This window comes from Carassius carassius, chromosome 13 (genome assembly GCF_963082965.1).
Source record: "Carassius carassius chromosome 13, fCarCar2.1, whole genome shotgun sequence".
Classification (NCBI taxonomy): domain Eukaryota; kingdom Metazoa; phylum Chordata; class Actinopteri; order Cypriniformes; family Cyprinidae; genus Carassius; species Carassius carassius.
The window spans coordinates 2,727,260-3,015,617 of NC_081767.1; the positions used below are offsets into that span (position 1 = coordinate 2,727,260).

At 39.1% G+C, this 288,358-nt stretch overlaps 1 protein-coding gene and 1 long non-coding RNA gene across 7 annotated transcripts; one reads left to right on the plus strand and one right to left on the minus strand.

The window, feature by feature from the left end:
- The first annotated feature begins 4,086 nt into the window (after nt 1-4,086).
- On the plus strand, nt 4,087-242,283 carry LOC132155835 (kin of IRRE-like protein 3). 6 transcript variants are annotated; one of them, XM_059564555.1, is made up of 16 exons: nt 4,087-4,431; nt 152,388-152,537; nt 160,764-160,913; nt 179,564-179,721; nt 190,345-190,495; nt 214,679-214,784; nt 225,341-225,489; nt 225,895-226,022; nt 226,717-226,843; nt 230,901-231,001; nt 231,841-232,051; nt 233,535-233,642; nt 234,180-234,263; nt 235,251-235,360; nt 236,026-236,112; nt 238,480-242,283. In XM_059564555.1, the coding sequence occupies exons 1-16, from the start codon at nt 4,389-4,391 to the stop codon at nt 238,945-238,947; spliced, it is 2,331 nt and encodes a 776-aa protein (XP_059420538.1). In that variant the 5' UTR covers nt 4,087-4,388; the 3' UTR covers nt 238,948-242,283. The 6 variants fall into 6 exon arrangements, with proteins under 6 accessions (XP_059420538.1, XP_059420539.1, XP_059420540.1 ...); XM_059564556.1 differs by having other exon boundaries at nt 234,183-234,263; XM_059564557.1 differs by having other exon boundaries at nt 231,841-232,039.
- On the minus strand, nt 143,414-145,298 carry LOC132155536 (uncharacterized). Its single transcript, XR_009437262.1, has 3 exons — nt 144,728-145,298; nt 144,028-144,139; nt 143,414-143,584 (listed from the first exon to the last, which is right to left on the minus strand). It is a non-coding gene; the product is annotated as an uncharacterized LOC132155536 (long non-coding RNA).
- Nucleotides 242,284-288,358: the final 46,075 nt, after the last annotated feature.

The following is a 288,358-nucleotide window of genomic DNA, read 5'->3' on the forward strand; positions in this document are numbered from 1 at the left end:
ATTTGCTTCAGTGTGTGACTGGCCTGTCAGTCATATTAAAAAAAAAATTCCTTCTGCTGTGGAAGATTCCACAACAGGCTTCACTTCATTTGATGGCTAATAGAAAAACAGCATTACCATTTGGAATGTCAGGTACGAGAGCCACAAGCAAAGGCTCAGATGATGCTTCCCAATCTCTTCATTCAATCTATGTCATGTATTCTTCATGGATTTAATGCTCTGTAGTAGACCTGGAATCCATATTTATCAGTTTGCATAGCTTGGATGCTTGTTTATCTGCAATAAGCAAGTTCAACATTTATATTAGTTCTTTGAGACCATCTGATTGATACCTCTGGGTAGTCCATCTCATCTGCTCAAAATTACAGTTCTGACTCTCAGTTTCTTTTCCCTGCTCTCTCATTTCTTCCTCATAGTCTGATGCTTACTTTGTTCCACGTCATTTTTAAGAGTGTAGGTTTCAAAAGGTCACTTTACAGCTTTCAGTCATTTAGTCAGTGAGTGTAGAGAGGGAACAATGTTAGTGTTGAGATGAAAGCGTGAGAAAGTTCAGCATAAATTAGATTGATTGCCTTTCGTTCCCGTTGTGAAAACACTTCAGCTAAAGTTGAGAAGAATCTCCTGCGGCTGTGCGCAGGGTTATGGGTTAAGAAACTCCCTGTTTAGAGCTTCCTTTTGGCACATTTATGTGGCTGTTGGAATTTGAATTTGAAAAGATACTAAAAAAGCACTTTCAGTGTTCTTTGCAAAACCATATGCTTAAACATATTCAGATTTGATTGCTCTGTATCACAAATGTGGTAACAACTAGGCCACGGATGTAAGGCTCAGTTATTTCAATTAAAATAAATCAATCAATCAATAAATAAATAAACAATGATTCAAATAGCAGTTCACACCTCTAAATAAACTTAATATGACCAAAAACATGATGTTTTCAACAGCATTCTTAGCTGTTTTACACAAGTTATATTATTAAAGGAATAGTTCACCCAAAATTTACATTTAATGAACGCATCAGCATCGACCTTCAGCCCACAATGTTTTTATATAGCATGTAAAGCATGCAGTTATATGTGAATGACAATATGTGCATATCCAAGCTTAAGCCTTTATCTAAACAAGTTAGACACAGGGGTCCACTCTAATCGTTTTAGTTTAGTTTAATTTAAATACCACTGAAAGACATCAAAAGAGAGGATTTATCAATGGGAAATCAGGTGATTAAAAGTATTCTCATGAATATTGATCCTTGGCTTTGTTCTTCAGTCAGATGGAACAATCCATCTGCATTTTCTTGTTTAAAACCTGCTCAAATAAAAGCATTGATTGCTGAAGCTAACAAGATCAAGGCTTCAAATTTGAGGTAAACCTTACAAGTATACTTTCAATTTGACTCAAAGAGCACATCTTTTTCATTCCTTTATTATTATTATTATTATTTTATTTTGTATTTATATTTTTGTATCTGCCAGGTTGTCCATGATTTTTTTTTTAATGAGCAAAACAAAAACATATTGCATTTTGTTGTAAAACAAGTTTGTTTAAAAGCTAAGAGCATAAAACTACTTTTATAATTGGCTAACACACACACATACACACACACACACACACACACTTATTTTTCTTAGTGTGGCAACCACAAACTAAGTTTATTACCTCTAAATAAATTACACAAACTATATAGGCAATTCTCTGACCATATTGTTATTTACCTGTGTTGTGTTACTGAATACATGTATCAGGCCTCATTTTCTAAGGAAGAGAAGAGAGGAATAAAAGGGAAATGCATAATGCAATATTTAGTGTGTGCCACAGTGTTGTTAGCAAGCCATGCATTAGTGAAATTAACAACTTCTACATTAGGGGGCAATAAATGATGAGTCTAAACTCTATTTTACTCATTAAAAAAAAAAGGAGCTAATGAGATTCCAGCACTGGGTTCTTTTAGTCTAACGCAGGCAGACTGTTGACTTTGCAAGTCTGGATCCTCCTTGCATCTGAGTCTGGCCAAGAACCGCCCACTTAGAGAGGAAGAGATTCATCCTGAGATGCAAAGCAACCGATCACAGCTCATTTTATTATTAGACATGTGCATAGGCTCTTTTCACTTAGGCTGTTGGCAGGTCTTACCGTGGCAACTACCTAGGTACACCCTAGCAACCATTAAGAGGACCATAACAAGCTAGAGCAACATGAATAAGCCATATTTTGCCACAAAAACATCATTGATGTTTACAGGTGCTGTTATTTTTTTTCAAGCAGACAACCAGTCTGTAAGTATTAGCCTTCACTGTCTAGTGACACCCTAGCAAACACTTAAATAAACACATTATCAACCATATAGCAACATGTGCAAGCTATATGTCAGTACCAGAACGTAGATGTAGGGTTAGATATGTTATGGAGACAACCAATCAGTTAGTTTCACCCTGATAACTGCTACACCTACTCTAACAATCATCCAGAGTAATCTAGCAACCATTTGGCAACATTAATAAAACGTACCTCAGCACCAGAACATTGTAGTAGCATGGTGTTCGCCTTTAATGACTTGTGACAGTGAAATATTATCATACCAACTATCTAGCAATACCCAACGATCTATGATTCCTAGCAACCATTAAAATCAATCTAGCAACTGCCCAGTAATTCCTTAGCAACCACCAAGCACACCCTTTTAACCACATATAAACTACTTAAGTCTGTAAGACTTCATAGACTTGAAATCTTCAAACTTTAAGTCTTTAAACTACATTACTTCAAACTTTTGGACATGTCTTTTCCATGTGTCCAATAAATCCATTTTGATACATTTGAGTAAAAATGTGTTTTCTTTACCAAGAAAGTGGATTGATGAAAAACACTATTTTCTGTTTCAAACTTCAACATAGCATCTTTAGGTTATAATAACAACAACAACAAAAAAATCAAATCCAGATTTAGATTTTCAAAGATTTATTATAAAATTGTATTATTATTATTTATTTATTTATTTATTCCGAATGTGATTCATATAATGAACCCATTAGCATAGCTTGTCAGTGAACTATGGCTCTTTGTATTAAATGCATCTGAATAATTTCCACCTGACAGCACATGGAGATTTATCAGCACTATTAGTCACAGAGCTGGCTTTACTGATGGGATGTGCATGGACATTACATGCAATTTATCGTGCAGCAATTGTTTGTTGATCACAAAGCACAAAGTAGATGAGGAAAACTAGGATGCCAGGTATATTAAAAGCGCAACCGCTACTGTCTAGATTATGTGGAATGGTGCGTTGTGATTGGTTGAGCGCATATATCGCATTCTGCCAAAAAAGGAAGAGTGACGTTTGTCGCGGTTTAGAAAAAAAGGGAGAAAACATGACCTAATAACTCTGTGAATATCACATATTGCATAAAATTAAAAATATACTTTTCAATACTGGCCAGATACAATACTGATTTTGCCAGAAAGCTTTTTTTTTTTTTTTTTTTTTTTTTTTTTTTAATGACGTTAATCACGTTTTGAAACCAAACTCTTCATATTTAAATGAAAAACTCTTAAAACAGTGAGATTTCACTCATGTTAGGATAACTTCAAACAGGACTAGGCAGTGACCTCGAAATTTAGGAAATTGTGGGTTGTTCTCTAATTTTGATCATCGCTAAAATAATGTATGTGTCTGTGTGTGTGTGTGTGTGTATTGGATAATGTAGAGAAAAGACATACGCATTATTATGTGAAGACACTGTAATCAAAGTTTCCATCTATACAGAAAAAAATTATAATAATTACAAATAAATTAATAAAAAATATTAGTTTTTTTTCACAGAAAGACAGCTTTCCAGATTCTTTCTTTCTTTCTTTCTTTCTTTCTTTCTCAGATCTCAAAGATTAGGTCTAATTCCCAGTCTCTTGTTACATCAGAGCTGCTACGCTTGATCGGGTGGGCAGACCTTGTGAGCAGCCAACCCCTGCCTCCCCCTGCTCCTCCACGAGAGAAAGAGCGAGAGAAGTGGAGGGAGGTGTGGGGAGGAATGAGAAAGAGAGAGAGGCAGACTGACTCTGTCAGGCAGAGAATGGAAGATCAGTGTGTGAGAGCAAGAGTGAGAGAGAGAGCACGCGTATTTTGAGTTTATGAGAGCGCCTGTACATGCACCATCAGAGCAGTCACTTCAGTTACCATAGGACAACACAGCAAGTTGTTATCACAGCACATTGAGAGAGACTGGACAAGGAGACACTAAAAGAAAGAGATTGATTAGGAGCCTCTCTTTATTAAGAGGGCACATCGGGGGACTGACAATAGCAGCCAACCAGAAGATTCATTTGTCTGCGTGTGCGTGAACTTCTTCTCCTTGGCACCCAAGAGATCACCACCCCTGCAAAGTACCAAAATGATCCCGGAGGTTTTTCTTATCTTGTGGCTGACAGCTCACGGTAAGCTGCCTGGTCTCCTTGTCTCCACTGTGTTGTGTCCTGTGTCAGTGCAAGCGAGTAGTGCATCTCCGGGAGTTGCGAAGGAGTCTCTGAGGTTCGGGCTGTGAAACCTTGAGTTTGTGTCAAACAGTTTGAAGTAGTTGCATGACATCTTGTTTTTCTGTCATATGAGTTTCACTGGACCCAGGATCTTGAACTTGTAAAGGAAGCTTGACGAGGTCAAGCTCTTTACCGTAGCATGTAAATGGATGTTCGACTCATGCACCGGCGAGCAAACACAACATGCTCATCACTTGTGTGGTTAGTCTTACACAGCCTCTAAACAGTCAGGCTTAGTATCGGCTGACGAATGTTTCCGCTGCTTGCCACCAGGTGGTTGTCTTTGAAAAACAATTGGATTGAATCGGAGGCTGCCGTGGAGACCCTCAGATTTTATCCGGCTCACTCATATACTCCCTCCGCGAGCAGCTGAAAGGGGAGGCAGTGACTCAACAGTGCTAAATAGATTGAGTTGATTGTCCTCCTCTGCACCAACCGGTGACCCAGAAAGGGAACTTCAAATAAATCCAAAAGCCTCTGGACTTCATTTGAAGCTCCCTGTGCTGGAAACCAGCTGCTTTGTTTGGGTTTATCAAACACAAAGTCCACAGACTTTCATTGAATCATCTTGCCCTACAGAGTTTCAGCTCATGAAGTACAGCTCAATTCTGCACTTCCTAAGCTGTTTTTCCTCCCTCAAAGTCTCTTTTTCATTCTTCACATGTATCACACAGCGTACACAAATCAAAGCCGAGCAGAGTTGGCAGAGCAAACTTAATGACCTGCTTATCACTCAACTTGTTTCCTCACCCCGACTCTCATTAAATTGTTGCAAATACTATACCCTTCGCTCACGATCTGATGGCAAAAGCAGCATGTTCACGTAACCCACAGCGCTAATATAGGCTATAACTTCACACACATAAACCCAGACGAAACTCTCGGGGAGAGAGTGTGAAACTACTTTGACGGTGACAGTGGGAGTAAAGACTGGGGTGCTCTGTTTCTTGTTTAGTAGATCATGCCTCAGGAGGCTGTCAGCATTATGATCTAGTTTTACAGCAGTATTAGACATGTGTCCAGCAAATAGGCTTTTTATTTATTTATTTTTATTATCTTTATTTATTAACTGATTATTATTTATTTTTTTTCAAGATGGAGAAATGCTAGCGCTTATCATTTGATGAAATCTCTCATGAAAAAACTGAAGATATTAATATATGCTATTATACCAAAGTTAGCGTAACAAACTGTCCATGCATCAAATTGATTTATGGATCAATTATGGACATGTTCATAAAACACGCTAACAATACACAAGTGTCACCAATAGAAATGCAGTCAGACAGTGTGTCTGATCTCCTTCCTTTAAAGCGCTCAGCGCACAGAAAGCATCATGCACCAAGTGAAGTCTCCTTGTTTTGCTTTGCTGTGCTGTTGAGCTGAGCTAGGTAATGTGGTACTAAAAAATAAAAGAAGTACAGGCAGGTAAACACGAGATAACAGCAAGCGTTCATGTCACCCTGCTCTGCCCCTGGGGATGGCAGGTTCCCCAAAGCTAAATTGTGTTTTACACATTATTGCTGTGTATGGTGCAACCAGTGTCAATTGAAATAAATATATAAGAAAGACTCCTGGAGAAAAACAAGTCTTTTATTTAAGGGGGAAAAAATGAAGGATGAGGAGAGGCTTGTGTGTGTGAGAGAGTATGACAAAAAGTCCAATAGCTGCGCTGGGAGCTAAGAAAGACTGTATTGAGTTTTTGTCAAGAGTTGAGGGTATATGTAGGGCACACTCACTCACATTCTTACACACACACAAACACACACACCTGGTGACAAGCTCTAACTGATGGCACAGTTGAACAGAAGCTCACCCTTGTGCGTCACAGAAAGCTGTCGCACCACAGGCAAACCTTCTGTCCAAGAGCTTGTCTCTCCCTCTCCTTCTCTTTTTGTCTTTTTTGGACATTTTCTCCCCCTTTCACACGCTTTCATTCAAAGTTTGTTTGTTTTTCTGAAGGACAGCACTTTCTCTACCCTTTTATTGTATTTCTCATTAAAAATATGCAACAAAATCCTTAGAACAACATTAAATTACTTTAAAATCAAAACTGCTTGGGAGGATATGACTTGTTTTGGAAGAATTAAGTTTATTTATCTCAACAGACTTTTTTTCTTTCTTTTTTTTTTTCTTGTTTTAATCATTAACCTCATTAAACATTTTTACATTATTGCTTAAAACAAGAAAGAAGAAGAAAAAAACTATTTGCCAGTGGGTTAAGAAAAGTAACTAGACTTAACTCTAGACATATTTTCTGAAAACGTTTTGTTATCTTAAGAAATTAAGTTTATCTGTATATTTTAATTGTTTGAAGCATGTTTGGGTATTTTAATTGAAAAATACAGATTTTCTTCATCTTCATTTTTCTTCAATTTAGTTTCATCCATTGTTGGATTACATTAATGCTTAAAACGGGAAAGAACATATAGGTTTTAATATTATCAGTTTTATGAAATTTGGCTTTCCATCCATTTAAATAGTTTGAAGGGTGTCTGTATATATGCAAACACTGAAAAACAAGACAAAGCATACTGATTTTTCTTGAATTTGTCCACTTTTGTTCCGTCCGTCCCTTGGATGAGGGAGATTGGATTTGTTTCCTGTCACTGCCCTTGTCAAAAGGGAAATCAGTGTTTTTCATGGCATTTTGGCAAAACATCACAAAAAGCTCTTTTAATATAAACTTCCAATTGTAGGATTCAACATTACAGAGTGTCTCAGCTTTCCTCTTTTGTGCTAAAGTCCACTGGGGGCAGTGTAACATAGACCTGAGGACTCATTCTGGATCTGTATTCGTTCATCCATATTCCTCTTGTCCTCCATCACTCTCCCTCCCCCCGTCATCCTCTCCTAACCGCTGCCGTCTTGTTCTGATAGATGAGGCAAATGCTCTCCAGGAGTGTCTGGTATTAAGTCCCCTCGCAGCCAAGGACATAAGCTGTGTCTTAACCCTCGAAAGCAGGTCTTAGTATGTCCTCTGTCTGTCTCTCTCTCTCTTTTTCCCTCTCTCTCTCTTTCTCTCTAAGCTGCACCTCAGCAGGCTGATAATTAAAATGTCACTTTTGGCTGTTTTCAGGCCAAGTCTCGGCCGCCTTACACAAGTATAAAATAAATCAAACATCTCAGTTTCTTTCATTGTAGAATTTGGAACAATATTTCCCTGATCAGACTTAGCAAATCATTCTTTGTAACATTGCAAATCCTCTTTCAGCATGGACATGGACCAAAGCCGATCAAATGTAATGGAGTTTTACATCTCAGTCTTATTTTAGGGTTAATTAATTTCATCTTTCTGCATGACATTCCGACTTCTTAGGCTGGGCCATTTTTTATCTTTGGATTAAGCCGTTTTGTATGCCAGTGATGCTTTCTCATTTCTAAACATCATCATGGACAGTAAACATCAGTATTCCTCGGTCCTGCTTGCTGTTATTCTTTATCGAGAACCAGAGCAAAACAGCTGACAGTGGCTCTATGTACAGATACAAATGTGAGTCATTGAGCTGTGACCACCTGTTTATTTATTTTTTTTATTTTTTTGTGCCTGGTGTGAAGACCCCCTTAATGTGGACCATATCTGAACCTGGACCACAAAGCCAGTCTTAAGTCGCTGGGGTATATTTGTAGCAATAACCATAATAATAATAATAATAATAATAATAATAATAATAATAATAATAATTGATTGGTCAAAATTATTGACTTGTCTTTTATGCCAAAAATCATGAGGATATTAAGTAAAGATCATGTTCCATAAAGATATTTTGTAAATTTTCAACCGTAAATAATGTATATCAAAACAATGTTAAGAACTTCATTTGGACAACTTTAAAGGTGATTTTCTCTCTCTCTCTTACTCTCTCTCTCTATTTCTCTCTGTATATATATATATATATATATATATATATATATATATATATATATATATAATTTTCATGAAAAACAGAGATGAATTAATATTTGTATATTTCATATATTAGCCCTATTTGGATGTTTTTTATTATTATTATTATTATTATTATTTATTTTTATTTTTTTTACGTGGACTGTTAAAAATTGTTATAAAAAATAAAATACATGGCACCTCAGTGATAAAACTCATGCATTTGGATATCAATTTATTCACAATGGAGAAGCCAGTTCTGTGATCTTACACATCCTGGAATGTGCTGCTCACGTGGTCAGTCGCATGATTGTCTGCCTTAAATAAAATGTCATATGCTTGGAAAAAATAGGAATTCATTAATATTTAATTGAATAATTAGAAAAGCAAAGCTCAGAAGCTACCATATGGTGTTTGGCAGTGGTCAAAAATAATTTAAAATCTGAATTTATCGATTTCTTCATGTAAACTCAGAAATGTGGATTCAGACGGCAGTGTTTGGTGTTTGTCAAAAAAAAAATATATAAATAAAACCTGTAGGTAATTTAAAATAAATTAATTAAAAAAAAATAAAGTTTAAAATAAATGTATTAATTGAATTAATAATTATATGTATAATATTGCTGCAACAAATCATAGAAATATGAATATATGTAAACATTACAATAAAGTGAAACCACTCGAAAGTCACAAACAAATAACACCTATAAAAACAAATAAATAAATAAATTGTATCAAATAAAATAAATTAAAACATTTTAAAAAATGTAAATATTAAATCGAATATATTAATAAACAATTAACAAAATCTATTAAAGCCACACAAAATCAATACAATATGTCTTGTGTGTTTCCATATTTTTTTTTGCCTCTTCATAACCCAAATTTGTTAAGATATCAAGAGGGATTTTCCTCTCTTCGATTGAGTTTTTTGTACCTCTTTAATTTCTCTATTAATTTGGCCTTGATTCCTGAAATCCAGTGAGAGCAGCTTTGCTGAAAATCTCTGTGCATAAACAAAATGTGTTTACTGGACTTTATTAAGCTGTAATAAATGAAATCAGTGCCAATGAAATCAGTGCTCTAAACCACAGTACCAGAAACCAATCCTCCGCCCTTCATTGCTCTCATCCTCTCCCACTCCCCTGACCTGTGCCCACCCTCTGCCCTCCACGCTTATGAAGCTGTCCCTGCTGGAATCTCACGGCCATGGAGCTAAATTGCTGCATTTATCCAAACTGGTGCACTTTTTGAGAAATGGGCATTATGTGGGATTACATATCTGCTGAGCGTGATGTTAAGTAATTCAACCAGATGCTCAGATGCTCGGAGATCATGAGGTCACCTGCGGAGCTTCCACTCAGCGTTCTGTTTCTTCCTTAAGGAAGCCAGAGGGGGCCAAGAGGGAGGAAAACGTCTCTCTCGATGAACCTGTCTGGAAGAGAGAGTTTCAGAAGGGAACGAGGGGCCAGCCTCCCAGGAACACAGATTATGGCAGAGATTAATGCCATCTAAACTGTGACCTAATACATGGAATCAAAAGCAGGAGAGACATTGTTCCTGTTTTATCTGGATATATTCTGCACTGAACTTATATAAATAAATAATAAAATAAAATAAAATAAAATAAAATGTTGCATTTCATATTTTAAAAGGTAAACAAAAAAGGAAGTATATAGAAATAATGTATTTTAAAATACCGTATTTTTCGGACTATAAGTCGAACCTGAGTATAAGTCGCATCAGTCCAAAAATACGTCATGATGAGGAAAAAAACATATATGAGTCGCACTGGACTATAAGTCGCATTCATTTAGAACCAAGAATCAAGAGAAAACATTACCATCTACAGCCGCCAGAGGGCGCTCTATGCTGCTTAGTGTAGAGTACAGGAGCAATGAGCAGCATAGAGCGCCCTCTCGCGGCTGTAGATGGTAATGTTTTCTCTTGGTTCATTTCTCTCGGTTCATGTCAAATTAATTTTGATAAATAAGTCGCATCTGACTATAAGTCGCAGGACCAGCCAAACTATGACAAAAAGTGCGACTTATAGTCCGGAAAATACGGTAATAATACTTAAGTGTGATTTGAATAGTTTTGGACATTTTAATGTTATTTGATCTGCTACGTTCTTTGCAATTAAATGAAAATTATTGTTTGTGTTTCTATTGAATGCAGTTGTGCTTATTTGACCCACTAATAAGCACTCGTTTTGAAACAAGATCAAAGTGTGTACTTGGGGAATCAAATAAAGATAAGGCGTATACCAAACATAACTATCATACAGGTAAAAAAAAAAAAATACTTCTGTACCTGGGAGATGCTACAGATAGTCATAAACTGCTTGCATGCAAGTGACCGACCTATGTGGCATGGTACCGGTGTAGTTTATTGATGGCCGACGTTCTGTGGTTCAAGTCACTCAAAATCTTCCTTGATCTGTTCCAGACAAATTTTCTATTCACAAAACAACATTAAAGGTGGAAATCGTGCAGACACCAGTGCAAACATTAAAAGTTAAAGAACTTGTCTTAAAGCTTTCAACACTTTTTGGGTCTGTTTGCTAGAATACTAATAGCTTCTATCTCACATCTAGTTCCTCCAAGCAGAACTCAAACAAGTTTTTAGCTCTCAGCCATGCTAATGCTCCTAATTAGCGTGCTAAAGGAGGGATTACAACACTGACAGCAGCAGAGACAGCGACTGTGCCTCTTTTTCTTGTTCTTTCGTTGCTCCTTTATGACTACTTCCTCACTTTGTGTCTGTCTATACGGGTGATATTTCATATTTCTGGCAGGCTAATTTGAATGTTGCTCAGTGGAATGGAGGAATGTTTGATGCTCGTATCAGATGAATCCTTCTGTTTGGAGCATGATATGAATACCCAATAAACGTTCTCTGATGTTTCTGGTGGCTCTGCTGCAATATGGTTACAACCTACAGGAGGAGCTGTGGAGCGAATCCAGTTAGCAAAAACACCTCAGCTCAGCATCAAATGATTGATTATTAGTTATCTCCGTCCATATTAAAGTCTACCCAATTAGTTACAAAATGAACTTACTCATCTTAGGTGGTTAGCTGATTTCCAAGCTAAACTTAGCTTAGCTTGTATGTTTTCCTGCTTTCAAGCAATTGTCAGTAGGAGTTTAAGTAGACCAGCTTAAATCAGTTAAGAATATTTTTTTTTTTTTTTTTTTTTTTCTTTTAGCAAAGAAATGTTTAATAGACTTTAACACATGTTTGGGGTTAAACAAAGCAGAAGTGATCATAATTGGTTAAATGGAAACTAATGTACAATATAATATAATGGTTGCATTCCCATTTCCCCCAATAGCAAACATAAAATAAATAAAGAAAAACAAATAAAGAAAAAAAATCTATGATACCATTTACGTAACTTTACAAAAGAGACAAAAAAAAAACAGAGACTGATTATGTCAGATTATGCCAAAAATGAAAATATAAAAAGCTCTGCTAGATTTACAATTAACAACTGTGGAAAAGTGTTAGACAATTTACAGACTGACACTTAGACCTGGGCTTCTAAATCGGAGACCATGAAATGTATTTATCTTAATCGCAGACATATACTCTGTAAATTAACCTAACATATACTTCTTATGTCTATCGCACCAAAGCCAATCAGCCAGGATTTAGGTTAAAAACGTGTTCATCTCAAACACCTTTGAGTGAATGAATGATCTATTGAACTATCTGGAGCCATTGATTGCACCCATAGAGCAAAAGAAGTTTTTCCTGCATTGCATTTGGCTCTCCAAACACCTACATGTCCTTCATTCTTTTATTTTCCAGTTTCCAGCCTCTGTGTTCTAAGCATTGTTGTGCTGAAAAATGTTCACCTCAGATTCGGCGTTGTGCTTTGAGAGTCAGAATGCTTCTCTGTGAAAGAGGGCAAACAATGTTAGGCACACTGTAATTAGCCAACGCTTTTTTGTGCTTTATGATCTGGTTCTTGTTGAGCTCCTTTCAAATGTCTTTCCTATTTATGTATACGTATTTTACAGTGCTATCCTGCGAGCTTCGACTTCAAAGGCAGTTTAATAGTGTAGAGTTATTCCATGCCAGTACATCGCCTGAAAAAAATGCTAATGTGCCATCAGGGTGGCTAAATGATTTGCTATCCTTTCAAACGTGCTGGCAGGGGTTTCAATCTGGCCAGCCTCCCAGGCCAGTTGACAGAGGTCTCTGCTTGGTCTCCTGAGGACATTAGTGCAAATCAGAGAGTCGGCCAGGAGGTGCTGGGGTGCTGTGCCACCGCTTGGCCACGACCCAGCTCTCCATGGCCCTGCCCTTGCTTGCCAGTGAAAGCAGCCACCTCTCCATATATATGAAGCAGCACTTAGAACAGATTTAATCAACTCCTCAATGGCTCTTTTGAGTTTGGCTGAACATAAAGGGGTTAACATTGGGGCATAGAATGGTCTAGCTCTCATTGGAAATGGGGCGAGGCGAGGGTCTCCAGGAAGGCCAGTGATAAAGATGGTAATGTTCAAAAATTGGATTAAGAGCAGAGTGCCCCCTAAAAGAGAGTGCAGTTTATTGAAGCCTTATCTTAAGTGATAATGTTACATCGAAGAGCAGTATAATAGCAGCAAAGTGGACTGCAGCCATATAAAAGATATGGGGCTGAGGCAGAGAGCGAGATGATAGCCTGTGTAAGTGTGTGTGGTCCACACATTACGCACCCAAGCCCGGCAGACTCCTGGGTTAGGGTGTTTTTATTAGGATGTTGAGAGAGAAAGGATGTAAGGTCAAAGGAAGCTACCCATCAATGATCAAGCCATCAGTTTAAATCACATTTTCTCGAACAAGAGTGAAAGAGGAACCACGTCACACTGCCAGCATTAAATTTAAGGCACTACTGCTACCATAGAGCAGCATTCTATCTAGACCCTTCTCGTCAGATTTACGTTGTCTTCTATTTCCTGTCCAGTGTGTTTACAAGGACATTGTTTGTTCTTTGGTGATAAAATAAAGTCCCAACCTTTACCTGAACCCTGGGGCCTATTGCAGTACTCAAAAGAGCATCTGAAGACACCTGTACTGGAAACACCCAGCATACCAACTCCATCTTCTTCTTCTTCTTCTTCTTCTTCTTCTTCTTCTTTTGTTTGCTCTTATTTTGTGCTTCTCTGGTATTTTTAGAAACTTGGTATGAAAGTGCTACTGTTACAATAGTATTGGAATTATCCATTGGATTAAATGTTTCTACTTGTTTTATTCACACTTATAAGACTATGGAAAAAGTGTCTCTGCTAAATGAATTGGGTTTTTTTTTTTTTTTTTTTTTTTTTTTGAAATTTTAGAAATTTTAACCAGCAATTGACCATTTTATCTTGCCATTTTTGGATGAGTATGAATACTGTGGATAATGTCAAAGTAAATGGATTTGGCTGACAACACTGCGTCTCTAAGCCCTCATCAAAGGCGAAAACTGAGAGGGAATGAGATGGAGGTAAACACAGAAAACGAAATTGCAGTAAAAAGCTAGCATTTGGATTAAAAAGAACAGGGAAAGCAATGTTTTGAGATTTTTAGGAAAGTCAAGCATTTCTGTTTTCTAGGGGGATTTATTCCCGCTCACGGGCTGCGTTATTTAATAGTTGTCTGCTTAGGGACATCAACACACAATACCTCCAAAGGTAAACAAAGTTATCCCCACAGATAGCTGGAAATGCTCAAATGGAATTTGATTGTAGTCACAAATGAAAGGTGTATATATATATATATATATATATATATATATATGGCGGCAGCGGCTCAGTGGTTCATGTAGGTTGTCTACAAACTGGAAGGTTGGTGGTTTAATCCCCGGCTCCACCTGACCAAGTATCGAGGTGTCCTTGAGCAAGACACCTAACCCCAGCTGCTCCCGACGAGCTGGATGGCGCCTTTTTTTTTTTTTTTTTCACCCATATACAGTACAATCTTAATATAACAAAAGCCTGAGATATAAACATACTTTACTTTTAATCTCACAAAGTAATGTCTTTATGATTAACTTGATTATGTTGCAGATTATTTTCTTTACCAGTGTCTCAATAAAATGTGATGAACATTGTTACACAAAATACATGTACTTTGTCTATCTTAGAAGCAGAGATGTGACTTGTTTTAAGCACATTTACTTATGTAGTTTGATATGTCTGATGATATTAACAGACATTACGTGTCACTGAGGCTTTTTGACTTGAATATGGAAGCAATTTTTAAATTGTACCTGTTGATTTACCTAAATCACAGTGTTAAAGGAAGTTTTCTGGTGTCAGCAACTGACAATCGCAAGCTCTACAGGTGACATTTCTGGTTCTCTTATTATCTACATTTTTAAAACCTTTATATCAGCAAAAAAAACTTTCACAAAACAAAGCTCGTCTAGCTCTAGTGTTTTGATGGACTGTCTGGCTGGAGAATATATCATGTTCTGGACTGGCTCAATAACGTCTCAAGTTCCATCAATGGAGGAAACAAATGTTTATGGTTTGTCATGCAGCATCTATTTCCACTGTCTATTTTAAATGCTACCTGAATCTACTGAAAAAGAATTATAATCATAGAAAACAGTTTACTTTATTCCATAATGTAACTTCAATACCAGTTACAACCACATAAAATAGTCTAAGACGCATTAAAAAAACACAACTGCATGCTTCTCCATTATGTTAAGCAAATCAGACCTTTCTCCCTCTCAGGCATGAGTATACTATAAATACACAGATAAAGACACACACTCTCCAAGTGCTAGAGAGCGACTTTCAGTCCTTCTGCCTCCTGCGTTTGAAGGTTGCCAAACAAGTGACTTTAATCTTGTAAACCAGCAGAGAAGGCCAACAAAGGCTGAGAACACTTCTAGAGTCATGGGAGTGCGATGAGAGGGGAAAATGAAAGGGACAGACAGAAAGAATTATGGGGTCTTTTCATGCCCGAGCGCTTTATGTTGTCCTCGGTGAAAATGGCATCTACTCCATAGTCTTTTCCATCACCTCTGTCGCGCTCATCATTCTGGCTCCACTGAGGTGAAAATGGAAAAATTTACTCTTTCAAAGGACTTGGGAGCAATTGAGAGGGCAAGCGCTATTGCCAAGTGCAGGACTTGGATGGCACCCTGATGTTCCTCGGCTCTAATGAGAGAGGATGATGAATAGGAAATATGAGCAACCCGAGCCCCAATCATCTCCATGAGAAAGCAAAGCGCTAAAAGTTTGCAGGATGTAAAGGCATCATCTTTCTTGTAATTTGATGTCTGGCTGATGGAGTCATGCTCTAGCAGTTATTGCTGTGCGGGTGGCATTGGTTTGAATCCAGCTTGCATCATTTCCTTTCCTCCCTCTGCTGTACAAGTCAATAAAAAGTTAGAAAATATGTGTTTTATCTGCCTTTTTGTGACATGCAACAAATTATTTTGTTTATTCTGAAACATCACCAGGTTAGGACACTTAGTCAGAGTATGAACTACCTTTAACGTCACAGACGAAAGCATCATGTATGTGTTATACTCATGACGCAGATTGTAATCCCTTGACTCAAATGCATAAACCGGAGTGTGAAGAGATCAAAATAAACAAGGGAGAACAAGAGGTTTAGATTTAGCTATTGAAAGACTGAGCTTTTTTATAGAGGGATGAGGCAACAAAGAGACAGAAATAGGCAAGAGAAAAACAAGTGAAGTACAGAGGGGGAACAGGGAGAAAGATGGACCGGTATCCATGACTGGTGGAATTCTCTGAGCTGAATTAATGATGCCGGAACAGAAGAGCCAGGCCCAGTGGAGACCTGAACCAGATTTCAACCTGTGGTCCCTGGAGAAGGGAGCCACTCAGCACGACAGATGAATGGGCCACAGAATCATAAACTAGCCCTTGAGCAGGACTGCCGGGACGCTTTTCATCACCACGCTGGCTCTAGTGCTCCCATGTTCCAAAATAATGTAGGACATGGGTGGGGACAGAATAGAGTGTGTGTGTTTGGGCTGCTGGCATTTATCTTTGCTAGAGGAGGCACTATTCTGTAGTCTAGTGCAGTGCTCTTTTGTCTGCTGTGTTTATAGGCATGTGGCATTAATAGCAATTTGCACATGATATTCGACTTACTTAATTGACAGTTTTTTTTAGCAAGCTTAAGCTAATGTCATTATACTTTATTATGCATAATACACACACACACATAATTATTGGCTGAATAATGCCAACTAGAGACAGCTTTGTTCCAAAACCTAATGAGCTGCCTTCTGATACATCCTAAGAGAACCTAGAACAGAACTTAAGACATAAATGTTGAGACAAATTGTTCTTAAAATAATGATTATGAAATGGCCTTATAACATCATAAAGACATTTATTTAGATCAACATTCTTAGAATGTCCTCATGATGTTATTACTTGATGAACATTCTGAGAAATGTCCTTAGAATATTAACATTAAACGTTTAAATAACATTATATTCTGGATGAAAATAATGTTAGTAAAATATTGTAAGAAGCGGTTTTGTAACCAAAAGAAAAAAGAAACAATTCTAATCACAATAAGTAAACTGGACATTTCAACATTTTAAATACATTTCAAAATAATAATAACATTTTATAGTATAAATTTCTTACCAGGTTGATGGAGTTTTGCATTACCATGCTAATAATAATATTAGCATACTAATAACTTCCAATGCAATTATAGGAAAGTGTAACTGTTTTAAGATATGGCAATTTTGTATGATGTGATTTATACGGAAAATCACGATTAATAGGGTCTTACAAATCACTTTTGAATTCATATGCATTTGCCAGCAAAACATAAAAAAAAATTAAATAATAATAATAACAAAAATAATTTTTACTATTTTCTGTCAAAACAATATTGAATGAAGCACATGTTAAAAGTTGTTCTAATCAGAGTCCCTCTGAAGAAACTTAGTGGCTGTGTCAGCCATGCAAGAACTCCAATCTACTTGAACAGGAAAATACTTAAAAGGTGCATATCAAAATTAGCTGCTGATTGGAAATGCATGTCTCACAAATGCTGTTTCTTATGCTCAAACAGCTTTAAAACTGCATATATTTCAAGTTGGTCCAGCCAATGCATATATGCAGTCTATATAAAGGAGTTTCTGCTTTCTATCTAACAGTAGTGGTAATGCAATGACTTTACCGACTGACCATTGGCTCTTTTATTAAGAAGATGGGACTTCCTTTACTGGAGCCACCATATTACGCATTGCAGTTTCTCCCATTCACAGCAACACAAGTGAGCTGTCTTTCATCTCCATATTTTTATTATTAATATAACTAATATTTACTGAAAACATTGCATTCTGGGATTCATTTGATGCAGTCTTGGAATTGGGCTGAAAGAAGGAAGAATATTACACACCTGATACACACCTATGGAATCTTAAAATACAGTCTAGGTAGGCAGCATGCTAGATTTTGCAACAGAAGCAGAGAGAAAAAGCTCCTCATAAATTAGTACAACAGACCACAGTGAGACAGACTAGACATATTTTGGGAAGATAAAGCTGAAATGATCAGGCGGAAAAGGAATGAACATGATGAAAAAGACAAAGGAGTGGAAAAGAAAGAGAAATATAACACGAGGAACAGAATAACCGGGAGTGAACAGGGAAGCGAGGGATGAAAAGAGCCGGTGTTAGCGACTCGACTATCACCAAGGCAAATTACCCACTTTGTGCAAGGAAAATGCATTTGAGTTCCCGACATCACTTTTAATGAAAACAGAACAAAAATCAGTCCATATAATTCATTCTCTCCTTTCCTCTGCAAACATCCCTCACTCAGTGGAAGGCGCGCTTCACTAGTATGACTGCAGCTGGGGAAAGCCTGCGAGCATATGTCATTAAAATGCTTAGACGAGTGGAAGAGAGCATGGGAGATGGCAGTGAAAGGGAGGGCAGAAGACATTATGTTGCAGAGGGGCTGTCAGACAGAATCAGTCCCCAGACCTCCTGCAGTGTTTACAGGTCAGAAGAGGAGAGGGACCCCCAATGTGCAACCCATGCTTCTCCCGAGATGCAAAAGAAAGACAGATAGAATGGGAGAGAACAGGAAGAGAAGTGGCCAATGTGCTGTCTAGCTGACAGGTGTGAGTATTGTTTTCTCTAATTGAATGAGAGAGGGGCTGTGGGCGAAATGGGTCAGAGATACGGCTGCCAGACCTGTCGCTCGCTGCCAGAGTGATGAAGGGTCAAGCGGTTTAGCTGTGAACGTCAGACGATCAGTTGCAAATAATTGTCCACCTTAAAGGGTTAGTTCACCCAGATAGCAAAATTATGTAATTAATAACTTATCCTCATGTTGTTCCAAACCCATAAGACCTCCGTTTATCTTTGGAACACAGTTTAAGATATTTTAGATTTAGTCCGAGAGCTCTCAGTCCCTCCATTGAAGCTGTGTGTATTGTAAAGTGTCCATGTCCAGAAAGGTAAGGAAAACATCATCAAAGTAGTCCATGTGACATCAGATGGTCAGTTAGAATTTTTTGAAGCATCGAAAATACATTTTGGTCCAAAAATAGCAAAAACAATGACTTTATTCAGCATTGTATTCTCTTCCGTGTCTGTTGTGTGAGAGAGTTCAAAACAAAGCAGTCTGGATATCCGGTTCACGAACGAATCATTCAGTTCACCAAATCGAACCAAACGGTTCGCATCTCTAATACGCATTAATCCACAAATGACTTAAGATGTTAACTTTTTAATGTGGCTGGCACTCCCTCTGAGTTCAAACAAACCAATATCCCGGAGTAATTCATGTCCTCAAACAGTACACTGATTGAACTGCTGTGAAGAGAGAACTGAAGATGAACACCGAGCCGAGCCAGATAACGAACAATAGACTGACTCGTTCACGAGTCAAGAACCGGTTGCATCGGTTTTCGGATCACCAGTAGTTCTTTCGGACAGTTCGATTCAATAAACCGGTTGAAGAAAACGGTTCACCGGTTCTTTTGCGCTCGACGTAATGGCGTCATTTGCGATGATTGCCCTTGATTCAAGCCTTCGGTTTAACCGCGCTCATAAAATTAGCACAGAATCAGTTCAGAATCAATCATCAAAAGAATCAGTTCGGTTCATGCGCTCTGTGTGTCAGTCTGCTTCACGCTGAATCACACATGCGCAGTATCATCAGCTCCTCGATTCTTCTTATCTGGCTCGGCTCGGTGTTCATCTTCAGTTCTCTCTTCACAGCAGTTCAGTCAGTGTACTATTTGAGTGCATGCATTACTCCGGGATATTGGTTTGTTTGAACTCAGAGGGAGTGTCAGCCACATTAAAAAGTTAACAATCTTAAGTCATTTGTGGATTAATGCGTATTAGAGATGCGAACCGTTTAAATCGATTCAGTTCGATTTGGTGAACTGAATGATTTGTTCGCGAACCGGATATCCAGACTGCATTGTTTTGAACTCTCTCACACAACAGACACGGAAGAGAAGACAATGCTGAATAAAGTCATCGTTTTTGCTATTTTTGGACCAAAATGTATTTTCGATGCTTCAAAAAATTCTAACTGACCCTCTGATGTCACATGGACTACTTTGATGATGTTTTTCTTACCATTCTGTACATGAATAGTATACCGTACACACAGATTCAATGGAGGGACTGAGAGCTCCCGGACTAAATCTAAAATATCTTAAACTGTGCTCCAAAGATAAACAGAGGTCTTACGGGTTTGAAACAACATGAGGGTAAGTTATTAATTACATAATTTTGCTATCTGGGTGAACTAACCCTTTAATGGAATGACTGAAGGGTCTCCAGGGTTCTGATTTAATATTTAATGACCTTACATTTACTTCAGCGCAGCTGTGTGTAATTGAACACAAACTGTTTGCGCAAAACAGATCATAGATCCAAAGGGATGAGATGTACAAGAAGTACAAAAGTACTTTTTAATGTTTTTTATTTAAAGATTAGCTCACCAGGTGGAATTTTTTTTTATTGTTTGTAGTTATTCTCAGATGCTTGACTGTGAATTCCTTAGGAATTATAAAAATAGACATTGATGAGATGAAAATATGAAAAATATGGATATATGGATAGCAAATGAGCAATATAACAGAAAATAAGTATGCCTGGCTCTTAATGCATATTTTTTTTCATTCTGGAGCATCAGTGAGAGTTTGAACCAACTATTATTTTGTCTCGTGGACTATATGTTTGTTATAAATAGTTTATTCAGGTCAGTATGAAAGAAAAAAAAAATAAAATACACGCATTTTGCATCCATCTTATTTTGGTGAAATAATTAACATTTTGCAGATACTGTGAAGTGTATGTACAGCTGTACATGATTACTGAGTCATGGCAACTCTGCAAAATAATTTTACGAGTTTCAACTTAAAGTCATAGAGATGTACCTTGAGTTTTACAGTCAGTTTAATATAATTCAAGTTACCATGACTTTTAAGGCACTTTAATAAATTTTAAGTTCAAATTGTCAGGGATCTGGGAAGAAGCCATTTGCAGTGTGAGATAAGGGTTTATTGACAGACTGATACAAGAGGGTAGTGAAGTGCACAAAAGATACCACAACAGGAACATAGTTAACAGAAACAGCTAGGGAAGGCCACTGGGACAGCTTCAGACATCAACTGGCAGAATACAATGGCAACAGAGGGGGCAGCAAGACCAGGATGGAGAAGACCACACAAGGCACCATAGAGCAGAGCTCAGATACTTGATGACCGCAGACTCTGAAGCTGACCAAGAGATAGGCAGGTAGAACCAGAGGCAAGACACACGAACTCTAAACACATGACTAGACAGGACAAAGTGCCACAGAAACACAAGACCCAAGACAAGGGGAAAAATAAAACAAACTGATAACAAGTAAAGTAAAAAACTAATTAATCCAATACTAAAAGAATATCAAACAAAATGCAAGACCAAAAATCAGGATAAGGACTAAAAGTAAAATCAAGAAAAAAAAAAAACAGATTACTAAAACAAGGAGCAAGACAAGAACAGGGAACTACACAGGACAAGACAAAACAATGGCACAAGACCAAGCAGGTAGGCATGCAGGCAGGGAGGCAGGGGGGCAGGGAGGCAAAGACACAAACCATATCCACAGACAGGGACAAGGAGGGTAACAGAAAGGGTGAGGATGACCACAAACCAGCAAACACAAAAGGGTAAGGGGCACTATAAATAGGGAGCTAAACATATGAGGAACAGGTGAGCACAATTAGACCAACAAGGCTAACTAGAGGGTGTGGTAGAAAGGAAACAAGGAGGATGGGCTAAAGGAGCACATGGCCAAGAAAATAATTAACAAGGCCATGTGCTGACACTAGACATAGACACAAGAAACAAAAACACAAACAAACAGAGTGACAGTGCAAAACCCTGACACAAATGACATGCACAGCCAATTTGATTTTATTTACAAATTTAAGGCATCACCCTTTAAAGTTAATGTAAATAAGGTTGACATTTTTATTTGTATTATTATTATTTTATTTATTATTATTATTATATATTTTTTTACAGTATAGACCGATATTTTTACCTAGAATTTGATGAAAAGTATTTTAGTTTATATTAAAACAAACTTACTTTTGATTACAGACTGTGCCATGGCAAATCTGAGTACAGTTTGAGATGTAGACTTCTGAAACAGAGTGATTCATGTAAGATTAATGGGTAGATTTTGTCCTCAGGAGAAACATCTACAAATCCAAAAGACTTTAGCAAGTCTCAGGACATTGTGTTTTTGTTTGGGACAAACAAGTGAGATCTTATTTGTGATTTAACCAGGGTTATATACAGACAAGAAAAGCCAAAAAAATAAAAATAAAAAAATGTGTCATGTGAGCTTAAATGTAGACTGCTGTGTTAAACCTTTCACATGACTTGCGTCAGGGTTGTGCGCTTGACATGAGTGCCACGAGTGCTTTGACCTGGACATGAAAAGTGCAGAAAGTGTTACTTGGTAGAAAGAAAGCAAGAAGTGTACACAGTAAACAGCAAAAACACACATTTGAGTTTTGGGCGAGTGCTTTGATACAGAAGGAAAAGGAGGATTCGCTGAATGTGGATTTACATAAGTTTTCTGTCTCACAACGCTCTTTTTGAATTGAAATTACACGAAGAACTGAGGAAGCATAACAGCAGGTTCCAGACTGAAAAACAACCTGTTTGCCCTTCTCCAGAGATACAAGCCTTTTCAGTCTCAAAAGAACCCCAAGATCTTTATGTTAGTATTTATGGTGGAAGATATTCCCAGTGAATCGCCTCTGAACTAAAATACTTTTTATATTTGCATAAATACTAAGTTAAATTGAGAGGTGTGTGAGAGTGCAGGAACTAATGGGAATGAGCAGGAACAGGGTTTGTGAGCGTATGTGTACATTTTGAAGGCTCTCTGCGGAAACACAACATGAGGAAAGGTGCCACTGCGAGTTTGTAATGGACATCATAAACTTGTGGAGTGAGGAAGAGAAGAAAAGAGAGGGAGAGATTTTCCCGGGGCTCTGAGACACTGTCATTTTGATTAAGTCATGCAAAGCAGAAAAGGAGAGCTGGGAAATCAAATCAGTGCAACACCACAGAACGCATGTGGCGAAACACAGATAAAACAACCACGGAAAGGGAGATAAAAGGTTGAAACCAACACCACAGAGTCAGTATGGACTTCTTTCTGTCCTAGGGCGTCTTGCTGGGGCCTCTGCGATCTGTTGATGTCAGGTCTGTCTTGCCCAACCTAGAGTATCACCTTCAGCTGTCAGGTGGCCGCACGACACTTTTAAAATTTCCAAAAATTTTACAAGACTGAACAAATTGTCTGTATGCCTCTTCCCAGAAATGGAAGGATGGGTAATGCTCAATCATTCCTGGCACAGGAACTGTTAAAATAAATAAATAAGCAAGAAAGTAAGTAAAATAAAACAAAAAAAAAATACATGCATACACACACACATAGATAAAAGGGAAGCAGAGCAAATTAAGTACAATTACGATTTCTGTAAATCTGAAATTAACATTTGATAGATTTTACATTTTCACGCTTTGATCAATTGATGCTGTGTGAAAAAAAATAAAAAATAAACAAATAAACAAAGTCAGAATTAAGTGAGTATTTCCTTTAAGTAAGCAAAATAATCTTATTTCAAACCAAAAACAGAATAATTTTGCTTACTCTATTGGCAGATTTGACTTTTTTTCTGAGTGTACACGTTTTTTTTTAAATAATAATGATAATAAAAAATAAAATAAATAAAAATAAACAAATAATAAAATACATGATTAAAACTTTATTGGAGTATGTCTTACACAAAAATTATATTTTATTCTAGGTTTTCCATATTTTCTTCTTTCTTGTGTGTGAAACTTTTTAATTGAATTAAGTGTATGAAAATTATTCATATACCTTTTTTAGTGGACCCTATATGAAAATCCCAGCTCTAGTCAACTAGTCTGGAGTGTGAGAGTCATGCTATTAAGCTGGAAACGAGACTTGTGATGGTAATAATGGCCTCAAGCATAGATCAAAATGCTTCTCTTACAAATCTTGAACTCATGAAGCTGAGAAGCAATGCTTTGTGATCGCTTCAGGTAATGTCACTGATTACATAGGGGCTGTTGTTGTAAAACATTGAGCCTTTCTGAAGAACAGTAGCACTTTGATAGATTCTTTGAGGCAGACACACACAGCAAGCATTCAAATTGGACTGTTTTAAGTTGAACTCGTGCAACTTTGATAGTGAATATTTCCTCCAGCTTCTGACGCTACCACAATACATTTAGATCAGAACAGACATGTCTTTTGTCTTTATACAGGATTCTTTGTGTGAGACAAAAGGGACAGTAATGGATGAATATTTAATATATTTAATAAAAAAGATGCACACACACACACACACACAAACAATAATAAAAAAATATATGTAACTGATTCATCAGTTGTTCTCCTCTGTAGAGACACATTCTTCTCTCTTTATTGAATCAAATATATAGAATGACAAAGCTTCCCACAACAGAGAAACATCTCAGATCAGATCTATTTAATGTCTTAATTTAACTTAAGTTTCTCCCAAACAGCAGTGAGATTACATGAGAGTAAACAGACTTTACTGCTTTTCAGATTTCTCTCATGGGATACAAGATCTCGTGTTTGTCTCCTAAAATGTTTTTCAGAGAAAGTGTTGTCTGTGTCGGAGAGAGATTCGGATTTATTTATTTATATTTTTATTTGTTATATATTATATAATAAAATAAATATTTAAAATTAGATTTTATTTTTATTTTTTTTTTCTCATAATCTGCAAAGAGATTCATTGAAGACCAAAGTGAGATGTTTTCTGCTTCTCAGATTTTTAACCGGGGAAAAACATTAATTTGAGAAATAAAAGTTACCTTTGGATTGCTATGAAAATAATGCTATTTGTAATTCTAATTGTTCAGCATCCTGGTGTACTTGACATGATAGGTAATCACGTATAAGACAATTCTGCTGGCAGAGAGAATGAGTGGGAGCTCAAAAATCAATATGGAATTGGTGTTTTATATCTGATCTGGCATGCATACATACTCAGCCGACGCACCTACAAACCCAAGAGATGAATGGTAAACTCCATTCGGAGCAGGTGGAGTCTTCTGGGGGACATAAGCCACCACTTATTGTCTTATTCCTTCTAATGGCCTACTGTGACAACTTCCTAGTAACCCTTGAACAAAATGCTTCCTATGGCTTGTAACTAGCAGCAAGCATCAAGCCCAATGCCATAACCAGAGTCAGGGAAAATACCTTGAGGCTGGATATTTGTATCACAGTGACCAGAAATGATACTGGGAAGTTGAATCAAAGTCAGTGACCATCTAAATGTGTTTGTTTGTGTTGTTGGTATTAAAGAGGGAGCCAGCAGTCAACAGAAGGGTCACCAGAGGAAGAGAGATGCAGAGGAAACTCCACTTTTAAAAACATGCACAACAACGAAGCAATGTAATGAGTCTGAAATTTGTGTCATCATCTTTATATTACCATACAGCAAGATATATATAACATTATTGTTACTTTATATACTTATAAATATATATATATATATATATACTTATAAATATATATATATATATATATATATATATATATATATATATATATATATATATATATATATATATATATATATATATATATGCTAAATATACCTGTTGCAAATGTGAAGTCAACAATATTGTAAAAAAAAAAAAAAAAACATCATACGTTTGATGACTAACACCCATCTTTGCCTGACAATTAGCGCAGGCCAGTATTAAGCAGTTTACTCAGATGCCTGACTGGAAACATCAGCTTTTGTTTAAATAGATAAAAGCACATCTTTCTCAAGAAAAATTCTGAGTATTTTAAATGCATTCACTAAACAAACAAGTGCTGATTTGTCTACTTTGGTATGAGGTGTAAGAAGTGAAAACAACAACAACAACAACATAGCAGCCTTCATAAAGGAACAGTAAAATGATGTTGCACTCTAAATGGTAGGTAGCCTTGAAACACAATGGCAAAGACAGTCAGAGAGTTTGTAGCAAAAAGGCATTAACAATCAAATTAATCAAGCATAGCCCTTGAGAAAAAAGAGAATATACTTTGAAAAGGAGAACTTATTACATAAATAACATATCTGAAAAAAAAGTAATAACTGTGAATTGAATGTGTTATCAAAAGCTTAATTAACCCTTCGAAAAGACCTGTCCCCTTAGTAAGATGGGTAAAACAAGGAAACACAAGTCCACAATACTGACACCGAGCAGGTTACTGCTGGTATGAAAAATGCATCAGCTTTCAAATATTGTCATTTTTTAAAAGAAATTCAAATTCTTTAGCATGTTAGTCAACAAATCAAAATAAGTGTACTTTTCAAATCCCCAAAAAAGATGATGAAAGTTATATAAAATGCACTTTATAGTAAAAAACAAACAAACATAAAAATTATATTACAAAATACTTATAATTTAAATAATTATTACAAAAAGTCATCAGATGTTAGATTTTTTTTTTTATTATTATTATTACATTTGAAATCTGGATATTTATCTTCCAAAAATCCATGGATTCACTATAAGGGGCCTTTATTCACCCCCCAGAACCGTGTGAGGGACATTTTTTTACAGATGCGCACACTTTATTTCACGTCTTCTGAACTATGGACAACAAACAACTGCTTACCCCATTGAAAGGCTTGGAAGAGCAAGGACAATTTTTTATATAACTTCGATTTGATTATTCTGATAGAAGAAGGTCACATACACCTAGGATGCTATATATATATATATATATATATATATATATATATAAATATATATATATATATATATATATAAATATATATATATATATATATATATATATATATATATGAGCAATATCACTTGAATACGAGAGTGATACCGGCTCTGGTCTAATCACAGCCGCAGATATAAAGCCAGTATTGCTTAAGTACAAGAGTGATATTGCATTTATACAACAGTTCATCATTAAGAGTGTGTACATATAAGAAAAAACAACAACAACGGGGTGACTTTAAAAACCCTTTTGGGCAAAACTACTTCCTTCCGCCACAGATACAAATCTCAGTTTGACAGTTTAACAGCTGAGCTCAAGCCTTCATTACTAATTCGAAAATGTCACTTTAGAACTATTAAGGAAGGAACTTAGAGTTGCTTCATTGAAAGCTGATTATATAACTATTTTAAAAGCTCACTGTATGTAAAATAGAGTATTGTGAGAGAGAGATGGACAGCGAGTGTGATAACTTGCATCTGATACAGCATTGATTCTTCAGCTCAATCTCATATTCACAATAAAACATTAGTCTGAATTAGCTGTGCACGATATATATATATCGGCCGATGATTGTATTTACCACTAATTAGATAACCGGCTTTACTGAATAGATGCGCATTAATCATCGGCCGATATATATCGTGCACCCCTAGTCTGAATGTCCGCTGAGGAAAGCCATATCTTTGTCATACTGTTCTTTCTTCTGTTAAGGATTATTTCAGCTGCTCAGTGAATTTGTTAAATGCGTCTTACAAGCTGTTATTAAAAGTAAAACTAACTTCAGTTTCGGTCTCTTTTAATATAAAAGTCTTAAACACTGACTCGTAAATGTGTCACTTGTCGCCATCTATTGGCGGAACAATGTCACAAAAATCACCATCACGAACACACACACTGTTTCTCCAATACTAAATACTACTATGTATTGAAAATATTATTTATTGAATAATAAACTACAACAACCGCCGTCATAAAAGCCACGCTCTAATATACAGCATTAAAGTTAAATTAAATACAACGTGATGAGATGATGCCTTCAGTTGAAACTATTTGATCTGGAACAAATATTATATTAATGAGACGTGACACAAAACAGTATTATTAAAACATTTAGTGGATTTGGGTGTCCGCTATGATACTCACTCTGAGAAATACAGGAAGTGGAGTTATACAAATGGTGAAAGGGCGTTCCTGTAGCGATACCAGTACAATATCTCACTGTTCTCAAACAATCAGATTTGAGAACCAGAACAAACTGTACTGTATATATATATATATATATATATATATATATATATATATATATATATATATATATATATATATAGTATTTTTAAGATGTGAAGTACACTACAGGTGCACATTCAGTGCAATTACAATTTTGTAAGATAAAAACAATAGACAATACAGAACAAATTTCTACACACTGTTACTTTATCCTCCAATCACAATGCAACATCCTCTTTCTGACCTGTTATTGCTGATATGTTGAATCATTTAGCTCCATAGATTTATCACAAGAGCCCAGAATCCCTCCAGCCTGTCAGAGACAGGTTATAATCCCATTTTATCACAAGCACACAGACAAACTCATACAAGCACAGCCTACAGTGAACACTGGCCTGTACAGAGCTGCCTGTAAAGGCGATGGTCCACGCATCAATCACACAAGTGTCACTGCAACTCTGTCCTGCGCTTGAATCTCTAGATCAGAAAAGCGAAGCCTAGCCGGGGCTGAGTATGGAGCAACATTAGAGCTTGTTTGTGGTCTGTCATTCTGTGTCAGACACTGGAAAAATCTATTTACTTTCCACCTGTCATGGTTTTCAGACTGACGGACTGTATATAGCATGTCGGTAAACAATGTGTCCAATATGTCAGCATGAGTCTATGTGGTATTCGTCACACACTATACAAATCAATGTTTCCTGTCAGTAGGAATAAAATATCAGCTCCCTCATTTTGTCTGTTAATTACCAGTTTAAATAAAATGTTTAAATAAGCATGGTTTCATCGATCGTCAGCTCATAAGATGTGTTTATAAGATGCGATTAACATTTCCAGTCACATTTGGTGTTAATATTCAAACGCAGCCTCTGACACTGCTTTCTAGTGATCATCAGAGATCATTTCTGATGATCATTAAGTAAACAGCATTCACTGATGAGTTTCAAGATGCTGTTGATGGCACCGGCTGACCTATACTTGTCCATTAGCCATCTGCTGTGTGTCGACAAGTTGAAAGAAATGATGTGGATTACTGTCAGTTATAACACTTTATTTTCGAGGTGTTTTCCCCGTAGCTTTCCAGTTAACCTCACAGAGCTTTTAAAAAGAGATTAAAAGAAGCCATATATAGCAAGGACAGGGTGCAGATTAGCCTTGTTTTAACTCTGGGAGTTATGCACACTGTGTACCCTAACATAGCCAGCATTTCAAAATGTAAAGATCACGAGAAAGGTAATTAGCATTTTTTTTTTTTTTTTTTTGTGAATGTTCAAGTACACTATTTGAAATAATTAATATTGTTTAATGTTTTTGAAAGAAGTCTCTTATGCTCACTGGGTCTGCATTTATCTTATCAAAAAATAGTAAAATCTGTTATATTTTAAAATATCAACACAATTTAAAATAACTTTTATATTGGAATATATTTCAAAATGTAAATTATTTCAGTGATGCAAAGCTGAAATTTCAGCATCATTACTCCAGTCTTCAGGGTCACATGATCTTCAGAAATCAATCTAATATGCTGATTTGCTGCTCAAGGAACATTTCTGATTATTATGTTTAAACAGTTGTGCTTCTTTATATTTTCTAGGATTCTCTGATTAATAGAAAGTGCATCTATTTGAAACAGAATTTTTTATGTGACATATATCTTGTTAACGTCACTTTTGGTCAGTTTGATGCATACATGTAAATACAAAAACATTCAAGAAAATGCTATTTCAGTCTTTTTACTTGCTTTTTTAAAACTTTGTACAATTTTATAGCAATTTCTGACTGAAACTGTTTCTAAATAAATCCTTCAATGCATACACTAGAAAATATCCATGCAAAAATAATGGAATTAAACTACAAACTAATATATGTATTGGGTGATTTACAGTGGAAGTAATTCACTCAACCAAGAGACGAAGCAGTCCAATAGCTCCTTGTTTTGGGGTGCAATATTGTGTGTGACAGATCCATCCCTTAACTCTTGAACAGAGCAGAGAAAAAAAAAAAAAAAACATGAAGGGGTCCTGTTTTTCAACAAATTGTTCCCTTTATTTGAGTGAAGTGAGACTGGCGAGTATTAAAGGAAGTGACCTTTGGATAATATGACAAGGACTTAACGTAAGCCTAATGAAGAATAAAATACAGGACATAACTATTACAGGCGAGGAAATTGAAGGTTAGAGAGGGAAGAAAATGTGTGACAGACAAAAAGAGATGGCCAACCGCAATGGTTCCCATTAGCTGGCTGGGTTGCAAGGGGATTGGAGTTTGATTCAGTGTCCGAGATGAACAAGCTATCCTGGGGAAATGAAACGGGATGACGAAGATCAGTGACAATGCAGAGGGATAATCACGCTCAAATCACAGCCATCTGCTCTCAATCTCCCATGCCATCCATGCGCAAGACAATCTTCAATCCCATAATCCTCACAATCTGTGGCAGGCCGTCATAATCCATACACCAACCATTACTGAAGAGTACCCCCACAACACCTCCACCAACTATTTGAGCATTTAACCCAAATCCAACTTATCCAGCCCACCAGAACCTCAAAGACCATTATCCCATTACCTTCGACACCCCTCAATGCAGAGTGAGTCCGAACGCCATCTGACGACATTTAGGTCCTCCCATGTTGATTAGATTGGTTGTGGGATTACAAACCCCATTCAGGCATGTTGTTAGGTGATGATTTGTAATCTATCGTAAAAAGGATATTGAACTAACAACACACGATGAATTACGATAAACATTACCAACAGTTTGTAAACTGAGTGTCACTCTGTACAGTCATAAAAATATACACTCAAAAAAAAAGGATTATAAACAATTTTCACTTTTTATCAATATTTTTTTATTTCTTTATTTTCTTTTTCAGTGCACTTTAATTGGTAAATTACTGGTTAACCTATTGTGTGTTGGTGCTATTTTAGATTTGTTTGTTATGAAGAAAGTTCATTCATTTTACAGGGTTTCAATGAATCCGTTCAAAATGATGAAAACATTCACATTTTATATTTTACAGTTTATGGGTTCAAATGTAACAATAAATTTCCTTTGGTCCTATTGACAGCTGAAAAAAAAATAACCCATTGAAAATAATATAATAAATAATGATTGAAAAATAAAATAAAATAATGAAGTACAATTTATAACTAGTTATAATTTATATTATTATTCACAATATTTGATACATTATAACATTTTATTTTATATTTAGTATAAATAAATAAATAAGTGTACAAACTTAAGCAAGCCCTAAGAAAAGTACAGCTATTTTTAAGAGACCTTCTTTTTGTCTCATTAGTCAACAAATCCTCTGCAAATCCCACCAGTGTCCCAGGGATGGTATAATGCAGGGGTTTTAGTTAAAGTATGACCAAGCATTTGATTTAGTGAGTCACACACTAAGCAATCAATTCATCCCGATCGATTCAACAGATCCATTTCAACTTGAAACTGAGGAGTTCAATTCAGTTCGACTTCAAATGGAACCTAAATAATTCAATTTAGTTTGATTCCCTGTCAGATTCCCTAAATGAATGTGGAAGGCATTCCTTTCAAATGAAACATGTAAGATTTAATTCAGTCACGGAGGGGTTCTCTCAGGGATTCTTTCTGCTGGTGCTGTTGCTTCAGCTTGAATGGGAGATCAGAATAAGAGAAATGCTCCAGGACATCAAGCTGATAAATTCAATCACTGAACAAGACCCACATCTTATTATTAACCAGAGCCTACTGTGGGCTGTTGTGACCGAGTGTAAGGTCAATGACCAACCTTCTCCACTCCACGCAGCTTACAAAATAAACCTCTAAAACCTGAGAAAATGGAAGAAAAAAAAGCAATTTCCTTTGGATCTGCACCAGCAGAGATGTTTGAGGCAGAAGCCTGGAGAATGATTTCAAAGACAAAACAATTTTGCCTTCACCTTTGCCTGGTCCTCTGGTATCTTAGCATCTGAATTCACTGTTGTTTCTTTCTTGCCTGTCTGTCTTTTTGATGTTACAAGACTTTGTTGTGCTCGGCGCCAGCTGAAAAGTGTCAGACCCTCCCCTTCCAAAACGCCATTTTTTTAACTGAGACTTTCTTCTAGCTAAAATCACTCTCAAGCCAAATCTCTTCACAGTTGGATTTCTTTGTTGTTTCTCCAGGGACCAGGAGACAGTTTGATGGCCTGGCGGGCAGCTCCAGGCCAGGACCCTGGAGTTTTGCATGTGTGAGAGGCTCCCAGGCAATGCTTTGTATGACCAGTCCTTCATTTTCTCCAACAGAAGCCCTTTTCATTAAATGCACTTGTTTACATAGATTCATTTGTTCACTGAAGCAGTTGGATACAATTTGAAAGTTTGTTGCAAAATAGAACTATTATTTTTTTCTTCCCTGCAATTCATTAAATCTAGCAAAGAACAGTTCAGTACAATGTGAGCTGTTAGAACCTTATTTATTTAAGTGTGGGACAGAGGGGCACTCGCTGCATCACAACAGAGTATGCTGGCCATATCATAATGTACATCAAAGCAGATGCCACACAGTATTCGGAGGAGAACGCTGGGAAATGTGAAATAATTGACAGTACTCGTCTGTATTTGCAGTACACAAGGCGAAGTTCAGCTGCATGACAACAGCTGCCAGTATGAAAGCAAGTAATGGGTGCAATGCTTACGCATCCAGTGTGAAACAGACGCGTAAAGCCAACGTTACACAAATGTGCTCTGACAGTCAAATTCTCTTGTATGCTGATGATACAGTTATTTACTCTTCAAAGTGTGATATAAATTTGATTCAATCCTCACTGCAACTTGATTTTAATACTATTCAAAAGTGGTTTTTGGATAATGGACTTATACTGAATAAAAGTAAGTCATATAGTATGTTATTTTCCACTAGGTTTGCCCGACATAACCAAGGTAATACTCTAATAATTAAATTCTCAGATGGTACATTTATGGAGAATGTTGAGGAATTTAAATATTTGGGCCTCTGGCTCGACTCCAGCCTCTCCTTCAGGCCTCATATTGACTCTATAGTGAAAAAAGTAAATTATAATTTAAGACTATTATACCGTTCAATTAATTGCTTCACACAATTGATTAGATTAAGAATTGTAACACAGCTTTTATTTCCTATTATTGATTATGCTGACTTTATCTATATGAGTACAACTGAATCACACCTTAAATCCATAAATGTTGTCTATAACAGTCTCTGTAGATTTGTGTTGAGATGTCCGTTTCTAACCCATCACTGTCATTTGTATCAACAATTGAATCTTTTATCACCAAAGGCCAGACGACAGCTACACTGGTTTCAGCTTGTCTATAAATGTATATTTTTTAATTATCCTCTTTATTTGAAGCAACATTTAGTCCTATATAGGTCAACTTATGGCGTGAGACACCCTGATCATCTCTTTTTTTCTGTCCCAAATATATCTAAAGAAATCGGAAGACGTGCTTTTAAATTTAAAGCCCCATCTGATTGGAACAGTTTACCTTGTTCCTTAAGGTCCATCTCTTCCTTTCCACTCTTTAAGTCAGCCCTTTTAACTTGCAATCCTGTGACCAATGTAAATGTTTTCCTGATGTATGACCTGGATGTAAGAGTTATGTTTGCATGTTTGTTTGAGAGCATATGTGGATGTATATGTATGTGTACATGTGTATGCATGTTTGCGTGCATATGTGTATGTATGTGTATGTAGCTATGTATTTTTGTATATGTATGTATAGGTAGGTTATATATACTGTATATTTGTTTGTTTTGGTGGCTTCGTCAAATATGGTTCTTTCCTGTAATATCTTTATATTATACTATAATGTTTATGTGAATACACTTTGGACAGACTTGGGACAGGTTGGGGTGGTTGGTTGTGAGCAAGAGCTTTATGTGCAAGTGTGTAAGTGTTTGGTGCTATCTTGAGGACCCCCTCGAAAAATGAGATGTTTTCATCTCAAGGGGTTATCCTCCAATAAAATGAAATGAAATGAAATTACTATGGTTGACAGCACTGATTTTAGCCAACATCTCCAGGATATTTTCTAATTAATCAAATAGGATCTCAGTGATAACGCTGTGTAAAACTTTTCCTATATATATTTGGGAACTCAGTAAGTCAATTAGTGTAATGCTCACTTCTTTTAACCAGCTGGGTCTAAGGGAACGGACTATTTGTAAGCATTTAAAACCTGACTGATGTAAATGTATTGGTTGTATTTGCCTTTCCTGTACCAAAAAGGCTTGTTTACTTAGAACATGTTTGTTTAATGTCATCTTTGATTTATATGGTTTCTATTATTCATGATGTCGATTTAACAGAAGACACATAACAGTTTAATATATGCCCAGCAGAATGCTCATCAAGAACTCTAATGCTCATTAATTGGTTGAAAGAAGGTTGACTCGGGGACAAATGCAAAAGCTTTTTTTCTGAGCAAAGGATTTTCTCACTAAAGTAATCTTGGTCCTGTCCTTGACTCGTAATATACTAGAGGAATACTGTTCATCATTTCTTCTCATTATGGACTGCTGGGCAGAATAAATCTTTGCATTCTGGGTAATTGTTCTCAGGGGGTTTCAAATTGTATCATCACAATGCCTCCTCCTCATTCGGGTATAACAAATTTGAAAATCATGTCTTATAAAACTCATAAAGAACTCGTCCTTGCCTGACAAAGCAGCGGCGAGCGAAACAATCAAGCCTCCATTTCATGTATGACAGAAAAATAAAAGAAAAAATGGAGGCTATATTTTTAAAAAGGTTTAAAAACCAGAAGTAGCCCAAGAGGTTTGAATTTAAGTGGGATTAAGAGGATGCATGAGAACACAGCCGTATTTGTTTACCGATTTCCTGATTATCCTTAGAGTGTTCATCTTGGAAGTGTTAATGCTCCTAGACGTAGCTTGACAAAGGACATTCATTTATGTGTTGACAGAGCACTTAATTCCTCACTTTGCATACCTTAATGTTGAAGTTTCAAGAGTTGAATATAGATCCACAGCTCCGGGCCATAGGGATCGCTTTGCTTTGCTTTAAAACCCTGTGCATGTTTGGCAGAACATTTAAGGATTGATACACTAACTGGTTTATAATATATATATATATATATATATATATATATATATATATATATATATATATATATATATATATATATATATATATATATATATATGTATATGTATATATATATATATATATATATATATATGTATATGTATATATATATATGTATATGTATATATATATATGTATATGTATATATATATATATATATATATATATATGTATATATATATATATATATATATATATATATATATATATATATATATATATGTATATATATATATATATATATATATATATATATATATATATATATATATATATATGTATATATATATATAAGCAACAATAAATTTATAAACATAGTCTTAATTTAATTTATAACAAAGTTTAATGCAAAGTTTTACACAGTGTTATCACTGAGATCCTATTTGATTAATTAGAAAATATCCTGGAGATGTTGGCCAAAATCAGTGCTGTCAACGATAGTAACGTTGGCTTTACGCGTCTGTTTCACACTGGATGCGTAAGCATTGCACCCATTACTTGCTTTCATACTGGCAGCTTTTGTCATGCAACTGAACTGCGGCTTGTGTACTGCAAATACAGACGAGTACTGTCAATTATTTCACATTTCCCAGCATTCTCCTCCGAACACTGTGTGGCATCTGCTTTGATGTACATTATGATATGGCCAGCATACTCTGTTGTGATGCAGCATGTGCCACTCTGTCCCACACACATATGTACAGTAAAGATGTAGTTTAAATGATAAAAAAAATAATCTTAAAGTTAACAAATGCCTCTAATTTTATTAATTTAAACAGGCCTTTAAAGTTTGGACAAAAACTCGTAGAAGTGTGTTTTCATGCATTTTATTGTTGCATATGGTGATTGTGAAACATGAATGTATTTATTACTCGAAAATGTGTCATTTTTCATATTAATAAGGTCAGTTTTGATCAAGAACAATACTGCTGCGCCGCCTCTGCATGTGGTGTGAATTCTCTGAGAGCACCGAAAAAAACATACGCTGCTTACGCTCTGTTTACTCGTGCAGCCAACATCTCCCGGATATTTTCTACTTCTATTAAAATTATGTCATAGTCAACGTTTTGATTGATAACTTTATCTGCAAGAGTCAACAACAGATCTTTTACTGTACCTTCCTCAGCCATAGCTCAGGATGCGAAAAACAGGAAAAAATTCCCTATATTAGACAGAACAAAGAAACTTTGTTTGAAAGGTGACGTCGCCCACTGAGTGACATACCCACAACCGTAACCCTGAAAACGAAATGTGGAGGGAGGAAATAAATGAATTAATGAATGAATGAACGATTGAATTAATAAATAAATACATAAACAAATGAACGAACGAGCGTATGAATTAATTAATGAATTAATGAATTAATTAATAAAAAATAATTACTATTTATATACATATTTTTGCATTTATTTGTTTAAATATTTCATTATTTATTTAACTATTTAATTATGAAAGAGATAAAAGTTTCCTTGAAAATTAAATAAATTTGTAAGTTTATAATTTAAATTAATGTATTTAGAAATTTAATTATTTTTAATAAATAATGTTATTTCTGTCAATTCTACTTAATACTTTAGTTATTTTAGTTCAAATATTTTTTGTTTAATTAAATAGTTAAATTAATAGTTTTACTTAATAATTATAGCTATCAAAAGTTAAAATAAAACTAATTTTTCAATCACAATAGTTTTGTTAGTTCTCATTTTTATTTCAATTCTGTTCATTTCCATAATTATAAAAAAATTAAAAAATAAATATATTTTTTTTTTTTTTTTTTTTTTTTTACGTTAATGATATTAAAACACCCATTATGTCTTTCCCAGATGGGAGCTGTGAAATTAAACACTAAGGGCTAATAAATATTAAATAAAATGAAAAATACCTTAATATAACAATACAAGATGAAACACTAAACAGACACAGCGATACTCAAATAAAGATCCAAATGACCATAAACAGCGAGACCCTTTGACATCAATCTGAAAAACAGATCAACAAGAGCGAGTAGTTATTTGTCATCTTCCATCCAGGGATTGATGTGACCAGATGCTGCCCCCCCACCCCTCTTAAAACCAATCCACCACTCTGATCTGGATGAAAGGATCAGACCCACTTAACTGCTATATGTAAAAGATGGCACAGCACCAGCCTGCATTTTTGGCCTGGATTTACTGGTGTGGTTATAGCCAGCCGCATGGTTACGTGTGGCTTTTTTTTTTAATGATAAGCAGCTTGGGCTCCACAAATGGGAAGAGATGATGAATGTAAATGCTAACATTCCTCTGATAAATGCATTATTTTATTTTCAACTGCTTCTGGCTAATGCAGAGGCTATAATGCTTTTTAGTAAGCCCTGCTGGAGAAAATGAGAGGCTTTGAGTGTGAATGGAGCGCAGGGCTGGAACCGGTGACTTTCGATGGTTCACTTATCATATAGCAGACATGCATCTTCAGATCAGACAGCATTGCAAGAGAAGAGTCTTGAAGGAAGCGTAAATATGGCTAAATCTGCATGATTCCTTGAGTAGGGAGAATTTCGACCAGATTTATATGGCAGACCTTCCTTCGTATGCGTATAAAAGGAAATATGACTGAAGCAGCACTTTAGAAGCAAGCTGACGGTGGCAAACTCTAATTCTGCCAATAAACATATAAAAGCTAGAGAGGGAGGGTTTATGACTCTTTCTTCGGGTGGCTTAATGGACACTAAAAGTGATGGCTTGCGTCAGTAGGACCCAAAATGCTCTTGTGCAAATCATCTCATATATTGCAATTAGCTAAAACTTGCTTTCCATCTTTAATCCACTTTTGTTGGACAGTTTCCCTACTTTGATCCAAAAATCTTGAAATATTTAATACAGATGCAGATCACAAAGCTTGTTTTGCTTTTTGAAAAAAAAGATGGGATTTCAAACAATCTTGGAAAAATAATCTTCTATCATTTTCTGGGAGCTTGTCTGTAATCGTACATCAGTGGAAATTAATACTCTGATATTGTGCTAGATCTCAGAAAAGACCATCAAAGGAACATAGTGGATGAGATTACGCCACAAATATCCCCCCAGGTATCGTCCTGAGATGACAGGGCAGGCCACATCGCTCAACAGATATGTCTGTGTGATGTAGGAGGGAAGAAGTGGCATCTGTTTAAGTGACTGTCAACGCTGAGTGAGGAGAACGAATGAATCCACTGTAGGAAATGGGGTTGCAGTGATAGTAATAACACTTGACAGATACTGGAGCGAGACAACATACTTATCTGAGTATTATGTGAAAAGGAGTTTCACATAATATTTTCAAAGATTTGAGTGCAGATTTGGTGTGTGTGTGTTGGATTTGTATGACTGAAAGAGCACTGTAGTTTTAGGTAACAGATCATCACCCAACACTACTCTCAGAGAGCTAAGGGCTTACAGCAAACTTTAGTTTCTCAGGGCAACTGATAAACTCTCCAAATTTCCACCACTGATCTATAATTTCCTTTCATCCTATCATCACTAACACACACAGATGTTAAACACCAAGACAGATCCTATCAGTTTTAAAGTGAGGTTTTTCGAGTGGTGTAAAAAAAGAAAAAAATTAATAAAAAAATGACTTCCTCACACAAATTCAATTTTTTATTTCAGATGGTTTTGCAATTCATGGTGGTTAAATAATATCTGTATGCTTTAAAATGGCTATTAACGCCATAGTTGTTGGTTGCCCGCGGCCTAGCAGCTAGCACAAGTGGAAGACACAATTACACAAATCGTTTAATTTCTAGGTCCTTTCTTATTTTTTGGCTACTGGTGTAAAAAATGCCAAGAAGATTTAAAATAACTAACTACCGTATTTTCCGGACTATAAGTCGCACTTTTTTTCATAGTTTGGCTGGTCCTGCGACTTATAGTCAGGTGCTACTTATTTATCAAAATTTATTTGACATGAACCGAGAGAAATGAACCAAGAGAAATGAACCAATAGAAAACATTACCTGTACTCTAGACTAAGCAGCATAGAGCGCCCTCTCGCGGCTGTAGATGGTAAAGTTTTCTCTTGGTTATTGGTTCTAATTGAATGTGACTTATAGTCCAGTGCGACTTATATATGTTTTTTTTCCTCATCATGACGTATTTTTGGACTGATGCGACTTATACTCAGGTGCGACTTATAGTCTGAAAAATACAGTAATAAATAAATAAATAGTCCAAAAATGAAAATGCTATCGTTATATCCTCAACCTTATGTTGTTCTAAACCAGTTTTTTTTCCTCCATGGAACATCGGAGGGGATGTTTTGAAGAATGTTCATGCTGCCTTTTTCCTCACAATAAAGCGTGAATGGTAACCAGTGTCTTTAAAGCTCCAAAACTGACAAAAAAAAGAACAAATGAAATGAAATCCAATTAAAATAAATAAATAAACTAAGATAGATAGGTAGATAGATAGATAGATAGATAGAGCACAAAAGAACCATAAAAAGTAGTCCATGCAACAAAAAAGAAGAGATTTAAAAGTGTTCATTCTTGTCTTTTCCAGACAATTAAAGTGAATGTAACCAAGTAGTTAATGCAACAACTATTTGAAGAATGTGCACACTGCTCTTTGCCATAAAAGTGAATGCCGACCAGTGGCTTTCAAAAAAAAAAAAAAAAAAAAAAAAAGCACAAATGTACTAATGTGTACATTGGTTTTCCAAATCTCATAATCAGTTTGATAGCTTTCTGTAAAGAACAGAATGAAAATTAATTATTCCCTTCTGCTTGACATCTCCTTATGTCGTCTATGGAATTAAGGGTGAATACATGAAACATTTTTTTTTTTTATGAACTATCTGTAAGAAATGCATTGGTGTGTCATTTTCTCTAGACACTTTGTTATTGTTCTGTGGCTTGTCATTTTAGAAATCATTTGCATTAGGCTTTGCTAATTGCTACGCTGCTCTCTGCTTTGTCTATTTCTAGGGGGCTGGGACCACCATTAGAGACAGTGTCAGCCTCATCAGAGAGGTGTGCGTTGGCGAGATGTATAATCTAGCCTCCTTGCACATTGCATGTGACTCATTAGTGAGTGGGGGGACCCTTTGATTACTCATTACAGTTAATTATCATTCAATTAAACAAGGTCAACAGGCTTGATAGCCTGCTCTTCAGCCTCTCAGGGAATTGTGTTTTAAGGTGCTCATCACGACCCAAACAGGACATGTGTTCTGCAGATCTCTGTGATTCAAGCTGTTGTAACCACCACACCACAGGTTCATAGAAAGCCGGTACAGTTGGTAAAGACATCTCATACAGTGCCTGTCCACATCTTTATTGGAGTAGTCGAGTGGTCTGGCAGGAAGTGTACAGGAAGCTACTTTGAAATTGTAGTTTGGCAGGCTACACACAAATACTAAAGGAGTCCAAGAAGAGTCTAGTTAACCATTTACAAATAAATTAAAAATTAAATTAAATTAAATTAGCGACTTACAGTACATTCAGGCTATCAATTTTTACTTATCCTGTGTTCCCAGGGAATCGAACCCCCAACCTTGCGCTTGATAGCACAATGCTCTACCAGTTGAGCTACAGGAAGAAATGAAGCTATACAGATACTTAACCTTTGTGCTGCACTGAAAATCCTTTAATTTTGACCATTTTAGTGAACAAATTTGTGGACATATTAGACAATATTCACTCCAAAAGAGATCAATAAGTTCCAAAAACAAATACACTGTGTAAGGAAAGTCAGTTAGTCAAATGTAATAATATTAGGTATATAAAATAATTAAAATGCTACATGCAATTTGGTTGCAAAATAAATATATATATATATATATATATATATATATATATATATATATATATATATATATATATATATATATATATATATATATATAGTGCTGAAAAAAAGCTACATTATTTTCAAAGGTAGTATTAGTGTTGCTACTTCTAGTTACTTCTTTTAGTATCAATAGATCCAGGTTGTGTGTGCCTTACGAGTCGCTACTACGTTTGCTCATCAGTCAAGATTGAATAGCACTGGAGATTTTATTTGCCTGATATCTGTTTACAAATTCCTAATGATGAGAGAAATTACTTGGTAAATAACAAAGACATTCAGCAGATTGACTTTCAGGGGATACTCTTCCCTGCTCTCAGTTAAGACACCGATTGTTTTCACTGGATTGAGGCGTATGTATATATATATATATATATATATATATAATGTATATATATATATGTATGTATGTGTTTGTGTGTGTTTATGGGGTTGGAAGCTAATTTGAAACAGGAAGTGAATGTAGGTCATGTTAGAGGAGACTCTAATGTGTTTCTTTCTAATCTTATACCTTCAGAAATCATACACACACACTCCGCTTTCACAGAGTATCTTCAAAGCCATTATTTATGTGGGTCAGTGCCTCTGCTCTTACAAGTAGCTTTCAAGTCACCCTAAAATGTGTACTGGTGCAGACAAATCATGACTCAGGTACAAACTAACCCCTTTTCCCACAACAAATTGCAGACTCTGAGAGCTGGAGCCCAATCTGGAAGCATTCATAGCATAGAAAAAACAGTTTTGGTCAGGGATTTCAAATTCAATTCTGGTTTCAAAACTGGTGTTGGTCTTGAACCAGGAAACATTTTGCCAGAAGTAAACCAACAATTGTATGTGTGAATTGATTGCTAGGACTCCTGAATGTCACATAAAAAGTAGCACAATACTGCACAAAGATGCAAATTCAAAGTATTCCTTTTTTTGTAAGGCTAAGAAAGCAGGTCGTGTGTCCTCAAAGTAAATTACTACATCATTGCGTAGCTCTAAAGAAAACTCTGTCCATTTTTCAGAGCACTTGCTGATCCAAGCTCCAGTTGAGTTATGACATGAGAGCAGCACCACTTTTGGTAGAAAAAGGGCAATTGGCAGCTGACTGAATCCCACATATTTAGACACAAACATGAACATGAATTGTTTCATGATGAGTCATGCCATGTTTTTGTCTTTGTACAGGTAATAAAGTCAGTCTGTGGTCCACCATGCTGTGAACTTTTCGATTCCTTCTAACTCACACAACTTCAGAGAGAGAAAGATAATCATTTCCTAAAAAGAAGAGTGTGCATCAAAGATAGTACCAGAGGATGGACAAATTGATTAATTCCCACCTTTTTTCCACATGAGATCTGCTCAGTCTTACCTCTCTCTGTCAAACAGGAAACCTTGTTGAACCTTCAGTCACCAAAATGCATGAACAGCCTCTGAGTTTGGTATTCTGATGGTTTGGCAGGAGAGCAGTAATTGGACTGTAATGAGCAGTCTTGTGCTGCTTAATGGGATATCGTTTTGCTTCACCTGTTAAACATTCAAACAGAATATCATACATTAGCACTTTAGCTATACGTTAAGCGATATTTAAAATTAGGATGTATAGATTCATATTTTTTCTCTGTTCCTTTGATACAGCTCTCTCCACCTTCCCAATCTGCCAGACAGTGATGAAAGAGGTCTCTCGATCCCTCTCCTTCCTGCCTAGATTAAACTGAGGCGCTCAGCATGAAATTAGGAATCGATTATTGCAAGTCCTATGTGCTTGGTTAACCTCCTTTAATATTGTGTGTGTGTAAGTGTTTAAGGACACAAACACAGTGCCCCAGGTAACCCATTAATTCCTTTAAATCTGTGCAGGTGACACCTCTGTTTAAAGATTTACTGTGATCATACAGCAGAACTCAAAGTCGTTGAGAGCTCAAGAACTGACACAGGTGAAATTGCTCTGCTTTTTAAATCAACTTTAAGGATATCTGTTCTCTCTGTGCCCCTAAGTAACTCTGAGCTCAGAAAAAAAGACAATGGATCATCATAGGAAAGAGATAATACATATGAGATCTCTTTAATGTCCCATTCTGCTCCTGGGGGAGCACCATCTTGTAGAGATCAATTTTGATCTGCTCCAAAGAGATATATTTAGGTATGTTTAATTAGAGCTTGAACAAAACTCTGCAGCAAGGTAGTCCTCCAGGAGCAGGATTGGACACCTTTTTGCTCAAAGAAATAATTGGCATTGGCTTGGACACTCTTGTCCTAGAGCAGAGCTGCTCAATTATATCCCTGAAAGGGTCAAAATGCAGTGCATTTAGTTCCAACCCTTATAAAAACACATTGGAAACAGCATGATTTGCAAACATTCAGATACTTCAATCTGAGATGCCACATTAGTTTTATAGCCCATTTGCTACAGAATGTATAAATGCATGGTTTTATTCAATGTAACAAAGCTTTATGTTTTTGACATTAAGTGACATTTTTACCAGAAGCACCTCATTTTCACATGTCAAGCAAAAAAATAGATGAGCAGTATAAGTGTTCAATGGCTAATACATGTGTTATAGTTGTAGTCATCTTAGCAGCATTATTCCATTTATTCTCCTGTTCTATGAAAGAGTAACCTCTTAGCAATATATTTTCTCTCTAGTTAGAGTTCAGACAAATACCAGGACGCACTTCTAGCAGGTTACTTAATCCGGATGCTGTTCCCCTAATCATTGTTAACAAAGTGTGGAAAAGCCGTTGTTAAAAACCCATTTTAGGTGTCGCTATAATCTACTGAAGGCGGTAACAGCATGCAAGCTCTAAGTCTCAGTTTCTCTGTCACAATCAAATAAGTGTTAAAGACGCATCTTGATTCAGGGTGTATGTGGTGTGTGTGATTCCTCAACCTGTATCTGCCGGTTTTCCCATTTCTAATGTAGCAGGGTAACACTCTTAACATGTCAAGCTATTTCCAACTTCAAAGCAATTGCTAGGGCTTCAGACACAACATTGTGTGGCACGAAGCCAATATACTTTGCAATAAGTGGAGTCTTTGAAATGACCCTGAGGGAGGAAGAAAAAAGCTGTAACGAATAAAGAAAGGAGAGAGAATGGAATGGATTTCAGGGAGGTTTGGTGTGGACAAGCCTCTTGAAAAAGAAATTTCATCCCTCTCTGGAATAGAAGTGCTCTATTGTATAGCATGTAAAGAGTGCAGTCTGTGCGTGTGTGTTTCTCAACCACCTTGAACCAGATCCAGTCAGGAATCTTGGGAGATAAAGGGTGAAGGACGGGTCCTGCTCAGCAAAGCAAAGCCAGCATTTGGGGTGATGATAATCAGCTTACTACCTTTATTAAAGAAAAGCAGATAACAACTGAGGGGTTACATCTGATTACAGACAAGAGGTGGCAGACAGTGTGTGGTAAGGGGGGTGTCGCTATAGGGTGTGAGGTTTAGTGAAGAGCACATACTGTGAGATGCTGGCAGGCAGAATTGCACCTTCACACAACTACACAATCAGAACATATTTAAATGTACAGCTGTGAGGTAATTTTAGACAAGGGGTGGCCAATCCTGCTCCTGAAAGGACAATGTTCTGCATAGTTCGAACAAGCTCTAATACACTTGCGAGGAAGTTTCTAGTGAGTCTGTGACCTTAGCTGGTTCCAGTGTATTCATTTTGGGTTTAAGCTAAACTCTGCAGGACAATGACCCTCCAGGAGCAGGTGTCAACACCCCCTTTGTAGACCAATAATTTCACGATGGAATGGCTACAGTGGAAATAGATTCTAAGTTATTTACAAAATGTAATGTTGATCGTCATCGGATTGATTGATAAAATCAAAGGAGGAGAGGCTGTTTAATCTTGTCACATATGGTCAGGATATAATGTTATGCTGTCGAATATGTAGTTAAACTGACAATCTGAAATTTTTCAGCTCAACAGTTGTGCTTGGTGGAGCTGTGGAGTTTGGTTTGTCAACTGGTCAGGTTGTGAGACCAGTTGGGTGACTAGCTTAAACCAGCTACGACAAGCTCACCACTGTAGTCCGGCTTAAGCCCACATTAAGGAAATAATCTCTGTCAATTGCATGCAAAGAAAGCAGGAAACCAGCTCCACATAAATATCACACTCTCTCCCTTCCCACACCATGACTAGAAATCTGTTTGACTGCTCTTCCAACTCCACGCCAACTTCAGTGAGACATTCAGATGAAACACTAGAAACGAAGCGGGCTGTTTCCTCCCAGGCAACTTTCACTTGTTATTTATGGCAAAGGGAAGACCAATCAAAAGTGTGTTATGTAAAACTTCATTGTGAGCTATTTTACAGTCTCACTGTCTTTTTATAACTCTCTTTTCAGTTCTCACTTTCACAGCCTTTCTCCATCGAATCTAACTTGTGAGTTGTATCAGAAGGCCCTGTGGTCTCTCATTCTCTCACTAGGAATGACCACACTCTTTCTGCTTTTCTTTCTTTTTTTTCTTTCCTTGATAGAATAATTCCTCCCGTGCACGGCCCTTATATTTGTCATCTTAAAGGCTGATGCAGATTCTGTCTGTCAGTTGCCGTGACAGCAGCGCATGCTTATTTGCCCTGCTATTTTGAGCAGTGATTGACAGCCGGACAGGCTTGACATTCTCAGCTGTGTGGCGGAGTCTGTTATTATGCGAACATTAACATTCCGATAAACACATGGTCCACCATTGAAAAAATAATTACACACCATCATTCTGCTGTCTCAAAGTGGTAAGAATATGAGCGTGCATCTGTGTTTGGGGTGGATTTCTACGCATGCGTGGACATTTTTTTGTTGCTGTTGCCGTTTTATTGCAGGCCCCGTGTTTCTCATTCTCTTATCATTTGCATTTTCACTTTTGCCTTCCATATGGATTTATCCGATTAAGCATATCTGCCCCCTGCAAGTGTGATGCCGTTTGTACAATAGCAGCTAATTTTGTACATTATTTAAAGGATTGTAATGCTGCCTTGGTTTGACTGATAACTTTAATAAAGTGAGCACCCTTTCTTTGGCTTGCTGAATATAGGTTAGCATGGTTATATTTCAGTTGAGACCATAAACCAAGCCCACTGTTTTGCTTTTCAAAGAGAAAGAGTGGTTTTGAAAGTGCACGGAGCTGGAGATATAAAACGTAGCGATGCGCAGAGGAGAAGAAAATAAAAGCGTATTCAAAACCAGGAAATACCACAGAGATAGTGAGAATGAACCAATGTGCTGGGACCTTGGGTAAATGGATTTTCAGAGGCTTCATAAAGGTAATCTCAATGCGCATAGAACAGAGTTTAAAGGAATCACTGAAGCCCATACAGCTAAAATTCAATTTCTATTCCTGGCACTGATATCATTTACCATTGCTGATAATGGGCTGAATAAGTTAATGAAGTTTGGACACTATGAGAGTCATCTGCGTTGCATCTTTTCAGAGCAGAAGCATTCTTAATGTCAGCTGTTGCACTGAGAAGTATCTTGATGAATGCATTGAATAAACACACACACACACACAAAAAATAAATAAATAATGAAAAATACTAATCACTCGGAAATTGGTGTTTTATAACACACACACACACACACACACAATACCTCTTAAAGAGACTTCAGCTAAGAATGAGTCAATTTTCTCACCCTCATGTTCTTGCAAACCTGCCTGATTTTAAAGCATGTTACAGAAGATATTTCTGAAGAATGTTTGAGTCCATGTTTTTTTTTTTTTTTTTGCACCTCTCCATTCTAAGGCATACAGGTTTGGAAGGACATTGGAAGTGACAATTTTCATTTTCTGGGTGTACTATGCCTCTAACGACTTCAAAAATATGCTCATCCTCAAATGTCTTTTTTACGGGTTTGTACATCCTGACGAGTTTAGTAGAGAACAAGTGACCTAGCAACCATCAAAAAGGTGACAGACTCAAATGGCCATGTAAAAACTCTGCTCAGCATCTTGCTTTAGTGGCTTGTGCATCTGTATGCAAGAGCAGACGTGAGACAACAGCTCCATATTGCTCTCCATTAGCATCAATGATGTGGCAAATATCCTGGCATCAGCAAGACTACCTGTATCTTACAGCCCTGCTGAGAGAATGAAGCTAACAAAGAGAAAGAAGAAAAAGTTGCAAGCAAAGCAGGATAAGTCAGCTTACAGTTAAAAAATAAAATAATAAATAAATAAAAAGGAAAAAAATATGATGCAGTGAAATGAAACAATATTAAACCTCAGAGGAGAGGTGACTGACCGGCACTGTTTGTGTTTCTGTGTGTTTGTCATTTCTGCTGAGAGTCAGCTCTCTTCCTTCTCGCCCGTATCCCCATGGTCCTCCGAAATCTCTTTCTTCATCCATCCACCTTTCTGGGTGTGTTCCATTCTTTACCTCCAGCCTCTTCATCAGCCTGACAAGTGGTACCCTGTCCTGAGGGATCGCTCACGGTGAACTGCTCTCCACAAAGGCAACCGTTCAGTCGTCCAAGCTGTCAGTCGTGTGTACATCAAATGCAGTCAACAATATCTACTCACTGAGTTCGTCTGAATGCAGCCTGTGTTTTCTTGCCACAAAAAAGGTGGCTTCTTACACTTACGGAGGCAGCACTTTTCGAGACCCAGTCACTTTTAGCACCTTTCTTTCAGAGCAAGTGTTCAATTATTTAATCTTCCTGTGGCCTTCAGACACATGTTAGTCTTGTTCTTTTTTTTTTCGGCCTACAGAAATGGCCTAATCTCTTTAAATACTCAAAACACAAGGCCAAACTCTCACCCTGTTTTACTTTTCAGATCCAGCAGGATTCAGAGCATGAGAGCTTGTTGTGTCAGCTAAAAGCAGCCATTTATGTGTCCTGTGTGTGTTGTTTCTTCACAACCTCACTCTTTGGGCAGCAAAAACAGAGGGAGGGAAGAAAAGAGACGGTCCGCTGTTTGTTGATGAGTGCTGTAGGAGATGATGATGGTGTTTGGAGGGATTGGTAATTGACAAAATGAAGCTCAAGCTGATTTAATTAGAGAGAGAGAGAGAGAGAGATGGAAAGAGAACGAGATGGAGCTTAAAAAGAGCGTCAGAGTGAGACAGATAGGATGCAGTACATGCTGGCACAAGCTAAAATCAAACCAGAGGTAATTAATCAGCAGGAACTGTCCCTAAAAGAGGCTGAATCCCCTGGAAATGCATTTTCGGTGTTTAATAGCTAGTAATTGATTCGTAGCCTTTGAATTGCGCAGGTCCCGGGAGTATGAGGACCTCTAGGAGGAGCAGTGGTGTCAAGAGATAATCGTCATGTTGAATCTGATTCAAAGAGTGCGGTGTGCATTTGCGTGTGAAGATAAAGCCCCTGAGGGAAATTAAAAAACTTGGAACACTTATATCTACAATCTTTTATTAGGTTATCATCCACAGAATATTGTTTATAAGAGAATCATTCCTAGTCTAAACACCAAAAGATGCCTGGAAAATAGACTCAGCAACTTTGGCAAGGGGATATGAGGTTTCCCTGAGCCAAACCAGATAGATAGACTTGGCTCCGTCTGCCAATAAGTTGTGCCTGTGTGCTTTTATATAGACCACTCTTTTGTCTGTCTGCCCTAAAATTACCCATGACAGGCCTCCCCTGGGCTTGATCTCTGCCCACTCCTCATCTCTCATTTTCTTTCTGGTAGGCCGGTGACCTTCCTGAGGTGCCGAATTCTGACCTTTTTAGGTCAGAGCCGCAGCTAAAAGGCCTAGAAAAAAATGTTTCATCTTTAATGATTAGCTCACACTTGGGTACTAAGGGAAAGAAGGACGGTTATGATTGTTGAGTCCGTCCTTGAAATGTAAAATATTAATTCAAAAATTTAAATTCTGTCATCATTAGCTTCAAACCCTGTAAGACTTTCTTTATTCTGTGGCGCACAAAATAAAATGTTTAGCAGAATGTCCAAGCTGCTTTTTTACATAAAAAAAGTTAATGCTGTCTTGCCACAAATTACAAAAAAACTAAACAAAACAAAAAACTGTCAATATAACTTATTAAATATTTTGCCAATGGATATTTTTGTGTGTGTGGAAGTGAGTAACAGTTTTTCCTTGTCTGCTGCCTTTGACGTCACAGCCAAAAAAAAAAGGCATATTTCAAGCCAAATTCTTTTCAGGGAGTCTCGTACCAGCTGAGCAAGTGCTTTGAGATGAATGGGAACGCTAACAGACAGCTTTCTCCAGGTATTATAGATTTATTCGGCTTGAATATGTCTGGTAGCGTCTCTGCTGGTGTTTTGTATGGGCTTGAACATTTTATTTTCTTCTCTTCAGTCTGTAAGCTCTCGTCTTGTCATTTCTAGACTGTTAGCAAGCACACAATAAAAGCCTAATTCATTCTGCCAATTTAAGAATATGCTATTTTGGCTTAAATGAAAGGCAGAGGGGGAGAAAGAGAGATTGAGCATCCGAGACTAAATTATTTTTTACTTAATGTCAAGTCCCTCTTGATGAGCTTAAGTAGTAGAAGGCAGCAAGCGAGGGATGAAGAAAAGACATAGCATCCATCTTTTGATGTTGTTGTCCTAAGGATGATGAAAAACTGACCTCAGATGAAAGTGCACTCCTCTCTGTGCCCAAAGCTTTTTAAGCAAGACATTGTCTTTCAACCTAGAGCCATTCTAATGCACCGAGGGACAGATTTCACCCTAATTGCTGCAAATCACTTTCAGGAGGGAGGTCCGTGTGTGTGTGTGTGTTGTCAGAGAGTGACTCATTCAGATGCATATATTGGCAGAGGGCTCTGTAAAAGCCAAGCAATCTTCAGTTTCTATTCTTATTTTTCTGGATCACAAGGCAGGAATCGAAAGAGCAGCCGTCTACATTACGAATCATTACTCGGCTTCACATAGCCAGACAAATCTGAACGCACACACACACACACAGACACACACACACACACACACACACACACACAGTAAAACTAAATGTCTCTCATATATTTTCCATTCGACTACTTTTTCTCTACTGTTGCCACACACTGTAGCCGGGACAGACAATGAATAGAACAAATAGCACTCACATTTATGAGTTTACAAAATTGACACTTCCAGTTTTGCTTGCTGATTCAATGCACAATTTATAAACAGATATGATGTGTAAAAAAAAATAAATAAATAAACCTATCAATTCAAGAAAATGTATGTTATTATTAATAGTTAATATAGTGCTTATCTTAACATAAAGCAGAGGCCTAAATGTCATATTATTGCTTTTATGAAATGGTTACCTCTCTGCCCTCATTTCTTTATTAATACATGCACATATATCAAAGCGTAATAAATGTTTAAGCTTCATTACAATAGTCTCTGAAGGTTGATTACCCAGTTGTTCCTGCATTATTGGTCTCCACATGTCCCTAGTAAGCAGGATTTTCAATAGTTTTGCCAGTTAACTGATGTATACATGATAGAGCATTTGTCCATTATTGATTTTGCTGATGGCACACTCTGCTTATGGGATGATGAAGCCAAAGACCACATCGATACATTGATAACAGCCACACTGAGCAGAGCACAGAGATTCAGTTTTTATCGTCTATGCACACACTTCTTCACCACATTATTGATTGGTCTCTCCTTAAAGACGAGTCTCTGAGAGCGAAGGTTTTGCACAGAAACACTTGCATGTTGTGCAAGTACTGCAGTGTTGGGGAGCAACTACATAAATGTAGCAATGCTAATACCTTAGTTACATTTTTCAAAATTACAACAGCAGCTCAGCTACTTTTATCAAGTTCCAATGTAGCATGTGGATGCAACTTTACAATAAAATTTATCTCACTCTTAATGTCATACACAAATTGTAGTCTCTGTGCAGGATTTTTATTTTTGTGCCTTTTATTATTAGCAAAACATGATGTTCATCCCTATATTGTGTTAAATGAACTACAGCTTGACTGTGTTACAAATAAGGGTGTGTGCTAACGAAAGGAAAAAGTGCTAGAGGAGGATCTGGAACAAATGAGGAGTTTACTGGATGACGAAGGAGATTACAGACAATATACTACATTTACAATACAGTCTTAGGTTAACACTCACAAATATACATATACCAAATATAGCATTAACATAGACAATCATGGACGAGGAAGAACTGAACAGACTGGGTATTTAAACACACAGGAGGTAATGAAGGAACTGGAGACAGGTGGGGAATAATCAATTAACCAAAACAAGAAAAGGAAGGTGACCAAATAAGGGAACAGAAATCCATGAACGTAACAGACTGTAGTTAACCATAAATTATGAGCAGCTTGTAGCTTTACAGTTTCAAAGTAGCTGACGAAAAGTTAGTGGGGCTTGTTTTTCTCCTTGTGTCTATAGTTAGCATCTCTCCCTCTCTTTTTCCTCCATTTTTTAAGTCTGCTCTTTCTCACTCCATCACAGTGATGAATCTGCCTGGATCCTCAAGGAGACCAAGTCCACCTTTCAGATAGTTTACCTGCGGCTGGCTGTTTGGGTTTTTTAGGCTGATGCGGTCTGACAGGTTGATTAAAGCAGGTTAGAGGATCCACTGCTGCTGTCACTTAAAGTCTTGACGTTTCTGTGATGGAGGGGTCAGGAAAGGAGAGTAAAGCATGAGGGTAATTGGGCCAAATAAGTGCATGCATAGTCATGAATGGAAACTATGGTGGAGAAAATAAATAAAACATCTCAGGTTTACAAAATAAAGGCTGTCTTGTATGCTTTAAAAGTGCTCAAGGTTTTCATGCATTGTATTTTCACTTTCTTGAAGATGTTACACCAAAATCTTAACATGGAGTGTTGTTCATTGGCTAACTGTCCTTAAATGATCCAAATGATGCTTACAGTTTGGGCTAGATATCTTTTGTTTTCATGTTTTTACTGAGGTAAATCTCTCAGTGTAATAGGTCAGCACTTATAGCCCACTATTAGGAAGCAAACTGAAAATGTATTTTAAATAACTTTCATAATGCGGAGAGTTAAGCTAAAGGGCAGCTTTGCTCATATATTCAATTAGCGAAAAACCTGAAGTAATCCACTCAGTGAAAACAAGATTTTGGTATTTCTGCTGTTGTTGCATTCAAGCTGAGAAGCAATTTTTTGTCAATTACATAAAGCTGATGCATTGCTCTTGTAGTGGTTGACCTTAGGTGTAATGATCGTCTCTCTTCGACCACTTTCAACCACAATTGCGCTGAACAGTTCCCTACTCGCACCAAGGAGGGTACAAGACTGAGTTTGAGTAAGCAGACAGTCAAAGTCCAAAAGGTGAAATTAAGTGGGTGGTTCTATGGTGAAAGCCCTCTCTCTTGCTTTCTCAATAACCTCCATGTCTTCAGTTTGTGCTATATCTCAAATGCAGCACAGTTTCACTAAATGAATTGTGTTGAATGCAGCTTCATTATTAAGGAAGTAAAGTAGCATCTGCTATGATGATGAAGGTTTATTTCTTTTCACACCCGCAACCCTATCTTCCTGCTTGACCAAATTAATTGTGCTGTTTTGACTGCAGCCAAAGATACAAGCTATGGCTTTAAAATCCTCTATATAACTTTAAAATAATGAGACCAATTAAAAGTGACAAGCCGGCCTACTTTGTAGTCTGCAATGGCCTGTTTATGAGCAAAGTGTAATAAAGCAACAACACAAGAACCATAAAAAAACTTGCAATTGTTCTACATGTGCAAACTACAATGATTTGGAAGTGGTACCTGAATTAATTTGCATAAGCTTAAATTTGTCATAGTGTGTCAGAAATGACTGCTAATCATACAATATTATGTCACCAAAACTTATTGTGGCCATGTCCGTATTTTGTACAATAAGTCAATATAGCAATTGTCATGACAGGCCCAGCATCAATGGCATTTTTTCCCTCTTTTCATTTAACACATGGCATGGCGTGCCAAATTAAAGGACACCACGGGCATCTATGTTCTGAAGACCATGCTTAGCTTAGACAATCAGACCCACACCAAAGCAGCACATACCAGTATCAACCAAATAAACTAGTGTTTTCAGATGGGTTTTAAAGTGTATGGACACATTTCAAGTGTGTGGGCTTTTGTCTGATCCTTCAGGCAAGCTTCAAAGTCTGGTATACATCCTTGCGGGTGCGCTTGAGGTTAATATGAGTGAGACCTCACGTCAGACATCATATGTGTTGTCCCCACAGAGTTTCCCATTAGCATGATGCTAAAGGGCCCATCATTTTACTCTCCTCTTTAATGTCAAGTGATAATAACCCTTACGATGTCCAGACGAGATGAAAATAATCAGCATCTTGTTAACCCTGAGGCTAAAAAGGAGATGGTGCCTCAAAGGAGAGAAAGATGGCAAGAGAGAGGAAAAACAAGACTAAAACTGAAAGAGCTGTATACCTGGATATGAATGTTGAAGATATTAAATGTTCTAATCTCTCAGCTTTACTTGCTTGGATATATTGGCTGTAAGTGAGTGAGTGTGAACGTGTGTGCACTGTAAAAAGATCATAAGTATGTGCACACCCTCCTATCGAAACAACATGTTTGGCTAGTCCAGTAACTGAGCAATGTTAATATTACTCCATGCAATGACATTCTAATGATTTTCTTGATCTGAACAGTTTTGAGGGGGTCTACTAGGGGCTCTGATGTGTTGGTTCTGGCTCACAGGTCTAGGTCAAAACCTAGACCTTTGAGTCAGAACCTACACATCAGCAACTAACAAAACCTTGCATTTAGAGCTTGCACTTTTTTAGAGCTATTTTATTTATTTATTTTTTATCACATTTTTCAATTGTGTGTCTTTATAAAATCAGTTGTTTTTGAACACCAAAAGTTGCTTTGCGATGATGAAAGCCTTTAGAAAATCTTGCCTTAAATGTTCAGCAAGCATATATGTTTATGTTTCCACAAAACACTCATATTTAGAAGTTAGTAATAGATGGGAAGATCGCATAGTCCATACATGCAATACATATCTCCAAAAGGTGTCTTTCTATAGTCATCACATAAATGCACTCCACAAGATACATTTGCATGCATACACATAAACAAAAGCCCACAAGGGGACTGTTAACTGCCCTGAACTCCTGTTGTTGTTGTTTTTTTCATATATATTCATAGATTGAGATATCACAGGAGAGACTTGGTTAAATAAGTCAAAAGGAAAAAGGGGGCCTCTCGAGGTGTATATTGCCCCCTTGCATCAAAGAGATTGGTCCCATGCCTTATCGTCAATCATTTAACATATGGTACACAAAAAAAAACACTAAGACTTCAAAGATTTCTTTGAGATGTAGGCACACAGATCCTACGCCTTGTAACTTGCCTGCTTTGTAAGGGGATTTAAGCTTGTATTCATATCGATTCGTGCTTGCAGATTTTTTATTTTGGTTTTATTTTTTCCCTGATTTCGATTTTCATGGCCTTCATCTGAGCCGGGCCTGAGTATGCAGCTTTCCACACAGAGGAAGGGAATCCCTGAAACTCTTTGAAGAGGAAAGAGGGAGTGGGATTAAAGTGTCTGTACTCATTTCTTTCCCCTCGCCTTAACCAGACTTCTCCTGGTTGGTGCAGTGTGGCTAGGGATTGGGCAGGGTTAGGGCAGAACCACTGCTAGACTTCCATGTATTAGTTCTGGAGAACTTTTTTTTTTTTTCATTCCTCAACGACTCAAAGGGGGAGACTTGTAGATCGAGGGAACGCTAGCCTGAGCCTCGGGTTGGCTTATCAGGGCAAACAGATGCAGAGCACTCTTGGGACCTCATCAAGCCAGTTCTGGAAGAGGCCTACCTGCTGGCACTATGCCATTACCATGCTGCATCCAGCTTCCCATAACCCTCCCCACTCTCAGGCCCTGGGAAACGCAACCCAATTACCTAAAAAAAAAAAAACAACTACTGTGGAAAGGTCAAAATTATGTAAAGCTCCAGAAAGAACAGCAACAGCATGATTATTCATTAATATGTGTTTATATATTTGCTTGTCTTTCAAAAGTTAACATCATGAAATGTGTCAATGGTGTAGTGGGAGGTAATGCACAGCGATATGAGATATGGAGGGAGTAATCTCTGTCACGTACTTCTTGAAATAGCTTTCATGGATGAAATATAAGATGGCTCGGAGCGTGAATGCTGTTGGGGATACATTACGATTAGAGGGAGAAGATCTCATGTGAATTTGCAGCCGTGAGGCTCAAATTTTGTGCATTGTGGCGTGTGTGTGTACGTTTATAATGTACGCATGTTTGTGTGCGTGTGTGTCCTTTAAAAGTCGCCCTATATCATTCTCTAGAAATAAGGTGCACAGGATCGAATCAGTTTCACATGGTCTCCAGGTTGTGAGCTGCTTGTGATGGAAGATGGGAAAAATTGACCGTTCCTCGACCTTTAGAAGTTCAAAGATTCCTCTGCTTATTTTGACTATTGCCTTGATATCCATTTTTAATCAGGACATCAAACGAAGAAACTGATTAGGTTTCTGATCACATTCCAAGGCAGATCTGTTAAGCGTTAAGCTCACAGAATTGTCCCTCACAGACACACACACTCAAACACTGTACAAAAACTAATTACATTTTATCCAGCATACAGGGCCTTTAGAGTAACAGAAGAAATGCAAATTTGTTTGATTCTACATGAAAATGCATTCAACCAACAATAGCCCCAACTAGTAATACAGTATGTGAGTTTTCCGAACAAACAATTTCATAGGCTGACTTGTTGATCTGACATATACTGATCTTCCAGCATGCACTGTTGCATGAATAAAATATGCGGTAGCTTTTATAGACCTATAGCATCACTGCTGAAGAGTAATTAGCCAGTGAAGATTTACTTATTGCAGAAAGTTATCTTGTTCATTGTAAAATTCGAAGCAGATGTCATAAATGTCACTAGACCGGGAATACAAACTGAAGACAGAGGGGCTAAAAGGGTCACACTACATAAGGTCTGTAAGACTTTTGATTTGCAGTTTGCGAAGTTATTTATACTGTTGCTGTTGCTGCCACTGTTTAATTTAGTACTGTTAAGAGCTCAATATATGTTTGTCGGTTGTACGTAGCTGTTAGTTTTTAATTGCTTTGAAGTTTCTGTGCATCTTTACCACTTTTTCACACTATCTCACACATTTATACATACACAGTATATTTCTCATGTTGCTTACACGTAATTTGTTAATCAGTCAGTAAATCAACCAAATTTTAATTGACATTGTTATCAGTTGTGAACAGAAGTGCAAACTTTTAATCTAAGAGTATGCTTTTCATACAGTTAAGCGTATTGTTAGCAATATTAGCAAATTACAGCTCATTTGACCATCAAGTCAAACGAACGCCTATTTCTGGGAACTGTTTGATGTATCTTACTTGTAACCAAACATTGTCTACCTGTGAAAAAAGGGAGGGTGGAAAATAAAAGTAATTGATTAAAGCTGTGAGACACAGTTTTACGGCGTGCTTTATTTATTGTTAAGTGTGTGAAAAAGCACTCTAAATTCTCCACAATTATGTTTATACATTACTTGTGTGTATTTATGCCTCTTCTAATAGGTGCTAATTGTGCACATGATGGATATTTTTTTCTCCTTGTACTTGATAAAAAAATCCTCCGTCATCAGATGTGCAAACCATCTTTTAATTAAAATGGAGGTATGGAGGAAATATTTTCCTATTAAGCTGGAGAATGCAAGTAATTGGACCATAGATTGCAAAATTCTGATTGATGGCATTAGTGCTATTCCTGAACAGCAAAATCCATGAACAACTGCACATCCGCAGGGGACTTTTTGTCACAGAGGGCTTGTTAAAACATTTGTGGTGTGTTTAGAGCGAAGGGTTGAGGTGAGAACGCATCCTAAAGCCTCTTGGTTGGGAGGACGGAGGGATGACATACATGATGAAGAGGAGGAAGTAGAAGAAGCAGGAACAGTATTTGAGAAGGGTGCTCAGGAGGAGGGTTCAGATTTGATATATTAAGTGCAGCTCTTTCTCTGACTGCTGCTAACTTGTCAGTCGACATACAATGAATGGTACTCACACCTCACTGTGCAGTGATTGGCTTTTTTTTTTTTTTCTGGACGAGGAGAGCAAGATGCGCTATTCCTATTCTATCTATTCTCTTTTTTAATTCATTCATTATTCTGTCATGCTGCCCAATTCAGACCTCAGATGAAGTGGTGCTTGATGAAAGATCTTTGACGCTGTGGCCTATTCTTCACTCTCTGTCTACTATGCATCATCCGAATTCTCACAAATATGTTGGTTATGTTGCCTGAGTATGGGACATCAACCCGTCAAGTAGCATCTGTCTCTTGCAAAACCAACCTTGAGACTCAATCACAAGTAGCCCAGCAAATTCCCTGTTCTACTGAAATGCAACTAGTTCAGTTTATTTGCTTTTTAATGCAAAATGCATGCAGGTAGCTAAAAATGTAATAAAATAATTGACCCTCAGAAATAATATCATTATATTGCTAATACTGTGTCTAAATATTTTATCTTATTGAGCAGTATGTACACTGCCGAGGGAGTCAGCCCACAATTATTTGCACTCTAGAAATTCCCAGAATGCAGAGTGAACACTGGCTGCTAAATTGATTCACTTGTGTTTTGCATTGTGTCGTCAGCAATACTAGACTAACATATGCATGCATGTATAAAGTTCTTATTATAAGATAATTACTTTAAAATAATATACTTTTAAATTGTGAAGTGAATGAACATTAAAGAAAAGTCATTAAAGAAAATTATAAATAAATGTATATTTATGAAATGCAATTATTTGAACTTTAGAGCTCTTTATTTAAATTATACTTAAGAAGTAACAGTTTCATAATTACTTCTATTGTCTTTGAAATATGCTAAAAATGTATTGCAGAATATACTGACAAGCAGTTATGCTCAATTAAAATAAATCTGAATATTATTTCTGTTAAAAAAATTTGTATGTCATGTATTCAAATATATTTGTAATGATGAAATTGCTATTTGGTGTAAAAATTGTAAAATTGTACTGACTTTAAATGTAATGTAAAATTTCACACTACAGTTAAATTTATAATCACCTGTGCTGAAATACATTTGAAATGTATATCTGAAGTAAACTTGTAATATAACATTACAAGTCATTAAAATGTGTACTAATGTTGGTTAAGATAAAGGCATGAAAGTGCACTCTCTTGTGACCTTTTTATATATGTAAGTACAGATTAAAAAAATAAATAAAAATAAATAATAAATAAATATATATATGAAGTACACTACAAGTGCACATTAAATACAATTAAGCATCATTCTTTTTCACAAGGATAATGTGATTCACAATGTAGGAAACTAGGGATTAGATTGAGACACAGCCTTAAAAAATGAGATCCACACTGATGGAGATAAAAGTGCAGTGGTTGGAAAAAGACACACACACACAAATACTATTTGAAAAGTGTCCAGGAAAAAATAAAATACACTTCAGACAGAGAGATAACTCTTTTACTCAGCACATCCTACAGGAATGACAGGACCCAACAGATATCCCAAGAGAATTTCCAACATTGCTCATTCAGAATATAGTCTTCAGAAAGTCAGTACAGAAGAACTAGTGTCATATTCATCTGATGCTGAATGTTTCAGCTTATTTAGGGTAACATAATCGAGTTTACAGAATATACAGCTAATAAAAATATGTAAATAAAACTTTACATCGCTTTTTTTTGAACAAGTAGCTCAGTATTCAAAATACTACACTATTGCTGAGCTGTTGTTATGCTGGTTAAAATGTGTAAAGATGGTAGCTATACTTTTAGTGAAAACTTGGGTCATGTGAATTATTGAAGCCCTCACTCTTACGCCGTCGCTCTGCCCAGTCACACGAATAATAGCATGGAGCTAATAACAGTGAGCCTGAGAGAGGAGGATGTTTAACCGGGCGGTTTGAGACGTGTTAGATGATTTTGTGTAGTTGGGGTGGCAGGCGTCGGCGTTATGGATTTGAGGCTGATGACGCTTGACACAGCTGCAGATTTCAGGAAAGGTATGCTCCAGTGAGGCAGTTCGTTGTTGCTCGCCTGAGGGTCAGACCTTCCCTGCTTTACCCCTCGTCTTCCCCTGTCATGCAGAAATAAGACTGCCTTCCTCTGAATGCGAGAGGATGGGATACGGAGATTTTAGCACAGGATACGGACTTATAGTTCAGCTATGACCTGACTCTTGGACAAGAACCTTTCTTCCATGGTGTTCTTTTCTCCAGAAGATGCTGGTGTTTTGTGTAATCAGAAAGCAGTGATAAAGAACTACAGTTTATTTTATCTGATGCAATAGTCATTTGCTTCTCAGCATGAAAAAGCAAATGTGCTATTCATCATCAGTTATTACGCCAAATTTGGAAAACATTTCACAGTCGAGCAAAAGATGTTTTTGCAGTTACAATCACCACTTCAAATATGCGGATGAAAATCATAATTAAATTAGAAATGTAATCATGTATTTATTACAGAAAAATTAAGATCCACAATGCTGCACATTAATTTTAATCAATCCTTTTTTTTAACTAATTAAAATCAGAGAGTTGGTTTTTCAACCAATGCATAAACTGTAATATAAACTAATTTAAAATTACAAATGTTGCCTTGATGGCTAATAAAATAAAGTTTTCCCCATTATAAAACCTCTTCTTTATTATTATTAGTAGTAGTAGTAGTAGTATCAAGAGTACATTACTTTCAATCCGTCAACTATAATAACCCTGGTCCAAGCAAACCAACTGACTAAAATAACACTATATAAAACTCATTTTATTTATTTTATTGTATTTCTTTCCATTATTATTATTATTATTATTATTATTATCATCATCATCATCATCATCATCATTATTATCCAATGACTCTGTTACTTTTGAAACAAACAAACAAACAGATAAATAAATAAATGCATTTTTTTACACTCACATGAACTGTCTGAACAATCCAGCCAGTAGATTAAATGTATGTGCTATAGTGACAAAAAACACTGTGTGTAAAACTAGTGTCTCACAAGTGAGCGAGTCTGCCTGTGATTTATGGGCTCAGTAAATGTCATCACATCCGAGTTGTTTTAGGTGCTTGGGCAGAGCTGAGTGGCATTTGAAAACATCAAACTATAAAAATGTGGCAGGCATTGCTTATGTGCCTGTGTCCGGTCCAAAAATATTGAACAAGAGTTTTAAAAAGACGGAAAGCTGCTAAAAGATGTAGAGAGAAGAGTGTTGTACGAAAGAGAGCCTTATCGATTTGAATAAGCCGACCTGTGAGCTAATGGGGTGCGTCATTTTGTTTTCCCCCGCTGTGCAGACAATCCATCACCTGTTCTACATTTAGGGAGCAGGGCCATTGCCATTGCCATTTATAGAGAGCCTCACAGAGGGAGCAGTTTAGCTAGAAGTAGGATGGTCAGATAAAATGTTGAGCAACAAAAGGAAGTAAAGATAGACATACTGTATTAAAGACAGAAAATAATCATTCATTGGGAGCTAGAGGAGGAGCTCAGGATAAGTCTCTCCCATCATAGGCCAGCCTTCCAAAGGACTTCCTCCATTATAGTTTTGCTTCTTCCAAAATCATCTCACGACAAATCCAGGTAGAAAAGAGTGATCCGGTCAGCTGTCACCTACCATCCATCTACGAGCTTTATGAAGTCAGTGACTTGAGCAGAGCTGGTGCGATTGTCTCTGACTCGACCCTCCCCAGACGTCAACACTCAGCACCAGAACATCTCGTCACAGTGACAGCTCCTTTCCTGAGGCCATCTGCCTTCTCACTGTCAACCATGTTGTGATCAAGTTAAATTAAATGCATTTATACAATCCTATTGTCAATTAAATTATATATATAAGAAAAAAAAATCACTTGATCACAAATTGTAAATTTGTAGTTCTATTTAAATTGTATGTACATTTCAGCATTAACAGTGGGCAACTGTGAGAAAGTTACAATATCAAGTTGAGATGTAGTCAATTACAAGAAATAAAGTCACAATTGTGAGATTTATGATCAAATTACAGAGATATTTGTTCTGCTCATGTGTGATAAACGAGGCCAATAACAATCTATAAATTATATTCCTGTTTCCCCACTTGAATGCATTTAGTGACAATTAACAACTCAAATTAATTTACTTAAATGAGCAAATTAAACAATGCTAATTCTGACCAGATCAACTGGGACAGCAATCCTTTCTATTGTCCTTGTTTCTGTGTGCTGAGGGCTTCAGCAAGTATATTTAAATCTCTGAACTCATATGCAAACTCAATGTGAATGCAAATGTTCTCAGGAAGTGCAGTGAGTGATGCATCCAATTTTTATGCATTTCTCCTCCTGTCAAGCCTCAGGTGAACCACTGCACACACACACTAGCTGGCAGCGCAGAAGGGTGTAAGCGTGGGTGTCTGGAAGAGGTGCCAACAGATGCTACAGCCTTACACATTCAAATCATCCATATTTTTATTTATTTATTTGTTTTTTTTTTATTGCCATCTCTCTCACTTCACCGCGACCCTCCGACACCCTCAGCAGGCTTCCTTCTCTGAGCTGGCAGCCTTTCACATCTGAGTAACACACCTGTTTGCTCTTGGAGCTTTATCCTGTCAGATTGAATGCCGTTTCGGAAAGATCAGGTCCAAGGGAAGTACTGTGTAGCTTCACTGATCAGGGCAGTATTAATGCAGAATGTAATGCTCAGGATCACATGAATGCAATGAACATACACCTCTTTCAGTATGTCTAGCATTTCCAAAACCAGTACAATTAAATATAAAGACAATGTAGATTTATGTTAAGGTCATGAGCAAACAACTGCAGTAACTTTAAGCATCAGCTGTCAGTTCTGTCCTTAACTCTAGTTGATTATTTTCTATGTTCTTTTTCATGGTAAATTTACTTCATTTATTACATGTCAACTTACTCATGTTAGAGTACTCATAGAGTGTTAGGTTAGGTTTAGTAGAATATGTAAATATGTACTTGCAAAGTTACTCAAAGTCAGCAGGTATTACGTAGACGGTCTACTAATGATCTAATGACTACTAGTTGAAATCTAGTTGCAAAGTTACTATAGATAGTGTTACGTTGATTAGGGTTTTGTTTGTGTAGTATTCTACAACCAAAATTCTGTAACCCACTCAAGGAGAGTGTAGTAAACCACATGCAAACGTCATGTAGTATCGGAAAGTTGGAACAGCTGGTTTGAAAAAAAATAATTCAGCGCTTTCGCATGATTGTTTCGCATGATTGACTTTGCATTGACTTGGTTGTGTGTAGACTTACATAAACTGAATGCACGTCACACCTCTATTGCATTTTATCATGACACAAGTTATCAGATCAAAAACCTTTTCAAACCATCCTCTGCTCCTCAGTGTTTTGTTAGACTTGGCGTAGAAACCAAGTCTGACGACAAGATATCGCGAATGCGAACAGTGTTAAAATCTTCAAGTAAAAAAACTTTTTCAGCACAATTTCATGGAAGCCTTGATTTTCACATCACTATCAAATTGGTTTGTTTCTCCTACCTCTAGTTTATTGAACAAAAAATAAGCTTGACTAAATAAGGGTGACCACGAAACCTTGAACTCACAAACAACCGTTATGGGGCAAAATTACAAGACACAATAAAATGGAAACATTAAGGGTTATTTATACACCAAGACTAATGACTTATAATGAACACATTTGCACAATCAAACAATGAACCAATGAGAACACAGGACACATTACTAGAACAACCAATCAGAACATGACACATTACAAGGGGCGCACATGGCAGATTACACAAGAGGCAAAGGAAGTACATGATAAACAGGAAGCAGAACTGGGAGCATGAGTTGAGAAATAAAAGACATGATCTCAAATAAAACCCAAACCAATGTGATAAGTAGCATGTCTAATGTGAATTATCAAAACAAAACATTACTGTGAACGGACCTTCAGTGCAAAACAGTGAACCAGAGTGGATTACGATGCATCTGTTCCATGCATTTCTGTTTGAAATAACACCAATGTCCACTAGGAGGCCAGTTAAGAGTGAGTCAGACTAAACCTACTAAATTGAGTAGTGAGAGAAGGCTGACCACTAAAAGCACTTTTCTTATTTCCTCTGACATCCCTAACTCCCTCAACAGCAAATATGATTTGTGTATGTGAGAATTGTTATGAAACAAACTGGCTGCATGATTCTCAACTAACAGGCATTTTATCTTTTTTCAGAATTAAAAATGCATCTCATGAAACCTGATGTCATTTCATTTGAAAGGTGAATTTGGCTTGATGTGGTTTCCTTTTACCTCTCACTGACTTGGTATTTACTCACAGGCAGTTATTTAATTAACAGGAAGCAGTCGAGTGCTTCCCAGGCAAATGTGGCGTTCCCTTGAGGCTGGGCTCCAAACCTGTCTGGAACCATTTGTCCAGAAACATGTGTTCTGTGTCAGCCCGGTGTGTCCCGTTAAGTCATTCCCCAAGAAGTTTTGCAGACAATGCCAACACCTGACAATAGTGAAAAGCCCCAAAGCCCCCTAATGTTTCATGTTGAAAGTGATGTTAGGTTGATTTGCTCTGGGATAAGAGTGTGTGCAACTGTTGCGGAACAGACTGAGAGATGAAAAGCGGCCGAGACAGGTGAGAATGGCTCTGTGGGTTGGAAGGGTCAGATTGTTTACATGTTCTTCTCGATACTCCCATGAGGCTTTGCAGTGAGACCCAGCTGAGTGTTCCATTAGCACAGGGCCACACTGTGACGCGGGAGCGCTGATACAAATAACACTTATTAATCAGGATAGATCACACACTTTGTCCTTGAAATAGGTCTTGCTCTCTCGTTCTTGGTTCCTCTACCTTTTTTTTATCTTCCCTCACTGTATGTCTATGTAATCTGGTGCAATTTTTCAACCAGGTAATTCACCACCTGTCCTCCCTTCAATACTCCCCGCCACCTCTTCTATAACACACACACACACACTTACTCAGGTACATGTTCCACTTTGCCTATTGCTTTGACCTCTTGCCTTTTACTTCTGTACACCATTAGAGGAACTATAACTTCAATCATTACCAATGTGGGTGAATGGGCTGTCCTGATTTTATACCAAGTTTGCCTCCAGCCAATCAGTGGCAAAAAGCATGTGATGGTACAAAAGAGTGTATCACTGAAATCTAGTTGCTCAAAGTCAACATTAAACAACGGTGGAACCTGTTTATTTTTCAATGTACATCGCTTGTCTTATTGTGTTTGACTGAATGGGTTTCAGTTCCCTGTAATCACCTGTGGCATCCATTTAACAATTAATGTTAAAATGTGATTTAATCACACAATATATTCTATAAACGTATGTTTTTTTTTTAATCTGTGGATTCAAGTTCACTAACTTGCATATTAAGTTAAGTTAAGCTGAGTGCTAGATAGCCTAACTAGTTTGTTTGTTGAGCAATTGAAAACATTATGTACAGTTACTTCTATACACCCAAAAAAAACAAAACTGAACAAAACACTAATCATTCTAATTAAGATCTGAAACATAAAACTGTTTTTAAGGCATAAACATACTTGTCAATGCTTTGATCAAAACCCATCATTTTTCAAGTGCATCATCAGTCTGTTAGTTTAATCCTCACCACAAAACTTGATCTTTCAAGGTATTGCTGTTTAATATTGTATGTTCCTCATGTTAAATGACACGAAAAGTACCATATTCCAATCAAACTTTAAAATGGAAGTTGTTCATTTTACAGTGAACTGACTAAATTATCAATTACGGTATTTCACACTTGTTCTAAAGGCGACAACAAGAAATCTAAATTATGTCTGGTATTGCAACAAACAATTCATAATCCAGTCTAATTCCAGTGTGTAAAATCCCTTCCCCCGTGTTTTTTTTTTTTTTTACTTACTAAATATCATGTTTCATTTAAAAGAAATGAAAAAAAAAATAGTTGCAAGCATTATTTTAAATGGACTCTAGCATTATGTCATCCAACTTTCATCAACTTCCTACCTCTGCACTGTTTCTCAGCAATCTGATGATTTATACTTAGGATCTAGGGGGCCAGAGGGATCAGCAGGGAGTGTGCCAGAAGAGCTAGCGATACTAGCTAATTAGCAGCAGCTGCTGATGGGATCGTGGTGTGGATGCTGCCAGAGGAGGCTTGACAAAATTGTTATCAAACGCAATTAGAGGAAGACAGGCAGGATTTTCTGAGACAAAGAACCCCAGGCTAGCTCTGAAAATAGTGTATGTGTGAATGTGTGCATACACACATATGGAGAGCTTAAAGTGTATGGTGTATGTATATTAACAAGTTTGTATTTTGTACTTTTTCTCTTTTTCAGAATCTGAATTTCTCTCTTAATTTGGGTCTTTTTAGAATATATATAACCAAGGCAAATCAGTTCAAGATCACCTAAATGAGGTGATAACTCTGGGGAGGATCACTTGTGGTAAGAGATCAATCCAGCAAATGAACCCAAGAGGCAAGAAGTATCATGTTTGCCATTGTGAATTATAATATCTAAAAATACATAAAATATTTTATCACAGCATAGATAACACCTCTTCTCATAGTTTTCTTCTTCTTAAACAAAGCAAAAACAAACAAACAAAAACAAAAAAACAGCATTATTGTCACACCCAGGGGCTGGCTATGCTTTAACTAAGCCACACCCCTTCTCAACTTCCACCTCGAGGAGGTCCCCAAACCCGACCCAATGGCCAAACAACACGAGAACAAGTAAGTGATAAAACAATCTTTATTTAAATATTTAAAAATAGCTTGGGGAATAGGGAAAGGGCAATTAAAACTAAACTCTGACTCGGCCCTCCAGATGGGCTATGGCCGGGAAGAGGTCAGGGAGCAAGGGGGCCACGGGGATCCGGGGCGTAGAACTCGGGCCCCGGCCTGAGTCTTAGGTATCCGTAGCGCCCTCCTTCTTCCTCCTCTTCGCTGAATACAGCTCACGGTAAGTACTGGTTCACACAGTTCGTTCTCGAGGTGCTCACTCTCTTTCTCTTCCTCCACAGGCAACGGGCTCTTTCTCTTTCTCCACAGGCAACGGCTGGGACACACAGGCACAGTTAATTCAGCTTGGTTTTGCTCTCACCTCTTCGCTGATTACAGCTCACAGTAAGTACTGGTTCACACAGTTCGTTCCTTGGGTGCTCACTCGCTTTCTCTTTCTCCACAGGCAACGGCTGGGACACACAGGCACAGTTAGTTCAGCTTGGTTCTGCTCTCACCTCTTCGCTGATTACAGCTCACAGTAAGTACTGGTTCACACAGTTCGTTCCTTGGGTGCTCACTCGCTTTCTCTTTCTCCACAGGCAGCGGCGTAAGTACAGGTTTCCTCAGTCTCTCCTCGTGTTACCCACTCTCTCTCCTTTTCTCTCCACAGGTATCAACTTGGGCACAATAGCACAGTTAGTTTGCTTTGAATGGCTCTCACCTCTGGGCTGGACACAGCGTACTGTAAGTACAGGGTTCGCTCTATTCCTCCTCGTGTTATTCACTCTCTCTCTCCTTTTCTCTCCACAGGTATCAACTTGGGCACAATAGCACAGTTAGTTTGCTTTGAATGGCTCTCACCTCTGGGCTGAACACAGCGCACTGTAAGTACAGGGTTCGCTCTATTCCTCCTCGTGTTATTCCCTCTCTCTCTCCTTTTCTCTCCACAGGTATCAACTTGGGCACAATAGCACAGTTAGTTTGCTTTGAATGGCTCTCACCTCTGGGCTGGACACAGCGTACTGTAAGTACAGGGTTCGCTCTATTCCTCCTGGAGAGATCTACACAACGCCAGGTCAATATACAGGGCACTTTCGACTGGCTCTTAGTACTCACATCAATGCCACTTCCAATCCCCTTTTTCACGTCGTCTCAGTTCGCCGTATAATCTGTTCACTTCTCAACCTTTAAGGTTCGCGATGTCTTCACAATCATACAATTCCAGCCTGAGGGAGAGAGAGAGTTAGACAGCTACCAGCAGCGTACCAAGACGGGCACAACCCAGTGCTTCACACACACCAAAAAGAGCTTCCCAGACTGGGAAATAACTTGGCCTTAAGTACTGCCTTGTCCAGCGTATCCTCCAATCACCAACCGCTGTCCCTAACTAGGCACAGGTGCATCGAATTCCCTGATTTTCCTTCTTACGGCGCTACCGGAAGTTCCGGTGTTCTGTTTTTCCGGTCCGGGCGGAAACGCTTCCGGGCGGAACCAAACTTCCCGAATTTTGGTTCCGCCCCTAAAGATCGTCACCTTGTGACATCCTCCCCCGCCAATCCGTTCTAGTCCCTAGAACGTCCTCGGGCTGTCCACTCCCCATAGCGGGCAGGGGGTCGGCCTCGGTTCTCTCGCTGGGATCGTCTCACTGGTGAATCGGGCTCAGCTTGTTCAGGGGCTGCTTCTGGTTCTCTCGGGGCGATCGGGGGTGGTGCCACCACGGGTCTCCCTAGTACCACAGCCCAACCTTCAATCCAGGGGGCCGCTGGTACAGGTTCCGTGGGGACTTCTTCCACGGCTTCAGGGTAGTTAGGGCATGGGCGAATCATGTTCCGGTGCACCACACGGTCGGGGCCTGACTTCCCTTCTGGCCGGATGGTATAGACCGGCTGCCCCGGCCTCTGCTGCCGGCAGACTACATAAGGGGTGGCCTCCCAACGGTCACTCAGTTTCCCCTTCCCCTGCCGCCGATTATCTCTCACCAACACCCTCTCTCCTGGCAGTAGAGGGGCTTCTCTAGCAGTCCGATCATACAACCGCTTACTTTTCTCTCCTGCCGTCTGTATCCTTTTTGACACCTGCTCGTAGGCGAAATGCAAGCGCTGGTGATGGCGCCCCACCCACTCCGTTACACTTGCTTCCTCTTGGTCGGCTATCACTCCTAGGACCAGGTCAGTAGGCATTCGTATGTGTCTGCCAAACATCAGGTAAGTGGGAGCGTAACCCGTAGTACTATGTATACTGTTGTTATAGGCCTGTAGGAGGTTTGGCAAGGCACTCACCCAATCGTCCTGCCGTTGTTGGTCCAAGGTCCCCAGCAGCCCCAATAGGGTCTGATTGAATCTCTCACAGCCGCCGTTCCCCTGAGGATGATACGAAGTGGTGTGAGTTTTCGTGCAACCGTACAACTGGCATAGTTCTCTAATTACCCTGGACTCAAAGTTGGCTCCTTGATCGGAGTGCAGAAACTCCGGGCATCCGAACGTCTGGAAGACGGCCCGCCATAAAACTGTAGCGGTGGTGGTTGCAGTCTGGTCGAGGGTGGGGATAGCCCAAGCGTACTTTGTGAACAAATCCGTTATTACCAAGATGTTCTGGTAGCGATCTCGTGGTCGGCCCAGTGTCAAGAAGTCCATAGCCATGATATGAAGGGGGGCCTTCGCATGGATGGGTACCATTGGCGCTCGGACCTCCCGTCTGGACTTAAACAATATGCATCTCGGGCAAGCTTGAATTAGGGCGTGCACCGATGCCTCTAGCCCGGGCCAAAAGAAGAATCTCCTAAGCAGGGACACGGTCCTCTCCTGTCCCTGATGCCCCAACTGGTTGTGGTACGCCGAAACTAAAGCCGTTACCTCATCTGCGGGTACCACGATCTGGCGTACTTCTTCGCCCAACTTCGGGTCACTGACCCTTCTGCACAAAACGCCATCTCTCAGCTCCAGCCTGTCCCATTGCCCCAGCAGCCTCCTCCCAGTATCCGTCTGGGCTAACCTCTCCGCTGGCGTCAGCCGTCGGCCCTGTTCCAGCCATTCCCTTACCAGCCGCACATCTTGATCCCTGGCCTGTCTCTCCCTCCACCGACGGGGATCCCATCCCCAGTTCTCAGGCACGGCCTCTTGTCTGCTGCCTGGTGCCTCTACTGCTCCTACCATATAGCCCTCCTCCGGGCTGGCCCCTCCGGGGCTTTCCGCTTCGGGCAGCCTTGAGAGGACGTCCGCGTTCGTGTGTTCACGCCCTGGTCGGTACTGTAGTTGATAGTCAAAGTTGGCCAGTTGGGCCACCCACCGCTGCTCCACGGCTCCCAGCTTCGCCGTCTGTAAGTGTACTAATGGGTTATTGTCTGTAATGATCGTCACCTTGGCACCCCAGAGGTAGTCTTTAAATTTCTCACTTAGGGCCCACTTCAACGCCAGCAGCTCCAATTTGAAAGAACTATAGTTCGCATCGTTCCTCTCGGCTGGGTGGAGGCTCCGGCTGGCGTACGCGATGACCCTCTCAACTCCGTCCTGCCGTTGAGCCAACACCGCTCCCAGCCCGAGATTGCTGGCATCTGTATACAAAAGGAATGGTTTTGTGAAATCTGCGTATGCCAAGATAGGGGCCTGTAGCAGCTCCTGCTTCAATGTCTGGAACGCCGACTCACAATTTGCATCCCAGTCTACGTTGGGCGACCCCCGGCCCCGGTTACGACCTGTGCCAACCAGCAACTGATTAAGGGGTTTAGCAATTTTTGAAAAGTCCTTTATGAAACGCCTATAGTATCCCACAAATCCTAAAAAGGATCGCACTTGCCTCACTGTCCTCGGGGCCTTCCAGTCCTTCACGGCCGATACCTTTCCAGGATCTACGGACACTCCAGCCGCACTGACCACGTGGCCCAGAAAGTTGACTTCTCTCCGTAGTAAGTGACACTTATTGGGCTGTAGTTTCAATCCGTACTTCTCCATGGCCCGAAAGACTTCCTCGAGGTGCCTCAGGTGTGAATCAAAATCTGGGGAGTAGACAATCACATCATCCAGGTAAACTAATACTGACTCCATTAACTGACCTCCCAAGCACCGCTGCATCAGCCGCTGGAAGGTGGCCGGAGCGTTACAGAGCCCGAAAGGCATCCGGTCCCATTCAAATAGTCCAAACGGGGTTGTAAAGGCAGTCTTCTCCCGGTCTGCTTCGGCCACCTGCACCTGCCAGTAGCCACTGGCCAAATCTAGGGTAGAGTACCATGCCGACTGCGTGAGGCTGGCAAGCGAATCTTCGACCCGTGGCAAAGGGAAAGCGTCTTTCTTAGTCACGAGGTTCAGCTTACGGTAGTCCACGCAGAATCTCCAAGCCCCCGTCTTCTTTTGCACCAGCACTATGGGGGCCGCCCACGGGCTGCTGCTTTCCCTAACAACTCCTTGCTTCAGCATGCCTTGCAGGAGTGTACGTACCTCGGTATACAAAGTGGGCGGAATTGGGCGATACCTCTCCCGGCTGGGCCCTGCATCCCCGGTAGGTATATGATGTTGTACCACCTGGGTGCATCCGTAGTCTTCGTCGTGGGTGGCGAACACATGCTGCCATCTCCGAAGGAGGGCCTGTAACTTCTGTGTCTGTGCTTGCTCTAAATCCTCCCCTTGTAACGACTCACCCGCCAGGTGGCTCAGCACACTCCTCTCCATACCACCCCATGGGGTGTCTACTTGTGTCAGGGCCACCTCGATGACAGTGGGGCACACCTGACGAAAACTAATATCCCTCTCTTCCCTTACTTGGTGGGATGTAACCGTTGTCAGACGGGCTAATCGTTGGTGCCGATGTAGTTGCACCGCGTATGGATGTACATTCCGTATCCTCACGGGGACTCTCCCCCGCCGGACCGTCGATAATCCTCGTGCCACTTCCACTTGTGGACAATCCACATGGGGCTCCACCAGCACCCACTCTTCTGGGCCCGCTCTTCGGGGCGGTACTCGCGCCCACACAACAGCCTCACTTTTTGCGGGGACAGACAAAGCAAAACGACACATCACTCTTCCTACCTCTTCCTGTTCCCTGCGGACTTGGCTCATTTGCACCCTTCGACAGTCAGCTACCACACACTCCCACTTGGGCCTCTCTGCAGGTGGTATCTTCGATACGGGCCTAGCCCGAAATAGCTCTTCCCAGCAATCAGCGAGGACATTCATGCCCAACAGGGCTCGATGTGCACCCAGACAATGGTCTTGCACGATAATCACACCTTTCTGGGGGACCATCACTCCGTGAACCTCTAGGTCCGTCAATCGGTAGCCAATATATGGGATGTCGAGGCCGTTTGCGCCCTTCAGAGTAAGCCAGGGGGCCTCCGCCCCTGGTGCCCCTTGTTTCCCAAACACTTCTTCGGATAAACTCTCAGCAAACAACGTCACTTGGGAGCCTGTGTCTACCAGGCATTGAATCTCCTTGCCGCACACTCTCACCTTCGCCACGGGGCTACGCCCAATCATCTGGCTCCTAGAGCCATATCCTCTTCCAGGGTCTTCTCGAGGGGTCCCGGCCACACGACCCACAGTGGCCGGCCGACCTAAAAACTCCCTTCTGACGCCCTGCGGGGCCCACACTGACGGCTATAGTGACCTGGTTTGCCACAGCGGTTACAGATGGGTCGCCCTTGCTCGTCCCATTCGAAACGGGGCCGGTTAAAGTGGTTCGGGCGCCTGAACGGCTCTCGGCCTCCCTCTGAGTACACTCGGTCTCGGGGCGCCGGCCGTGGTTCCTCCCGCGCCCGTCCTTGGCGCAATTCTCCTACGAGGGCTTTAGACAGTTCAGACATCTGATCGCGGACATCTTTCAAAAGTTCAGCCTTCAGTGCTTGCTTCCAGTCAGGGCCTCCGGGTTGTGCTGGTGCTACTTCACTGACAACCGCACACACTGGGGACCCACTCACCTCAGTCTCATCACCTTCCAGGGCCAGTGCCTCTTTCTTCAGATCTTCGAACGTAAGACCCGGGTCCCTTCGAAACTGGATACGTAGGCTCTGTCTCACCGGACCCTCCTTCAACCCCAGAAGAAACTGGTCCCGCAATAGAGTCTCTCCATCTCCCAACCCGTGGTCCCGACGGGTCTGTAGTCGGGCGAATTGCTCTCGCAACCTCAGGGCGAAAGCTCTAATCGGTTGGCGGGGGCCCTGCTTACAATTGAAGAACTGGGAGCGAAGGACAGCTACGGGGGTGTGGTCACCATACTGTTCAGTGAGGAACTGGAACACGGTTTGGGCGTTGGCTCTAACGGCTTCGGGGGCGGCATGCACCTCTCGCCGCGCTTCTCCATCCAGGGAGTTTAACACAAATTGAAGCCGCTGGGCTGCACTAAGGCCCTGTAGGTCGGCCAAGTACTCTAGTTGAGCCTTCCATTCAGACAATCGTACCTCGGATTCTGTCCCCCCATATTTTTGAATCCAGGGGCTCCCCATAAAAACGGGCATGGCACGGGGTTGGGCTGAAAGCCCCGCGTTGTCGGTCATTGGACGACCTTGGTTACTCAACTCGAGGTGGAAACCCTGCCGACTACGCCAAATCTGTCACACCCAGGGGCTGGCTATGCTTTAACTAAGCCACACCCCTTCTCAACTTCCACCTCGAGGAGGTCCCCAAACCCGACCCAATGGCCAAACAACACGAGAACAAGTAAGTGATAAAACAATCTTTATTTAAATATTTAAAAATAGCTTGGGGAATAGGGAAAGGGCAATTAAAACTAAACTCTGACTCGGCCCTCCAGATGGGCTATGGCCGGGAAGAGGTCAGGGAGCAAGGGGGCCACGGGGATCCGGGGCGTAGAACTCGGGCCCCGGCCTGAGTCTTAGGTATCCGTAGCGCCCTCCTTCTTCCTCCTCTTCGCTGAATACAGCTCACGGTAAGTACTGGTTCACACAGTTCGTTCTCGAGGTGCTCACTCTCTTTCTCTTCCTCCACAGGCAACGGGCTCTTTCTCTTTCTCCACAGGCAACGGCTGGGACACACAGGCACAGTTAATTCAGCTTGGTTTTGCTCTCACCTCTTCGCTGATTACAGCTCACAGTAAGTACTGGTTCACACAGTTCGTTCCTTGGGTGCTCACTCGCTTTCTCTTTCTCCACAGGCAACGGCTGGGACACACAGGCACAGTTAGTTCAGCTTGGTTCTGCTCTCACCTCTTCGCTGATTACAGCTCACAGTAAGTACTGGTTCACACAGTTCGTTCCTTGGGTGCTCACTCGCTTTCTCTTTCTCCACAGGCAGCGGCGTAAGTACAGGTTTCCTCAGTCTCTCCTCGTGTTACCCACTCTCTCTCCTTTTCTCTCCACAGGTATCAACTTGGGCACAATAGCACAGTTAGTTTGCTTTGAATGGCTCTCACCTCTGGGCTGGACACAGCGTACTGTAAGTACAGGGTTCGCTCTATTCCTCCTCGTGTTATTCACTCTCTCTCTCCTTTTCTCTCCACAGGTATCAACTTGGGCACAATAGCACAGTTAGTTTGCTTTGAATGGCTCTCACCTCTGGGCTGAACACAGCGCACTGTAAGTACAGGGTTCGCTCTATTCCTCCTCGTGTTATTCCCTCTCTCTCTCCTTTTCTCTCCACAGGTATCAACTTGGGCACAATAGCACAGTTAGTTTGCTTTGAATGGCTCTCACCTCTGGGCTGGACACAGCGTACTGTAAGTACAGGGTTCGCTCTATTCCTCCTGGAGAGATCTACACAACGCCAGGTCAATATACAGGGCACTTTCGACTGGCTCTTAGTACTCACATCAATGCCACTTCCAATCCCCTTTTTCACGTCGTCTCAGTTCGCCGTATAATCTGTTCACTTCTCAACCTTTAAGGTTCGCGATGTCTTCACAATCATACAATTCCAGCCTGAGGGAGAGAGAGAGTTAGACAGCTACCAGCAGCGTACCAAGACGGGCACAACCCAGTGCTTCACACACACCAAAAAGAGCTTCCCAGACTGGGAAATAACTTGGCCTTAAGTACTGCCTTGTCCAGCGTATCCTCCAATCACCAACCGCTGTCCCTAACTAGGCACAGGTGCATCGAATTCCCTGATTTTCCTTCTTACGGCGCTACCGGAAGTTCCGGTGTTCTGTTTTTCCGGTCCGGGCGGAAACGCTTCCGGGCGGAACCAAACTTCCCGAATTTTGGTTCCGCCCCTAAAGATCGTCACCTTGTGACATTATAACAATTTAAGTCTCTGATTTGGAACAATGCAAACAATCTGCAATCAAGTCTGTTGATATACGTTGACTTGGCATTAACCTAGTTCTACCGGTGGAAGATGCTTTGAGCTGATAAATAAAATATCAACAGCAGCTTTTTTTTTATGTTAACTGCAATGGGTAAATTGAGAATTATGAAGGAAAAGCCCTATTCGCATGGGATTAGTATTACCTGGTGACCTCCAGTCATTTGTAATAATTGCGAAGGTTGTCTGTGATTTTGATCTTGTGCGACTCAGCCATGTCTGTAATTTGTAAAGTAAAAATTTCCCCCGCAAATGACCTACCATTTTTCACTGAACACCAAGGTCCTGTGATAACATTAGTCCCTTGCGAATCGGCATCTCTGTGATTTGGCCAGTATTTGGCAGGTCGTATATAATTTTTTCGAGGTTTTTGTTTCCTGTATGCCTTTTTATCCATCTTTTGCGAAGAATGGAGCTGCATTGTTGTGTTTGATAGTATTTTGGGTGCTGTCATATCGCTACACCATAGAAATTTCAGAAAGAGAAAGCTGAAAAGGTTGTGAGGTTAATGTATTACAAATAAATCAAGCATAAAGCTTGAGATAATATTTTAACCTGGTGAAATGTAAATGACACAGCGCACAAGGCTATATTAGTTTCTTTTTCAAAATCACTCAAGGTCCCAAGATACAACCCGAATTCCGGAAAAGTTGGGACGTTTTTTAAATTTTAATAAAATGAAAACTAAAAGACTTTTAAATCACATGAGCCAATATTTTATTCACAATAGAACATAGATAACATAGCAAATGTTTAAACTGAGAAAGTTTACAATTTTATGCACAAAATGAGCTCATTTCAATTTTGATTTCTGCTACAGGTCTCAAAATAGTTGGGACTGGGCATGTTTACCATGGTGTAGCATCTCCTTTTCTTTTCAAAACAGTTTGAAGACGTCTGGGCATTGAGGCTATGAGTTGCTGGAGTTTTGCTGTTGGAATTTGGTCCCATTCTTGCCTTATATAGATTTCCAGCTGCTGAAGAGTTTGTGGTCGTCTTTGACGTATTTTTCATTTAATGATGCGCCAAATGTTCTCTATAGGTGAAAGATCTGGACTGCAGGCAGGCCAGGTTAGCACCCGGACTCTTCTACGACGAAGCCATGCTGTTGTTATAGCTGCAGTATGTGGTTTTACATTGTCCTGCTGAAATAAACAAGGCCTTCCCTGAAATAGACGTTGTTTGGAGGGAAGCATGTTGCTCTAAAACCTTTATATACCTTTCAGCATTCACAGAGCCTTCCAAAACATGCAAGCTGCCCATACCGTATGCACTTATGCACCCCCATACCATCAGAGATGCTGGCTTTTGAACTGAACGCTGATAACATGCTGGAAGGTCTCCCTCCTCTTTAGCCCGGAGGACACGGCGTCCGTGATTTCCAACAAGAATGTCAAATTTGGACTCGGCTGACCATAAAACACTATTCCGCTTTGAAATAGTCCATTTTAAATGAGCCTTGGCCCACAGGACACGACGGCACTTCTGGGCCATGTTCACATATGGCTTCCTTTTTGCATGATAGAGCTTTAGTTGGCATCTGATGATGTTACAGCGGATTGTGTTTACCGACAGTGGTTTCTGAAAGTATTCCTGGGCCCATTTAGTAATGTCATTGACACAATCATGCCGATGAGTGATGCAGTGTCGTCTGAGAGCCCGAAGACCACGGACATCCAATAAAGGTCTCCGGCCTTGTCCCTTACGCACAGAGATTTCTCCAGTTTCTCTGAATATTTTGATGATGTTATGCACTGTAGATGATGAGATTTGCAAAGCCTTTGCAATTTGACGTTGAGGAACATTGTTTTTAAAGTTTTCCACAATTTCTTTACGCAGTCTTTCACAGATTGGAGAGCCTCTGCCCATCTTTACTTCTGAGAGACTCTGCTTCTCTAAGACAAAGCTTTTATAGCTAATCATGTTACAGACCTGATATCAATTAACTTAATTAATCACTAGATGTTCTCCCAGCTGAATCTTTTCAAAACTGCTTGCTTTTCTAGCCATTTGTTGCCCCCGTGCCAACTTTTTTGAGACCTGTAGCAGGCATTAAATTTTAAATGAGCTAATTAAGTGGATAAAAGTGTAAAATTTCTCAGTTTAAACATTTGCTACGTTATCTATGTTATATTGTGAATAAAATATTGGCTCATGTGATTTGAAATTCCTTTAGTTTTCATTTTATTAAAATTTAAAAAACGTCCCAACTTTTCCGGAATTCGGGTTGTAATACTAATCCCATGCGAATAGGGCTTTTGACAACAACAAGCTGCACCAGTGGCAATATGCCAGCTTTTGTTTCACACCTGCATAATTTCCACTGTATGGGAACTGGTTGTCAGACCGCTGCTGCTGTACACTATGTGGACAAATATTTACACAGACGAAACATAAACTAGCTACTGTTACAATTTCTAAAAAGTAAAAGTAGTATTCATGCAAGTTCTAGTTTTGTTTGTTTTAAAAGATTTCAGATATGCCCCGCAAAACACACACACTCACGTGGATTAGTAGATGGCTGAATATGAAGGAAGGCCTGGTCATTAGCCAGCCATACGTTTATGACCATCGGTAAAACTCTCTAAAACTTTCTATTCTCTCTTCAACCCTGCTATGCAGTTACAAAGAGTAGTCAGACTTTAATGGTGGAGAAAACGTTAATGGTGATAGGAACATGAAGGCACAGCAAGGAGTTGACCAACTGCTCTGCATGTTTCTCCCTGAAGCCCCTTATAAAAAGCTACTAAAAAAGGTGATATAGCACTGCTATCTTGACAACTCTAAAACGGGGCCAAAAGTTTTCAGAAGGGATGTAAATTATGGTTTCTAGCTGTTACACTGGCTAACTCCACCACTGATAGCCAGGTGTGAGTTTGGTTCCTTTTTCCATGCATGTCTAGCATCTGTGCACGTCATTGGAATAGGCACACATATGTCTGCTTTAGTGTGGCCCACATGAGTGTGACCATGTGTTCACGTCTATGTGAATGTCGGTGTGAGTATTTAAGTGTATACGGGAGCTTGTGCATCCCAGGTGAGATGCTGGCTGCTGTTACCGCCCTGTGAGACTGGGTGGGTGCTGCTGGGTCTGGCAGAGGCAGGAGAGTAGCAGCAGATGTGAATTGTCAAGTCTTGTGTATGCTTCATTAGCTGCTCTTCCATTTGCACCAAACACAGCTGTCACTTGGCCCACAGAGCAGGGGTGTGCAGTTGTGTGTCTGTGTATGCATGCTAAAAAAACACAACAATTAGTTTGCATCATTGGACACACAACCACGCTATTGAATTCTTCTAAACACACATTGCTGGCACTGTTCAATAAACAGTCTTATCGTATCATCATGTGAACTGGTCCATATCTTGAACGACAGATCTCTACAGCACTAGAATTAAACACGGATGAACATTGTGTATATGTTGCAATGAAATATAAACTCTTTGAATGGAGACCTTTGGTTCTCCATTGTCTTTGAGTGATTAAAACTGTTTAAGAGCAGGAGAGAGAAAGAGACAGCAAAAAAAAAAGCCCTTTGGGACGGCGCAAACTCACTGGCATAAGAATGGAAGTCTGCACTCTAGTGTTGTTAATGAAATCCCTCCTGCCTAATTATGTGAAAAAGCACAATATGTTTGGGATGTGCTCAGCGCAGATCCTGACAGGCACTAAAGAGTCATCGACAGCTAAAGAGCGACAGAGTAAGCACACAGAGAGGAAGAAAGCAAAAGTGTAATAGAGAGAAAAAAAGAGTGTGGGAGGGAAAATAAGTTATCAGACCATTAAAAAAAAACATTCTGATACTACACACACGTCTTAATGAGACCGTTGCAGTGGAACATAGCTATCCACTCCAGAAGAGGTAGGTCAGTCAGAGCTATACACTTCACACACACAACTACTTCATCTACCTCTAATTACCTTCTCCTAAATGACTCTTTGAACCTCTTACAAGAGGGTAGGAAAGGTAAGGTTATCCCAGCTCCTCTAAAACCCACAGAACTCATATTATCACTTACTTTATAGTAAGAAAACCAATCCTATTTTACATTCTGAAGAAGTGAATGCATACTGCTTCCTTTAATGGGCTTGTATCTTTGTCGTGCATACACAGGGTGATCTAACCCATGAAAAATACCCAGTCAAAGACAGAGAAAACGAGTACAGTCGATAAGATGAAGAGATAGACTGGAGAATAAAAAAAAACAAACAACAAAAAACATAGATATGAAGTAGAGAGAAAGGTAGATAATAGGGGAACTACTGTACACAGAATAAAGGATCAGGAAGCCTTACTGATGGAGGGCTCTGTAAATGACAATATCTAGCATACACAAAACACTCAACGTTGCTCTTGCACTAATGATTTTCATATTAAGAAGTAATCTGGAATTCATTAAAAAAGTTATTAGCTCTGTGTCTGATAGGGGAACAAGGTCCACGGAATCACGTCGGGGACACCAATACAATAATGTTTACCTGTGATAAGATAGTCCCTGACTTTATGAAGAGAGACAGACAAGCAACGAAATATTATGAGTTGCATGATATAGCAATCCGGAACAGGGTGAAGAAAAAAGGGTACTAGCAGTGCCAATTGTTGGCACTGGGGCTGGTGCCAGTGTCAGCTCCTGCCAATCACTCCTCGTGGCCCTGTGAGGAAAACTCATTGTGCTTCTTTATGGTTACATTTGTTTACCAGCTTTTTTTTTTTTGCCAACGCTGTCATCACCACATAATTGTGTATACAAAAATTGTCATTGACATCATCCCAGGTCAGTGTCATTCTGCAAAGAGAAAGAGTGAGAAATGAGAGGTGCAAGAAGAACGAAAATGGATGAATCAAAAGACACACAGTAGACAGGAGCAGGGAAGAAAAGCAATTGTATTTCACTCTTTTAAATTACACACCTTGCTGAGCTGATGTGGGAGTGTGTCGCGCCGGGGGCAGGTGCTTGGCCACGGACTAAATGAAGGTGCCATGCTTTGCGCTGGCTGCCAGTGAATCTGTTAATTAAGCATACTAATGGATGTAATTGCAGCCATTCGTGAACCCAGAAGCTGAAGTAAATGCTAGGTTCATTGTTGGTGGCAGAGTTCGGGCTGACTCAAATAGGAGATCCCCCGTGTGTATGGTGTGAGAGAGGTGTGATGTGAGTCACAGAGGGAACGACGAGGGAGAGCAGCTAGCAGACTGACTAAAATGCGGCTCCCTTCAGGTGCACAGCAGCTGCTCTCAGGCAGATACCCAGCTGTGTAACAGTATCCCGGCCCTGCCAAATCGGTTAGGACTGAGTACTGTGCTAAATCAAGAGCTTGGTTACAATACAAGTACCCTCAAATGCTAAAAATGTTAACAATAAACAGAGGTGAGTAGAGTACCCAAAAACTGTACTCAAGTAAAAGTAAAAGTACTTCTAGAAATATTTACTCAAGTAAAAGTAAAAGTACTAGTCTTGAATAGTTACTTGAGTAAGAGTTAAAGAGTATCGGATAAAAAAATCTAGTCAAGTAGTTAGTTACTAGTTACTTTGGGTCATATATACTGAACCTATTTTTATTTAGATATATAGATAAAATGTATGTGTGCATGTATAAATGTATATATTTAATCAGCCTTTACTCCAATTTATGTAATTTATTATAAAACCCTGTCTGTTTACTTAAATAACAGATATAGGTGTCATGCCATAACATATTTTTAATACGACTGACTTTATATTAAATGTGAATTTAACATTGAAAGTTAATGTGATATAAATATTGCTACTAATCTTTCATTGTTTAGAAAGAGAGCAAATAACATTTACATTATCAAAGATCATTTTCACTGACAGTCTAGATTTCAATCACTCTCAGAAACTCCCATTAAAATCACTGAACCTGTTAACACTGTCAAATCAATATCTTATTTACAGATTCGTACACAGAATTCGCCAGAAAGAGGTATTCAGTCAGTGAGCGAGTGAAGGAAGCACCGGCATTTCAGCGATGACTCATCTGAACGCCTCTGATTGGCCAATGCTTTAATAAGCTCAAATGAATCATGTGTGATTGGTTATAATGCGCAGTGCTGTAAAAACACATCTATCTCTGGCTCAGCGCAAGCAAGCAATCACAGATCTGAATTTAGCAGCTGATGATATGACTTGCTGAACGTACACGCACCGGTGTTATTGTATTAAAATTAATAAAATCTTAATCGGCTATTTTTTGTCTTTTGGAAGCTGCATTCAACTTGACTCCCTTCTGTTATAAGCCACACACGTACAACAAACTAATGTCAGAGGTATAGTGTACTGTAATCGAATGTAGCCCAAGTTATTACCTGTTAAACAGTAGACAGCACACGCGGTGTTCATCTAGTAAAAAAGTGAAAAAGTGAAAGTGAAGTGAGTGAAAAAGTGAAGTGACATTCAGCCAAGTATGGTGACCCATACTCAGAATTTGTGCTCTGCATTTAACCCATCCGAAATACACACACACAGAGCAGTGAACACACACACACACTGTGAGCACACACCCGGAGCAGTGGGCGGCCATTTATGCTGCGGCGCCCAGGGAGCAGTTGGGGATTCGATGCCTTGCTCAAGGGCACCTAAGTCATGGTATTGAAGGTGGAGAGAGAACTGTACATGCACTCCCCCCACCCACAATTCCTGCCAGCCCGGGACTCGAACTCACAACCTTTCGATTGGGAGTCCGACTCTCTAACCATTAGGCCACGACTTCCCACAGTAAGGATCTAGGATCTAGTAAGGAAATCCATCGCTAGCAAATAATAGCCTTTGCAGATTTGCTTTCAATTCAGTGCAGTTCCAGCCACGTTTTCAACACTGCTGATGTTAAACGTTACAACTCTGAGTGAACTGCTTCAGATGCGTGCGGCAGGGAACTGAACGACTCATTCAAACTGATTCATGAACCAATTCACTCGTTTGCCAATTGGTTTGATCAAGCCTTTGAACAGAATTCACTCAAAAGAATGAATCATTCGCGAATGGGCATCGCTCATTGCCCAGAGAAATGTAGACGGCGCGTTTGGAATAAACTGAAGCATTTATAACATTTATTGCATTAAGATAAAGTAACGAGAGGAGCATCGCCCATAGTAACGAAGTAAAAGTACAGATTTTTCCCCAAAAATTTACTCAAGTAAGAGTATAAATTACCCATCTTTTAATATACTCCGAAAAGTATTAGTTACCCCAAATAATTACTCAAGTAAATGTAACGAAGTAAATGTAACTCGTTACTACCCACCTCTGACAATAAACAAATAATTTTCCACCGCAATACAAAATAGACATCACAATATAGTAATTATTTCTATCATTGTTCTGGTCTCTGTAAGAAGAGGGTACTATTTGTAACAGAAGCCATATCATATATTTTTCAACATTGCTGCCTTAAGACCTGCAGATTAAATTTGAAAAATGTTGAACTCATATCAGACTTCTCAATATTCGCCTAGAACAAAACCAATTAAACTTGATGAAAATGTTATAACTCCACCTTCTATTTAAACATACTGTAATTACATCCAAAATATGTGGCATAAATTATACCTTTGTTAAATATCACTATAGTGCCAAAGCCAAGCACTAAAACCACTCTGAATGTTAAAGTATAAAGGCATTACGGACATACCAGTATGACTATGCAAATACATTTGACTTAAGTATTATTTGCCTAGCTAAGGATTCTGGAGAGTGACAGCCTTGTTGTGGTGAATGATTCCTACCAAGGACCTATTCATGTAAGTACAGTAGCTTATCCATCAAGAGCAGTCCTCCTTTAGTTGATCCTTGTGCTTAAAAACCACTCCATGAGGTGAGACCTGAAACCATTTTTTATTGAATTTTTTCTCTCGATCTACCCAGTGCCAGATAAAATGTTATCTATGGTACAGTACAACCAACCAATTTGATTTATTTCTCCGTAACACTGCTTTGATTTGTACAATGAACCCCTGTAACTGGTCTGGTTATTGACCCTTCCCTTATTTTCCGGCCATCTTCACAATCTAAGCTTACCGTTTTCGGTTCAGATAATTCCACTCGTTTGTCTTGGCTGATTACTTGAGAACTAATCTATAACGGGCTGTACCCTGGATTGAATTAATGAAGTATGCATTATGATAATGTTGCTATGGCAGGTGGAAAGGTGTGCACTCCCACTGAAAATACTGTATATGTCAGACAGTCTTTGTGAAACCCATTGCCACCGGGGCCTGGCATCACTGTTTTCTGTTATTAGCACTTCCATCGGCTAATGCATGGCTGAAGAAGCATTTAACAATTTCAAATAAAAGGCCACATTAAAGAGAAGTGATCATTAGCAGGTCTTGAGGTTCACTGGTATGTTGTTGTTTGCTAATGATAGCTTTCTTGTGTCAATTCTAATATTATGTACATATTTATTAAGGGATCACGGACTCCAAAAATGGTGACTAGTGTGCAGTATGTTGCCCATGACCTTCAAAGATTTCATATTGTTAGAGAATTACTCAGTTAGCTTGTACGGCTAATGATACTTCTTCATTCCATTATAGAAAGCACTCAAGGTTTCCTTTGCATGCTTTCTCTAACAAAAGCACAACCGTAGAGATCAGCAGGATATGTAGCAGGAGCCTGTTGACATATGATGTGTTTTATTGTGTTGTCCCTCCTCCTGCAGTGTATAAACACCTCAGCCCTGTGAAGTAGCCAAGGGGGAATTAGCCATCGACCTCGTAAATAACTTTCTCACCTCTAGTCAATAAGTAATTTCACGTTATTCCACTATCGAACATAGTCATCACTGTGAAAAGTGACTGGAAAGGAGAACGAGTCTCTGGTTTTGTGGTGTGGTATGCTTTCACTGACTACACACATACACACACAAAAATGCAGCGCTGTTGTGTGTTACGTTGTTAAGAAAGGAGACCTTATCTTGTTGATCTGTGCCAATGGCTGAGAATCTGACAGGTGTGTGTGTGTGTGTGTGTGTGTGTGTGTGTGTGTGTGTGTGTGTGTGTGTGTGTGTGTGTGTGTGTGTGCGTGTGTGTTTGTGTATGTGGTGCTTTTGATACAGATGTCAGATGTAGCTGATTAGCTAACCTTTAGTAAGCTCTTCCTTAAACTCGGAGACAGAGCGAGAGAAGAGGAGATAGGTCAAACTGCAGGAGGAAGTCAGTGTCAGTTCCAAGGCAACAAACAGGAAAGGTGGTGCCCCTGTGACCAGCATTCTCCACAGAAGATAAATTCAGATTAATTACTAGTGCATCGTAGCACAGGCAACCCTCGGTGGTCGTACGGCTCATGTGCCAGGTGTAATATATGATTTTCATTTTTCTTCTGTATGAGTTTCATTCATCATGTCCTTACAGATCTGTAATAAACTCTGCATGTGTGTCTTAAATGTGTAGAATGCAGAGCGGGTTTTAAATTACAGGATTTCGGCAGCTTGTCATCTTGTAATGGTGTGCACTTGAACAAGCCATATAAAAGAATCATGACTTTTCTAACAGTTTTCTCTTTAAGATCAGAATCTAATATTGAGCTGGAAATTGCTTTTCTAAAGCCTTTCTGACACTAGAAGAAAAAGAGCAATCAAGAACATATATTTTACAGTAGGTGGACACTGTGGGAATGCAGTGCATTAATCTGATCTGTAGGATGCTGCTTTGCCACAGCTCACTGAGCTTCTGAACTGTACAATAAAAGCAGTTTTGTAGTGTACTTCCTGTAAAGTGGGCATACATGAAATAATGATTCTGAGATGTTCTACACTTCCTCTTAGCGATACAGGTGGCAGCTCTATAATAATTTGTCCATGGTGCATGCCCATAGATCTGTCATTCTCTCCTACAGCACTGATCATACCATATCTTCTTCCTATCTGAGCTTCCAAGGCCCCCTGACAATATCTGAGGCTAAACTAAAAAGAGAGGTGGGATCGAATTTCGCTCTGTCTTCCAATCAGCCTCTTGAGACCTCAGCCGGAATTGATGAGTATTTCACGACTGTCACTAGGCACTAAGCTGCTGTCCAGGGGTCTCAGGAATGAGAGTGAGAAAGTGAAATCACAAAATCTTACTACCTTTTTCACATTTTTACCTTTACAGACAAATTCCCTTGGTCATTTAGTGCAATGAGCAGATGACAAACAGTATAATAATTATTGATTATAGTCACATATTATTTTAAGATCCAATTCTCACTATTAACAAACCATTAACTATGACTTTTGCCTCAATAAACATTTAACATTAATATGATTATTAATTATGAAATATATGAATAGAAATTAGCACTTCAAAAACATGTTAACATATTATTGATTAACTCATAATCACATTCCGTAAAGGTCACATATTTGGTCTTCTCCGGTTATAGATTTCTACTGTTTGCACATCTTAAATAATTTATTAATTATTAATAAATCTAAAGTTTAAACTTATGTTTTCGTAAAAGGTGGCGAGTTAAGTTCAGCTAGGCTTGCTAAATTCATAACCCATTGTAATTTGGGTGCAAAACGTTTTTTCATTGCCTCAACACTTATGTTAGTATGCTACTGTATATCATTAAACAGGATATTGCTTGAATCATACATCGACAGGAGAAATAATTTTTCAAGAAGATACTTATTATTATTATTATTATTTTTTTTTTTATTAAAACAATGTCATATAAACAGATGGAACTGTGTTCCCATATATTAAATAAACTGACCCCTGTACATTTCTGACCCCTCAACCAACCCTTAAACCTACCCAAACCACCAGGTTTCTTCAACAACACAGCGTTCAGTACATCCAATTTGTTAATTTACTGTATTAAAAACACATGTTGCTTTTTTCATAGTACGCTTCATGGAAGTTCCCATATTCAGTTGGAGGGAAGCTCTCCAACTGTCAGGAACAGCAAATCTGTGATAAATGTGAGGCTACGCTATCTTTCCTCCTGCTTGATGTTTCTCTCTCACTCGTTCTTTTGTCTCTCAGTAATGATGGAGAACCAATATTGATGAGAAGCGATAACAATCCACTCTGGGACTGAACTGACATGCCGGCACATCCAATGCCGTCAACAGCTCTCTAACCTGCGTAACTCACCATTAATCCTAACACTCACGCCTACGCATGAACACACTCTCGCACAAACATATGTACAAGAGCACTGTGTCCAGAGACATATTAAAGACGATCCTCCACACTGATCCCTGCTTTCCACAGAATGGTGCTCAGGGGGGAATGTTTTTAAGCAACATGAAATAAGATAGCAATAGCGGAAGTGAAAGAAAGTGTGAGTGAGAAATAGAGAACACACAAAGGGAGACTGCTTGAAAGCCCATTAGAGAAGGAAAAACACAAAAGGCTAGGAATAGCAGATAGGTTCCATTTTAGCCCGCTGCTCCTCGCGGCCTGCTCATTAAGGGCCCTGCGGGCAAAGGGTTTCTCAGACAGGCATCTGACAAGGTGAAAAGAGCCAGGCCTCCGCTACACAGCGGCAGGCCCTTCAAAAGTGAAGGCAGGAGTCATTAGTCTTCCCACAGCCCTGGCTGTGAAGTGAGCCTAACTGAAGCTGAAAGGTCCGTCACACTTTGAAACCTAAGCCACAAGCACAGGTGGTCACAACAAGCCATCTGCTTTTGATAGTTCAGAGACAGAGGCCTATGATAGCGCACGGGTGTTTTGTCCTTAAAACGGGTGACTGTCCAATCTGTTGCTATTTGCCTGCATTCACATTCCTTCCTCCCTCTCTCTCTTAGCCTTGTGGAAGCTCATTTGTCAAGAAAGCCTTGCTTGCAAATGAAACCTGGCAGCCTTTCATTGTGATAGATGTGTGAATGCAGGACAGTTGTGTGTGTGTATGTGTGTCTCTGTGTGTGTGTGTGTGTGTGTGTGTGTGTCGGCAGGCACCCTGCTTTCATAAAGCATGTTACCGTGATGAATACTGTGGTAAAATCATTGACCTCTTGGAGCACTGCATGTATTTTCTATGCAAACAGCACACCTTCACAAAGAGAAAAAGGGAACTTTAAAAGGCAACAGAAATATGATGACACCAATGTTCAGTAAACAATTAGGTGTAGGTTGTTTATGGCTGCCAAGAATGCTTTTATCAGTGTTTACATGTGGCTTACCCAATCAGAATTTAGAGTTGTTTTATGATAAGGGTCATTGTACCCGTGGATGTTGATAGATTTATACTGAGCTGCTGCTGTTAATGTCATTCTGTATTTTTGTTTCATCTGAATTATTGTTCAACTTGCAGAATAGAAATATTTGCTCATGGCCATTGAACGAGCAAAAATAGTTTAATAAAAAACTAGTTTAAATAGAGTTTAATAAAAAAAAAAAAAAAAAGAAAGGTGATGGCATCTGCTTTGAAGCCAACACAAATAGTATATTTTCCCCTGCAGAAACTCAATCAGGCAGTCTGTGTGACAGATGCTGCACTCTCAGAATACCTTTGGCTCATTAGTGCACCACAAACAGAAAACATGAAAGAGATAACCTGCTTCTCATCGCTGCCCACAACACTGACCTGTTCATGGCAAGAGTGTGTGTGCATGTGTGTGGCAAAATAAAATTATTTTTTAATAACAAAAATTAAATACAATGGATGAGAGACATGAAAAACAAAGAGAGAGAGATGTAAAATGTATGTAGCCAATGTGTGCTTACTCATGCAAAGCACACCACTGTGAAAACTAAGGAGCTGTGGGGAGTTAGCTGGGCACTGCAAAGTGGTTTCTAAAATATTTTGACTGCTTTAAGTGCAACACTGTGTAATTGTTTCTTACTGGCTTAAAGGTCTATTTTATATTGTGGTCCTTCAATTTGTTCAGGGCCCTCCTTCAATTTCATGATATAATGTGTATAATTTTCACAGACTTATGAAATAGTAACTTAGTAGAGGTCTTAGTAAAGAAACAGCATACATCTCCTCAGCAAGTACACAGTTTGAGGTGTCATATGTCTGTAGCATAAAAGGTGCAGAAAATGTTATGCTAAGTTTAGTACTCCCTAACAACAACCTAACCCTAGAACCAGTAAATATGCTAAATGTTGAAGCATACATTTTTTTTATTTTTTTTAAATGCTACACTGAATAAATGTGAAAAAAAAAAACAACCATAACAGCCCTGAACTAATTTACCATACATCGAAACCATGTTAACATCCCTCAACTAATTGATGCTTGACGGGCAGAATAACTGCACTCAGCTACTGGAGTGAGAAGATATGAGAGGTCGATTTATAACTTTCATTTGAATAGACTGAGCTCAGCACAGAACACACTATAACCTTAATACATAGATTCCATAATCATAATTATGGTGTATGCCGTGCATACTTGAGATGATTTGTGTCTTAGATTTTATTTTATTTTTTTGCCCATGACTTTACTTGAACATGCAATTCATCAAATACGTGCAAAACAAAGAAAGTACAATCATGAATAAAGCACATTTCGTGTTTTTATTCAGCTGAAATTTCCAATTAGTGGACTGAAAACAGGTTCAGCGCATTCCATTGTGCAGCACTGTCAGTGCCATGACTGCAGCCTTCAAAATATATCCACAACGGCGTCCACATCAATCTCTTTTGTCGATTAGTCTGTATTTTATGTTTCTTTCTTTGCTTTTTCTTTTTTTATACAATTTTTATTGACTGAATGGAGTTGAGTGACAAGGTGCAAATCGTGCCTTCAACAATAGAGAAAGATTCCTCATCACATACAGATCAGCATTGAGTCACCAATCATCATTTTTAGATGCCGTTTCTGACAGGATCTTGTGCTTACCTGCGGGTACGCTGAGCTGAAATGTAAATGTGTAGACAGCAAGTTATGCACAACATTTGACTACTGCAAGCCATGTTTTTACTGGTAGCAACCTATGACTAAGACAAAGAAAGAAAGTTTGTGAAAGAACAGAAACTAAACTTAAACTACAGTAGAAATGTGCATTATGGTATAAAGGAAAATTGTAGAAAAAAAAAAACACTTTAATGTTATATTTCTAAAGAATGCTTGATAGTCTGTTTTCATTCATCTTCGAAGCTTGACTTCTTACTATCCGTGTTGGAAGAATACATATAATAATAATAATAATAATAATATTAATAATAATAATAATAATAATAATAATAATAATAATAATAAAAGAGCCTAATTAGACCAAAATGGGGCATATGATCAACAGAATAATAATGTAACCTCCAAAAAAAATAAATAAAAATAAAATACATCATCATAATAAATTCCATCAAATAAAGCAGTAAATGTCTGTAAACCATTAATAAAGCACACATTAAGTTACAGTCAAGATGATCCTTAAACCAAACTCTTGACTATATTCAACAGATTCAGTGCTATGAACTTGTAAAAATGGTGGCAACATAAACAAAAAAGAAACAAGAAAAAAGAAATGCAGTACCTACCTATCCAAATACAAAACAAAATAAAAACTAGTTGGATTTTGAAAGCTCTAATAACCCGCTCTGATAACCCCCCATCAGTCTCCGCAGACGCCAGACATGCACCTTTCCTGAAGTAACTCCACCTCCACGGCAGCCCTGGGGGGTTAATAACTGCCGGTGTGATGATGACTGCCTACATTTCCACTTGTGAAGCGAGAATGCCTATTAAGACAAATTGTGCCAGGAAATAAACAAACCCTAACTGGCTGTCAAGGAAGGATCGCTCTGATTACATCTACAGAGTGGGTTGCTTACATCTCTAAGCACATGAAGGGTTTTGAAAGTACAGACCACAGCTCGGCTGCCCTCTCTCTTTACACACTTATCCATCAAAACGACAAATGCTAGATTAGTACACATCATAATAACAAATCAGACTGAAAAAATAGAGTTTTCAGAGCTTGGACACATTTCTTTCATAACATGCCTCTTTTCTGTTCTCTGGCCAAGGGGCATTTTATAAATATAGTTGATGAGAACCATTAACTGGAGCCCACAGGGCTTCAGTGGCCCCGAACTGATCGCTTTCAACACACTGAGAGGGATTTTCTGATAAGAGTGATGTTGTGTGAAGAGCAGATTACGTAAGTATCCATGTTTTATGGAGTGGTGCTGCCCTAGTTGTTCCTATGGTAATTGAAAATGGTATCAGGAATCAGACCTATTCTTTGTGAGTCACTTTCATTTACCCAGAGGGGAAGAAAAGGGCCTGTGCAGCAAAACTACACTTGTGTATATTGAGGTTGTGACACTGAAATGGAACCTGCGACAGAAAAGCCCAAACATGGTAAATCATAAAGACTTCAGAACATCGAACATTCTCCTCAACGCCTCAGGGTTTTATGGGACTGGGACAAATGAAGATCGACTCAATCCATACACGCCGATCTGTGATATAGGGGACTGGGATACTTCAGCATGCTTGGAATTATGGTTTGTGCATTGGTGCAATGCGTTTGTCAGCTAGTCACTTCATGGCAACAGGAGGTAAATTTCTCTTTGTGAAACTGTCTTTGCATGCAAATGCAGTAGAATAGCAAAAAGGTTCATGTAGAAGATTATCAGTGAACCTCGGTGGAGCTGTGGTCATCTGAGATGGCCTGAGTTCAAAAGAAGCATTCACGTACAACCCGAAATTCCTATAAACATTCTTGAAACCAACCAAATATTTTCCAGTGCCTGACTGAAACTTTAAAGGGTCATGAAACCCCAGACTACTTATTCTAAGATTTTAGCAGAGGTGTTTGTGTTGCACATCATAGAAGACAATGTTAGCATCCGCTAATTTTAACTGTTGGAGAAAATTGGTTAATTTTAAGCTTTTTTTGCTCTATTTTCATCTTCCGGATTTAGAATCTACATTGTGTTGACGTCACGATTTTTGACGTTGCAATGGACTATAGTACATTGATGACGCGTCGGTGTCTATTCAATTATTCATGAGATGGCGTGTTCTTATCCTATGAGAAGACGCTTTGCTTAATTATTCACAACAGCATGTGTTGATTTGCTATGAAAGACTCATCAGACTGTGAAATGACATTTCACACCTTAACAGAGAAACATTCATGGATTGCAGAAGATTGTTTGTTTTTTCTTTGTAATAAGAGTTCGGCACAAACGCGATTCATTCACTTGGTGAGTGTAACCGGTTTTATAGCTCTGTGACACAACCTGTCAGAAGGCTTATATAAACGCCACAGAATAATATATATATATATATATATATATATGTCTCATTTGTGAGTCGCTTTGAATACAAGCGTCTGCTAAATGACTGAATGTAAGTGTAATATGTTTTTGATGCAGAGTGCAAATGGCTGTGCATTTATTTGTGCTTTTAGCTCGATGGGAGTGAAATGAAACTTTCTGAACGCAAAGCTTTGTGTGCTGTCTGTCTCCCCTCTTCCCCCTCCCCCGGTCCGCTGCACACCACGCCCACTTTTTTAGCATTTTTTTTAAACCGTGGTGAGAACTAACCTGTGCTGAAATGGGGGGTTTCATGACCCTTTAAAAGACTGTATTTGCACTGTTTATGAGACTGAAAGCAGCACAAATGTGTCAATGGAGTTTTCATATCTTAGGTAAACAAATATATTTATTTGAACACCAAACCCCACTAAAGCTGCAAGGCACTGACAAGTCGACTAATAAAAATAAGGGATGGCACAGTTAACTGAAAAAAAAAAAAAAAAAACCTTCCGTTCTGTTCACCACACATGGTTCGGCACGTGCTGGGACCGCAGTTCAACTTAAATCTGACAAAGCATCTGTAATATGGTAGCACGTAAAACAAACTGGGTTCAGTTAACATATGTTTCTGTTGATGGATGCGCATTCTGGCTTCCCAGACATTACATCAACAACGATAAGAAAAAAAAAAACCTTGGACAAACCATTATATGCTGGATTATGAGCAGTCATTAATGCCGTCATCACTTGGGTGCTGATAGCGTGCTCACAGATGAGACCTGAACAGCACACCTTGATATCTGTGTTTAAACTAAGCTCATTTAAACATTTAAGAGCCAGAGGACGCGAGCTCGTGCGCGTAGTGTGAAGATTTGTGCGTGCGCTCATCCGAGGCACGCAAACCTGCACCTCAGAATGCGCGCAAATATTAAGCTCTCTCTGAAGTATTGTGTTTAAATGGACAAATTCAGACAAAAATTATGTCAAAATGCTCGTTTTGGTAAGTATACTACAGCAGACATAGCCGACTGAACACAGGCCACTGTATCAGTGAATTCTCTTAAAGTGACAGTCTTTAAATTAATTGAACAGCAACAACAAAGAAACCACTCACTGCTCTTGATTAAAAAGCTTTTGTAACTTTAATAAAGAACAGTCTTTAATTTATACAGTCAAATATGCAATGTTGTTTTACATTTAATTACTTTATTCAATTTATGTACCTAAAAACTAATGCTAGACCTCCCTAAAAAAAAAAAAAAAAAAAAAAATGAAAATCACTTTTTATTTTTGTTTGTTTCTTTACTCTATTGTATTTGTTTGTGCTGTTGCTCGTAGTTGGATAGAAAATTCTTTATTTTCTTAATTTTTTATTAGAAAACAGTTCTCTTACGAGAGCTCTCTCGTACTGCGTCTTAGCTAAGACGCTACGGGAAAAGTCTCTTTTCACGAAATACTGAAGCAAAAAATTATCCTTAATTTTGTATTTTTGTAAAGCGCATTTGCAGCAGTACACAGCCATAGGCGAGACGGCTCGTCCGCTCATTGGCTTGTTCTGCGGCAACTGCACAGCCTATCGAGCGCAGGCTGATGCAACATCAGACCAATAAGAGCGCTTCGCGCCCTTCTTGCCACTTCCCGCCGAAACGGGTGTGGCCCAACCTATAAAAGGAGCTCGAAAAGGCTGACTCACCTGATTTTTCATCTCTTCAGCGAAGCTCACGCATCGCTGGATCACTGAGGAAGCAAGCGCCATCTGAGAAGCATATCAGCGGGACGAGCCATTCTGAAGCTGCTGGCCTCGCCGCCTTCCACTGCCGTTCCTGCTGCGCTGTCCGGCGCCTATATCCTTTATATCCTTATATGTCATGTGTGTGTTCGCCCTGCGACGCACACTCACAAAAAGAGCTGCGTCTTTTTAAAGATGCCCTCGTGCGGCTCGTGCAGAGCCCCGCTCAGCGAAGGAGACCGTCACGTCATCTGCGTCTCCTGTCTGGGTGAGGACCATGCAGCGCTCGCGCTCGCTGACGGCGGCTGCCCTCATTGCGAGCTACTGCCTATGGTGACGCTGAGGACTCGCCTGGGATCCTTCTCGAAGACTGCATCATCCGCTGCGCCGCAGCGCCGTAAGAAGCGCCGCTCGCAGCGCTGCTCGCAGCGCCTACCGGAACCGCCTCCAGCTCAGCCGAGCTTGCCAGTTCCCTTCGCCTCGCCGGCCTCCCCTGCATCGCTTCCCGATGTTCAGCATCCGCTGTCTGCCGACGCGTCATCCGAGGAAGTGGATCTCAGGCCCGCTTCGGAGGAAGAGGACACATGCTCTCTGCTTGCTTCGGGCAGTGAGGGTTGGGCGAGCTCCGTGGATCTCGCGCCCTCTGCTCAGAGGCCCAGCAGACGGGGGGATATCGATAAAGAGCTGATGCGAGTGCTCGCGCTGGCCGCGGCGAGCCTCGGCCTCGAGTGGTCTGCACCAGCGCCCCCTTCACGTTCCCGGCTGGATGGTAGCTATCTCCCGGATGAGCGTTCTTCTTCAAGCTCAAAGCACGCCCCCTTTCTTCCTGAGCTTCACGAAGAAGTGGCGAAAGCTTGGAACGCTCCATTTTCGGCGAGAATCCGTTCATCTGTTTCGCCAGCATTCTCCGCACTGGACGGTGCTAAAAAAAGAGGCTACCTGTCACTTCTGCCGGTGGAACAGGCTATAGCAGCGCACCTTTGCCCGCCCTCTGCTGGACGGCGGACTAAGGCGGCGTTGTCATCCAAAGCCTGCCGCATGATGTCATCGCTGCTCGCACGGATCTTCTCTGCTGCTGGGCAGGCTGCGTCTGCGCTACACACCATGGCCACGCTGCAGATTTTCCAGGGCGATCTCCTCCGCAAGCTGAATGAGATGGGACCTGAAGCGATCTGTCTCGCGGATCTGAGGAGTGCTTCGGATCTCTCCCTCCGTGCTACTAAGTCCGCTGCACAGGCCATGGGACGGGTTATGGCTTCCGCTACGGTGGCTAAGAGGCATTTGTGGCTGATGCTTTCTGACATCAAGGTATCTGAGCGCGTTGCGTTCCTCAACGCGCCGCTGACTCATGCTGGCCTCTTCGGATCATCTGTCAACGAGTTTGTGGAGAGATTCGCCGAGGCCCAGAAAGCTTCGCTGGCTTTCAAGCACTTCTTGCCGAAGCGCTCCGGTTCTGCATCTAGCCGCTCTAGGCCGGCCCCACAGAGCTCTCAGCCACGCCCACCGCCTCCAACTGCGTCATCGCGACAGCGTCAGCAACGCAGCTCGGGACCCCGTTCTCGCTCTTCAAGCCGTCGCCCCGCGCCGCGGGAGCCGCGGCAGAGGATTGCGGTGAAGCCAGAAGCCCCGAAAGCATCCTAGCACTGCTGGGAAAGCGCCGGTGTTCGAGTTCCACTGCGGCCGAGCTCTCACCCAAGCGCGCCGCTGTTGCAGTTCCAAGAGTTGTGACTGCCTCAGTGTCTTCTGCAATGCGCAAGCCTGCACGAGTGCCCGCTTGCCTGCACACAAAAGCCGTTATCACGGCTACCCAGATGTTTCACGAAAAGAGTGTGTGTCTTCTGGTGTTCCGGCCATGGCCGATGGTGCTATAAATGTAAGGACGATGCCCACTCCTCAGTGCCCATCTCCACATGTAAGCACAGCCCTGCACACAGGGCCTGCGCCCATAAAAGCGACTCAAGTCGATCGCGCACACTGCATAGTAAGCGTGCCCACCCCTCAGTGCCCACAATTACTATGTCACACGCGTCATGTGGTTTCTGTAAAAACGAAACCCGTGCACGCTCATCCGGCCACGGCCGATGGTGCTATAAATGCAGTGACGATGCCCACTCCTCAGTGCCCATCTCCACATGTAAGCACAGCCCTGCACACAGGGCTCGCGCACATAAGATCGACACAGATCGGTCGAGCGCGCCGCATAGTAAGCATGCCCACCCCTCAGTGCCCACAATTACTATGTCACACGCGTCATGTGGTTTCTGTAAAAACGAAACCCGTGCACGCTCGTCCGGCCACGGCCGATGGTGCTATAAATGCGGTGTCGATGCCCACTCCTCAGTGCCCATCTCCACATGTAAGCACAGCCCTGCACACAGGGCTCGCGCACATAAGATCGACACAGATCGGTCGAGCGCGCCGCATAGTAAACGTGCCCACTCCCCAGTGCCCACATACACTATGTCACATACGGCGCGCGGCCTCTGTAAAACCGAGGCCCGTGCATGTGCGCTCTGCACAAGCAGACAGCGAGTTGAAAGTGGTAAATGTGCACATATGCAGCCCACAATTACTCGCAAACATATCGAGTCCCACGGGACCTGCTCAGCCTTCCCCCAGTCGGTTAAGCACCGAGACGGGGTCGAGGAGGAGCGATCTGCCCGCTGTGATCAGCGCGCTCCCCGCCTCAAATGCGCAGCACACCCGAGCGCCGCCGTTGCCCGGTCAACAGAGCGCGCTTCGCATCCAGCCCTTAGCCATTCATGCAGATGCATGGTCAGCGCTTCCAGGGGTTTCGGTTTGGGTGCTAGGCATTATAAAGAGAGGCTACTCGCTACAGTTTTTTCGACGCCCTCCGCGCTTTTCAGCGCGCGTCGAAACTACGGTCGAAACAGAAGTAGCACACATTCTTCGGGCCGAAATATCAAAACTGTTTAACAAAGGGGCTGTAGAGCCTGTGTCTCAAGCTCAAAGCGAGGGAGGGCTGTACAGCAGATACTTTCTGGTGCCCAAGAGAGACGGGGGTCTCATGCCCATACTGGATCTAAGACAGCTGAACAAGGCATTGATGAAACGCAGTTTCAAAATGCTTATAACCAGGAAGCTCCTCGCGCAGATTCGCAGAGGGGACTGGTTCATGTCAATAGATCTGAAGGACGCGTATTTTCAAATACAGATAGCGTCAAACCACTGGCGATATTTGAGATTCGCCTTCGAGGGCCAGGCATACCAGTTTACAGTCCTGCCGTTCGGCTTGTCCGTGGCTCCTCGTACATTTACGAGATGCATGGATGCAGCGCTCGGTCCTCTCAGACTCAGAGGCATGCGAGTGCTGAATTATTTGGACGACTGGCTGGCTCTGGCCCGATCACGAGCGGAGCTCGTGGACCACAGGGCCGTTTTGCTCGATCACCTCGAGAAGCTCGGCCTCAGTGTCAATTGGGCGAAGAGTTCGCTGAACCCCAGTCAGACGATTCTGTTTCTGGGTATAGTTCTGAACTTGTGTTCCATGACAGCGCAGCTGTCACCACAACGCGTGATGGGCATTCAGCGCGCAGCGAGTTCTTTCCTTTCCGTGTCGCTCAAACACTGTCAGAGGATGCTGGGCCTCATGGCCTCAGCATCTCCGGCTCTGCAGCTGGGCCTGCTCCGCATGCGCCCCCTGCAGTTCTGGCTGAAGGCACGGGTGCCGCACAGAGCATGGGCGTCTGGCCGGCTGCATTTCAAGGTCAATCAGAGCTGTGTCACGGCTCTGGCACCTTGGACAGCGAACGGCTGGTACCGATCAGGTGTAAGCCTGGGGACTTCCCCGAATGTGAAGATGGTGTTGACGGACGCCTCCACTTCGGGATGGGGAGCGCTGCTCGAGGGCAGACCGTCCTTTGGCCTATGGTCAGAATGGGAAAAGCTCCATCATATCAACTGTCTGGAAATGCTGGCAGTGGAGAACGCGCTGTTGCGCTTTTGTCGCCAAATCAAGGATCACCACGTCTTAGTCCATTCGGACAACATGTCTGTGGTGTGCTACATAAATCGCCAGGGTGGTCTCGGGTCCCGAAACCTGTACAGGCTAGCGGAACGCCTCCTGGTTTGGGCTCAGCGCAACGTGCGTTCGCTGAGGGCAGTGCATGTGCCTGGGCTACAGAATCTGGGTCCAGACAGGCTGTCCAGAGGCAATGTTCCTACGGGCGAATGGTCTCTACACCCGCAAACAGTCCGGCTGTTGTGGGAGAGATTTGGCAGGGTGGAGGTGGACCTCTTTGCGTCCCACGAAAACGCTCACTGCCCCGCGTTCTTTTCCAAGAATGAAAGCGCGATGTCACGGGACTGGCCATGCTGCCCGCTTTATGCTTTCCCTCCCGTCTCCCTCCTTCCGCAGGTGATAGAACGGGTGAGAGAAACGAGATGTTCAATACTGCTTGTAGCACCTCTTTGGAAGAACCAACCATGGTTCCCAGATTTGATGCAGTTAGCAGGTGTCGCCCCGTGGCCGGTATCGTTGAGGAGGGACCTCCTCTCGCAGGCCAGGGGCTCGATTTGGCACCCTCAACCGGAGTTGTGGTCCCTCCATGTGTCGAGGATGTTCACCCCTTAGTTGTGAGGTGACGGAGGTTCTCTCCTTCCTGCAGGAGCTGTTGGATAAGGGCAGAGCCCCATCCACGCTCAAAGTTTATGTCGCGGCCATCATAGCGTTTTCTGAAACAGCGCTCGGTCAGTCAATAGGAAGGAATGATTTGTTCATCCGGTTCCTCAGAGGAGCTAGGAGGCTGAATCCTCCCAGACCTCCGTCAGTCCCTATGTGGGACCTCGCGGCGGTTTTGGAGGCCATGAAGGGTCCCCCTTTTGAGCCTATCCAATCAGTTAGCCTTCAGCATCTGTCGTTCAAGACAGTATTCTTGTTGGCTCTCGCTTCAGTGAAGCGTGTGGGTGATCTGCACGTGCTCTCGGTGAGCCAGTCGTGCTTGTAGTTTGGGCCTAATGACTCAAGGTTCATACTCAAACCTAGGCACGGTTATGTACCGAAATACATCAACACGCCGTTTCGGGCTCAGGTTATTGCCTTGTCTGCCCTGCCGGTGTCAGGAGAGGATAGAGACTCGAGTCTTCTTTGCCCTGTCAGGGTTTTAAGAGCTTATGTGTCTCGCTCTGCTGCCTTTCGGCAGACGGAGCAGCTGTTTGTCTCGTTCGGTGGACGTTCCAAGGGAATGGCTGTTTCGAGACAGACTCTATCCAGATGGATAGTTGACGCCATAGCGTTAGCTTACGCTTTCAGGGGCCTGCAGTGCCCGTTGGTCATCAGAGCACACTCCACAAGAGGCGTCGCCTCGTCGTGGGCGTGGTCTACTGGGATCTCCTTGCAGGATATATGCATGGCGGCAGGTTGGGCCTTGCCGTCTACATTTATCAGGTTCTATAACCTGGAGGTTCCCGTCTTGCAAGCAAGGCTGCTGTCGGTATAGTCGAATCAGGGCCCTGAGGGAATTCTGAGTTCATGAGCGCTATGCGCTGCCGACTGTTATATGGGCAGTATTGCGTAAGACCCGCATTGCCACATTGGTCAGGCCTTGCCTCGGCTGTGTGATGTCATATTGCCGCATCTATGGATGCTGCTAGATATGGGACAGAGGGCTTTCCCCCTTTTCTGTCCTGGACTCTCTGTGAGTCCCTCAGGTGACTGTGCACTGTAAATCCTGGGCGTTGCTTCAGGTTGGTTTATTGGTGTGTAATCCCTGCGCGCACGGCATTTTACATTGGGTTCCCGTAGCGTCTTAGCTAAGACGCAGTACGAGAGAGCTCTCGTAAGAGAACGTACTCGGTTACTAAACGTAACCTCGGTTCTCTCTAGAAGAGCGAACGAGTACTGCGTTCTCTGCCGTGCGCACGTTTCACTCTGGTTCGCTTCGGCGATGAAATAAATCAGGTGAGTCAGCCTTTTCGAGCTCCTTTTATAGGTTGGGCCACACCCGTTTCGGCGGGAAGTGGCAAGAAGGGCGCAAAGCGCCCTTATTGGTCTGATGTTGCATCAGCCTGCTCTCGATATGCTGTGCAGTTGCCGCAGAACAAGCCAATGAGCGGACGAGCCATCTCGCCTATGGCTGTGTACTGCTGCAAATGCGCTTTACAAAAATACAACATTAAGGATAATTTTTTGCTTCAGTATTTCGTGAAAAGAGACTTTTCCCGTAGCGTCTTAGCTAAGACGCAGTACTCGTTCGCTCTTCTAGAGAGAACCGAGGTTACGTTTAGTTACCGAGTACGTTTTTCCATAAACATAGCACATACCGAACTTTACCGAAACCATGACTCTAAAACCGTGAAACAAACCGTGAAAAAGTTTTAAGAGATTAAACGCTGTCTGTTGCTTTTGAATTGTGTTTTTGCCTCATCTCTAAACCAGAATGAGAGAGCACGTATGACAAAGACACACAGAACTGCCTTTGTCCCAGAGATGAAGGGTCCTTGAGTCTACCTGAAAGCACTGAAGTAGGAATGAGAGACAAAAAACAAAAATGATGTTTATACATTCTTGCCTTCTGAATACTTGGATTTTCTTTACTAAGTTAAAAATCCATGAACAGATTCTGATGAATCAAGAATTTTTACAACGTACAAACAAATGAAGCACACTGTCTGAGCAGCGATGCCTAAATAAAGGTTATTTCATGTCTGCTCCTTGTCTCTGTTTCAAAATAGATGAGGTGAAATCTGTTGTGGTGTCATACGGGAGAACATGTTGCTACTTTCTACCCAACATCCCTCCCTCCTTCGGCAATCGCAGCTTGTGAGTAAAGCAAAGGATAGCATGTGGTGTTGTGCTTGTGGCTGTAGCATTATTATCCAGGGTGCCACAGCACAAGGATTAATCCGGGAGGGGCGTCACTTTAAAGCTCTGCTAATGAGTTGAATCTTCTTAATGTGTTCTCCACCATAATTCCAGTCTGGATAAGTGTTGCTTTACCTCAGCTGTGCTCACACAGTGACTTCTGTCTAAAAATTTTCCTTCTTCAATTATGAAGCTTTGGACTGCAGGAGTAAAACTTACCTTGAAAAGTGCGGTTATCAAACTTAGCTGTTTTACTGAACGGGTCAAGGCTCGGCTGATTGCATGGCCCAGTTAGTGTCTGTTGTTATATGTTGCAGATTCACCATCTGGAGAAAAAAATAAAAAAATAGGTATTTTTCTTCATTGAGTACCGCAGGTATGATGTATTTTTGTAGGCCAAGATACAAACAGTAGTTAGCATTTTAGCACTTCTGCTACCATCTTCCTAAGGTCAAAGGGTTTTTTGAATGGGCTTTTGGTGAAATTCCTGAATTAACACAATACATCATCGTTATTGCACCCTATTGACAGACGGTTGTGAAGTATTCTGATGAAACAACCTTTTATTATCTTAAATTAACTATTATTTGTTGTTTTCAGTCTAGGGTTGTCAAAAATGCAGGTGAAATTTCTCAAAACACCTATTTCAGTGATATCTGTCAAAGAGTAAGGGGTTTTATGCCTGATATATTTATAAAAAAATGCTTACATCACACTTAACTAACCTGAGAACAGCAGATTGGGACTGGGACGTGCCCTGAATCACAGTACAATTCTAACAAAGTTCTTTGGGGTTCTTGGTACGCCCCATTTGGGTTTGCTGAGTGTGTCTGATTGATAAGACAAAACAGACTCTGCATTCCTGCTATTTCTTTTAAGTGGCGTGTATCATTAACGTGAACAGTCTCAAAAAGCTGTTTTTTTTTTAGAAAAGAATAGCTTGCACAGCTGCAGAGGTTTTGAATTTTTCTAACTCTCATCCAATGTAGCCTTCAGAAATATCAAACGCAGCAGGCAAACGTGCTAGCACAGACAGCAGACATATGTGCATTTACCCCCCCGGCTCTCTATCTCCGCCTGGTGAATGCTCTGGGCAGCAGGCAGGGGCAGGACATAAGACTGTCAATTAGGGTTAAAAGGCGCAGTGCAGGAGGGTAGGAGCAATGAAGCATGGGTCCAGTCCAGCCACAGCACCTGATGCCTAATAATGGAAGTCGACATGGCTGTTTCTTAATTCCGCCACTCTGGGCGAGATTCCAGCACAGCAGAGGAAGGCCAGAGGGGGGATTTCTACAGCTGCAGGCTTTATCTCCCCTTAAAGCTTCTTTCAAAAAAAAAGAAAGAAATTCACCAAATTATTACTGCTATTATCATTTTAATAATATAGGACTGTTCACTGTACGTGACACAGAAATCCAAGGAGAATAACAGGCATTTTATCAAGACAATAACATAAAAACATGACTCACATTGTTTACAAACCTTTGGAGACAACATTAAATTAATATGGACCTTTTTTACTTCGTTATTGTCACTGGATTCATAAGTGCATTTTATTCTAAGAAAGTGCTTGTTTTCATAATCTTTCGCAAAAACATTCTCCAAATGTTTTATGGTTGAGTGAACATACACATACACAGATATATAATTATTCTCTGCATTTTTCGGAATGTTTTACTTAGACATTCCTCACAGATTGACCCTGCTGTTGCTTGATTAGCACAAGCATCTGCATTTTCTGTAGGACAAGTGTGGATAACGTGTTGTACTGTCTCTCAGTCCCAGCAGCTGTAGAGCTGTGTTTGACTGGTAAATACACTCTTCTTATTGTACTCAGCACATCTCACCTTAGCAAATAGAGAAAGAAAGGCAGAGCAGAGAACACGTGCCAATTTTCGCAGCCTTATTTGTCCAGTCATGTCTGGGGGCTGTGTTTATTGAGATCCGGGCCTTTTATTCATAAAACAGATGATGATGTTCTTTTCCAAATGGACCTGGTCAGAGAGATTTTTATCAGTCTGAGAAAGAATTTGGAGACCAAGACATTTGTAGCTGTCATGCTATTTTTATATTTCTGTCTTTGACGTCACAGCTCAGGACACAGTCTGATGCTGGTTAAGGTTGGGACTGTGATTGTTATTGTGGTGCCATCGGCCAATCAGAGCTGGCATGATGTCATTCTCCTGCAGGTCTGGAGATATTAGTCATATTTAGAGCTCAGATGATTGACTCAAACTGTCTGATGAGCAAGATGATAGATAGACAAACATACAGACTCTGCTTATGTCAGTGACAGTGTGTTTGCATGTCTTTGCTGCTGGGTTTTTTCTTCCGAGTTAATTAGATGTTCAGAGCATTTCTGTTTGTTCTGAGAACTTTGACTTGGGGGAGAAGCAGGACTCCACAGAATCTGACACAGTGTCTCTCTTATATCTGATACACAACACTGAAAAAACACACGGTAATTGGATGACAAGAACAGCGAAAGGAAAAATAAACACTATTCCATTCCAAGATGATGTTTGGTTTTACTGTGCATATTAAAAGGTAGCAGGGTAAAAGTGCACGGCAGGTATATTAATTCATATATGATAATTAAGTCACACATAATCATATTCCTTTCAGCAAAGAGCAAAGGTTCCCCCTAGCACCAATAAACATCTATGAGACTATTATGTAATAAATGTGCACATTAATTCTATGATAATCAGGCACCCATTTTCCCAAGGTTACATCCATGCCCCGTCTTCTTAGCTGCTGCACTTCTCCCTGCCTCTTTTTCTTGTTCCTGTTCTATCTGCCTCTCATCTGCTTGTGGTTTTTGCTGTTAAGGCAGTTACTCGACTAATTGCCGTGGTTGATTCGCACACGTTTTGGCTCTGGGGATTGGTAGCTGATCCGGTAATGGAGACAGAAGACTATGTTTCCTGTGAGTGAAATAGTGCACAGCTTCAGACAGTAAAATGGGAATTCTGAAAATAATTTAATGAATGAAAATCCAAAATTGAAAGATCCCAAAATGATTCTCCCCACATCCATAATTAATCACCTGCAGTGTCTATATATGTGTTTGTGAATGTTACAAACAGTGTCCAGACAGAGTCCTGGGCCTTCAAGATTTATCAAGCTTAAAATCTGTGAGATTCTGATGAATGGATTAAAACATGATATCTGGAGATGCCCTGATTCTTTTCCCTTGAATCTGGTTGAACAGGAGGAAACATGCAGACAGGAAATTCTGTCAAATGAAGCCTGACTGCCAAATGCACAGCAGTCTGTTAAACTCACATCCCTCAACTGATCTGACAATCGGCACCATGGATTCAGAGCATTAACGATAAATAAAAAGCCATGGAGCAATAAAAGAACAATGGCATTTAAAGTAATGACATGCTCTCACTCTAATTAAACACATAGTTAATTAAAACTATGTCATTATCCACGGACCATTTGCATAAGTTTCAGGGGTACAACAGTGTGTGATATCTATTCTATCACTCCTTAAAAAAAGCACTGCATATACAGTATGTATGCCAGTTTAGTATACAATAACATGCATATATGCATTTGGCAATTTTGTTTGTTTGTCGTTTGTTTGTTTATATGGAACATACTTGAAATAATACATTTTAGATGCCATTTAGGGTCACCTGAAATAGATTCCACAATAACAGACTATCTTAAGAATAAAAATATAAAAACAAAAATAAAACAAAACAAAATAAAGTGGTCTTTACGAATGGTTGCAAAAAAAAAGATCTGGAAAAGGAAGAACTGAAGACGAGAAGTAGTGTGCAGAACACAGAAAGGGAGGTAATTAAAGTAGTGATTTATCCTTGATTGGTTTCGGATGTGTAATGTGTTAATGGGAATACCCCACTGTGTGTCTGTGAGTGTAACTGGCTGACGGGATGATGGTAATGCAACAGAGCAGAGTTGGCACTCCCTTGTCCAAACACATCCATCACATCCCATCATCCTGATACCTCAACCTGCCAGCCTCCTTTTCCTGTTCTTCATAGCAGGCCACACACATATGCATACACACCTGTATGCTATACATGTGACCTGACACGTTATCATATGTAGTATACTAAGCCATCTGCAAATAAAGTCCATTTTGCTGTTGTTTACAATTCAGGGGGCCGTAAATATCTACCACTGTGAAAGCAATTTACCTTCTGTGAAGTATGTGTGTTTTGTATGATCAATATTATCTGATCAATTTTTTTCCTGAAATAAAAATTATTTCTGCAAAAAAACATGGCCAAAGTCACAAAAAGTTATCGAACCTGAATCCATTGCAGCCTGAAGCCCAGATAAAAAGAGAAACCCAAAAGAGCTTATTTATGTTTTAGTTTGTTTTCGTTGATACGTTTTAAATCAAATAGCCAATCCACTAATGTCATTCTCCTCTCTCAACACTATTTCTTAAATATATTAAACCATATTGTATGCGCTGTAAACAAAAAAAAAAAAAAAAAAAAAAGGAAAGGAAAGGAAAAGATAACGGGATTCTGGTAGAAGCCAATACATTTGCACCTTCCGAGCCCATTTGGATTTGAAATACAGTATGGTAGATATGAGCCCAGGGCTCTGTTTGTGCTGCTGTAGCGTTCTGTTTACACATGCACATCCCTGTACAGACAAACTTTGTGTTTAGACATCAAATATTTAAGCAGAACTTTATGTTGGGACTTGTATTTTCCCAGTGAACAGTAAACTTAGAGAAGAAAGAGAACTTCATAATTTACGGTAGGAAATATTTTCCTCGCTGTGTCTTATGGTATTGTAGTGTATCTGTTAATCGGAAGGATTTTAATAAACTTAATCTCAAATCTCACAACCTCAGAGAAATAACCACCTGACCGTCTGTGTAAATACTACATTAGATATGGAGAAATATGCATATCTACAGAGAAATGAAAAGAACCTATTTGATACACAATCATGTAGATGCGAAAAAAAACACATCATGTAATGATTTTGTTTGTGCTGAGAGTCTTGGTATTACATTTTATCAGTCTCCAAAACATATTGTTTCATTTTTGTATGAAATCACAATGTACTAAAGGAGAAACAACACTGTGTGTTGCTGTGTTCTGGTCATTCAGACACACTTTAGTAATAAGTGGCAATAACGTAAAGTCTATGTGATGAAAACATAAAAAAAGACCTGAAATGAAAAACAAAAGGAAATTGTTTTTTGTATGTGTGCATTTTCCAGCTTTGAACCTGAGGGGGGGCCTACATTTGAAAGAAACACAACAATAGTTCAATAGTGACTCATGCTAAGGGGTAAATGTTGCCACTCCTTGGGAAACAAGCCTAGCTTCTGGGCTGGGGTGGAATAACCATTCTCCAGTTCTTCTAAACAACGGGGGGTAAAAATAGAGTATTTTAGATCCTTGCCTTGCTCTTTTTAGTCTATGGCAAAGTCATCCATGGGGAGTTTTTAATTGTGAAGATAAACACATGACTGGTTTTAGCTTAACTTTTAATGGCGCCAACCCTGTTGCTTCTCATTACTGCAGAAACAGAAATGTCAGCTCACTGTAGGTCAGAATCTGTAGTCATAAATACAGAGATAGGGAGAACTTCAGCCAAAGGCTCATTTTTCCTTAAGAGTGTGGTGACCCTCTCTCTGGAAAATCTCTGTTACAGGCAAATACAGTTTTAGCTGTGACGAGTCGAGAGTTGATTGACAGAGCGGAGAGAACAATTACCTGTTGAAGAAAGACAATTATGGGGCAGAATGGAGTCAGTAAACTCAGTGTTATTGGTTGTTTGTCTCTTTTTCTTGCCAAATCTCAATTACTTCAGCTTCAGCTTTAATCCTTGTCAAGAACAGTCCTGATAGATCTTCTCTTTGTTGGCCTCTGAGGTAGGTGGAGTTTATTTGCCCTGTGATTACACGGTGTTCAAGGCACTCTGTGACAGTCTGATTTTTTTTTTTTCTTTTATTTTGATTGTCTAGTTGGGAATAGGACTTGTAAGGCGTTTAATGATTCTACTGTCTAATTCCTCTTCATGATCCCAGTACTTCAATATTTTTCTTTAAGAATTATTTTGAAAAAGAAATAAGAAATGTAACAGCTATGACATGTACTGCCCTTAGTAATCTATAGCTAAATGATGTGATCTGTTTTAGATATCATAATACGTTAATACAACTTTGCAAAACAAGACTTTTAAATTAATTTTAACTAACTTTTTAGAGGTGGATAACAATTGATTACAACAGAACTCATGTTTAATCACTGTAACAACACTGAATTAATTTTCATAAGCATAACACAGAAACAGTTTGGTGTATTATAAATTGAACATGATGAAATTAATGGTGCATCAAGACTAGATTAATTAAATTACCACTGCGACTGATTCATAAATATATTAGAATTAATAAAAAGCAAATCGTAGTAATTTGTTCAGGGATCAGTCTACAATGGTCACTCTGTAGATTCAGTGGTGATGTTGCAGGAACAGAGATAATAGTGTAATAATAATAGCGATAAGAGTATTTTGATGTTTTGTATGAATGCACATTTAAGATCCGTTAACAGAAACTTGAGTAATGAAAATTATTTGTTGTATGTAAACAATTGAGCCAGTTCTGAATAAGAAATATCATCAGTTCATTACCCTGCTAACTAGATATGTTAATGCATTTGATATTTCTTGTTTTGGGGAGATTTTGATTGTGATTACACCAGGCCATCCCAGTGTGTCCAATTTTTGCGAGTGGTCTCTCAGAACAGCTGGACGCCAATGTGGCCATACTCCAGTATAAGATGCCACCAGCAGATGGCCAATTAGAACTCATAATGCCTAATTGTAAATGATGAGACAGGTGTCAAATTAGGCATACCTGCAAATTAATGGGCATGCTCTGTAAGCAATTTTTTAAAGAGCTCCCTACAGGGAAATGCTCAGGGCAGTCTTTCTCTTCATCTCTCTGTGAGACTGCAATGTTAATTTTCTGTGAGCTCGAGTGGGTCTGAAGAGGACAGTTGAATTGGATGGATGGTGTCCGTTCAAGGCTGTGATATCATTCAATGACTCACCCAAGGTCTGCGAGGCACCACGAAGGACACAAGACGTCTCGTCTTCATCACATTCACCTCATGTCTGTCAGACTTAGACACTGGGATCACTTTCACTTAGACAGGGATGTTTCAGCCGGGTGTCCTTCCCTACATGTCCCTGTGACACTCTATCTCAGATACAATTAGCCCGTCCTGTACTTCAAGGGTCATCATGTCCTCTCCCATTAATTACAACAAATCTCTTATCCTCAAGGGGTACACAGCAGTCTTGCGACTCCAGACATAGGTATGAACTTGGACGGGACACACAGTCTGTCCTTTAGTTACAGACGCTCCCTGCCTACCCTTGTTCTCCCGTCTCCAAGTTCCCCCATTCTCTTCCAGAGATGGACACATTAAGGACGATGGGATGGTAAACGACATGTTCCAGCCGTCTGTTACAACCTGTGACACTGAATATTAAGAATCCACCAGGCACCACAACAACAAGGGTGTACAGCTATATTGTTTTACAATGGCAGCACGGTAACCTCAAAAACCCCATTACTTGCTGTGGGTTGTAAAACAGGCGACTGGATACATTATGGTTCCATTGCTGCTTCCTGCTACCAATTAAGGCCTTTTGGCCCACTGGTTGAGCAAACTGTCACAGTTGTGCTGCTTTTCGACTTCAGCATCCATGAAATAATGGAGAGAAGGCCCACCCACCACAGTCAGCTAAAAGAAGCTGGAGAGCTTTACAAATGGGTATTATTCACACAAAGTGGCAAAGGGTGGGCACATAAAAGCTGAACTTTGCAGGAGACTTACTGTTCTTTTCGGATGGGTGTTAAGTGTCGCCTGCCTACGCACTATAATCACTGTCTGACTTATGTGTTATTTTATGTGTGCATGTTCGAAAGTAGCAGAGATAGGGCTTGTCTCAAAGATCCACTTGGGAAAGGAGCAGGACAACCATTTAAGGTGCATACTACGTACATACAATAAAAGCCTAGATGCACCTTCCAGAGTGCTTGGAAACCTTGGATCATGGAAATGGATGAGCAAACAGCTTTCCTCTCAAGGCCCAGGGATTATTTTAACACCTCTCAGAGGAATGGCTCATGCTGGGCCTCACTGGTCCTGCTGTTTCTAACATATGGAGGTAAAATGATGCCAGAGGGGCAGCAAATGGTCTGTGTCCATCGTAGTCTCTGTGCCATAACAATCTGGCACACACATTTTCTTCTCCGGACCATAATCAGGCCAGACCACAGCAAGGGCAAAGGTTGGATGGAACAAAGAAAGGAAAATCAGCTGAACATATTGAAGGGGAGAATTTGTCTTTCACTTCAACTACCCATAATCAAACTCTAAGATCTATAAAACGTACAACTGTGAAGTAAGCACATGCATGTCATGGGCAAAATGTTTACCTGGTGCCATTTGTATTCCTGACATGAGCTGTTGTGCCTTCATAACTGAGAGAAAAATTTAATTTTGCTGTTATTAAAGTATGAGATTTTCGACTTTGCTCACTTTGGCTCTCTTATGCAAATAGATGAAAATTTGCTTGGATGCCTCCTCTCAGGATGCCGAGGGGCAGACATTAGCATCCTTGTCAGTTTCTGGGTATGCTATCATAAAACAGACATCAATAACTATGGATGGAGCTGTGTCTTGCAGCCCTTTGAGCTATAACCGGGTTATGAAAACACACTACAAAACATTAAGCCGTTATTTTTTATTCTTGAATACAGCGGACTGCCTTGTTTGAAGCCTATACTTTTTCAAGCTTATTTCAGGCATTTCATTAGCATGCTGAAACATTCTGTAAACCAGCGCTGGCCAATGTATATATGTTTAGGAGAGAAAGGTGATGAAGGAGGTTTCCCGCACCAGGAGAGATCTTGGTGTTAGCTGTGAGGCCAGCAGATGATGCCACTGCAGGAGGCTTTAAGTTCGTTTCTTTGTATGTGTCACACAGATCCTTTTTACACACATTGACTAATTCACAGCCAAGTATACATATAAATGAGGAAGAGGAGCGAGAGCAAGAGAGAGAGAGAGAGAGAGAGAGAGAGAGATAAACTTGAAATCTGAAGATGGGGAAATGAAAAATGAGCTTCTTTAAAAATCAAGGTGAATAAATTAAGCATCTGGAGGAGAACAGAACTCAATTCTAGATGATGAGAAGACAAAAAAAGAGATAAAAAAAAGTTTATATTTACAAAACGTCTTCATTACAATAACAGGAAGTCAGACTCATTTTCACTACTTTTAATGAAACAGAAAATGCACAGGAATAAATTAATATGTACATGAATGAATGAATGAATCAACAAACAAACAAATGATTTTATAAAAAAAAAAACATTTAGAGTTTAAATATATTAGAAACGTTTTACAATATAGTTTAATTTGGTAACACTTGGTAACACTTTGGTAATTAAAAATGAACGATATTTTAACCTGGATAAATGCTATACATAGTTGTATACATTAACATCAGTGTACAAAGAATACAGATGAATAAATAATAAATTATATAATTACAAATGAACATTAAACTATATTAATGTTTTATTTTAAAATTAGTCAGTTGGTTGATGGGTTAGAAAAAAAAAAAATTACACAAAAATATGAGTGTTAATAAAACTGACATTCTCTGAAATGTCTGAAACTTGAGAACAGACCATTTTATGAATGCATTATTCAAATTTTTAAACCAGTTCAACAGAAGAACAATTAATTAATAAATCAGACATTGCTACATCACTCGCACACAGCCTTCAAGGCTGAAACCACAGATTCCATATAGAGGTTAAAGAGGCAGAGCCATATCTAAAGTGTCAGTGAGAGGCCTGTGGAATGTTTCGAGAAGGAAATTAAATTTGTTTCCCATAAGTCAGGCTTCATTAGCTCTTTGTGACTCTCCGCCCCGCTGCATGCAAAACCAGCTTCACCGTAAATCCGCAAGCTGACCTGATAAAGTGTACCTTTCCTGAGGGTAACAGAGCCTGTTTCGTACACATCTGTGATCTCTCACCTGCGACCTAGAAGGCCAGACTCTAATTTCCTACCCAATAGTGGTAAAGATGGGTCAGGTTAGCCAGTTTTGTGTGGGCAAGAGCATACAACCTGACATAATGAGAGCACCAGTATACTTTTGTAAAGCTTGTTCCCCAGTTACTCCATTCGATCTATCTATGTTTTTAGCTCGTTGACTGCTCTGCATACGATATGATCTGTAGGTGTAGTTTACCATAGATTGATGTGCCTCAGCCCCATACAGGTCAGATCTCCTTCTGGGCTGTGTGCTCTGTGTTAAATAGTGTCTCACAGTTAGTCTCTTCTTTTTTCGCTGTGCTTGACACCGTCAGGCGGGACCCTGACTCTGGCTCCTGTGTACTTGTGTTGAAGTCAGCACTTCCCTACAGGGTTGAAATGCTTTCTCCAACCATCCTCTCTTCTTTCCTCTTCTTTCAGCAACCCCATAAGATTTAACCCATCCGAAGTGCACACACACAGAGCAGTGAACACACACACACTGTGAACACACACCCGGAGCAGTGGGCAGCAATTGGGCAGTGTGTTTGGTTGCCTGAACAATCACACCATTGAAGAAGCATTCAAGTTTTTATTTTTAGCATCTAAACCAAAAACTTCTGAGAAGTATTAAGTTAAAGTTCAACAGAAGTGACCCGTTTCTTTATGCAGTTGAACTTTACCCAAGACTTCTGACTTATTTCAGATAATTGTCAAGTTTATAGGCCTGACTGTGTCTTCCATATGTGTTGGGCAGAGAAGTTGATGAGTAAAACTGACTGTCATGACTGACATTTCAAAATTTGTATTTCTAATATTTTCTAATACAGTCTATGTAATAATGTGAAAGTGTGCCCCAGGTTTTCTTGTTTCTTTCAATATGCACACACACACACACACACACACACACACACACACACACACACACACACACACACATAAGAAGGTCCATAAATCATGACAGAATTTTTATTTTGGGTGAACTATACCTTCAAAGTATATATATATATATATATATATATATATATATATATATATATATATATATTGTGTTAAATGTCTCACTGCATCGCTTTCTGTCTGCTTATGTCTCTCAGCCTATTGTTGTCTTTTTTTTTTCCCAGCATGCTTTATTTATGGAGACTTTTCATTGCTGGCATGATGCCCGAGCAAATTGTCACTTTGCTGTTGGATCTGTGTTGCTCTGTCTCCTGTCTCGACTCCATGTCACTCAAACACTCTGCCATCATTGCTGCACGAAACCTTTTAGGAGCCATTTACTTGGAAAGAACAAAACACAGCCTGTTGGGCAAGAGTCTAAATATTGTGTCTTTCTTGAAACTCTGGTAGTAAAGCTGGGAAATTATGCATCAATGTAAACTTAGCAAATTAAAACCATTGATTCAAAATGAGACAGAAATGAATAAATTAAATGTGGCAATTTGCTGAGTGTTAGAGATTGTGGGAATTAATTCAAATTTCCGATGAAGTGCATCACGGATCGTGGCTGATATTTCTGCCCTTTGATAAACACAGACACAAATGTGGTCCAGTTCAATACAATGCAATTAGCTCGTGAAAGGAAGTGAATGTGCATTATTAGTGAAACTTCTGAGAGTATAAATATTAGTTTCCAAATTTAGAACGAAGGGCAAGAGACTTCTAGGACAAAAAAGATGTTTTGATGTATGCTGCCTCACTTTCTACAGTAAGAAGAGTCTTAATAGAGTAGTTCGGCAATAAATTAACCTTCTGTTGTTATCTTTTCACACTTTTGCGTTCCACTGTCTTTATGTTTTGCATTCTTCTAAAGATAAAAGAGGAAAATCAGAAAAACTTTTCAGTGTTATTTGGGTATCAGTGAGATACTACTGTCACACCCCTGGACTGTTTGTTGTGTTTTCTTTCCCCATGTGCTCTGTGTGACCTAAACCGTGTCCGAAAACTGTCTCAGGTTACCTATGTAACCATAGTTCCCTGAGTAGGGAACGAGACACTGCGTCCTCTAGGGGGCCGCTTCGGGGAACACCTCGTCGTGACCCGTGTCTGAAGCATACATACATTGAAAAAACACCAACTTGTTGGCCGGCGACAGCCTCCGACGTCACTACCAGCGCGACGATAAATAAGCACCGGGAGAGCACGTCATTATCTTCTTCGTCTGAAGCTTGCGTTCGAAGCATGGCAGGGAGCTAGAGGACGCAGTGTCTCGTTCCCTACTCAGGGAACTATTGTTACATACGTAACCTGAGACAGTTCTCTTTCGAGGGAACTTTGAACTGCATTCTCTAGGGGCCGCTTTGGGGAACAGTATACCCACGCCGCCATGCTGAGGGGAGTGCAGGCCAGAATCATGGTGAGCACTAAGTGCCTAATCTACCATTTCCATGGCAGTTGCCCCTGGGACGTTAGACGGCTGTCTGTGACAGTACCCCTTACGGCCAAAAGGCCTAAGCTACATACCCAACTTTATTGTTAGGGCCTCAGACCAGGGTAGAGCTGAAGGCTTGGAATCAGGAAAGATTCCTTTAAAGGGATACGGCTTAGAACCTGACATTTCTACCAAGTCTTTTACCAACTCAAGAAAGGGCACAAAGCAACCGCGCGAAGCCCTCACCATATAGGATTTTAGAAAGATTGCAGAATACTAGCGTGGGAACTTACCACAATGTGGATTTCAGAAAGTGTGCAAAGACTTCACGTGCACACTTACCATAGCATGAATTTTCAAATACTGGTCTAAGGAGGGGCTCTCGTGGCACTCTGATAGAGCAGCTCATAGATGGAATGTTGCATCTCAAAACAGTATGATTGAGAGTCATCAACTCGATCTATGGAAACAATACTGGAGCTCTCTGGGGAAAAAACAGAGAACCCAGTCTCATATGAGAGGAGAACTCCGAGCTCAGAGTAGCACGCTCATAGGCAACCCTTTTTTGGAAAAAGTGGAGTTCTGCTAAGTTACCACGAGAATCACCCAAATAGCCCAAATAGGCCCTCATGTTGAGGGAAGCGATGCTTGAGGTGTATAAACAAATACATACTGGCTGAATGGAGCCCAAGGAACCAAGGTCTAATTATCTCAAGAAATTGAACGAAGCTTACATTATCCCAACAGTTTCCACAAACTTTCAAATTCGGAGAAAATTATAGTTTAAATAAAAATAAAAATAATTTAAAATAAAATTATGAGGCTATTTTTTCCTTATAACCTCTTAGACTCCAGAGGGTTAAAAATCCCCAAAGGGAACGAGTAGATACCTCGGTATCACTCCGATTCGGACGAGAACGTTGTCTCGTCTAGATCATACCCCTTAGGTTCTGCTTACCTCCTCGTGACCCACGATTCCTCTAACCCCTGCCCGCAGGTGGGGAAGGAGCACGAGTTGCGACACTAGCCTTCTGTGCCCGTCTTTGATCCTCAGATCGAGACAGGCCAGGACCCCTATGTTGTTCGGGCTCAGACCTGGACCTTCGTGGAACGAAGGATCTGAAAGCAGCAGAGTGCGCCTTCGTCTCCCTGAACTTCTCAAATCACCGTCTCAACGGAAATAACGAAAAGCTCAGAAGACGAAACCTGAGCATCAAGAAGAAAGCATTTTCTTTCCTCCAGATGTCTGCAAGGTTCATCCACAGATGTCTCTCCGCTGCCACCATGGCCGCCATAGTCCTGCCCATGGCAGAGGCGGCCTGCTTGGTAGCACGGAGAGAGATCCGTGGTGCGGCGCAGCTCAGCTACCGGATCAGAAAAAGGCCCCTGCCTCTATCCAGGTCTCTTAGCAGATCAGTCTGATATGCTTGAAGCACCAGCATTGTGTGTAATAAAGCCACAGCCTGACCTGCTACTGCGTATGCCTTGCCATTTAAATGGCAAGGAGGGAGATTAAGAGAGGATGTTTCCCCTGCAGAAATAAAACATTTTCACAGATAAAAATTATTTATAAATTATTTCAGCTCTACATACGCAGGGCAGGAGAATTGAGAAGGCTCAGTCTCAGCTTTTTCACCATCCTCACCCTCACGAAACCATCCTGGGTAAAAACCCAGCAGAGCACTAACCTCAGTATCAGAAAGTGTTAAAGATATAACATTATCCTCCCGAGGCTCTCTCTCGTCCGCCGCCCTTCTTTCTTTTTTTTTTTTTTTTTTACGAGCGCGAAAGGGAAAGTCCCTCTTTAAACCATTCAGACAGATCCACCTGTATTCTCACGAGCTCATTCTCTTCCACGCCTCAACGCGGACAGGTCCTGAACTGCGGGAAGCAGATGGCTGCCTTTTTTCCCCCTTTTCTTTCAGAAGAGAGACGAACGAGAGCGGAGCTTTTTCCATTGAAAAAACGCTCACAATGCACGCAGATTGCCTCCTCAAAGACATCGCGTGCGTGCTCTTCACCCAAACAAATGACACAAAGATTGTGTGTGTCATCGGGTGTCAAATAACGCTGACACGGATGCACATATTGTCTAAACGCTTGCTAGTTGTCGCCATGATAAACAGAGAAATATCGCCCTTACTGGTTCTTTCAGATGCACGCTTCAAACAAAACAGTCAGTGAAGATGAAAAAGATAATAACGTGCTCTCCCAGTGCTTATTTATAGTCTTTGATAACCCACAATCCTGTGCCTGAAAGTTGCATTTGGGGGTCAGTTTGTGAGAAAATGTATGTTTCAGACAAACTTTTTGTACATTTTGATGTTATTTCTAGCAAGAAATCAGTATTACAATAATTCAATATTTATTTATTTATCACTATTCTATTTTGTTGTAGATCATTAAACCATTACACTGCCTCAGAAACCTGTCCAAAATCCAGTTTCATGAGGTGCCTTCATGCAAAAACGTTGCCTGCAAAGTCATTGCCTCATAAGGCAGCGTTAAAAGACCATTAAAAGGATTACCATTAAAAGGATCTGTTATTATAAATTCGTACCTTCGTCTCCATAACAGAAGTAGAGTTACCTTTTAAATAAAAGTAATTGAATCTGTTTTTTATTATAAGTTAGTAATTTTGTTGTATATATTTATGTATTTATTATTGTTGCTATTATTATTATTATTTATTTTTTTGTTTTAGATATATTAGTCCATCAAGTTAAGCAATTTAAATTAGACAAGTTGCCTCGGCATTTATTTTCATTTATTTAAAGGTACCATATAATGCAAAAATCACTTTTATAAGGTGTTTAAACACAGCTGTGTGGCCATAGTGTGTGAAAACAACCAGTTTATAATGGTAAAAATCCACTTTAATATTTTAACATGCTTTAATATTTCCAAAAAATCATAAACAGTCTCTCCACACAAGCAGTTCTAGACTGTGACGACATATTCGGTGAAAGTCCTGTCCATTAGTGATGCTGTTTGCCCTAGCATATACACAGCCCTGAGGGAGATGGAGCGTTCCGCCATTACTGTTCTCTTGTTGTAGCTGCTGAAGGTACAATGTCAGCGCCAAAGAGCCATTAAAAGTGCCATGTGTTGGGATGCACCAATGAACATAGGATACTCCATAGACCACTGAGGACACGTTGGTTAACTTTCATTTTCGAAGGAAATGTTCCAAAAAAAAACTTCCGGAAAAGTCCTATAATCTGTGCTAATATTTTACACCAGACTCGACTGCCTCACAAAAGAGGGTCAGTTCAGCGCTGGAGTTGTGCAAAGATTGCTTCTGAAAGAGGCAATTCATGCACTAACCTCCAGACACCAGACAAAGCATCCTGCATCATTTTGTTTTCCAAAAGAGTTTCTTGGCTCTCTGTAAGGCTAATGTTTTCACTGATGTTGCCTTACGTCCTACCATAATAATCGTGAGTAGAAATGTGGTAGTTAAAAGTTGTGCATTTCAGTTTGGAAGCAATGTGTGAGGTCAGTAACATTCCCGCGAGCATGAGCTCTGAGAAGGGAGCAAGTTGCCAGGTTTTTGCAACAAAACCCTCCAGCGGACATGAAAAGCAAAGTATCCCAATTCTGCAGGAAATATCCTAGAATTGGCAATTTCAATAAGCAATTAATAATTATCTGTGGGTTATTTTGAGATAAAACACTCTGGGGACATCAGAGAACAATTAATCATTTTGTATCAGTGCATTATATTGCACCTTTAATTTAATTTCATATTTGTTTTATATTTATATATATTTTTTTCAAACTTAAATAATATTTGAAAAAAAATATTAATAATAAAATCAGCATTAAGGCCATTAAAAATGATATCCCTCTACACCACACTTCAGCACACACACTCATGCATAAACAGAGAAAGTCAGCAAGAATTTCCTAATTATGGCAAGACAACTGTAACCCAGACTTGTCAGACTCGCTAGTGGGCCAGTGTGGGGAAGACTGTGTGCGTGTGATTCTTGTGTACATATATTGATGCATCTCTGGGTTGTGCCATCAGCACGCTGGGTGAAGGTTAACCAGACTTGACATTAATGGTTGCCATAATGAAAAGCTCAAGCTCTAATTAAGCTCCTCACTGAAGGAAGTCGGCACGAGGCATTCACATTCCCCAGGAGCACTCCGTTTTTTCCTCTCGAGCTCTCTTGCTATCTCATTTTCTCATCTTTCTTAGACACATAGTCTGATGCACGCATGTCTTTCTCCTAATGACTAAAGTGAGTTTGCTGTGTTGAGTTGTCTGTGCTAACACACACTCCAGAAACAAGCCTTTGATAGTATAAACTTCACTGTCAGCTCATTCTCCTCAGGCATCAAACCCGCGCCGAACCTTCCCTTTGCCAGATCCCTTCTTTGTTCTGCAAAGACCAGCCTGTCGGGTTTTTAATGGACTCCAAAGAGAAATCTGTGTTCTTTAAGATGTCATTAGGCAGTAAATGAGATCTGAGTGGCATTAACAGCATTAGGGAGGTAGGAGTTTCAGAAGAAAGGCTGACAATCACTACCAGGATGGAAGATCCCTAAGGTCTCTATATCCAAAGAGTCCATTAGGAGATGATAAAAAATGGTACACAAAAAAAGGTCTCTTCATACCAGGAGATATAATATTTGCATACAAACATTGGTAATAAACTGCAAAAATAATTGTATTATTCATAGATAGATCTACAGTAGGCTATATAGATATATAATGTATTGTAATGCACCAATATGAGTATAGCAAGACCATTGATTTTGCTTCTGAAACACAATAAACACCTAGATCTACACATAACCAGATGTATTTTTTTTATGCAGAAACTATTTCTTACATTCAAAAGGCCTTTAATACAGCAACTTTGTCAGTTTATTATAATAATAAAAAAAAATTAAATGCACAGATAAATGCATAGTGACCAAATGAGAATTTGAGATTAAATCATGACAGTAAAATACTTCTTATATTAAAAATAAAATGCTGGTTATCTCAGACCCAGCACTCTTCGGGTTTCAAAGGTCTATGATAGCTGTATTAGAATGTTCTGTTCACCTTTCCCTTCAGCATGCTGAAGATATCCGTTAGAAGCTGAAAAAGTAAACATGTGACATTTGATCTAATCATTTGTTTCGGTTAAATTCACCAGCCCAGCATGTGAAGTCTCTGTGTGCATGAGCAGGATTGCTCACCTGATTAGCCCACATTTCACAATCTCTAAACATGTAAAAGAAGTCTTTCACCCCCGTGATTGAAAATCCTTTGGCTTACATATTATCGCTGCATAATGGATATCATTTCTTTCTTTCTTTGCACTCTCAGTATACATTGGGTTCGCTATCTGACTCTCGCTGCTTCATTTCCTTTGAACTGAAGACTAAAGCCCCTTTCACACTGTACGTCGGACCCGGAAAATTGCCAGAACATTGCCGGGTCACCTTCTGTGTGAAAGCAAACACGTCCCGGGATTGATTCCGGCATTGAACCCGGGTCAGGGACCAAGTAACATTGCTGGGTTCAATCCCGGGACAAGCACTGTGTGAACAAAAGCCAAATCTAATGCTGTGTCGTAGTGATGACGCACGTTATCACGTGACTCTTTTACCGGCTGTTTTGAAGGAAGATCAATGTTTGCGACAAAAAAATATGTGCAAACTGTAATGAAGCAGAGATCAGTTAGTTCCTCACTTTCCGCGCTGACGCTGAGATCGTTTGCCAGCTTCAGTGAAAGTATAACGTGCCTAACATTTTCGACTCATACATTACATGTCACACCCTAATGTCACGTGTCATTACGGGATCTTTACAGGTTGTGTCTGAAAGCACGCACATATTCCGGGTAATCACTTTCAGTGTGAAAGTGCAAAATCTAGCGACCCAGGAACAATTGCCGGAACACTTTACCCGTGTATTTTCCGGAATTGTAGTGTGAAAGGGGCTTAATTTACACAGGGTTTTGATCTGGAAATGTTGGAACCCGAGATGTGATGCTTTCTTTGGAAGTCACAGTTCTGTTCGATATGACCATTCAGTGCTTTGAAACTCTGACCTAGCGATCAAACAGCATCAACCTACAAAGCAATCTTTCTGACAAATGCACGATATTCCATGACATCTCATAATGCATTAATGCATCAGTCATGAAGGTCTAATGGGAAGATAGAAGTGTGTTTTAGTCATAGCAAAATAAAAAATAATAAGAATACGCATCCAACATGTGACCATTGTATATGATGATGAACAGTCACATCGTATTGCTGTTGCATGTGACACCTCCAGCCTATATACTGGATGTGGTGATTACATGATTGATGCTCCACGGGTCTTGTTTATATTGTCTGTGTTTCTCACATGCTGAGATATGATGCCCTTTGCACCTCGTGTCAAACAGCCATCAGCAATAGTGCATCACTCCATTAACCTTCAGTCAAATTAATCTAACACACTCGCCTTCTCATCAGCCTCTGGGGGGCCACGTCTGTGCACGCTGACAGGGGACGGCACAACATCCCACCCACAGGCGAATGTATCTGCTCTACACGTACTCGATGTATGACTGATTGAGTTAGGAGTGCAGAATTCTGCCACGGCTCTAAACAACCAATCTGGTCTGACCATGTTAATGTGATTCTATCGAGGCCCACGCTGTTTCCAGCTGTTTGTGCGCTCCCACTCATGATAGCGGCTTCTCCGCAAGATCTCATTTTTTCTTCCTTTCTCCATCTGTGAGGATTCAATGCTCTGTGGTTCTGCACAAACAAACAAGGCCTGATGCACAGGGAACAGGATGCCATATCCTCATTTCCACACTCTTTACACAGCGGGCTATAGCCTCCAACTCAATAGCCTGGAAAAGAGAGGTTTAAATCACTGCTGTTTCTTCGAGACACTGCTGGGATAGAGATGTTTGCATTTTTGGAAATATAAAAGTGTTTGTGGGTAAAGTGCGAATGAGATTGTTTTGCGTCTGTAGCAAGATCATTTTCAACTTCTGCATGTTGGATCAGGCAACTTTAAAATGAGAATTGAAACTAACTACTATCTGTCTTCTCTTTTGTTCTTTATTTTTTATTTCATGCTTATCCAATGGTCGTCTTCTGATATCAGTAGGTGAGTAAATATTCATTTCTAAACATTTAACCCTTGTGCTATGCTGAACATCCTTTACCTAATTTGTTGTTCCTGGTCAGAAATGACTGGCCTTTTAATTTTAATTTTTTTTTTATTTATTTTTTTTAGCAATCTGTTGTGATGATGTATTTTCACCACATAGTGGAATCAATATTTTTGTCAACTTGTTTGTAAATTATTTTAATTAGCACAGGATCTGTATTTATTTTCTTATATATATATATATATATATATATATATATATATATATATATATATATATATATAATATTAAAAATAATAATAAAATAATTTTGCCATTACACTCAAAAATCAAGATGCATAAACTCAGATAAACATATGGTCATATGGCCTATGATCAATCAGTGCTAACTGAAAGAAAGCAACAGTGTTTAAAGCAATTTTCCCAGCTTCCACAGCATTTCTACTCATCAAACCCCTCCCTCCAAAGCATTAATCAATGTGAAGTCAGAGATTGTTTGTCTAGCTGTCTGATTGGTTTAAAAGGTGATTTTGTTTTTGTCAAAGAAAAGAGTGATGTCTGTCAGCTGGTAATAAATAAATTTGTGTGTAGTATAAAAAAAATAAATAAACAAATATTGCAAACAACTAGAAAAAAAATAAAAAAGAAAGACAGATAACACTCATCTGAATGGGTGATGATAAAACAGGAATGATAAAGATGCATCAGAGCAGCGGTTTAGAAATGAAAGTCCCATTTCACTCCAATTAATCATTCCTCATCTGTAATTAAAATCTCTAGAAGATGTGGCTACTCCAAGAACTTTTGTGGTCTTATCAACAAAGAGCTAGTGCCGAGAATAGATAACTATCTGTAACTGTCTGTTTTCTTCACAGAGCGTCTCTTTTAGGCAGACCTAACACATATTTTGTCCATGAAAAGCTGCATAATATAATATAAAACACAAATGTTCTTAATCATTTTGAGATTTAGAGATCCATTGTTATAAGCGTGTTTCATGGTTAAACTAATTCATAAATGTAATGTCCACTGCAAAAGAAAATATAGAAAAACAAAACAAAACAAAAAAACGTACTTTTGATTTCAGGTCTTATCCAGTTTAAGCTGGTCTCACATTTACACAGTGACCTGTAATATTTTGTTTCCACCATATAATGAACACACACTGTCATTAAATCCCTAGTTACTGGGAGTGACATGAAAATATTTCAGTGTGAGAACAGAATAAATGATAGTCTCATATGTATACACAGACTTTTCTTTTCTGTCTCTGACTCTACTCTCTTTCTCTCTCCCTATCTTCTCTAAAGGACATAAAAACACATACCCTTCACAAAGCCAAGGTGGCTTTTACAATGAGTTGCAGTGGGTAGACAGCTTAATTTTACACTTTTGTCCCTGTGCTGCAGGCTGTTGTTGGCTCAGGGAAAGATGTGTTAATTGGAGGCTGAGCACTGTGGTTATGGCACCTCCTGTCAGACTGGCAAGGGCTGGTTGGGTCACTAGCAAAGGTGGGGACAGGTCAGCTAAAGTTGTGACATTTTAATTACCATAGAAAAGCTAGTCCAATGGTGTCAGGGGTGAGAGAGAGAATCGGGTAGGAGTACATTTTTTTTCTGTATTTTCAAACACTGGACATAAAATCACATTTTGAAAAGTCTGAGCTGTATTTACAGTCCCTAAAAGGATTGTGATATGGTTCTACAGCATCAACCCAAAGGTCACACTGGCATATAGCATTTCAACAGTGAAAAGTTTTTAATTATTCTTGAATTCAGCAAACTGTAAAATCAACTAACCATTTCAGAACTGTCAGAGCCATGGCTTTGTATGTGCTTCTTAAATGCTAAGTTGTGTTGCTCATGTGTGATGCAGCCTTGAGTCTCGCCTGCAACTTTTTGTCAATCTCGTTCCCCCATTTTCCACAATGGTTTTCTGTTGCTCTCTACAATAAAATATAATACATTATCAAACATAAGAGGCAAAATCCCCTCATAACTAAAAAACTTCCCTTAAAGCAATGTTTCAGGTTCGAAACAAGTTAAACTTATTTGACACGCATGTGTGGCTTACTGCCGATTAGCACGAACATATACATATATACATGTATATATAGAAGACAAACATCAGCAGGCAGAAGGATCACATATGTGTGGTGAGGTTAAACAAACCCTGCAGGCAAAGCTGGAGGTATGTAACTCAATAGAGCAACCAGAGTGTCCTGTCCACTTCTCTTAAATCATTGTGACAATGTGGTCACAGGTATAGTCCTTCCCTCCTCAGGCTAACTCACGTTCACACCCAGTCCTGGCTCAGTCTGGTCAACTGTCAGGAGAACTGTAGACATGGTGCCCGGGGACCGAGGGGGCAGAGACGGTGTGAGCGCAGCTGCAGGGATGTGCCGTTAAAAAGGTCACGCCGTCAGAACAGTCCCCGAGTCCTAATGCGACTCCCACTGACCTTTATAAAATAATGTTAGCATGAATGCAGAACATTAATACGAGAGGGAATATCACCACCCACCTCAGTCTAGTCTCACAGGGACAAATCCTGCCAAGATGAGCCGGCAGTATGTGAAGGCATTGTGTGGATTAAACATTAGATAATAGAGATTCCAAGGAACTAGATAAAAGTATGCATACCAAGCCAAAACTAGAGCACTTGGAAGAAGTTTCAGTACTCATGTAATGTGGTTTGAACCCAAGCCTTCGCTGTTATAATAAAGTACGAGAGCCCTCCAGAGAGGAAATCGGATGGTGTATTGTTCCATCTCTTTTCCACCAAGCAACTCACCTAATTTCGCTTCTTGGCATCCCGGTATTCCCAACACGCTCTTATTAAAGTCCTGCCATTCTGCAAACATGGCTTCCCACTCTAATGGCAGCTCCCCACGCTTTCCCAGCACTCTTCAAATCAGCGTCGATGCCGTGGGGGTCATGGGCAGGGACTGCTGGTAATGAGATTGGAGCAGCGGAGCCATTCTTTGTTGCGCAGGTTTCTCACTGTTGTTCAGAGTTTAATTATCGCCAGTTGCAGCTGAGGGAGACGTCTGCTGAGCCCCTGTGGCCTGCAGAGGTATGCGGAAAAGCTTCCTTCCATCTGAGTGAGGTAGAAGCTTATTCCATACAACCCAGAATTCACTTGTAAATATAAAAGGTTCTTCATTGGCATCTGTGGTTCCATTCTGAAGCTTTAACATCCATTGAACCTTTCCATTAGACAAAAAGATAGAAATGTAAAGGGTCACTAATGAGCTGAGGTATGTAATGTTCCGCTAAAGGGATAGTTCACCCAAAAATCCAATTATGTCATTAATAACTCACCCTCATGTCGTTCCAAACCAGTAAGACCTCCATTTATCTTCAGAACACAGTTTAAGATATTTTAGATTTAGTCCGAGAGCTCTCAGTCCCTCCATTGAAGCTGTGTGTACGGTATACTGTCCATGTCCAGAAAGGTAAGAAAAACATCATCAAAGTAGTCCATGTGACATCAGAGGGTCAGTTAGAATATTTTGAAGCATCGAAAATACATTTTGGTCCAAAATGAGCCTGAAAGAAAACGAGTAGTTGAAAATTGTTCCAAAGAGAGAAGCTTCCTGAAGCTCAGACCTACAGTGTAATGTACATTATGGAGATCTGCTGCTCCTCATCTAGCAGAGCAGAGTAAAGAAGCAGCAAATTTGAGAATTGTTAAAATCATCTGGGTCCTCCCAATCAAAATACGGTGTAATTTTTATCCTTTCTTTTTCACTTTACATTCATTCACTCAAAATGTTTTGTTTATAAATTCCATACATGGCCAAAATGCACAAAACCTGAATTGTCTCCATGTTTTACTTCACATATAATGACTTTAAGAATTGTATATTATTTATGTTTACAGCTTAACTACAAATGTTTTCATTTTAGAAGTCTGGTCACCATAATTTAATTTCTGTAATTTATTAATTAATTAATTTATTTATTTTTTACATTGACAGCTAATACTGCTTAAATTATGCAGTGTGTTTTACACTTTTACACTCTCTCACTAAATGTCAAAGTTTAAACAGTAAAACCACAGTGTTTACAATACTTGCACAGCTGTGCGCTGTTTAAAGTGTTTGGTAATCCACTGTAAAGGAAATAAAATATGGATAGCTGCATTTTCAGCTTGGCTCTCTTCTATCTCATTTCTTATTTGCTTTTATACTGGCATCTATTTATCTGGAAGCAGATGTGGTTTTATGTTCTTTACTAGGCGAAAAAAAGAAAAGAAAAAAGAGGGAAAAAAAGTGTCACTTTGAAATGCAAATGTACATTTGATCAAGTGGCATTTGGGAAACTTGTGTAAATGATATGTTGTTGTTAACTTGGCCATTGTGGCAGTTTGAATCAAGGCAATTTTACTGTGAGCCAGCTTGGTTTTTACAATGGGTTGTTGGTAACTAATTTAGACAATCGATCCAGAGGTTTTTTTTTTTTTTACAGAACTAACCATTTTACTTGCACTTCCTTTTGAGTGGGTACACTTGATAAATGAAACAGGAAGTGCATACTGAATCAGACAAAATCTGGATAGGAGCATGAATCCAGATTCAATTGCTTATACTGTAGATAAGTGATAACATTGAATATGTATACATGACATACACAGGGGTTAATGTAGGGTTAGTAAAAAAAAGAAAAAAGAAATTATATATATATATATATATATATATATATATATATATATATATATATATATATATATATATATATATAATTTTGAAGGTATGGGAATGGACTGGCCCAAACCTTGTACTGTCCTTCATGAACATGCACACCACTAAATTTGCATCCACTATTCAGTATCGTGACCCATCACCTCTTCATATGCCTTTGGATAGCGCAGAGTGAAAGTAATGACCTCCTCAGTCACTTCACATCTGTCTTAACAGACACCTCGCTCTGGAAGTGTGCTGTAACACTTTTTGCCTTTAGTAGAGCAATTTCATGTTCTCGATCACCCACACCTCTCTGACAGAGTCTCTTCTCTTGCTGGCTCAGTAATAACATCATGCTCTGTGGCAGGGTGCCACTGACGGCCCCGGTCTTGTGAGAGCAAGCCATCCTTGAAGCTGTGCTTTTTTTTAGGAGGTGTTGTGTAGAAGGGTGCATGTTCGGGGCAGTGCTTCATTAAGCTCAGATACTGCATCAGCACATGTTGGAAGTGGGACTCTTTATCAACGTCTGCTAATGGCCCTGTCTGCCAGACCCATTAGAGTAGCATGAAAGAGACAACACTGAACTCTCACCCCATCCAATGGATGCCTATGATTGCATGAAAGTCTTACCTATTATTCGAGATCGACACAGGCTTTAAGAGGTGAATACAGTCAGGACTGCAAAGCATTTGCATTTCTTAGCTCCTCTGTGTGGCCACTGACATAGCAAGCCGTCAGTAACACACTGTCATTTTTGAATCATGACACCTAGTAATGCACATCTTTATCCAATGCACCAAGAGTGCTTGCCTTCTAAACAGGGTTCTTATCTTAATGTAGCACATTATCCTTCTGACAACAATGACAACAATGAGACTCTCTGAAGGAGGAAATCCACGAGCTGTTATTGTCACAAAGCACAAAGACAGAACAAGAAATAATTGGACAAAATGAAATGTGCATTTACAAGGTTGTGAAGAAGTGAATTAAGGATTGTTCAGGCAAAAATACAATTTGACTTGAGTAATTGACTAGTAATTAAAAGCACCTCTCAATCAATCAGACCATGTATAAAACAAATAATTAAGCAAGTTACTGATCATTAGTAATGTATAGCACTATGTTGTTATCATTACTATTCATTTTTGGAAATCTGGACAAAAATATTTCAAACCTTCTAGTTTAAGTGTTTCATTTACTTTTATATTTTTATGATTTAATTATTAGCTTTTTTATTATTTCGCTCTTATATATATATATATATATATATATATATATATATATATATATATATATATATATATGTGTGTGTGTGTGTGTGTGTGTGTATGTGTGTATGTGTATGTGTGTACTCTTGTTTTTGTGACATATCAGGTCACACTCTGTATAATGACATGGGTATGACACAGGTATTACAAGGAAAGGGTGACTTATGAGGACATAACCCATGTCCCCATTTTTCAAAACGCTTATAAATCATACAGAATGAGTTTTTTTGAAAAAGTAAAAATGCACAAGTTTCCTGTGAGGGTTAGGGCGAGGTGTAGGGTTGGTGTAGGGCCATAGAATATACAGTTTGTACAGTATAAAAACCATTACACCTATGGGATGAACACACTTTTCACAAAAACAAATGTGTGTGTGTGTGTGTGTGTGTGTGTGTGTGTGTGTCTGTGTGGTATGTTTAATGGTAAGTTTAAAATGAGTGTCATAAAAAAACATTACCTAAACATAACCTAAAATGAGTAACCTAGATTACTTTACTAACTACAGATTACATTATGTAAAGTAATGGATTACAATTTGTGAATAATCTACCCAGCACTGCTGGTTGGTAATCCTGCTCTGATTGTATTAATGCCACAGCATTTTCTGTAGCCAAGCTGTGATTTAACCTGGTGCTCCGGTTGATGCACACGCTCCTCAGAAATCAAGGGTAAGTGGGGGATTCATCAGAGACCGACCGGGACCACACGAGTCTTCTTACTATCACGTTGGCGAAGACTGATTGGGACAAATCTTTTTCTCCCTCTGGTGTCAGGTCCCATTCACTGATCTGAATGCTTCTCAAGAGAGACAAATGTTTTGATTAGAGGTCCCTCTCAATGTCACCAGACTGGCAGTTTAAAATGAGACGTGCCCATCACGGCAGAAACAGACGATGGTGGGAGGAGCAGACAGATGTGTGTCTGAGTGATTTGAAGAGGTATCATCTAGAGCTGGGGAAAGATTGTTGTATTAGGTGCTTCTTTGCACATGTATGGTTATTTTTAGTGCACAACAGAACAGATAAACACTCGAAAATACAAGAATGAACAGTGCAAGCTCTTTAGACCCAAGTTTGCGCAAACAGAATCTGCAGCCAACAAACTCTTTGCAGTTCATAAAATAAAACAAATACCCTTTATAAAAGGTGCAGCCAGTACTTTTTATGCAATTATGTTATGTTGCGCTGGTGAGAAAGACATCTATCTTTGACTTCTATTTTGCCATGCATAATCATGCAAAATGAGGAGTTTTCATTTTCTGATGGCATTATAGAAATGCATTATTTTCTGGCAGTGATGAATAGTGTATTCGGCAAAATAAAGCATTTAATAACAGGAAGGTGGCATCCCATTGGTTGTGCGATTTTAAAATGACTGCCATTATTAGGTGGCCAAATGCAAGTTAAAGGGTTAATTCACCACTGGAATGATGGGCTTTTATAAACTGTAGTTGATGATTCAATAGAAATGTTAAGTCAGTGTAATCATGGGGTTCCATTTTTTGCCAAAAACTTCAACACCCATTTAAGGAAAATAGCAATATTTCAAGTGTAATCACTTTAATCTACTGTAACTTGCACTCACTGTTGTAAACGGAAGCAGTTCTGGGCTGATTAAGTATGACTTTGGCTTTGCGCACGCGCCGCTCAGAAGTGATGAACGCAGAGGCACAGAAGAGGGAATAAAACAAAAAATTGGTCACTAATTAGAAGTACAAAACGAGGATTTGTAAATAAAAATGTCAGAGGATTTTGATATAAGCCGAGAGGAGACTGGTTTTACTTCACTTCCTATGCTCCTGTTAACAAACATTGTTTTTTACGAGGCGCTGACCTCCATACATCATGCTCCTGGAGCTGCTTCTGTGTACAACCGTTGGCACAAGCTACATTAAAGGAAATATTATGTTTTGAATGTGGATACTTTTCTTACAAAAATGCATCAATTAGCTACAAGAGGCCTTTGTTCACCCCCAGGAGCCATGTGAGACACCTTTGTTTTATGGATGGGCACCTTTTGTTTAACCTCTTTTGGACTGATGCACTGCAACACCCACTAAGTGCCATTAAACAGCTTGAAAGATTAAAGAAGTGACTTATGGGCTAATTTTCATTTGTGGGTGAACTTACCCTTTAATATAGTTTCTTTGTCAATACAAGAGTCATCACTTGGTACACACCAAGTGTTTTTCTATAATGAGGAATTTGTGTGTGCCATCAGATGGCAGCTTTCTTTTCATTTCCCATCTTCTCTTTCTAGAACGAGCTGACGATTAGTCCATCTTACTGTCGTTTGATCAAATGAAGATGTTGAGATTGGAATCCTATTACCTCCACCGCTGCACGTATTAGTCTTTTTATTTCACCAAAGCGTTTGCAAAGCGTTCGCACTCTTTCAATCCCAGCCAATCAGTCGCAGGAGTCAGATGCCACAGAGCCGGCCAAACAAAAGATCATTACCATTCCTCACACAGCTCCTAATGGATGCCGTCCTGAGGCTCTCTGTACCACCCTAAGGATGGATTGACTTGAGTCTTCTCCAAAAAGCTTTGTTCCTATGAAGAGGTATCTCAAAGTGTGAAATTTATTTTGATTTGTAATGTTTCATGGACTTTTTCAAGGGCCATCTTTAGTAGTTTCTCTTTCTCTTCTTCTCTCCTCCACTCTTCGCCTTTTGTTTTCTCTCTGGATGTCTGCCTTGGGCTCTCTTTTAGTGTCTTTTTAGTTCTCTCTGAGAGATTCACTCTGATATCAAAGTGTCTAAGCCTCCATCTCGCCCTCAGGTTTTTCCTGTCTGCCCCACTGAAGAGTGCTGTGCAGAAACAACTGAAATACTTGAGCTTGGGTTTCAAACAAATAAAAGCAAAAGTAAATATGCACATGCTGCCTGCTTTGTTTCTGCACCCACACCATGACACTTGATGACCCTTAAACTGACCTTGACTTAAGTCCCTTGACCCTATGGTGTTGTTCGGTCTTTTTACATCATTTGAATGGTAGGAAGCTTGGTAATGGAAGGTTTTAGAACTTGATATGTGGAGGTATATATATATATATATATATATATATATATATATATATATATATATATATATATATATATATATATATATATATATTTATAATAGTTTTTACTTGAACTAAAACATAGAACATTAATTTAATTAAATAAAAAAATTAAAATAAATAAATACTGTCATGCAAGCAGCACCAGAGGATTAATGATACATTTTCACATAGCTCTATCCTGAGACATACTGAACAATGATGTGCAATATTAATTTGTGGACAAAGATTCATTGTGACAATTCTATCCCCCATCATTGACAAGACAACATATTTACTGTCTTCATCTCACTGCCTGTTGATGCCACTGATGTTTATTTATTTTTATTTTTGAGAATTTCTTACTATTCTTTCCCCACTTTTTCTGTCATTTTCCCTGTTGAGAGATGAATTGCCATCTCCTGGCATTCTCAATGCCGCGCTGCTCAGTTCTAAATAAAAAAAAAACACACCTGTGAGCCGCTGAGAGATGAATTGCCATCTCCTGGCATTCTCAATGCCGCGCTGCTCAGTTCTAAATAAAAAAAAAACACACCTGTGAGGCGTACCTTCTGCAGATGTTTTGGGAGTTTGAATATCTGGTCACTCTACCACAGACACTTTCTAATAACAATGTTTTCAACTTATAAATCTCAAAGATGGCCTCCCTTGCGTAAAACAAGACAGCATAGTGGACTGCATTAGCACGGCTTTGTTGAGTGGCAATTTAAGAGCCATCATCAACACTCACACTTAATTGCTGACACAATTCATCTTGTCGATTTCCCTGTGCAGCTTATCTTCTCTACTGTAACAATTAAATGAAGGCAAAAAAAAAGTATTGTATTTCTTTGCTCAGAGTGACTGGGGATCAGTGAGGACCAGTTTACACACCGTATCTTAATTTATCTTTGTAATGGTAAAGGGAATACCGAAACAATTTTTTTTTTTTATGTTTCACACTTCACTGAAATACACCATTGTGACTGATGAAAATGTGTGTACAGTAGCCTACCGCTGCTCCCTATATGCAGAGTACACAGTTTGCGAAGGGCACAAACTCCCGGGGGGGCACCGTCCCAGTTGCTCAAAAAAAAAAAAAAAAGAACCTGTGTCCTTTCCCCGACCACACTTGCAAACGCTCGCAACTCAAGTTTGCTGGTGAATGCTCATGATTGAAGGATGAACATCTATGCCCATGGAAAATACATCAGCAATCCGGCACAGAGAGAAGAAAAGGAAAGTAAAAAAATAAAAAATAAAATAAATAAAAAAAGTTGGCTCAATAGTATCTCAGTTGGCTTGAAGTTGGACGTTCGATATCCGCAAATTTAGGGACTGTCTCTAAAGTTACATGCGATGTTGGTATACACTTTTCTACAACCGAATGGGCTCAAATGCAAATTTAGCTCAATAGCATTTAAGGAGAAAAACTTACAGCCATTAAAACAACTGTAATGTGTTCACTTAGGTGCACTGTAAAAAAATGTACTGTAAAAAAACTGTAAAATCCTGTAAAAACGATGTTAATTGCTGTAAAATGGATTACAGGACGTTACTGCAAAGCAAATTACAGTTAATTGCTGTATGTGAAATACAGTAGTTTGTAGTATTTTTTACAGTAACATTGAATTTAACTTGTAGTTTATTGTACAGCAATATTTTGTAAATTCACCAAGGTACAGTATTTACCTGGCAAAAAAGTTGCCAATAAAGTCCTGTAAATATATTTTACAGCATTTTTTTGTAATTTCATTAAATTACAGTATTTAACTGGCAACAAAAGTTGCAAATAAAATCATGTAAATACCCCTAAATACAATATGATGTTGTAATAATTTTACAATGAAACTGCTTTAAAGAATAATTTTAACAGTAAACTATAAAATACCGATATAAATGCATTATCATGAGCTCTATCTTAATACATTTACAAATAAATAAAAACCAAGTCAATGATGTTGCAAATAAGTATTTATTAAAACTGGCAGAAAGACATTGCAAGGCTTTTACTGGTAAAATAAAAATGTCAGTCTTTCAACAGTTAAATATTATCATAAAAATAGCATAGCATCACAAATAACTGTTTAAAAAAAAGCCATATTCAGAGTAGAACATTAACTTTCTATAAAAATGAAGGTCAATCAACAGAATTTGTATAATTTTGTTAAAAAAAAATATGTTTTAAAGAAAAGGATTAAAATAAAATGCTGGAATCAACATTAAATCACAAATTCTGTTGTTTGACCTTATGTTCTATAAAATTAAGAATATTCCTGCAAAAGACAATTTAATAAATACATACTGAAAGTCCATCAACTTTCTGAGATGAGCACACACAGGTTGTTCCTCTTCTCTGAGACTCTGTGTCCGTCTTGTATCCAGTGAGTGTTGTGATTCCAAGAAAACATCTGCACATAAAAAAAAGCAAAAGCATCAGGATAAAGTTAAGTATTGAATGAAACTAGCTAAATAAAATAAATGTCAAAATGCCACTTAGTCAGTGTAGTTCCGAAGACGAACATAGCTTTTACGGGTGTGGAACGACATTAACAGTTAACAGTGATGAATGACTACATTTTCATTATGGGGTGGAGTAACCTTTTAAATAAGTAACCTTTTTCGCAAATGAAATTACTTAAGTACAACTCGTTACCTTTGAAAAAATTAATGTGTGCAAAAGATGCCTGTTCCCGGGACGCACAATGTTGAGGTATGAATTCACAACCATCTGACCCTCAAATAGTCAAAAGCCACTGGGTGGACCTGAAATGAATAAATATAAGCAATAATGTAACCTACAATGCAGTATTTCAATATAAAATGTAATCTAAATGACAAGTTTATCAAATTATTTAAATAATTAATACATTACCTAATAAAATCAGCTTCAGAGTCTTGAAGCATCGAACATTTCTCCACATAAGCTGCTATTCTTTGCACCTACAAGACATAAAGAAAATAATCTTGTGATTTCTTTAAAGCATTATGTACTGTAAATGAGACCAAAATTAACACCCAAAAAGGCATATATTTTAGAATAAACAAACTATTATAAATTATATATTTTATAATTATAAATTGTAATATTACATTGTAGAACTGTACCACCAATCAAATTAAATTATTAACAGTGCAAAATTACAACTGTGTAATGACATGAAATTTGAAAATACAATTAATAAATGTTGGAAAAATGCAATGCTACTTATTAAACCTGAAACTAATCCACCATTAGGTGGCAGTAAATAACTTAATGAGGGAATCAACTGAGTCATTCATTGAACCGATCCGTTCAAAAAGATGAATCATTTAGCTAAAGTTTGGAGAGTTTTGATTTGAGAGAGGTCTTTGTTTGGAACTATATTCGTTGGTGAAATACAACAACAGTTAATATTGTGTCTAAAAAAGTAAGTAACTTGTTAACTAACGCTAATTGTTTATTGAACTATGTATTTGCAATCGTGATACTCAGCAAAACAGCTCACTTGTGATGCTTCTTATATCATATGTTATGAATAAACTCAACAGTTGAACATTTACCTCATGTATTTTCTGTGAGTTTATGTGTGCCGTTAAGCTTGTTTTGATGTTGAATGAAAGGTTAATATAATCAGAATCAGTCTCGCATTTCGATGCTTCCTCAGTCTTTTTTTCTTTTCTTTTCTTTTTTTTTAATCAGGCTAACTTGTCCAGTCGGGCATATAAAGATGTATTTCACTTATTATATAGTAAGGCGTCGATTCAATATGGGATAGTTGAACACATATAAGTTAAACGAATGAAATTTCAAATTTTGCTGTTCGTCAGTTATTTCGATAGATAGTAGTTACTATGACAATCGTTCGCATTGGGCTTTATTTTAAGTTAGGTAAACAATACTTTTAAATGCTCTCAATAAGAACATGTTACTTCCAAAAATCGTACATTTGGCGTAACTTTGCTATGATAGCAATTCCCAGTTTACTGCACAGAAGTTACCAAGGCCACTACATGTCAGGATAGGAGGCTAATGTGACATGAAATCGCTTATACATTAACTTAAATAAATATAAAATTATATATTTCTTAAGTATAATTAAGTGAACTTACCAGGAATTATGAATAAAGCCTCTTATCTTCAATCGTTCTCGGGCTGCTCCAGTCGGCTGGGTTTCTGATTTGAATGATGCGCGCGCAATCCCATAATGCCACACTACAGTAAGTTAGTGTAAAAAGCAGGAACTACAGTGACAACACCTGCTTCTTTTAATGAATTACAGTTGACGTGGAAATATACTGTTAACAACTGTAAAACCTTATTTGACCCATAATGCATTGCGAATTACAGCTGCATCTTGTAAAATGTTTATACAGTAAAATTCTGTAAAATTTTGCTGTAGAAACTACAGCAATTTTTTACAGTGTGTCAACTACAATGCACACCTCATACATTAAAATAAATGTAAATAATTTAGGTAAAAACGAGGCCCATGTATCACTTTCAGGCATCTTCCTGTGAAACATTTTTGGCTGTTGACTTTAATAACGAGTTTTAATGTCGGCAATAATTTTACCAATGCATCCAATATTATCTCTGACTTTCCAGGTTCCCTTATGGAAATTATCCATGGTTTTAACAAGAATAACACCAACAATCATTGTTCTTGTAGCCATGGTAACCGCAAATTGGCCATGGTCTTGTTACTTCAAATAATTATTTACAAATAAGTATTAATAGCCTATAATATATATATATATATATATATATATATATATATATATATATATATATATATATATGTTAAAATTTTTTATAAAATATGTTATAAAAATAGCCTTTAAAATGACAAGCAAGTGTTTGTTTAAACCAGAGAAATTAGCCATTCACATTACTATATTTGATCAGTCCAGCTGGGTCGACTCATTTGCTTTAAACTGAAAATTCTGTTTCAAACTCACTCACGGAGCCCCGCACATGACATGCAAGAAAAAAAATTATAAATTATGCGCATGATTTACTAATTTGTTCCCTCAATGTACTAAAATGTGCACACAATTTAGCAAATTGAGGGAACAAATTAGTAAATTGTGCGCACAATTTATAAATTGAGTGAACAAAATAGTAAATTGAGGGAACGCAATAGTAATCGTGTGCACGTTTTAGTACATTGAGGGAACGAATTAGTAAATCGTGCACACGATTTAGCCCACTATTTTTTCCTGCATGGCATGTGCGGGGCTCCGTACTTACAACTTTGTACTTAAAGATTCACAATAAGACTGAAAGTGAAGCTTGGAAGTGCTTGCAAAACTATATGCTTTGGAACATTCTAAAGCTGCTGTCAGAGTTTACCAAATTTGAACTTTGGAATGCAGCAAAATGTGAAATGTCTTTGCATGAGCTAATGTTTCAAGTCTTCCTTAATTACATGCATATAATGTAAGTAAAAGAAACACAAGATGTAATTGTTTTATATATATATTTTTTTTTTCCTTCAAATATAGTTAACAAAATTGAACAAATATTTGGGAGCAAACCTACTACTAAACCACTGCAAAGCTAAATGTTTTGCTGGCCCTGTGCATACTCTGCATATTCATTCGATTCAGAGAGTGGTGAAAAGGAGTAGAAATTTCAATTGCCATTTGGAGGCTATGTCACTCATGTCCGATGTAAACAAGGTATAAACCTGCCATTTTACACCAATTTGACTAGACAAGAAGATCTATCATTTCCATGGCATCGACTTCCATTAAATCGTCAGCTTTCTGTTTGAAGCACAGCTGTCAGGCTTCCTGTGAAGGCAAATTAACATCTAGCATCCAGAATGCAGCCATTCTGATATCACTTTTAACATTTAAGATAATTTAAATCATGTTTTTTTTTCTATTTATTTATTTATTAAAATAATGGATAATAATGTATCCTCTTTGTTTACTGGCACTTATCGTTTATATTCATATGGCTTTTTTTGTTCTTTTTTTGCCTCCTGTCCACTGAAATCCAATTTTCATGTAGCACAGGTTACACAGATTGCATCTCTCAAGCTCACTACACTGTTAATAAAAATGAATCTGCCAATATGTTTGAATAACATTTTAACAGATTAAAAATATGTATTTTCATTGATGTGTTCACTTCCCCTTCCACATGAACTACCCTTTAGGGGTTTTATTTCATGCAGCTTTGATCTATCTTTATATTTAATCTTTGTCAAAGCAATGGGAATGCATTGTTCAAAGTTCAATTCTGTGAACATCAAAAGTGCTCTTTTATCTTGTTAACTGGGAGTGAATAAAGTATCAGCACTGCATTTGAGAACAGGTTACATTTGATGTTTTTTTTTTTTTTACATCACAACATTTTACAGCAAATAGGTTTTTAGTATATTGACATCATTCCACTAACATTCATTATATTTGCTTTTCCTAGTGGATCTGATTTAATGAATATTTAACTTGTACAACTGAAACAACAAGCTAAACAATTTATTTGATAAAAGGTCACTTGCTTTTCTCTCACACAGAACTATATTTATTGCAACAAAATGAAAGTGACCCACCAGAAACCAAAAAATAAAGGCCAGCTGCTTTGTTGCCAGAAACACCAAATTCAGAGCGAATCTCTGATGCTTTACAATCAAGAGTGTACAAACCAGGATTAATAAAAGTGTGGATGCCATATGACACTATGCCATTCTCTGGTTATGAAGCCTAGAAGCAGTCTTTGGAAAGATTTGATGAGATCAGGAGGAAAGACAGATCAAAACGAAAGAAAGAAAAAAGATTCAATAAAGGCTTATGATAGTTGATGCCACCATGAATGCCCTCGTGTCTCTTTCCAAGTGGCTTATGGGAAAAGCACAACACCCACAGGCCTCTTCTATCTGCCATTTATAATTTTTAGAGCCCATCATCACATGCAATCCATCTGTATTTCACCCCGCAGCTGTCCTGTTGTGTCTAATGCCTTGTGCAACTGGTGTATAAATATGCAGGCTTCATTGCTGATGTTTATTCTGACTGCTCTGTGTGTTTGCGGCAGGGGAGACAAATCTTAATTAGAACGGAAAGCATTGTGCCATAGCCATACTGGCCCCATCATGTGTTGGCTTATTTGTTTTTACTTGAGAATGCATGACAGGAAATGAGCTTGTAAATTCAGATTTGAGGGAAAGATGAGCACACAGAAACAAGCGCACACACACACACACACACACACACACACACACACACCAAAGCCTCATCTTACATTATCCACTGTCAGCATGCAATGTTTATTTGACTATTAATCTGCAGTAGCCAGCTGAGCCTGAAGGGTCTCGTGTGTACATGGTGATAAAGCGTGCCTAGTTGTTACGAGGGAGAATTATGCATCCAGAAGTTGAAATTTTATCTGTATGATCCATCTGATGATTCACAGGAGGACAAGGGGCTCATCGGGACCTTTTCAGTCCTCTTATAAAGTACACCCATCCCTCTGTAATTCAAAGGGACGAAATCTGCACGACATCCAAAGTCCGCGCAGTTGGACTATTGAAGCCCACACTTTCAACCAGGTTGTTCCACACTTAGCAAATTTCGCCGTAATGATTTCTCCTGGTTTTTACCATCATGTAAAGGCCCCTAATGGGCATCCTTTTCAGAAACGCTTTTGCGCTATCAAATGTAATTTACACATTCCAGAAACGTCAGCGGATGGATAGAGTTGAAAGCAATTACCATATACGTTTTGATGTCAGCACCATTTGGATTTTTGAACAGCTTGCTTCCATAATGTTCAGGTGCTGTGCCTCCAGGTTCAATAGGACTTCGTTTAAACAGTTTGGTGAATTAAACACGTTTTAGTCTTGATCTTGTGTCCTCATCTGATTTCTAGTTTAGACTGCAAGAGTCAAGGTGCTAGCTTTTAATGAAGCAAAACTGCAACTGTAACATTTACGTTTCAGATGCTTTTAATGTAATTCTTCTTGTATTTGACCGGTAACCCTTATTTTGTTAGTCAACTTTAAACATTCTACTACCTAAGAGTAACTTTGCAACTATAGCTACATGTAAACTAGCAGTCATTAGAGTATGAGAAGACTTTCTGCCTAATATCTGATAACAATTATTTTGATGATCCACAATAGAACTTTAAGTAACTTTCAGTGTACGTCAGATTATCCTACTAACCCCAACCGAGCAGTCTATTAATCCTCCAATGGCTGCTAGTATATATATATATATATATGTATATAGAGAGAGAGAGAGAGAGAGCGTTATTTGACATGAAGTTGTAAAGTTACGTATAGTTAGTAGATTGTCCATTGTAGACTATTGAAATTAAGTTTAACCATCTGACCTCATGAAAATGGCAGGAGAGTACATGTTAATACTGTAAATACTGTAGGGTAGCTAGAGACTAAAACAATTTGCTTCAAGAAATAGTTCATCCACAGATAAATTATGTAATTTACTCACCCTCATGTCATTCAAAATCCATTTCATGCTTTTCTGTGTAACGAATATACATATATATATATATATATATATATATATATATATATATATATATATATATATATAGATTTGTGAGCAATAATAGCTCAAGCTTTCAAAGCACAGATCTGCTGATTAATTGTTTTGTTGATCCTCTCCACACTTCTGCTGCATTGTCCAATTAATGATTGCACAGCAGATAATTAAGGGCATCAATCAGGCCCTGCACCTTGGAGCTGAATGGCGTGTGCAGATTAGCAAGGGCCATGAGTGATTGGCGGGATGCGGCTAAGGCCAGAAGTACATCTCCGCCCCCCACGGGGAAGGACGCGGGCATAAATCTTCCCTGTCAATCAAATAAAGCTCTTCCTCACAAACACATCCAGGTCAAGGTTGGGAGAGTGATTTAAGAGAGATTAATAAAGAAGTGCTGGATGGCAGTAAATAAAAATACATGACATGATGATGTGCATATGGTTTGAGATCAATGAAAAATTAGGAGGCTCTGTATCTGAAGAGTATGAAGAGTTCACCCAAAAATGAAAATTTTATGTTTATCTGCTTATCCTCAGGGCATCCAAGATGTAGGTGACTTTGTTACTTCAGTAGAGCACAAATTATGATTTTTAGCTTCAGCTGTTGTAGTCTCTCAGTCGTACAATGCATGGCAAATGGTAACAGAATCTATGAGAGAAAAAAAAAAACATGCACAGACAAATCCATATTAAACCTTGCAGCTCGTGACGATATATCGATGTGTAAAGACAGAAAACGATCGGTCTGTGCAAGAAACTGAACAGTATTTAGATTAAATTTTTTTTTTGGTTTTACCACTGATTCACGCAATGTCCCTCTTGTGAACGCGCTTCAAAGCAGCCTTCATCATCTTCTTCTTGTTGCTTTATGGCAGATCACAGATTTATTAGTGCATTACCGCCACCTAACTCTTAAACCATTGACATGACCATCCTGAATGAGATTGTAGATAGTGTGTCAAATTTTCATTATGGGTGAACTATCACTTTAACCACGAATATGACGTTTAGATTGATGAGACATTTTCCTACCTGCCTGAAACTTGCTTGTGATGTATTGTTTTATTCAAGAAATTAATAAATAAATCTGCTAAATCTGGTCATTATTTTTTTTTCAAAATGTATTAGCAAAACCACATTATTTACTACTACTACTACTAATAATAATAATAATATATTTATTACCATTTAAAACTTTTTTCCACCATGACACATTTATCATTTATCATAGAAGTTTCGTTTGCGGTTTTGTCCTTATTATTATTATAATTATAATTATTATTATTATTATTATTATTATTATTATTATTATTATTATTAATGTTGATATCATTTTTTTATTGTTTTTATTTCAGTTTTAGTTTTAGTTATTTTAGTAAATCTAGTTAAACTAAATGAAAATAAGAAATGTTTAATTGGCAATTAGCAGAAATAATATTTAAAAAATAAATAACAATAAAATATTATTTTAATTGTTTATTTTAGTCAACCTTTATTTTATTTATTTATTTTTGAAGTTGTATTATTTGTTAATAACCACATTCATAATCATTAAATTATTTTAAATAAATTAATTTACCATGCAATGTCATGATATGTGCATATGGTATGATGGTATTATGATCTGATACCATGGTACAGCCGTGGTACTATAATTAGCATAGTAATAGCACTGTAGGTTGCATATATTTATTCCTTTCAGTTTATCAATCATAATGGAAAATATAGTAGTTTCTTCAAATGTCTAAGGTGAGAGCTTTATTTACATTTAGCAACTGAGGAAATGGTCAATGGAAGTTGTTTCATAGGCCAAAGCCATTAACTTTTTCATGAGGCTGTTTAAGCTTTAAGTGATTGGTATTAGCAATGCAGGCAGGATGATGATCGGATAAACGCGGGATTCTTCAGCTATAGCGAGGGAGATGCAGGGTGCTGATTGATCTGGCCATCAGCTCCGGCCCAATAGGCAGGATTCAATTAAACATAATTTGTGTTTGCAATCGCCTGGGGCCCCAGGACTGGATTAGCTGAGCTCCAGCAGGGCTGTCCCTGTTATTATGCCTTCAATTAACACTGAGTCTGAGCCAGCAGGTACATACTGAAACCGTGTCTGCCGCTGGTCTAATTTACCTATCTGTCTTCCGTGATGGGCTTTTCATCTTTGAGCCAAGGGACACAAAGCCGACAAATGCAGTGTGTATGGCGATTTCTAATTTCAGCCAGGTTTAGAGTGACAGCATAGAGAAAAAACACAATAATGGTGAAATTTATTTATTTATAGCCTTCTCTAATTAGTCTGGGGCAACACAGCAGACTGTCCTGTTAGTAACAGCCAGGATTAGGAAACGGTCTTCTCTTGCCATTGGCTAAATGAAGGCTTCCAGTGCAACATGTGCCCGTGGGCACACCGAGGAGGGAGTTTAATCATGCTGTGCAACCACATCAGTGGCAGAGACCTCAGTCAACCCCTGCTGGTCGATGCAGTAACTACACCTATATGCAGACAAAAAGCTCCACTGATGACCATTCAAATGTCTTTTTTAGAACTTTTTCCGTTTAAAACTATACACGCATTGAATAATGAGCCAGTTCTTTTCAAAGAGTCTAAAACATACAGCACATTCAGTGTAGTCTGATTCCTGAATGAATAGCTTTAATGAGCTTGTTCTTTTTAGTGAATCAAAAATGTAGCACACAACCAGTGTATTCTGATTCTTAAACTAATTACTTTAATGAGACTGTTCTTGTTGATTAATCAGAAACATACAGCACTCTTTTTTTATTATTATTATTATTATTATTTATTTATTTTTTTTATCAGAAATTCACAATGCTATCACTGCAATCCAATACCTGAATTATAAACTGGTTATTTTTTTGTAAATCATAAACATACATTGTCACCACTGCAATCGAATTCCAGAACAAATGACTCGTATAACAATGTATTATTTTTGTGAATCAGAAACATACAGGGCAACCAGTGTAGTAAATTAAACTGTAACCACTGTAATCTAATTTCTGAATGAATAACTGTTATGAATCAGTGGTTTTTAGTAATAATAAAAATCACAAACATTTAGTGGGTAAATAAATGTGGTTAAAATAATCAAATGTTTTTGCTTTGCAGTTTTATATTTAGTGCAACTTAAAACGTCCAAGTAAAAGCTATAACACAGACATGTCAGAAAAAAAAATAATAAATAAATAAACATAAACAAACAAACAAGCAAATATCATTATTACGTTGGCAATAGTATCACCCCTTTGTGTCAGTATTTGATGAACCACCTTTTTCTTTAATTAGATATTTTAGTCTGTTGGGATTTGTCTCTACTAACTTTGCACTTCTAGAGTTTGCAATATTTGCCCACTCTTCTCTGTGGACTGCAGTCTTCAAGTCATTGCACAGATTTTCATTGGGGTTTAAGTCAGGACTCTCACTAGGCCATGCAATGACATTCACCTTTGTCTCCTTCAACTGCTGTGTTCTCAGTTCTGCTGTGTGCTTTGGCTCATTTTCATGTTCACAACGTTCTGGCAGAGGGCAGCAGATTTTCCTTAAGAAATCGTTTGCCCTGTCCATGTTTCCTACTATACTGACAAGTGCTCCAGAAACTTGAGAAAAGCAAGCTGCGGAGAAACACCTCATAACCGTATATCACCACCTCCATGCTTTACTGGAGGAATGCTGTTATTTAAATGGTGAGCTGGATTGGATTTCGTAGAAGATTACGTCACGACAGTTTCCTGTGGCGTCGCTATGGCGACCAGGTATTATTGTGGAGGTACTATCTGCAATGGAAAACGGAGCGAAAAGCGAGCCGAGATGAGGCCAGTCGAGTCGAGTTGAGCTGGAACTGGTAATGGAAAAGAGCCATTAGTTGACTGTTTGCTTCAGTTGCACTACCAAGGATTGAAATGCTCCAGGAAAACTATTTTCAGGCTGAGCTGATCAAACTGAGCACAGCTGATCTCAGTTGAGAGTCAAATGGATTTTTATGCCATTGAGAAGGTTACACCTTCTAGCTACACTTGAAGTGTCCATTTTCATTTCAGGCTGCAAAGCAATATGATGTGGTTATTTTAAAGGGGGTTGATTATTTTCTATACCCACTGTGGAACAAATGACATGTTTGAGCATGTTCTTTTTTTATTCCATCGAAAACATACAACACAACCAGTGAAGTTCAATAAATTCCTCATTACATGACTCCTATGTGCCCTGCCCCTCTCTGTCTCAAATTTATCACAACAGAATTTTTATGCATTTATTGCCAGAATTTTATTCATTAGCATTGTTAATGAAACAGTTCAGGACTGTGAATCATTAACAGGCTCTGGACCAGAATTGTTCAATTACTGTCCCTGTTTCAATGTTATAAATGGAGACATCTGAGGCTGCAAGCTTAGCCTAAGACAGTCACCGATGCAATGCTCCATTGGCACATCCTCTTCCAAGCTAGAAGGAAATGGTAATATGGGAATAAATGGAGAGAGGTAATATCCTCTGATTAGGTGTGTGTGTGTGTGTGCTCGTTCCCAGAAGAAGTGTTGTAGAGCCACTGATTAGTCTCTTCGAGTGGCTATTCCTTACTGCCCTGAGAGTCATTTCTGATTCACAGAGGGTGAGTTTTGAGAGCGTCTGCCCGTCACATCTCTGTTATTGCCAGATGAAATAGAGCAGGGGTTTGTGGACTGCCAGTGCTGTTGGAGGGTAAACAAATTACCACAGAGTGAGATGAAAACATTACAGAGCCCATAATGATCCCTGGCTCATCTGTTTGAGTCTGTCTATTCCCCTCACTTAAACAAGCATACACATAATCCAATCTGTCTAAAGGGACTGCTGAACCTTGTCAAGGTGTGAAGAACAAGTGCAAACAGAAAAAGGAGAGTGAGAATGAGAGAGGAGGCTGCAGGGGATTGGCTAAACACATTTACTTCATAGTCTGGGAAAACACGCATTGGATAACAGATGTCACTTGCGTTTTATTCTGATTGAGGCTTGGGACACACTAGATGATTTTCAACTCTTAACCGATTTAAAAACAATGGGAAACCACAAAGAAACAAAGACAGTTTCAACTGATTTTAGCATTATAATCCTCTAAACGCGTACACTAGATGATTCGACCAGACTGCAAAACCACACACTTGCTTTTTGTAGGAATGATTTCATAGTGACACAGGATCTCACAGAGACACACATGATCAAACGTGACTAGAGAAGAAAAACACACGGAGGACAATCAACGTTGTCAGCTTGGCTATCATGGGTATCACATCACAGGCAGCCTGATCAAGAGTCATAAATATTAAATGTGTTTGATATTTACTATTTGAGTTCGGGGATGCTCCGTCTCGATCGGGTGGAGGATTTCTTTGGACATTTGGACATCATTTGCGACAACTGTCGATTCAGGCCATGTTCAATTTACTTAAAACAGCCTTAAAATCTTAAAGTATGTTGCCAGCCTGAGCTGAAAAGATTTTTGGTATATCGATTTGTAAACATGAATACTCTGCCTCAGGTTTGAGAACTGAATGTAGTTGTAAAGCTGAAGTATACAATTTCTGCTAAATAAATGAAGAAATAAAGATCGGGAGAGTGATAAAGAAGTGCTAGTAAATAAAAATACATGACAGACATCACTATAAACATATTAATATGCACTTTTTCATTTTTACTGTACAAACAAACAGATAAATAAACACTATAATATAATATAATATAATATAATATAATATAATATAATATAATATAATATAATATAATATAATATAATATAATAGAATAGAATAAGGGACATAATAATATAAATGCCACTTAAAATGATGTTGCAGCACCCCATATATGTGTACACAAGCAGCAATTATATTAAATTCGCTTCATAATTATCCAATTACTGTAGGTATAAATCTATAAATAATTTTTCAAACAACATTTTTTGGTAGCTGAACTAACCTGCGAGGTAATAACACCCCTGCTGTGGCCTCATCTCTTCCCATGCCATCTGTTCTTCATCATCATTATAACAGCCAGCACTAAATCAACTCAATCTTTATACACTGACACCCAGATAATGTTGTTTTGGTGGTTAAGGGGTTATGACAGTTGGATATTCATTTATTTATTTATTTTTCTACTTTTTTACACTCATATCACCAGTATTACAGGAGGCAGGAATGCTAATTAACTCCCTGCTGGGGAATAACCTAATCAACCTCACCACTATTTTCTTAAAGGGGTAGCGTTCTTTACCTTTGATGCAAATGGGTGGCAAAAAGTGTGATTTAGTAGTGCTAGGTTAAATGGTATTGTTATACGTTTTCCAAGTCTTTCAAAATCAAACTGTCATGTTTGATAATTGAAAATGAATGGTGCAATTGTACCTGAATGTGAAGAGATTCAGGTTGAACACAGTACAGTGGTTTTTAACTGCATCTGTACACTGTAAGAAAAAATACACCATATCTACTCAATAAAAATGAGGCAACAGATTACAAACAATAGTATTAATTAAATTTCACAAGGTTTGGTATTGAGTTAATATTAATTAAATGAGACCCTTAATAGTTATTCATTTAATATGAGTAGATTTGAATAGAAAACAGCACATAATTAAGTATAACCTAAACAAAAATATTGAGTTGTTTTGAAAAGGATAAACTCCCTAATGTGTAAATAGTACTAATGAAAATTAATTTGATTCTACATATCATAATTGAGTAATCATCATCTACATTAATCTGCACATTGATTTGAATTTAATCAATGCAATGAATTAAATCTAAATATTCCTTTCTTATGAATAATATGGCCCAGAAAGTACGAAACTTAAATACTCAAATAAGAATTTTATTAACAATTCACTTTTGTGCTTTAGACACATTGTAGCAAATCATTGTACACTGCAACCACAGTCTCATTTCAAGTCAGAAGTTGGATCTTGCATTTCAAACCAGACATTTGAAAAGGACAGAAAGCTGACTTTAAACTATTTTGTAAAAACAAAAAATAAATGACATACAGAATGGTGATGTGTCCATAAACCTGTTTCCATGCTTTCTCACCTCACACCCCACTAAATTGGGTCAATAATGATCTTAAAGAAAAATCCTCCAGAGGTGCATGTACCAAAAAAAAAGCAGAAAAGTGTAATTTGTACAGAGTAATAAACATTTCGTACTTTGAACTAGAAATCTCACTGACATTCGTGGGATAAGAGTCCAAATCAGTGCTAACTTACAAACATAACACTTTCAGATGTGCAATTCCCAAGCTCTGTAGAAGCTAAACATTGTGTAGCAAAACATGTACACTGCAACCACAGTCTCATTTTCAAGCCAGAAGTTTGCTCACGCGTATCAAACTTTTGCAGAACTTTGAAAAGGACAAAATGCTGACTTCAACTTAAAGGAAAAAAAAAAGGAGCAATAAAGATCTTAAAGAAAAGTACTCCATAATGGCATTTGCCAAAACATAAATAATAAAAGTGCAAATTGAACAGAGTTAAATACATTTGTACTTTGAATTTAAAACAATTGAAATGTACGACATTTTTGGGACAAATCAGTGCCAACTTACAAACATAGCACTTTCAAATGTGCAATTCTCAAGCCCTGTAGAAGATGAACATTGTGTAGCACAAAAGTCTGCACGGCAATACAGTCTCATTTCAAGCCTGAAGTTTGCTCTTGAGAGACTGGACTTTACTTGAAAGCTTTGAATCATCCAGTTCCAAGAAAATGTTTTGGAACACCTCAAAGGTATACTTCGGCTGTCTGGGATAATCTAGATTCAGCGCATAGGTCAAGCCAAGGAGGACAGAGCAAGCCCTTGCAATATCTCCAAGTCCTGTGATGACTTCCACGCCCTCTATGATGATCCCAATGATCTTCGGGCTGTTGCTTGTAGAAGCTCCAGGCTTTGGGGTCACAGTAATGGCCATTATGAGCTGTTCAAGTTCCTCCAAGTTCTCAGTGTCCTGCAACATGAAATTGTCTTTGTCTTAGTATAAAACTGTTAGAAATATATTGCAAGCATATTACATTACTAGAAAAAAAACATTCATTATTGTTTTCATAGCTTATAAATCTATTTTATTAGATTTTATTTTCTTGCAGGCTTTGGTGTCAAATTGTTCTTTGTTTTGTTTTCTTCTCTATTTTGATGTTTTTGTACAGGGTTCATGCAAGTTACAATAAGTCATATTTTAGACCTTTTGAAGACATTTTAAGACCATAAAAAAGTAAATTTAAGACCTACACGATTCATTACTAAAAAATATTCAGATCACAGAAATTTTGAAAAAAATGATCATTAATTTAATTTACAGATAAAGGTCACATATCTAGATCAAGCACCAAATTGAGGAATTAAGGAAATATGGTCCTTGAATTAAGTTCAATGTAAATTAAGTTCACCTACGTTGAATTCTTTGATAAGATGTCCCCCTTGTTCTCCAAGGTATTCTATAAGATACCGAAGAACAACTTCTCCGGTCCTCTCAATCGAAGAGTGCTGGGGAGGAATTCACCAACTGATAAGTCAATCACAAAAAAATAAAATAAAAATTAAAAAAAACAACTGCGTGTTTCTTTAATTTAGAAACGTAAACACATGACACCTATCAATTCTGATCGTACTTTACATGCCTGCTTTACTTAATGTATAAAGCTTCGTCAGACCACAAGGCAGAGCTTCATAATTGCTTTTAAGTAGAAAATGTACTGTTTATGATTTCATGATAATCCATTAGCCCCTTCCACACATGCACTGCAAGCCTGAAATTATAAAGACATCACCTGAAGGAGAATGTTCGAATCTGACATTAAATGGATTTAACCCGGACAGCTCTATAGTACAAAGTCTGTGTCATTTCTGAATTACCCCAGGTGTGAATACAACAGTGAATTATCCGGAGGATTCACAGTGAGCAATTGGAGGTATTAAAAAGGGTTAACCCTGTTAAAAAGGGTTTTCTTGGGAGCTTTTTTTTTTTTTCCTTTTCTAAAATAGTACAGCAGCTCTGGAGGACAATTGTCTATCATTCAGTTTGATGTCCTTATTCATATAATTTGGAAATCTTATGGAACAAAGCTACTTTTAATTTTGAAAATTACTGTACCTGCAGCAGTTCCATTATGATCTCCAGTCTTCTTCCAAGTGCTCCATCTTTGGCACGAAATAGCGTCAGTAGCTTGGGAGTGTGACGGTCTAACACAGAAATAAATTTCAGTACCAGAAGTACAGTACAGAAATTCTGCATTGATCTGAAACACAAAGGCAACAAAGATATCACATCAGTTCTTAGCCTCTTAAACCTCTCTCATATAAATTGTGTAACATTCAATACTTTTTTAGTAGGCTACTTTGAGTACTGAAGTCCTTTTCCACAATATTTGCCAATTTATACATTCTGGAATTGTAAATGAGGAAGAGTTAGATGTAATTGTAAAGATTTTAATGACATAATTGAAACTTTGTGGGAGAAAAAAAACATGTTAGACAAATTATTAATCAAAGTATGAGTATTTGTTTACATTTTTAGTGTACGGTTTAGCTGTAAAATGAGAGAGTTTGTGCCAATTTAAGATTACCACACTAAAATTAACAGATTTATGCATGAAGAGAAATAAAATTGCGGCTCTTAAACGTAACACTGTTAATAGACTGACTTCACGTGGATTTAGCTAAGTTAACTTCACAATTGCAAGTTGCAACAAAACAGTGAAACAAAGAGAGAAGTTACATTACCTGCCCCGGGAAGACGAGCTCCAAACACGAGAAGTAAAGCCAACGGAACTGCGTCAAGTGCAGTCTGAAATATAAGATGCTCTTCCAGCGATAACCCCAAATATTCCGCTTTATGGAACCTTAAAATTAAACGCAATGTACTTATTTACGCAATTTCATAAAAACATACTGAGGATATGATATTAACAAGCGAAAGACCTAGGAACCATGATAGAGAAAAAGGTAACCCACATCCTTCAAAATAAAAGTTTGACTTCGATACATAAGAATTCTTCCAAAATGTGTAATGTTGTGTTCATATTATAGCGCAACAACATTACACTATAGACTTCCAACAGAAACCAACTTTGTGTTGCTGCCGAGTCTCTTTTTCTGTGATTTTATATTGTAATATACCACTACATGCGTTCTTCTTACTAGCCCAGTGATAACAAAATAAGTTTTCTTACCTAAGTCAACCACTTAAATTTTGCAAGATGAGCAATGTGGAAGAAAACGAACATTCACTGTCTGTAGCCTACTCTCTTCAAATGTCTTCTTGATGTCTTCAAATGTCTAGGCCTGATGCATTTTTTAAATAAAAAGGCGCACTTCGACAGGAAGTGCTTTTCAATTAAAATTAGCCTGATTACATTAATTTGAATTCACTCAATATTCTCTCCATTTGGGATTAGATAAATATAATGCTTAAGTTTTATTTAACTACAATGGGTAGATTTTATTCCAACCATTTTTATTTAAAATGTAATTAAATATTTGCATCAAAATCAAAAACACAATTATATTGAATACATTTTAACCAAAAACATTAATTAAAATCTACATGACCACAGAATCATTTCTTACAGTGTACATAGCTGGAGGGAGGAGAGACCCTCAAGGCACTGACTGCAGTAGTTACAGATCCTGGACACATGCCTGGAATATCAACAAACTGCACCTCACCATCTTACTTCATTTCAAAACAATACATACCACTGGCATTACGGCTATGTCATTGTTAGGGATTGACAGCCATGTTTAGATTTGGATGTGAGTCTTGAAACATAGCAGCTTATGATAGAGACTTGAAAACTGTCTGTATGAACCTGCAACTGAAGTCCATATTCTGTTTGTGACTATTAACTGTAGCCATAACATTAAAATGTGTTTTGGTCTATCGTATCACAGGTAGACAAGGGAGGCACATTCCCATTTACACATGGTGCTTTAACGGTCTTCTTATATCCACTTTTGACCACTTAACGGAATTTTTTTTTCTTCTTCAGTTTTTAGTTTTGTTTTGTTATTGAGGGGAGGCTCTATGGGCTGGTGTATGAAGGTCCATGTAACGCTTCAATAGCACGACCATATGATGCAAATGCAAATGCAAAAAAAAAAAATAATAAAGGAAAAAAAGAAGAAGAAATAAAGGAAATAAAATAAACCATTTGAATCTTTTTTTCTCAGTTACTAGATCAATAAATTAATTCCATTTTGTTATTTTTCATTTATGTATTAATTTTTTTTTATTATTATGTATTTTTTTTTTTTTTACTTTTGCCAAATTGTGGCTTCAGAAATAATGATTTAAATAAATTAAAGCTATACAGTTTTATTTATTTATTTATTTATTTATTTATTTTTGTTGTTGTTGTTTTGTATTCCTTCTTTCATTCAATTAGTGTGGTGGCCTGTACCATTGGCTTGAAGGACGAACACAGTGTTATTATTGGCTTAACCCCTTCTCAAGCAGCACCCATTTTGGCATGGTGAAATAATTAACATAAAATAAAAATGTTGCTGTTCTTGAGTCGTTCTGCCTCGTTTGAAATGTATCTACATTTATCTAAAAATAAATAACAATTACATTTCTTAGTTTTGCTCCGTTGTTAATTGTAACATTCAATATTATAGTAATGAGAAAGTAATAAGGCTCTCTATAGTTTACCATTCACAGTAAATGAAACATTTATAAAGAGGGTAAGTGTCACTTCTGCCCACCCTGGTAGATTAGCATTAATCATTCATAATCAGCAAGATTTTGTCATTCATGCTGATCGGACATGGCTTGTTATTGTTCGATTGTTTTGGCCTCACCCAGCTTTGCTTTGAAGGACTTGATTATGGGGTGTTCTAAAGCAGTAGTGCCATATGAGGGAGAGTGCAGGAATCTGTTGCCTCCACTTCACTGGTCTCCACGCACGGCTGCCTGTGCAGCTGGCAGTCTCTAGTGCTGAGAAGGTGAGGGGGAGAAGGAGGAAGGGTCTGCTCCGAGGCCGGCTGCCTGAGCATCCAAGCGGAACGCTGCCAGATGTGACCGAAGCATCGCTGAGCTTGAAATGTGTGCAGATACCTCCTACAGAGTGGGCCAACTTAAGCCCCCAGTTCAACCCTAGCTATTTTTTACCCATTTTTCTACATCCCCATCTTGAATGGCCTACATAGAATTTCCTGCTGCTTGAGGTGGTTTGGAGAAAATAAAACAGGCTGGTGTTTTGCTGTCCGAGTGGACGCACTAGGTGGGGCAGTGCTGCAAATATTGCAATTGCAACATGCAACTGTCAATAAATGGAAGTTACTGCATGTGAATTAAGGCTTTGCAAAATTATGAATAATCATAATGTCAAAGGAAAAATTGACAGTTATTATGTATCATAATTGTGCAGTACCATAGGCTGCTGCCATTCATGTTGAATATTACCACATGGTATAACAATACACTCAGGTTACATCCACACATCGGCATTATGCAATTCAAAACATATCGAAGCTTGATGGCATATCGCATACCAACTGCCTGTTATTGAAGAGCAAATATTGCTCTGGCTCAGCTAAAACAGCCTTTTTAAGCCAAAGAGTGGCTAGTGCACATTAATTCAATGCACAAACCATGAGAATTGCAAGGTCAGGGTGCAGCTGACATGGTGATGTGTATTTGAGGGAAGTCAAGGGTTAACAAGAGCCCTGAGTGCAATAACAGCCAAGGCGGTCATTCAATTACTGCACCGAACGGACGATACAATAATACACATCTCATAGTAGAAGAGAGAACAAAAAAGAACAAGCAAGGATTCATCTGCGCTCAGTATTCCTATAACATGATAAGGCAAGCAAAAACCTGACGCCTCTCATCAGCCTGGAAGTGGGTCTGCTGCGTCTCATAGTCGTGAGATAAACTCCTCCGTCTGCAGTCTCTGCAAGCTCACAGAGTAATCTACACAGGACCTTCACAGCAAACACACACACAAAAACAAAGCAGCTCACAGCGCTGCACATGACAGAATGAGAAAGACTGCAGTGTCCAGGCAAGCCTCCTAGCCTTCAAAGATGAACAGCCCAATATATTCATAAGAATTCATAGTGCATATTTGCAGTTGTTGATTAAATAATAGCTTGTTGGAGCGGCAGATGCAGGATTTCGCCAGGGAGAATTTGTATAAAATCAATCTGTGGACTCGTGTTTAGCTTTTAACAAGACATTCATCACATTTTACTGGAGGCAGGACAGAGGTATGACTGATTTGTTTAGTAATCCATGGAATTCTCAGCGTTAAAGACATCCTTTTGGATTCTGGCAATTAGTTATTTTCTGCCTGTGTGTTCAATTTAGCATTAATCTAGAAAATGGCATATTTTATAGGTATTAGAACATACTAACACAGAGACATGTCCATAGCTGACTAAACAGAGAAACATAAGAGAGTCCAAGTGTTTTCAAATAAAGGTAATTACTACAGACTGACCCTATCTCTGATAAGAATGTGCAATATAAAATATTTTCATAAGTGACTTGCCAGTGTGTCACCTGAATGAGTCAGTCTCAAAACCTGTATAATTAGACTGAATTAGCTTCATGTTCCATCGTGATTCCTGGATGCAGCATGTTCATAAGCTGTTGACAGAGAAGAAAAGTTTTTTTTAAGACATGATTAAAAGATGTAATTGTTTTTTTCCCACATGGAAAGAACCAATATGTGGATATATGTGCATATATGAAACCTATATGCAGTGTATATGCACATATATGCTGCATATATGCCATATATATACTGCATATATGTGTATATATACTGCATATATGCTGCATATATGCGTATATATGCCACACATAGGCAAATTGAGGTGCATATATGTGCATATACAGGAAATATAGGTCTCCTGTATTGCTTCTTCATATCCACATATAAGCCCTATAGATACAAGATATGTCTTCTATATAGTTAATGACAGGATCTGGTTATTTTGTAGCTCATATCTCATTTTTGACTGTCATACATGATGCCTAGCTCATATTTTCTATTATCAAGAAAAAAACTAAGAATTAACGAAAAAAAAATATGCAAGAACTTATGTATGTGCGAACATGTGAAATTGGTATCACATGTAATTGGCATGTTATGGAATTTAACTATGGCAACATATTAACATGATATACAGAGTCGGACAGTAACGGAGCACATTTACTTGAGTACAGTACTTAAGTACAATTTTGAGGGATCTGTACTTTACTCGAGTATCATTTTTGGGGTGTATTCATGACTTTACTCAAATACATTTGAGAGGCAAATATTGTACTCTTTACTCCACTACATTTCTATCCATAACCGTAAGTACCCGTTACTTCTTCGGCCCCGTCCATACGGAGACGGAACCCCGATCTTTTTTTCCCTCGTCTCAAGAAATATCCGCGTCCACAGGAAACCGATGTAGTATACATGCCAGACCAGCATGTGGCGCTGTAATTCTGCCACAGAGATACACTTAAAATGGAGAAGAAGACATGGATTTGCTGCGCGTGGTACACAAAGGAACATGGAACAATACATTTATTAATCCGTGTTAATGTTAGCATTCAGTGTTTGTTCATGTTTTTGTTGCTGTTACGTGATGTAGTGGTGTTTGACTAGGGGCGAGACGTGGGCTGATGACGCCATATTTTCAGAAAATGTACGGATTCGCCGTCGAGAAGAAATGCAAAGGCGGCGTTTTCAAATATATCCACTCTGGGACCCGGTTTCAAAACATCGGTTTTACTCTTCTAAAACGGCAGATCCGTGTGGGCGAAAACGCCTATCCGCTAAAAGATTTGTGCACCGAAAAAAAGAGAGGAAAAAATTTAAATCTCGGACACCCTATCAAATGTCATTGAATAGATCAGGAAGGAAGAGGAAGAGGAGGAGGAGGATGAGGCGCGTCATGACAGACCTTCAAAGAATAATAAAGATTTTTTTTTTCTTTTCTGTTTAGTTTTTTGTCTTATCTTTGTTCTTGGACTATTTAATTGTTCTTGTAAATACATAATGTACATTTTTATATTTTGGACTTTTATTTATGTTGCCTAGCAGGTTTTTTGTCTTATTTTTGTTCTTGTACTATATTTTTTGTTTTGTGCTATTTGATTGATCTTGAGTAAATAAATAATGTACATTTTGGACTTTTATTTATGTTGCCTAGCAGCTATGGATTTTAATTTTACTATTATAGGTGAAAATATAGGTACATATATACGTGCATATATGTACCTATATAGGTATATGTATGCACATATATATGTGTACATATATGTGTAAATATATGTGTGCATATACAGTATTTACATATATATGTTCATATATATGCACATATATATGTGTGCATATATGTACATATAATATAGGAAATTGGTCAATTTTATATATGTCACATATATTAAAAACCTATATCAAAACCTATATCAAAACCTATATTGAAACATATATGTTTATATAGGTTTTTTCCATGTGGGTTTTGACTACTGTTATGCTTTAAGACACTAAATTAAGAAATAAAAACAGCCAGATATGACCATATACACTACATGTTTACATACATAAGGTAACTGACATATATGGAACAAATAAGTTAAGTAAATATCACAACATTTAATTGCACAGTCACCATCCACAGAGACTTATTGCTGCTATTGTGCAAAGAAAATTATATTGTATTGTTCTATGACTTTATTGCTAAAGATTGAGAATTGGTAACACAATTAGTGCTTTGAAGGGCAAAGGTTGCACCTCTATAGTCACATAACATTTTCAAATATCTTTTGAATATTGTATTACAGTACAAGGCAAAAGCATCCTCCAAAGGCTGTTTTGTCTTCTTTTCTTTCTTTTTTACTTCTTCTTATTTCTGCAAACATTTTATTTATTTATTTATTTTTATTTTTTTGCAAAGTGTAACTAAGTTAGAAAAACACACATAAAGTACATCAAGAAACTAGTGGTTGTTATTTCACAGAAATGAGTATTGATTAAACAGTACTCTGAGATTTAGAGTGGAATGAGCAATGAGAGCCATCTTCTCCAATTCTAGATAGGCACACATCAGGGACAGCATGACTGCCAGTGTGACTCCCATTATACAGTACTGCCAGCAAGAAACTCGTCATCCCTCCACTGAGAAAGCTCATAGCAATATTGATAGCTGATGTCAGCCATTGTATTTTTGAGTGTTCATGTTTGTGACGGCACATGTGATATGTACCACTGGAGTTTGAAATACAAGACATTTGTCTTCTAACTAGATTCCCTTTGGAGACAGAAATCTTTACGTCCAACTGTCAATGCTAACCAGTCAAATATGGACACCCCCCCCAGCCCTGATTGGCATGTTTCTTTGTGCTGGTATCTTCGCCGTTTTGGCACTATATTTTTCCTTCTCTTACTTTCTATGTTCTCATGTTTGTGACTCCTTTCTTTAAGAGGGTCTCAAAGAGTTATTGCAGACAGCCTTCTCAGGCCACTCATCTCTAATGGAGTTCAAGTTAATTTGCTTTAGGTTATTTTCTGTGTGAAAGATGCCATATTGACAGGCCATTGGTGCACTTCAACATTACGTGTTAATCACACTTGAGTACTTGAGAGCTATTCATTGAATAAATTCTTTAAATTAGGTAATGTAACATGAAACTATTTCTTAATGGATGTCTGTATGAGGAATTAGATCTAAAGTCGAATGTTGTAGTTGAAACATTAAAGTTTAAATCTCTTTTTCTTTCTCTTTTTCTGTCTCTTTTGTTTCAGGAGTGAATGCCATGTTCGCGCAGCAGCCTCAAGACTTGGTGGTTGTGGCTGGTCAGCCAGTCACGCTACCCTGCTCCATCCCTGGATACCACGGTGTTGTGCTCTGGATCAAAGATGGCCTCGCTTTGGGCGTCGGAAGAGAACTTATAGGTTAAAAAATAAAATCACCAATTCAGGTTTTGATTTTGATGCTGGTTTCCCCATGAAGCTTCTTAACTAGCTTAACCTTGAAAAAACTGAAAAGGACATCCTGCTAGATTTGCTTAACCATTTTCACCAGACAAACTATGTTGGTGGACTAGCTAGTCATCGTCACTTGTAAGATCATGCTGGATGACTGAAATAACCATCTTCACACACACACACACACACACACACACACACACACACACACACACACACACACACACACACACACACACACACACACACACAAAAGACCATGCTGGTCATCTAGTTTTAAAATATTACAAGAGAGACGGTAACTAGCTTCACAAGAAAGTCCATGCCATTCTTCTATCTTAACCAACTTTAAGAGAAACAATATTGTAGTTGACCAACTTAACTAGCTTAACAAGATAGATCACACTGGTAGATTTGTTTCATAATTTTTGCTGATCAACTAGCCTGTCAACTTCACTTGTAAAACCATGATGGTTGATTTTCTTAACCATCTTCACACAAAAAGATCATGCTGTTCATCTAGCTTATTAACCAACTTTACAAAAAAGAATATGCAAGTCGATAAACTTAACTAACTTAACAAGAAGAAAAAAAAAAAAAAAAAAAAAACATCCTGGTCATCTAGCTTAAGGCTATAACTTTACAAAAATGACTGCACTAGTAAACTAACTGAATTAGCATCACGAGAAAGCCCATGCTTCTCCGTCTCCACAAGAAACACAACCAACCAAACCAGTGAAGCATCAACTATTAGACTAGCACTAACTGCATAAACCAGCCAAGCAGGCAAGAACATTCATATTGGTTTAAGCTGGTCATTTCTCCAAAGAAATTGGCATAAGCCTATTTGATTTAAAATTTTAAATAATTTACTCTAATGACTGTGTGAAAGGCAAAAGTGTCCACAGCTCCAACAAATTTGATTAAATTTTACACTTCAACTAGCAGCCGGTCTTCATCTGCCTCTCAAATAACCAAACTGGTTCTAAACAAGGCTTTAGCTTATTAAAGCTAAATTTGATACACAAGTTTAAGCTGGAGGGTGTGATTGTTTTTTAAAAACTGTCCAATTGGTGTCAGGCGTAGAAGGACAAGAGCAACTAAAATATAACCTCTTAAGTCCTTTTAATGGTTAATAGCTTGTGAAGTGTGTAACTCATCCCCACTTGCAAAGTGCTGCTTGTTTGGCTAAGTTGATTGCTTAATTCATGCTAACGACCATTGGATTCCCATTCTGTCCGCCTACAGACTTAGAACCTCACAAACTTCATATTCAAATTCAGGTTGGTCGGAAACAGTTGGTCCCCCTTTATGACTTTTACATTGGATTTCCTGGATTACAGCAGTTGACATCATTGTGGAGAAAGAGCAGGTGTATGCATCATTTTGAAAAGTGTAGATTAACAAAGGTTTCAATGCAAGAACGATTCCCATATAAGCAGCATAAAGGATAAATCATTGTTTTACTCAAATTTCCTATCATAGATACAGCTCTGCTTTGCTTCCTGGGATATTTCCAGTGCAAAGCATGATGTAATGCCCAGCTGACCTCTTTAAAAACAGTTGCTGGGCTTATCTTTAAAATTAAATATGTATTCCACTGGAGATCACAGGTATATTACCTCTGACCTTCAGTGGCCACTGCTCTGTGGTATGTTGGCACTGATAGTGGCCTTTAATTAGACCCCAATAGGCAACTGAGCCCTGATAAATTCTTTCCGCTCCCAAGTTTGTCATTATCAGGCTCCTGGGAGCTGGGCCTTGGCAGTGTAAACACTAGGAGAAGAGCTTTAAAAGTGGTCAAAAAGAAAGAGAGGGTGAATTGAAGCCGGGTTGGGGTTGGGAGGTGAGAAGAGGTTCTGCGCTTGCAGGTCTCATGATTATGTGAAAAGAGACAGAAAGGGGAACTTATCAGCTGCAGTTTAACAGTCTCTGCTGGGGGCTAAGGGCCAACCCAATCCGAGGTTCCAGCTCCATCTAGCTCTTCATGTGGATCAATGGCGGGCCAGCGCTCAGAGGGCCATGAAGAATTTCAATGAAGTTCTGCGCTCATTCCATCTCTCATTTTTTATGCCTTTTTTTAATCTTTTTTTTTTTTTTTGAGTTGCAGAGAGCCAGTGCTTAAGACAAAAGAGCACTTTAAAAGCAAGCTACAGGTACAAGGGCGGAGGTGCGCTGCTTTTACATGAATGACACTTTAGAGAATAAAACTCTTCACAGCTGCTCCTTTTACCAGTCTTGCCTGCGTCAACAAGTTATGCTGCATACAATAAAGAAAAGTGACACATCGACGACTACGTACTCTAAGCCAGCAGCTGCACACATAAAACAAACAAACAAAAAGAGCCAAGTACAACAGCTCATACAAACACAACATTTCAATTTCAGCCTACTCAGTTATTCATGGAAGAGGAAGAGTGTCATTCAGTGCAGTTTCAGTTCGAGAGAACAATGATTAAAATGAGAAATCGCAAACAATATGTTTAATAAATCAACAGACAAAAGAGGCTGATTCATATCAATCTCCACATTCTTTGTGGAGATCCTTTTGCTGCTGGTTCTAATTAAAGACATCAGCTCAAGGCTGCCACAAACACACAAATAAAAGTCATGAATATGCATTGTGTGCATTACTGGTGTAAACGTGAATACGCAAACAGAACCACAGAGCGAGATGGCGCAAGCTTGCTTGGACATAAAGAGCTGAGAAGCATGATTGATTTCGATTTTGACGCATTGTTTTATTTACATTCTTAACACATCAGTAATCCAAATAGTAGCTTTCGGATTTGAGATGCTCAGATCAAAGCCAATTTTTTTTGTGGGACAACAAAAATGAAAAATCTATAGAAAGCTCCATAGTCGCAGAGCAATGTCAAATGTCCATTTCTACAAGGATTTGAATTGAAGTTGAAATCAATGCCGTTATATATATACTGTACAGACAAAAAGTTTGGACACACCTTCTCATTCAAAGAGTTTTCTTTATTTTCATGACTATGAAAATTGTAGAGTCTGGAATACTCCACAGTATCATAAAAGTTTTTTTTGGAACTCAAGTACCGTACTTAAGTATCCCTGCTTTCTACAAAATGTATCCGAACCTTGGTACCCTGAATCTTAAGAATCAAACCAATTGAGAGATAAGAACAGTTGTGTATGTAACTAACACATTTTCTCTCAGTCATTTCCTCTGTTCGAGTTGTCAGGCAAATACACTCATTAATCATTGTATCATGTCTCCATTCATGGCCCTTTCCCCCTTTCCATCGATACGACATAAAGACTAATCCTTTCCTGTCCTGATGGATTCATTAACTCTAATGGGGCTATTTTATATTATTTGCTTTGCTTGATGTGGGTTGTCTTAGGGATTCATTGTGATCAATGACAGAATTATTCTTCTCTCTGACAGCCTCTGCTCTGCATTTATTGTGTGAAGTATGCATGATTTATATAATGATATATTAATCTAAGACATGTCCAGAGGAGAGAAGAAACGTGCATCACTGATAGGCACAATATTAGGCTTTATAAGGCAGTGCATTTATATAGAAGGGCCCGGCTCAGATAATGATACAGGTGGGTGGATGTAATCTCTAGATCACAGTTAATCATTGTTTGTTATTTGACTAGTGTTGGCTTGCACAAAGACTAGCTAATATTGCTCCTTCATTTTATCGCAGACCACTGCAGGAAGTAAAATCCCTCTGATTTCAAACCCAAGCACTCAAAGTCTAAATTTTTATTATTATTATTATTATTATTATCTTTTTTTTTTTAGTTTTTTAGTGAGTGTGTGTGTGCGTGTGTGTAACTTGTAACTTCCCTTCTGATAGAAGTGGTTCACTCAGCAAGTATTAGTATTAGTATATTTTTGTATATCTATACTACAACCCAAATTCCGGAAAAGTTGGGACGTTTTTTTAAATTTTAATAAAATGAAAACTAAAGGAATTTCAAATCACATGAGCCAATATTTTATTCACAATAGAACATAGATAACGTAGCAAATGTTTAAACTGAGAAATTTTACACTTTTATCCACTTAATTAGCTCATTTAAAATTTAATGCCTGCTACAGGTCTCAAAAAAGTTGGCACGGGGGCAACAAATGGCTAAAAAAGCAAGCAGTTTTGAAAAGATTCAGCTGGGAGAGCATCTAGTGATTAATTAAGTTAATTGATATCAGGTCTGTAACATGATTAGCTATAAAAGCTTTGTCTTAGAGAAGCAGAGTCTCTCAGAAGTAAAGATGGGCAGAGGCTCTCCAATCTGTGAAAGACTGCGTAAAAACATTGTGGAAAACTTTAAAAACAATGTTCCTCAACGTCAAATTGCAAAGGCTTTGCAAATCTCATCATCTACAGTGCATAACATCATCAAAAGATTCAGAGAAACTGGAGAAATCTCTGTGCGTAAGGGACAAGGCCGGAGACCTTTATTGGATGCCCGTGGTCTTCGGGCTCTCAGACGACACTGCATCACTCATCGGCATGATTGTGTCAATGACATTACTAAATGGGCCCAGGAATACTTTCAGAAACCACTGTCGGTAAACACAATCCGCCGTGCCATCAGCAGATGCCAATTAAAGCTCTATCATGCAAAAAGGAAGCCATATGTGAACATGGTCCAGAAGCGCTGTCGTGTCCTGTGGGCCAAGGCTCATTTAAAATGGACTATTTCAAAGTGGAATAGTGTTTTATGGTCAGACGAGTCCGAATTTGACATTCTTGTTGGAAATCACGGACGCCGTGTCCTCTGGGCTAAAGAGGAGGGAGACCTTCCAGCATGTTATCAGCGTTCAGTTCAAAAGCCAGCATCTCTGATGGTATGGGGGTGCATAAGTGCATACGGTATGGGCAGCTTGCATGTTTTGGAAGGCTCTGTGAATGCTGAAAGGTATATAAAGGTTTTAGAGCAACATATGCTTCCCTCCAAACAACGTCTATTTCAGGGAAGGCCTTGTTTATTTCAGCAGGACAATGCAAAACCACATACTGCAGCTATAACAACAGCATGGCTTCGTCGTAGAAGAGTCCGGGTGCTAACCTGGCCTGCCTGCAGTCCAGATCTTTCACCTATAGAGAACATTTGGCGCATCATTAAACGAAAAATACGTCAAAGACGACCACGAACTCTTCAGCAGCTGGAAATCTATATAAGGCAAGAATGGGACCAAATTCCAACAGCAAAACTCCAGCAACTCATAGCCTCAATGCCCAGACGTCTTCAAACTGTTTTGAAAAGAAAAGGAGATGCTACACCATGGTAAACATGCCCCGTCCCAACTATTTTGAGACCTGTAGCAGAAATCAAAATTGAAATGAGCTCATTTTGTGCATAAAATTGTAAACTTTCTCAGTTTAAACATTTGCTATGTTATCTATGTTCTATTGTGAATAAAATATTAGCTCATGATTTGAAAGTCTTTTAGTTTTCATTTTATTAAAATTTAAAAAAACGTCCCAACTTTTCCGGAATTCGGGTTGTATATGTGTCAAAGTATTACATGAATCTGTGTCTTGTGGTTCCATTATTAAGTCAATGCTAAGCCATACTGAAGCAGCAAATTACTGTTAAAAGAGGCCTAGCCTTTAAGTGGCAATAGATGCCACCTGCAACAAACCCATCAATCTCTTATCTAGAATAAATGCAATATCGAACCAAGTCAATGACCATTGAAATGACTCGGTTTGTTTCCTTTGCTTTAACTTTCCACCACCATAAACAGCACTTGATTTGGCTATCTTCACATTACAGACCTTGAATTGTATCCTGATAGTTGCAACAGTTTATTGTATTGCTCAAAGTTTGCTCAACTGGAAGACATAATGTTTTCATGAATGCTTCATGTGAGTTCCAACTGCAGATTTCTCATACTGCCAAGGATAAGATAACTGCAGCCTACATTAAGAAGAGTGTGGATAGGATAACTCAGATATTTATATTTTGAAATAACACTTGAGTTTTGTGAGCTGCACAGATACAGAACTAGGAACAAAAACTCTCAAACAGAAAAAAGTGAAGTCAAATATAGGTAAATAATTGGCCTATGTCAACATAAGCTATTCGTTTTACATAACAGCATTTCTTCTTAATTAATTAGATATTGGCATATTCTTTAAAGACCTTCAAAATAACTTTCCAAAGTAGTCCACTAAATGATGTGGGCACAGTCTGTTTCAATGGCTTATTAAATGTTTGTTTTTGGGTTATCCTGCCTCTTTTCTGTCTCCTACTCACTTAGAGAAATTAAAAGCTGTATGTGGGCAGATAAAACACATTGCACCATAAATGTCTGCTGCTCTCTCCTCAATAGGGGAAATAAGAGACACTTCATGGTCTATTAAAAGTGAATGGGATCCAATGAGGCAACAGGCAATAATTGGCATTTTCTGGCACAGTGATTTCAACAGTCAGGCTCAAGGACTTAAAAGCCATTAGTCCAGTCCAGTCTATTTTTCACTCCTTTCTACAGCAATATTTTAAAGCACATCGCTCTTTCAGGCCTCATTTCTGTAGATTAAAATGATGGCTGCAGTAATAGCCCATGGTACATCTCAAAAATAGGTTGGACTTCGTACCACACAGTACTCAAAGAGATATAGGTAATATTAGGACTCACTTTCAATTTGACAACGGGTGATACATCTCTAAACAAGTGGAGTCTGTTATATAAACCCAATAAACCACAAAAACACATGCTGTTTAAACCTTTCAGTTTGAAAAGCAGATATGCTTTTCAAAGCCAACAGCAATTTAAATAGAAAACAGTCTTGTCCGCGTTGAGCACCCAGAGAGCACGAGAGTGCATGCCGATTATGTCACAGAGAATTCTCTGGAGCGAACATGAATCATATCGATGGATGCTGTAAAAATCTATATTCTGCCACACGTCATTCACTGGCAAAGATTCAAATTGCTGCTCCGTGGAGACTGGAATTGTGATCACTTTTGAAGGTGTAAATTTAGCCACATAAAAAGCAATATTGAAATAAATCTAGGAATAAACGTGCAGCGCTTGGTTCAGTAGAGAAATCTGCTGAGATCAGCTTCGGAATCCCATTAAGTCTGTATCACCCATCAACCATCAATTACTGTTTTGACTTGGAAAGAGAAACTGCACTAACATCAATGACAGCTCTTTTTAGGGTTCTCACAGTAAATAGCAAATCTCTCATTATTAGGAGCATTTTTACCTCCTGAGATCAGTTAAAGACATTCATAAGGAGAGGTTGTATAATGTTATGTAAAGGACTCCACAATCACATGTCTCCTCCCCTGCTTTACATTTTCTATAGTGGCAAACCAAGCTTCTGCATTCGCTTCATATGCTAATTCCCAGCTATTAGTCTGCTGATGTGTTTTAAAGGCCCTTAGATTTGCTTGCTATTGTAAAACAGTCATTTCCCCCTGAAATACATCCCGCTGAGTGTATTATTAAACTGCAAATCACCATTCCTCTGCATCGGTGGAACACATCTCAGTCTTCTTGGCTCTGTGTGCTGCTTACTAAGGGCTACACCTAGGGCAGCACACTTGAGGACCAGCTGAACATCTTATAGCAAAACCACCAGACCGCCTCACCTCAATCATCAGGACGTCTCACTCCAACCATTAGAAAGCCTCACACATCTGCTTATCTTTCATTTATTTTAGAACGGTCATAGATGTGTTCTTGAACTGAATCATGTCTTAATTTTTTTTTATTATTATTATTGTCCTGAGAGACTTTTCATTTTGCAGTAGAAAAAGCCTTTGGACTGGACTTATATATGGAGGACATAAGAAGTGGGTCAAAAAAAATTGTTATTTTCATTGTTTTTCACTCATCAATGAAAGCGAATTATATTTCTTCTTTATTATCCCTTCTACAGATCTCACATACAAATAATACACAATAAATTCAACTGATGTCCTTTGATATCGCAGCTGTTGCTAACAAACAGCCAGCGTTGCATCAGCAACAAACACTAACTCCCCATTAAAGGCTTACTTTACACTGTTATGAAGTAACTAAAAAGCCACTTTAATTCAGGTGTCAAGTTAATACTGCTCTGAAACCAACAAAATATAATTTCCCTGGATTTTATCTACCCAGAAGCATTAAAAAAAAAAAAAAAAGCATTTTTAAAGCAGTCACTGAAGGTCTCGGGGCATTAACCAGTCAACTTCCCTTTTTTCCAGGTTATCCTCGCTATGCTGTGGTCGGGGATCATGGATCTGGCGAGCACCACCTTCGGATCCAGAGGGTGGAGCTGACGGATGATGCCGTGTTCGAGTGCCAGGCCATCCAGAAGGCCATGAGGTCTCGTCCTGCTCGACTCACTGTACTAGGTTAGTCTCAACTGCAGGTCGTATACGTGAAGACCGACAAAAAAATCCTGCCGTTAGCATTCGGATACATATGCCTTTCAGCTAAAGCTTATTTGCATTCTCAAAGTCCATTTTTAAAAATATTCTTTTTTTTTATTTTCTTTTTTTTATATATTTAATTTCTAATTATCTTCCACCCACAAATTAAATCAGAATAAAGACTGATTACAGTGGTCTCAAACTATGATATCAGCGAGGAATAATGTACAGTATTAAAAATAGATTTTTCACTGACCCAACTCCCCTGCAGTGCCATAAGTTCTCAGTTTTAATTTCCTGCTGCAAATTCCACTGTCTTCATTATTAAACCAAGGAGGTCATTGAATCTTAATTAAGTTTTATTGGGTTATTATTCAGTGTTGCTCTTTCTGCAATATTGGGCAGCAACAGCGTTATCTGTGCCGAGGTTGTAATCAACCACCTGGTAGGTTTATCTGCTCTGAAGAAAGACCACCCACACCCTGCACATTTTAGCTCTTACTTGCACCACTGGGCACATCTGGGGTCAGAATTGGGGTGGTGTTATGGAAGTGGTGGGGTAAGAAACGAAGCACATGTGCTCACAGGCTGGAATGTGATTTGCTTTATTGATCGCCACTAATGTAAAGTGAAAATAATGACCTGCATGGGAGGATGTAGTGAGGGAAATTAGAGAAAGAAAGAAGATAAATTACATGGTATGAGGTTGCTTTCCCTTACAAATGACTTATTTGCTAATTACAAGGACCAAAACAGTCACCTAAATCCATGGGAGGAGAATACGCATTGGACATGTCAACCCCCTGCCCATTTTAATAAAACATAAATTCGGATGGGCAGGTGTGTTCACATATGATGCTCACTTTATGTGTTCACTTATGAAGGCATCATTTAGCGCTCTCTTCCACCCTCATTACCCATGGCTGAAGTGCCCTTGAGCAAGGCACTGAACCCTCAGTTGCTCCCCGGGCTCTGGATCTATAGCTGCCCACTGCTCCGGGTGTGTGTTCACGGTGTGTTCACTTCTCACTGCTGTGTGTGTGCACTTGAATGGGTTAAATGCAGAGCACCAATTCCAAGTATGGGTTACCATTCTTGGCAAATGTCACGACTTTCTCTTTCATTTTCTTTCACAAAGAGGGCTTCAGGGGCCAGTGTGAAAAAATTCAAAGATAAAAGATCGTATATGCTTGACCTGGCATTTTATTCTTGTCCAAAATAAGAAGATGTGAACATTTAGTGCCAAACACTCTCATGCAGTGTATGCTCCAGGAAAATCCCTAATATGGACAAAGGCATCCAGCTATCTCTATAGCTAAGCTGAATACAAAACGTAAAGACATTGTTTTTCAAGTCATCTCCATGTAATAAATACAGTATCTGAATAATGCAGTGCTAACGGACGTAGCATTTGACAGTGGACTGTATATTATTATATATCTTATTTTGTAAAAAAAAAAAAAAAAAAAAAAAAACATCTGGTATAAAAACAAACCATAAAACGTACTCGGTTACTAAACGTAACCTCGGTTCTCTCTAGAAGAGCGAACAAGTACTGCGTCTTAGCTAAGACGCTACGGGAAAAGTATCTTTTCACGAAATACTCAAGCAAAAAATTATCCTTAATTTTGTATTTTTGTAAAGCGCATTTGCAGCAGTACACAGCCATAGGCAAGACGGCTCGTTCGCTCATTGGCTTGTTCTGCGGCAACTGCACAGCCTATCGAGCGCAGGCTGATGCAACATCAGACCAATAAGGGCGCTTCTCGCCCTTCTTGCCACTTCCCGCTGAAACGGGTGTGGCCCAACCTATAAAAGGAGCTCGAAAAGGCTGACTCACCTGATTTATTTCATCGCCGAAGCGAACCAGAGTGAATCGTACACACGGCAAAGAACGCAGTACTTGTTCGCTCTTCTAGAGAGAACCGAGGTTACGTTTAGTAACCGAGTACGTTCTCTTACGAGAGCTCTCTCGTACTGCGTCTTAGCTAAGACGCTACGGGAACCCAATGTAAAACGCCATGCACGCAGGGATCACACCAATAAACCTGAAGCAACGCTCAGGATTTACAGTGCACAGTCACCTGAGGGACTCACAGAGAGTCCAGGACAGAAAGGGGGGGAAACCCTCCGTCCCATATCTAGCAGCATCCGTAGATGCGGCAATATGACATCACACAGCCGAGGCAAGGCCTGACCAATGTGGCAATGCGGGTCTTACGCAATACTGCCCATATAACAGTCGGCAGCGCATAGAGCTCGTGAACTCAGAATTCCACTCAGGGCCCTGATTCGACTATAGCGAAAGCAGCCTTGCTTGCAAGGCGGGAACCTCCAGGTTATAGAACCTGATAAATGTAGACGGCGAGGCCCAACCTGCCGCCATACATATATCCTGCAAGGAGATCCCAGTAGACCACGCCCACGACGAGGCGACGCCTCTTGTGGAGTGTGCTCTGACGCCCAACGGGCACTGAAGGCCCCTGGAAGCGTAAGCTAATGCTATGGCGTCAACTATCCATCTGGATAGAGTCTGTCTCGAAACAGCCATTCCGTTGGAACGTCCACCGAACGAGACAAACAGCTGCTCCGTCTGCCAAAAGGCAGCAGAGCGAGACACATAAGCTCTTAAAACCCTGACAGGGCAAAGAAGACTCGAGTCTCTATCCTCTCCTGACACCGGCAGGGCAGACAGGGCAATAACCTGAGCCCGAAATGGCATGTTGAGGGATTTCGGCACATAACCGTGACTAGGTTTGAGTATGACCCTTGAGTCATTAGGCCCAAACTCCAAGCACGACTGGCTCACCGAGAGTGCATGCAAATCACCCACACGCTTCACCGAAGCGAGAGCCAACAAGAATACTGTCTTGAACGACAGATGCTGAAGGCTAACCGATTGGATAGGCTCAAAAGGGGGACCCTTCATGGCCTCCAAAACCGCCGCGAGGTCCCACATAGGGACTGACAGAGGTCTGGGAGGATTCAGCATCCTAGCTCCTCTGAGGAACCGGATGACCAAATCATTCCTTCCTATTGACTGACCGAGCGCTGTTTCAGAAAACGCTGCGATGGCCGCCACATAAACTTTGAGCGTGGATGGGGCTCTGCCCTTATCCAACAGCTCCTGTAGGAAGGAGAGAACCTCCGTCACCTCTCAACTAAGGGGTGAATAACCTCGAGCTGTGCACCAGCTGGAGAACACCGACCACTTCGAGGCATACAGATGTCGTGTCGACGGAGCTCTAGCCTGAGTGATGGTATTTAGCACTCCCACTGCGAGATCAGCGGGTAACCGTTGAGCGCCCACACATGGAGGGACCACAACTCCGGTTGAGGGTGCCAAATCGAGCCCCTGGCCTGCGAGAGGAGGTCCCTCCTCAACGGTACTGGCCACGGGGCGACATCTGTTAACTGCATCAAATCTGGGAACCATGGCTGGTTCTTCCAAAGAGGTGCTACAAGCAGTAATGAACATCTCGTTTCTCTCACCCGTTCTATCACCTGCGGAAGGAGGGAAACGGGAGGGAAAACATAAAGCGGGCAGCACGGCCATTCCCGTGACAGCGCGCTTTCATTCTTGGAAAAGAACGCGGGGCAGTGAGCGTTTTCATGGGACGCGAAGAGGTTCACCTCCACCCTGCCAAATCTCTCCCACAACAGCTGGACTGTTTGCGGGTGTAGAGACCATTCGCCCGTAGGAACATTGCCTCTGGACAGCCTGTCTGGACCCAGATTCTGTAGCCCAGGCACATGCACTGCCCTCAGCGAACGCACGTTGCGCTTAGCCCAAACCAGGAGGCGTTCCGCCAGCCTGTACAGGTTTCGGGACCCGAGACCGCCCTGGCGATTTATGTAGGACACCACAGACATGTTGTCAGAATGGACTAAGACGTGGTGATCCTTGATTTGGGGACAAAAGCGCATCAGCGCGTTCTCCACTGCCAGCATTTCCAGACAGTTGATATGATGGAGCTTTTCCCGTTCTGACCATAGGCCAAAGGACGGTCTGCCCTCGTGCAGTGCTGCCCATCCCGAAGTGGAGGCGTCCGTCGACACCATCTTCACATTCGGGGAAGTCCCCAGGCTTACACCTGATCGGTACCAGCCGTTCGCTGTCCAAGGTGCCAGAGCTGTAACACAGCTCTGATTGACCTTGAAATGCAGCCGGCCAGACGCCCATGCTCTGCGCGGCACCCGCACCTTCAGCCAGAACTGCAGGGGGCGCATGCGGAGCAAAACACTTTTGACAGTGTTTGAGCGACACGGTCGCGCCGCAGCGGAAAGAACTTGCTGTGCGCTGGATGCCCATCACGCGCTGTGGTGACAGCTGCGCCGTCATGGAACACGAGTTCAGAACTATACCCAGAAACAGAATCGTCTGACTGGGGTTCAGCGAACTCTTCGCCCAATTGACACTGAGGCCGAGCTTCTCGAGGTGATCGAGTAAAACGGCCCTGTGGTCCACGAGCTCCGCTCGTGATCGGGCCAGAACCAGCCAGTCGTCCAAATAATTCAGCACTCGCATGCCTCTGAGTCTGAGAGGAGCGAGCGCTGCATCCATGCACCTCGTAAACGTACGAGGAGCCACGGACAAGCCGAACGGCAGGACTGTAAACTGGTATGCCTGGCCCTCGAAGGCGAATCTCAAATATTGCCTGTGGTTTGACGCTATCTGTATTTGAAAATACGCGTCCCTCAGATCTATTGACATGAACCAGTCCCCTCTGCGAATCTGCATGAGGAGCTTCCTGGTCGTAAGCATTTTGAAACTGCGTTTCATCAATGCCTTGTTCAGCTGTCCAGAGCCAGTATAGGCCTGAGACCCCCGTCTCTCTTGGGCACCAGAAAGTATCTGCTGTACAGCCCCCCCTCGCTTTGAGCTTGAGACACAGGCTCTACAGCCCCTTTGCTCACCAGTTTTGATATTTCGGCCCGAAGTATGTTTGCTACTTCTGTTTTGACCGTAGTTTCGACACGCGCTGAAAAGCGCGGAGGGTGTCGAGAAAACTGTAGCGAGTAGCCTCTCTTTATAATGCCTAGCACCCAATCCGAAACCCCTGGAAGCGCTGACCATGCATCTGCATGAATGGCTAAGGGCTGGATGCGAAGCGCGCTCTGTTGACTGGGCATCGGCGGCGCTCGGGTGTGCTGCGCAATTGAGGCGGGGAGCGCGCTGATCACAGCGGGCAGATCGCTCCTCCTCGACCCAGTCCCGGCGCTTAACCGACTGGGGAAAGGTTGAGCAGGTCCCGTGGGACTCGATATGTCTGCGAGTAACTGTGGGCTGCATGTGTGCACATTTACCACTTTCAACTCACTGTCTGCCTTAGCAGAGTGTACGTGCACGGGCCTCGTTTTTACAGAAGCCCCGCGCCGTATGAGACATAGTGTATGTGGGCACTGGGAAGTGGGCACGTTTACTATGCGGAGCGCTCGACCGATCTGTGTCGATCTTATGTGCGCGAGCCCTGTGTGCAGGGCTGTGCTTACATGTGGAGATGGGCACTGAGGAGTGGGCATCGTCACTGCATTTATAGCACCACCGGCCGTGGCCGGACGAGCGTGCACGGGTTTCGTTTTTACAGAAACCACATGATGCGTGTGACATAGTAATTGTGGGCACTGAGGGGTGGGCACGCTTACTATGCAGTGTGCGTGATCGACTTGAGTCACATTTATGGGCGCAGGCCCTGTGTGCAGGGCTGTGCTTACATGTGGAGATGGGCACTGAGGAGTGGGCATCGTCACTACATTTATAGCACCATCGGCCGTGGCCGGAACACCAGAAAAAACACTCTTTTCGTGAAACATCTGGGTAGCCGTGATAACGGCTTTTGTGTGCAGGCAAGGAGATCGCCCTGGAAAATCTGCAGCGTAGCCATGGTGTGTAGCGCAGACGCAGCCTGCCCAGCAGCAGAGAAGATCTGTGCGAGCAGCGGTGACGTCATGCAGCAGGCTTTGGATGGCAACGCCGCCTTAGTCCGCCGTCCAGCAGAGGGCGGGCAAAGGTGCGCTGCTATAGCCCGTTCCACCGGCGGAAGTGACAGGTAGCCTCTGTTCTTAGCATCGTCCAGTGTGGAGAATGCTGGCGAAACAGATGAACGGATTCTCGCCGAAAATGGAGCATTCCAAGCTTTCGCCACTTCTTCGTGAAGCTCAGGAAGAAAGGGGGCGTGCTTTGAGCTTGAAGAAGAACGCTCATCCGGGAGATAGCTACCATCCAGCCGGGAACGTGAAGGGGGCGCTGGGGCAGACCACCCGAGGCCGAGGCTCGCCGCGGCCAGAGCGAGTACTCGCATCAGCTCTTTATTGGTATCCCCTCATCTGCTGGGCCTCTGAGCAGAGGGCGCGAGATCCACGGAGCTCGCCCAACCCTCACTGCCCGAAGCAAGCAGAGAGCACGTGTCCTCTTCCTCCGACGCGGGCCTGAGATCTACTTCCTCGGATGACGCGTCGGCAAACAGCAGACGCTGAACATCGGGAAGCGAAGCAGGGGAGGCCGGCGAAGCGGAGGGAACCGGCGAGCTCCGCCGAGCTGGAGGCGGTTCCGGTAGGCGCTGCGAACTAAGGTAGTAACCTTAGTTACTACTGCTTTAGAACTGAGAGACTTTTCCCGTAGCGTCTTAGCTAAGACGCAGTACAAGAGAGCTCTCGTAAGAGAACTGCCATTAGGAAAATATAGGAAAATCATTACAAATGTAATTAATAATAGAAGTTATTGATAATTGTCCAGAAATGTATTTGATACCTTAGCCAATCAAAAGTAAGATATAAGAAAAAAAGAAAAAAAAAAAAAGGTCTTCCTTATTTCTAAATCCCACTACTACCAGTATCAGAAGCAACTTATGACCAGAACATATTCCACCACTATCAATTTCCAAAAATGAGATTGGTGAAATGATTGGTGGAAATAAATTGAATGCGATGATGCATGGGCTGTTTTGTTTATCATGATTCTCTCCTGCTGTGATCTCTATTAATTGTGCCTTAGTTACTACTGCTTTAGAACTGGCCCAATGGGTGCTGATAGTGCTAATTATCACTACAAACTCAAAACCAAGAACCTCCATCCCTGTAGCAAAGCACCCTTATTGGTCTGATGTTGCATCAGCCTGCGCTCGATAGGCTGTGCAGTTGCCGCAGAACAAGCCAATGAGCGAACGAGCCGTCTCGCCTATGGCTGTGTACTGCTGCAAATGCGCTTTACAAAAATACAAAATTAAGGATAATTTTTTGCTTCAGTATTTCGTGAAAAGAGACTTTTCCCGTAGCGTCTTAGCTAAGACGCAGTACGAGAGAGCTCTCGTAAGAGAACTGCCATTAGGAAAATATAGGAAAATCATTACAAATGTAATTAATAATAGAAGTTATTGATAATTGTCCAGAAATGTATTTGATACCTTAGCCAATCAAAAGTAAGATATAAGAAAATAAGAAAGAAAAAAAAGGTCTTCCTTATTTCTAAATCCCACTACTACCAGTATCAGAAGCAACTTATGACCAGAACATATTCCACCACTATCAATTTCCAAAAATGAGTTTGGTGAAATGATTGGTGGAAATAAATTGAATGCGATGATGCATGGGCTGTTTTGTTTATCATGATTCTCTCCTGCTGTGATCTCTATTAATTGTGCCTTAGTTACTACTGCTTTAGAACTGGCCCAATGGGTGCTGATAGTGCTAATTATCACTACAAACTCAAAACCAAGAACCTCCATCCCTGTAGCAAAGCGCCCTTATTGGTCTGATGTTGCATCAGCCTGCGCTCGATAGGCTGTGCAGTTGCCGCAGAACAAGCCAATGAGCGAACGAGCCGTCTCGCCTATGGCTGTGTACTGCTGCAAATGCGCTTTACAAAAATACAAAATTAAGGATAATTTTTTGCTTCAGTATTTCGTGAAAGAGACTTTTCCCGTAGCGTCTTAGCTAAGACGCAGTACAAGAGAGCTCTCGTAAGAGAACTGCCATTAGGAAAATATAGGAAAGTCATTACAAATGTAATTAATAATAGAAGTTATTGATAATTGTCCAGAAATGTATTTGATACCTTAGCCAATCAAAAGTAAGATATAAGAAAAAAAGAAAGAAAAAAAAGGTCTTCCTTATTTCTGAAATGGTGTCTATGCCCCTGCTTAAATCCCACTACTACCAGTATCAGAAGCAACTTATGACCAGAACATATTCCACCACTATCAATTTCCAAAAATGAGATTGGTGAAATGATTGGTGGAAATAAATTGAATGCGATGATGCATGGGCTGTTTTGTTTATCATGATTCTCTCCTGCTGTGATCTCTATTAATTGTGCCTTAGTTACTACTGCTTTAGAACTGGCCCAATGGGTGCTGATAGTGCTAATTATCACTACAAACTCAAAACCAAGAACCTCCATCCCTGTAGCGCTTCATTTCCTATCATGTTTGGTCACCAAGGGGCTAGTGGCTTTGTGATGTGTTTTTTTTTTTTTTTTTTGGGGGGGGGGGGGGTCTATTAATCAGTTAATTCCATGGGGCTATACAAGGATCACTTCATGGTATACCATATTTTCAGATCCATTGGCAGATCCTTCTGATAGACCCAAATATTAAAAATTAGCATCTGAAATTATAAGAAAATATTCATTAATATTTGAAATATGCCTGTTTTTGGTGCAAAACAAACCAACAAAGAAACCAAAAACTTGATAAACTAAGGAGCATGCATTCATAAGACACCACACATATGGACAGCGGTTTTCCACGTCAAGCTTTTGGAAAGAATGGGTGGTCAGATCTTCTAACCTGTGCTTGTAATATACAGTATGTGAGATCTGTAGCAGAGTGATCTCTGGGCTGTCTTTTCCTATGTCAAGAAGCCTGGTCTGAGCCATAGTGATGACAGGAATGGGAGTGTGACTCCCTGTCTCCCCAGGATTTCTTACCTGACAGCTGAAGTAGTCCCTGAGCTCCACACTTCATGACTCATCCTTCCCTCACATAAGCACTGAAGGCTGAGGTTAGGGCAGGTGTCCTCTCCACAGAGTGCGCAGTACAGTCCGCAGTACTGTCACATAAGATGGTAAATTCTGAATTCTGTACTCTACCTATGCAGAACTCATGTGGGGTTTGGGATTATGTTTGACCTACAGAGGTCACCTATTCTGAATTGTTTTTGAAGAAAAAGGCCAGGTTTTTTTTTTTTTTTTTTTTTTTTTTTTTTTGCAGTTGCCCTGTGGGCTAATAATATACCCCTCTAGAAGATAGCCATCCTTGTCTTCCATGTGTCCCCTCAACAATAATCTCAGCCTGGGAGAAAATGGACTGCAAAGTAATGGAGGGAGAGAGCTTGAATCTGTTCTTATGAAACTATCAAAAGGTTACTTACTCCCACCATACTTCTAAACCTTTCGAAGGCATTTATTTCTCACCTTGGGGCTCAGAACCTCTAGCAGTGAGTGTATGAGGTGTTTTTTTTTTTTTTTGCAAAGCCATTATCAATTTCTACGCTCTTATGCATTTGCCCTTATAGCTATTTTTCTCCCCAACTCTCCATCCCCACCCTTAAACTCAATTTTTTTTCTAATTGTCTTGTTAATGGTTCTCATTTCTCGTTCCCTACAATAAAAAAGTTAATATTCAAAGTAATAGCAAAGTATTCAGATGATCTTATAGACTTATATGAAATTGCACATTATTATGATAAAATCCTTGGATGTTGCAAGAGCTAAATCTACCCCACTCATTAATCATTCCCTTTTGCACAAATTAATAATTATGATTTTATAACTAATGGAAGAGCAAGTGTCCTTGCGGGAAAAATAAATAGGTGAAGAACTTGGAATCTGTATTACATTGCATTTGGAAGTCTCAACGCCTTAGCCTATGATCTGATAAACAGCTTCAAGGCATGGAGATTAATAACTTTTAATTGCAAATCACGACATGCAACAGCTCAACATATTTTCAAAAACGTTCTGCTTATAGTCTTATGAAGATAAACAAAGGTCATCAATTCGGATCCATTTCCGCATAAGTGTGATGCCCTGAACACTATCAAACTTCACACAATCTCTTTGTCCACAAGAGAGGATGTTTTTAAAATCTACTAAACATGAATGAAATACAAACAAACATGCCAAACCTAGAAGTCCATCCCCCCTTCATTGAAAACCAATGCAACTTTTCACAACTCTTTTGGACCAACAGTTGTAGGCAAACATTCCAAGCTTTCCAAATCCAATAAACCCAGAGTCTGTGTTTGTATGCATGTTTGTTGAAAGATGATTCTTGCTAAATCAAATATTAGAGACTTAATTGATTAAATAGCTTGTTTATGTACCATTATGTTTGAGCTGTTGCACGTGTAACTGTGCACAAAAATCAAGCAGATGTTATTTAAACAGACGATTAGCTTCCCTGGGAGATCCACCCTGTTGGGCTGTGACCTCACACACATCTACAAACACACTCCTGTGACCTGATTGACAGATGAGAGTCTGTACAGATGTTCTGTTACTTACAAACATCAAGCTGTCAGGGTTTTTTTTTTCTCTTTTTTTTGATGTAATTCACTTTGAGGGACACTTTTTGCTTTTTCAATTCCTTTTTGCAATTAGTAGATCATACACCTAGGTTTGATCAGCACTGGCTTTTATTCAAAAATACATTTAAATTATATTTTACACATACTACTATGCTGTTTTTAATTTCTGAATTAAAATGTATTTTTATATATTTTTGGAAGACGGTCAATATTAGGACACTACTGATTAAATAAACAAACAAACAAATAAATCAAAAAATAACTTCACCTATTTGAACGAAAACATTATTAAGTACTTTAGCATAATGTTTTATTATTATTTTGTCATAAAAAAATGATGTTGGTTGACCAAACAAATAGTTACTAGCCTTGTCTACATCAGCCACGTCAGCCTATTCCAAAGTTCACCTTTTACTGATGGGTATTTTGACTGCTTCATTGTCAACTCCACACCACTATAAACAATTCACCAGCTTCCAGCCACCACAGATTCACATTCTGACCCCATCATGCCTCTTCAACTAGAGGACCTCAACCGCACCACATAACGTTTTCTTTTCCAACCAACTGTGTAGTCAGAGACCATGACAAACAAAATGAGTCTTCTTGTAGTGGTCACGCCAAAACCCTGCTCACGCTCACCGCCAGTGCCCCAGCACCACTATTTCCGGCACACTTTGATGCTTATTCAAAGGCAAGTCTTATTTTCTTTCCATCACCTTTGGTTTCCCAACCCCTGACTCCATTTTTGCTATAACTGTGGCAATCTGGCCGGGCATTACTCATGCATCGAACCGTTGAAACCATACATGTACAGCCCCTGCCAAATGGATAGAAGTGAAAGAAATGGAGAGAGAATATGGATCAGTGAGTGTTTACCTTAGAATTCTGCCTCCCTCAAAGCAACACATTAGCGACAGAGCTGTGAAGGAAGCTTTGATTTGGGCCAGTGAGCTACGTATGTCACTTGTCACCTTTCCTGGCATGTTTTCGATTGCACTTTCTCCACTTTTTTTTTGTTATCGCAGCCGCGTGAGCAGGTGAAGGGTACCGCTGCTGAAACAGACGGGCCTCATTGTTGTGCCAGACATGTCATTGGAGGCAAAACACCCCCTCACCCATTCGGTTCCCAACAGATTGCTTCCCCCCCATTGCCCCACCACAGAAGACCCTACTCTTTTGGCTGTGCGCTGGATTACAGGCTATATCAACTCACTCTTCCAATCTTGTTTTTGATGCCAATAACTCTGCCACTGCTGTAGAAGCCCACTGTAAGATTTCCACCTCTGCAATTGCTATAGCATCAAACCCACTCTGGAGAATAAAAGACATCTCTCTCACGTGCTTCCTTTTTAGCTCCTGGAACTGAAACATCGCCAATCCAGTTGATTTAAAAAGCTTGTTGCTGGAATTCAAGGTCCCCAGTTTATTGGTCCAATGTTTCAGTCCATTTGGTTAATTGCAAATCCATTTGCCTGCATGTAATTTATTGTTTTTTTCAGTCACATGTTACAAGTTAAGAGTCTTGTCACCTCGAGCCAGCTATTGGGAGATCTGGCCTTGTCTTGTCTTTTTATTTTTTATTATTTAAAAAAGGTTTTTGAAAATATGCCAGACCCAGCAGACCTTATATACTGTACTTTATATACTGTACTTGTATATACATTATACTGTACTTCATATATGATATGACACTTTAACTGTTAAATTGCTCCTCTGTTCAGTGATATTTTAGCTCTTCATTGAACACTCACTTCACATGTCTTGGCACTGTCGAAAAACTACAGAAAGCAGTCTATACAAAAACAAGATTGAATTTCCCATTCAATGACAGTAAATGGAAGCAATAATGCTGCTAACTGCAAAAATCACTTTCATAACATACACAACTTCTCAAGCCATGCAAAAGATTTGTGAAATGGAAAGACCGACATTTAGGTAGTTTTTTGCTGAGGATCTCTTACAGTGCATATGCTGCAACATTTTACATCAATAAATGGACATGATATTTGTTTGTTTCTCTGCTGTATGGCTCAGAAGAGCATGTCATATTTACTAGTTTTACATACTTTCATGTTGCTTTTTTGTCATTATTGCAGCTGAACAGCATCCATATTCGGGCACAAAGGAAAGTCTGTAAAATTACTCCATTTGTATGGTTTCAAAGAAAGAAAGTTAGTTGAGATTTGGAATGAAATGGTGGTGAGTAAATTAAGTAGAATTCATTCAAATTGTGAAAGCAACTGAGAGAGTGTTAAGAGAAAATCATTGCATGATATAAAAACAGAATTATGGATTAAGGTTTTGCCAGCCAAGTGGAAGGTGGAAGAATTGCAGCCCACTGGCCAGTAATTAAAAAGGAGCGATTAATTCCTTGCTGCTGACCCACTCATGAGAGCCAATTTGGAGCCATTAGGGGATGCAGAGTATGCAAACAGTCCGGTAATAATGATGGCTTGCGTTGCTGCAGGGTTGCCCTTTGTACCGCTGTCAGACTAAGAGTGTCGGGGAGAGCTGAAATTAGATAGGGAATGTCTGACAAAGCCTCAACACCTCAGCTCGAAATAACAACTCCTTCCTTTAATGATCAGTGCCATTTGTAGTGCATAGGCTCAGCCATTAGTAGTGACAGACCTATAGCAGATGAACAGTGTACAGCCGAGGGACGCTGAGGTCTGTGAAGATAAATACAGGCTCACCAACTTGTCTTGGTACCCAAAGCTCTCTTTTAAATGTGTAATATGTCTGGTTTCATATTAGGAGCTCAAATAATCTCTTTTGAGGCGAACAATCCTTCTTTTAGTAATTGGGCGATATTAAATTCATTACAAAATCTACCAGAGAAAGAATCATCTATCACTATCATTTTTGCGACAAAAGGTAGTCAGTTGGAGCTGTGATTTGGCTGATATAATTTAGTGAAAAAATAAAATCCCTGCTCTGCTATGACCAGCCACACTGAGAAAGTTTCTAATAAAAAAGGTCACTTAATCTGAATGCCCTTACAGTATATACATTAAAATAAATCTCCTATCAAGGACATCTACCTCAGAAATGCCATTAATTTTGTTGCCAGTGTAACTGGCTGCATTTAAAATGGACTATTATGTGAAAATAACCATCCTCAAGAAAGAGTCATGGACCTCCTGTAAAAAAAAAAAAAAAAAAAAAAAAAATATATATATATATATATATATATATATATATATATATATATATATATATATATATATATATATATATATATATATATATATCATAGTGGTAGCTACACACCTCAAAATTCACTGTTATTAGTTCTCATTTTATTGCTTGTCTTTATAGTTTTTTTATTATTTTGAGGAGGAGGAGGAGAATATGAGGTGGTGGATAGTCATTGACATGTTTTATTAATGCAACTAGAGCTCTCATCAACATTGCATATTATTGTGTTTGATTTTTGGGATATTGCATTAAAACATGCTAGATGGAAATAATGCAAATAAACATTCCAAACGCACCCACTTGAGTAGATTTATGCAGATTAGTGTTGTTAATCTGCTTGTCACTTGATTTAAGACACATTAACTACAATGGGAACACTTTTTAAATCCCAAAATATGTATTGAGGAAAATCATGTAGCAAGTTTGTTGTCATGTGAATAATTTGCTCAAAGAAAACATGTTGCTCGTGTCAATCTGAAATGTCTCTGTCAGGGAATTGAAGACAGGATGCAAAATGCAAGTAATGGTTTATTGACAAATGAAAAAGGCTTCAGCTGGTGGCGGGTGGCGCAGGGACCTCAATGACAATGGAGTTAAACCAGGCAGAAGAACCATTCGGCGGTTCTTATGTATTCTAGATTCTTATGGTCGGTCCATACTATAAAAGGTACCCCCGAGCCTTCTTACCAGTGGTGCCATTCTTCCAATGCCAACATGACTGCCAATAACTCTCAGTTACCAATATCATAATTACTTTCGGCAGGGGATAACCGATGGGACAAAAATTGCTCATGGGTGCATCTTTTCATCTGTGGGAGAATGTTGGGATAGCACAGCACCTACCCCCACCTCAGACACGTCAACCTCCACCACAAACTGACGTGATGGATCAGGGGTAATTAAGATGGGGGCTGAAACAAAGCAACCCTTCAGTTTGGCAAACACAGCCTCGGCTGTATCTGACCACCTGAACGTAGTTCTGGGGGAGGTCAAGGTGGTCAGAGGTGCTGCTAGTTGGCTGAAGTTTCAAATAAAATGCTGGTAGAAGTTGGCGAACCCCAGAAACCTCAAAAGGGCCTTAAGGGAATCTGGACTTGGCCAATCTCCCACAGCCTTAACCTTCTCAGGATCCATACGCATTCCCTCAGTCGAAACAATGTACCCCAGAAAAGGAACAGACTGTGCATGAAAAGCGCATTTCTCCACCTTGACAAAAAGCCCATTCTCTAGCAACCTCTGAAGCACTCGTCGGACATGCTGCTAGTGTGCCTGGAGAGAAGAGGAAAAAATCTATATGTCATCGAGATAGACATATATGAACTGGTTGACCATATCTGACAGCACGTCATTGACGAATGCCTGGAAGACCGCTGGGGAGTTGGACAAACCGAAAGGCATGACCAAATATTCAAAGTGCCCCCTGGGGGTGTTAAAAGCGTCCTTCCATTCATCCCCCTCCTTAATGCGGACCAAATGATAAGCATTACGTAAATCCAATTTCGTGATGATTGATGCTCCCTGCAACCTCTCGAAAGCTGAAGACATCAACGGCAAAGGATAAGTACTTTACCGTGATGCTGTTCAGTCCCCGGTAATCGATACAGGGTCACAGAGACCCATCCTTCTTCCCCACAAAAAAGAACCCCGTCCCCGCTGGAGAAGAGAAAGGGTGGATGAACCCTGAAGCTAGAGAATCAGAAATATATTGCTCCATAGCCTCCCTTTCCGGAACGGAAAGTGAGGTCTTCTCGGTGGAGATCCCACCCGATAGTAGCCTCATACTTACTATCAGGCTTGGCCTTTTACTGGACATCTCCTGGGATCTCTGCCTTCTCCTCCTGGGAAAGCCGAGCTACCTGCATGGGCTTGTGATCGTAGACAGGGCTGACCGCATCCACGCCGCTGACTCGTGTACCAACTGGATTTCTCGGAGTATGACTGGGTAGGGTCCAACGCTCTACTCGGGACAGTCGTGCATCTACTCTTAGTGCCAATGGAATAAGTCCATTGAGAGAAGTCGGAAGGTCTAGGGCGTAGATCTTTCTCTGGACACGGTCAGCCAAACCATGCAGGAACATGTCCCACTGCACCTCCTCGTTCCATTTACACTCTGCCGCTAAGGTTCGGAACTCGATGGAGAAATCCGACACCGATCTCTCTCCCTGTCGCAGGTCCACAAGCATTCTGGCCTCTTCTCTCCCGACGACAGCCTGATCAAACACCTGTTTCATCTCAGCGGCGAGCCTCTGGAATGAGGCGCAGCATGGGTCTAGGTTTACCCACACCACTGTCCCCTATAATGCCGCTCTCCCAGTCAGCAACGTTTAAACGAATGCGACCTTGGCTCGTTCATTGTTGAAGGTCCTGGGTTGAAGAGAAAAATGCATAGAGCATCTTGTTAGAAAAGCTCTGCAGTAATTTGGCTCACCAGAATATGGTTATGGAACAGGAAGGCAGGGTTCCGGCTGGGAGGGGCTCTCTGGTTGTGTGGGGGGAACGGACGGCGTGGGCGGCGCAATGAGAACTCGCATGAGTTGTAGTTGCTGGGTGAGCTTGGAGACCTGCGCCACCAATTCCTGTACAGCGCAACCTGTGTCAGTAAGGTTCCTCTACTGGGAATCCATCCGATGAACGCTGACGCTGTGAAATTCCTTCAGCGATGAAGAGGGGTTACTCGCTGCTTCCATAGTGGTTAGATTGTTCTGTCAGGGAACTGAAGACAGGAAGCAAAATGCAAGTAACGGTTTATTTACAAATGAATGAGAAAGGCTTTAGCTGAAGGCGGGAAGTGCAGGGACCTCGATGACAGCACAGGATGGGTGAGATGGTGAGTTGAGTGCGCTGATGAAGGATGATGAAAGGTCCAGGTGATGACGAAGTAATCCACAGTGAGACACGGAACCAGACCAAACCCACGAGAATGAACGCTGAACAGGAGCGAGACAGACATGCAGCACTGAGGACCTCAAACAACAATCTGACAAACAAGAGACGAAAGACAGGGCATTAAGTAGGCTGTAGGAATTAGATGCAGCTGCTGCTGATCAATGATGATCAGCGGTAACGCCCACATCAAACAATTAGCGTGACGTAAACATGAGACGAGCAGGAAACAATGCATTCATGAACCGTGACAGTCAATGTCACAAAACTTCACGCTATTTATTACTTTTAGTTAAAGGGTTATTTCACCCAAATAGCAAAACCATGTCATTAATAACTTACCCTAATGTTGTTCCAAACCCGTTTTTGAACTCAGAGGGAGTGTCAGCCACATTAAAAAAAAATTACAGCTTAAGTCATTTGTGGATTAATGCATATTGGAGACTCGAACATCGAATGATTCGTTCGCGAACCGGATATCACAAACTGCTTTGTTTTGAACTCTCTCTCACAACAGACACGGAAGAGAAGACAATGCTGAATAAAGTCATAGTTTTTGCTATTTTTGGACCAAAATGTATTTCCGATGCTTCAAAAAAATTCTAATTGACCCTCTGATGTCAACATGGACTACTTTGATGATGTTTTCCTTACGTTTCTGGACATGGACAGTGTACTGATCACACAGCTTCAACGGAGGGACTGAGAGCTCTGGGACTAAATCTAAAATATCTTAAACTGTGTTCCAAAGATAAATGGAGGTCTTACGGGTTTGGAACAACATGAGCGTAAGTTATTAATGACATAATTTTGCTATTTGGGTGAACTAACCCTTTGAGAGCCTCCACAGCTTCCCGAGTCTCTACAACTTCCATTTCTGGTTTGCACCAATTTTCTCATAAGGGACGATTTTGTTATCTTTAGCAAATGGGATGAAAAGTTTTGGATTGTGTTTGATAAAAAATATTCCCTAAATTATTCTTACAAGTTGAATAGAAACCTTGCCTTTGTGGCTCAGACCTGTAGAAGTATATAAAAATCCAGTGTACACATGGCTTTATTGTTTTCCAAAAGTTTTCTTGACTTGCAGATCTTTAAAATTCCATCTGTGGGAATAATTTATATTGTTTGTGTGCACAGCTGAATGTACTCATTGAATAACTCAACAGTGTAAGCAAAGAACAGCTTTCTTTTTTTTTTCAGGCTAATTAAAGACCTCGGTGATGAACAATTCTGAACATCCCCTTGACTGTCATTATCTTTTTCTTTGCCGTGCCTCCTCTCATTGTGTCCTTTTCTCTTTCTATCGCTCTCAACTTCTCTCCGCCAGCTGCTTACTAAGTTTGATTTTCTCTTGCCCCAGATCTGTTCAGTAATGAGCATGCGGGCCGATCAATAATTCACTGGAGTTTGCATAAAATGCAGGATGATTGGGTTATGGTGTGTGATAAACTGAGAGCGTGATCTCAGTTTAACACACTTCATGCACTTGTTTTTCTGCTGGTCTTAACAGCCCTCACACAATGTCTCCTGGCTGCTCTTAGATTGCCTCTATGCCCCCTCAGTCCTCACTCGTTTTATTATGCCCATTTCATGTGAACATTCGGCTGCTTCTCGCTCCAACTCACACTGCGATGATGACACTCTATAAGTGCAGATCAAATTAAATAACTCCACTATGATCAAGCCTTGCTTCTTGATGCTCAGCACACACTGTTCAGAATAACGTCAAATGCTAGAAGTTGGTTTCCAATTGCAGTGTTATTATTTTTTTTATTTTTTTTTATTTTTTCTCCCTGTGCAGATGATATGAAATCATCCAAATTAAAATGTGCAAGCACTGGCAGTGACTTGCTAACCTTTGGACGTTTTGTAAGTCTAGTTTCCCAGAGGAAAATCTTGCAGCTCAGAGGTTTATAATGTAGCACAAGTTCATATTGAAATCTCAGAATTTTGAGTGCAGCCTTTGGTATCTTGGCAGATCTCCCAACATTATTTTCCTTTTCTGTCTTGTGTAGTTCCACCTGATGTCCCCGTTATCATCGGAGGGCCCGTGGTGAGCCTGAGAGCGGGTGACCCCCTCAATCTAACATGTCATGCAGACAATGCCAAACCTGCTGCCTCGATCATCTGGATCCGAAACGGAGAGGTGCTGAATGGAGCCAAGTATTCTAAGGTAAGGTTTGAGGAATATGTACTAATCATGATCAGTTGAAATTAATATGTATTAGTGTCCCACTAGCCACTGCATTGTGTAAATATGACAGTATATTACACTAGCCCCTGAAAGGTGCAAGGATTTATATAGCATACACACCCATTATTATAGGAGTTAATATATTTATAGTGAATGTGATTTCACCAAGTACAACATGTTCCTGTAACAACATTCTTGTTGATCCTGGAACAATATTCGGAACTGCGACCAATCAGAACTGCGTTACGTTTACAGGAAATTTTAGTTTTAGGCTGACAACCAGGATTAGATGCTTCAATACCCTTGTTAATCAGCTATTGTTTCCTTATGATTTCTATGATATATTTATATGGATATTATGGATAATGTTAGGTTTCGGGATAGGGTTAGGTCTATGTTTTCAGACAGGAATGTTGTTCCATGATCCACAAAAGATACAGTAGATACAGGAACATGGCTTATGTATCATTTATGTAGGCAACAGTGAAAAATAAATGAAAAAAATAAATATTGCATTGTGTGAAAAGTGATTTTTCAGACGTACAAAAAGGGCATATCATGGGAGCCCATTTGGCAGGAGCATCTGTAGACTGTTACGATTATGACACAGAGCATTATAACACCTGGACAGTTGGAGCACAAAGATAATCTTCAACATCTGCTCTGTCCAGGCAAACACCTGACCTGAATATTATCAAACCACTATGGATAGTTTTGGAGAGAAGAGTGAGAACATTCAGCTAGAGATTATTCAGAAGTTTTTTTGAATGCAACACAGCTTGCAAGCTTATTATAATAAAGTAAACTTTGATAAAAACATTCATAAAGAAATGGTGCATATTTCCAAGATATTTACATTTTTTGACTAACCCCTGTACACTCTCAAAAAAACAATAAAAAAATAAATCAATAAAATAAAAGGGTACAAAAGCTGTCCCTGTATGGAAGCGTATGGGTAGCAATATTCAATTTGGGATGTAATATGCAAAATGACAATGCATTTCTGTATTTACATTTACATTTTCCAATACATTTGTGCAACGTTTGGTGCAAAATGAAAATGAAAATTAAATTACATAATTTTCATTTGCCATTTCATACACCAGTTTTAATATGTCAAATGAAAACTAATTTTAACGCTTTATAAGTTGCAAAATTAAAATGAATATGTATTACAGAAATGATAAGATATGTATAACATGTTCAAGCAAAAACTGTGGCAAAATTTTCATTTAAATGCTATTTCTCTTAAATGCATTAACACTCACAGTCAAGACACTTACGATTGCATTTTCATTCAGTGTCCCGCAATGAATGTAGCAAAATTCAATGTGCACATTGAAAATGCATTCCGAGCCGCTCACGTGTCCGCCCCCTCCCGCCATGTCAATCACTGTGTGAACAAGGCGGGGCTTGCAGAAGGTCAGAGACTCAAATCTCAAGAAGAGGATTCAAGTGAGAGAACATGGACAAGACAGTTGGTCCGTGTACATTTTGATCATTTCAGTTTATGGCTTTAATATTTAATTTGCACTTGTGGGCGGAGCTGAAACGCTGCTTTCATATCTGATTGGTCAAATCGCTCCACCTTCAACTCGGTCTTTTCATTCTTTCAGAATAAGAGTCAGTGCGAGTGAAGCACTGTAATGTCTGAAACCACCGCTCACTGTTAATAAGCATAATACTTGAATCAGATGTAGCTGGGCACATAATTCGTGCCCAGCTAAAAAAAAAAGTAAATAAATAAATTGGATGGGGATTCTTTTTGCATCTGACTTATTCATACTGTATGTGTGTGTGTGTGTGTGTGTGTGTGTGTGATATATATATATATATATATATATATATATATATATATATATATATATATATATATATATATATATATATATATATATATATGTATATATATATATATCGCTTTTTTAGCCAAAATAATATGGTATATGCTGGTATCCCACTCATCGTGAGAGCCAACTGTGGTCATGATTGCTAGCACCATCTGCACTCATTCTCTTTAGCCCTTAGCTCCATTTGATTGGAAGAAAATCCCTGGAAATCCAGCCTCTAACTGAAATGACAGAGACATGTTTTTCCTCCTTACACTGCAAAATGTGTCAACACAAACAAACAGATGGCAATAAAAGGCAAAGCCATATTGTTTTCCCACAAATTAATTGTATTTGTTCCTTTCAAAAGCCATATTGTTCCTCTTATAAAAGGTTTCTCTCCCCTATATTAAGCTGATGTCTGTTTGTGTTTATATGTGATCTAGCCCAAATCCATGTGTCATAATTATGTTTTAATGCAATCAAAGAGAAGGGTCTGGCTGCAGACTTGCACTTGCACTCTCAGACACTTGTGCTTCCGCTAGCGACGTCACTTGCAGTCTTAATTTTTTTTTTATTTTGTTCTATTTATTGATAACTTTTTGTTTGAATCTCTCAACATTTTACAACAGTAGTCAGGTGGTGAAGACAAGAAAAAAAAACATGCGTGTTGCCAGTGGTGATTAAACGATTAAAACTATATTAGTAGGCCTACTACTATAACGTACAGGGTCTTATAAGAAAAAGACAAGACCGGCAAATCCATGGCCAAAGAACAGCAGAATATGACCACAGTGCACGAAGTCTTTCGTTAAGCGTTTTCCTCCTGTAGAAAAAACAAACACTTAATATGGCATTATGTATTAAGATACATTAAGTTCAATTAAAAGACCAAATTCGATATATAGTTATTATTTAATGTACTACAAGGCAAGCAGATGGCTATGAACACAATGCACAAACTTTGTCCTCCCATACAGCAAAACACTTAATGTGGCCTAATAACAGACTAAGATGATAAAGACAATTCAGTAGGCCTAGCCTATATGTCTTTTTGTTGACTCAACGTATATAAAGACCAGCAAATATGAACGTGCATTATGAAATGCATTAAGTGATTTTAAAACGATCAACTCTGTACAGGCAAGCAGACGAGTACAGAACGCAGTGCATTTTCCTCCTATAGAAAATCATTATAAATAAAGCACATAATGTATATTAATGGACAAAGACAGTGAAATAAACGAGTTGTAGACAGTTTATTCTGGAAAAATGCTTAATGCGAAACGTTGCGTGTTGCTGGGCTCACCTGCATGCCTGTACATATTAGTTGTGTATTTTTATAATGTAGAGAAGCATATTGAGTTTGGCCTTTATCATCTTAGTCCATTATGCCACATTTTGCGCTATGTGAGGAAAATACTATATGCATATTCATTAAAATAATGAACTTTATATTTAATTTGATATTTTAATAGCATCTTAATACATTAAGCAATGTTAAGTGTTTGTTTTTCTACGGGAGGAAAACGCTTAGCGAGAGACTTTGCGCAAACGTTCATATTTTGGTCTTCTGGCCACGGATTTGCCGGTCTTGTCTTTATCTTGCAGGACCTTGTACGTTATAGTAATAAATTAGGTTTAATCGTTTAATCACCACCACAGCTTTTTGTCTCCATTGGCAACACGCACGATTTTTGTCGACTGCAAGTGTCACAGGTAGCGGAGAGGGCAAGTAGCGATTGCAAGTGACTTTGTAATTTAGTTTATTTTTTCTTGTCTTCGCCACCTGGCTACTGTTATAAAATGTTGGGAAATTCAAACAAAAAGTAATAAAAAATTCAAATAAATAAAAAGTAAAGACTACAAGTGACGTCACTAGCAGAAGTGCAAGTGTCTGCGAGTGCAAGTGCAAGCCTGCAGTCAGACCCTCTTGGAATCAAAACTCTTATTTCATTTCATCTTGCCAATATGATCTTCTACTGGGTTCAATCTGAGGTAGAAAGCAGCGGCCGAGTAATAAGGTTGAGCGTGATTTCACCAAGTTCAAAAATTTCCTGGATCAACATCCTTGTCGATCCTGGAACAACATTCCAATCAACCAATCAGAATTGAGATTTAACTTTTGAAGAAATATCTGTTTTAGGCTTAAAATCAGGGTTAGCTGCTTCTACACTCTTGTTAATCAGCCATCATTTCCAACTGATTTTAGGAACAAATTATGGGTATGGTTAGGTTTAGGGGAAGGGATTGGGTTAAGTTTATATTTTTGGACAATATTGTTGATCCAGGATCATCAAAATATGTTGATTTAGGAACATGTCTTACTTGCAAAATCATGGCGACCAAGTAATAAGCACAGCCATATAAATAAGATCTTCTCTGCGACACCTCCTTCACCTATCTCATCTGATTATTGGCTGTTTCTAAAGAGCAGATAAAAACCAATGATTTAGCAGGTGTAACTGAATGCCGTACTGCCCATCAGCACACTTGTTAAAGGAAGTGCTGCTAATCGAAAGATGAGCCCCCCCCCCCCCCTTTTTTTTTTTTTTGTTTTTTTTTTTTTTTAGCACTTAGCATGGTGATGGGTGTCAGGGACAGGACATTGTGATGGATATAGGCAGTTGGGCTTCCTAATGTCTCTATTCATGCTATTTTAAAGCAAAGCAATGCAGTCAATTAAGCCACAATCACTAGGTCTGAATAATGTAGAATGGGAAACGCAGACACACTCTCAGGCTCACAATCGGGACAAATGAAGGCCAAAGTCTGTATGAAGTATGCAGTGAATATGTCTTTCTGTTGGACTGGCATTTCTGCTATCGGAGATGCTTATTGATTCAAATAACTAATGTGTCATTCTTCCATTGCTGAGGTGTAGGGTTTTCTATTGGCCTCTGAATGTCATTACCTAAACAGCTGCAGTAAAACACTGATGGTGCAGTAGAATTTTGAAATGAATTTCAGAGAGGTCAAATAGGGTTTTTAAAGGACTTTCTATAGTGATGTGGCTCATTTTGGGGAGTCCAAATGAAGAGTTTGGTTCCAAAGCGCGATTAAAACCTTTTTCCGCCAAAATCAATATTGTATCTGGTCAGTATTGAAAAGTACATTTTTTATTTTATGCTAGTTATTAGGTCATGTTTTCATGTTTTTCAATATGAAAATAAATTGAATATTGATTCAATGAATTTACTGCATTTTAAGAAAAAAAGTATCATGGATTTATTGCATTGGGGGGGGGTAATACAATTTTATAATAAATCTCTGAAAATCAAAAGATGGGTTTGAATTTTTAATGTTATTATAACCTACAGATGCTATGTGAAAGTTTGAAACAGAAAATAGTGGTTTCCATCTTGCCACTTTATTGCTAAAGAAAACACATTTTTACTCAAATTAATCAGAATGGATTTATTGCGTTTTGGAATAAAACTCTTCAAGTTATCTTTTGGCATTGCTAACATAACTAACCAAAACAATCAACTATTTTAAAGACAAATATAATTATGTTTTAGTACCCATTTTCTCTGTATGGTGTTCACTTGCACCATTTTGTTTTTTTCCTCCTCCTCCACAACTCAGAGGTGTTGGCGCAGTTGATAAGACACATGCCTTTGGTGTGAGAGACCCAGGTTCGAATCCACTGTGAGACACCAATGTGTCCCTGAGCAAGACACTTAAACCCTAGTTGCTCCAGAGGCGTGCGACCTCTGACATATATAGCAATTGTAAGTCGCTTTGGATAAAAGCGTCAGATAAATGTAAATGTAACTCCTCAAAGCATCCCCTTTCCCTCCTCATCTGTTTCTCAAATTTAATTTTACCCCCATGAATTCATCCCTGCTTTAATTTATGTATAATTAGTGCAGGCTTTTTTGAATAGTAATGCCCACCATGAGAGAATATTTCAATATTTCAGATATTCTAATTAACTTTAGCATCAAACTGAAACTAGCTAATCGTTTAACGCTGCCGAAGCAGGTAGCATGTGGTGCAGCTCTGTAGACTCAAGAGCTTCACTGTCGCCTTTCACGCTTTTCTTTGCCAAATTTAGCCTCTTCTGTTAATGCTTGAAGCATCAATCTTCCTCCACCCCTTCAGTTCTACCCCCTCCTCTCAGCAACCCCCTCTTAATTAACCTTGCGGTTTTGCTACTGAAATTAAAAACGGGAGAGGAAATAAGTAAAAAGGCATCTAATTAATTGCACCGTAAAATGGTGGAAATTAATCAGAACTTGAGGTGCAGGATTAAATTAGTTAATCAAAGAATGACTTTTAACCCCAGGAACAGAGACAGAACTTTACACTCTTTTTGAGAGCAATGGGAAAACAAAGCCGCAGAACACTTATCTCTCTTATAGTGAAATTAATACGTCGTAATAGGTGGCGAAACGCCTTCCAGCGACAGCCTGCGTTTAAAAACACGTTAAGGGACTTTGCAAAGCATGCTAATGTTGCCTAAATTATTAGTATCAGTGCGCCTTGAGGTCTAATCAGCAAATTGCTGCCACTTTGTTTCCCAGGCGTCAACCTTAATTTCACACAATTTTTGTCTGCACACTTCAAAAGGATCTTTACTGACATTTGCTAACCTTTAAACTGAGCAAACGGCTAGATGAGGCCAACGCAGACACTTTATTTTCTGATTCTGACATTTGACAAGGTACAGGCCCATTTGACATGTACATACAGCTGAGGCGTTGTGCCTTAAAACACACGTCTAGTTTTGACATTTCTAATTCTGTCTCAGGCCTCATTCTTAAGCTGTATTCTCCACTCATGATTCTCAGCCTTCACTGCCTGTAGAGAGAGCTGACACGCTCCAGGCTGCACCTCCAGAAATTATCTATTTGTAATTTTGAGCTATTTTCATCCCGGTCCTGGTTAAGTGTTGAGTCCTTGGCTGTTTCAGGCCACATTCAAGATTAATGACTTCAGACAGGCCCTGAGCAATGAGGGAAACAATCCGGACTGTGTCAGGCAGGATATTACATTGACACATCCAGCGGCTGACAGCTTGTGTCTTTCAGCTGGTGAGGTGAGCACCTAGTCTGCGGAGCAACGGCCATCACACTCGCTGCTCCACTCTCTGACAAACACAAAATGCAGTACAGTTTGGAATGGCCTACATTTGGTGAAACCCTTTCAGTAGAATCACTTTGACAATGCAATACAATCAGTCTACCAAGGAATTATTTTATTTTATTTTATTTTATTTTACTTTATTTTTTTACATTTTCTAACATAAGTATTTATGCAAACATAGGCTCATTAAAAATGTGCTTCTGCCTACATTTTTGTACCAATCTAAAAATGTACTTATACATAAAATTCACTGGAGTTTCCAGCTGACATAAACACTAGTGGCAGTAAACCCATAGCAATTTGTATTCCTTGTCTCACAAGTTATGATTACAAGGGCATATTATTGATTAATAAAGACTTTTTTTTGAGTAGAATGTTGCAAAACACTTTTAACATAGTGCATGATTTGTAAACTTATACATGCTAATATTTGCATCTCATAAGCAGCTCTATAAGTATGGATTTTCTGAGATAGTAAACTTGCTCAGTAGTGCACCCGGTACAGCATTGCACTTGTGATGTAAAGGGCTCAGGTACGAGCCTGTAAAACACGAGTCACGATAAAAGAGCTCAAAAAGCAAGCTAATATAGCATGGTTCCTTCAGCAAATGTGTGTTTAACTCATGTTTTCTTTTGCTAATACTACTGGTAATATTTAATGTTGTTGGTACAATCTCATATATATGCATGCAGAATAGACATACAGCGTAAACAAATGCATTTCAATGGGATGTAGATATAATGTCTTTATATCATGTTAAGCTAATAAATAAATATTATCTTTAATATTTAACTATATTTAATATTATTTATTAATATTTATATTCACAATCTTACCAAGTTTGATCCTACCTGAGCACCACCTTCAAATTCAAAATGGCTGCCACGTTAAAATATTTGATGCATTTCAAACTGGATATAACCCTCCGAAGGGCACTTTGCAATGAAAACAATCATGACCGCTATATTGAGGGGTCATTCCAAACCAAAGTGCTCAAAACTGACCATTTTTAAGGGCCCTTCAGAATGAAGGTTTTGAAGGGTACAACTGATGGACACTTCGGGCTCCCATGATCCTTTGCACAGGAAAGTTGTTTGGATTCACAGAGTTTAACTTGACCTATAAATATATGTACTATTGTACAATTTTTATACTATTGTAATATTTATATGAGTTAGATTTGGTACATTGTTACAGTCAAAATGACACTGCTTCAAAAAAAATCCATGCAAATGTTTCAAATACATAGACACAATATACATTACAAATACATACATTGTATTACATTACCTATACAAATTATATTTAACACATTATATTTAAATAAAAGACAAGTCAACCAGTGTGAAAAATGTGCAATAAATGCGCCTTCTTGATCATCTCGTTTTTTTTTTTTTTTTTACGCTACACCCTTCATCCCTTCGAAGCTCTCACTCCATAGGGTAGACCCTTTAAAGGGATTAGGGCATAGGGATGAGCCCTTCCAAATGGAATGCAGGGATTGTTGTTTACTTTTACTAATGGGTATTTCTCACCTGAGCATCACTTTCTGTTTCCAAATGGCCACCATGTGAGGAGAGGCAATAGCAGAAGCTTGTAAAGATACAATATGAATTGGTTTAATGCTTAGACAGGACACAGGACAATGTTTTAGATTTACTAAAGATTATTTGACTACCTGAAAAGCCTCTTTTTTCAGTTGTGAGAAAGGGGGGAAATGCTTGCCATTTCTGGAAGGGGTTCTTTATCAAGGCCTTTATGGCACATATAATAACCCATTCTCTGTGTGTTGTATATATATATGCCCCTCTCTTTTTTATCCTCCTTAATTGTGTCTCACACTCTTTACTTTCTTTTTCTTGTTCCTCTTTGTTGGTGGGATGGTCAGTGTGAGGTTTCATTGCTATATTTCAGATCAGTGGCAAGAAAAGCAAGAAAAAAAAAAGAAAGTAATTACTACTATTAGCAAGCTCCCTATCACTGGCCTGTGCATGCAATGGCATGACTAATTATTAGCGAGTGACTAATATGACTCAAAAGAACATTATTCTTCTAGATTCGTTGGGAGAGCTGATGACATTAATACATGGTCTTCTAGAAACACAGATGGGGTCTTGACTGGCCAACCACACAAGTTAGCACTGCTGACGTTAAAAGGCCACAGGCCGCTGTGTGGGTTTGGCTGAAGGGACATTTTACTGGAACACTTTGACATGCTGGAAATAAAGTGAACAATGTACATAGATAGATTTCAGTGGTAAAAACAGGGTTTACATCCCAAAAACATAGCATACAGTATGTTGTTCTCAAATTTATAAAATCATCTTTCGAAAGATTTTAAAGCAAGCTTTTTCTCAAATAAAATGTCATTACTCAAAATATTCACTATATATATATATATATATATATATATATATATATATATATATATATATATATATATATATATATATATATTACCGTATTTACAAATACAAAAATAAAGCTATTATTTGCTATCATTATTTTTATTATTATTATTATTATTTTTATTATTATTTTTATTATTATTATTATTATTATTATTATTATTATTATTATTATTATTATGTTTGTACTGTGATTTATGTTTTTTCATTATTTATATATATATATTGTTTATTAGATGTTGGGGTCAGGAACCTCAAGCTGTGCTGTTTACAACATGTATTTAGCTTGTATTATAGATTTGTTTTGAACAGCATGTATATGTATTTATTCATATATTTTTGCTGTATGGGGTCATACATCTAGTGCAAGATGCTAATTAGACAAACCCTGATCTTGATAGCAGCAGCTTTAAAAGTCAATGGAAAGGAGAATTAAATCGAAAGACAAAGTAAGAGATGAAGAACTAGTGAGTATCATAGTGCATCTCTAAGGTAAGCCGGGGAGAATGCCTGCTGGGAAGGCCTATTTATTCTGGTGGGTTACTGTTGTGTTGGCCATTCTGGTTAGCATCTCTCTTTCTCTCCGCCTCTCTATGAGTGATTGCTGTATGGAATGTGGAATGGAGTGTGGATTCTGTCGAGCGCTTCCAGATGGAGCTGTTCAAGGCCTAGCACAGACTATGACCACTGGAAATGAAGATCGATTCCTCTGTGGTGCATATCATGCCACACACCAAAGCTCCACTCTCAAACTGCAAAAAGGAGCCCCAAAACATGCTGTTTTCTCCCAAACACAATTGGTCCATGTGCAGAGAGACCATGACATGACTCTTTCATAGGGAAAAAGGGCTTTTTTTTTGGAATGCCAGCCTTGGGACTGATTTTGAATTATGTTCTTTTGTGTCTTTCACCCTCAACACTCATGAATGCAACTGAAAAATTCACCAGTTTTGCTTTTCCTTTACTTTCCATATAGTAACATCCATAACCAGAGTATCTATTTTTTATTATTTAATATTATTTTTATTAATGTTTTATTAATTTAAATTATTTAATTAACGCATTTTTTATTACTAGTAGTAGTAGTGGTGGTGGTAATAGTAGTATAATTATTTATTAGATTAGATTAGATTTTGTAATTATAGCATGTTTATTTTATTAATTACAATACATTGTATATATAATTATTTCCTTTTTTTAAAAAAATTCAATTACATACAATTAAATAAAACAGTTTAACTGTACATAACCCTACTTTATTCTCTTCCTTTAGGCTATTCTTCGAGATGGGCGAAGGGAGAGCACTGTAAGCAACCTCTACATTTCAGCCTCCAACATTGAAACTGGACAGATCATCTTCTGTCGGGCGTCCAACAAGGCTGTGCCCAATGGGAAAGAGACCAGTGTCACTATAGACATCCAACGTAAGTGATGCCACTCTCAGAGTTGTCCTTTTTTTTTTTTTTTTTTTTTTAATTGCACAAAGTCAGCATTTTTCTTTCTCTTTAATTTTGAGTCATGTTTGCATTTCACTGAATCAAAACTACTGAATACATTGTGGTAGTAATATAAGAACACTTACATTTACTGTATTAATGGGATATTGTCTGCTGGATTTTCATTATTAATCAGTGGTGTAATGTAACAAAGTAAAAATACTTATTTTGGGAGTATCTGTAGTTTTTATATTTCAGCCAACTTTTACTCTTACTCCACTACATTTCCTAATTAAAATGTATACTTTTACTCCGATACATTTCCCCAAAGTATATTTGTTACTTACTACAAAATAGTCAGAAGAACACAGATTTCAGGAAAGCAGGTTTGAGAAATTAGTGGTCTGTCATTTGCAAGTTAGACTCCTAAAAATACACCTTTGTTAATCTGCCATTTTATGCATCTGCATATGCTGTTTAAATGAAACCATGTTCCCTCTGAGATACAGAAATTGTGTAAGTACAGCACATGCTATTTCAGATGCAAATTCCAGAAATGTTTTCTTATGTTGGAATGAAAGACACTAAGTACCGGATGAAGTGATTCTTTTTATGATTGGACATTAATATATATATATATATTACAAACACAAATGTGCATCTCAATAAATTAGAATGTCGTGGAAATGTTCATTTATTTCAGTAGTTCAACTCAAACTGTGAAACAAATGCACACAGACTGGAGTAGTTCAAGTCTTTGGTTCTTTTAATTGTGATGATTTTGGCTCACATTTAACAAAAACCCACGAGTTCACATCTCAACAAATTAGAATATGGTGACAAAACACCTGCAAAGGTTTCCTGAGCCTTCAAAAAGGTCTCTCAGTTTGGTTCACTAGGCTACACGATCATGGAGAAGACTGCTGATCTGACAGTTGTCCAGGAGACAAACATTGACACCCTTCATAAGGAGGGTAAGACACAAACACTCATTGCCAAAGAAGTGCTGTATCCAAGCATGTTAATACATTATACATACATATATATGTAGTGGGTCAGGTGGTGAGTTTGGGAAGTGTACCTTTAAGGTTTGCTGATTATTGGGATCAGGTGGCGTAAGTGACGTGTCCCTTTAAATGTGGGGAGATATGAACAGGAAAAACATGCGGTGTGAGTTGAAGGGTGAGTCTTATTGTGTATCAGTTGTGCAAACGGGAGGAGCTCGGTCTGACAGCTGCTTTTATGGTGTTCAGTAAATGGAACCAACAGTGACTATCTTATAGAGACTTGCTTTCACAATAGCAAGTGATTGGACGCAGGTGTTGCAGCAATCTCGGGCTGGTATCTGCATTTATGGTGTCCAGTAAATGGTACCAGCAGTAGAGCACGTACAGAAACTTGCGGTCATCATAGTAAGGAGTGATCTTACACAGGTGTTGCGCTCAACGTAAGTGGCGCAAGTCTTTGTGGAAGTTCACGCCAGTTCGTTGCGTGATATTAAAGTCATTGAGCCGCTTACCACAGCTCATTGTTTGTTTGTTTTGTAGCTCGGTCTGGGGTCTGTGTTTATGGTGTCCAGTAAATGGTACCAGCAGTAAAGAGCTTACAGAACTAGCGTAGTGATCTTACGCAGGTGTTGCAGCAACGTAAGTAACGCTGACCTTTTTTTTCCTTTTAGATAAAATGTATAATTGTTAGCGCTGATTGTTTCCTGTTTTGTTAATATGTATGAATAGAAGCAACAATAGAGAGTGTGCACAGCTTTCAGTCATCCACATCGTTTAATTAAATTGCTATGGGGCATACGACTTTGATGCAAAGAAAAATGTAAGTTTTATCCAGCTTTTTGCCTTAATTTTCTAATCAGTTATTTTAAATTGTTATAGCATCATAAACCATCTTTACTTGTGATTTATAGGAGGATTGCCCACGTCGGTCACTAGCCACTGTTTTTCCTGAGCTTAATCATAGTTTTATTTTTTTTTTTTTGTGTGTGTATGTGTGCGTCCTGAGGAGCGGCTACTACCAGTGATGACTTGGATCTAGTTGGGCTTAAGCCATTCTAACATTCGGCCTATGGGCATTGTGCAATATTTCACTTGGAAACAGTATCCATTTTGTAATGTAATGTTCACTAGTGAAGTGTGAAATGCTGTGTTGTGTGTGTCTGTATGGTAGTATTGGTTTGGAGTATTTCTTGCAGTGTTTGAGTGTTCTGTGAGCAGTACTTATTTAGTAGACTTTATGCACTGTAGATTTGATATTGTTAGACTTTATATCCTGTATCCATGCACTATGATGCTTTAACTCACTGTGATCTATTTATTGTAAAATTGCTTACTGTTACCTGGAGGGAATATTTGTCTATTTTTACTGCCAATCATTATATTGATTGTTTAATAAATTTATAATTGAGTACATCAGTCCCATGTCCCTTCCTTCACTGGATACCACCTGCCTCAATATCTAAGAAGGGAGTGTGGGTTTTTGGGGTTTCTAGTTTATCTATACAAATTTGGGCGTGAGCGCCCCCTGGGGGTTACATTTGGCGTAGTCGGCAGGATAATTGGGACTGGTGTAATATCTGTGAATTTTGTTTTTGTTTATGTACTTTTTTTTTTTGTTGTGGTTGTTTTTTTTGTGTTAATAACCAAGGTTATATTGATTACAGGAAAAACAGTGGCTGGGGAGAGGTGCCGGGACGACGACACTCTAAACATATAAAGTGGTTTGTGTTTGGGGTTTAATTGTTTCTTTGGTGTTTTTCTATTCTGCCCAAATACTATAGGCTATGGAGGATCAGGTTAGACTTTTAACTGAGCAGATCCAACAACTTCAAGCAGACAATGAAAGACTTCGGCAGGGAAATGTAGTACCCTTAGTGGATACAAATCAGGGAGAGCCGAGTCGGGCAGTGCCAGGTCCATCCGGTATGAGGTATGTCTATGTGCCCAGAGAACGCAAATATCCCAAAATTTCTGGTAGTCCAGGTCCGGAATGTCCTCCTCTGGAGGAATGGGTTGAAGAGGTTCGTAAATGTTTACAGGCTAGACCTATGTCCCCTAGCGAACAGGCATACTTCGTATATGATCTCCTGGAGGGGGAGGCTAAATTGGAGATTAAACTTCGTCCAGCTACCGATAGGGCTGACCCCGAGAGAATTTTTTTGATATTATTGGAGACGTTTGGCTGTGCACACTCATATATTGAGGCCCAGCAAAAATTCTTCCAATGCCGCCAGCGTGAGGGAGAATCGTTGCGTGAGTTTTCCCATTCCTTAATGGTCCTAATGGAAAGTTGTCAGCGTAAAAATTCAACTGCTATTTCAAACCCTGACTCAGTTCTTCGTGATCAGTTTGTGGAAAATGTTCGAGACAAAACGTTGCGTAGAGAATTGAAACAATTCATTCGCCTTAATCCTAACTCGCAGTTTTTGGAGGTGCGTAAAGAGTCATTTCGTTGGGCTGATGATGGGGAGAGTGCCCGCCCCGTGCGCGCTAGAGCTTTCTCTTGCGATGTTAGTTCGGGGGTAGTAGGGGAATGGGGAGCGGAAACCCAGGCCGTAGCTGCAAAACCAAACGATGAATTAGCTGAACTTAAAGATTGTTTGCGTAGGCAACAAACTCAATTGGACACCATTTTGAAACATTTGTCTTCCGGTCCAGTAAATTCTAATCTAAATAGCAGACCAAGTAATCCATCCAGACGTTACAGATTTGAAGCTGATGGTCGGCCTATTTGCTTGCGGTGTGACCAGGCTGGACATATGGCCAGGGACTGTTCGACAGTTCGTCGGCAGGGACCATGGGTACGGAGTGATTCTGGTCAGAGGGCAGCGGAGAGTCAATCCAGTGGGTTGCAGGGAAACTAGCACCCTCTAGTGCATGGAGCCAAACACTAGACGGGGCCTCAACAGGCTCAGTTTCTTTCCGCCCGATACCACCTTCTCATTCTGTACTTATAGGACAGTGTCCGGTGGCTGACGTTAAAATGGGAGGGGTGCCTATCGCGTGCCTTGTTGACACCGGATCTATGGTATCTACAATCACAGAATCTTTTTTTAAAGAGCACTTCCAAGTTCAGGGGCAAGACCAGTTACGCTCCTGTGGATGGCTGCAGTTAAAAGCAGCCAATGGGTTGGATATCCCCTATCGCGGCTATTTAGAGCTGGACATAGAAGTTCTGGGTAAGGTGCTCCCCTCTGTAGGTATTCTGGTCGTTTATGACCCACCAAATCTCGGGTCAAAATTAAAAAAAAACACTGTCCCAGGTCTTATTGGAATGAATGTGCTTCGTTGTTGTCTGCGAGAAATGTTCTGTCAAGGGAGCACAAGTTTGTTTGCTTCTTCTGCAGATGTTCCTTCAATCTGGAAACATGCTCTGTTGGCGTGTCAAAGCTTTGAAGACTTGGCAAACTCTGGCTTCTTGGGTAAGGTTTCCACCCCCCCAGGGGCCTCTATTCTTGTGCCTGCTGGATCAATGAAGTTAATTCCAGCTTTATGCAGGCAAGGGCTTTGCCCGTTGATTTCCGCAGTGTTGATAGAACCAGGAGAGTTAGAGTGGCAGTTGCCACCAGATTTGCTCATTCCCAGTTCTTTACTCCCCATGGGTGATGGCACAGTTGATGTTCCGGTCGTCAATGTGGGAAAGGAGGATCGGTGGATACGGCCACGCACCATCTTAGGGCAAATACATATGATAGAGGTATGTTCTGCTAATAAGTCCATTTGTTTTCAGGAAGAGGATGACAACCAGGGCTCTGTTGTTGTCATCCAGTCTGTGGAGGTTACTGCCTCTCGCCTTCCTGGTCTTGCCAATACGACGTGGCCTAATTTGACAGACTTGGAGCAGCAAGAGGCGAAGTCCTTGCTCCAAAAGCACAGTGCAGCTTTTAGTTGTGGGGAAGGGGAGTTGGGTTGTACAGACCTTATTGAACACGAGATTCCATTAGTCGATGAGATACCAGTGCGGCAACGCTACCGTAGACTGCCACCGTCGCAGTATGATGTGGTGAAGGCCCACATTCAAGAGTTGTTGGAACAGGGAGTAGTAACACCCAGTTGTAGCCCTTACTCTTCACCCATTGCGGTGGTTCAAAAAAAAGATGGGTCTATCCGTTTATGCGTTGATTATAGACAATTGAATGCGAAGACTAGAAAAGATGCCTTTCCGCTGCCTCGGATTGAGGAATCCTTGGATGCCCTTTCAGGTGCTCGTTTTTTTTCTACTCTTGATTTAGCAAGCGGTTATAATCAAGTGTCGGTGGCAAAAAAAGGATAGGGCAAAAACAGCATTTTGCACACCATTTGGTCTCTTTGAGTTTCAGAGGATGCCATTTGGATTGTGCAACGCCCCAGGAACTTTCCAGAGACTAATGGAAAGAATCTTTGGAGATCAGCGGTTCCATACCCTTCTTTTGTATCTTGACGATGTGGTGGTGTTTTCATCCACGTTCCAGCAACATCTGGAACGACTGGAACTCGTGTTAGGCAGGTTGGCCTCTCATGGCCTCCAACTTAATTTGGGGAAGTGCCATTTCTTTCAGGCGGAGGTGAAGTTCTTAGGACACATTATTTCAGCTTCGGGAGTTGCAACTGACCCTGATAAGATCAGTGCAGTGAGGGACTGGAAAGTCCCAGCTACCATCACAGAATTGCGCTCCTTCCTTGGGTTTGCGTCATATTATAGACGTTTTGTTGAGGGGTTTGCAAGGTATGCGGCGCCACTGCATAAGTTGGTAGCAAAATTACAGCCAGCCCCAAGGAAGAGAGCAGGGTTTAATGCTACTTTGCGAGACCACTGGGATTGGGGCTGTGAAAGTTCTTTCGAAACCCTAAAAGAGAAACTGATAACTGCACCGGTCTTGGGCTATGCAGATTTCAGCAAACCTTTTGTCCTTGAGGTAGATGCGAGTGGGCTTGGGTTGGGTGCTGTTTTGTCACAAGAGCAGGGGGAGGGACAGCGGCGGCCAGTGGCCTATGCAAGTAGGGGGTTGCGACCAACAGAACGGAATATGGACAATTATTCCGCCATGAAGCTTGAGTTGCTGGCCCTTAAATGGGCCGTAACAGACAAATTTCGAGATTATCTATTAGGTGTAAAGTTCACGGTTCTGACCGATAACAACCCCCTCTGTTATCTGCAGACGGCCAAATTGGGAGCGGTAGAGCAACGCTGGGCAGCACAGCTGGCTCTTTTTGATTTTAAAATTGAATACCGCCGAGGTGTGTGTAATAGAAATGCAGATGCATTGTCTCGCTTGCCTACATCCCCAGCTTTAGACTCTATTGAAGCGGTAGCACCAGGAATCTCTGTCCCTACGGAGATTAAAGGCGTGGTGGCAACTCACCTCTCCGGGCCTGTTGACATTCAGGCTATGGATGCCTCCCCAGTGAGAACTAGTGCCGATCTCCAGCTTCTTCAGTCAGAAGATCCGGTGCTACGGGCCTTTTTAGTTTACTGGAGGAGAGGTAAACCCCCTACAGCATTGGAAAGGGCTAAAGAGTCCCCTGCGGTGGTAGAACTGGTGCGTCAGTGGATTAACATACAGGAACAAGATGGTGTGCTTTACCGGCAAAGTCATGTCCCCGGTGTTAATGTAAAAATAATGCAACTGTTGCTGCCTCAGCTGCTACAAGAGGAAGTTTTGACGGCTTTGCACGATAATCATGGACACCAGGGGGTGGAAAGGACCAATATACTTGTTCGTCAACGTTGTTATTGGCCTCTTATGCGGAGAGACATCAAGCGCTGGTGCCGAGAATGTCAACGGTGTGTAGTGGCAAAAGCGGTGCAGCCAAAGCTGAGAACATTCATGGGTAGTCTTCTTGCGTCTAGGCCTTTAGAAATTCTAGCCATGGATTTTACCACACTGGAAAAGTCTAGTGATGGAAAAGAAAATCTTTTGGTTATAACTGACGTGTTTTCTAAATTTGCGCAAGCTTATCCCACCGTGGACCAAAAGGCCACGACTGTAGCGCGGGTGCTCACCGAACAGTGGTTCTATACTTATGGGGTTCCACAACGTATCCATACAGATCAGGGTCGTCAATTCGAGGGAGATTTGTTTCAGCGACTGTGTCAACTATATGGTATTCATAAGTCCCGTACAAGTCCATACCACCCGGAGGGCAATGGACAGTGTGAACGATTTAATCGTACACTTCACAATTTACTTCGTACCCTGCCTGTAGAAAAGAAGAAAAGGTGGCCTCAACACCTGCCTCAGGTGCTGTTTGCATATAATACTACAGCCCATAAATCAACAGGGTTTTCACCATATGAATTAATGTTTGGGCTGAAGCCCATCCTCCCTCTCGACTCCCTCTTGGGTGCAGTTGATCCCCCAGCAGAACTGATCACAGAAGAGTGGGTTCGAGAACATCAGGAACATTTGTCGTCAGTTTATAGGCGGGCGCAAGCTAATCTTGAGGCAGCCGCCAGGCAGCGAGCAAAGCATCAAGCTGTTCCTTTGCCCATTCTACCATCAGGTACCTTGGTGTACCGACGGAGTCACCCGCTTGGTCATCATAAAATTCATGACCACTGGGACCAGGTAGTATATGAAGTGGTGAACTGTTTGGATGAGGTTGGCACCCTTTATAAAATTAGACCAAGGGACCAGCAGGGTCCAGAGAAGAACATTCATAGACAGGAGTTGCGTCCCCTTCCGGTGGACCCCTGTCAACCCCCGTCTACTTTGGCAGTCGTAGAGCCCACATTAGACCAGTCTGATCTGGGTTCCGAGGATTCAAACAGTAGCAGTGATGACAGTGGTGAGTTGGCACTACTGGTAGCCTTAGACACTCCTGGCAGAGAGGGGCAGATTAGTCATGTCCCCACTTCAGCTGGTGACCAGTCACCTTCAACTTTTGTGCAACAGGAGCAGACCCGGCAGGATCCGCCTGTGGAACATGCTCTAGCAGCTGAAATGCCAATACCGGAGCGAGAGTTTGTGCCAAGGCGGACCAATAGAACAACAGCCGGTTACCATTCAAACCCTTTTAACCTCCCGTGTACATTAACTGGACAATCACCTGAAGACGAGCATGGGGAAGCCCATTCAATCGTTTGCTCCCACAATGTTGTTTTTAGGCCCTGGTTGTAGTACTTGCCATCTGTCACCGAGACGGTGACATTTTAGGGGCGGTGAATGTAGTGGGTCAGGTGGTGAGTTTGGGAAGTGTACCTTTAAGGTTTGCTGATTATTGGGATCAGGTGGCGTAAGTGACGTGTCCCTTTAAATGTGGGGAGATATGAACAGGAAAAACATGCGGTGTGAGTTGAAGGGTGAGTCTTATTGTGTATCAGTTGTGCAAACGGGAGGAGCTCGGTCTGACAGCTGCTTTTATGGTGTTCAGTAAATGGAACCAACAGTGACTATCTTATAGAGACTTGCTTTCACAATAGCAAGTGATTGGACGCAGGTGTTGCAGCAATCTCGGGCTGGTATCTGCATTTATGGTGTCCAGTAAATGGTACCAGCAGTAGAGCACGTACAGAAACTTGCGGTCATCATAGTAAGGAGTGATCTTACACAGGTGTTGCGCTCAACGTAAGTGGCGCAAGTCTTTGTGGAAGTTCACGCCAGTTCGTTGCGTGATATTAAAGTCATTGAGCCGCTTACCACAGCTCATTGTTTGTTTGTTTTGTAGCTCGGTCTGGGGTCTGTGTTTATGGTGTCCAGTAAATGGTACCAGCAGTAAAGAGCTTACAGAACTAGCGTAGTGATCTTACGCAGGTGTTGCAGCAACGTAAGTAACGCTGACCTTTTTTTTCCTTTTAGATAAAATGTATAATTGTTAGCGCTGATTGTTTCCTGTTTTGTTAATATGTATGAATAGAAGCAACAATAGAGAGTGTGCACAGCTTTCAGTCATCCACATCGTTTAATTAAATTGCTATGGGGCATACGACTTTGATGCAAAGAAAAATGTAAGTTTTATCCAGCTTTTTGCCTTAATTTTCTAATCAGTTATTTTAAATTGTTATAGCATCATAAACCATCTTTACTTGTGATTTTATAGGAGGATTGCCCACGTCGGTCACTAGCCACTGTTTTTCCTGAGCTTAATCATTGTTTTATTTTTTTATTTTTGTGTGTGTATGTGTGCGTCCTGAGGAGCGGCTACTACCAGTGATGACTTGGATCTAGTTGGGCTTAAGCCATTCTAACATTCGGCCTATGGGCATTGTGCAATATTTCACTTGGAAACAGTATCCATTTTGTAATGTAATGTTCACTAGTGAAGTGTGAAATGCTGTGTTGTGTGTGTCTGTATGGTAGTATTGGTTTGGAGTATTTCTTGCAGTGTTTGAGTGTTCTGTGAGCAGTACTTATTTAGTAGACTTTATGCACTGTAGATTTGATATTGTTAGACTTTATATCCTGTATCCATGCACTATGATGCTTTAACTCACTGTGATCTATTTATTGTAAAATTGCTTACTGTTACCTGGAGGGAATATTTGTCTATTTTTACTGCCAATCATTATATTGATTGTTTAATAAATTTATAATTGAGTACATCAGTCCCATGTCCCTTCCTTCACTGGATACCACCTGCCTCAATATCTAAGAAGGGAGTGTGGGTTTTTGGGGTTTCTAGTTTATCTATACAAATTTGGGCGTGAGCGCCCCCTGGGGGTTACATATATATATATATATATATATATATATATATATATATATATATATATATATATATATATATATTTACTTCTTTTTCATTTTGAATTTACTTGTAATTTTACTTTCAATACTTGTGCATTTAAGATTTTACAAATATTTTTCATACTTAAGTACAATAAATATCACATAATTTGAGACTTTTACTCAAGTAATATTCTAGATGGTGACATCAACTTCTTCCAAAGTCATTTTCTGATATCATTAATACTACTTTATAAACCACTGTAATTAATGTTGATTATTCACATCTCAACTACACAATGTTATTGTTGATTTTTTTCTTCTTTTTTTTATGTCTGGTCGTTTATAGAAAATCTCTTCTCTAGAGGTTTCAGAGAACAATACCATTCTACTTGCATTGCTTAAAGCCTTGAAGCCTCATCAATAATGTTAACTATGATTAACAAAGCAGAACATGCTATTTAGAGACCCATTATTAGTGACAGCTCCATTGTGCTCCACAGCACTAATGCATGACATAAGATGCACTTTGTAGTGCAGGGTGAGGCGCTATGGAGCAGAGCAGACATTAAAGTTGATTAACATTTGTTAGTGTTGCACCAGCTTAACTGTTGCTCGGATGTCTTTGTTATCCAAAGCAGCGGATAGCATATATATATCATACTATCATACTACTATGCTATATATTTTTATTATTATTATTTTTTAATTCTCAAACTTTTATATATATATATATATATATATATATATATATATATATATATATATATATATATCAACACAAAACAAATAACATTTATGCGAAAATAAGATTCATAGATAGATAGGTAGAGAGATAGATAAATAGACATTTAATGATAATGAAGCCTATTTTTAGGATGTAATTTTCTTATCTTATTTGTTTCGCATTGCAGACTATATTGTAATATCACCAAGCAACATAGTATGAACAAAGACAAAGATACAAAAAAAAAAAACAGTGAAACATTCAGTTACAAGAAATATTAGGACTGACTGTTGTATAAATTGATTACATTCCCTTCCCTCATTTCTATGTCTCCTACTCGCTACTCCAAATGCTCTGTAGACGCGTAGAGACATTAACCACTCCACTGCTGTTCAGATCTGCTCCCCATTCCACTGTCTGCGTTTTAATTAAACCACGCGAGAAATCAGACCTACTGTAATTGAACTCAGCCACAGTGCAGACAAATTTGCCAAGTCTCTGTGCTCTTTAATTTCATTACCCCACTCTCACCATCTCTCCATGGAAAGATGGAAATATTTCAAATGTATCACAGCGATGAGCAATCATGTTGCAAAATTCTGGGGAACATCCCTAGGTAAGAGGCAGGTGAATGTGGAATGGGAGCCATGCAAAGAGGATAATGAGGTTTTCAGAATTACATGCATTCGAGGCCTAGTCCGATTTTGAATGGCTAAATGAATACTCGTCTGAGTGGGATACATTTACATCACCCTCCTGAGCTGGAGCTCTGCAAAGCATGAGACATGAACTCAGAAGAAGGGAACAAATAGAGACGGTGAATGGTAAGCGATGACGGCAAGCTCTCCCTCTGAGGATCAAACACTAGCAGGTGTTTAATGAATAAGTTATGGAGGCATCAGCAGGTGGGATGAAGCTAAGGATGCAAACCCAATGCGTATGAGTACAAGTGTTTCCATCCGCGCATCCTCCAGGCCACAGGGGGGGCTGTGCAGCCATGCAAATCAGTTAATATTGATGAAGGGACAGCTGTCTGCTGATAAACAGCACAGATTATTCAGGGTAAAGAGAACAGCAACACAGAAGCGTTAAACTAACTGAGATCTTTCCAGTGTAAACTATTTAAGCTTTTAATATGAATAAATGAAACCAATGCGTAATTACATAGAAAAGTGTCATCTCGCATGCATTCCCCTCACCTGTTCAATTATGAATATGTTTAAGGGTAAAGTGAACTTACAGTTTGTGAACACAAAAATAATAGTCCTGTCATGACAACTCTGAGAGAGATTTGCATGGTAATATACATGACAATGTTAATGTGTTTGGTATTTGAATAGATCCGCTGCACTGCTGCTGCTGCAGAGCAAGTACAGAGACTTGCTACTGCCAGTACGTCCACAGACATGCTGTGAGGAAATACTGCTGCTGCACATACAACATATATGAAATAACTCCAATGTATAAGATACATAAAGTTAGCAGATTTATACAGGTGGAGCTGGGGATGATGGTGGGTTTCTGTATCGCTGTAACTGCTACAGCAAACACTAGCCAAGTATTTGAATCAAGCTCATTGGCTGGTGATGTGAGGAGAGGAGAAAAAAATAAAAATAAAATTAGCTGTGCTATGTGATTATGATTATATCAGATTGAGTTAGAGCCTATCAGCCTGCTCCATCAAGAGATTCATGACAGCTTTTTATTTATTTATTTATCTTCTAAAAAACAAGTTTCCAAAGCAAAGTCCTCCACTTCTGTTCGTTTAGACCAAGATACTAAGGTTTGGTTTGTTAGCATCTCATATATTTTGTGGTTACCCAATATGCTTTGCAGATGAGGTCAAATTAGACCTGATTACTCACTAGTATGGTTAAAATACTGTAGCTATAAATCAGTTTAGGGGAGGTGGTCATAGTTTTTTGCAGGTTTACATTTCAATTTAATATGGCATATTGTGTATTTATATTACAGTTGTTGAGCTGTATTGTGCCAAAAGTAGTGCCAGACTTTTGGGAAAATAAAACATGTTCCAAATTTTAATCCCAGACATATTTGATCATTTCTCAAAAAGAGAGATGAAAGCACACTTTATTATAAACAGTTCAAAATCAAGTGATTAATAGTATGATAGTAAGTTGCCAGCTACCTCCAGTATTTAGTTTTTTATATAATTTTCGAAAAATGTTCATTCCAGATTATGTTGTTGTATAAATATCTGAACATGCAGTCAAAAAACAAAACAAAAAAAAAAAAAACGGCCAAAGCTTCACTGTTCTAAACCACTTCCTGTCTTGTCTTTTTTTTTCATTCCTTTTTTTTTATTATTATTATTTTTTTTTTTATCCAGTCATATTATACTAAGGTGTACTTCATTTCACAAGTGTAGTATAATGTAATTTATACAGTATGTACTACAATCATCATGCTTTAAGCTGTCACTTCACTGTTATTAACAACTCCTCTCCCATGGGCTGAAAATAGGCCTGAGATGTGCACTTTAAGATTTCACTTGAAGTAGTAACTCATCCCAATTCATTCTGTTTTTCACCAACTATATAGCAAAGAAAAGTAGGAATAGTTGAGCACAGGAATTAAAAGAATCACTTAATGAATCTTTTCGGTGAAGTGAAACAAATAATTTAAATCAATGGAAGTGATCACACCCTGCTCTTTTGGCTTTTCTAGGAAAATAAACAATTATAGGTAAACATATTTTCTATATTCCCTGAAAATCACAATAAACAATGTATAGGCATGGACAGCAGTGCAGTGCCTAGACTCGGCCTTAGCAAGAGTCATTTAAAAAGAAAAATCAACAAGCTTTATTTGACATTTTTTATCTTTGTGTGTGTGCTGTGTGTGTGCGTGTGTGTAGCAGGATTGATGTTGTGAGTGCAGTGCAGTGAACATGTTGCCATGTACCCTACATAAGCTGAGACACAGAACATACCCCAGGTGAACGATAGATATTCTTCTCGTCTTCCTGTTTAAGGGAGTGAAAGGTTAAGATGAGAACCTAAAAGGAAGGAGGGAAGAAGTCAAAGATTATAATACTGGACAAAGACATTACTTTAGTCTTACTTTAGCCAAATAAAAGACACTTACTCTGGATGAGAATGAGAGAAAAACATGAGGGATGTGTGTGTGCGCGTGTTTCATCACGTCCATCCTCTAATATGCCCACTCCAGCTATTGTCAGTCCTCATTTGAGAGTCCGCTAATTGACCACTTGTTTCAGTGTGATAATGTCATTGGCAACAAAAGTAATTAAAGTCTTTCTGGATTTTTCCTGAGCGCAGATAATTCTCATTCTGATCAGCGCAGACCTCTGAGGCATCTTCTCGCTTTCGGTCAAAATGGGGCCTAAATGAGACGAGTCCAAACATTATCCACTGCATTAGTTCACTGCTTAAACTTGTCTAGTTTAATGCATTTCCCTGCCTTTATTTTCCAGTAATCACTTAATGCAATAATTACAAATGACTTCAGAAATGTTGCCAAACATAAGCCCCACTTGGATAATTTGACACGAGGTTAAGCGAATTAGCATCTAAATTTGAAATTTACCAGGAATTCAAAGTGAGTATTTATTTAAGAGCCTAAACTGAGAAAATAAACAAATAAATACAAAATAAAAACCTTCATATGGCAATGGCCTTAGTGGAAAAAACCCACTGCTCCTGCAAAGCCACGTATCTTATTTCACATGCAAAGAAGCCAGAACAGAAATTCACTGCATCTACTTCAGCTTCATTCTTTTTTTTTATCTTGATGAATAGGATGCACAGATGGGCTATAATTAGATTAGTGAAGGGAATAACACATGATGTGTTAAGGAATATATGCTTTAGCAATACAGTATTCATTTAGAGAGTTTGACAGATAGTTCCATAGGGCAAACTGTTTAAATTCACTGCACAGACCCAAATTGCTAGACCAAAAACACAACATTAATGTAACCCTTATGAAGTGAGATGAAGTACTGCATAGTATATCAATATTTTTCTATTTGGGGTCCTGGAGTTTGTATTTGTCTGGGTTCTGTGGTATTCAAGAAACGGTTCGACACAGTTGATCACGAGGGACTATGATGCTTTTATGATTTTTAATCTGCTGCTCATTCCGTTTGGACTGTTTATATGTATATTTTCACTCTGGGCTATATATTTGACTCAGATTCCACAATTGTCTGTGGTGATTCTTGAGTATACTGTAGTGTTTATTTTATCTGTGTTGTAAAACACAATATACAGTAAACCTACTGTCTCCTACCATCACAAACAGTGAGGCTTGGCTTTCCATATTATTAGAGAAGAGTTTCTACCTAAAGATGTTGATTTTTAGAAGGGAGCTGTATTAGATGGGGAACAAGAACATGATTTGTGTAACATTATCAATAGCCAAAGGATAATGATATCAGTTATCTCATGTGTCTGACGTTGTAGAGAGCGATACATAAAATGATTCTGATGCATGGACTTGTAGATGACAACATGTGATTCGCTCTCCCCATTTCTTCTTCTTCGGAATCAGTTTCTGGTTCAAACAAATATGGATGAATTCATTTAATATTGCAATGTGCCACTATGTAGCATTTAATAAAGTTAACTGAGTAAAAGTGGAGCAGGTAGCAGACACGGGGACTTGTGACTTGGTGACTTGGACTCGAGTCGACTCGAGTCGCTATTTTTATGACTTGTGACTTGACTTGACAAAAAATAAAATACTTGAGACTTGACTCGGACTTTGAAGTTAAAGACTCGGGACTTGACTTGACTTGAGACACGATGACTTGAATGACTTGAGTGTTAATCACATCATGATTTCAGTTTGAATATACGATATATAAATTATTTGTAAAAATAAAGTTGATTACTCAGCTGGAGCGCAGGCTGAAAATAGCGCATAGGAATAGCGTTGTCATGACTGGATCAGGACACTATCATCAGTCATGCCCTCTCTACCTTATGCACACCACGCCCACTTAGATCGGATATCACATCACATCAACATCAGCCTGAGGGGTACCGAGGATCATCGCTTTTGTCTTCAATAGTTCGCACCTAAAAATGCGTGGAAAACGCTAGGCGCGCCGCTTTCTCCTTCTTTCCAAAGCACTCGGGCAGTTGCGCCCCTGGGGCGTCTGCCGTTGCTAAGCAACCATGACGCGCTCTCTCTCCATGGAGACGCGGAAATTTCAGCAAAGGATACATGGATTTGCTGCACTAAAAATCGCTTGCAGCAGCTCTGCTACTAAATTTATTTCAAAATGGCAATCCATATACAGCTATGATCAGCTGTTCCTTCATCTTGGCTGAGCTTTCAACGTTGTTACGGGAAAGGATGAAGCTGAATGATTAGTTATTGTCACATGTTTTTCACTCGATGGGCGTGCGCATCGCGACAGAGTTGCTTCCATTATGAGCGTGCATACCGCGCGCCTACATTGGAAATAACGAACTTGCGCGCGCAAAAGACGAGATATGTGAACGGCCCCTAATGATCCGCTAGCAGGCCGTCAAAAAAACGCATTCCAGGGGCGGCGCTAGGGCTGGGCTAAGGGGGCTTAAGCTCCGAATATTTTGTTACCTTGTCTTTCTCATAGAGCAAAACAAATAATCAGAAAAACAAATGTGAATAAGACTACAGCTGCCGCGATTACCTAATCATGAGAAGTGCATATTACAGTTATATATATATATATATATATATATATACATACACATATATACACACACACACACATATATATATATATATATATATATATATATATATATATATATATATATATATATATATATACAGTACAGACCAAAAGGCATCAAGGGCTATTTGAGCAAGAAGGAGAGTGATGGGGGTGCTGCGCCAGATGACCTGGCCTCCACAGTCACCGGACCTGAACCCAATCGAGATGGTTTAGGGGTGAGCTGGACCGCAGACAGAAGGCAAAAGGGCCAACAAGTGCTAAGCATCTCTCGGGGAACTCCTTCAAGACTGTTGGAAGACCATTTCAGGTGACTACCTCTTGAAGCTCATCAAGAGAATGCCAAGAGTGTGCAAAGCAGTAATCAAAGCAAAAGGTGGCTACCTTGAAGAACCTAGAATATGACATATTTTCAGTTGTTTCACACTTTTTTGTTATGTATATAATTCCACATGTGTTAATTCATAGTTTTGATGCCTTCAGTGTGACTCTACAATTTCCATAGTCATGAAAATAAAGAAAACTCTTTGAATGAGAAGGTGTGTCCAAACTTTCGGTCTGTACTGTAGATGACAAAAAAGTGTGAAACAACTGAAAAAAACGTCATATTCATATTCTATACTTTGAGAAAGAGTGTGTGTGTGTGTGTGAGAGAGAGAGAGAGAGAGAGAGAGAGAGAGAGAGGAGAAATGTAACAAAGTTTAATGTTGTATGTAAACTGTGTTTGAGAGAGAGAGAGAGGTGTTCAGAGAGGAGTCTGTTGGATGTTTAGCTGTTATTTGTTTTATGGACTCAATGTTGAAAATGTAAAACCTTTCAAACACTGTTGGCAGAAGTGAAAAATTAATAATTTTATGAAGTTACAATTTTGTTTGATTCCATGATGTATTTTACTGAACATGAGTATTTACAATATAAAATCCAAATTATTTTAATTTACTGACAGTTACTTATACCTTGTCTTTTAACTTTATTAAGATCATATTCTGCAGGTAAAATAACAATATTAAGGTGACTTGGCTTGGACTTGACTTGACTTACTACAGGACTTGACTTGACTTGACTTGACTTGACATAGCTTGTGACTTGACTTGACCTGACTTGCCCAAGAAAAAAATAGTTGGGACTTACTTGAGACTTGAAGGTTAAGACTTGAGACTTACTTGAGACTTGCACATGTGTGACTTGGTCCCATCTCTGGCAGGTAGTCTGAGCTGGTGTGATTTAATGGAGGCGGGGGCTAATGTGCATATTCATGAATCCGGGTATACTTAATGAGGTGTGTAGGATTTATAATTTAGAAGGGTGTAGAATTATGTTGAAGTCATTTAAAGATATTAATACAGTATTTTAATTGGAAGAAACTTTTTTTTATTAACAAAGATGAGTTTGAAGGTATAAAATTGTGACTGCAGGGGGATTTTTACAGCATACAGTAAATTAGCAGTACATAAAGAGGCTTAAGTCATGAGTCATTATATTGTGTGTGTGACTTTCTACATTACTTAAATTGAAAATATCTTCCAGGAACTGTTAACTTTGTCACCAAATAAAGTCATCAAAAAAGGGCCTTAATATAGACGCATGAACCGCGTTGGCAGACAGTGCAAAAGTTGACATGAGACCCACACTGTGGCACAGATTCAGTCCAGTTATAAAGAGATTAAATCACCCTCCTCTCGCTGATACCAGGCCATCAGCTCTCTCTTCCTCACCGAACACAGCTGGCCACAATGACCCGGGGAGAATGGAAATCAAGCTTTAAGAAAGACAGAGAAGCCATTTCTTTGGCCCCTTCCTCACAACTCTGTCATCTCACCACTGCCCACTCCCACCCCAAACCCTTTTTTTTAGATCGCTCCTCTCCTCCAACCCCATTGTTTAGGTGGCCGTCATTGTTTCAGAAGTGTTTCAAACCTTCTTGCTCTCTCCGCTGATGAAGCTGATGAATTATTGGAGCTGCACATTGATGGCCTGTCACGTTCTGCTCAGGCCAGAGAGACTCATGCATTTATACATCAAAGTGACAAACAGACTTCTTTATTAAGACACTGTCTGTCCATAGATTTGGGGGTCATGGTGAGTCTTGGCTAGCTTCTGCCAGCCTGCCTCTGGAGCCCGGGCCTTTAAGAGGCGCTAGTCAGTCCCCTAGGGCCAAATGTTCATCTAAAATGTTTATTTCATTAAGAAAGTCAGTGTCACTCTCCAGTTTTGTCATAAGTAGACAACACTTTTGATGGCTTTCGTCTCCCTCAAGGATTACTCTCAAAAGACTTGAACTAACATCAAAGGCAATCATGATGTGCTTCAAAACAGCTAAGGCCGAAATGAATGTTCACATCAAAAATAGTAAAGAAATAATAGGTCACTAAAGGCTTTTCGGTACAGCGACTTTATCACAGGAATTGAGTGTTCTTAAAGGGATAGTTCACTCAAAAAACATATTCATTAACTCATCCTCATGTTGTTCCAAACCTGTATGAGTTTCTTTCTTCTACTGAACACAGAAGAAGATATTTTGAAGAATGTTGGTGACTAAACTGTAAATGGTAGCCATTTACTATTTTATTTTATTTATTTACAGGTTCATCTCGTGACCATTTGGAAGGCTCAGGAAACCTTTGCAGGTGTTTTGAGTTGATTCACTGATTGGCATGTTACCATATTCTAATTTGTTGAGATAGTGAATTGGTTGGTTTTTGTTAAATATGAGCCAAAATCATCACAATTAAAAGAACCAAATGTAACAACTGGGTGAAGAAGTGGCAGGAAGCAAGTGCGAGATTAATGATATTTAATGAAGACAATGATACAGACAGTACTTGAGACCCAAACAACGCTGGGAGGAATGCATAGTCCAAGATGGTGGTGATGAGTGACGAATCCGGAAAGCGGAGGTGAGTAGGCAGCAGGAGAGGGTGACACAGGAACTGCGGGGAAGCGAGCCGAAGGTAAGTGGTGTTGCTTGGGGGTGGGTTGCGTAGAGTGGACGGGGTTCCAGGGAGAGACGGACATCCAACACAGAAACACACAAGAAAGCAAAGCATAGGTCATAAACATGAAACAACGCTCTCACGAACACAAGACGCTAGACAAGCCAATATATGGGGATGAGTAATGAGTGACAGCTGTTGCTGATGACAATAAATGGAGACGCCCACAAACTAATCAGTGCTGACGCATAACACACAGACTTCACCCACAAAGTGCAAAACCCAGAGATCACGGTTTACCAACCATGACAGTACCCCCCCCCCCTCTTAGAACGCCTCCTGGAGTTCCCAGAAGGGCCTACGTGCTGATTGTAATCATCAATAAGGGGGTTAACCAGTATGTCCCTAGCAGGTACCCAACTCCTCTCCTCCGGACCGTAACCTTCCCAGTCCACCAAGTACTGGAATCCTCGTCCCCTCCGTCTTGAGTCCAGAATACGATTAACCGAGTAGGTCGGTTCCCCATCTACGAGACGCGGCGGCGGGGGAACTGGGGTAGGCAGATTAAGACGTGAATAAAACACAGGTTTAATTTTGGACACATGGAAGGTGGGATGTATTCTCCTGTATGGTGGAGGTAGTTTGAGGCGGACTGTGACGGACTAATGATCTTGGTGACAGTAAACGGGCCAATGAATTTGGGAGCTAATTTGTTAGAAACGGAACGGAGAGGAATATTGTAAGTAGAAAGCCACACTTTTTGACCCACGACGTAAACGGGAGGCTTTGACCAGTGGCGATCGGCCTTGGCCTTAGTGCGCTCCCTCATCCGGAGCAGAGTCTCGCGGGCTCTGGTCCAGGTGCGGTGGCACCTCTGGACAAATGCGTGAGCGGAGGGGACCGCGACTTCAGATTCCAGACTAGGAAAAGCTGGTGGCTGGTAACCTACGATGCACTGAAATGGAGAGAGGCCCGTGGCTGACACTGGTAACGAATTGTGAGTGTTCTCCACCATAGAGAGTTGTTGGCTCCAGGAAGAAGGATTCTTGGAGACCAAACATCGCAACGTTCTCTCTAAATCTTGGTTGGCTCCCTCAGACTGCCCGTTACTATTGGGATGATAACCTGAAGACAGACTAACCGTCGCTGCTAGCAATTTACAAAATTCCTTCCAAAATTTGGATATGAATTGGAATCCCCTGTCAGAAACCACGTCTACCGGGAGGCCATGTAACCGAAAGACGTGATCTAGGACAGTGACCGCTGTCTCCTTGGCTGTAGGTAATTTGGGCAATGGAATGAAATGTGCCGCCTTCGAGAACCGGTCCACTACGGTCAAAACGACCGTCATGCCATTAGAGGGCGGGAGGGCGGTAACAAAATCTAGTGCGATATGTGACCAGGGTCTCGAAGGGACAGACAGCGGTTGAAGAAGCCCATCAGGAGGCCGGTTAGACGACTTACCACTGGCGCAAACTGAGCAAGCCAAAACAAAATCGTGGACGTCACGAGTCATAAGTGGCCACCAGAATCGTTGTTTAACTAACCCCTTGGTTCAGCTTATCCCTGGATGACAAGCAACGTTAGAGCAGTGACCCCACTGAATAACTTCGGACCGTAACTCTTCCGGCACAAATAAACGATTCGGTGGGCAACCGGGCGGAGGCATTACCCCTCCTAAGGCCATCTTGACCTTCGTTGCAAAAAGACGTGACAAAGAATCGGGTTTGACATTTTTGGTACCTGGGCGGTACGACCAAAAAAAAGTGCCAACCGAGCCAGCCTGGAATTGAGTCTTTTGGCAGTTCTAATGTACTCTAAATTCTTGTGATCGGTCCAAACAATGAAAGGTACCCCTGACCCTTCCAACCAGTGACGCCACTCCTCTAAAGCTAATTTGACGGCCAACAATTATCTGTTACCAATGTCGTAATTGCATTCAGCAGGAGATAAACAATGTGAGAAAAACGCGTAGGGATGCATCTTATCGTCCGAGGCAGCACGTTGGGAAAGAACTGCTCCTACCCCCACCTCTGATGCGTCGACCTCCACCACAAACTGCCGTGTGGGATCAGGAGCTACAAGGATGGGAGCCGAAACGAAGCAGCTCTTGAGGTTTGTAAATGCAGTTTCGGCTGCATCCGACCACCTGAACGGAGTACTGGGGGAGGTCAAGGCCGTCAGAGGTGAGACTAGTTGGCTGAAATTACGAATGAAACGTCGATAAAAATTGGCGAACCCCAGAAACCTCTGTAGGGCCTTACGGGAATCTGGAGATGGCCAATCTATCACAGCCTTAACCATGTCAGGATCCATACGTATTCCCTCGGACGAGACGATATACCCTAGGAAGGGGACAGACTGTGCATGGAATACGCATTTTTCCGCCTTGACAAAAAGCCCATTCTCGAGTAACCTCTGGAGCACTCGTCTGACGTGTTGAACATGTTCCTGGAGAGATGAAGAAAAAATCAGTATGTCATCCAGGTAAACATATATAAACTGATCTACCATGTCTCTCAACACGTCATTAACAAGTGCTTGGAAAACTCCTGGTGAGTTGGAGAGCCCGAACGGCATCACCAAATATTCAAAGTGCCCTCTAGGGGTGCTAAAGGCGGTTTTCCATTCATCCCCCTTCCTGATGCGGACCAAATGATAAGCGTTACGTAAATCCAATTTTGTGAATACGGATGCTCCCTGTAACCTCTCTAAAGCTGAAGACATCAACGGTAACAGATAGGTGTTCTTTATCGTGATGTTGTTCAGCTCTCCGTAGTCAATACAAGGTCGCAGAGAACCATCCTTCTTACCCACAAAAAATAATCCCGCCCCCGCTGGAGGAGAGGAAGGGTGGATGAACCTCGATGCCAAGGAATCAGAAATGTATTTCTCCATGGCCTCCCTCTCCGGAATAGAAAGAGAGTAAAGCTTGCCTTTAGGCGGAGACTTACCTGGCACTAAATCTATAGCACAGTCGTAGGGACGATGCGAAGGAAGAGAAGCAGCACGGGACTTACTAAACACCTCCTTCAGGTCCAAGTACTCTGCGGGCACGTTTGATAACACCATGGTCTCTTTCTGAAAGACAGAAACAGGCACAACAGGACAAGCAGAAACCAGACAAGACTCATGACAACTTTCACTCCACAAGGTGACTGTGTTGGAACCCCAATCCACTCGTGGATTATGTTTGATTAACCAGGGGTGACCTGTGGTTGCCTGAGGTGAGCAGAGTTATTACTGAAATTTTTCCGCAACATTCTAAATTATTGAGATGCACCTGTATTTACTTATGCATTTGTTTGTTTGTTTTTGTTTATTCTGTGGATGTCAATGGCTACCATCATCATCATCATCATCATCATCATTATCATTATTATTATTATTATTGTTTTATTTATATTTTATTATTATTATTGTTATTTTGTTTTTGAGTATCATATTTTATACATTAGGCTTTTACCTTATGATGAAGTACACAACTGAGGTAATTTATGGAGAAAAAAAAGGAAATGTTTTGAACAGAAGCCCAAACCAAGCAAAATTATGTAATTTAAAGAACTTGCTTATGACAGAAAGTGAGATTACAATCTGATCTCTTATAATGTAAATAAATGAGATCTTATAATGATGCTCAAAGGTCTTCTTTACTGGCTAAAGCTTTCAGCCAGATGATGGAAAGGATGTAGTATATATTGTGTCAAGTTTTGATCATGCTGGTTATTTAGAGGCCTTAGAAATGTCCATATCATATACAATACTGTAGCGTATCTCTTTTATAATATGTATCAACCAATAAACACGCCTGATATCCTCCTACCTGCATGCCCAATTAGCCAGAGTAAACGCTTTACACGTATCCTGCTGCTAACCGGGCAGCACTAATTAGTTTGTCCATGGTTGCGCCGGTGTGTCCTGCGGGCTCAGGCGTGACGGTTGGTGTTTTTCTGCCAAAAACAACCTGGCACAGGTGTGTGTGGTCAAAAAAGGCAAATGGGGAAAGGGCAGCACCTGCACCCACCGCTGGGATGCCGCTCTGCTGCTCTGCCCAGCTGTGCTCCTGTGGGCAAACACTGTACTTCAGAGCAGACATGCACCAACACACTACTCCAGCTGAGTCAGGCCTGTTTTCTTCTGCTCCGCTGACCTGTGTTGTTGAATACAGCTGCGCCAGCACAGACTAAATAAGTCTTAAATGAGTGTAATAGGACAGAGAAAACATATACATATAGAAAAGCTGGCTCTTAAATGCATGACTGGGTTTCTCTTTTTCTCTCTCTCCTCTATCTTTATCTGCTCCCTGTGCATGCCTCCCCAGGAGACCCGTAATGCTGATTTTGTTGTATACCGTCGTTGTTCTCAGTGCGTCACATGGGAAATGCAAAATTAGGCCTGGCATGAGATGCATACGAGAGACATGTACAGCATCGAATCATGCTATTTCAAATTAAAACATGATAAAATATTTTCTTTAATGGAAACTTTCAGGTCTGCAGCATAAATTATTTTTCCTGCTTTAATTATTTATCATGTATTAATTTATGTTTTACTTTGTTAGAAAATAATTTATGGCTGTAGACTTTCTTAAGTCACAGAAATCCAAAACTTTTTCATGAGTAGTCAGTTTTAATTACCTAGATGAGGCTCTTGGATCTGTAGACTCATATGAATCATTTAGTCTCTAAATTGTATTATTTCACTTTTCCACATTAATATTATGTACTTTGATAAAATAACAGTTTAAGTAGGCAACGAGTTAATTAAAAGAAAAAGAAAAAAAGGTATTATGGTATTTGTGCATAATCTTTGTGTTTGTTATTGATATCCCAGTTTAAATGCTATTACGTGGGGTTATTTTAGTTTTAATTGTATTTGAAGACTTTGTGATTAAACTATTGTTCTAACAAGTCCTCAGTTGCGAAGATAAAAATATATACCTCTCATTAGTTGACATTCAGTTCTTTAGTTAGTGCTTATAACAAATGTACATCTTTTGATGACGCTGAGTTATTTCCGACACTCCTATCTGAACCCATAAATAATAGCAGAAGCGAATTTTCACATATTGATTAAAATGACTAAATATTTATGCTGAAAAATGAATGTTTGCTTATTAGTTTCTGTAATTACATTTGTCTTTTTGCAGACTTGCCGTTGGTGAATCTCTCTGTGGAGCCTCAACCGGTCCTGGAGGGAAACCTGGTGAAGTTTCATTGCTCAGCCAAAGCTAATCCACCAGTCACCCAATACAAGTAAGACCAAAAAATGGCAAATGATCCAATACTGGTGGTCTTTTATAATACTGCATCCACTGAGGATGATTAGACAGAACTAACTCTAATTCACGCTGTTTGTCTGACTGGCACATCACAGTGTTGTAAAAACTCTCTGGAATTTAGTTGCAAATAGTTTTAGAGCCGTCTCAAAGCTGAAATCCACTATCTTTGCTGGCATCCGTTTGCTATGTCTAAGCCAAGATGAGGATTGGGGTGCCACATTGGGCATTCAAATCAAAGCAGGGATGTGTCTATCTGACACACTGATCCAATATCCAAGAATAATGTTTCCTGTCCTCTCCAAACAGATGAGAATGAGGTTGAAATACAAGTTATTTATTTCGGAGAGATGTAGCCCCGGTCTTGCGGAGGCCCAATAGCGAGGCGATTTGTTAGAACATGCTTTTGGTGTGGGTTTTAAAACTAGGTGAAAAATAAGAGCAGTAAAATCAATAGTGAAGGGAATTGCACAGTGGTAGATCTTGATGTACTGAGGTATGGAATGGATCCGTGATACATTTGTAGGTGGGCAAACGAAGTTGTTTCTAGCTTTTGAAATGACAGATACTTGAATCAGACAGGCCTGTGTTTGATTGCCCATCAGGCCTTAGCTGAATGAAGACGCATTGGCTTGTTTTTTTATTTTTGTGTGTTTTTTTTTTTTTTTTTAGTTTTTACACACCTGAGCATTAGATATGAAGAGTGATTTACACAGAAATAATGGTATATCAGCATGCTGAGTTTAAGGCAAGAAACATTTACACACTGTGTTGACTCCAAGATGTCAAGTTACCTTGCCATGGTACCTTGTTCCTTCCACTTACACATTATTGTGTTTTAATGGATATGCAATGGATAAGACATACAGCTTCCTCAATCTTTATTATAATTGACAGGAGCAATACCCTGCGCTTAAGCTGTAGCTGTACTTTATTTAGTATACAGTTTATTGATCTCTGCATATTTTTCAAGTACAGAAAATGTTTTTCAGAACCTATTATATCTCACTTTAGTAGCCACTGTGCTACTATTTCTTGCTATGCAATTGTTGCAAACCTTCATATGATATATTTGTTTTGATCCTTTATTTGTGGTCTTTGGCATTGAATGTCGTTATACTATATACGTAAGAGCGACTTCAACTTGAGTAAATAAAAGAAGCGAGTGGGTGAGGGAGAGTGAATGTGGAGCTGTAAAACCCCCACCAGGCAGAGAACATTATTTTATTTAGGTATTTTAGTTGTTGTGTAATTGTGCATTTTTATGTCACAAATCAGGTTTTTTTTTTGTTGTTTGTTTTTATTTTATTTTTTTACACAGTTTGGATTGTGAGATAAAAAGTTGTGAATCAAGAATATCATTGTCATGTAATATACACTTCAATAATCATTGCTTTATTATTATTATTATTTTACAACTTTCAAACATTAAAGTGCTATTCAGTAATTAATCAATCTATGGAGAAGAGTCTGTATATACAGATAAATATACAGATGTTTGGGGGGTCAAGCACTGGCTCATCATTGTAAAGACTATAACAAAGCTGCACAGTGTCTCAATAAATGATGCTAGATTGTAATATTCTACTGCGTCCTTCCATAGCCTGGAATTCACAGCTGGCCTGCAAGCTAGGATGCTGAATAATACAAACTACATAGATTTTGAAGAATTATTTTAGTGAAATGGGTGTTGAAACATGAAAGTGCATCAAAACATCCTTCATATGTGCAGTATTGTGTATGTTGTGCTTAGCGCTGAAGTTGTGTGACTTTGCCTGGAGCGAGTCTGAGCGTCAGTGTTTTCTCTCACTCCAAGACTGCTTTTGATTGTGAAAATAATACATGTTCAAACTGAATGTAATGTTTTCAGACACTTAAATACATGCTATTTACAGTTAAATGAAAGTGCATTACAGTTTAAATAAACATTAAATGCAATTAGTTGAACTTAAGAGTGCTTTTGACACACTTAACTATAGGTCTTGAGTATATATTTATATGTCATTTCATAATTACTTGTATTGTCTTCGAAATATGGAGAAAGTTACTGATGGAGCATTTATGATGAGCTAAAATATAGCTACTCTACCATTTATTTATTTATTTATTTGTAACTTATATTTCATGTATTTAAATGTATTTGCAATTAAAACTGGCCAGTAAAGGAGGGAGGAAGTGACATATGTTCATGTAAATATCCATAAACTGTATGTAGCATTTGCATATAGTTAGTTTGTGAGCAGAACAATGAATGAAGTTGCATGTTTTTCCCCGAAGTGTCAGTATTTTCTCTCACTTCCATCAAGAGATCAAGAGCGTAACATGTTAACGGGCCATGAATTCACCACATTGGATTATTAGCAGTCAGATTAAGTAAAATATTATTAGAAAGAAAATGAATTCCTAAATGCTCTCCATCTACGGGCCCTGTTGCAACTGCTGCCATTGATCTGAGGGAGTTTAGTGGCATCTCACTTGTGAATTTAATAAATGTCTTGAGTGACACTTTCCTTGATGACTTTCTTCGTGGGAGAGCAATAAAAAAAAAAAAAAACAATCAGCACTAGAGTCTGAATTAATGATAGCCTTCCAAAAAGAGGATTCATGGGCCATGCTGCATTGAAATTTCCCTGACATTAACATGGGGTAATTTTGTCACCCATTGATTGAGGAACAAAAAAAGTAGAAATGCTATTATTGTGGTGTCAGCATAATGTGATGTGTTGAGGAGTGGTAGGTACCCAGATTCATGTGCATTGAGACGGATCATTACCGGTCGAGTTCATTTTATGAAATGAGAGTCAGGAAAGATGTCATGAAGATGACTTCAGTGGCTCCCAAAAGAGTGAATGTGCTTGGGTGATATACTTCTAGATACAAAAACCATGTGGTGATAATGGTGTATATATCGTCACTTTCCCTCTTTTGTAATCTTAATGTTTTATTGCTTGTTCATTTCTTTAAATATATATATATATATATATATATATATATATATATATATATATATATATGTGTTTTTTTTATAAACACTTTTCTTATTTAATAATCACATTTTTAGTTTTTACTTTTGAATTTTCAATAGTTTTTATGTTTGTTTAAGTATTATTATTATTATTATTATTATTATTATTATTATTATTTTGCTTTATTATTATTTTCATCAACATCTTTATATATAAATAATAATATACTTTAAATGTTATATTTTTATTAGTTGTATTTATTTCATTTATTTATTTATTGATGTATTTGTAATTAAATCTATTTCTATTTTTATACTGTATTTAGATACAATATATATTTTTCCCTAAGATTTTACTGTCCCTGTTCTGCAACATGTGTGACAGACAATAAATACATAAATAAATAAATAAATAAATAAATAAATAAATAAATAAATAAATAAATAAATAAATAAATAAATAAATAAAAAAGTAACATCTTTTGATCCATCTAACAAACAACCAGATTTACTCATTATCACAATAACAATGATGTTTGATGCGTTGGGTTTGTTAGTTGTGGCTGTTTTGGGAAAAGTTCAGCCATGGTGTGTCTCTGCAGTGCTGTCTTTGACATAGCTGATGAAGAGGTTTTCATGGTGGGCTGCTCGCTTCGCTCATCAACCATTTGATGTGCTCACACAGATACAGGCGCTCCCGTTGTTTGTTTTCTATGTTCCCCAGCATCTCTGAGAAGCAGCCAGACATGTTTCATCAACCAGGGAACAGCACATGGATAACTGACCAACAGCAACAGATGTAGCCGATATCTCAAAACAGAAAATTAAACTCCTGGCATCTGTCCTGCTGGCTGCTACATTGGCCAGTGTGAGTCCATCTCGTGATGCTATCATAATGGAGTGAACAGCAGCTTTATTATTAGCTAGAAAGTGTGTGTTGCATGATCCCAGAGCGGGAGAGAAGGATGGAGAAGACATCCTCATCATTTCCAGCACATTTCCCATGAAATCAAGATGAATATTGAAATGTAATTTGTCCCAGTGAAAAAATTGAAATAATAAATCTATCAGTATCAAGTGTATGTTGCTGCTGACCACAGACTATTATCATACACTTGTGGGAAAAAAGAAGGTATAAATAAAAGACCACTTAAGACTTAAAGAGACAATTTTAATGACTCATGAATCTTTTGGCGTGCTTTATAGAATTACACTTATTTTGATATGTTGACTAATATACTAAAGCACATGTACTTGATTATTATTCATTTGAACTGTAGTGTGTTGTTTGGTATTACAAACATTAAATAAATATATTTATTTTTAAATATACTAAATTACAGTTTCATCATTACACATTTGATTATATATATATATATATATATATATATATATATATATATATATATATATATATAATATATATAATATATATATAAAATAAATCTATATAAAAAAAGTTTTAATAGAAATGACATTAAAGGATATTTTAATTAACCATAAGTTACTGTCAGTACAGTTGGCATATTTTAAAGACAACATAAATATTAATTAAAATACATTAAAAGTAGGTGTTGGCTATTAATTTTAATCTTTATCTCTGTAATCTAAACGAATCACTATTAAATAGCTTTTACCACTATTAACTAATTAACTATTTAAACATTTAATATAAATGTAAACTTTAATACATTTCAATTTAGTTTTAAATTAAAATTATGTCAAGTAATTTAAAGAACCTCTTTTTAAAGGGTTTATTTATTTATTTTTTTGCCTCTACTGCCAATCCAAAAATCGTTATTTTCTTGTTGTTGTTGTTAGTTCTATTATAAAAATTATAATAAAAAAAAAAAAAAAAACCCTGTACCCTTCTACTCCAGAATAATAAAGCAGTCCAATAGTTTACCAAAGTTTGCATAGATAGTGTGCTGGTTTTTCATTGGGGGGTCATGTTTGTTCTGTTTAGAAGACCATGGCTGAAGCCCAACAGAGCCACTGTTCTCACAGATGTTTTGGCTCTTGGATATGCAGCACTGAATCCTTCAGCTCTGGCAAAGCTAACCCACCATTTGGGCCTTCCCTGCCGGCCAAACCTCCCAGTCTGCCACCCCATGGGCATAAAACCAACATGCAGTCCAGCTTTGCTCTGTATTGCCATAGTTTTGTGCTGTCAGAATACTAGTTGGAATTATAAGCAGAGCTCTCAGTTGATAAAAATGATTGAATCAAATACAGATCGCAAGGAAAAACTCCTGAGTGATTTAAAGACATTGTATTATTGTGGAAGAGGAATAAATCTTTGAATACACATTATAATAACTTGCTGTAGAAGTTACACTGGGCCTAGCTATTTTACCAAAAGTACACTTTAGTATAATTTTAAAATAACACTTATTAAAGAAATGATATACTTAAGTGCAAACTGAATATGTTTTCAGAACACTTAAAATGCATTGCAGTTCAAGTTGATGTGATATGCAATTAGTTAGGAGTGTTAGGAGTTGTGAGTTTTTGAACCACTCAAGTAGGATTTAAGTATATCTTATGTAATAACATACTTCTATTGTATTGTTATTCTATTGTACTTGAAATATGGTTAAAGTGTTTAACTTAGTACACCGAAATTATATAAACTTTAAAGGTAATATCAAATAATCACCATTTAGAATATTACTTGAGTAAAAGTCTTAAAGTATATGATATTTATTGTACTTAAGTACGAAAAGTATTTTTTAAAATCTTAAACATACACAAGTATTGAAAAGTAAATGTACAAGTAAATGCAAAATGGAAAAGAAGCAGAATCTATGAAAATGTGAATAATTTAAAAATAAAATAAGAGATATCATTATTTGTTATATTTTTATTATTATTTTTTTTTTTATTTAGTACTGTCCTGAGTAAGATATTGTACATAAAATATGTTTACATTTAGTTGACAACACAAAACAAAATTGCTGAAATTATTAAAATAACACCATTCAAAGGTTTGGGAACCCTTGGTTGTTAATACTGTGTGCTGTTACCTTGATGATCCACGACTGTCTTTCTGTTTTGTGATGGTTGTGCATGAGTCCCTTGTTTGTTCTGAACAGTTAAACTGAGAACTGTTCTTCAGAAAAATCTTTAAGGTCCTGCAGATTCTTCAGTTGAACTTTATTCTTGAAAAGATGGCGCTGTATTAAGCAGTATATAAAAAGTGTTTCTATTGCTAATTAAAATGTTTCTGAAACATCTGTGTATTTGACACATATTACATTTAATTCACTTCATCTGTGATAAACAATGCAAACACCACGTTAGTGTCACTAACAGGAGCAGAACGTTTCCGGCTTGACGGCTCTATTTTCAACTCCGCCCCCGACTGCAAGCGACAACTCTTGCTGATCGCCATCTGTAGCTGTGCTTCAGGTCGAACGCATCTAACGAGTGAGTCGTTGAGACTCAGCTGATTCATTCAAATGGATGATTCATTCAGAAACAAAGCATTAGACTGTGCTAATGAGTGAATCAATGAATCATTTATTCAGCTGGATTGTTCAAAAAGCTGATTCATTAAATAAGTAAACACCATTGCTGAGAGATGCAAAACAGTACTGTGATCTTTGTGTGGAACTATTTTTGTTAGTAAAATTGAGCAAAAACAAGCAATATTATATCTAAAATGTAAGCATCTTATTGCTTTACTCAACTTGAATAAAATTATTATTAAATGTGTTCATGCTGATATCTGCAAAAAAAAAAGTACTCTTTGTGTGATATAGATTAAGTTAATTATATTAAATTCTAGAAATATAAAAAGCATAGAAGCATTTTTGCTGTCAACAATTTAGAATGTCACACACCCCTGACTCGACTTGAGTGGAAAATGAAATCATCGGTGGCTGTGTGTGCACTTGTTTGCACATAAGCATGAGTCTAACTTGCAAACGCCAGACCACTGATTCATCAAACCTGCTTTCCTGCAGTCTGTGTTCTTCTGACTATTTTGTAGTAAGTAACGAATATGCTCTGGGCAAATGTATGTAATTATATATATATATATATATATATATATATATATATATATATATATATATATATATATATATATATATATATAATTTTAATATAATTATGTGCTAACTGCTTTAAAGTGCATAGCTTGAGATTCACAAAAACATGGAACTGTTACTTGAAGCATAAAATGTTTCAAATACAGAATTAGATTAGATTAATTTATTTATTCATTCATACATTAAATTAATCATTAAAAAAACATGACTGGCAGTTAAAAACAGTCCACACACAACTGTAATATTCACAACTGTAGTATGTTGTATTCACACAACTGTACTAATTTAGCTATTTCAGCTAAATAGTTTTAAATCCCTACACAGCACAGAGACAGCCCTATCAAAAGTTTTTAATGATCTGCTTCTTGCCATTGACTCTGATGACTATGCTGTTCTTATGCTCTGAGGTCTCACGGCTGCCTTTGACACTGTAGACCATAACATCCTGATCTCTCGTATGGAGCATTATGTCTGCATTAAGGGTGCTGTGTTGGAGTGGTTTCAATCATATTTGTCTGGCAAAAGCTTTTCTGTTTGCCTTGAGGATTTTATATCCTCTTCTGCGTGTTTCTCCTGTGGGGTCCCCCAGGGTTCTATTTTGGGGCCTTTTCTATTTTATTTATATATACTTCCTCTATGATCCATTTTCAGGAAGTATAATATTTTGTTTCACTGTTATGTAGATTATAAACAATTATATCTGCCACTGAAACAAAAACATCCAAATTCTATAGCGCCACCTTTGTGCTGCCTTGAGGAAATTAAAGCCTATATGGCAATCATTTTTTTAAATGTAATGAGGATGAGACAGAAGTTAAGATTAAAAATTAAATTTAAATTTATGCATTTAGCTGATGCTTTTATCCAAAGCGACTTACAGTCCATTCAGGCTAACAATGTTTACTCCAGAGGGTGCTTGTGTGTCTCCTGATCTGGATTTAGATGTTTTAAAACCATGTGTAAAAAAAAAAAAAAAAAAAAACAAAAAAAAAAAAAAAAAAAACACTTGGGTGTTTTAACGATCTTATGATTTTAAACTGGACAAACAGATTGATTTGATAATTAAATCCAGTTTTTTCTAGCTGAGGCAACTTTCTAAGATTAAATCTTTTCTGATTTTCAAATATTTTGAAATTATTATACACGTTTTTATTTCATCCCGTCTTGATTACTGTAATGGATTTGATGTAGGCATTAGTCAGGCCTATCTCACCAGACTGCAGATGGTTAAGAGTGATGCAGCTCGTTTGCTAACGGGAACATGAAAGCGGGAACATATTACTTGTCATAATGGACCTCAGCTGAGACTGCTAATAACACAAAATATATGAATACAAGTTTGTAATGAAAGATGTGCATAACTAATGCACAAATATAAGCTAGTTACTTAAAAGAACAAGATAATCATCCTCCTTGGTTCTTGTAATAAACAGGGTATTTAAAGCTGAATTAAATCTTCTGATCTGATTACAAAGCAGCTGCTTCAAAAAGCTCTGTTTAATTTATGTTACCTCGAGAAAGAAAAACTCATATAGGTAGATGTGTAGCAGGCGACTGCTGGTGTAATTGCCTATAAATATAAAGTTTCATAGCGTCGCATATTCATTTCCCTCAGAGCAATTATGTCGAGGATTGAGGCGACACGCGCAGCCGTCTGCCCTGATTTAAATATTTTTGGAAGCACAGGTGTGCCTGCACAGATTTAGCAGATTGTTTTCTAAGCTGCTTATGTTAACTCCATGAAACAGTGCTTCTCAAACACACTAGCTAGGCCAATTACAACTGCTGTCCCTCCTTTTTTTATTTAGTCAAGAGGGAGACTGTAATCATTTAAATGGCACTCTATCAGGGCTCGCAGATGGTATTAGTAAGGTACAGAGTTAATGAATTATGTACTCATTCCCACAAAGCATGTGAATAGTGAAGATTTGGCAGCGTTCTATCAGACTTTGTAAATCAAAGCTTCTTGACAGCAAGGAGTTAACTGGCATTGAATATATTCGTTTATTGAAATATTTATCCTAGTGTCAGGCTGTGACACCCATCCACCATTGGCTTTGACTTGTACAAATGAGTCCCATCATAGACGCCAACATAGAACTACAAAGTAGCAAGTACAATGCACTTACTTTGTTAGCATGGGAGAGAACAACAACAACAACAAAAACATTATGTTGGAAGATGCCTTTATCTTACCGAAATGAATGGTTCCTTGTGGGAAGTGCTATGAATTGTTAAAATTTTATGTCTTTGGTACAGTTTATGGGGTTTGTGTCATTTGGCCATGTGGAGAGGGACTGCAGCCTATTTGTCAAGTCAGGATCTGTTTTTACCAGTCTGGCTCCATTCAGTGTTGTTAACTTGGTATCCAGGCAAGAAACATGCTGAAGCAAGAAGAGATATCTCACTTCAATGATTTGTCATATAACAGTGTTGTAATTTCCTCAAACAAAGTAGGATTGGTGACACTGGTTCCCTAACCACCTACAGACAGGCAGCTATCATGCCTTATTGATGAATATGATAGAAGCAGATGGATTATACAGCAGGTCTTTCTCCCATCACCATGGTAACCTCTAAATTGGGTTCCACTTTCTTGTGATAGCGTGTGCCAGACAGGGACTCATAATGATGGCTTTCGGATTCATTACTGAAAAAAGTTAGACTTAAAAAGGGTTCATGTATTTCTCGACTTGTGGATCTGATACCACTTTTACAAATGAGCTTAAGGATATGTGTCACATTATCTAAGAGAGTACCACTGTGACCCAATCAATTTGAAAACTGATAGCAAGGCTTCAAATTTAAAAATGAAGGCTAAGGGAAGTTAAGACAGGGAAGTTTGATGTCATGACTAAAATCAAAATGATTTTACCAAAGTAGGACGTATTCAAATAGAAAAAAATAAATAAATAAAATAAATAACTGGTCGCTTTTCTATAGAGTTTAGCTCCGACCTGCCCCAAAACACTTACAGTTTTTAGTCATCCTGAGACCTTGATTACCTGCTTCAGGCGTGTTTAGGACCTACATGAGCAGGATGTTCATCAAAGAGCACTTACCACTTACGTCCTGTCAAAAATGTGCAAAAAAAAACCTTTATCTATACCTTTATCTATAATAGCTTGTTACTGGGGCAGTACCTTTAAAAGGAAAACCTTGTACCTTATCTCCACCTAAAAGGTGAATATTAATACCTTAAGGGGAACACATTGCTAAAAAAAAGGTACTGGTATAAAAAATTTAGGGGTAAATAAGGTACAAATGTCCTTTTGAGGGTACTGCCCCAGTGACAACCTATTGCAAGTTTTTAAGTGTACAGAAATTATAACAATATATAATGCAATATGTTTTTTTTTTTTCAGTGCTATATGAAACCATTAAGTTCAATAGCTTTTTGTGTGGTTTGTCACTAACTTTAGTTTAGTGCTAATAGTTGTTTGGTACCTCATCTTCTTTGTCTGCTTTGCATGAGCTTCAAAACACTATATCATATATATTTACTGTTTATAGTTGGGCCAAAGGAGGAAGCATGTTAAAGGAAGTGTCTGGAGACACTTATGAGGTCACAGTGGATCACTCGTTCTTCACAGAGCCAGTTTCCTGTGAGGTCACCAACCCACTTGGGAGCACCAACATCAGTCGGAACGTGGATGTCTACTGTAAGTATTTATTTATTTATCTTTTTTCATATCAGAGTTTTCCAAACCTTCATGGGGGACCATAATCTGACAGGGCTACAACCTGTTCCTGCACACTTCTGGCAGTTGTAAAGACCCTGATTAGCTGGTTCAGGTGTGTTAAATTAGTTGAAGCAAAGCTCTGCAAGAATAGGCTTAGTGGAGATGCATTTGTGCTGCACGGACTGATTGGCATGACATCAAAAGTACTGCGAGAGTGACTAGATACCTCTGGTTCAGAATCTTTGAATGTATCGCTGCAAATATTAGGTTAGAGACTTACAATCCTCAGCTGCCACCAGTCTCATATTAAAACATGCTTACAAGCACTAGGTTTAATATGTGACTTCTCTGAATAGATCTTATAACCTGGTTTATTTTCTCCAGTTGGACCTCGGATGGCTGCAGAGCCCCAGTCTTTACAGGTTGACCTAGGATCCGATGCTGTGTTTAACTGTGCCTGGACTGGAAACCCCTCTTTAACTATTGTATGGATGAAAAGGGGCTCTGGGGTGGTAAGTTGCTAGGCATTGTTATTGGACATTGCTTTTAGTAAACACATAAATCTCTTACACCAGCAATTCAATTTTTTCAATACAGCTACATTAATAGTACTTTGATATTTTCAGACAGCTGGTCTTTGTAAAGAGAAGATCAAGCTATACAAAAAGAAAAAAGGGATAAAAAAAACATTGATTTTGGCTTTTCATCCATTAGTTTTAAACTTCAATATGCTGTTCTTTGTATAAAACATTGAATCTATTAATACATTGCCTTCTATTTCTGAACAGTTCAGGAACAGAATCAGACATTTTCTAAAAAAACCATTCTTATTTCAAGGATAAGATGGCACATAGTATGTTTAGAATGTTTAGTGCTGTGCCCTGATGGCAAACATCAGAGTTTTCAGACTCCCTGCAATATTACTCACAGATGGATGATGGCTCAGTTTGGGGTATGTCCCAAAATGACGGAAATTGTGCCCCAGTGAAACCAACTGGTCTAATTTCTGCAGCCCGGTTGACTATCACCTACCGTCTTACATGTTCACATGGTTCTTCTCATCTGACCCAAATTGGATTTTAATAATTGAGAAGAAGGACCTTTTCCAAGCTTAGCTGCACATCCATGAGTCCTGATTCATTTAGACTCTGGCTAGCTGCCTTTGCACTACTTTTAAATGTTTTGATTTTTGACCCTTGGCTACAGGTGCTAAGCAATGAAAACATCCTGACACTGAAATCTGTCAGGCAAGAGGATGCTGGGAAGTATGTGTGCCGTGCGGTGGTGCCTCGTGTTGGAGCGGCTGAGAAGGAAGTCTCTCTGACCGTGAATGGTATGTATGATGCTTTTCTACCAGGCTCGTGGCAAAAAGAGTGTGTTTGTTGGGTACAAATGTCTTAATTTGGAACATATGTAAATAAAAAGGGTGCAAGCAATTGGCAGTCCAGGTGACAGAATTAAACCTATTTTGGCCTTCATGTTGACTCTAAGACAGAAGTTTGATGTTTACTCTCCGGTCTGCTTTTTCTCTGGGCAAATACTGATTAAATTCAGTAAGAATTGCATGAGGAGCTGTTTCTTAGGCTGTGACAGGCTAATGAAAACAGGAGAATAGCGGGAGACTGGCTACTCTCAGATAAATGACTTCATTACGGGCACTTGAAATTCAGGCAGCATGCATTAGCCACACGACAGCTTTTATTCGCAAAATCCAACACGTTTTTAAAAAGCTCCTTTCTCTCCAAAGCTATTTGCCATGGGCCACAGCTTTTTGACGTGAGTGGAAAATAGGAGAAGTTCAGCCAAAGTGACAATTTTGTTTGCATTGAATGATACTTCTGCGAGTTTAAATTCACTAATGCAGTTTAGCACATGGAAATGTAAAAAAATCAATAAATAACTGTTATGTCGATAGCATTAACATGCAAAGGAGGACAGTCGTTCAAAGCCTACAGAAAACTCAAGAACTACAAAGATTACAAATGACATCCACTTTCATCAAGTACATTCTTTTCTTCATTGGGACAGTAAAGGGTACCTAATTTTTGACTCCTAAACAGTTTAGGATTGTCTGGATTGTCTTGTTGTTCGTTTTTTTTTTTTGGTACTAGAACGATTTACAGATATTTATGAAAAGATCCAACACTGTACCATCATGTCTCTCAATATTAACCAATTTAAGCCACTGCTGAAGGCTCTGCCATGATTTTACCATCTTATTTTTATTTTTTTTTGGGGGGGGGGGGTAACTGTAGTGTTCTAAACAACAGGTATATAAGTATACCACCTTAGGAAGGGCTTGTGACAATATACTGGTAATAAAATGGCAAGTTATGGTATTTAATTCAGACAGTTTTTACTATGATTTAAAGAAACATTTAAATGTAGTTTTGTTTTTTTTGTTATTTTCTTTTTTTCTCATGGAAATCCATCACATTGCAAAAGTTGCAAATGGGGTTACAAAAAAATAAAAAAAAGATAAAAAAAAATAATAATAATAATGTTCAATGTTCTTGTTTGTGTTCCTCTTAGTCCTTGTTTTTGTGCAATGCTAGTCATGTGGTTGTTTTTTTGTCATGTCACTTGTGGGGTTTGTGCTGGGTGGGGTGGGGTGGGGTTGAGCATTGGGAGCTGGTATGTGTGTGTTGTTGTGTTTTCTTGTGCTGTTTTTGACCGTGATATTTGCTCTGCTGTTTTGGTTCATTTTGCTTTGATGTACTGGAGGACCCCCTCGAAAACGAGATGTTTCATTTCAAGGGGTTAATCCTTGCAATAAAGATATGTTAATAAAAAAAAAAAAATATATATATATATATATATATATATATATATATATATATAGAGAGAGAGAGAGAGAGAGAGAGAGAGAGATTGAGAGATTCCTCTGAATTTATATTATTTTTAATTACCGTGTACCTATTTATTGTTAATGTATCATTTTAAAACCACTTGACCTGGATCTGTTTTTTAGGTATCAAAGAGTACCTCTTTTGATTATTTTCAGTAAGTGAACCTTTTTGCTTTAAAAGCCACAAGAGGACGACAAGCTGTGTTCAACCTCATTTCTGGAAGTGAACACAAGAGTGCTGCGTGTGAGATTCAAGCACCTATAGCCTTTGATGTGGCAACATGTGGTGCAGGCTCGCTTGTAGCAGCAGAACCTGATTTTACCAAGTGAGACATGTTCCTGGGACAACATCTTTGTTGACCCTGGAACAACATTGTGATTAACCAATCAGATTTGAAGAACAAGTTTATAGATTTTGTGAAGTTTACGCTTACAATTACTGTTAGGTGCTTGTACATCAGTGTAATTCATCTATCATTTCCTCTGATTTTAAGGATTACTCATGGTTAAGGTTAGGTTTAGGTGTAGGGATATGGTCAAGAATAACTTTTTGGAGTAAAATGTTGTTCCAGGGTCAACAAAATATGTTGACCTAGGAACACATCTAACTCAGCAATATCAGGACGTGCCTTGTAGCACGGGGCTGATTGTTTCAAGTTCTGGTGCATTCGGGAGATGAAGCTGATCATTTCACATCTTGCTCATCAACGTGCGCTCCTGACGAGCGACTGAAATTCACAAGCATTGATGTGAAGAATGACTGTAAATTACAAAAAGCAAATGAGAAGGATGAACTAAAACTCAAAAAAGTATTGATAATTATAATAAATAATAATAAATATTGATTTACCTACAGTATGATTGCTTGCTCCTCACTGAGTCACATAAAATCTAATGTATGCTAACAATTAAATGCACTCTTTTGGCATTTGTCAATATCTGTTTCCTCACAGTTGCATGTAACTAGAACCCAAAGCTCCTTCTGAGACTCACAATACAGACAAGAGAGTCCCAGTGTTCTCTCAGGCCCAATGTAATTTAATTATAATCAAATAGCTAGCAGGGCACACCGTTTGCCGAGAACGCCCTAATGGATACACATTGCTTTCTGCTTTTTGTTCCCTAGTTCCTCAAAATGGGATCTCATTTTTCCATGCATATTTTGAGCTTTAATGGGGTTTAATATCTGAATGTTCATTTATTTGTGTTGTTGCTTTTGGATATGATTTGGCTTGTGGATTCAGTTTGTTTGTTTTAAGGTATGCCGTTCGGCTGAAAATTCTGCTTTTCTATCACAGGAATGAATTGCTTTTTAAAAATTTCAAATGTAATAATATTTTCCAATTTTTACTGTATTTTATAATCAAATAAAAGAGACTTCCTTAAAAGATAATAATAAATGATCACTTTTTTTTTAAATGGAGTACTTGTGTTTGCCTGTGTGAGAGCATGCAAGTTTACTAAGTGCGTAACCAGCTTTAGTATTGAAAATGTGATCTTAAACAATACATTTTGCATCTGTTTTTAATCTGACAAGACGTTGGTTTTCTTTCTGCTAAGAATGATCATCTTGCAGGTTAAAATGATTGCAAACTGCAGCAGTATAAATGCATTAATCAAACACACTCATACAGCATTTCTGACATTTTTCCTGCCCCAATTTTGTATTTATGTATTTTTTTTATTATATTGCTTTATATAAACAGATACAAATCATATAGTTTAGTGAATTCACTCACAGTATCATTAACTTTTCCTCCATCTTGGCTCCACTGACTTACACATATCGTGTCACAAACTCCCATTGAAAATGAGTGACATTCGGTTGCTCGTTGCTACAAATCTTTGCCAGTTTGAAAGCTCCTTAATAGATGGATGGTTGAAAATGTGCACTTTGCAATGGGGATGAAGACACAATGTAGTGGAGGTGCAAATGTGCAATGCATTGTATTTTTCTACCTTAACTGTAATAGCAAATTAATTTAACTTGCACTAGAAAGCATTCTTCAGAATCTTATGATTTTGGGGAATGTACATTCCTGAACATGATGGATGCTTAGCCTCATGGGGCATTTACACGACCCTGTTTTCAACAAAAAAATATAACATTTGTGAAAGTGTTAAAAATGTGTCCCTTGAATGCAATGTAATTCTGTCAAATGCAAATTTGCTTAATTTACTCTGCAAATAAACAATGCTGTTAGAAGGTCATTTCCATTCAGTGCAGTTTCATGTAATTCTTATGTCTCTACGTCTAGTGTTGTCTTGTACTTCTGGAACTGCGGGACACTATGGAAAATATGCATACATGTTTAATATGAAACATTAGATGGAATAGAATGCTCCCATAAAATATTAGCAAACATTCTGATGTTTATTTAAATTGATTTAACCTAAAATACTATTGTAACAAAGCAACACTTAATCTTCTCTTGTTACGAAGAGATTCCTATGACTCTGTCCAGCAAACAGGAATCACACAGTGTTAGTTCACAGTTTTGAGTGTGTGATGAGTGACTATGTTTGTCTGTTCTCTCCTCAGGACCTCCGACCATCTCCAGCACACAGACCCATCAGGCCCCACACGGGGAAAAGGGACAGATCAAATGTTTCATTCGCAGCACACCACCCCCAGACCGCATTGTGAGTTACTCAGCTCTCTCCTTCCAGTGACTCAGCTCAGACAGGATTGCAGCTGTTGAGTGGGTGGTTGCTGTTGTCACATGGCTCGTGTGACTCCATTAGACTCAGTAAACGCAGTCCAATAATGCATAGTGCACTCATGAGTTACGATCTGTTTAATAAATGAAATTGCATCTCAAATCATTTGTTTCCTCTATATGGTATTAGACATGGAAGGCTTACAGCACTAATTTCTCATTTAATGCATGCTTATGCCCTGTTACCACAGATCCAATTAGGATTTACCACTCTTAGATGAACTGTCTTCTCTCCAGGCCGATTTTTGATTCATTACTCACACTGTGTGTGTGTGTGTGTGTGTGTATGTGTGTGTTTGTGGCTGCGCGAATGGAAGTGCATAGGTAATCTCTGTGCGATGTTTACCCATGTGGCTTTGCTTTTATTGCTATGCTATTTCTAAATGTCAGTTGAATGGAAAAGACTGCTCCTGTGGTCCGGAACAACCAGTAATAACTCTGGAAGTGTAATAACGCCCATAAAGCAGGTTAAAACAAACATGCATCTCTCTTTCCTTCTGAAAAGACCAGCTTGTGCACAGCAAACTGATTCAGAATACTTTATGTTTGTAAGTGTTGGTCTAGATGGAAGATACATGATATTTACTAGGAATAATTGCTGGTTGTGAAGCTGGAAAGGAGCTTTAGCTGGTTAAGCCAGCCTGGTGCCTTGAATAAGCTCTTTTTGTCTTTCTTTTTTTATGGTGCAACAGACTAGAATCCAGAACAACACATGCTCAATGCTCAACGTCTTTTCAATATGGTTTCTTCACTTTTCATCAGGCCTGGTCCTGGAAGGAGACTGTCCTGGAGTCAGGGACGTCAGGTCGCTACACAGTGGAGACAGTAAGCACAGAGGACGGAGTGCTGTCCACCTTGACCATGAGTAACATCGTACCCGCCGACTTCCAGACCATCTACAACTGCACCGCCTGGAACAGCTTTGGCTCCGATACAGAGATCATTCGCCTCAAGGAACAAGGTGGGAGCCAAGGTTCGCCAGGTTTCACCTTCTTTTTTTTAAAACATGCCTTTAGTAGAGTAGTGATGCAGTGTTTAATAACCATAGTTTTTGAAAACACGGTTATTTGATATTTTCTCCATTGCTCTCCATTAATCAAATTAGCAAGTCTCCTATTAATATTTTTTTAATGTATGTATACCATATTTAGTTCACAAATAACTGACATTCACAACCTACATATGATTTTCAATTAAAATAATCAGTAATAAACTTCTGCATTTGTACATTTTCACACCATGTGGCACACATTCAACCACTGACAATAACACGGTTCTTGGCTGAATTTGAATGGATCGTTGAATCAGTGAGTTGTTGACTTAAGAACAGTCTGATAATGTGATGAATCATTCAGTGTTCATCATCAGGTACACTGGAAAGAATCAGCTTCTTTTTCTTCTTTTCTTTAAAACATGCCTGTAGCATGGTTTAAAGAAGCAATTAAGCCATGGTTTTTGAAAGCACTGGAATAGAGCAGAATCTGAGTTTTTTTTTTTTTTTTATTACTTTCCATTTATCAATTTATACATTATGAATCACTTTACACAAGATTAGCAAGTCACTTGTTAATCATATTCATGTCTTTTAATGTATTTAGAATTTTAGATTGCATATTTCAGAGCAAAACACTAATTGAACATTTAACTGCAACTTCAATAAATCATATAAATATATTAACAACACTTAGCACCATTTAATTTGTAGCCTCGTTAAAGTGATTAATTTTTCTCTCGTGCATTTCTTGAAATCCATCTCCCTAGTGCTTTCATAGTTTGGATTTGTTTACATGGAATACATTGTGTTCCTGATTTGACTGACTTTATGGATTAGTTCCCGCCCAAAAATTAGAATTTCGTATTCAATTTAGCTAATTTCAAACCATAATGATATACATTTTTACACAATGTGCTGATTGTGCTTTTCTATTAAATTGAAATGAATGTCTTCTAAATATACCAACAAGAGCACAAATAAAACAGTTGAGTTGGCTCTAATTAACCTAAAGCCACAGCTTCTCAAAACACTCATGAGATTGTTTGAATCCACATTACACCCACATCCTATTAGAGTCCGTAAATGATCCAAGGTGAACGTTAACAACCCATGCAGTGTTCAGTTCATGCACACGGAAGACATGTTATGTGCGTGTCAAGCACTGAATGTATGCGATAATTGGCATAGCTGCAAATTGTCTGATTAAAGTTAAGGTACCTGAGTTTTAACTAGAAGGTGATGGTGGTGTTAACTGCCTGTAGAAGTTCTTTTGAATAGATGCTTTAAAGGTGCTAATGTCTCTTTGACACGCCATTTGACATTCTCATGTTTTCCATGCTAGTGCGAATCTGGAAACAGGAGTAAACAGCAGTGACGTCTGTGTTTGAGCACGTATTTACTGGATTTATCCGTCCTGCCCATGCTGTGTTATTGTAGAAGGATCTGTTTTGTTTTCCAACAGGTTCTCTCCCTGTTGCTGTGATCATCGGTGTGGCAGTTGGCGCTTTCGTTGCTTTCATCGTCCTCATGGGAACCATCGGCGCGTTCTGCTGTACACGCTCTCAGAGAAGTATGTACCTCTCAGCCCATCCCGTTCCTGCATGTCCATCACCAGAGAACGCTAAGTGCTCCTCAGTCAGACAAAGAGCAGGGTGTTAGGGTGTTCATGTCACTTCACAGAAACCAAGACTTTATATACTTATCTCATTTTCCATTGAGTGTTTGTGTAGGGTTGGCAGCATGATGGTAAAGAGCAGAAATGCATCATCTGCTAAAGAGTCTGTGAAGAGTTTTTTATTTTTATTTATTTTTTTTGCAGTAAAATCTTTTTTCTTCTTTTTAAAAAGTATTTTTTTACTTGTGTGTTTAAAAAAAAAGCAATTAATAAAATCAGTTACTAATGATACTATTATATAAAGCTTTTGTCATGCCGCCCACCCTTATCTCTATTTTATTTCTCTTCCTTTTGCCACGTCCAACATCTGTCATGATCAAAAGAGAAAGCAGGTCATCCATGTACAGGTTAGCGTCAGACAGGGAAAAATGAGCTTGCAGTTTCTGATTGTTGGTGGGAATGGGTTGAGCATGTTGTTGTTGTATGCCACAGAAGACGCTCACCTGGTTATGCCTACACTGCCCACCTCCATCTGTGCTCAGCAGAGAGAACTTGCAAGCAAAATTAAGACAGAAAGTAAGACCTGTTACCTGACCGTCACCAATTATCTGTGAACATTGTTCTTCAATGCGTTAACACGAGCTGTGTGATTCTGATGTATCTAATGGTTCCTCTAGGGTTCCTCTTATCTTAGCTCTGTGGTGTAATGCTGCTTTCAATTCCTCTTGGGAAGTTCCTACTCAAAGATTTGGATGTTGTACTTTTAATGGTGCAAGATTTTAGTTATAAGATGGACAATTTCATATCAATTTCATTTAAATTTCTCGCTATTTAATTCACTTTCTGACAAAGTCAGGAAACCATTTTTGAAGAACAATGTGTGTGACTGATGCTTAAGATAAGTATTTTAATAAAAACATTTGTCCGCAGTAGTTTTTTTTTCTCTCCACCCAAGCATTTTAGGATTATTTATTTATTTATTTATTTATTTATTTATTTATTTGTTTGTTTGTTTGTTTAAAGAGTATGATGTAAACATGTAAATTAAAATTTATTTATATAAAACCATATATTTCTGTTAATATAATAAGCCTGTAGAGCCTGACATTTCAAATAATATACATCAAATAATGATGTTTAATAATAGTTAAATAGTTAAATAAGTTTTGTTCTTGCTGTTGTTTAACAATTTATTAAATCTGTTATTGAAGTTATGAATTTATATATATATATATTGTGTACAGCATGATTTGAAGTTTTGAACATGTTGATAATTTAGAGGCCTTATAAGTTTGTGTATCAAAAATGAAACAGTAGGGTTATTATGGGCTCAAAATTACAAATGTATAAGTTATTATATATTGTTACTGACAGGAAAGTTGGGACGTGTATGTGTGCTGATCTCAGAAGTAAACAAATTTCGACTTGACTTGAAGGCAGCATTCATTTCATGGATTAAAGCAATGTGAAGTGGCATGGAGTAGATTGCATTTTACGTAATATTTCACATCAAGTGCATTGCATGTAATGACATTGGAGTAACACTTGTCACTTTCTTCTCAGACCTCAAAGGCGTGGTATCAGCCAAGAATGACATACGTGTGGAAATTGTACACAAAGATCACAATGCAGCCCGAGAAAACGAGGATCAATCCGCCATGAAACAGCTCATGGTGAGTCACGTTCTGAAGGAAGAATACAGTAAACATCCCGCTCACCATTACCCCATCAGCACCCCCAAATCAACAAACTAGCTCATTATGCTAGTCCCTGTCACATCCGTAGCTAATGAATGCTAATCATCCCCACCTCAACACTAATAGTGCCTATCTCCCTTGCCACTGCAAACGTCAAACCCATGAATAATTCAGCATAAGTGTGAGAACCCCGCTGGCCAGCATGCCTATATTTAGCCCCCAGCCTGCATTTCCTGGGAGGACATAAGCATGGATGTAACCATAGAGATTCCAGTGAGCAAGTGGCCCTTTTCTCCTGGAGCCCTTGGTGAACTTCTGTCAGAACACATGCTGCCACGAGCTCTGGAAATTTCTTTCATTGTCACTCAAGCCTCCGAGGTCCAGAATCAGAGTTCTGTGCGGGCTTAAGATGTAAAACACCCCAAAGCATAAGTCTTTAGACAAAAAAGCGAGAGAATACCTCACAAAGATGGTGCTGTATTGCAAATTTTTGCCTATGACGTGAAGATCATTCACAGGAAATTGCCCCAGTTGACCTAGCTTTCCTTTTGGAATATCTTTTAGCATTTAGGAGTACCAAAGCTCACATAGTGAGATTAACCCAGATTCAAATGTGTGAACGTATCTGTTATTTGCCACAGATTGAACGGGGAGAGTTTCAGCAGGAGTCTGTTCTGAAGCAGCTTGAGGTACTTCAAGAAGAGGAGAAAGAGTATCAGCACATCAAGGTATGTCTCAATGGGATTTGATGGAAGTGACGTGAGAAAGAGAGAGGTTCTTAAATATATGACACCCCACTAAAACATCTTCAATGTAATTGTGATTTGTGTCATATTTTACTGTCATTAGCAAATAATATCTGGTAACACTTTATTTTGACATTCAACTAACTATGAGTCATTTTGCAACTACATGTCAACTAGCACTCATTAGAGTATTAGTGTCTACTGACTATAAGTAACTGACATGATTACATGTCGACTTAAGGCCAAAGTATACTGTGATTTTTAGTATGTGCACCATCCTATTTTTTGTAACTGTGTGTACTTTGTATCAGTCATAACCTCGCGCAGACACAAAGATGAAGCTTTCTAGAGTGCATGTGTAGACCGCCTGTATTCGTGGTCACCTCAAATGGATTATACTTTGAAAGGCTACATGTACGACTGAAAAGGGACATAAGCAATGGTCTAAAGCACCAGGTGTAAATGAGAATGTGTTCTTCATCTATTATGTTCCATTCAACCAAAATGCATCAATATCATGTGCAAACGGTTGCAGTTCCAAATAATGTGTTAGCTGACATGTAGTTACTTATAGATAGTAGAATATTTAATGTCTACTATAGAAATAAACTGTAACCCAAATTCCTCACAAAGCAAAATCAGTGTAATGTATTGACATTTTTTTTTGTTTAGATTACAGTTACTTTCATAAAAAGTAATGGTTTATTATTGGCATATATGATTCCGTGTGCAGAACTTTTAACATCCATGGACCCTTTCCAATACACAAAAGGTCCTTTATGGTGAAAAAAAAAAAAACTAAAAATCTTCAGATTGTTTAAATATTATTCACACTATGTTTTCACTGAGTGTTTTTTTGACCACTCCATACAGATACGTAGTGAACACAATCCTTGTAACCTGATAAAACCTGCCTGATGCCTTTCTCACGTTGTCATAGAGAAGTCACCTAATGGTGATTATCGCCTCTCCCCTGTGGGATATGGCCTGTGCGTCCGCTCAAAATGGCATTCACATCCACATCATGTCGCCTGTTTTGCTTCTTAGCAACTGTGCAGATATAACATGAAAGCGGCCATGGAATCAAGTTCCTTCACTTTGATTATTTCTTTCTGTGATTGATTTAAAAAGCCATGAATCTGAAGTCCAGTTAAAGCTGAAAAGTGCAGACTAACAACAACATTGTCTATCAAGGTTCTGCTTAATTAGCCGATAATGAAATTTTTTAATTAATGCTAAGTGTAACTTTGTTTCTTGCCTTTATTACTGTTTTGAAACAGAAGTAAGATACTAAAAAAGGAAAGGAATAGTCTGCATTGCATAGCTGTTGTCAAGAAATGTAGCTTTAACTCATGGTGTTAGATATAGGTCAAAATAAATATGGAAGCATTTATGAAAAAAAAGAAAAGAAAGAAATTCTGCAATCAAAGACATTGCTATCTGTAAAGGTTTGAGTTTATCAAAGGACACCAGATACAAATATATAATAAATATATAATAATTAGCAAAATGTTTAGCCAAGATTGCATGGGAATAACACATAAGTATTCAGTTAGAATTAGATAAAATCACAAAATATGTCTTTATAATAAAAATTAAGCTAAACTCCTCATGGTCATCTAGTCCTATCTAAATAGGGAGGAGTATAATCGTGTAAAGACGTTTTGATTGTCTGACAGCAAAACAAGAACCATTGAAATTTCCATAAGATGACATACTGTAGGGTCTTCAAAAGTTTTAGATACTGTATGTTTATAAGATGTTCATGAGTATATGAGCTTTGAAATGCATCATAACAGACTTTAGGAGCATTCACACTGACAGTGACGTGGATTGCTGGAGGTTACCAACTCGTTGTGCATTTGGTGTTTAGTAGTCAATCCCATTCAACTGTATGCATCTGTGTATGGCAGCAGATTTCTGCATGTCCTCCAACTGGAAGGTGCTGCATTGCGTTGATGCTTATTTGCTTAATAGTGAGCTCCTCACCAACGATTCAGATTTTAGGAACTCTTTAAAATGAATTGCTTTATTGGCCGGTTGCAGGAACTGCTTAAGCTAGTCTTAAAAGTTAGTCATCTATTTTTAATCATGCAAGACTGCTCATGACTTTTCAAAACCAGTTCCATAAAAACATAGATTGGTCTAATTTGAATCCGAAAAGTAAGACTGATTACCATTTGGTAGTCAGCAGTCAAACTAATTCTTGCAAGTTTGCGCAGCTTCCCTCTGGTATCAGTTCCCTGTCAGTGTGAAATAACATTTACCATAATTTTTTTTTTTTTTTTTTGTCATAAAACTAGTGTATATGCTCATTGACATTGACTGTTAATGCATTTTTCCTCAAAGGACCCCACTAATGGATACTACAGTGTGAACACCTTTAAGGAGCATCATGGCACCCCAACCACGCTGGCTGGAAACCAGACCACAGAGCTCCGCCGAGACCCTGCCACAGCCAGCACCGGCAAGCAGCGGGTTCCCACAGGAATGTCTTTCACTAACATCTACTCTACCCTGGGTGCTGGACCCAACCGCCTATACGACTACAGCCAGCGGTTTGTGCTGGGCATGGGCAGCAGTTCCATCGAGCTTTGCGAGCGAGAATTCCAGCGAGGATCGATGAGCGACTCCAGCTCTTTCCTGGACACACAGTGCGACAGCAGCGCCAGCAGTTACAGCAAGCAGGATGGCTACGTGCAGTTCGACAAGGACAGCAAGGCATCGGCCTCCTCCTCGTCCCATTACTCTCAGTCATCGTCCCAGAACTCAGACCTCACGCGGCCACTGCAGAAACGCATGCAGACCCACGTCTGACTGCAGGAGATGGACAGAAGACAGAGGAATCCAGCGCTGGGGTTGGCCAAAGGGGATTGAATCCCCCCGACCCCACAGATGCGAATCAGGAACCAGTTTAAGCACATCTAGCACACCAGTTTCATTTTATCCTCCACTTATTTTGCTTTTTCTTTGATATATGTGAATTTCCTCATTGTTCAGATCTTATTCACAGCTTTGAAAAGCCTTAACTTTTTTAGAACCTTTTCTTCACCCTTCCGAATGCCCTAAATCTCTAGGCCAAAAAATTCCTCCAAACAATAGTGTACCACAGTGATGTTACATGCCAATGGAGAAAAACACAAGACCCTGAACAGATCTAGTGTCCTTGCTGTCATTCCAGTAACTTTGAAAAAACTCTGAATGAATGCCCCCCTCAAACAAAGCATAGCAACAATGCTTAAGTGAACTCTTCGAAGAGAGTTGAAGAAGGCTACACATCATACCTCTGTAGTCCATTCACTCATCTCCACCACTGAAGGACAATGTCCTGTTGCTCCTGTACATTAAAGCACAACTGTCAAAGTTGTATGTAACTTTTCTCAATTCCTCTACCACAGCTAGCTAAACAACTGAAACATAAAACAAAATAAAAGGACAGGGAGGGTGGCTGATAGAAAGCACTGTACGAACTGAATTAACAACTAAAGTCAATCCAAATCTTTGGATTCTGACCCTTCTGACAAAGGTTAGTCTGACATAAAAATGTGAGATGTGGCTCTGAGCTGTTGGATTACAATATAGAGAGAAGATATATTTGTGTACTTTGTCTTTCTTTCTGAACACTCTTTAGTTTCAGTATTTTAACAACATGGTTTTAAAACATGAATTGGACTTGCACTGGGAACTAGAAGGATGATGTAATCTTGTTTAGTTATGTGTTTATGAGAGGATGGGTTTTCTCTTTTTTGAAATACTATTATTTCCGAAAACGGTTGATTTGGGTTTGATGTGAATCATGTGCCAATGATCAGAACAATGATGTTTGGATTTCAAAAAGATGCACTATATCCTGTGTCCTGCTTTGTAAAGTTGAATTATAACACTTCTTTTTCATTTTCTTTTGATTAATTTAAATCAATCTGGGATTGTTACATATGCTATATATATTTTTCAAACTGCTTGTTTCTTGCAGGACACAAATTTAGTTTACGTGGAGTGCCATTGGACTGTACAGAATTGAGTACCCTCACTGTTATAAGTGAGACATTTTTGTACATGTGTTTTGAATGGAGTATGGGTGTCCATGCTTAATGTACATGTATGTTGTTTTGTTGTTTCCTTTTTTCTTCCTTTGTCTTTTGGTTTACAGTTACTGAAATTGCAACTTATGTGACTACTGATAACGCAAGCACTTCTACACTCGACTCTTGTAAAGTAAAATCACTCTTAGACTTTAATCAGAATACTGAAATCAAGTTAATATCAATTGAGCTAGCATTGCAAACTATGTATGATGAGCAGAAAGACACAGACTACCCAAAAGCCAATGCCATGGTGAATGAAAACCTGGAAACTAGAGACATTCGGCCAGTTAAAGTGACAAAACCTTTGGAAAGAGTTGAAGCTCCAGCTGTTCTGAAAGTATAGCTCTTCAAGGGCTCCTTGCAAGAGACTTTAGCTTAAGCTACAGTGCCAATGATGCTGACACACTTGCTTTGCAAAAGTAATGGATGCATTTGATTGATTAGATTATCTGCTCCATTTCCCAATTCATTCTGCATTTTGGTCATTGCTGTCCTGGGGAGAAATGTTCAGACTGCCAAAAAAAATGTCCAAATTATGGCAACATGCTTCAATTGCTAGGGAAGAGTACAGCCATTATCTATGTGGTGTTATATTAGGGGGCATAATTGTATGAAATTGCCACTGACCCCTTATAACAAGGTTCAGGCTCATCCCAGTATGAGTACCAACTGTGCTTACATCCAGTGATACCGACACCCTTTTCACTGCCAAGGTTTTCCTGGGTTATATGACACTCTGAATCTACATTTAATTGACTAACTGCTCCAGTCCTGACTTATGATTGGAGAAACAGATTGGGCGCGAAAGCTGTAAGTGTGTTTTGCTTATCAAAGCTTCCAACTCTTTTTTTTATCTCCTCTTCAACGTACCTACCATTCAACTTATCTACCATTCATTCTCGCTCATAAACAGAAATATGACCAGAGATAATCCCTCATATAATCAAGCAGGGGTAACTGTGGCATCTCTCACTTGAACAGCAGAGATCTTGGTTTTGATGCAGAGGGAAGAGTTCTGATTTGTTCTGACCTAACAGTCCCTCCCTTCAACCCCACTAACTGTGAGGTGTGATGCTGCTGAGTCAGTCGGTGCTGTAAGCACTTTACATATGATAATATTTGTGGCATTTCAATGGGGTTCATACATGAGTGCTGTTGGATGAGTCTAATTTTACAAATGGATTGGTGCCCATTGTGGGGTTTAAACACGAAAAGGCCTGTTTCAGTCCTGATAATGCAGCTCAGTCCTTACTACACTGTATATAAATACCTCATGGTCTCTGTGTGTAAATTTGTGTTTAAATTTGTATTACTTTGCTTTGTTCTTTAGTCAGATTGATTCATAAAGTGCAGAAATCAAATAACACCATTGATACTGTACAAAAGATCACATTTATTTTACATATTACATTTTATTTTATATGTTTTCCACTCTCAGCATAACCAATGCTATAGCCATAGGCAGATAAATGTTTCAAATTAAATGTCCATATGTTTCTTACCTTGCCCTGTCTTTCTGTTATCGATAACTGTTTCCTGCAAGGGGAAATTAAAATATATGGACTTATAGAAATCTTCCAACACACAACAATCCAGCTTGCAATGTGCACTGATTTATATCCAGGGTTTCTACACCTTTTGACCATTTTGTGATTTCTGGAGAAATCATTTTAGTGAGATTGACCAGAAATTGCTGTTTGCGAGGGAGAGGAATAACCTGAGCTGAGCATAAATCAATATTAAAGATATCTCTAGGTACCCTGTAAATACAGAAAATGCCAAATCATAATTCTCAATTCATAGTATTATCAAATTTAATTTTCAGGAGCTAAAGTGTGGATTTTTCCATGTTAAAATGAATATCCTGTACTACATGGTAATAAGCAGAGACAATTGTAAACAGTGTGTGGCTAACAAAACATTTCTCTGTTTGTTTGAATCCTGGCCAGCCACGCTTAGCAAAAATAGCTCAAGCAATGGCATTAGTTTGGAGGCGTGGCTCTCTGTTATTTTGTCTAACAACAGATGAGGACAAGAGAGGAAACCTGTTTGAAAATAGTCATATTTGCAAATCATTTTAGTTAACATTAAATTAGAGTTACCCATAAATCCAGACATAATGCAAATCAAGGGCAGCTATTATACCATTCCTTCTGCCACTGCATTAATTTCTACTTTAAAACGCTTATACAGCCATATGGATATTTATTATTTCACATGAACATAAATTATACCATATGGACCAGTCAAGTCTCAACCCCCACCCCACCAAAAAAATAAAATAAAAACAATTCACTATTCATGTAAAGAGGCTGCTATGTGCTTGAATGAACATGGCGTCTGTAAGCAAACATTGGATTGGATTATGGCTGTTGTTTTTTGAGTAGCTCTCCATACTTTGTTGTAGCCTGTGTACTTTTCTTATCGCCCAGCACTGGTGAGTTTCAATCCCTTCTCTCACTGGACTGCAAGTCTTGCCCACTTCAGGCACCGGATGGTCATGCACTTACAACCAAACCAAACAGATGTACAAATACCACTCTGCATGATAGGACAGTATCATTGCCAGCCGCAGACAGCAGACCACATTTATGGCTTTTACATTTCTCCCCTGACATTTCAGCACAGCCAGGCAGGCTACTGGCTGATGAAATGTTATAAATTCCCCTCTCTCAAAGATACTGTTTTATATAGGCCTCTCCATTATGACGATCCCAGAGCAAGTTTTGTTAGAGGATGGTTACAGTCAAGGCTGCATAGGTGTAATGTGTAATCATTTCTGTATGCAGCGAACGCATTGCATTTATGATTTGTGTTTTGTTAAACATTCAGTATGTAAAAGAGAAGAAAATATCATTATGTACAGTGATGGGCAGCTCTTTCTGAATGGTTTGTGTCAATTGTGTCATTTCTTCCTGTCCCAAGCACTTTCTTTATCACAAGACAATATCTTGTTAGTCTTCATGTGACATGCTACTGCCGAAACAAAGATGGTGTGTGCACAGAGGTTGAGAAAATCGATCCAGCAGTTCTGAAGTTATTATACCGTTATGTAATGGCATTATGAAAGAAGATTAACCACAATTTTATTTTATCTATTCTTTCTTGCAGTGAGACTCTCTCTATCAGTAAAAGCATTAAAAGGATGTATTTTACCTGTAATGGTCCATGATCTTATGATGCTTTGGCTCTGTATATTTCTGAAAGAAAATTGAAAACCATTGCAAAAAGAGTTTTGCTTGATGTCTTTATTCAAACCAATTATGTGTGATTGTGCATTTGCGTGTGCGTGTGAGGGTATCAAAGTACCTCAAAGTCTATGCAAATTAAAAGCCAAATCTATATTTAACAAGTGAAACTTCCAATCCCGTTCATTTTAAGTGCATTGCTGAAAATTATGTCACAAGAGTTTCTTCATCTGAACAAATTTGAAGAAATGTAGCATTGCATCACTTGCTCACCAGTGGATGCTCTGCGGTGATTGGTTGCTGTCAGAATGAGAGTCCAAACAGCTGATAAAAACTTCACAATGATCCACAAGTAATCCACACCACTCCAGTCCATCCATAAATGCCTTATGAAGTAAAAAGTTACGTGTTTGTAAGAACAAAATTCATCATTACATTTCTTTTTAATTGTAATAGTAATAATGCTTCTTTCAGTGAAAAGTGCATCCCCTGTTCTCCTCTCACATACAAATTTACAAACAGTATTGGACAAACAGCTAGTCTGATTCAGACCAGACAACTCTTTTCACTGGAGAAAACAATATTACGAATAGAGGACTTGGATGAATAGACCAGAAACAACAGTTTAAAGTTCAAACAAATTAATGATGATTTGTTTCTTACAAACATGATGCTTTTCACTTCTCCAGATGTTAACTGATGGACTGGAGTGCTGTGGATTACTTGTGGATTATTGTGATGTTTTCGGTGTTTGGACTCTGATGGCACTCATTCACTGCAAAGCATCCATTAGTGAGCAAGTGATGGAAAGCCAATGCTTCTCCAAGTCGGTTCCCATGAAGAAATAAAAATATCTAATTCTTAGATGACCTGAGAGTGAGTACATTTACAGCATTTTTTTTATTTTTATATTTTTTTTTAATGACTATTATTTTAAATTGTGTGTGCATTGCAATGCTTCCTCAGTCTCTCTGCATCACCGTCAGTTTTAATATTCAGATTTTGGTGATTCCGTTTGTAGCCTAGCTATTTGGATAGATGGACAAATTAACCAGCTGTAGTTTGATTCTCTGCTGATCCTGTTGCCTGGGGTGATGGATGATACAGGCTTGGCTGAGTAATGCAACCAACCATTATGGGTTTAAAATTCTTTCAGAAGGTGCATTAGCATAATTTAATGTTTAAGTTTTATCACAAGTCAGTGTTGCAATTAATGACTATAAATGATCTGAAATTATTGTAATGCGATTACAGTTACTGATTAAATCAGAATTTTTCCTGAATTTTTCATTTTGCATTTGCATTTTGAATTTTGAATTTAGCATTTTGCATTTTGCATTTGAATTTTGCACATTTACAAACACCTCTGTCCGTTTGCATTTCTATGACTCCTGAAAGTGCAATAATCCAGTACACCTTCCTTTGCAGTGCAGAGATGATGTAAATTGTGCGAAACACTAAAAAATAAGGAATTTTGAAAACACCAGGAGATCTTAATCACAGATATTAGGTTCCTAGTACAAATGTAACCCTATATCTTATATATATATATATAAAAAAAATTTTTCTGGACTATAAGTCGCACTTTTTTTCATAGTTTGGCTGGTCCTGCGACTTAAAGTCAGGTGCGACTTATTTATCGAAATTAATTTGACATGAACCAAGAGAAATGAACCAGGAGAAAACATTACCGTCTACAGCCACGAGAGGGCGCTCTGTGCTGCTCAGTGCTCCTGTAGCCTACACTGAAAACATAGAGCGCCCTCTCGCAGCTGTAGACGGTAATGTTTTCTCTTGGTTCTTGGTTCTAATTAAATGCAACTTATAGTCCAGTGCGGCTTATATATGTTTTTTTCCTCATCATGATGTATTTTTGGACTGATGCGACTTATACTTATAGTCCGAAAAATACGGTATATAACAATCTATATATAAACAGGCAGTATCATATTAAATTTCACAATCAGATTACTACATTAAAAGCCAGTTGTAAATGCATGCAAGATGCATTGTGACAGGATCACTGTAACCACGTTTAGAATTTGCCAGCAGAGGGCTTAAAAAAACAGACACTAGAGAAAATAAATAAATAAATAAACACTTGCATGCAAAGGTAAAATACAGTAAATTGAAAACCACTGGATATGAAAAATTATTTCAAAAGGAGCCACACAGACTCACAATGTTAAGTTTAATTAATTACATTTTCTAAAATTTCATTTTTAGTTACATGTATTTATTAATTAATTTATTTATTTATTTAACCTCTTTTATAATCCCTAAACAAACAAACAAATAAAGAAACATAATTAACAACTTATTGTAGTAGTCCAAGTTCCAATAAATAATAGTACGGAATAAATGTGGATTGTTACATGTTTACGGAAACTAAAACAACTAAACTAAAATAGATAAACATGAGATCTGAGAATTTATTTATTTATTTATTTAATTTTTTAAATACAAAGCTGAGTCAAGTGTGAAAACATCTCAGGTTACGAATGCAACCATGCCAGCCTCTAAAAACCAGCCTCTGACGCCACTACCGGTGCTACTATAAACAGGCACCGGGAGAACACATCATTCACTTCTTCGTCTGAAGCTTTTGTCCGAAGCATGGCAGAGAGCTAGAGAATGCAGTGTCTCGTTCCCTACTCAGGGAACCATGGTTATATTTGTAACCTTAGACGTTCCCTTTCAAGGGAACTTCAAACTGTGTCCTCTAGGGGGAGCTATGGGGAACAGTATACCCATGCCACCATGCTGAGGGGAGTGCAGGCCAGAACCACGGCGAACACTAAGTACCAACTCTACCATTTCCATGGGAGTTGCCCCTGGGACGTTTAGATGGCTGTCTGTGGCAGTACCCCTTACAGCCAAAGGCCTAAGCTACATACCCAACTTTATTGTTAGGGCCTCGGCCCGGGGTAGAGCTGAAGGCTTGGAATCAGGAAAGATTCCTTTAAAGTGATACGGCTAAGAACCTAGCATTTTATACTTAGTCTTGCCTGTCACACAGGGCCTACCGCTAGCTTTAGCATAAGCTTGCTGAAGGAGGTGTCTCAACAGATCCCTAGTAGCAACACCCTGTTTAGATAGGTATCCGAGGATACATAGGTGGAGTGGCGCCCAAGATGAACGGGGCTTTTACCAACTCAAGAAAGGACACGAAGCAATATAATATAATATAGGATTTTAGAAAGAATGCAGAATACTAGCGTGTGAGCTTACCACAGTGGATTTCAGAAAGTGTGCAAAGACATCACGTGCACACTTACCATAGCATGGATTTTCAAATACTGTTCTAAGGAGGGGCTCTCATGGCACTCTGACAGAGCAGCTCATAGATGGAATGGTGCATCTCAAAACAGTATGTTTGAGAGTCATCAACTCGATATCTGGAAATAATACTGGAGCGCTCTGGGAAAAAAAAAAACAGATAACTCGCTAAACTAAATCGCCCAAATAGACCCTCATGTTGTAGGAAGCGATGCATGAAGTGTAGAAACAAATACACACTGGCTGAATGGAGCCCAAGGAACCAAGGTATAATCATCTCAAGAAAGGGAATGAGGCGGAGCGCGTAACCCTTACCATACAGGATTTCAGAAAGTGCACAGTCTTGCGTGCACACTTACCACTTATGTGGATTTCAGAAAGTCCACAGTGTTCACATGCACACTGATCACCATGTGGTTTTCAGAAAGTACACAGTGCTTAGCGTGTGTACCTAAAGGTTCCTAAGCATCACAGAGGCACTGAACCACACGGGAGAGGCAAGCTCAAATATTACAAACTTCTGGCGAGGGGAGCATCACCTGAGGCAGCATATACAAGAAGATTTCTCTAACTGCCACCTCCACTTCCCGCTGGATGCGACAGCACAACTAAGTGGTGTAGGAGACCCCTCAGGGTGACCTGGCCGGACATCCATGAAAGTCCCTGCAGTACTGTGCCAAGCCTGATGATCAAGGAGGCTCCTGCAGAAACCTGTGATCTCAGCCGCCTAATACCGGAACATGAAGCCTGGTGGCTGTTGCTGGTGAGTGTTTAGAAAACACTGTAACTGAGCACTGCAAAGGAAACTCAAAGAGTTTATTAGTAGACACATAACCACAAGCAATTTAATACACATAAGTATATACAGAAAGGGTTACATTCTCACCAACCCTCCTGCGCTGGAGCCCCGCTCAAGGGGAGCCTCCTTTTGGTCTTGACCATCAGTAAGGTGGTTGCTATGAACATAGAACCAGCCAAAAACATATAGGTCCAGCATAGGAGACTGTTATGCAAGAGGTTTTCATCTAACCTCGATCAGGTGGAGAGCTTGTGGTTACAGGGGAATTAGGAATGGGAGGATAAAAGCAGGAGTTAAAAAATACCTGAAGGGAATAAGTAGATACCTCGGTATCGCTCCGATTCAGGCGAGAACGCTGACTCGTCTGGATCACATCCCTTAGGTCCTGCATACCTGGTGACTCACGATTCCTCTTACCCCTGCCCACAGGTGGGGGAGGAGCGCAAGTCACGACACTAGCCTTCTGTGCCCATCTTTGATCCTTATATCGAAACAGGCCAGGACCCCTTTTGAATTAATGAATTGAATGAAGGTTCTGAAAGCAGCGAGCGCAACTTCGTATCCCTGAACTTCTCATTGACCGTCTCAACGGAAATGCCGAAAAGTTCAGAAGGCGAAACCTGAGCATTAAGAAGAAAGCCTTTTCTTTCTGCCTGATGTCTGCCAAGTTCATCCACAGATGTCTCTCCACTACCACCATGGCCACCATAGTCCCGCCCATGGCGGAGGCGGCCTGCTTGGTAGCATGGAGAGAGATCTGTGGTGCGGTGCAGCTCGGCTACCTGATCAGGAGAAAGGCCATCGCCTCTATCCAGGTCTCTTAGCAGATCAGTCTGATATGCTTGAAGCACCACCATCATCTGTAATAAAGCCTCAGACAGACCTGCTGCTGCGTATTCCTTGCCATTTAAGCGAGATGTATTTCTTGAAGGGGCTTAGATGGCAAGGAGGGAGAAAGAAAGCTCTTTCTACAGGGAGCATCCTCTCATAGCCGTTTTCGTGCATCGCCTCGATGTCGGCACATTTTTTACTCTTATGCCGAAACTGATGGATGCGATAAGAAAACGGCCTCTTTCATTTCTGTTCGATCTGTGTATGGAGATCATGCAGAAATGGAAGGCTCACCTGAGCTGGAGGGCTATGGTCAGAAAGATAACGCTCATCCATTGTTTTTTTTTTTTTTGTGGCCTCACAGCGTCACCTTGTTAGCACACTTTCATGGCAAGTCCAACTTTGCTGTGGCGCGATCCATAATCTTCAAAAGCTCTACATACGCAGGGCAGGAGAATTAAGAAGGCTCAGCCTCAGCTTCTTCACCATCCTCAAATATCTCCTGCTTTTCCTGGGTAAAAACATCAGAAAGTATCAGAAAGTGTTAAAGATATAACATCATCCTCCCGAGGCTCTCTCTTGTCCGCCGCCATTACGAGTGCAAAAGGGAAAGTCCCTCTCTAAACCATTCAAATGCACCTGAAATTCTCACGAGCTCATTCTCCTCCATGCCTCAGCAGCGCCGGGTCCTGAACCGCGGAAAGCAGATGGCTGCCATTTTTCCTTTTTTTCCTCGGAAAGAGAGACGAACAAGAACGGAGCTTTTTCATTTAAAAAAAGGCTTACAATGTACGCAGAGTGCCTCCTCAAAGACATCACGTGCCTGCTCTTCACCCAACAAATGACGCAAAGATCGTGTGTGTCTTCGGGTGTCAAATAACGCCGACATGGATGCACACGTTGTCTAAATGCTTGCTAGTAGTCACCATGATAGACAGAGAAAGATCGCTCTAACCAGTTCTTTCAGATGCACACTTCAAACAGAACAATCAGTGAAGTTGAAGAAGAGAATAACGTTTTCTCCCGTTGCGTGTTTACAGTCACGCTGGTAGTGACGTCAGAGGCTGTCGCCGGCCAACAAGTTGGTGTTTTTTCAATGTATGCTTCAGACACGGGTCACGACCAGGTGTTCCCCATGGCGCCCCCTAGAGGACGCAGTTCGAAGTTCCTTTGAAAGGGAACTTTCAGTTATCCATATTAGCAGAAAAAAACAAGAGGATGCCTTTGTTTCATTCACCCACCCCTTTGTTGAAAATTATGTTTCCTCATAATTGGATTTCAAGTTTAATTTGACAAAATGCACTCATTAGCTGCAGTCTGTAGACCTATAACACACCTCTGGAGAATTATCTGCAAGCAGTTTCCCTCAAGGCCCGGAATAAGCCAGTATCAGAATATGATAAGTCTCTGCTTTTTTTAATCACTTTTTGGCTAATAATAAATGAGTTCAATGTATTACTTATTTGAGTTTCAGCCACAGGTCTTTGTTTGGTAACCAAACATGTATTTATTTATTTATTTATTTATTTATTTATTTATTTATTTATTTGTTTGTTTGTTTGTTTGTTTGTTTTTCAGTCAAATTAAAGCTACAGAACTACACAATGAAAAATCACAGTTTGAAGTGAAGTATGTAATTTTTCAGTGAACTAGCAACACAAATGGAACTGCAAAAGTATTGACTGATTCAAACAGGTTTCCCAAATTCTCTCTCTGCCATTTGTTGTACAAAAAGATAGTACCTCCGAAACTCAATCCTACTGTATGTTGTATGATGTTTTCATAACACTATAGAGGCAAACAAAATCAACCAATAAGTGGTTTTGTTCAGTAGTCTCCAAAGTAGGTCCTGGAGGTCCGGTCTCTACAGAGTTTAGCACCAACCCTATTTAAACACACCTGAACCAGCTAACTAAGGTACAGGCATACTGTACTGTAAGGCAGCTGTGTTGAAATAAGTTGGAGCTAAACTCTTTAGTCTATTCAGATTAAGCTGAAAGAGAGAAAAGAAAACAAGATGTGAACCATCTTTAACGATGTTTCACTAAGATCATGTTTCTGAAACAAACAGCCATACAAGTCTCATTCATTTTCATTTATTCAAACACAGCTGTTTCAGCAAAAGCTTGAAGATGCTAAACATCTGTCTTGGTAATATGTGAATTTTTAATTAGGGTTCCTCCTGAAAAAAAACAGCACACAATAGTGGTTATTTAGTGCCTCCATTGTCAACTACTTGGAATAGAATCAGCAGTTTTTACCCCCATTTAGAAATGCAATGGTTGTCTTCCATCTCAACTCCTAGAAGTTCACAGTTATAACAGCCAACAGCATGGTATGAAACCGAACATGATTTTTGAATAACTTTTTCCCACAATGGGTCTTGGTTTTAAGGGGGCAGTGAACATCTAATGTCTTAGTCACTAGCGTCCGCAGGACTGAGGATTAAATGTTGGGCACAGATAAATCCCTCCCTCTTGATTGCTGGCAGTCGGCCGTCGGAATCCAACAGAGCATCTTAAATGGATTATCGATCTGATGACCTTTCTTTAGTTTAAGGTCTTATCTTGTTTGCTTCAGTAATGTTGACTAAACTCACACTTATAGACAGTGTGATTGATCAAATGTTAGCTTACAATATTACACTGTTAATAACCTGTCTCTGTTTGTCTAATTTAGAAAAAAGCAATGCAAACTCTCATGAACATTAATTCCTTCTGCAATAATTCTCCACTGGCCCTGGATCCACAGACAAGATTTATGATGTTATGAAACATCATGATCGTAATTGTTTTGTTGAGTTTTGAGCTGATCCTATTCTGCCAGTGATTAATTGCCAAATTGATTAAAAAGACATTTTAAAGAACATAATGAAACATTGTCCCTGACATCTGAAATTAGAACACTAAGTTAAATTGATACTTTCTTTTAAGGTAAACGAAAAGCAATTTTTAGAAAAAACAAAAAACAAAAACAAACTTAATAACATTTTCAATCACGAGTGGCTTGACAAGCACTGATTCTTACAGAGACAAAACAGGCTAAAGAACCGAATGACTAAGCATTTATGCACACATTAATTACTAAAGATGTTCTCCGTTATATTAAAAATAGTTCCAAGCTATAACTGTTGGACATCTGTAACATCTTCAGATAGAAATAAAAAAAGATTTGTACTGTAAAATATTTATAAATAAATATGTATTAATAATTACTTTATTATGGCAAGATATCATTATTAACGTATAATAGGTTATATGATTAAAATAATCTAAAATAAATTTGTAACATTTAAAAAAATTGCACAATTCCCCAAAATACAATAAATTCAAACAATGAAAAAAAATAGTGTAAAAACAACTAGACAACTGAAAAAACTGAAACTGCTTGAGAATATCTCAAACGAATTACAAAGAAATAGCAAGCACCACAATAACAATTCAAGTGCAATTTTGAAGTAGAAAGACTGAAATAGTGTTTTCTTGTGAAACATACTCCAATAATCGTAGTTTTATTTACGAAATAATTTTTGCAGCATAGCCTTATAACATTGCTGATATCATCGTATTTACATTTAATCATTTGTCTGCCAATTAATTAAGGGCTGACAAAATTCACAGCATCACAATGCTGATTTAAATGCAAACTATAATACAGAAGTAAAATAGGGAGAGAGAATAATCCTTTCATGAACATTGTTATTTGTTTGTGTCTAGAAGTGATGCGTTTCAGGAATGCTTTGGCTCAATGATTATGACAAACAACAAAGAAAAAGCTGATAATAAGATCAGCAGGATGGAAGTGACACATCAGAGGTGATCAAAACCTTTAGATTCTCTCAACTTCAACGCTGAAGTGAGAATCAACAAGTTCTGGGTGAAATAAATAACAACATAGTTTTGGATCCGAGCTGCAGGGTCTTCTGAAGTTTTCTGAACACATCACATCTAAGACAAAGGCTAAATTACTCTGAAATTACCCTCCTTTTAGCACCTTTGTTATGTGAAAGTAATCCTAGCTCGCGTTATCATAATCACCTTCTCTGAACAGCACTATGATTGAAAGTCATAGAAAGAAAACAAATAAAATGTATTGTAGCGTAAATGTGTTTATCATAGCATGACATTCACACAACAGCTCCATGGCGACTTGATTAAAGTTTATATTGGTTGCTGGAAGAGTTTGAGTAGGAGGAATGTGTACAGATACAGAGAAAAAGTGTTTTTTTTTTTTCATAGTCCAATGTAAACTCATAATGCAGTTTTATTTGAAGTTTGCACGGTTTCCAGCTTATGTTGAACACAACTAACACAGTTGGGACTATAAGCCATCTATACAAGTTGCTTGCTCATAAAATTGTTGATCATTTCGATTTGGACATGACCAAAACTGTGAAATTTCTATGAGCTCAAAGGAGGCAGAAAGACATTGGCTCCCACTAAAAAGTCAGAACAAATAAGTAATTTGCATATTTTCAACTCATATTTCATAATATTTGTTCTGCCTTTGTACTGCCAATTAGGTTTTCAGCCAAAAGGTTTTTTAATTTAATTTTTTGTATTTTTTTAAGTAGGCACTTCTCTAACTAACTAACAAACTACTTGCTGGGTTTTTTTTGTTCTTTTTTTTTTTTTTTTTTTACATATTTGAGTCAACTTTGAATTGAAATAAAAATAATTATGTAAAAAAAAATATGTAATAAATATTGCTCTAGATAAGCTCAAGGGCTCACTAGGCCAGATTTTCACCCCTCAGTGGTGGCAGATGAGGTCTGCCTGCCCTCACGACTACTCTTCTACAGCTGTCAGATCCTCATTCACTTACCCTGGCACTTCCACACCCATTGGGCACAGCCTGACGAGAGGAGAAGCACAGGGTTATAGTGGGTCCATGATGCATGGAGCACAGCAAGGTTTCACAGACAGACTGGGGATTTCACTGAGGAAAGACCACTGTGAGGCCGCGGGGTGCGTCTGGAGTTCAGAAGGGGCCGATGAACAGCTTAATAATGTCTTAATTGCACCATGGCCCAATGTTATCGACTTATTGACATTGAGGCTGGAGAGGTGTGGCTGAGTCAGTGGACAGGACAGCATGAGTCCAGAAAGCGTGAGTCAAAGCTGACAAATACAATAACCTTTAACGGGAAACCTGCTCACCATCAGCATGTGTAGACGCTCAAACAAAGATATCAACAGCACAGTATCAAATGCTAATGCTGTGGTACACAAACAGCTGATCCCAGAGGGAATGGGGTGGGATTTATTTAAGTTGTGTGTTTTCTACAGCAGCTAAGCACAGGGATTTTATTCCTTTTGTTGGTTTTGTGTACTCAGTGGAAAAGCAGAAGACTAATTCACATTGCATGGGGCTGGTTGTCACATGATTGCTGCCGATGTTAGTGCGAACCAGAATTTGGATCCAAAAATGCAGTGTTCCTCAGACATTGAACTTGTTAGGGAAATAACAAATTTATCGTCCGGCAATAACAAATGAATAGTCATTTCTACAATTGCATAACATTTTTGCATTAAAATCTTTGTAAAAATGGATACTGGTATTCAGATTAGGTAAAAAAATACATTTAAATCATATTTATTTATTTATATAACAGCAAAAGTCATCTTAGTTTAACATTTTAAAATAATGGGAATAATCAAGCACAAAAAAATAAAAATAAAAATACTATTTTCAAGTAGTTATAAATCTAATGTCAAGTAGTGATACAAATAAATAACTAAATAAATAATAAAGAGCGTGAGCTTGAAAACCTAAAAGCTTGATGGTTTCATGTTTGAAAAATATGACAATTTGAAAAAAGAAATTGACAAACATTAACATTGTAATTTTACAGTAGTACTGTAAAATGAAATTGCTATTATTTTTATTATATCATTATCTTTTTTTACAAATATAAAATATACAATTTATACTGCAAAATATTGTTTATTTTTATTAATTAATTAATATATATATATATATATATATATATATATATATATATATATATATATATATAAAGTGTGTGCTGTTCAAAATTAGTCTGAAAAGCTTCACAATGTGACAGCTGATTCCACATAAGGGTTGTAATACTCAAGACCATATTTTTAAGTCGTTGACTCAGTCTTGACTCAGACTCGACCCTCGTCAGGTCTCAGTCTGAACTCGAATGAGCTGATCTCAAATATAACACTGCCCCATATGTGCCAATATGACCCACAATAAGGATTATAATTTGGGCTTTATCAGTGATAGTCATGATTACTCTACAGGAAGTGTCAAAACATTTCTTTGACATTTAAATGTTGTTTGGGTTTGTATCAATCAACAACTCTTGAGTTCAGTTCATCAGCAGGCTGCAAAAGGCCTGAAGCTGCTGCTACTGGGGCACAGTTGAGAATTGTCATTACTTACTGGATGCTGCTTACCTCTGTGGCTCCTGAGATATCAGTGTTTCTCTCATTCTCCGGTGTGTTTGAGTCCTGCTGCTTTCAAGGTTCAATGACTGTAGGGGCCCTAAATAAGAGGGATGTGTGGAAGAGCTTTTCACAGCAGCGCTAAAACTCTTGCTTGAGAAGCCAGTGACACACAAAGACAGAAACTCTAAATAGAACATTTATGATCACACACAAACCATAAAAAATGCATTCTTCTAGTCGCTTGATCTTGGCCTTGAGGTAAAAGCTTAGTAAGAGTAATCATTGCCCTCCTGTGGCCGTAACTGTTATGATATCATGTCTTTTATGTACATTTTATATACTTACAGCTGATACATGTAGTGTTGTTGTTTTTATCTTCTGCTTCTTCTTCAAATGAAAATTTCTACATTGTTTGACAATAGCATATTTTAATGAACTTAAAGGGACAGTTCACCAAAAACATGAAAACTGGGGCATTATTATTTACCTCATGTTCTTCCAAACTCAACACAAAAGGAGAATTTTTAAGATGATATACAACTGTCCATACAAACCACATCCTTTTAGCTCCAAAAATGACAAAAAAGCACCATGAAAGCAGCCTATGATGACCTGTTAGCTATATTCAGTGTCATTCAATAGCTTTGATTGAGAAACAGCCTGAAATTTAAATCATCATTTACTAATAATTTCCCCCTCCACTGAACCTTTGACTCAAGTTGAACTCTAGAACTGGATTAAAAAACAAATCATTCTTTTAAAATGATTCTTTTCAATGGACTGGTTGATATATCTTTCACAGATCTGTCAGAGTTCAACGCAATAACTCAAGAAAACAGCTTGTACTTTTAACTTGTATCAGTTATAGAAAGCAAAGTCAATTCATAAATTAAAGAAATATATATGAAAACAAAACATTTGGATGCCCACTGCATGATATTGGTTCAGTTATCGGGAAGTGGAAGCTACATCAAACCACCCAGATTGTCTAGACAATGTCATCACGCAAAAATCTGTGCAAAAAAAAAAAAAGGAGATCTGTGAGAAAAAACACATGGGAGGGTGACACAAATGAGACCATTACTTAGAAAGAGCTATAAAACATGTATGGAGTTTCCAAAAATGCTTGGAAGTCAGTTGCAGGAGAAGATTTTTGTGGTCATCTGAGAACGGAATCCTGCTTTTGAGCTAAATTTCAACCCTGAAATCATACCTATAATGAAGTATTGCTGCAGGGAAGTATGGGGAAGTGTTCAAGCGTCATGCTGAGGAGCTGCTTTCCATCAGCATGGACCGGCGGTATTCTTAAAATAAAAAAGAAGTCCACAAGAACACAAAATACAGGGAAATTGCCTGGTGCAAGACAACCTTTTTTTAGTCTGCCAAAAAATGAAGCTCGGGAGAATTTTATCAGTATATGCACCGGTGCACGTGGCAGAACTGGCAAAGTAATGAAAGGTTGAGCGCCGGGTGTGAAAACCCAATATCTCATTCCTTTTGTCTAAAGAAAAGGACAACTTCTTATTTCCGTGTCCACAAAATGTTCCTATCAGTCTTTTGCTACGTTCACACAGCTGGTGGTTGGGATTGACAACCATATTTACTAACGAATGAGACTTTCATACTGTTGTACTATAAAAATACACATGCAAATTGTATGTCAGTTTGGTTACAGAATGTCGTTTTCAGTCTTGTTTTTAACTTTGCATGAACATATTGTTTTATCACTCTAAAACAGCATCCTGCTGCTTAGAGCAGAGCTTTTGTTTCTCAAATTTTCATTTCAACTTCTAAAAAGACTTTATTTTGGTGCACTGAGGCAACAAGCAAACCAGGTTCAGCACAAGGTCTGCCTTCGTCAAGTTTGATGTCTGGGAATAAAAGTCCACCTTCCATCTGGGTTGCCCATGCCTGAACTATATTTGCCATTTTGACCTTTGGTGAAATGGATTTGTCAGCCTGACCTGAAATCTCATCAATAGTGGTGCACCAGCTGAAGCGGGGGCCGCTCACATGCTATTTGAGCATCCATTTTCCCGTTTACAGAGCACAAAGGTAGAAATGGTGAAATTTAAACTGGAGTTCAGTCAATATGCAGTAATATCACTGTGAGATATTCCTTAGCCAGTAAACTAAAATGTATACTCAATTGTATCAAAATAGTACAGAATATTTGGCAAACGAGTCTGTGCAAATGCCCTTACTGAATACTGAGAGTCATATGAATTTAAATGTAAAATCTAAGTAACCCTCCTATAAAACTTGATTCTGCTGACTGCAAATAATTTATTTCAACAATGGCATTGGTATCTAAAAATGTTTGGATTGCACTATAAAAAAAATTGACACTGACAAAATGTAGTTTTCTTGGAAGAAAATCCAATATCTCACAAGAGACACTATCAAAGTCTCACCTGGTGGCTCATTCAGTACAGAACGAACTGAGGCCAATACTGAAAGGTGAGGAGAGAGCTCCAAAAATTCAATACAGCAAAAGGACTTTTTGATCTCCTGAGAGATAGTGAATGGGAAGAAAGCAAACGAGATTGAGTAAAAGAGACAGAGGTTCATACTAAGAAAGGGTTCTCCGTTGATGTGTGTGCCTGTTGAGGCATGGCATGGTGCAACGCCTGCTGCAAGATCCAACACAATCAAAGCTAACCCAAACCTATTTTATGTAATATGAAGTTAGGTAGTGCAGGATATTGGATCAATAAAATTTCACGGTGAGCAGGACAACCCAGCACAGCGTCACAAAAAACAATGCTAATTATCACATAAAAAATATAATGTTGCAGTCTAAGCAAGTTCAGATTTTTTACTTATGAGGAATCTCCCACTTAGACAGAAAGTGACCACAAAAATAAATAATAAATACAAATTGGAAAAGAGGCTGTTAGTCTGTTAGTCTAAATTAATGCACAGACAGAACACATAGGAAACATTTCTGATTCTGTGTATGTGATTCAAACAAAACTCTGATTATCTAATTCTCATAAACTACATAAAGTCAGACTAGAACATTTTCATCAACATGCTTCAGACGGTCAGTTAACGCACTGTGCGTGTTCATAAGTATGTATATATCAGCTTAAGTGTTATCATTTCTTGACATTTACCTCAAATTTCCACGTCCACATTTCTCTCTAAAAAGTCTGACTACCTGTGTTTGGCTTTTTACAGATCATAAGATAAATATATCCATTCTATGAATGAGTCATGTCATTTGCCTGCATGTGGGGATGCTGCTGGTGCCGTGGCTTAGTGGTTAGAGTCGAGTCTGCTTATTGGGTTGTTTCCTGATTCTTCTATTCCTGATCAATTCTTGTTTTCACTTCATCTTCTCTATTGATAAAAAAATAACAAAACCATCAAAGTAATTAGCAAATTTATTGCACTGTATCTCACAAATCTAAATCTGGCTGCAAAAGATATACATCGTTTCATAGATTATATTAAATGCTAACCATTAAGAAGTCGTGGCTCATGTGAAAACAGAGAATATGGGCTATCCTCATTCAGCGTTTATTTTTTTTTATGCGAAAGAATGAGTGAGTGCTAGGTGACTCTCTTGTGCAATTCACACTAGTCAGCAGTAGTACATATGAGTTTTGTTGACAAAGTTTCCTCCTATAAAAACATCAGATCTGTTGTCTAGTTCTGTTTCTGTTAAGATGCTGTTTCGGTAGACATCTCTATGTGCATAGCAAGTTAATACACTATATATTTCAAACAAATTAGTTCCACGCTCACTTTTCTTCACCTTCACACAATAAAGAAAAATGACGTCTCACAATAGTATTGTGTACATCTCTAACTGTAGGTCAGAGGCAGGGCTGGACTGGGACAAAAATCACATCAAGTTCTTCAGATAGGGCTAGAGGTTGTTTACTGTGGCATAAAAGAGCTAAAAAGAGAAAACTAATATGAAAGTTTTTTAACAATTTAAATTAAGCTTCCTTTGTAAAGGGTTTATAAAGGTGTTCATAAATGACTAGTAACTCATTTACAAATGCATTATAAATAATTGATAAGCAGTTATAAATGTATTAACCCCTTTACTTGCAAGCATCGCCGATGGCCCCAGTTTATTATTGTTTCACTTTCACAGCACGTTAAACATCACTCTCTTACTTGATCTGGACAAACTGTGCATCAATTGAAAGTTTAAAGACACTAGCTTCGATATTTGATAAAACATTGTTGCAGTGACAGTTATTTAGTAATTTATGTCAGGAGTGCAAAATAATTTATCCGTATTATGCCACATTTTGAATAGAAATTCACCACTCACTCATATTCAGTCACGTCAGCAGCGGTATATTTGTGTTCACATAGACTCACTGAACAGCGTCAATAAGGATTTATAGACCAAAGAAGCATATCCGCGGAGATATATGGATATATTCACTGATGTTTACTTAATATTTCTTCAGACAGAATCGTCATTTCTATTCATTTTCCACTGATTTATGAGATCTGATGATACAGCCTCTCCCAGCGATCTATGTGTGTGTGCAGTGCTGGGTGCTTGTGTGTGTGTGTGTGTGTGTGTCAGTCAGACTCCGATTGGTCCTTCGCCTTGTCAATCATTAGAGTGTCATAACCAGACACCGCCACATCGTGTCACATGCTTCCTGTACACTTCCTGGTAGTTATCTGGCCAAAACAACACTGAAACACCTGTTGGATGTTATTACAAACACTCAATCGGGGTTTAAAGTGAGTTTTGAGTAAAAGTGTACTAATCATTTCATAGATTGTCTGATGTAGCTTGATGCTAATGTTAGCTCTAATGCTACTAATAGCAGGTGCATTTCTTCTTCATAATGCATTTCTGTCACAATAATTCACGTAAGGTCGTAAGAAAATGTTCAGTTGTATTTTTATAGTAAGACTTTTGATAAATAAGGGCTAAATGCATACTGAGATTAAAGCGAGATTGCAGCTTTGTGTATTTGTAAAGCCTAAAAAACCACAATAAGGGCTAATAAAGGTGGAATAAAAACAATAGAATGATGATAAAAGAATAATGCGGATAATGTGTCATACTTGGCGGAGGTGTGAAAGACTCGTTTGGTGAGAACAATAGAACCATGAATCGGGGAGTTTTCAAAGCCAACACACATACAAAACACACAGGAGTGTTTACATGTGAGATCTTACAGAGATGACAAGTGCCATAAATCAATCTGATTAGCCTTCTCTAAAAACACACATGACATGGCCTTAGAAAATATTTCATGAAATTCACAGTTTTACAGATTAGATTATGAAATTTCTAATGAAGTTTTGAAAGACTTGTGGCTTTAGCTACACTGTGTTTTTAAACTCATATCCTACATCAACAATTTTTTAAATACATTTAAAAAATATGTTTTTAATATTTTATTTTTGTTTTTTTTATATCTCTATTATCATAACATTCTGAGTGATTCTGATTCCTGAACAGTAAACTTTGAAGTGTCAGCTTTGTGAACAAATGTTGATTATGTAGCTAGTCAGAAAGAATCATGAGCAGAAACTTTTTTATTTTGGGTATGTCATTTCTGTCTCCATGCCAAAAATGGGGGGTGACTGGTTTAATAAAAAAGATGATTTTATACCTGTCAAATAGTGAGTTATTTTTAACTGACATTTCTAAATGAATGATTTTTAACATGGATTTTTGAAAACTTCCTCCCATGCAGTGTGTAACACAGCTCTAAGTGAATGAAAAATTATTGTCTTTTTAGAAGAAAGATTTGCCTCTTAATCATCTCTGAATCACGGGATTCATTTTAAAAATGACTCAAGCCATTTCATGTTGACGTCAACATGAAACATTAACATATTGCTCACCCACTTATTGTGCACGCAGACCCGGGAGTTGTTGAGCAAATAAAGTAAAAATAAATGCATATTATAAGACAATTAAAGTGTTTTTTGACCTTGCATGCATGTCAACCTGTTGTTTGGGGACTCTCAAAACCAAAATATTAACCTTTCATAATCCATAATAGGGGCACTTTAATGAATATATTTGTTCATACTTATTTCACTCAAAACCAGAATCCAAATTTTTTTCATGATACACTAAAAATAAGCTATTATATCAAGACTGAAGGGTGTTGTATTTTTTTCGTGTCTCATGTAATTTCTCTTTCTATGTTTCTTATCTATTTAGTAGATATATATATATATATATATATATATATATATATATATATATAGAGAGAGAGAGAGAGAGAGAGAGAGAAAGAGATAGAGAGAGAGAGAGAGAGAGAGAGAGAGAGAGAGAGAGAGAGAGAAACAAAAACAGTTCAACTGTTCTTGCGTCAGTCTTTGTACAGGGTCACAGTTGAAAGAGAGAGTTGGCTGGGTGTGAGAGGTCCAAAGTGATTTTATTAGCCCTTTTCTTCACTCTGGAGGTGTAAAGATGTTGGAGATTGTGCAGAGGGGCACCAATAATGCTTTCAGCAGTCCTGACTGTACGCTGTAGTCTCTTGATATCTGATTTGGTAGATGAACCAAACCAGACAGTTATAAATGAACACAGGATGGACTCATTGATGGCTGAGTAGAACTGGTTCAGCAGCTCCTGTGGCAGGTTGAACTTCCTCAGCTGACGAAGAAAGTACAACCTCTGCTGGGCCTTTGTTAACAGTGGAGTCATTGTGATAGTCCCATATCAGGTCCTGAGAGACAGTGGAGCCTGGGAACTTGAATGACTCCACTGCAGCTACAGTGCTGTTCATGATGGTAAGTGGAGGGAGTGCGGGAGGGTTCCTCTTGGAACTCCACAATCCTCTCCACAGTTTTGGGCTGGTTTAGCTGGTTTAGCTCCAGGTTGTGTAAAGCACCGCTGTACCACCGACTAGAATGTCCAAAACGTAAAAAACAAAAAGTCTGAATAATCATAAATCTACAAAAATACTGTCTTGGATCAGCTCGATTTGAGAAAAGGTAAATGATTTATCGTGATTATAAAAAAAGAAAAATTACAAATTACAAAAAGTTACTTACATATAAATCATTAATAAATGGTTCACATGAATTCACTTTACATTAAGCTTCACTTTTATGTGTTATTAACATCTAAAATTCATGAATAAATGGTTTACCTTATGTTAAGGTTTGGAGGTAACTAATACTGGACTTTTTCCGCACAAAATGAAATTTGATCATTTCATCGTGATGAACAAAAGATATCTGTTTTAAACATTGCTGCGGATGGGTATCATGAACTTTTGTGGAGTGTAATGGGTAAGATACAGAAAAAATAAAATATTAAGAAAAAAAGTTATCATGATGAACAAAAGATATCTGTTTTAAACATTGCTGCGGATGGGTATCATGAACTTTTGTGGAATGTAATGGGTAAGATACAGAAAAAATAAAATCTTAAGAAAAAAAGTTATTCAAATAGTAAGAAAAACAAGTCATGCGATATAAATGAGCAAACCACAAATACAACACCCTTCAGTCTCACTATAATAGCTTATTTTTGGTGCATCATGAAATAAATAAGAAATCTGGTTTTAAGTGAAATATGAACAAATATTTTTATTAATCATTTATGACACATGAGTTAAAAATGTCTCACTATTTGGGAGGTATTGCATTAAAATAACCCTTTTTATTAATGCAGTTATAAATGTTATCAATGATGTATGATGTATTTGTAAATACGTTATTACTCATTTTAGACCCCTTTATAAAATCTTAATTAATTTATTATTACTGTGAATTAATGATTCTAAGCAGAAAGGTCTCTATATGGAACTTGTTATTAAAGCTGCCATGCATTGATACAAAATGTTTAATTGTTCTCTGATGTCCCCAGAGTATGTATGTGAAGTTGTATCTCAAAATACCCCACATATAATTTTTTACATCTTCTTGAAATTGCCACTTTTAGGCTAAGAGCCAAAAACGCTTTTACTTTGTTTGGAGTCTGGACGTTTGTGCACAAAGTGTTGGTATCAATCACTCTTTCAGAAACAATCTTAGCGCTGAACTGACCCTCGTTTGTGAGGCAGCCCAGTGTAAATTGAAATAAAATGAGTGTAAATGAAAATGAAAGTTTCTCTTCAGGAACTTGATGTCATTTGTTTGTCTTGTGAGTCTTATTTACTGTTGTCTGTCCAGTAGAGCTCCAAGTCATGTCTAAGAGCAAGGCAAAAACTAAGCATTTAAAGGGCGAATCCGGATCGCGTGTCAGGTTGAGTGTTCCTCTCTGCCCGCGATATATAACGAGTGGGGATACACACAGCCTGTGCATGGTCTGCCTGGGTTCGAAGCACGCTGAGTCGGCTATCGAGGGGGCCGACCGTCCGCACTGTGAGAGAAAGTCGGTGCGGCTGCTTCGTTCCCGGAGGGCTCTATTTGAGGAGGGAGCCTTCGCCAGCGTCCCCCGCAGTGCCGGCCCCGCTTCTGCTGAGGCAGAACGCCAGCTGCACTCGTGGGGTTCGCAAGTGGTTTTGGCGGAGGGAATGGAGACGGGCGAGTTCATATCTCCTTCCTCTTCCGCCAGATCCGGCGCCCAATCTCTGGAGGCCCAAACAAGATTTAAGGGCAGTCATCGAAGCTAAGAAGTCCTCGGCCAAAATCATAGATATGCAGGTCTTAAATCGATCAGTTATGAGATTGAAGTTCAAAATGCTCACGATCAAGCATGTTGTAGCGCAAGTCAGGTCCAAGGACTGGTTTGTCACAATAGATCTCAAAGATGCATACTTCCACATATCCATCCTTCCACAACACAGGAAGTTTCTGAGGTTCACTTTCTGGGGCGAAGCTTAACAATATCGAGTACTTCCCTTCGGCCTTGCACTCTCACCCCGCACGTTCACAAAATGTGTAGATGTGGCTCTGGTCCCCCTGTGCATGCAGGGCATCCGCATTCTAAACTATATCGATGATTGGTTGAATTTAGCTCAGTCAGAGCAGGTTGCGGCTCGGCATCGAGATGTCATTCTCGCACATATGGGGGAGCTGGGTTTGAGACTGAATTCCAAGAAGAGTGTACTTTCTCTAGTTAAGAGAACCACCTATCTAGGCGTAGTATGGGATTCGACCGCGATGCAGGCATGATTGACCCCTGCTCATATCGAGTCGATCCTCATCTCAGTCGAGAGTCAAAGAAGGCCAGTCACTCACTGTCAAACAATTTCAGAGATTGTTGGGTCTGATGGCAGCTGCGTACAACGTGATACCTCTTGGCCTGCTGTACATGAGACCCCTACAGTGGTGGCTCAAGACCAAGGGATTTTCCCCGAGGGACAATCCACTTCGAACTATCAAGTTCACGCGGGCGCTGCCTCCATGCCTTAGACATGGGGAAGAAACCTTGGTTCTTGAATCAGGGCCCCGGTGCTGGGAGCTCCTTGTCGCCGTGTAATACTAGCGATGGTTGCATCCCTCACCGGTTTGAGTTCCGGTCATGAGTGGCCACCCTGCCCGTGGTCTGTGGAGCGGTCGACATCTGACATGGCATATCAATTGTCTAGAAATGCTAGCAGTTTATCGTGCACTGAATCACTTCCTCCCAGACCTAAGGGGTGACCATGTGTTGGTGCGCACCGACAACACATCGGTGGTCTCTTACATCAACCACCAGGGAGGTCTGCTTTCGTGCCCCTTGTACAAGCTGGTGCACCAGATCCTTGTGTGGTCCCAGAGCAAACTCATCTCATTAAGAGCAGTATATATTCCTGGGAAACTAAATATGGGAGCAGACATACTGTTGAGGCAGGGGCCGAGGCCCGGGGAATGGAAGCTTCACCCTGAGGTCGTGAAGCAGATATGGAGAGTTTTTGGCAGAGCTCAAGTAGATCTCTTTGCAACTCAAGAGACATCACAATGTCCCCTTTGGTTCTCTCTAGTTCATCCAGCTCCTCTGGGACTGGACGCTATGGTACAGACCTAGCCAAGGCTTCATCTGTACGCCTTTCCCCCTATTGCTCTGCTCCCGGGAGTTCTGGTGAGAGTACGCCAGGACGGGGTCCATCTGTTATTAGTAGCCCCGTTCTGGCCGGGCCGAGTATGGTTCGCAAATCTGGTCTCGCTCCTCGACGGCTCTCCATTGGAGATACCGATCAGGACAGACCTACTCTCACAGGAGCAGGGCACGATAATTCACCCTCGCCCAGAGTTGTGGAAGCTGTGGGTGTGGCCCCTGAGGGGGCACAACTAATAGCATCCGGTCTCTCAACAGAGGTTGTTGAGACCCTCCTCCAATCCAGAGCTCCCTCAACGAGGAAACTGTACGCCCTGAGGTGGAAACTCTTCACCTCATGGTGCAGAGACTGCCAGCTAGACCCAGCAAACTCCCCAGTTCGTACAGTTCTGGAGTTCCTACAGACTAGGCTCTCTGCAGGGTTGACCCACTCCACGTTGAAGGTCTACGTGGTGGCCATTGCGGCCTACCATGCCCTTCTCGATGGTCAGTCTTTGGGAAGACACCCCTTAGTTACACATTTCCTCCGCGGTACGCTGAGGCTGAGACCTCCAGTACGGTCCCGTATTCCCCCTTAGGACTTGGTTGTGGTGTTAGAGGCGTTGTGCAAACCTCCGTTTGAGCCCATTCAAGAAACTTCAGACAGACATCTGACTCTTAAAACCACCTTTCTGTTGGCCATTAACTCTCTGAGGAGAGTAGGAGACTTGCAGACCCTCTCAGTGGCCCCTACCTATCTTGATTTTGCACCTGGCATGACCAAAGCGTTCATATACCCTCGAGCGGGATATGTTCCTAAGGTTCTCTCTGTTACACCACAACCTGTAGTGCTGCAGGCCTTCTGTCCTCCTCCCTTTCGGGAGCCCGACAAAGCGAAGCTAAATGGGCAGCTCTGTAGATGTATGTGTCCAGCACTCAAACTGGACACATACATCCAAAGAGCTGCCCTGTGGAGAAAAACAGACCAATTTCTTGTATGCTACGGTCCCCCCAAGAGGGGGTCTCCTGCTTCTAAGCAGACTATTAGTCGTTTGATAGTTGAGGCTGTCAACGCCACCTATGAGTCCTCTGGTCGTCCCCTGCTGTCGAGAGCCAAGGCTCACTCTACTCGGGGTATGGCGGCGTCCAAGGCCTTCCTAGCAGGTGTGTCCATGCTGGACATCTGCAATGCTGTGGGGTGGTCCACGCCTTCTACTTTCATAAAATTCTATGGCTTAGACATGCCAGTCACTCCAGGTGCTTCAGTCCTCTCGTCCTAAACTGTGCTCTTCGGATACACACTAGGCAGGGGTTTGGCAGTCTGGCAGCGTTGGTACTCTTTCCCCAAAGCGTTTTCGACGCAGCTCGAGTTCCTGAAGAGGAACGTCTCTAGGTTACGTATGTAACCCTGGTTCCTCGAGGGAACGAGATGCTGCGTCTCGAGGCCATACCCCCGGCACCCCTGCTGGCGCTTGCTGGTACTCGAAGCTAATGCCAGCTGTGCGGCATGTGCTTTTATAGCTTCCTGGTCGCTTACGTCACCCTGCCTGTGACGTCACGCTCTTCCATTGGACTGATTACACACGATATTCAGAGTCGCTCATGCTAAGCGCATTCCACAAAGCGTTCTCAACGCAGCGTCTCATTCCCTCGAGGAACCAGGGTTACATACGTAACCTAGAGACGTTAACCACCATGTCCTCAGTGGTCTATGGAGACTCCTATGTTTGTTGGTGCATCCCAACACATGACACTTTTAATGACATCCAGCAGCTACAGCAAGAGAACAGTAATGACGGACCGCTGCGTCTCACTCAGGGATGTGTATATGCTAGGGCAGATAGCGTCACTAATGGGCAGGACTTTCACCGACTATGTCATCACAATCTAGAACTGCTTGTGTGGAGAGACTGTTTATAATTTTTTTTTATATATAAAACAACGAGTGAGTGGATTTTTACCATTATAGGTTGGTTGTTTTCACACACTGTGGCCACATTGTGTTAAAATACCTTATAAAAGTGATTTTTGCATTGTATGGCACCTTTAAAGACTGACCGGTCATGATATATCATGATTTACAAGGTCCGTGCTGTCATGTTGATTCCATTTAAAAGCATAAATGCTAATTACCAGAGACTCTAGTCAAGCCTAGCACCAAGAGATTTGATTTAAAGTGACACTGATACAGTCACAATCACTTCCTCTCTCCTAATACTCACATGCATTTGGGATATTTGTAGATAGTGCTTTTTTTTTTTTTTTTTTTTTTACATTGGATTTATGAAAGCTACCGTGATGATGTGTTAGGAGAAATGTCATGACCTGAAACATTTGTTTTATCATTCTGCGATTTTTGTATTTATGTGGGTTGCCTGACAGTTGCCTTGAGCTGTTACTTTATGGATCAACAATAAGAACAAGAGAAAATGTCATGACCATGGAATTGTCTATGAATGTTTATGCGTGCTTATTTTTGGATGATAAACTATAATGCATGGTATGCATAATGTTTTATTATTTATTTATTTATTTATTTTATATATTTTATAAATGAGTTAAATCAATAAAGCATGTCACATTCTGAACTCCCATTAGCAATGCAAACACTTGCTTAAAGTTCAAATGTAATTCAATATTTATCTCTTGTTGTTATTTAAGTATTTATTATGCCTTACAAGCAATGGTGTGTGATGGGTTTATGAAATGAGGAAATAAATTCCCCCAAATAAGGCAAAGAATATGTTTTTGATGTTTTCCCAGTTTATGGAAGCATGGGCCTCACAATTTAAAAAGAATCCAACACTTTGATATTTTTGTAATAATGTATTTATGTGTTTTAACATATTTTGCATTGGTTCGAAAATTACAATACCATATCAAGAATATTTTTTTAGCTTTAATTTATAACTATAAACTATTCTTCAGTTATTTGTAGTATTACATTACACTTACATGTCCATATTTCTTTGCCACGTGATTTCTGTTAAAATAAACCCCTTCAAATTACTTCCATGTTTTTTTTTTTGTTTGTTTTGTTGTTGTTTTTTTCGCAAAATTATGTTTTATTATGTGTAGACCAATGACATTTATTTTATTCAGTATAACTATTCAGTGGCCCATTTTCACTTATTATTTGTGTAATAATTAATATACATAAATACATGGCATACAATATAAAAAAAGGCATTAAGGTACATTTTAGTTTCCCATAAATATCTGTCAGTTCATTCAGCAGGATATTTAACCATATTTCAAAGACAAATTAAATAATTATGAAATTGCATTTAAAGATGTAATTAAGTCCTACTTAAGTGGATAAAAAAGCACTCTACATTTCAGCTAATTGTATTTAATATAAATTGAAATAATACATTTACATTTTATCTCAAATAGCATCTAAATAAGTATCTGTAAACATTACATTCAGTTCACACTTAGATATATTCTTAAAAAAAGTATATTGTTTGCGTAATAAATACTTCTTTCAAAAGTATGCTAAAGTGTGACAATGCCTTATTTCACTTGACCTTTTGCTTGCAACCCATAGTTTTGCCCTTATTTGCATTGTGCAATGAGAACAAAAAAAAAAATTCCACTGGCATCACTGTTGGATGGTGTTACTTTACAAGCAGGTTTATTCTCTGTATCACTTTATATAATATTAGTTATTTTTTATACCATTTATTATTTTCTCATCCTGTATTTTGTCCTCCCTATGCGATCCCTAAAAAAATGCTGGCAAGGCCGTGCTTTGTTTCTCATTCTGTTGGATACAAAGCGAACTTGCCTGTGTCTCAACCTGAAGTTTGAACTTCTCCCTCCATAGCACAGCACATCTTTTCAGTCCGTTGTGACCTATTACCTTTTTCAAATTCAATTGAAATAAACACCCAGCAGAAGACATAAAAATATGAGAAATTAATTGGGTGCTCACTCTAGGCACCAAATATTGTGACCATATAAAAACTATTCAGTCTTCGTCTGTGTTGGCACAAAAGTTTGCATTTAATAAAGCTTAATGCTCTATCAGTACTGGAATATACAGCTATTAAAATGTGCACAAGTTTACTATTTTTTTTTTTATTTGTATTTTCATTGAAGCAAGACGGGGTTTTGATTGACATCCTGTCATGGCACTGCCTCGTTCTTTTCTATCCATGACTATGAAGTGGCACTTTGACCTGCTGTGGCAAAATCAGACTTACACCTCTCACTATTTGCCCCAGGAGGGTGATTGGAATAATTGGTATGTTGATGAGCAGCCTAGCATTAAGTACCCTCCACATAAGATTGCACAAAAACACACTTGTACACCAACACACATGAATAAACCCATACGTAAGTTCATGAGTGATATTTACATTCAGATTTCCCATAGAGTTGATGCCATTAAAACCAAACAAAGTGTGCCATGCAGCAAAGCTAAAACAAAAATAAACGAAGGTGACCATACGTCCTCTTTTTCCCAGACACTGAGATGTTTATTGAACCTTGGGCTAACTGTATTGGAGCATCCCTGCTGTTTACTCTAAAATGCTGTATAACAGGGATAGCACAAAGGTGTGTGTGACTGAGTGCAAACCCTGAGTTCTAAACTTTGGAAAATATTTAACATTAATTCCTGCATATCGTTGCGTATCGTGCAATTACGATTCTGACATTAGCCATCAAGGAGCTTCAGATAATAATGTAGCTATCTACAGTAAGAATATATGAATCAAAGGAGATACAGTCCAAATTTAGTCTCAGCAGCAGCAGAAAAAGCTGAAGCTTAAATAGTAGATCATTATGACAGCTTTGTCAAGCCACATAATTAGAAGCTGATTGCAATCAACTTTTGGCATTGATACGAGCTGGAGATGAAATCTCCGCTCTCCCCGACATGTCTTGTAAGAAGTCTGTCAAACCAAACACACCCATACGGCTTCAAAGACCCCTCACTTCTTCTACATCACCCAGTGCACTTGTCACGATTTACAGACCACATTTCCCATGATATCCAGTGACCCAAAACATCATCACAGAAGCCCGTGTTAAATTCATCCAGCCCTGTCAATCCACATGCACTTTAATGCAGCGTTATTTTTTAAGGGATGTTTATCAGTAGTAGTGCTTCTTTCTTTCTTTCTTTCTTTCTTTTTTATAGGAGGTCATGAACTGTTTTTTTTTTTCATTCCTCTTTTTTCTATCAATCTTCTTCTGCAAAGGCAGATTCAATATCAATATTTTATTTAATGTTGTTGCGTAATGGTTATAAATATGTGATATATATGTATATATATATATATATATATATATATATATATATATATATATATAGACAATAAATTAAATAAATTACCCTGTATTTTAGTGTGCTGTTACATTTGCATTTGCATGTCAAGAGGATGAAGAATTGTACAGTATGCAAGAAACAGAAATGCTATTTAGTCAAGAGTTATTTATTATGTTTAAATACTTATATATTTATTATTAATATTATTATTATTAGTTTATTTATTTATTTATTTATTGTAATCTTGATTGAAGAAAAGTAGTTTGTTTTCCAGGTTTTGCATTTTTTTTTTATACATTGCATACGTATATGCAAGCAGTGTATCCAACATTTTGCCTTAAAATTTGTACTGTCGTAACTTGGTTTAAAAAACAAAAACAAAACTGATGCATTTATTAATAAACTAATTTATCCAAATTCACAAATGTATCCAAGTTAGCTTGGATTCATAAAATGGCACGCATAGCACATATAATTTGCATTATTTCCTTATAAACAAAATAGAAAAAGTCATTAGATCACGACTAGTCATAATTCATTTAATCACCTTCTCTGTTTTTGCAGATTTAATAAATCAAAATCTTTTAAACGATTAAGCAAAGTACACTGCTGATCATCTGTTAATTGGAGTTATTAGTGTTAAATTACTGACCTGAAAAAAAAAAGACAGAAAGAAACTTTAGATATATAGTAACTATAACTTTTCATTTAAAACACTTCAGAGGTCTTTTTAAAGGTGACGGAGAGGGAAATATTGACCAAGGACACTCGATCTAAGCTCTTACTGAGAAATGAATAATTAACGCATGTTTCTTCTGGAGCACACTTTATTAAGATGCTCACTGGCCTGCTGACATTAGTGTAGGAGTGTATGTTCTTATGATGAGTGCTGGCCATCAGAAATAGAAACAGCCAGAGATGTGTGGACACAAGTAGAGGACAAGAACAGTGTTTGAGAGAAAGAGAGAGAAAATGAGAGTGCATCTCTGTAGACCTCTGCCTGTTTGTCATTACTGTTAAATATAAATACAGGTTATGAGCTATAATATATATATATATATATATATATATATATATATATATATATATATATATATATATATATATATATATATATATATAATGCTGAAATGGGAATATCACATATGATCATCAGGCTTTTGAAAAATTTTAATTTGTTCATCTCTCAATCATAATTGTATTGCTTTGCATTATATGCTTTGAAACTACAGAGCTGATTTTTTGATAATAAAACTAAGCATTTAAATGCCTTATTAAGACCATTTTTGGCCATATAAATATCGGTATCTGTGCGAATTGCATATTTTTACTAATTTTGAGCCTTCTCTCTCTCTCTCTCTCTCTCTCTCTCTCTCTCTTTCTCTTTCTCTCTCCTGAAGTATGAGCTCCATATTGTCAATATATTGGTCATAAAAGCTAGACGCATTAAATATGACGCAATAATCTTGTCCAAGCTTCAATGAGCTGTTCCATCCATCCATCCGTCCATCCATAAAAAAATAAAAAAACAAATCAATTCTCACTATTATTTCATATGATAGGCTTTATTTATTTGGTGAAGCTCACATACAATTTACCCATGACTGATTTTAAGAGAGTTAAAATCTGTACATATTTTCCATAATAGTCTAAAATGCATAGAAATGCCAAATTATAAATTATCACCGGCGGCGCCAGGGGGGGTCTTGGGGGGTCTCAAGACCCTGCAAAAAATGCTTTGACCCCCCATTTGACCCCCCACCCTCTTCCTGACTAAAAAATATATATATCCGGGATAAAGATTAAAAAAATGTTTCTCTTCAAACTACGCAGAAAAATAATTATTATTATTTTGACATTTATTCGTACACTGAACCGAGAACTGTTTCTGTCGGACGCGTCCGATTCGAGAACCGAGGAGCTGATGATACTGCGCATGCGTGATTCAGCGTGAAGCAGACTGACACAGAGCGCATCTGAACCGAACTGATTCTTTCATCCGGCCTGCAAGCCGGTCAGTCTTTTTAGTATGGTCAGTCAAAGGACTGGTGAGGTCCGAATAATTAGGAATAAACCGTCTATAATATCCCGCCAGTCACAAGAACTGCCTTACCTCCTTTTTGGTCTTGGGACATGGGCAGGTCGCAATCGCGGCTGTCTTGTCAATTTGGGGACGCACCTGTCTATGCCCCAAGTGGAAGCCCAGATACCTTACTTCCACACGCCCAATCGCACACTTCTTTGGGTTGGCCGTGAGTCCAGCCCATCTCAGGACAGCCCTCAGATGCTGCATATGCTGCTGCCAATCATTACTAAATATAATGATATCATCTAGGTAGGCAGCCGCATATGCAGCATGGGGCCGCAGAACCCTGTCCATGAGGCGCTGAAAGGTGGCCGGTGCTCCGAACAACCCAAACGGAAGGGTAACAAATTGGTGTAATCCAAACGACGTCATGAAACTGTCTTTTCTTTGGATAATGGAGACAAGGGGATCTGCCAATAACCCTTCGTTAAGTCCAATGTCGAATAAAAATGAGCCGAGCCTAGCCGATCAAGCAACTCGTCAACCCGCGGCATTGGATACGCATGGAACTTTGACACAGCATTCACCTTGTGGTAATCCACACAGAACCGGACTGAGCCGTCCGTTTTCGGAACTAAAACTATCAGGCTCGCCCAGTTACTATTGGATTCTTCTATTACCCCCATATCGAGCATTGCGCCTAATTCTGCCTGAACTACCTTTTTCTTGTGCTTAGGTAAGCGATACGGCCGGCTGCGAACTACCACCCGCGGCTCGGTCTCGATATGGTGCTGAATGAGGTTGGTATGGCCCGGTAGGGGCGAGAACATGTCGGCAAACTCCGCCTGTAATTTCGTTAGATCAGTCAGTTGGGACAGCGAGAGCTGATCTCCTCCTGGGGCGGGGGATTGTGGTTTGACATTCGCCTCTGGCCCGAGATCATCCTCTCCTCCAATCACCGTTGCCAACATCACTGATTCCGCCTCATTCCATTTTTTGAGGAGGTTGAGGTGGTAGATCTGACGTGCCCCGTTCCTATCAGACCGTATTACCTCATAATCGAGATCTCCGACTTGTCGTGCGACCTCAAACGGTCCCTGCCACTTAGCCATTAACTTAGAGCTCGATATTTAGGAGTAATACAAGTACTTTCTCTCCCGGTGCAAATTTGCGCAATCTAGATCCCCTGTTATACAGCTGGCTCTGGCGGTCCTGGGCTTGTAACAAATTCTCCATGGATAGCTGCCCCAAAGTGTGGAGTTTTGTTCTCAAGTCCAGCACATACTGAATTTTGTTTTTGCCCTGAGATGGCCCCTCCTCCCAAGTTTCTCTCAGAACATCCACCACCCCCTTAAGGCTGGCGCCCGTAGAGAAGCTCAAAGGGGCAAACCCCGTGGAGGCTTGTGGAACCTCTCGCACAGCGAATAACAAGGGCTTTAGCCACTTATCCCAATTCTTGCCGTCTTCTTCAACGAATTTCCGGATCATGGATTTAAGTGTGCGATTAAATCGTTCGACCAGGCAGTCGGTCTGTGGGTGATAGACGCTAGTTCGAATCGATTTAACCCTCTCGAGTCGATTAACGCGGATACGCGTTTTGAGTCATTTTCTCCTGATAACCCCGAAAAGAACTTAAATTACACTTTCAGTTTTAATCGTACAGATAAGAGCAATACATCAATCGAATCTGTAAAGGGTCTACTTTTTTTGGATACAGACATAATAACAACAAAACTTTGTGCACTTATAAAATAAAGATAACAAACAAGGTGTGCTGTCTGCAACCTTTGTCTGCGCTGATCTTCTTTTACAAACACGTCAGTTAAAAGAACTGTAACTCCGTGAATACTCAACGAAAATACATGAGAGAGATATCTATAGAAAGTTTGACATGTCTATTTTTAAACTAAAGAAGTGCCGCCGAAAACAGATATTCTGTGATAAAGTAATCCATATGAAAACGCGATGTCTGTTTTTCCAGACCGTTCTCATCCCAAGGCGTCATATACTGACCCTTTTGACATTTCGTCAACATCCTACGCACATGGCACCCTCTAGCGTCAATATTAGAAGCAGATAAAAATGGGCCAGAAGGCGCCTCCTAGCGGTCTAACCCTAACCCTAACCCTAACCTTAACCCATAATCTGTGTCTCATATTGACGCTAGAGGGTGCCATATGCGTAGGATGTTGACGAAATGTCAAGAGGGTCAGTATATGACGCCTTGGGATGAGAATGCGTTAGTTTTTCAAGTCTCCCTTCATTATATCTAATGTGACCACGCCCCCGCGCTGAACGCGCTATTCAGATTCAAACTGAAGCGCGCGGCTTGAATACGGCCATAACAGAAGAAAAGGCAGCCAGACTGTTCAAGTTTTTTTATTTTACTGTTTGCTTCGCGATGAGAGGAATAAGACATAAATCACCCCAAAAAGATGTGATGTGGTTGAAGATTTGAGAAATGGATTTCCTCAGAAAAAAAAGAATGAAGCACTTTATTCAGCAGAGATCATAAACATGAGTAAGTCTCTTTTTATTTATTTATATAGTTGTACTAGTTTTTACATAACGTGTAAACATTTTACTAGTTAGACTTTTTCCAAATACGTTTTCCAAACTATAATTCCTGACTAAATGTATAATCAAGTGAAACATTATGAAGTTTCAATAACAATATACAATACTATACCATTCAAAAGCTTGATGTAAATAATATAAATGTAACAAATAGATAACTGTAACAAATGTAAAAACAATGCTTTTCTTTCAATTTATTCCCCCTAAAAACCCAGAAAAATATTCTCAGCTCTTTTCAACATTTATAATAATGATAATAATAATAACAATAAATGTTTTTTTTGTAGAAAATAAGATTGTTAAAAGGATTTCTGAAGGATTGTGTGACTGGAGTAAGGATGCCAAACAATTTGTTTGAAAGTCAGCTTTGATTGTTTCTAATAAACTGTTTAAATGCTCCCCCAAGTGGATATTAAATTATGTTGTGGGATAATTAAATATATTCTTAATAAACTACAAACATAAAATTATATAGATTTATTTTGTTCTCACATTCTTTCTTGTAACTCCTCACTCACAGTGGCACAGCTGACTGAGAGGTTCATTATGCAGCTCATTATGCGGCCCTTTGTTTTCTCAGGTGTAAATCACAATGATATTCATGGTAGTTGACGCCTACTTGCATATGACTTTTACCAATAAAAAGTGTCTTAGAAAATTTAAATCAATATATTGTTTTCTGTGAGTGAGTAAACAAGATGATTTTCACATCATTTAGAAAGAAAAATTCTAGGCTACAAGCTCAAGTTCTCAAAAATCCCGGGAACCATTGTTCTTTATGTGTTTTTTTGCCTTATTCAAGTGTTTTAACATTTTTAGTTTTTCACTAACCACGCATAATATTTTTTTTCTCAAAACACAATCATGTACATACATGCATTTCACATATTATTACAGCCCAGTTTGTGCTGATTACAGTGAGATTAGACTTTACCCATTTAGCACAAATGTCAGGGCATGACAAAACTTCTCCAGGCCCCAAAAATACCCTTAGACTCCAGAGGGTTAATGCCCAATAATCCGTACAGTTCGCGTAGCGTACGTGACATAAACGCCGTGCCCTGATCGGTGAGTATCTCTTTCGGAACCCCCACCCGGGAGATTAGACGAAACAGGGCGTCTGCAACACTCTTAGCGGAAATGTTGCGGAGGGACACTGCTTCAGGATATCGTGTGCATAGTCAACTATGACTAATGCAAAGCGATGTCCCCGTGCAGATCGCTCTAATGGCCCGATGAGGTCCATACCAATTCTCTCGAAGGGGACATACATTAAGGGAAGGAGGCGCAAAGGTGCTTTTGGGGCGGCCGGTGGATTCACCAACTGACATTCCGGACAAGACGCGCACCACCTGCGCACATTGTCATGAATGCCCGGCCAAAAGAAACGGGTCATGAGGCGATTCAGTGTTTCTGCCTGTCCCAAATGACCCGCAATAGGATTAGAATGAGCCGCATGGAAAAGCATTTCCCTGCGGCTCTTCGGAATCAACAACTGGGTTGTATTTACTTTTGTCCGAGCGCCTTGGGTCACTCGATACAACCGATCTCTTAAAATTGCAAAATATGGATAGGTGAGCGGCTGGGCAGGTTGGAGAGGCTGGCCATCGATGGAGCGGACCTGTTGAAATGCATGATTTAATGTCTCGTCCTGAGACTGCTCCAGGGGGAAGTCATCACGCTCCGAGTGAATAAGTCTCCCGACTTCGCTCGGTTCCCCTGAAGCAGAACCCAGCGGTCCTGGCTCAGTTTCTCCCACCTGCACTCGCGCAGTCCCCTTCTGTGCCTTATTTCCCCAAGAGGCATCCGTACATAATGATCCCAATAAAACAGTAAATGCGGGCCAATTCGTTCCAAGAATTATCGGATGCCGGAGGTGGGGACTAACCGCTACCTCCACACTATGCTTTTGACCCCTGAAATGAATAATAATCGGGACTACCGGATACTCCACCATATCCCCGTGTACGCAATGCACCTTAACCACGCGGCTTGTATCCAATGCCCCCGGTTGAATCAGGCATTGATGGATTGAGGTTTGGTTACATCCTGAATCCACCAAGGCTGGATATGTATCCCCCTTGATACTCACAGGTATTTGGTACTCTCCTGCCTGACCGGGGGTGACCTGTGGGACATCCGGGACCCGGATCATCATCCCCACCTCCATCATGGGACACCTGTCCACAAAATGCTCCGGGTCCCCGCAATGCCAACAGGCCAGCCCAGCCCAGACCTTCCCGGAGCCCCAATGGCGTGGAGTGGATTGGAGAATTGGCGTGGAGAGAGCGGAGAAACTGAAGCGCTGTCCCCTCCGGCAGCCATCAGCTCTGGGCGGGGCCCTTGGACTCACGTGATGTCCTTGATCGAACCCACCCCGCCCCCGGGGCGGGACACGAGGAGGGCCGGGTGGACGGGACCTAGGGAGAGGGACAGGTCGAGAGAGAGAAGGAGAGGCGAGAGAGGGGGAGAGTGAGACTGAGTGTGTGGGTTCGCCGACCCCTGGGCACGCCACCATGTGGTTCTCTGCTGGATGGATGGCCGAGTCCAGTGACGTGGGACGGTGGCACTGGACCCAGTATGCTGTTTTCTTTGGAAGCCGAGCAATGAACTGCTCCAGAACCACGAGGTTGATTATGTGTTCTACGTCACTTCCCTCGGTGAGTAGCCTCTTGCGGCAGGAGTCCCGGAGCTGCTGGACCATCGTGAAGGGCCGACCGGATTCCCCCAGGTCCAGTGAATGGAACCGCTGGAGATGTTGCTCTGGGGACCGGCCAACATGCTGAATGATGGCCCTCTTCAGGTCGTCGAAGACCAGGAGATTCGCCACTGGTAGCTGTTGGGCGGCCACCTGGGACTCGCCCGAGAGCAAGGGGATCAGGCGTACTGGCCATTGGTCGCGGGGCCAGCTGCACGCTTCTGCTGACTTCTCAAAAATTTCCAGGAACACTTCCGGGTCATCTTGCGGTCCCATTTTGTGGAGGGGTAGATGAATAAGAAAGCGGGCAGTCCCGTGGCCTCGGTGTGAACCTCCCGGTCGATGCAGCTCCGGAACCTCTCGCGGTCCTCCTGCTGGGCTTGTAGGATGGTGTGGAACCGTCCCTCCTGATCAGTTCTCAAGTCCAGCAGGGCCTGATGTTGCTCTTGGTGCAGGGCCGCGAGGGATGAGATGACTTCCGTAAATGGGGTGGAGGACGAGCTCTGCATGGCGGCGGCACTCCTTCTTCCTTTCCCGGGTTTTGGCACCAGTGTAGTGAGTTCGTAGGAGGAAAGGAAGAGGACAAGGGGTCGGATGGACTGCTGACAATGTTTTTAATAAAATAAATAAAGTAATTGTTACAAACACCAATGGTGACTTTTATTCTGACACTCGCAGACTTTATCGGCAAACACTTCCAGTTAACTCCTTCCGATGGTCAGCAGTCCGTCTCTCTCTCCCCTGTTTCTGTCTCTCTTGGCATTTTATACTCTCTCCACGCCAATTACTGAAACAAGAGACAGGTGTTGATCGTTTCCGCCCAAACCACTCACTTACCGTTCGTCTCCTGATTCTCTCTCCCGCTGCAGACTTCGCTAAACCACGCCCCCCCTGCCACAGATATGAATAATAAATGTAGCCTGTCATTTGTTCACATTGCAAAAGTGTTCAATTTTATACAACTACAACAGTAATAATAATATGAATCACTATATTCCAGTGTATCAGTTTTTTTTATGTTTTGTATCAATATTTAAGGTGGACTTATTGATTAGGTGCAAGAGTAGTAGTGATGGTTAAAATAATAGATTAATGCTGAAATAGTAAATTGAGCCTTGTTCCTAGATGGACAGAGAGTGAGAGTAATAGATCAATTGAGGAGATTGAGATAGAGGAAGAAAAAGAGGGAAATGTAGAGGCACAAGTGACAGAAAGAGAGCAGGGAACAGCAAGCCAGGAGACAGAGGCTGGTGAGAAAGAGGAAAATGTAGAGGCACAAGTGTTTCTATAGTTTTTACTATAACCGCTGTTCTTAATTATTCTGTAGAACAGAGAAGAAAAAGCCATCAGGTTGGGACAATTTAAGACATTTCAGTTTCTAATCCCAGAGCTATTATTATTTTAAACTTAAAATTGTCTTCGCTATTGTTTCTTTTTCAAAACTGCATCAAGCATTTGCTGCTGTATCAATACATAATCATCCATATCTATACCCAAATCGGCAAAGGAATGCATCACAATATATTGCTGTATTGATATTTTGAACAGCGCCATTTAAAGCCTTGTTCCATGTGCCCCTTTTATACTTTGAGCACCTGCCCAACCAAAGGTCTCTGCATGGCCCTGTTCAGAGGGAGTGTCAGCCACCTTAAAAAAGTTAACAGCTTAGGTCATTTGTGGATTAATGTGTATTGGAGACATGAACCGTTTAAAATGATTCATTTTGATTTGGTGAACTGGTTCAAGAGGATCCTGTTACATCGAATGATTTGTTCGCGAACCGGATATCACTACACTTCACTTGTTTTGAAATCTCACACAACAGACACTGAAGAGAAGACAATGCTGAATAAAGTCATAGTTTTTGCTATTTTTGGAACAAAATGTATTTTTCGATGCAGTAATATGCAGTTATTAGCCGTGTCCACTGTATTTTTTGTTGGTTTTCATGAGACCCACCTTGAAATGACCAGGACCCCCCCATCCTCAACGCACCCTGAAACGCACCCTATGGAAGCTTGCTAGTTTTTGTAACAAAGTTTATAGGTATCTTCCCTCTCCATCCACAAATGGGATTTTCTCCAGTCTATCACTTCTCTGACATCTCCATTTTTTTTGAAAGAGCACATAAGGTGATTTATTCTGGAGCATTACGAAAAGCTTCAGTGCTTAACACTTCAATCTCAGCACGACCTCAGTGAACCGACTGACTTTTTCTCTTATAGTTCATGAAGTGTATTTGATTGTGTGACAACCCCACACACCGAGCCCATCATCCTGCTGATCACACCACAGAAAGAACACAGGTCTCATTTCCTGTGAGTAATGAATCATGAGATATGCTGACAGAGTTACATGTGGCATCTAAAAGGCTCTGGCTGCGACTTTAAGCCTGGAGAGAAACAACAGTGAGATGACAGAGTTAGGTGCTACATATGTTAATGTGTGGTCAGAAGATGAGGACTCATCTGCCGATGAGAATATAGACGTAAACGCATCAGTCGTCACTGACCTGAACACCATCCCCACGCCGCCCTTTTGGAGGTGAGAGAACGAGTCGGTGGCTGGTGGGATATAAAACAGGATTTGAACGTGTCTGCTTGGGTGTTAATATAGGATTTGCTGTTCGTGTTCACACAATTTCATGTCAGTCATACACTCGGTGACTCACCCAGTCAAAAGCAGTTGGGTTGAGCCTGTCAGGATTGGGTTTAAGAAGAGGGAAATGAATAGTAGGCTCTCTTCAAGCACAATTTCAGCCACAAAGTCATTCACACATGTATGGGATGGCGAATTTGATTTTAGTGACGAATAGCTGAAAGTTTCATGAGCAAAATCCACATCAAGTATGGCATTTGAGACAGCCTTGAAAAGCCAGCCGGATATACACTAGTTAGTACAAATTAGAATAGTTTTGATAAGTTTCTTCTGCTCACCAAGGCTGCATTTTTTAAATTAAAAATATAGTAAAAATAGTACATTTAAAATAACTAATCAAATAATTTCTGCTTTAATAAACTTTAAAATATAATTTATTTATGAGTAATGACGCTGAAAATCTGCCTTGCAATCACATTACAGTTTTGTTGTTAATTAAATAAATTATGCTTGAAAGTATATTAAAACTGATTTTTTTTTTTATTGAAATAATTCACAATGTTACTGTTTTTACTGTATTCTTACAAACTGTTATTATACTGTATTCTTGATAAGCATAAAATATTTCATGTAAATAAATAAATACAGGAATAAATGGTAAGTGAAAAAATTTGAAAATTGAACTTTTTAATGGTCGTGTATACAATATATAATAAATATTTTGACAGAGACAAACATATTGCCAAAATATACAGACCTATTGCAATTCATTTACCTCATGGACCATATGAAAAAGCAATTCTCCAGTTCAAAATCTGTCAACTATAACTAAATAAATAAATAAAAAAGGTAAAGATGGTAGGCAGAAGGCATATGTACAGATGTATTAAGTACTTTATATACAACTGTCTAAATATAAATATGCAATCCTCAGCTGCAGAGGGAAGTACAATCTTTCCTGGGCCAAGCATCATGAACTACTGTACATATTCTACTTACAGAATGCACTGTATGTCCTATGGGTGAATTAAATATTTGAGTAAAAACTTTTATATGCATCCTTCAGCATTAACAAAAAGTCATTATCAATTCATTACTATAAAATCAAAAGTCAACAATCAAAACTGCTTTTATTCACATACTGTAGTCCATTCCTCCCATGCATTATTTTTGCCAACAGCAGATTCACCCACCGCAGCCTAATATCAGCCATAGCATGCTGAAGCACAGCAAATAAATTAGAAATGACAGTTGAAATTTAACAAGTAATATCCTTCATATATCCATAAATTATAGAGCTTACAGGTGCATATCAATGAATTAGAATGTCGTGGAAAAGTTCATTTATTTCAGTAATTCAACTTAAATTGTGAAACTTGTGTATTAAATAAATTCAATGCACACATACTGAACTAGTTTAAGTCTTTGGTTCTTTTAATTGTGATGATTTTGGCTCACATTTAACAAAAAGCCACCAGTTCTGAACAAATCTGAACAAATTATAATATGGTAACATGCCAATCAGCTAATCAACTCAAAACACCTACAAAGGTTTGCTGAACCTTCAAAATGGTCTCTCAGTTTGGTTGAGTAGGCTAACCAATCATGGGGAAGACTGCTGATCTGACAGTTGACCAGAAGACAAACATTGACACCCTTCACAAGGAGCCACGAACATTAATTGCCAAAGAAGCTGGCTGTTCACAGAGTGCTGTATCCAAGCATGTTAACAGTAAGTTGAGTTGAAGGAAAAAGTGTGGAAGAAAAACATGCACAGTCCAGAGTTAAGTTTCCACAGTCTGTGATGATTTGGGGTGCAATGTCATCTGCTGGTGTTGGTCCATTGTGTTTTTTGAAAAAGAAAGTCACTGCACGCGTTTACAAAGAAATTTTGGAGCACTTCATGCTTCCTTCTGCTGACCAGCTTTTTGAAGATGCTGATTTCATTTTCCAGCAGGATTTGGCACCTGCCCACACTGCCAAAAGCAGCAAAAGTTGGTTAAATGACCATGGTGTTGATGTGTTGACTGGCCAGCAAACTGAGAGAAACAAGAGAATCTATATAATTTATTTAATACATGAGTTTCACAATTTGAGTTGAATTACTGAAATAAATGAACTTTTCCATGACATTCTAATTTATTGAGATGCACCTGTACCTGAATAAAGTAAAAACTCCCAGTTCATCACCATATGCCTGGTATAATGCACATTGTCAAACAAATTACATTAAATTTTAAATTAAATTAATATATATCAATCTCTAGAATTTTTATTAAAATACATGAAAATCGGTCCTAACTCTGTGGACCATCCTGTCCAGCATGAATGTTGTTTTTGGTGAAACTGCATAGCAATATGTGCCTATACAAATGGCCATATGAGACATTTTAGCGCACATAAAATGCCTCACTGTGATGTCAGGGATCTTGTAAGGAGGTATAAGAACCACTGAATCATTTCTGGCACTGGTTCATTAAAGAACTGTTCAAAAGAACCAGTTCACAGAAATGACTCACTACTCTACAGATGCATGGAACTGGCAGAACTGATGGAGGTGGAAAGGGCAAATCCCGTTATACCTCCTCCTGTGCAGTAAGCCAATTTAAGGAGACTTTCCCTCCAGTTGCACGAGGCTGAGCTGATCCAAGGACAAATGCAACCGCCTTGAGTTCTCTGACATCCATATCATTCACTTCTGCAAAGCAAAAATTGAAAATCTAATATTTGCAAGAGATGTTTCTTCTTGGAATGTGGGCCATTACGAGCATGTTTGATTGGCTTTACGGTTTTTAATATTTGGTATTTACTGGCAAGGTTAAGAAAAATCTCTGGGTTTTGTGTGTCAATGTCCTGAGGGGGGAGTCAACCCCCCCTTTTTTTTAGTTATAGCCCAGATTACAGCAGCTTTCATCATGTTCTTATCAACTGGCATTTTCCTTCTAACGTTTGAATTTAGTGCTGAATGAAAGCACCCCCATTTCTCCCTCTACATGTCAGTCAATCAGTGTCTGAGCCCAGCCCACCTCCATCATCTCTGTCCTATAAGCTCATGTTGTGCTTTGTGGAGGGTTGATGGCCTCTGTACGAGTCACCAGTGCCCTCTCTTGGACCACATGAATAAAAGGTCTTTGAAAAGAAGACAGGAGCAGTAGCAGTTGTGACTGTTGTTGCTACTAATTACCCTGCATGCCTCAATATGCCTCAACATTAGAGAAGAAATAAGAAAATAAAAAAAATAAACAACACAGGAGGTGAAGAAGAGTGAAAAGAGGCAAGAGGTGCAGATTGTAAAGAGAAAGACAAAGTATATCATTGTGCTGCTATTTGGAACTTGTTTCTAATCCAGATAATAAAGTAAACAATAGATAATAGTAAAAGATAAAAAGTAAAATCCCATGTAAAAAAAAAAAAAAAAAAAAACTTAAATGCTCCATATATATATATATCATGTTGTTCAAATCCTGTTTTTTTTTATATTTTACATAAAAGCATTTCAGAAGAACCTTTACATGATCTTTTCCATTTAATGTTCATTTAATATTCATAGTGATTGTAGCTGCCAGAAAGGACAATAAAATAATAATGATAATAATTTATAATAAATAAGTAAATAAAAATAACACAATGTCCACAAGACCTGTGCACTATATACCAAATCTCCGAAAACTTCCATTACCGTTTTGTGAGGAACAAGTGAAGTTCTACTTGACCTGAAATACTATTTTATTCCTTTCTTTTAATATTTATTAAATGAAACTAGATTCCACTTCAATTTGTAAAATGGAAATTCACCTAATCCATTTTTTTTTTTGGGGGGGGGGGGGGGGGGGTAGATTTTGTTGCATATAAATTACATGCCTTACAAGGGAAGTGTATTTTGATTGAATTAATTTATGTTTGTATGGACATATGTATGGCTATGTGTGTATTTGAGAAATGCACAGTGTTGGAAAGGTTACTTTGGAAATGTAATAGGTTACAGATTGCAAGTTACCCTGTTTAAAATGTAATAGTAGTGTAACTTTTTCAATTACTTTATTAAAGTAATGTAACTAATTACTTTTGAGTACTTTTTGATTACTTATTTTAAATTTAAAGAATAATAAATAAAAGCATATACATCAACTTAAATACAGTTATCTAATAAGCATGTGATGTATTCTGTGTAATAAACTCCTGAAACATTGGTGTTTTTTTGAAACTGCTGTCTCTGTATATGATGATAGTTTTCTCAAAATAAGTAAAATGCACATGAAGTGACACAGAGCAGTTCTAGAAATTATGTTTATGTGCTCGTGTACTCCTATATTGAGGCGGCAGAGGTTGAAAACACTGCGAGCTTCAGTAGGCCTATGTGTAGTAAATGAAACCATGTCTTTGCCATTAATTGACAGGAGGGGCGGACTGGGAAAAAAATTCAGACTGGAAAATTCAAACTCATACAAACCAGTTCATGGACAAAACTATTTTTTGTATGGACCTGACATAAAAAAGGTTTAAATCTTTAATTTGGGGACATGCAAAATAATTATAAGTTCTCTCCTGAACTGTACCTTCACTTCCATTTTTCTCTTCAGTCTCTTTATTTTGCCCTGTTATCCATCTCTCTCGTGACTTTAATACTCAAGATTGAACAAAACTATACTTTACAATACAATACTCTACAATACTACAATATCTTTATAGAAAAATCCTAATACTGTACACGAGTCATGTTTTTCCCTTACAAAAAATTACCATGCTTTTATTAGCCTATATAAAAGTAAAATAACCTTGTTTTGTTTGTTTTTTTGCAAATGGATTTGTATTTATTTTTAAATAAATACATTTGTAAAATAATTTTACATTTTTGGTGATCACAGTTAAACAATAGTAACCATTTTCTATGGATTTATAGTTAAATATTAAAATGTAAATTTTCGTAAGGGTTGTGTTGTTGTCTGTCGTAGCTCCCCCCAAACCTATAAAAAAAATCTGATTTTTTTTTTCAGATAAATTCCTACTGTAACATTTCAACAGATAATAATGATGTCCTTTATATAGTATTTTGAGTGATGACTGATGAGCAACGTGCTGCTGCTTGATTAAGTAAATAAAAAAACAAAGACAAAAAAGCATCTTTACAGATGAAACTGACCTAAAACCCTGAACAGGAGTTCTGCTTCTCTGCTCCAGCTGTGCGCTTCCACAGTCCTCTCTCTCTCTCTCTCTCTCTCTCTCTCTCTCTCTCTCTTTCTCTCTCTCTCTCTCTCTCTCTCTCTCTCGCATTGATTACTCGGAGTCTGATCCAAACCGTTTGGCGGAGGCGCGGAGAGCACGCGCATCATGACTAACAATTCATGACTTATTAGAGATTTAATTATCAAATGGCGGATTCGCAAATGATCGCTTTAGTACATTCGGCAGGCAATTATACAATAATGATATTAAATAGAGGGCAAAATCGGCTGCCAGGCCACCGGGAATTGTCCCGGTTCTCCCGGTGTCCAGTCCGCTCCTGATTTCCACAGACACGCAGAATGTGCAAGTCATATATTGCATTTCTGGGGCTTTATATTCACAGACACTAGTCCATGTCATGTTTTGATTCAAGTGTAGCTACTGACCTACTTTTGATTTAGTCATCCAAAATGTGGCATATTCCGTCCGCGTTAGGCATTCCGATTTTATGACTGGATTCTACGAACCAGACTGTGTTTCCGCATCCCGGAAATTATTAGGGCGGTGCAATTTGGGAAAGAAATCAGTTAAATCTGTATGTGGATGTGTGTAAATATTCAAATGTAATCCCCTTTGTAATCGTAAAAAAATTCATAAGTAACTGTAATTTAATTACTCATTTTTTCTTAGTAACTGTAACTAATTACAGTTACTATAATTTTGTAATTAAATTACGTAACGCCGTTACATGTAACTAGTTACTCCCCAACACTGGAAATGCACAATAAAGAAACACTTTCTCCTCTTTTTTTGTGTTTAATGTTAAGAACAGCTCAGTTTGAGGATTATTACAGTGTGGAAAGTCAATATTTATTTCTTGCTTATGCCATATCTATGCTACATTTAATCAAATAAAGGCATATGTTGCATACTAATGTGGTCCATCTCTAGCTAGTAGTTAACCCAAAAGAAGTAAAAAAAAAATATATATATATATTTTTTTTTGGGACTTACTGAGTTGAGTCTGCACAGTAATTTTATGTTCAGAACACTCATTTCTAACTTGTGGCATGACAGTCTCTTTCAGTTGGACAAAAGCTCTTCACACTGCTGAATTTAAAGTTAATTACTGGGCATAAAATAAAAATACAAATCTTCTAATGCACATTCCTGGTCATGTTGTGTACTATTCATTTTTCCAAATAAAATGTTTCTCTTCATAATCTTTTATCAAAATTGTATAACTTACTCTGCATTTGAAAAGATTTTGCAACAAAATCATGAATACCACCTACTTACAATGATTAAATAATTCCTGATGAAATCAAGTCTCATTTTATTCAACACCAGAGCTCCTCATCATCTTCAGCACTTTGCTCTGGCCTCTATTGTGAGACCTCCACTGCTCATTCACCTGTGTTGCCTGATCTCATAGTTATTCTACTGCCACCTTCTCTTGATGGAGTGCTAAATGGTCCTTCACTCAGAGACCCTCTTCCTCTGTGCTGTTTCATGCAGGCTCGGCCTGACTCAAAGCAGATGGCAGATTGTCATAATTATATCTCAGAGTCAGCGGAGTGAGAGCAATCTGGAGTCTGTCACGTCATTGAACGTTCCCTCCGAGCGGCATTAGACGTCTACAGCTGCTCCCCTCCTCTTCTTTACCCCTGATTTAAAGGCTTATGGAGGCACCTTTGACTCTTGAAGGACTGTAGTAGAAATTGAAATCTATAAATGTGTGCGTTTAGAGGCTCACGTACAATCCTCCATCCATATGGCTGAAATCCAGAGCGAGGGAGCCAAGGTGTGGGATGTGTATCACTTCATGGGAGAGCCTTAAATGACAGTATTATGGTCTTGGTGAGAGAGTAGGACTATCCTCTGTCATTAAAGGCATTTTGAACAACTGGCACAATACTGTAGGAAATAAAGCTTAAATGCAAAGTTAAACCCAGTGTTCGAATTGAGGGGGGGCTGGGGGGGTCCGGGACCCCCCATAAGCATCAAGGGACCCCCCATAAGGCCCAAAAAAATGACCTTGGGGGGTCCCCTGGTTTTTCATTAAAACTAAAATAGAAACAATATTTGACATAGCCCTATCTATCTATTTTTTACCAAAGTATTGCGCTGCCGCTCCATCGACTGTAAAAAGTGCCGCTCCCATAAAAAGCTACTTCAAATTAGATGTGCATCTGAAAATACGCTCAAGTGCGCCACACGCTGTTTTCTGAAGGAATTTACAGACTGCGGGCGCGACGTCGCTGTGTGATTGGCTGACAGAGTGATCCTTCGTCATTATTTTACCTCACGATAACGGTAAGATAATATTTCTTTGTTTTATGATTGTTTGGTACACCTAATTTATTGCTACTGAATAAGTGTTTATCTTAGAATCAGAGAGTCACTTATAATCTTGGTCTGTCAATAGTTGTTTTTTTTTATCTTATGATGCTAGCTCACTATCGGCTTGTTAGTTGTAATTAGCCATCTAACGTAATTCTGAGAAAAATAGAATCTTGTTTGGAGCTAGCATTGCACCCATTCTGAATTAAACAAATCATTTTAAATCTAGTAACCTTAACTGCTCAAAAACAGTGTTAATTTAATTAAGGACATTATTACTGATGAAAATGTTCATCAGGTGAAGGCTTTTTTTGTGTCAACGATGATAAAGCAGGGTTGCTAACTCTCACGAATTGTGCGTGAGACACACATGCATTGATTATTACGCCGAAGACAAACATGCAGATCAACCGTTTTTGTTATGAATTGTATCCTATTTTCCATTATTATGTATAGCCTAATACAATTAGTTTAGTATTTAAGGTTAAGTGGAGAAAAGGATTTTAAATTCAATGCAAAGAGGCAAATTAAAGTCATTTTGTGGCCAGAAAAATAATAATTTCCATTTGCAATGCCATTGTTTACCCACTCTAATAAATATACATACTCTAGTTGCTCAAAAGAGTATTGCAGGTCATAACTGCTTACTTATTTTTAGGTTTTGCATTTAAATAAATATTTAGACATGATCAAACACTAGATTATACATTTTAAAAAGATACTCGTATAAGCACACACAAGTGAATATTAATTAATGCAAGAAAATACTGAGTTTAACCCAAGAAAAGTAAGTACAGTAGGCCTATTCATGTGAATTGATAGTGAATCAAGAGATCAAAATTGATTAATGGTCATCAGCATCGTAATCGTATCAAATTATTTCTATTTTTTCCCTCTTGTAGAAACACTATTGTGACAAAACATATATTTAAACATATACTCTCATTCACCACTAAAGAAGTTTACCCAACTATGACAACTTCTGCTTGAAAATATGAAAGGGTTATGTAACTACATTCAAGATA

What these genes read in the sequence shown, in the direction of transcription:
- LOC132155835 (XM_059564555.1), top strand. Translation starts at nt 4,389, where the DNA reads ATGATCCCGGAGGTTTTTCTTATCTTGTGGCTGACAGCTCACG. An exon ending in GGAACAAGGTGGGAGCCAAG is followed by an intron (nt 232,052 to 233,534) that starts GTTCGCCAGGTT and finishes GTTTTCCAACAG; the next exon opens with GTTCTCTCCCTGTTGCTGTG. An exon ending in CTGTACACGCTCTCAGAGAA is followed by an intron (nt 233,643 to 234,179) that starts GTATGTACCTCT and finishes TGTATGCCACAG; the next exon opens with AAGACGCTCACCTGGTTATG.